The sequence below is a fragment of the Hippopotamus amphibius genome, chromosome 5 (genome assembly GCF_030028045.1).
Source record: "Hippopotamus amphibius kiboko isolate mHipAmp2 chromosome 5, mHipAmp2.hap2, whole genome shotgun sequence".
NCBI lineage: Eukaryota > Metazoa > Chordata > Mammalia > Artiodactyla > Hippopotamidae > Hippopotamus > Hippopotamus amphibius.
This window is the reverse complement of record NC_080190.1, coordinates 12054684-12343041: the sequence shown is the minus strand read 5'-3', so window position 1 is coordinate 12343041 and position 288358 is coordinate 12054684. Positions and strand designations below refer to the sequence as shown.

The 288358-nt window shown below is 43.8% G+C and overlaps 1 protein-coding gene and 1 non-coding gene across 3 annotated transcripts; one reads left to right on the top strand and one right to left on the bottom strand.

Annotated features, from left to right (window-relative positions):
- The first annotated feature begins 62127 nt into the window (after positions 1-62127).
- PLPP4 (phospholipid phosphatase 4) lies at positions 62128-191449 on the top strand. Of its 2 annotated transcripts, XM_057735976.1 has the most exons (7): positions 62128-62280; positions 109599-109707; positions 118685-118775; positions 123409-123472; positions 125708-125832; positions 178782-178952; positions 190906-191449. In XM_057735976.1, the coding sequence occupies exons 1-7, from the start codon at positions 62225-62227 to the stop codon at positions 191103-191105; spliced, it is 816 nt and encodes a 271-aa protein (XP_057591959.1). In that variant the 5' UTR covers positions 62128-62224; the 3' UTR covers positions 191106-191449. The 2 variants fall into 2 exon arrangements, with proteins under 2 accessions (XP_057591959.1, XP_057591960.1); XM_057735977.1 differs by lacking the exons at positions 62128-62280; positions 109599-109707 and having other exon boundaries at positions 118752-118775; positions 125743-125832.
- On the bottom strand, positions 69300-69436 carry LOC130854702 (small nucleolar RNA SNORA2/SNORA34 family). The gene has a single exon (XR_009054141.1). It is a non-coding gene; the product is annotated as a small nucleolar RNA SNORA2/SNORA34 family (small nucleolar RNA).
- Positions 191450-288358: the final 96909 nt, after the last annotated feature.

The window sequence follows — 288358 nt, the reverse complement described above, 5'->3', positions numbered from 1 at the left end:
GGAGCTTCTAGGACACAGTGCAGGGTAGAGGAGGGTGGAGGGTAGAACATGGGGAGTCAGCGGAAACCATCCAGACACGAAGCTGAGGTTCTTCTGCTGGTGTGAGCACGGGGTGAAGAAGGCTTGTCTTGCCAGCATCCTGGGCAGAGGAGGAACAAGCCCAGAGAGTGGGCGGAAATCCATGCCGCTGAAAAAACCCATTGGCAACTAATGAGCTGCAATTCATTGCAGGCAATTTCTGCAGGACAATTTCTAGTTTTCCATCAGCAGAATCAGTTTCTTTCTTTCCATGAAAGAAAAAGCAATCTGACCTTTTTGAATAAAGAGTTAAGAAAACATCACAATCTTATGGCCACAAGTGATTTTGCCAAGAGTTGGAGCATTCCTAGAATGGAGAACAACAAAGACACTCAAAGGACAGCTGGTGTGATTATATGATGTAAGTAATTCAAACCATTCCACCTTAGATTGAGTCTAATAATCTAAATATTTCAAATGGATATTAATTTAATTTAAATTATCTGGACAATTAACTCAAATTTTCTCCTCAAAGCATGGTCTCCTTTTTTTTTGTATAAAATATCTAATTTATGAGGAGTAAAATTAAATCAATAGATTTTTCAGAAATGTGGTACATCTTTTTTTTTTCCTTTTCTTCTTTTGACAAATGAACTCAAAGGTGAAATACATAGATTTTTTCCCCCTGAAGGCATTTAAAACACATTTTTCTTGTGTAAGTCAAATGAAACATTACATATTAATTTGTACAGTGAGATTTATTGAGGTTTCTGGAACTGTTAGGAGTTTTCAAATATGTGCTTAAAAACTTTTGGGTCATTTCTGTGATTTATTGTGAGGTAATACATAAATACACGTTTAGGTGCCCATTAAGAATAGATTTGAGTCCTATAATCTAGAAATTGCTCAGTTCTTCATACTTCATAGCTGGTGGTATAGAACCATTATGATATTAATGTAGGTTTGAGCAGTAATAGAAATATACTTATAGGAAGGTTAAAAGAACAAGATCCACTTCTAATGGCTCTTTGAACCCCTTGGAGCAAGGTAATGCTTGGTTGGCATATTTGTAAAAATTTGAATAATGGGATGGTAAGATTTTAAAAATATTGCTGAGTGCTATTTTAAAATACCATTTTTTTGTAAAATATTTAAAAATGTAGGCGTTCAAAATAGCCAGGTGGGGCTATTTTTTTCTTTTTCCCTTGCGAAGATGACCAGGAGCCTGTGAAATGTATGTGTGAAAGGTGTCCCTAATGGAGCAAGCACGCCAAGGAAGCTCTTTTCTGCCTTCTGGGGATGGATGGATGCTATGAGGAAACTGGCAACTGCATTTATAGAAGCTTGGGAACAATGGCATGGGGTGTAGCATGAAGACTGCTGATGGGTCACTTGCTAGAATCTGAAGAGCAGGGCGCGGAACAGAATTTTGCCCTGAGGGTACGTTAAAGCCCTAATAGTCTGCTGGTTCTTGGTTTAGTTTGGTCTTTATCACGTTGGTTCCGTTAGTGCTGTTCACAGCTGAACTCTGTTGAAATGAGTCTGCTTTTTCAGCTTTTTCACTGTGGTCGAAGCAATGGGTAAAGCAGTGCAGAAGCCAAGGCAAGCACCCTAGGAGAATTACAGATGCTTCACTCTCGGTACCTGGTTCAAAAACATCTGAAGATTGGAGTTATTGGGACCCAAACTCTGCTGGATCTTGAGCTCACATTTAATAGTTTAATGCAATGGCTATTGGGTTTAAAGACAATCCTTGGTATTCATGATCTGTTTTTTCTTTTCCAGAAGGCTTGAGATGATAAAATAGGCTGACTTCCTCCTGGCAGTAGGGAGCACATAAGCAGTGGTTCTTTATGTAGGTGCATAGTCACATCTTTTAAGGACATTTTGATGAATAAGTATCAGTGCTTAACCACCTCCCCAAACCTATCAAATGAGATTCACTCAGGACCAAAGCTTGACTGCCTGAATGGCAAAGGCGAGGTAGGGTGTCAACCACTCCTTTCCCTTGAGTGTAGGGCATGGAGGTGTTTCTCCATAATTCACCTAACAGACTACTCCCAGGAGGCCATGTGCCTGAGTGTGTTTAGTTGAGTGGGGAGGTTTTGTATGGAGAACACAAGATTAGTCTGGGATGAGTCTCTGGTATTGGTGGGACTGATCTGACCCATGGACTGTCTGAGTCACATGGAAAGAAAGGCTATGGGGAAAGAATGAAGTGATGAGACATCATGGCATAGTTTTGGGTGGGAGCCAAGACAACATGTGAGGAGGAGAGGATGCCCCCTCCCCCGCTACCTATGCATGGGGCACTGCCTGGCTTCAGTGCAGGAGAAGCAGCTTGTCCTGGCCTGCGAAATCTGGTGGCTTTGGGAAGATGGAGTGACTGCCCCCTTGACTTCAGAATTAGCATCAGCACTGTGGACACTGGCCTGCAGTGGCAGGACAGGGGAGAGGGCATGGAATATTATGAGTCTATCTGAAGACTCCCTGGTGACTCTTCAAAGTAGAGTTGGAGGACCTCCATTATGCACATGGGGAAAGAGCTAGGGACACCTGGGCTGATGTCCTTCCTGTGACCCTCACTTGTAGCCGTAGGCTGTGAATGTCAGGGTCATATATTGATCTAGTCCTGGTTCCCACATCATCTCGTTGGTGGACATGACCCACAGCAACTAAGGGGAGAAGCAGAGAAACCATCCACATTTGCACCTGTCTTTAGTCTCCAACAAGTCCATGCCCCATGAAGTGCATACAGATCCCAAGGGTCAATGCCACGCTCTGGAAACCATAATCCAAAAAGAAACATGTACCATAATGTTTATTGCAGCATTATTTACAATAGCCAGAACATGGAAGCAACCTAAATGCCCATCAACAAATGAATGGATAAAGAAGATGTGGCATATATATACAATGGAATATTACTCAACTCTAAAAAGGAATGAAATGGAGCTATATGTAATGAGGTGAATAGACCCAGAGTCTGTCATACAGAGTGAAGTAAGCCAGAAAGAGAAAAACAAATATTGTATGTTAACTCATATATATGGAATCTAAAAAAAAAAAAAAAAAATGGTACTGATGAACCCAGTGACAAGACTAAGGATGCAGATGCAGAGAATGGACTGGAGGACACGAGGTTGGGGGGGGCAGGGGGGCGAAGGGGAAGCTGGGACAAAGTGAGAGAGTAGCATAGACATATATATACTACCAACTGTAAAATAGATAGCCAGTGGGAAGTTGCTGTATAACAAAGGGAGATCAACTCGATGATGGGTGATGCCTTAGAGGGCCGGGTCGGGGAGGGTAGGGGGGAGTCGTGGGAGGGAGGGAATATGGGGATATATGTATAAATACAGCTGCTTGACTTTGGTGTACCTCAAAAACTGGTACAAGAGTGTAAAGCAATTATATTCCAATAAAGAGCTTAAAAAAAAAATGCTACGCTCTGCCTAAGCTCCGACTCCCTCCTCCCCCAGCAGCAACATGAAATTATCTTCATTAAAGAACAGATCAGAGGTTGCTTTGTCCAGGCAGTCTTCTTCAATCTCCCACAGCTACAAATCTCTCTCTATCTTCTGGTTTCCTGGGACATAGCATTTGTGCTTCTCTTATTGGGGTTTACCATTTGGGTAACTGTCAGTCCCATACACTTGTGAGGCATATGGTGGGGCTCATGATTTGTATTCTCCCACTTTCCTACCAGGGGGACACCCTTGAAGGCAGAGCCCAGTTGTCTACTCAGTGGCACTTGTACTTTCAATATCTGTGAACTCAGAATGGATATAATGACAAAATGCTAAGGATAACTTGAGGAATACTTTCAAAGTAGGTTTTTAAAAAGGAATTTCTGTTTAGTCTTAACTGTGCCTACAGGCTTATGCAAATCTGGTGTCATTTTATTTTTTATGGGCATTACATAAGGGTAAAAAATGGTGATGTCTGTTGCCACATGTATTCAGGAACTCTTTAAAATTACTCCTTTCCACCCCCTCAGGTCTGTGGCTAAGGATTACCAGTCATTGGGCTAAACAATCCTTTTGATTAAATCACATGGTCGAGATATAGCACTGTTGGGAGTTCCCTAGTGGTTGAGTGGTTAGGATTCTGGGCTTTCACTGCCGTGGCCTGGGTTCAATCCCTGGTCAGGGAACTGAGATGCTGCAGGCTGCACAGCACAGCCAAAAAATAAATAAATAAATAAAAAGAAAAAAGATACGGCAGCACTGTTGAGGATCTGACCAGTGGCAGAATCCACCAACCTCCTGGCTTTCTGCAATTGCTTTGCTTTTCCCCTGTGTGTATTTTACGTTTTATGTGTATGCACAGGTTAATACTGGCCTGTCTACAAAAAGGAAAAGGTGGTGTGACTGTATCTGTTTGAAGATAAATCTCACCAACTGTGTAATGCTGCCTGAGGCCAAACTAGAAACAGTGCCTTGCTCCCACCCCTATTACAACTGGGAGTTTCTTATTTGCTTTGGTCCTCACTGCTTAGCTCTCCCACCTGGCCAACCAACATCGAACTTGTAAGAATAGAAACCTGATATTTATTCCTCAAAATTAGAATGAGGGGGAAAATGTAGATAGTCTTCTGTAACTATAACGTTGGAAAGGAAGCTGCCCAAATCCCATTTGTTTACTAAGTTTGATGGCAGTTGTACGGGTCAACGTTAGATAAACCAGTGCAAAGGCCGAGGAGCTCATGGGCTACCATGTGGGCATTGATCTTTATTCCCAGGTGCACTTGACAAGTTGGAAAAGGGAAAGCGTGTCATAAACATAACAAGATTCTGAGCATCCAAGTGTTTTGTGTCCAGTTGTTTCTAAAAGGGAAATATTGCTTCCTTGCCAACTCACTTTATGGGCTGACCATGCATAGCAGTTTCTGTGGGATAAATGATGAACATGAGTCAGAGCATAAAGAACCTTCTGTCTGCAGTTATTAGCACTATCGTGGGATTTCTCCATTCTTTTTTTTTTAATAAATTTATTTATTTATTTATTTATTTATTTATTGGCTGTGTTGGGTCTTCGTTGCTGCACACGGGCTTTCTCTAGTTGCAGTGAGTGAGGGCTACTCTTCATTGCAGCGCACGGGTTCCTCATTGTGGTGGCTTCTCTCTTGTTGCGGAGCACAGTTCTAGGCACTTGGGCTTCAGTAGCTGAGGCACATGGGCTCAATAGTTGTGGCTCACGGGCTCTAGAGTGCAGGCTCAATAGTTGTGGCACACATGGGCTTAGTTGCTCCGCAGCTTGTGGGATCTTCCTGGACCAGGGATCGAATGCATGTCCCCTGCATTGGCAGGCGGATTCTTTAATCACTGTGCCACCTATGAAGTCCCTCTCCATTCTTGTATGATATTAATTTGCTCCTGTGTGTTCAGGCAGGACCTACCATTTCATAGTTTCAGCTTTCTTTTTTTGTTTTATAAATTCACACAAATTTGTTTCAGTAGTTCAAACATATACAGTCTTTTTCCTTTATCCTCGGCTGTTTTTGAATTTAGAATCTTTGGAGTGATGGGTGTTTCCTTAATATAACTTTTCCTAAATTATTTTATAAAATTGAGGACCAAATACAATTTCTGAACTTCATATAATCAATACATTCTAGCCTTTGCTGTAGCAAGATTGAAGAAGTTTTCAATTACTTGAAGAAAATGTCCTCATTTCAATGAAATACATTGTCTCCTAACAAATTCTAGCCTCTGCAGTCTTCTGTATCACACTTCTGACAGGTTTTATAATGCTTATTTCAACTCTGACAGTGTTCTAAGGATATATTCAATTCTTCATTAATAATATATAAATTACCCTTTTTTCAAGGGAATAACTGGGGCTAGAACCCAGTTTCCAGGCTGCTGGACTATTGCGTTGGTGCTATTAATCAGGATCTAGTAGACACCTGTAAGGAGAGGTGAGGGTGGGGCTGTCCTTTCCTCTTCCTCTCTGAGATCTCCCTTGTAGCAGTTTATCCTAGCAGCTTGGTTTCTGCCCCTGGAGTCTCTGGTTATTAAACTAGGAGTGAATTCTAGACCAAGCTGGCCCAATTAGATTTGTTCTCTTGAGAAAACAAATGCAGAACCAGAAGCCGGGCATGGAGAGATGTTGTGTAAGAGAATTTGGCCTCTGTGCCTGGTTCCTGGGAGGGAGCTTCTAAACTGCTAGAGCATCCTGAGTGGCAGGAATGTCTTTGTTATTCATGGTGGCCAACTGGACCACACCTCAGTTTATGCTAAGATGACTCCAGAACGGGCTGGTCACACCTGACAGCTCAACCATGTAATTAGAGGGTTGGGCATTGGGCCAGGTGATAGTATCCCAGCCTCTGGAGGGGTGGGCTGGAGATCAAGTTCAATCATGTGGTTGATGATTCAACCAATCATGTCTGCCAGATGTAACCCCAACAAAAACTCTGGTCACTCGGGCTTGGGTGAGCTTTCTGGTTGGTGAACACAGATGTGTGGGGAGGATGATGTGCCCTGATCTCATGGGTGAGGACACAAAAGCTCTGCATTTGAGACCCTCCGTGATCTTGCCCTGTATGTCTTCTCATTTGGTTATCCTTTAAAATAAAACTGCAGTCATGAGCATAGTGCTTTCCTGAGTTCTGTGAATTATTCTAGTGAATTATCCAACCTGAAGGGTTCCTGAGAAACTTCTGAATTTGTAGCCAATTGTTCAGAAGTACAGGTGGCCTGGGGACCCCAGAGCTTGTGACTGGTGTCTGAAGTGAGAGCAGTCTTCGTGGGGACTGAGCCCTTGACCTGTGCAGGCTGTGCTAACCACATGGTTAACATCAGAATGGGATGGCAGTACAGCAGGAACCAAGTTGTATGGTAGAAACTGAGAGAAGACCTCAGACTCCTTAGCTACACCACAGCCCATGAGATACTCCAGTATCCTTCCAAGAATTCCCTTTTGTCCTCCCCCCACACTCCCATCTAGCTAGAGTGAGTCTACCGTTTGCAAATCAAAGAAACTTTGGTAGTTCAGGCAGGAGAGGAGGCCATCAGAAGCCTGTGGTCCCCCCTCTCAGCTGGGATCTTGTTAAGACCCACCTGTTCCTGGTTCCCCAGAATCTGGCCAGGTGTAAGACCATGGTCCCTGTGTGACCCCATCCCATCTTGCATCCTCTGCCCCAAGTCTGGTTTCGGGTTGCAGTCTGACTCTGCTTCTCCTCCTTGTACAACCCTGCTGTTAGCCTGTACTGTAGTAATTGCTTGCGGGGAATATGGACAGGAAGGACCATGGGATCCTTCAACTGTGACCTCTAGAGCCTGCCCTGGGCCGCTTTTGTGTTAAGTTCTTCCAGCTGCCATCAATACTGTTTTCTATTTGGCTACCATTTAGCCTGTGTATTCATGTCTTTGGTGTTTTAGTTTTATGTAATGACAGAATAGAATAATTTTACTGTCTCCCCTTTTTCTGTAATTTCTAAATATCAAAGGCTGATTTATAGGTTCCTAAGGGAAACCTGATGATCTATGCACTAATGGACAGTACAATTAATATTTAGAATCTTTTCTAAAACATGTAAACTGAATTTTAGGCATCAAATGGTACATACATTTTTTTTCCCTCTGTGGCTCTTTTCAGATTCCTTATGTTATTATTGGAATGCAGTTAATTGGACTGTCACTACTGTTTTAGCTTTCTTCAGAATTTAGAAAATCTTCCAGTGATTTCACTAATTTAAATTACATGTGAAAAAATTTTAAATGTACATGAAAAATTTTATGTGACCATATATCAGTGTTAAGAGGCTTTAGGGATGGGGACATCTGCAAGCTTCAAGAGCATTTCTGATAAGTACCAATGTTGGAACGACTGCTTAATGGTTTTGTAATTCTTCCAAGTGCATATTTTTATAATGCCCTATCTGTCCTTCATAATTTGCAATAGACTCCTTCCAGTAAGCAAAAAGGGGGCTGTAGCCCCTTTTTAAAAATAGTCAGCAAGTAACCAACTAGTATTTTATACCAGGGCCAATCTTGGAACAGGGAGAAGAACCCAAGAGATTGGTTTGGAGGAGGTCACTGAAGAGGAAAGAGCAGAACAGTGTGAACCTTGGGGGCAGGGGAAGGAAGCCCTTAGGAGGGTTTAGAGGATTTATAACAGAAAAAAGAAGGGAAAGGAGGTGTAGGCTACCCTACAGTCACCTGTTACTGCCCCTCACGCCCTTCATAGCCCTGGCTACAGTTTCCTGCCCAGGGCCTTCCAAGTGAATAAGCATTTGTTATGGGAAACCCCTCCCCGGTGGATAGAACTTGTTCACTATGGAACTGTTGGTTAGGGTCACTCACCCCAGAGCTTCATCTCAAAATTCCAATGACAGGTCACCTACATGATTTTTTCCAGTTACATCAGGTGGATAAATTGATTTCTGATGCTTCATGGAAAGCGATTGACCAGGGCTCAGCTTTGTGTTTAGTAAACCTCCATCCCTGCCCACGTATCACCCTTGTGCTGTGGCCAATAAGCCTGGCTGACGTTCAAACCTGGAATCCCAGGAGCTCCAGAGAGAAAGATCGATGCCAAGAAATGCTGCAGTTTCAGAGAACTGGAAACTTGGATGCTTGTACAGCTGAGATCTCAGTTGATAAGTCAACAGGCAACAGATTTCATTTTTTGTTTTGTTGATATGCTTTTAAATTACAAACTTAATTGATTTCTAAAAATTCACACCCAACAGAAGAGCATAAATAGTGGAAAACTTTCATTCCCTCAACCCTCTTTTCTTTCCAATTCCCTAGGTATAACATTGTTAACAGTTTGATGTGTATTCTTCCAGACCCTTAGCCATGACCATGAACATAGACACAGACACACACAGACACACACACACACACAGACACACACACACACATCCAGGGCTTTTGTTCCTTTCATTTTGGCATGTGTTTTACAGTTGACCTTTGTTCCACGGTCTTGCTCTGCCTTATTGTAGTTCATCATTCCCTATTGGTGGATATTTGGGTTGTTTCCACTTATTTGGTCATTCAGTAAATATTTATTGAGTATTTATTAAATGCTAGCCTCCACTGGAGGCCAAGATTCCTGCCCTCATGGCATTTCCTGCAGTGGACACATGCAGCCCCTTCTTGATCATGCGGCATGTTTTGGGGTACAGTGTGTCAGACCGTATGAGGATTTCATTGAGGGGTCCTGCCCAAATACCACATATCTAACTCTGGATTGTGCCTTTTAAAACTCTGTAAGTTTTATTTCTATGCAGAAAGAGTAGTTTCTTTTCCAGAATCCTGTCTCCTGTGGACCTTTGTGAAAGTGATTCTATTTTAATCAGAAATGCTGAAAGAATCATTGAAATCATAATGGAAGAGATCTTTTGTCAGGGAAACACTGATGGAATTTCTCAATTGTATTTTGGCTACTTCCCTTTCTCAGCAGATGTAAGTCAACCTGTTTAAAGAACCATCATTCTGAGGCTTCCTCAGGCTCTGAGGTGTCTGGGGACAGAGGTCTGCAACGAAACCTGACATCTTTCTAGAACTTCAGGGGGAGGGGTGTTTTAGAAACCTGGAGGTCAGTTTCAGCCTCTCAGCAGTAGTCATGTCAGCTCCCTTTCCCAGGTTGTATTGTGGGATAAGCCTGCTTTGGGAACAGAAAAAGCAGGTTTGTGGGGAAGATCCTGTTAATGTTTCTGATCTCCCTGAATAGACAGATAGATTACACAGCATTAATTTAAATCAGACCTGTGATTTTAATACAATGCATTATTTTGCTGAGTGATCTCTGACTTAATGTTTGAATGTTTTTTGCCCCTTGGAAATAGAGCAGAGTAATTGTTACAATCAATACCTGTCATGAATGCAAAGAAAGTAGGTTGTTTTAAAAAAAACTAGGCGTCAGGTTTTCCATTAACCTGGATCTCAGTTCTCTAATCCCCTTTTCAGAGGTGTTCCTGGGAACCTCGGCTTGGAGCTGAGAGGGATACTGGCTACAGGCAAAAAGGGGGTATATTATACGGGAGAAGGGGTCAAATGAAAAGAAGCCCCAAAGCCAGAGGCTTGGGTTCAACTCCCAGGATGGACACTTACTAATTATGTGACTGTAGGCACATGGTTACCATCCCCATGCCTCTGCTTCTTCATCTGTAAAATTGGACAATAATACTGTACTCCACAGTGCTGTTGTAAGGATTACCCAGATTTCTAGACACACAGTTGCCATTCAGATATGGGTCCTGTTCACTCTTTTCACTGCAGGGAGGACCAACAGAATTACACGGTGGGAAAGCTGGGGCTTTACTCAGGTGATTTACTCAGTTTATAATCCACAGTGATGGCTTCCCTGGTGGCGCAGTGGTTAAGAATCTGCCTGCCAATGCAGGGGACCAGGGTTCGAGCCCTGGTCCGGGAAGATCCCACATGCCAAGGAGCAACTAAGCCTGTGTGCCACAACTACTGAGCTGGCGCACTAGAGCCCATGAGCCACAGCTATTGAGCCCACTTGCCACAACTACTGAAGCCTGTGCGCCCAGAGCCCGTACTCTACAACAATAATGAGAAGCCCGTGCACCACAACAAAGAGTAGCCCTTGCTCTCTGCAACTAGAGAAAGCCCACGCATAGCAATGAAGAACCAACGCAACCAATAAAAAAAAAGAAAGAAAGAAAATCAACAGTGACACGTGCTGCCGAAGTCATACAGTCCCCCGTCTGAGGCTCTGAGCTCCATGCTGGGCCATGATCTCCTCGATGTGGACCTTGGCCAAGTTATTTAACCGCATTGAATCACTCATTCCTCAGTTAATCAAAAGGAGATAATAATGGTACCCACATCTGAAGGGTGTCTGTGAGAACTGAATGAGACTGTACCTGGAGGGTGTTCAGCGCTGAGCCTGACCTGTAACGAGGGCTCAGTAACTGGTACCTTCCAGCCTGAGCATCACTCTTGTCATCACTGCTACCACCCCCTCCTTCTTTTCACTTCTGTCTGAATTACTTGAGTCTCAGTTGAAAGGCTGCATGACCATTTGGCAGAGTGAATGAGGAAAAAAAGAGGTCCTTTTCTATGTTGCGGGCGTCATTTCTCCATCTTCAACCAGGTGCCTGGAGAGGCAGCCAAGCCTATTTGGCAATTTCCTCAAAAGAGACGCTACCTGTGCTGAAATGGAAATCATGGTTCTTGGAAGACATTCCCCCAGTGTTCCAATGAATGAATCAGTGCACATAACCTCACTGAACAGTTTCATCTAAGTTGCTTGGGAAGCATTTTCAACGAGTGCCAACTGGAGGGGGGTGGGGCAGGCCCATGTGGTTTGTCCCCTTACTGTCCCTGTAGCTGCAGTGGTTGCCCTACTGAGATTATTTTATGACAATTTGGATGATCAGTAACACTTTCCTTTACACATTCCCTAAGACAAACGGTCTCCCCTGCTGTTTGTTGCAGGATGACAGAATTTCAATCGATTGGGCACCCGGGCAAGTACGATGGCACGAGTTCAGTCATTCGTTTATAATTAGTCATTCATTCATTCAACAGACATTTACTGTGCCCCTGTTACATGCCAGGCACTGACCTAAGTCATGAGGAAGAAACTCAGTGCCTGCCCCATGGGGCCTGCAGTGTAGTGGGGACCATGCAACGGATAATCAAACAATGAAACACGAAAACAGAAACTGCTTACAGATGTGCTAAAAATAAGAGACATGGTAATGGAGAGGCTATAAAGGGAAATCTGACCTATTCAGGAGGGATAAAGATGTACTGAGAAACTGATCCTTTAATGGAGATCTGCTTAAGATGGGCTTTGAACCTGGTTCAAGGTGAGAGACGAGCGTTCCAGAAAGATGAAGCAGCAAGTACAAAGAGTCTGAGGTATGAGGGAGCATGCGTGTTCCAGGAATTGAGAAAAGGCCAGTGTGGCATTGAATGAGGGGTGAACAAGTCAGGATGGGTCTGAAGAGGAGACGCTTACACGGGCTGTGCAGAGCCTGGTAGGCATTGCTGGGACTTCCTGTGTGTGTGTGTGTGTGTGTGTGTGTGTGTGTTTGATCCTAATACCAATGGGAAACTGTTAAAAGGTTTTAAGAACAAGTGTCTCTGTGTGTGGATGTGTGCTGTATACATGACTTGATTCCCATTTGGAAGGCTCTCTCTCGGCTGCAGTGTGGGAGAGGGCAGGAATGGAAATGGGGGAGCAGTTAAGTAACCAGTGAGAGATGATGGGAAATTGGACTGAGATGGTAGTAGAAATACCGACTTTTGAATGCAGTTCAGGAGATAACCACGACAAGATGTAGTTTTGGATTTAGAAATGGAGGTGATGGAGGGGTTCAGGGTTCAGGGTGACATTTGAGTTCCTGACTTGTATTCCAAGATGGACGGTGCAACCATTCACTGAGATGGAAAACACTGGAACAGAAGCAGGTAGACAAGGGAGAGGGGGTGGAGGGAGAGTGTGCAAAGCCATGAATTCTTCCTTCCGGTGCTGTCTGGGCCTTGCTTGTATGTGCCCTGCAGCTCCTCTCCACATGAGGAAGAAGCGACTCCTGAATTTTGTGCCACTAGCACCTCTGGGAATAAGCCCTCAGATTTCTCTTCAATTAACATCACCCAGTTGCTGTATTTTTCATACTCCTCAGGGAACTCAGTTTAATCTCTGGGACTTGAAGGATAAGAGTTCAGGAGGTAGAGAGGATGAGGGAAGGACATTTTGGGCACAGAAATAAGTCAAAATGCAGGGTGTGTTTGGGGAGGGCAGATGGCGGGGAGGTCCTGGAATGGAGAGAACATGGACAGGGAAGTGGTGAGAGAAGAGGCAGAGATGAGAAAAGACCAGATAGTGGAGGCCCTCTTGTGCTAAGGAGTTTGGATTTGCGCCTGCAGATGGCCGGAGCTGTGACAGATTTCTGAGAAAGGGAGTGGGAGGACCGATTTATAATTTAGAAAAAAAATTGCTAAAGTGACAAAGTGAAGACTGCATTGGAAAGGTGAGATTTTAGAGACAGGTTTCTAGATTTAGGCAGCTGTTATGGGTTGAATCATGTCTCCCCAAAAATATATGTTGAAGCCCTAACCCCCTGTACCTATAAACGTGCTCTTATTTGGAAATAGGGTCTTTGCTGATGTAATCAATTTAAGATGAGGGCATTAGAGAGGATCTTAATCCAATATGATTTGTGTCCTTATAAGAAGAGGGAAATTTGGATGGAGACACACAGGGAGACATACACGGAGACACACATACAGAGACACAGGGAGACACACAGGGAGACACACACAGAGACACACAGGGAGACACACAAGGAGACATACACAGGGAGAAACACATGGAGACACACACAGGGAGACACACATGGGGAGAATGTCATTCACAGGGAGAATGCCATGTGACAGTGATGGAGGTGGAGATTGGAGTGATGCAGCTGCAAGGAACACTGAGGATTGTCAGTGACATGAGAAGCTAAGGGAAAGGCATGGAACAGATTACCCCCTAAAGCAGCAGTCCCCAACCTCTTTGGCACTAGGGACCAGTTTTGTGGAAGACAATTTTTCCAAGGATGGGGGAGGATGGGATGGTTCAGGCAGTAATATGAGCGATGGAGGTGATGGGGAGCAGCAGATGAAGCTTTGCTCGCTCACTCGCCACTCACCTCCTGCTGTGCAGCTCAGTTCCTAACAGTCCACGGACCAGTACCAGCCCGGATGTTGGGGACCCCTGCCCTAAAGTCTTTGAGAGCACCTATTCCTGCCAACACCTTGATTTCAGGCTTCTGATCATCAGAACTTTGAGAGAATACATTTCCATTATTTTAAGCCACCCAGGTTGTGGTAGTTTGTTATAGCAGCGACAAGAAACTAATACAGCAGCCTTCAATATTTCCTGAAAACCAGCTAGCCTGGGACTCACACTTTGAGTCTTTACAAAGATGGATGTCCGACCACAAGGAGAATGCAAAACTCAAACTTTCTTGATCAAAGGAGTCGTGACAACATTCACTAGCACAAGCAGGTCTTCACTGCTAGCAGTGGTGAACCATGATCACCTTCTGCCTCAATGGACTCGATGAAGCTGCTCTCAGTCACATGTGAGACAGCCACGCGCTCCACTGAAACCCCACTCACACCTGGAGTGCTAAGAGCTGTAATGGAAATGCAAAAGTTATGACATACTCCAGATGCTTCTGAAACTTCATAGCCTGAGGGTTGGTCTCTCTCACAACTAAAGTTGAGTCAGATTTGCCATTTGCTTCGCATGGTGAGGTTGTTGGTGGGATGAGTAGGAAGCTTCTCATCCTACCTTCAGGTTTAAGCTGCTGCCTCCTCCTGTCACTGATGGCAGAGACAGGGTAGAAATGAAAGTGAAAACCTCACTCCATAATTAAAGAATGCAAATCGGAGCAACTAAGGGATCCATTGTTCACCCACCGAATTGGGAAACAATGAAAGGAGGTGCTGCTGGGGACAGGGGAGGGAGGCTGTGTGGCAGTCAAGCTCAGGATGTTGGTGGGAGTGGAAATGTTTGCAGCCTCTTAGGAGAAGAATCTGGTAGTCTACCAGAATGTTTAATGCATGTACAGTTTCCTGTGCATTGCAGGTAAGTTCCTACATGACTATGAATTCACCCTGTGGTTTTGCTTGCAAAAGTTTGCTGATTTGTAGATGCAAGGATACTCATTGCAGCGCTGCTTATAATGGACAAAAATAACTAGAAGCAACTTGTGATAGTTAATTTTATGTGTCAACTTGACTAGATGAATGGATGCCCAGATAGCTGGTAAAACATTATTTCCGGGTGTGTCTTTGAGAGTGTTTCTGGAAAATATTAGCATTTGAATTGGTAGACTGAGTAAAGAATATCGCCCTCACCAATGCAGGTGGGTATCATCCATGACTAAAACAACCCAATTCAAACATGGGCCAAGGATTTGAGTAGACATTTCTCCAAAGAAGATACACAAATGTCCAATACACACCTGAGCAGATACTCAGTATCACAATCGTTAGAGAAATGCAGATCAAAACCAGAATGAGATACCACTTCACACCCATGGATATTACCAAGAAAGAAAAAAGGAAAAGGAAAATAACAGTTGTTGGTGAGGGTGTGGAGAAACTGGAACCCTTGTACTTTTCTTTTTTTTTTTTAAATTTATTTTACTGAAGTATAGTTGATTTACAATGTTGGGTTAATTTCTGCTGTACAGCAAAGTGGTTCAGTTATACATATATATATATATTCTTTTTCATTTTCTTTTCCATTAGAATTTATCACAGGGAGATTGAATATAGTTCCCTGTGCTATAGAGTAGGACCTTGTTGTTTATCCATTCTATATATAATAGTTTGCATCTGCTAATCCCAAACTCCCAGTCCATCCCTCTCTCCCTTCCCACCCCCTTGGCAACCACAAGTCTGTTCTCTGTGTCTGTAAGTCTGCTTCTGTTTCATAGGTGGGTTCATTTGCGTCATATTTTAGACTCCACATACAAGTGATATCATATGGTATTTGTCTTTCTGTTTCTGACTTACTTCATTTAGTATGATAATCTCTAGCTCCATCCACGTTGCTGCAAATGGCATTATTTCAACCTTTTTTATGGCTGAGTAGTATTCCATAGTATATATATACAGCATCTTTTTTATCCGTTTATCTGTTGATGGACATTTAGATTGTTTCCATGTCTTGGCTACTGTGAATAGTGCTGCTATGAATACAGGGGTGCATGTATCTTTTTGAATTATAGTTTCCTCCAGATATACGCTCAGGAGTGGGATTGCTGAATTGTGTGGCAACTCTATTTTTAGTTTTTTGAGGAACTTCTGTACTGTTTTCCATAGTGGCTACACACCAATTTACACTCCCACCAACAAAGTAAGAGGGTGGAACCCTTGTACATTTCTGGTGGAAATATAAAATTGTGCAGCTACAGTAGGAAATGGTTTGGTAGTTCCTCAGAAAGCTAGACATAGACTTACCATGTGATCCAGCACTTGCCCTTCTAGCTGTATGCCCTAAAGAATTAAAAGCAGAGATTCAACAATACTTGTAAGTTGCCAAAAGGTGGAAGCAATCCAAGTGTCCATCACAGATGAGTGGATAAACAAGATATTGTCTATCCATACACTGGAATATTATTCAGCCATTAAGATGAATGACATTCTGACACGTGCTGCAACGTGGATGAACCTCGAAAACATTATGCTAAGTGAAATAAGCCAGACACAAGAGGACAAAATTTGTATGATTCCATCTGCATAATGTACTTAAAGTAGACAGATTCATAAAGACAGGGTACCAGGGTCTTAGGGTCAGGAAGAAGGAGACATTATTGTTTATAGGGATGGAGTTTCAGTTTGGGATGATGAAAAGTTTTGGAAATGGATAACGGGATTGGTTGTACATGGTTACACATTCAGTGTCGTGACTGAATTCTGCTCTCTTAAAATGGTAATTTTTATGTTATGCATATTTTACCCCAATAAAAAAGTAAAATAAAACATAAATAAAAAAATAGAGATTATATGATATGAAATGATCTTCAACACATATTAAGAGAAAAGTCAAGAGCGGCATATATATATATTTGTATATATTTTTCTATATAAAATAACCTTAATTGAATATTTTTAAAGTGTATGTAAATATATGCAGTTACGTGCATTAATATTTTACTGGAAGGATGTGCAAGAAATGTTGATGGTGATTGTCTTTGCAGAGGACTGGCAGTAGAGGGGAGAGCGAATGGTCCTTGTTTATTTTAAATCTTTCTCTGTATAGTTTGAGGTCTTCTTTCCCCTTGCTCTTCATGATTGTTTTTATTAAAATAACCATAATGTAAGGTAGGAGCAGGGACGCTGGTGGAAGTTCCCTTGGACCCACTATCTCACATTCACAGGCCAGTCCTCTGCGGAGCAGTCCTGAGCCCCAGGGGTGGGGGTGGGGGGAATGAGCCCAGCAGGGCCACTGGCCTCCCTGGGCCTAGGGTCCATGGTCCTCTCCAGGACCACATGACATAGGGCAGGCTGACAGCTGCAGTTATATCCTGGAATGAGCCAAACCCTTTAGCCTAGGGCTCCGGTTCATGGAAGACCCAGTCCATTTCACTTTATAGGTCAAATTATAGAAGTATTCACCATTGGTGTATATAGTCGTTTCAATAATAGATAAAAGGGCACCATACATTTACTGAGGTACCTTGCTTGAGAGAGTGAGAGAGAGAGAACTAGTTATGTCTTTGAACAATCATCTGTTGTATATTTAATGCCTGCAAATCACTGATGTGAGCAGAGTCAAGTTTCCTGGAAGAACCATCCCAGGCTCCTAGATGTGTTTGGACTTCACAGAGATTCAGTGGAACTGTTTACAGTAGCATCACTGTGAGGAGCAGTCATCGTTCCATCCAACTGCTTTCTTGGGGAAAACAAATTCCTTGGGCCTGAGCTATCTGGTTCAAGGAGTTGTTTGCTAAAGTATATCACAACCTAACAGGAGAGAAATCCCATGCTTTCCTAGAAATTCAAGGAACCTGGTTGTCACTTGTGTAGGACAGTTGTTAGGCTGGCTGTCCCCTGGAGCTTTTTGAGCCTTTCACACTGTCAAATGGCCCCAAGAGACACAAACATCACTCCAAAACCACAAGGATGGGATTTTATTGAAATACATGATTACTAAGAAGTTTCTAATAGATTCAAAAGTTTAATTTCCCTTTGGAGGAGGATTGGTAATTTTAGAAATTAAAGTACTACTGAGGGGGAAAAGAATCAAGATTTTCAACAGTAGATTTCAAAGCTGGAAGAAAAATGTTTGTTGCTTAAACAGAAGCTCTTCATTGTACTCAACCAAAGGTGTTTCAAAGCACACGGTAAATCTCTGGGGTACATGTTGTAGCTTCCCTGAGCAATCTCACCATAAAGTTAGTTCTAGCAAGATCCTCCCAGAGGCTCCAGCCTTAGTTCCATGAGATATTTCGGTTAGGATGATTAATAACAGAGCTGGCATCGCTGAAAATCCATGTTGCAGCTCGTGCTTAGATGCCGGAGCTTTTTCTATTAGAAGGAGGTGCTCATTCATTTCATTGCAGGAGGCATACACTCCTAGTAGTGATCACTTCTCCAGTTCCACTCGACAAGGAGGGGTCTAATCATCACTAAGTCCTTTGGTGTCTGCACTGTGGCACCAGCCGTGTGATGAGCATGGTTGGAATTAATCTGAATGTAATGCGGCATCCTTGTCGTTAGCATTGGTTAATCTCCTCTCTCAAAACTAGAAGCTCCTGGGTACACTTTCTATGCAAATGCCTAAGAGGGAGGGAAAAGACTTGGCATCGGCATTTGGGGGGGGAAACAGGAAGGTGACACAAACCCAGTTTCTGTGATGCTTGGCAACTCGGAGGAAGTCCCCAGTGCAGCCTCGGAATGGCATCATCCCGTCCCTAGGGAAGCAGTCAGCATGAGATGGGATAACTGGAGCCAACAGATGCTCCTGTGAACCAGGCCTCGCTGCTTTCCTGAAGCTGATCTCATCATGATGAGAAGAACACAGTGGGCCTATTAGCAGGTATAAATTAGACCAATGTGGTAATGACTGTCTGCCAGTCCTTTTAGGAGTTATACCAAGACAGACATAGTGTAGCCTTTTTAGGAGAATATTCTGAAGACAAATCATGATTCATTGTCATGTGCAATTTCATCAGCCGTGAGGTTTTTTTCCCTCTTCGTGCATCTGAAAAGTCATAATTTGCATCTTTGCTTGTTTTTATTAGCCTCATTTTATTTTAGTGGTTTTGTTTGCTCACTGACTCAACCCTTTCCTAAAGAAGAACACAGGGAGATCAGGCCCTTCCAAGGTTTGGATTTACAGGTATTGGGGGGGGGTATCCCTCATTCCTCGTCAGGCAGTTTCCTGGGGTCATCCTTCTCGACGTTACCCCCTGTCTTTGCACGTGCTGACGTCCTGAACAGCGCCGTCTTCACCATGCACACCTGGGAACCTGCTCTTCTTTCCGATGTCTCCCCTGCGCAGCCTTCTCTGCCTCTCTCCAGATATCTGTTCATTCAGAAAACGTTTGAAATGATGTAACAGGCACTTGCTGGAGCCCTGGGATAGCACGGTGGATATAGCAGACCCAGAATCTGATAGCAGACCCAAAATCCGCACCCCTAGAACTGAGAAGTTAGTGAGGATGTGAGACAAAAAAAAGTAAGTAAATAAATAATCGTAAATGGTTTAAACACTGGTAGGTTGTATAAAAATAACTGGACGCTAGGATGGAGAATGATAAAGGGACTTATAGGTAAGGAGGTGAGAGGGAGCCTCTTTGAGAAGGTGACTTATAATCTGTCCCTTGGAGGATGGGAAGGAGCTCACTGTCCCTAGGGCAGGGGAAGAGCCTTTAAAAACCTCAGGAAGCAGAAGGAAGGAGCTTGGTGAGTCTGAGGGACTAGAGGAAGCCAGCAGGACTGGGGAGAGCATGGATTAAGGGCTCCCTATCTGGGCCCTGCAAACTTTTTGCGCAGGCTCCCATGCAGGGCGTGTTATAGTTCCCTGGGTTGGGTGTCTGAAAGTCTGTCACCTGTCTGTGTGGTCTAATCATCTGGTGTCATCAGCTCTTCGTCGCCTACTGGGCGCATGGTAGGTACACGGCAGGTTTTTGAATGGAGGAGTCAACTGAATGTGTTGTCGGTGCTGGGGATTTGTCGTGTGCCTCCTTTGAAGCTGTTACTTGTAAAGGCGGGTTTTGCAGATCCTCTGGGCACCAATGGGCTGTTGGGCCACAGTTTCATGTAACATGACTGGGGTCGTCTCCAGTATCCTCACTGGACACAGAACTGCCAGACTGTGTGTCATGGTTGGTGCGTTGATATTTCTACCTGCAGTCCTGGCTCTGGGTAATTCTGGTTGCTTGGATAACTTTGCAGCACCTTTGGCTGAATGCTGTAAATGAATTCCGTAGCCTGCGATGTAGTAATGTAGATACTCCAGGATTTGGGGCTGGAACAGCCACGGGAGATCATCAACTCAGCCTTCTCATTTAATGAAAACCAGAGGGTAAAGTGACTCACCCAAGGTCACACAATGAGGTGTTGGCAAGGAGATTTGTGCCTGGAGCTCTTGACCCCCAGGCTTAGGTATTTCCATTTTATACTTGGTCTCCAATGAAGCCTCAACTCTCCCTGTAGGAGAGTGGGGTGAGAGCATGGGTTCAGGAGTCAGGCTTCCTGGCTGCCTCTGCTTCATTGCCTATTGGCTATGACTTTGAGCAATGCCTCAGTTTCCCTATCTGAAAAATGGGGTAAAGCTAAGTTTGTCGTTTAGCACAGTGATGATTAAATAAAATAATGCATGCAAAGAACCTGGTCCTTAGTAAGAGCTTCATAAATGTCAGCTATTATTATCCTTTCTCCAAACAGTATGCTGGAGTCAGTCAGCACAGGCTCAGCACATATTTTCAACAATCCTTTCCTCTATTTATGCATTTTTTTCTAGCTACTGAACTGGATTTATTTATCCATCTCTCCCTGTCTGTACTGTTGGAAAACTTATAAATCCCAAGCTATTGTTTCCTTATTAAATTTTAGGAAACGACACAATGCTTACAATGTGTTCTTGCCTAATGCTAACGGTGTTGGAAGGAGGCTTATTATGATTAGAGAAGTTAATTAGTCATGCACAGGCAACGCAAAGAGCGTGGAGGAGAAGGAGTCTCTGTGGGGAGAAAAAAATGGCTTGAACTGTGGTCTTGAAAATGAAATTATAAATGAGACAAGGGATTTACAAGCATAAAAGAGAAATGGAGAAAATGCAATTGGAAATGAGAAGGTATGAAAAGGCTTCAGTCGTCTAAATGAAATGCTAAGCCTCATGTCTTATATGTATCAGGTGCTTAATAAGGGTGTAAAGGGATGGGTGGGTGGGTGGGGAGTCGGCAGTTGGGTGGACAGGTGGAAGGGTGGACAGCTGGATGCAGAGGTGGGTGGGTGGATTTGTAGGTAAGTAGATGGATGAGTGGACAGATGGATGGGGGATGGTTGGATGGAGAGATGAGGGGAGGTGGGTTAAAACAGAAGGGTCACCTGATTTTTGACGCTAAGTCACCTGGAACCCCACACCGCTGGCTGTGGCTCTGTCCAACACACATTGTAAATTGCCAGAATGACTGGCAGAGGAGGCTGTGATGAGCACGGGATCCCCACCTGCCCGCAGGAGAGCCTCAGGCCTCTTCATGCCTTCGTGCCTTGTGCTCTGATGTGCCTCAGTCACCACCGGAAGGGTGAGCTTCCCAGGGGAACGTTGCCAATGTGATGCTTCTTCGGGCAAGACTGTCATTTGACCCAGTTCTCCACCTCACCTGCCTCCCCAGCTTTTCTCCTAGACCATTAGGGACACTGAGGTTACCATCAGCAAAATTCTGTACGGCGTCAACCTCTTCTCTGAATGCTTCTTCCACCCTCTTCTTTCAGCAGCAATGAAGCTGTGCCCTGGGTATTAGGCTTCCCCTGCAGCCCTCTTAAGAGTGGGCTGCTGTTTTCATACCATGTTTCTTGGAGCCCAGAGAAGGGTTAGGTGCCTTCCTCGCTCCCATTGCTGGCCCTGCCCTCCTCCCTTCAAAGCCCCAGCTTCTCTCCAGCACCTCAGGCTGTGCCACTGCTGCCCTCATTGCTGCGGTCATTGTCTGATCCTGGTTCCTCCTCCTTTTATGCTTGCTCCTTCAGTGCAGGCTTTAGCACATAATAATCACAGCCAACACTTGAATAGGATTTCCTATGTGCCAGGCACTGTTCTAAGCACTTGCTATAGTAACTTATCTTCACAACAACTCTCTAAGGTAAGTATTATCCTTATCCCCACTTTAAAGATGAGGAAACTGAGGCTCAGACAGGCTAGGGAGTGTATCCAAGGTGATACACTGCTAGTCTTTGATGGAAACAGGATTTGAAATAAGGCAGCCTGGATCATTTTTCTATACCCCAACACTTCAGTCATAATTCTTACCGATTTCAACATCTTCTAGAGTACTGCTATCCAATAGAATGTTCTATCATGGGAATGTTCTATATGTGCACTTTCCAATATAGTAGCCACTTGCCGCATGTGGGTATGGGCCCTTGAAGTGAATTTTTAATTTGATTTTAAATGTGAGTAGCCAGATGTGGCTAGTGGTGGCCATACGGGACAGCGTGGCTCTGGAATCCATGCAATGCCCGGCATGTTAGTTCCTCCACTTTGTGTCCATCAGTTGTTTCTTCCATCCTGTGTAAGCCCCAGGACTCCTGTGGTAGTACTCTAATTCTTGTTTCTGTTGAAATGTCACGAAATCCAAGATCTTGGATTCAGGCATCTCGGCCTGAGAACCTACATCACCTATATTTCCAGTGCATTGACCCCAGTGCCACCCATCTCAGCAATTTTCAGCATAAGCCACACCTTCTAACATTTACCGTGACGTGTTCTTACTGCCAATACCCTTTACGTCCAGACTCCTCATCTAACTTGGAGACAAGATGACCCGTTACTACAATTATGCCTTAAAGAGGTGGTTTGACTGTGTAGCTAGTGACATCTAGGTCCTGGGGTCCCCATTTGCAGGGGATCCTTCCAGAACCCTGGGAGAGACCCTAGAAAGGTTACAAGGTCACGTGCTATTGCAGAATTTGCAAAGTGAGATATTTAAATCACAGTCAGTTAAAAATCACTGTCTCTTTCTATTCAAACTTACCCTTTGTTGCAAATGCCTTTTCATTGGGTAGAGTTGAATTGGCTGGAGGCAGATTTCAGATGTGACTAAGAGGAAGTTGAGTTGGTGATGCATTTATTTTGGGTTAGTGGGATAACATCTGGGTCTAGTTATGATATTATGAGCTGTCCTCATGTTGACCTGGCTTCCAGAATATTCCTGCTGCCTTCTATGCTGGTCCACCTTCATCACGACACAAGAGGCCAGAGCCCGAGGTCATATCGTGATATGAGCATGTCCTCCAGTGCCCAGCACGGGAAGCGCCTGGGTAATGGGGGAGACCCAAGCTTTACAATGTGTGGACCCGGAAGGTAGTCTGTGGAAATTTCTCGTAGATGCTTTGGAAGAAAGAATATCCTCAATGATGTGACATTTACACTTACAAATCCACTATGGGCATAACGCATAAGAGAATCTGTCAGTATTTCTGTACTGGTAGCATAAAACCTGCAGCAGTATTATATACAGTAAGCATGTCTGTGTGAAGTCACATGTTTTATTTCTGCAACTATCATAAGAAAAAAAGCCAGATATCAATCAACCTTGTTAGAAGAAAGACTGAATTATCTTTTTGTTCTCTAAGATTATTGTCACATGAGCAGGCAATAAAGGGCAGGAAAGAAAGTAATACAAAGATGTAATATAAAGTAATACAAATTGTATTAGACAGCTAATAAAAAATTGTTATTTTTCTGGGTTTGTGTGATGTCTGTAGTAGTAAGTATTGAGTTTTGAAATTTATTATTTTCTCATTCTAAAAAAATTCACTTTTGTATTTAATTTCATATTTGTGATCTGGTGAACTTTCTCTTAAAGAGGGCACCCAAAGTATCTACATTTCGGGCCCCCCAAACCTGGATTCCTCCTCATGTCAAAGCCTAACCTTTAACTCTCTGGTTCCCTCTCTGCCCTGCACCTTCCCCCCCGCCCCCCAACCATCACACGCACCGGACAATGTCCCAGCCCTGATTAAACCAGACAACCTGTTTGCTGACACCTGAGTGTAGCTGAAAGAAGACACATAACTGGGATGGTGGTTTCTGATCTCAGAAGGGCGCCCAGCACCATCCGGACCCCTGCTAGTTCCCCATAAATGCACCTCCCCGCTCTATTTGATGACCATTTCACACCTTCGCTTTCCTCCAACCTCCAACACCTTCCCCTGTCCACTTCCTTAGCTGATGACCTCTGTTCTCATGTCACTGAGAAAATAAGTGAGAACCTCCTGTCCTCCCCCATCTGCCAGCCTGCCTCCTCTGTGTCCTCCTTCCCATCAGTCACAACGGAAGAGCGTGTGTGTTACTGTCTAAGAGCAGCCATTCAACCTGGGTGGCAGCCCCGCTCTTCTGGAAAATGCAAGACTTGTGAGAGCATCCAGGAGCTGAGGGTGTCCCGTCCGTTCCCCTCAGCCCACCCTGGACTGGAGGCCATGGGGGACAGTGCTGTAACCCGCCAACAGCCTCCTGATTGTCTGTTCAAGGCTGTTCTTTGGCCATGGGTGTGGGGACCATGTGCAAGGACTGAGCAGCCCTCGGTCAGTAGGGGGCGGGAGCGAGAGGATAAAGGCCCGGCTCCTCGCCCGCTGGGAAGCAGTTCTGATTCGCAGAGTCCCCAGCTGGACTAAGCCCTGTGTCCACAGCGGTCAACACAGCCTCTGTTGACTTCCGTCCCTCCCTGTTTCTCTTTCCCAGGCTCTCCTGGGGCTTCTTAAGATGTACCTCCCGAGTAAACTACTTGCACCTAAATTTTTGCTCAGGGTTTTCTGTCTTTAAACTGTGTCCCAAATCCACTGGGTTCTTACCACCTTTACCGCCACCGCCCCATCTCGAAGCCTAAGCCACCTTCATCCCAGGCCTGTAATACTGTGATGGCCTCTCCTCTCTGCTGCCACTTGTGCCCCATGTGGTCTAGTCTACGCAGAGCAGCCAGGTGATCTTAATCTTGAAAGTGCGTACATCAAATCCTGTGACTTTCCTGCTTAATATCCTTAGATAGTTGCCTGTCAAATCCAAGCATCTCACCGTGATCCCCTCTGCCTCTCTGACCCTGTCACATGCCCTCTCCCTGTCACCCAAGCTCCTGTCACACGTGACTTTGCTCTTGAACATGCCAATCTGCTTCTGCCTCAGACCCTCCGCTTCAAATCCTCCACCTCCGAGGCTTCCTACGGCCCAGTCCTTTGCAAAAATTAAATCTCTGCCTGTTACCTCCTCAGAAAGGTGACCCCTCTATGATAAAAGGAATAATGGTGCCCTAAAGATGGCACGTCCTGATCCCCAAAATCTGTTGATATTTACCTTACATGGCAAAAGAGACTTTTGTTATTCAATTAATGATCTTGACATGGAAATAGTATCCTGAATTGGGTAGCCAATGTAATCACTATTCAGCCCTTTTAAGGAAGGAGGATCAGAGTGAGAAAAGGCAATATAACAAGAGAGAGATAGAGATGATAGAGATAGATAGAGATGGAGAGGGAGAGGGAGGGAAGGCGAGAGAGAGAGGGAGGTACTATGCTGGCTTTGGAGAATGGGGTCAGGAGCCCAGGAGTACAGTCAGCCTGTAGAAGCTGGAACAGTGAAGAAATTGATTCTTCCCTAGAGCCTCTGGAAGAGATACAGCCTTGCCAGCATCTTGATTCTTGATTCATCTACACTCTCAGAAATGTAAGGGAATAAATGTGTGTTCGTTTCAGGCACTACGTGTGTGGCAATCTGTTACAACAGCAATAGGAAAGGAGTATGCCCTCCACGAACCTTTATCCTATGTCATCTTCTCGCCAGCACTGATCGCAATCTGATCAGTAACATTTATGTTTTATTTGTTTGTTTACTTGCTTATTTCCTGTGACATCCTCCCCCCCTAGAACGTAAACTCCCCGAGGGCAGGGACTCTGCACTGTCACTGCTCTGCTCCCAGCAGCACGTGGAGATGGGGTTGTGGCTTTGCATGGTCTGTGTGTCACACATGTGGCCTGGCCAATTCCATGCCTGAGGCTACTTGCTGAACATGTGATGAAGACTGTTCTCCAGGATGACCATTGAAATATGCTCTCCTCTACCTACAGACACAGGCTGCCCTCCCTCTCTTGGCTGCACCTGCATTTGAGTGTTTTTCTCTCTAGTATTGGTTTGCCCTCACCAGCCCTACCTGCCCCCTGGTCTCCTCATGGACCATGACATTGGCTCGGGATCTTTTACTTTCCAGGAACGTCCAGGTTACCCCCAATAATGGAGATGAATATAAACATACTTCCCAATTAGGAAGATAAATCAGTGGTAGAGCTGGGCCTCTTAGAGGGACCGGGAAGCTACTCGGATTCCAATGTCATTCTCAAGGTCACATTGCTAATCCCCACCTCAAGGTACCATTCACGGTTCCCTTTTCTGGAGTTCAACCCTCATGGTAACAATATTTTCTGCCTATTTTTGCTACTGCTGTGAATGTCTGTCTGTCCTATCATTCCACTTCCTCATAGCTTCTGTGCACATGGAATTTCTCCTAACTCATGGTTTCCATCACCTATGACTACTACATTCTGCCTTTCAGACAGGAGTAAATGCTTGATTTACATGCTCCAAGTGGGTTCCTCGTTGTGCCAACAATGAAGGAAATGCAGGTTTTGTAGGTTTGCAGTGTAAACTACTCTTGATCGAATTAACACATAAATTAGCGAGGCTGCGAACTGAACACTGAACAGTTTACATTGGAAGTCAGCAATTTACCAAGTCATCTGTTTCTCTTTTAAAGGAGAAATCACCTTGACTATCCACCACAGCCTTGGTGAAATTAGCATTTTAAAACAATTGAATGCATTCTTTCATCTTTTATGCTGTTATAGACTTTAATGGAGTAAATAGAGAAGGAAGAAAGTTAGTAAAATATGAAAGGGAGAAATTAGGCAGACTGCTAATCCTTTAGCAGAATTAAACACAGATGCCTCAAAGGTATTTCTAGGCTGCTTTACAGAAAATAGCTAAATAATTAATTCGCTTTATGAACCCTCTTGTGGCAGCAAATGCCAAATCTCTATAAAATGTTGTAACATTTGTTTCTTAGTTTCTCTGGAAAGTTACACGAAGAAGGGCTTTTAGGTGGCAATGTTCAGAATCTCTAGAACGTTTTAGCCCTGTTATTTGGAGGAAGTAGAAATTGTCCCAGCAGACGGGGCGGCTATCCCTGGTCCTTGGGGGTGTCCGAGGTGGAGGAGAAGGAAGCAGATCTCCATCACTCTGGTTTTCTGGGAGGAAGGTCTTCTGATGACGGAATGGTAAAGATATGTTGAGTCTGTGAAATTGTAACCTTGGTTCTGGGATTGTGGGTCCTTAGGTAGGCACTGGCAGAATCATCAAAGGCAACCCTGGGGAGTGGGGGGCCAGCTGTTACCCTGAATCATTTCCTTGGGGCAGTGCATTCGTTCATCAACAAATGTTTCTGAGCACCTGCCTGGTGCTGTGCTGGATGTTGGGGTGATTTGGTGGGCAGCGTGCCAGACCTGGTCCCTGCCCTTTGGAGCCTGCATTTTAATAGGACAATCACTGAGCACAAAGACACATCCTGAGACGTACTGAGGAAACAAACTGTGTCGTGATGGTGATCAGCACAGGAGGCTTACTTATTATATTTAAGCTGAAACCTGGAGATGAACTGGGCAGAGATGAGGGGTCATTTCTAGTGGAGGGATGGATTTGTGCAGGAGCTGAGAAGAACTCCATGTGTTCTAGGAACTGGGGAAGGCAGGTGTGGCTGAGTGAGAGCAGGCAACAAGGAAACTGTCAGGGAAGAAAGACTTTCTTCTACCCTCTTAGGTTCAGTGCCTGGGGCCTGTGAATTTAACCGGAAAGACAGATTAACAGGTTAATATTTTACGTGCACAGAAGTGTACAGGAAAAAATGAAACTCAAAAAAGCATCAAGACTCAGGGGCTTATATACCATTTTAACAAAGGAAAGGGTGTTTGCATTTCAAGGGGCGATAAATTGTGAGGAAGTGACTAGGAGATATATGGGAGGAACTAACAGAAGATAAAAGTTATTTTAGTAAGGTGTTTTTATGTAGATTCATCTTAGTGCTGACTCTACATCTCTGGTAATAAAGTATAGGAGAGGAGAGCACCTTTAGAAAAGGAAATTTGTGATTTTTTATGCAGAAGAGGAAGATAAGAGAACTCTTCCTGCCTCTGTTGATTCTCAAATCCTTCAGTTCAAAGTAATCTTTTTGCCTAAGTAGCATATTTTGGCCTGGTATAACCAGATCCCCATCAGGAGGCACAAGTGATGGGGGAGAGGACAGGGGATATATACCTTGGAGGGCTTGCGGGCCATGGTAAGGCTTTTGGATTTTATTCAAGATGTGACAGGAGGTGCCATTGAAGGATTTTAAGCAAGGGAGTGACATAATCTGATTTACATTTTTAAAACTTGCTCTGGTGTCTTTGTGGAGAAGAATCATCTCACTCCACTTCTCTCTACTTGGGAAGTAAGCTCAGACACAGGGTATGGATGCTAGTGTGAAGTCAGCCAGTCAGCAGAGAGCAGTGGGGGTACCTGGGGGGACCGCTGCCCCTGGCTGCTGGAGGCAGAAGATGGGCAGGTTGCCAGCTGCAGTGGCTGCTGCTGAAGCCGAGTCCAGAGGACACTCAGAAGGAGCGAAGAAAAAGTCAGGGGTCACCACGGGGCAGACTCTGCTGTTGTGCTTCAGGTCCCCCGACTAGGAAGAGAGCCATGGTTGGGCAACCTCCATGGGGTCATGGGGAGCACCAGGGGCTCTAGGAGAGGTGAAGGGAAAACCAGCTCCCTCAGTTCTTGACATTGGGAGCCCGGGGAGAAACTCTTGGGGTCAGAATGGTGGAGGACCATAGAACAAGGGCAGATGTAGTCTTTCCTACCTGGTGGGCCAATGCCATGGCCAAACTCACCATTTTTGCCTAATTCCCCTATTCACACCCAAACACACACACTCACCCCCAGTCCTAAGAGTGAAGTGGACATGACTCCTGGGGTAAGGCAGGAGTAGTGTGGAAAGTGGACCCTGACCTAATCATCTCTTTTGGAAGCTGAAGACTCCACTCAGAATCAGAGAATGTACCTGAAGTCTGAGGTCCTCCCCACAGCACTGGGGTTAGTAACCACCTTAGAAAGTGAGCCCAAGGGCAGGACTTAACAAAGGTGTGAAGGAAGAGCAGAGCATTGTCACCTACCACAATTCCCCCTGCCACAGGGGAAGCTCACCTTCCTTCTCTTGCTTCTCAGTAAACCAAAAATAAGGAAAAGACATAATGTTTTCAGTCTTCAAACTGAATCTCTAAGGGGACATTAAGCAGGTCTTGAGAAAGATTCACTTGCACTATGTTGAAATATAAGAGCTTAATCATAATGAGTGAACAACAACAACAAAAAACCCGCATGAAAAATATGTAAAAACACTAGAGGAAAGAGAGAAATGGAGGGAAGGATAAAACATGCAAAAGAAGGAAAAGAAAAAAATGAAAGGTAATTCCAATAAATGCTTTGCTATATAGAGGAACTTAAATTCAATAAAATAAGAGCTTAAAGAAGAGATAAAATATATTAGTAGATATCGGGTTATATATAAGGGAGATCTTGAACTTAAAATAATAATAAACCTGCAGAACAAATGTAAAATAAAGAAGACAAAATAAGAGCTAGAATAAAAAGCTGACATCATAATGAATGCTGAGAATAAAAACAAAGATATTGAAACAGAATGATCCAACTCAGGATAATTGGCATTCTTGACAAAGAATCCAATAAATGGAACAGAAATATTCAGAGATATATTGGGAAAAAACCCATTTTCTTACTAAAATGAAGCCTCTTTTGATCAAAAGGCAGTGTTGATCATTGTGTCTTTTTTATTGCCAAAAATAAAAAAACCCAGAATGATCAACACTAAGACATATCCCAATAAAGATAATAAAATGCAAAAGGGAAGAAAGAGTTCTTCAGGTATCTAAGGGGTAAAGCAGGTCACACTGAGGTGGAGCTTGGGCAGATATAGATAAATGGGGACGATGTGACAAAAGAGCTGGGTGCGCATTGAACTTGTGGTTACATATAAAAAGAACTAAGCTGCATACCATAATTGTAGAGGGCACATGTCATACACCTTTAAAGCATGCTCTATTCTGTGATGCGACAACAGTAAGAATAGCAAAAGAAACAGGTGAAGGAGATTAAGAGGTACAAACTTCCAGTCACAAAATAAATGTCACAGTTATGAACTGTGCAGTGTGGGGGATATAGTGAGTAACTATGTCATGTCTTTGTATGATGACAGGTTGTAACGAGACTTATCCCGGTGATCATTTTGAAGTGTATAGAAAAATAGAATCACTATGTTGTGTAACAAGAACTAACATAGTGTAGGTCAATTACACTTCAAAAACAAACTTAGAAGAAGAGATCAGATTTGTGGTTAGCAGAGGCAGGGCATGGGGGGATGGAGGATTGGATGAAGGCAGTCAAAAGGTACAAATTTCCAGTTATAAGATAAGTAAGTACTTGGGATATAATGCACAATATGACAAATATAAGTAACACTGCTGTATGTTATATATGAAAGTTGTTAAGGTAGTAAATCCTGAGTTCTCATCACAAAGGAAAAAGTTTTTTTTCTCTTTCTTTAATTTTGTATCTATATGAGATGATGGGTGTTTACTAAACTTATTGTGATAATCATTTCATGATGTATGTAAGTCAAATCATGCTGTACACAGACTTCTACAGTATCGTGTGTCAATTATGTCTCAATAAAACTGCAAGAAAAAAACAATAATATTGTAAATGAAAATTAGGGCTGTGTTTGTGTGGAGCGATGAGAGGAAGGATAGATAAATGTTTTTATTCATGGGGAGGATTAAATAGAGGTATCAAATATTGGTAGGTCAACTAACAGAGAGTTTCAAGCTTACGTATAAGTGTATAAATATAACCACTTGAAGAACTAAAAGCAGGTGAGTAAAACTTTAAAAATCTCAGAAGAGAAAGCAAATGCTCTAAACAAGATTGAGAAAAGGTAGCCCATTTAGCAAGAAGAAGCACTGAAAACTTAAAAAAAAGAAGCACACACACAGAAGAAGATGACAGAATGAGGCAAAACAGCACCAGTAACTATAAAAGAGCCAAACTCATTCACTAAAAAAAGAAAACCTCAGCCTCGGGTTTTTAAGAATTCAATCTTTGAATGAAAGACATTTAATATAAGTGAGTCAATAACGTTAAAAGCCAAGGGCTTGGCAAAGACATATCAAGCAACTATTAACAAATGGTACTAATGTCACACAAGGTTGAATTCAAGGCCAAGGATTAAAATAAGTCAAAAGTGTCACTCTAAGGTGATAAAGGACATTATCCACAACAAGTCCATAATGATCATCTCCCTAGAGCTTCAGATTCTATGGTGGGCAGGGTAAGGCTTCCCCCAAAGATGTCCATGTACAATTCCTGGAACCTGTAACTATGTGACCGGGACAAAGGGGACTTTATAGATGTGTTTAAATTAAGGATTTTGAGATGGGAAGGTTATGCTGGATTATCCATGTGGGCCCAGTGTAATCATAAGAGTCCTCATAAGTGAAAGGGGAAGGGAGTAGAGTCAGAGAAAGAGAGATGATGGAAACTGAGGTTGGAATGATGGGATTTCTGTCTCTGAGGATGGAAGAGGGCTAGAAGACAAGGAATATGGGCAGCTTCTGGAAGCAAGGAAGCAGATTCTCCTCTAGAGCCCCCAGAAGAAATGCGGCCCTGCCAACACTTTGGTTTTAGCCCAGTGAGTTTTCAGATCTCCAGAACTGTAAGAGAATACATTTGCATTGTTTAAGCCACTAAATTAGTAAACTAATACATGTACCAAATAACAAGGCACTGGATTATGTAAAGAATAAAGGGCAGGGAATACAGTGATAAGTACACAGAAACATAAACGAGATTTTAACTCACTCACACAAAATTGGGTCAGAAATTGCTAGCTGCTCATCAGAATCTGTGTGCTCTTCTTCCAAGTACAGAACTGGACTACATTTCCCAGATTCCTTTGCAGCTAGATACGGCCATGGGGCTGAATTCTAGCTAATGTGATGTAAAAGATTTCTAGGTCAAGACTTTTAAGAAACTCACTCTGCTCTCTCTTCCCCCAAGGTGATGATGAGGCTTTGGGAGACAGAAGAGTCTCAAGGTGGAAAGAGCTGGGTCTTTGAACCACTGCCTGGAGGAGAACCACCTTATGATCAGCACACTTTATGAGAGTGAGAAATATTCTTCTATTGCATTTGAGTCATTGTATATTTGGGGGTCTTTTAGATACAGTAGTCTTGCTTAAGAATTAGGTGAAATAGTAGAAAATATATTTAAGAATTGAAAAAAATCTAAGAAGTAAAATTAATCAGGTCAATCTAATACACATTGGCATATTAGCTGATGGACACTACCCTTACTACCCTTCTTTTTTTTTTTTTTTTTTTTTAAACTTTTCTGTGCCTGGATGCTTTGCATCTTTTTTTTTTTTTTTTAAGAACTTTTATTGAGATACAGTTAACAGACAATAAACAGCATATATTTAGAGTGTACAATTTGGTATCCCAATCTCCCAATTCATCCCCCCCAACCCTCCCTGCTTTCCCCACTTGGTGTCCATATGTTTGTTCTCTACATCTGTGTCTCTATTTCTGCCTTGCATTTCCTTTTTCATAGTTGTTAGCATTTGCCTTGTGTATTGAGGTGCTCCTATATTGGGTGCATATATATTTATAATTATCTCCTCTTCTTGGATGGATCCCTTGATCTTTATGTAATGTCCTTTCTTGTCTCTTGTAACATTGTCTATTTTAAAGTCTATTTTATCTGATGTGACTATTGCTACTCCAGCTTTCTTTTGATTTTCATTTGCATGGAATATCTTTTTCCATCCCCTCACTTTCTGTCTGTATGTGTCCCTAAGTCTGAAGTGGGTCTCTTGTAGACAGCATATATATGGGTCTTGTTTTGCATCCATTCAGCCAGTCTGTGTCCTTTGGTTGGTGCATTTAGTCCATTTACATTTAAGATAATTATTGATATGTATGTTTCTATTACCATTTTCTTAATTGTTTTGTTTTTGTTTTTATAGGTCCTTTTCTTCTCTTATGTTTCCCGCTTAGAGAAGTTCCTTTAGCATTTGTTGTAGGGCTGGTTTGGTGGTGCTGAATTCTCTTAGCTGTTGTTTGTCTGTAGAGCTTTTGATTTCTCCATCGATTCTGAATGAGATCCTTGCTGGGTAGAGTAGTCTTGATTGTAGGTTCTTCCCTTTCATCACTTTAAATATTATTTTCAAGTTGTCTTTTCATATTTGTAAAAATTGACCATGTAATAATCATGGAGAAAATCTCAATAAATTCTATTAAGTCATAAGTGTAAGACTACATTTTCTAACCACTATGCAGTAAAGCAAAAGTCGCTGATAAAATAAGATTCCACTTTTCCTTCCAACCCCAGAACTTTCACACAAAAAAAGAAGAAAATGTTTCTTAAATTACCCTTTATCTCTCCTTTCTTTACTTTGTCTAATATTTGAAATTTCTTATTTGATTCTTATTTCTTAAGAATTGAGGCAAAACTGTAAGGGCAGAAATTAGGTTAGTGATTTCTAGGTCAAGAGTAGGGAAAGGGGATGACCCACAAAAAGGCAAAAGGGGACTTTTTGGGGTGATGAAAATGTTCAGTATCTCAACTGTGGTCATGGTTACATCATCTTATTCAAACTCACTGAACTATGCCCTCAAAAGGGTAAATTTTGCTGTATGTAAATTATACCTCAATAAACCTGGATTAAAAAAATAAAGTAGAATTAAATTGAGATAATAGAGTAAATTTATGGGCAATAGAGCAGTGAGTTTTTTCTTATACTTTTTTTTGTATCAAAAAACACACTAGTAAATGTAGTTTAGAATGTCTGTTTGAATCCAGTACAGTTGGCCCGCCATATCCGCAAGTTCTGCATCTTCAGATTCAATCAACCATAGATTGAAAATATTTGAAAAAAAAAATTCCAGAAAATTCCAAAAAGCAAAACTTGAATTTGTTGCATGCAGGCAACTATTTACATAGTGTTTACATTGTACTTACAACTATTTACATTGTATCATGTACTATAAGTAATCTAGAGGTGATTCAAAGTATATGGGAGGATGTAGGCTACGTGGGAATACTACACCATTTTATATAAGGAACTTGAGCATCCGTGGATTTTGGTGTCTGCTGGGGGTCAGGGAACCAATCCCCTGCAGATACTGAGGGATGACAGTGCACCGAGTCATCTGGTTTTCAAATCTGGCTGTGATGCATTTGGAATTACCGTGACAAGTTTGTACCGCATCAGTATCCTCTAGCAGGCTGCAATACAAATATCCAGGCTGGAATGCAAAATCCTAACATCAGGGAACATCTGGTTGTTCCCTCACATGAAGAGAGAGACAGATCACCTCTGCATAAACACATTCCAAACCCGAGATTCAGCAGGATGGAGAGAAATCCTTTAGGGCACATCCTGAGACTGGCACCATCGCCAAGCTCAGCATTTACCTCCTTATGACGTGTAAGCCATATCAATATGTGGGAGGCTGGCCCTGAAAATCAGTCATCCTGGTGCTCATTATCTAGAACTTTCGAGAAGTGGACCATTTTATTTTTAGAGAAGAATGTCAACAAGAATTTCAAATACAGTTTTAACCAATATTTAACAAATATGACATCTCCCTCCCCCAACCTATATGACTATAATATGGACTCATTAAAAAGCTGCTAAAACCATAGTGGTTTGAGGGGTCACTACTGAAATGCCAGTTGGCAAGTTCTGATGCAATGGAAATGGCATGAATTGGTTTCTAGTCCCTCTATTGCCTGGGCCCTGCTGCCTCTCCTGTGCCATCTCCTGCCACTGCCACATCAGTCATTGCTAATGTTTGAGCAATGTCAGTCTGTTCATTTCAAACCTCCATGTGCTCACTCATGATTTTCCCTCTGCTTCCTCATCTTTCTCTGCCAAGATACTCTTCCTCACCCATCTGTCTACTCCAGGAAGCCTTCCCAGAATTTTCTGGCTAAGCCAAGGACCCCTAATGTTTGTATTCACAGCTCCTTGTGCATATGGCTATTTTTATCACTCACCAAATAATGTGTGTTCCTGTGTCAGTCTCCTCAACTGGACTAGAGACTCTAAGAAGACAAGGTCTCTGAGAAATAGTCACTACTTTGCCCAAGCACCCCAGTTCACTAAGAAATTATTTTATTAATGCAACTAAAAATTCAACCAACCAAAAATGATTTCACCTCCTGGAATGTTGAGCTAATCTATTTCAGAATCCCAGAAAGAAAATTGAAACCACATGGACAATTCAGCATCACAGCAGAGAAAGGGGACATTCAGTGGAAAGCTTAGTCTTAACCTTATCACCAGGTAATGCTATGAATGTGCCTTTATCTCACCTATAGATGTGCTGAGTTTCTTTTTTCTTCAGCTGTGAGACTAAAGGGCTGAGGAGGACATTTTACCTTACTTCCCGGTGAGGGTACAGAAACCTGTTGACAAGGAAAGTGAAACTACGTTAATCGGTGCTAATCACGGCCAAAGTTGAATGGCGGATACACAGGCAGGCGTCCTGAACCCTGGATGAAGTTCAAATGCCCAGAGAGGAATAAGACAGGGGTCGGAATCCAAGAACCACTGACCCAAGTGAATGAGGAAGCAAATCAAGACAAGCTAGAAACTCTAGGAAGATGGTCCAGATCGAGCTGTGTGGCGGGGGAGGGACCTCTATGGAACCCCCTGGGATGCTTTCAGGGGGGAGTTCTATTTATAGTAATGGCTTTTATCTTTTTATTGCAACATGAAACTTAAGAAAAAAATCACAGCAATATATGCCTACATTTTCATTATAAAAATTCAAACATTTCAGACTCTACTTTTTTAAAGTCAGAATCTTTTTTCTCCTTTTGTTTCCTCCCAGGAAATCACAGATAAGAATTTGCTGAGTGTTCTTTCACACATCCCTACCATTTCAAAACATGCATTTATATCTGTGTGTATGTGTGTGCACACACACATGGCTTCGATTTCTTTTTTAAAAAAAATAAATAGGATCGTTCTGTACATAGTGAGTGTTACTTGACTTTTTACATTGGCACTACGTCTTGTAGATGTTAAAGTGCCACTGCATCTTGACGAAAATCATTTTAAAAATTGTTCCAGAGTATTCCACACAATCTAGTATTTAATCTATTTCCCTATTGATAAGTATTTGTTTTTCATTATTCAATCTTGGGCCATTTCAGTGGCTACTTTCCTTATACATACACCTCTCTACAGATAGGCAAGTACAGTATATTGGTAGAATAGCTAGTTAAAAGTGAAATTGCTGGGTTGAAAAGTAGGTATATTTTCAAGTCTGCAAACTGTTTATAGATAGCATGGATTCTGCAAATTGCCTTCCAAAAAACTTAACCAATTTTTGTTCCTACCTTGATATATGCCCTGACTGTTTCTCCACATCATTATAAAGCGATATTATCCTGAACCTGAGGTCTGACGCTTGTGTTCAGCTGCCTTCTGTTTCCAGTGTCATCAACAGTTTTCCCTGATGAATGACCCTCTTCTCCCACTGCCTCCCATCCACACTCCACACTAAGTGTCACTTCCCTTGGCTGGTCTCCCACGATGTGCTAAACTAGCTTTGATCTCTCTATCGGAAACTCACATCATGGGGTACATTTCTTTGTACTTACGTAGATGTCAAATAATTATTTGTTTAATGTTTGTCTTAGATTCATTCATTCATCCATTCTTATATTTATTCTTTCAAAACACTGGGTGATGGATTCAGTACCTGTCTAGTGTAGGGGTTAGGAGCCCAGCCACTGGACTCAAACTTCCTGGATGTGAAAACCAACCTTGTTTCTTACTAACTGTATGACCAAGGTACCTAGCTTCCCTATGCCTCTATTAGTATCCACTGCATAGGCTTGTCAGGATGATTAATTAGGAGACTGTTTAAAATACTCTAAAGGGTAACTGGCATATAGTGAGTGCTAAATAAATTTTATCTGTTATATCTTATTATATGCCAGGCAATGTGTCAGGTGCTGGGGATCTAGCAGGGAAGAAGACAAAACTGTCAAAAAAAAATAGAATTTCACATTGGTTATAAAGAAAATAAATGCAGTGTTGTGGGGAAGGGAGATTTCTCTTACATAGTGTGATCAGGGGAAGCCTCTCTGGAAAGGCGACCTGTGAACTGAGGCCAGATGGATAGAGGAGACATGAGCTCTACAAAGAGTTGGGGGAAGAACTTTTAGGCAGAGGAAATAGTAAGTGCAAGTGTCCTGGGGCAGGAACATGGTATGTAAGAACAGAGCCCATGTGATGGGAGAAAGGAGAGCAAAGGTGAGAGGTCAGGTCTGGGTCCTGTTCACTATAGGATCCCAGTGCCTACTGTGGGGCATACCACTGTGTAGGTACCCAGCAACTTCACAGAATAAGTGTATTAGTGATAAATGGATTAATGAGTGAAGAAAGGAAAGGATGACAGGAATGGGTTAGAGGCCTTCTTTTGCGTGCAGGTACCATCTGTCCATTTTCATTCACTGCAGACTCTGGAGAGGAAGCAAGTGAGCATGGCCAGTTAGAGAGTGAGAGAGGTGGGTAGGCATTTCAGTCTGGAATGGGACTTGAAGGCCCCTCAGATCACGCATGGCACCTAGGTGTGGTCACCTGCCACGAAACTGATATGCGTCTAGAAGAAGGAATTTTTGTGGATCATGTACACAGAAAAGATGTCAATGGACATTTCATCCAGACAAGCCTGGAAGGGTTTTCACGGGTGCCTCCCATTTCTAATTGTGAGTTTGCTTGAAAACAAACTCAATGAACACTCAGAGTTTGATCCCCAGGCATTTGCTTCCTGTGCTAGGATGGTCTGGGGTTTCCACTCAGTGACTGGTGTCCTGATGCTGTGTCCACTCATGCCCAGACGCGTGCAGCCAAGCGCCCTCAAAGGTACCCCTTCTGCAGTCTGCATGCTGGTCTAACCTTCCGATTGGATGTGACTGCCTAGGGCAGCTGAATAGTAATATTTAACAACCGTGTAAAAGAGAAGTAGGGTCCAAATTAGCAGAAAGACAAGAACCCAAGTCTGGTGAGATGGTATTAAACCAAAACTATTAGCATTCATTTAGCACTGTAGCTTTTCTAAGCTCTTTTTAAGCATATGCTGTCTTATTTATTATCATGACCACCTCTAATGAGAAAAATAGCTTACTAAGTAGACTATGGTCCTAGGCCGAAATCCCAGGCTTTTCCCACTAGTCACTGTTCATGTTCTAATCATAAATTACAGTGCACTGGAAAATCCAAGCTTCAGAGCCACTTTTAACATATCTATATTATACCTCTATCTAGTTATAAAAGAAGTCAATTTTAAATTGTCAATATTAAAAATATTTTTATTTTTATAAATTGAAATAGTATTTTAATTGCCAATATTTTAAAATATTCCTTTCTTTATTCATATATTCAACATATAGTTTTTGAACAAACTGCATGCCAGGGCAAAGGTTTTTGATTTTCACAAATCCTTAACAAGTGGAGTGAAAAACAAAGCAGTGTGCATTGCTTTCCTCTTCATATCTACGAGCCTTCAGAGTCCTTTTATCTTGTGGCTGGCTTTAGGCGAGAAGTCCTCCAAAGAAAGTACACCTGCCCCCCCAGCCCCCCGGGCTGAGTTGGCCTGCTTTTTTTTTTTTTTTAATCTTTAACACTAGGGTGATCTCGTTCATGAAACTTTCTGAATTTAAAAGGCAGGGTTGCCGTGGCAACTAGTGTAAACAGACAACTCCGGTAACTGGAGGAGCAGCTGCCTGGAACATTTCTCCCTCCGGGGGCTGCCTCTGCCTCCCTGCGGTCATTGCTTTATTTGGGCTTTGCAAGAGCTCAGGCTCTGCATTCCAACCCCAATACAGGCCACGTCTGAAGCCCCTGCCGTACTGCAGCCTTGTGACCAACTCTGTGGATGGCTCACATCTTCACCACAGTTTTCATTTGCGTCATCATAGGACTTGCCAATGGGGTGAGAGACTTATGTGATGGTAGAATTCATGTTCTATCTGGAGAGACCAAAAAAATCTTTTCTAGATCAATAGGAGCCTGAAGAACCAGGGAAGAATAGGAGAAAAGCTCATATTTTCTTATGCTTTGCCTTTTACAAAGTGAACTGCTCTAGAAACACTACAAACTACCTTCCCTAAAAGGGGAAAGAGAATGGACAACACTTCTATTAACAAATATTTACTGAGTACCTACTGTGTGCCAGGCACTGTTCTAGATGCTGGAGGTTCAAGGTGTAAGAGTTGGTGGTCTCCAGGTAGCGCCTTGCCAGCCCTGTGTGCACAAGGGTGCTTTGTGACTTGCTCAGTGGACAGAGTGCCCTGGAGTCTATCTTGCATAGTATCCTGAATACAGTAGGTACTTAACAAACACTGTCAGTGACAGTGATGAGGATGGGGAACAGGAAGGTACAATACAATGAACTTCAAACAAAGAGTCCAGGCAAGTCCCTTTGGCCTCTCTGAGCTGCTTCATTTTAAAAGTGGGAAGAGTAATATCTTCCTTGCAGAGGTATTGTGAGAATTTACCAAGATAATGTCCTTGAAAGGTGTAGTGCATGGCAGGCAGTCAGGAGCCTTGGGAGGAATGTCTGTAAGGCCAGCGCGGGGTGTAGGGGAGGAGGGTGGGGAAGAAGCAGGAGCTAGATCAAGCAGGTTGCCAAGGGGGGCATATTGGCCATTTTGGACTTTTTCCTAAAATCCACAGTGAGCCCTGGAGGGTCCTAAGTGATGGAACCAGCTCGGCTCTGCCTTAGGGGAAGCACCTTCTGGCTGTAGCCTGGACAGCAGCCTGGAGCGGGGAAGGACAGCTGGCCGGCTTGTGCCCTGATGTGAATAATTCATGATGATGTCCTGTGCGGGGCAATGTGGCCCAGAACGGAGAGCAGTGGGTACATCCAGGTGGGCGGGTTGGGAGATAGAATTTGCAGGACTTGGTGTTGGTGAGATGCGGGTGGGAGATGAAAGAGCCGTTCAGATGCAGAGGAGGCGCCCTGACATCCTGATGTTTTGCTTGTACAGCTGGGTGGAGCGTGGTGCCGCCATCCTGAGATGTGGAATAAATGAGGAGGAATGAGTTTGCGCGACAAAGGGCAGAGTTTAACTTCACATACAGGTGAGGGGTCTGCAGGCTGACCCCAGCCGGGTGTCCAGGAGCTGGCACCGAACCCACAAGCCCTGAGGGAAGGTGTGCTTCTCCAGTGAGTCTGTAGTCAGCTGGGCTCTGCTTGTCTTTCAGCCACCTGCCTTACTAATCACATCACTTATGGTTCCATAGACACTCCCTGGAGCACGGGACCCACTGGAGTTTCCACTCTAGTGTGAGAGGCATATAGCCAACGTGTGACCAGGATGTGGATGGGACAATTGACCCCCATTTGGAGAAATGGAGGCAGAGAGGTTAGAGTGTTTGATAGTAGTGGGTATGTGTGGTGCTCGGGTGACTTTATACAGGGGGATCAGGGAAGACATTTAAAGTCTCGTGACTATTTAAAATCCGGAGGAGGTGACATTTAAAACGAGGTCGGAAGCATAAAAGACCTCGGACAAGTTACATCGTCTCCTAGAGCCACAGTTTCAGCATCTGCGGGAATGATGATGCTTTCTTTACAGATCAAATGATACTATCAATGCAACTCCAAGTCCCATAAACACAAGGCGCTGCTTCTGGGTTACAGTGGAGGCGTGGGAAGATTTGGGCCTTGTCCTAATATTCTTGATGTTGCCAGAAAGAAGGAAGGGCATTTGCTTTCTGCCCAGCAGTCTCCTTGAGTCAGAGGTCCTGGCCTGGTGAAGAAGTCAGGCCTCAAATTCAGCCCTCTGGCCCCCAACTCCACCTGCTCCTCCAGGACTGAGGGCTGGGGGTGGGGACAGAGGCCTTGGCTGCACTGTGCTTTGTGGCCACAGGAGGGCTCACAGCTCACAAACTTTTCCTCTAATAAATCTTCCTTGTTCACTTTTGACAGTTTCACTGAATGTTTGAAATTGCTATTTGATGACGAACGAGCGTCAGACAATTATCAGCACTTCTATAACAGCTAAACATTAATTTAGTGCCTTAATTTTATAAATGTTTAAATGTGTTGCTCATGCAGAGCTATTCAGATGCAGATGGTTAAATCCAATGATTGCATTTGTTATCTTCTGGAGGTTTTTCCTTTGAAATTAAATGTCCCCGTTAAGAGTTGTCTTTTGCTGTTATCCTCAATTAGCTGTTTGGTTCCATGCGCGGTGGTGATTGTTCTTTCCCCACCATATGCGTGTTTGTGCCTTGATTTCAGTTGCCAGGTCTGTTAGGCATGTGGCGTGTGCGTGAGTCCTGCTTAATGGTTTGCTGTCTGACCCTGCAGTGTCAAGCTGGAAATAAGCAAAGAAAGGACTTTGCAATAACGGGAGTGCTGAGAGCTTGGAAAGCTCATCACTGTGGAATAGAGTTCACGCTGAGATTTTCAGGTCGGCACAAACAGAGGCAGGGGAATTTGGATGCAAGACCAGCCTTCGCACAGATGAAAAAAAAATTCCACGGTCATGGTGACTCCTTCTGTTGATAGGTCAGCAGACAGCCATGAACTTCCCCCTCTAGAGGGCACTTTCCTGCTGCAATTCCTCAGAGCATTGGTCACAGAGAAGAGCAGTGGGCCCAAGGCGGTCATTAGGGGGAGACGTCCAGCCCACTGACTCCAGAAACATTGTCATCATACTTGGCCATTGGAGGCTATCACTTGTGATAAGGACCTTGTCATCTGGAGGGCATTGGGACCTCAAATCTTAAGCCCTCCTGGGTAGAGGAGACCTTTTCACAAGGCTAATCACATTGGCGCTAAGGAAGAAAGCTTCAAGAGCAGTCTTAGTCATTAAAACTGAAACATCTACTCAAAGAGGCATGTTGGCTCACCTCTGTCTTGGACCCCTCGCCAGCTGTTTTTATTCTTTGGCGTCCGGGCCCGCTAGTCTTCAAGATCTCTGTCGACCTGGCACTGGGCATATCTGTTCAAGTTGGCCTCGGCAGCTGTCATGCGTGGCCTGGATTTGGGAGGAAAAGAGAGGGCATCGTGCGTTGTGTGCATCTTAGTGGCAGAGGGGATTCTTCCAGAGATTCTAGAAGCTGAATGAGGATTTCTCCCTGGTCTGGACTCAGCCATTCTGATGCCCCCACCTGAGAGTATGACACACCGATGGAGACACACAGGGAGGTGACTCAGAGCCAATGGTGGCTGAGTTGGGGACAGGGCACAGCTGAGGGTCCAGGGACAGAGTCCTAGCTGACTGTTCTTTGGTGTGGGCCACGTGTATTTCTTGTTGCTTGGATCTCATTTGTTCGTGCTTATTTTTGTCTTTTGAGTCTGGTTCTTTGTCTTTCCTGCCGATGTTATAAAATTCATCCAAAGAATTGCTATTAAGAACTTTGCTTTCCTCTTCTTTACCGAAACCCTTGATTGATGTAGCTACTGAGAGAGCAGCTCATCCTCTTCACTCTCAGTTCTTTTGTTTTCATCTGAGACTGTTTTCTTTTCTCTGCACGTGCTGGGGGCCCAGGTTCCAAATGTTTTTTTCATCTCCTGCAAATCATTTCCTGAAGCTAAAACCACATGGGCCCCCTCGGCTGGTGGCACTTCCCCGGGATGGCCCTGTGGTCCCAGTGTAGTGGGGAAAAGTCAGTCCACAGGTACGTGTGGAGCTGTTGTTGTCGCATCAGACCCCCGTCCTTGGTGAGCACCACTGGTTTTCTGGGGTTCGTATTTTTCTCTGATTCCTTCATGTTTATTTTCCTTCCCGCACTCCTTCTCTCTCCTTTGGATTTAGTACAGTTTTGGTTGGAAAATTCCTGCCTGTGTGGGAGGGTTTGAGGGAAAGGTTTGTGTCCAGGGACAGGAGAGTAGCACATTTTAAAGGCAGGCCGTGGAGGCTGCAGGAGGACAGAGGTGAGGGGCCTCGGGAGGAGCGGGGGAGGGGAAGAGCTGGGCTCTGCCCAGGATGGCCCCATCTTCCTCCTCTTCCCCATCCCTGTCCACCCTGTTCTTCTTGACACCCGTGGCCCTCCCCCACCCGCTGTCTTCAAATACTTCCTTGGTAGGAGAAGAGTCTGGCCAGAAGTGTCTGCTGAAAGGACCATCTTTGCACTCTAGGGATCTTCAAAGACAGGGATGCTGGTGCTCTAGGCTAATAGCAGGCCAGTGGGTAGAAGAGTTCAGCCAGGCAGGCACATATTTTGAACAAGATGAAATCTGTCTACAACCTGTGCCTGGATACTCTCTGAGAATTCTCACCCACAGCACAATCCTTCTCCTTGTAAAATAGTCCTTAATAAATGCTCTTGTACCCATAAAGAGGATAACAGTAATAATACTGATGCAAACATATTTTGAGCATTTATCATAGTCTCTGTGCCGTCAGCACTCTGGATGCATTTTTTTCATTTAATCCAGGTAACACTGTATATATCAAGTTTTATTGTTCCCATTTTGCAGAAAAGGAAACTGAGGTTTACAGACGTTAAATGACTTGCCTAAAACCACATAGGCAATAAAATGTAAAGCCAGTATCTAATCCCAGATAAGCTCTTAGAAACCTAATTCATGGTAAGAAATTGACATAGTTTTTGATTAGATTATATATGAGATTTGGTTACTTTTTTCTAGACTAGTTTTCTCAAATTTTGAGGACTTGTTAAAATGCAGAATATTGGGCTCTATTCCACAGATTTTGATTCAAAATTTGTACTTCTAACAGGTTCTCAGATGATACTGTTCTTGCTGGTCCAGAGACCACATGTTGAGAACCACTGTCCTAGACCAACTGATGGCTGTGCGTTGATTGGAAATATTCAACTATAAAAGCGTTGTTGTCAGGGACTGCAGGGAGGACCAAGAGCTAAGATGTCATTTTGCACAAAAAAGATAAGGTCTTTTCAGTGAATGCACAGCATGCGTAGTTATGAAGAAGAGGCTTAAACTATCAGAAAAGAAACTGCCCTCTGGCATTCACAGGCGGGCTAAGTACAAAGCAATAATTTATCAGCAGGTCGCCTCCCTAAAAGGGGCCGTGAATTGTGCCCTTGGTGACATGACATAGCATTGACCCACAAAATGAGACTGTTACCTGTTTTGCAGTTCTCTTTCCGTTCCAATGATGTCAATGAGAGATCTTCAGTTTTGTGCTTTTTCCTTTAACACCTCTCAAATATGCTCTTTAATTTCCTCCTTCAACAAAGCCTCAGGACAGGAACAGTAACCAGAATTTAATACACTGTGTGTTTTTACTGATGTGCTTTATTTTGCCTTTAACTCATATATACCCTATTTAAACAGCTTGGCACAAACTGTGAAGAGAGACCACCTTGAATCGGTTCTGCCAGATACCAACTGTGGGCAAAGTTCTGAACCTCTCTGTGCTTCCGTTGCCCCAGTTTTAAATGAGGGCGAATAGTCTCTGCTTCAGTGTTTTTATAAGAATTGAATGAGTTAATATTTATAAAGCACTTAGAAAATTGTCTGGAACATAGAAAGTGCTATATAAGTACTTGCAAATAAATACATGAGTAAATAATTCACAGACGTATAAAAAATATTGTCTTCAAGCAGTTAAAGGGCAGAGACGGTGTGCTGCAAACCGGATGCCACGCTGCCCCTCTCAGCCCATGCCAGACGTCGCAAATGCAAGGTCGCCACCAGCAGTAGTTGAGTCTTAGTACATAAGATAGAGATCTACTTGCTCACCCTGGTCCAGCCACTCTGGCAGACCTGGAAGGGGGCTCAGGTGGAATGAGGTGTGGTGTGGCAGCAGCTCCAGTCAGGACAGCGCCCACAGTGGTGAGGCTCGTCAGGGAGGCTGAAGGAGGACAGTTGAGGCTCCTGCCCAGACTGGCCATTACTTTTTTGTCATCATTAACTAAAGGTCCTGAGGGAGCAGTGGTCTGCGGATGGGCACCCGGGTTGAGGAGTGGGCTGTGGAGCCAGACAGGCCCTGGGCCCACGTGTCTGTTCCTCACTAGCCAGCCTTCTGACATGTAGCCCTTCTAACCAAAACCCAACCACATCTTGTCTACCATCTTGCCTCAGTCTCCCTTGGTTACCAGGGACCTTGTTTAGTAAAAAGCAGATCCAGGGTCATCTTTTGCAGAGGTTCTGATTCAGTAGGGCATCTGCATCTTTAATCAGCACATTCGTGATTCTGATACAGACAGTTCACGTTCACGGAACACACTTTCAGAAATCCTGCTTCCATCTCTCTCTCTCTCTTTCTGGCCGCACCCTGTGGGATCTTAGTTCCCCTACCAGGGATGGAACCTGGGCCCTCAGCAGTGAAACCGTGGAATTCCCTTCTGTCTCTTTTTAAAGTTAGATGTTCCTTTGTCTTTATTGTTTTAGAATTTTCCGTGTAATTTTTTTTGCTGGCACCAAGTCCCTTTTGAAAGGAAGAAAGTGAAAAAATGCTGCCAGCTAGATATGAGTGATAGCATTAAAGTGAAGGATGAATTTATGAAGTGCAGAGAGCTTTGAAAACATTGTCACTTTCTCCAGTTGACCTTTTCAATCCTTTGCGTATTATGAAAAATTAGACAAACTGCTGTTAGGTTATTAAGCAGAAAGTTATGTGTGCCTAAAGTCTTTAGCCAAAATAAAATCAGAGCTTTTATTATCCTATATTAAAAAGTTTAACACAGTATGAGTTGCTGTGCCAAAGTTTTGAAATAGGAAGCCTGGAGTGTTAGGATATTACAACCCAGGTTTTTGTTTGTTTGTTTACATCCCATGGAAAAGTGTACTCCATGGTGCTTGCAACTTAGAAAAAGTCAGTTGGCAATAAAAGAACACCTTGTCAGGCACAGAAAAGAGGAAGTGAAAATGCAGATGAGAATGGAAATGAGAGCAAAATGATAAACACTATTAGCTTTGAGAGATGCTGTGAATCATTGCTGTGCATGGTTTTTTGATTGATGGAAAAACACCAGATGGGAAATTCTTCCAGCTGGGGATTTTTCTTTTCTCACTGTGGTGAAATAGATATAACATAAAATTTACCATTTAAACCATTTTTAAGTGTACAGTTTTGTGACATTCAGTGTGTTCTCATTGTTTTATAACCATCACCGCCATCTACCTCCAGGATGTTTTCATCCTCCCAAACCAAAACTCCATACCCATTAAACCCTAACTGCCCATCGTCCTCCCCAACCCTGGACCACGCTACTCTCCTCTCCACCAATTCGACTACTCCAGGCACCTCCTATTACAAGTGGAATCACATGAACTTGTCTTCTTGTGTCGGCTTATTCCACTTAGCATAATGTCCTCAAGGATCACTCATGTTGTAGCAAGTGTCAGCCTTGCCTTCTTTCTTAAGGCTCAGTAATATTCCATTTTATATATAATCACACTTCATTTTTCCATTCATCTGTCTGTGGACACTTGGGTTCTTTCCATCTTTTGGTTATTGTGAGTAATGCTGCTATAAACATTGGTGTACAAGTCCTCCAGCAGGGGATTTTAATAATAAAAAGCAAAGACCCTTTCCCTCTTCCCCCTGCCAAGTCTGGTGTGATGTTCCAGAACTGGCAAGGCTACTGCTGCTTGAGTGACACTCAGCTTGAGATACGCTGAGTGAATGGCTGAAATCCCAGAATCGCTGGCCAATCTCTTCATAATTTCTCCGGAGGCTGAGTTTACTCATGCAGTCCATCAGGTTAGAAGTTCACATTTTCCCCCACACAAATCCTGTAGGCAGAGTTGTTGTTTTTTAATTGAATGAGACCTGAAAAATCCAGCAGATGATTTGAAACCACAGAAAAGAATGATTATGGTGGGATGGAGATGAAAACACTGTCAGCTTCAAGCTTTCGCATTACATGTCGCTCCCTGTCTGTGTGTTGCATTTGCTTTGTTTACAGTGCGTCATTGCAGAGTGGGCTAAACCAGGGCGGAGTGGAAGAGAACTCCTGGCGAGTTTTATCTGATGTCATGTAAGCGGCACGTGCTGCTGCTAATTTATATAAGGTTTATGATGCTGTGGATGTGAGAGTCGCTAGGCAGCATCCCCTGCAACACAGAGGCAGCAACTTGTAGGAACTGCCCCCTCCCAAATGGACGAGGCAGGAACAGTCCGGTGAGAGTGGTAGAATGACACACCTCTATTTCCAAGGCTGTGACTGAAGGGAATGGTCATCAGCCTATTCCCTTTGAAGGTGGTTTTCAAAGTCATAGACCTCTTGGGAGCAGTGGTGGGTGATCAGACCAGAGCACCCGCTTTCAAGGATGCCTCTTCCTTGGTCCTGGCCCCTTCAGGATGCCTCTGCCTCACTCCTCCCTCTACAACTGGCTGGCAGAAGCCCTCCCATGCGGCCCTTGCTGGGAAGTCGGGCTGTTTTGAAATTCAGTTTTTGGAAAGGGCTTTGAAGATAAAAGGAGGTGCCTTCTCCTCATGCTGCTTCCCCCTTAATTTAATCTGGTCTTGCAGCACGTCCCTAAAACCAGCCTTCTGTTCCGTTCCCGCAGTGATGGCGGGAGCTGTCAGCTAAGATGCTGCTGCGCCTGCCCTCGCAGCCCTCCTCCTCCTGGAGTGTGGCCTTGCTAACCCCGCAGAGGCCGCGCAGCCTTCCTCCCAAAGCGATCCCCTTGGCCCTTCAGCCATTTCTCTCCATCTGTTCCAGACTCATCTCACTGACTTAGAGCTTCTGCAGCTGGACTCCCTTCTGCAGCAGGGAGTCCAGCTCTTCCAGGGCACGGATAATCCGGATCATTGAAACAGACTCTTCTGAAGCGCAAACCTGGACATGGCTCGTGATTCTTATTGGAAGTCTTTCAGAAACCACATAGCATCCTTAGTTCCATTGAAAAGAGGAGGTACTGAACATAATTTTAGGCTTTATATGATTATTTGTGTTGAGTGTGGGTCGTTAGGCTGAACAGTCCTACCGCAAAATTGCCTCTGTCATCCCTGAATGCTGACATGCAGCGTCCGTGTGGCTATCTGGCATTTTCTGTTTCTGATCTGCTGTGGGATAGAAACTAGAGTAACCAAATAGTTAACACCATACCCGAGAATGAGTAAGACTGAAATTTGGTGGAGTGATAAAGGGCAAAGATTTTGAAGTCAGATAGCTCCAGGTTCAAGTGCTGAATGTGTAGTTGATTGTATATGGCATCACAGGCTAGTTATTTAATCTCTCCAAGCCTCAGTTTCCTCATCTTTAAAGTGGGCACAGGAATAGTGTCTTTTTCATGGGGTAGGTGAGAGGATCACATGAGGTGTTGTAGGCAAGGTGCTGGGCACTCTGAGCTGTGATTAAAGTCGGTGGAGAGAGGGGGAGTAGAAGATACTGTTCACGCCTCACCCACACCCCTCGGTGTTCACCACTTCTTGTATAGGGGATCCTGGCTTCCAGCTGCAAACACCTGCGGTTTTCTGCTGGGAGTGTTCACTGGTCATTGTCATGTGCTTGGGCAGAGCTCAGAGGAGGCTGGAAGTGCCAAGAAGTACCGCCTCGGCTCCCTAGGACTGACAGTAGTTGGTGGATAAGAACCCTGGCTCCAGGGTGGGGGTGGGGCGACTCTGAGATGCTCTCTGCTCGAGTTCCCCTGTGGAACTGAGTCTCGGTGGCCCACGGTGGTCACCTGCTTGGTAATGACCTTGTGTCAGCTTCCCTCTCTTCCCAGTCTCATTGTCTCATCCTCCTGTAGGGTTCCTAGGGGCAGGGGGTGGGGGTCACTTCCTAAATTAGCTGCAAGCACTCGGACCCTTGTCTCAGGGCCAGCCTCTAGAGGAACCCAGACTAAGCATTGTTATGACTAACAGATGCCGCCCCGTTTCCCTCTCAGCACCCAGTTTCCTTTGATCTGTTGTTTGGTTTGCATGGAAGAGAAAACATCGTTTTCACACAGGTACGCAATTACAAATCGAACAATGAGTTTTTAAGATCTCACTTTGCAATCACAATATATATTCCTCAGTTAAACATCCAGGAGCATGAAAGATGGGTAGAAATTGTTTTCAGAATTGACAAGATCTAATCATTAACAAGACCTAACAAGCCCTTGTTGGAGGGGGCTCATCGAGAGGACGTGACTCTTGTTGACCCACAAACTAGAACCTGGGAGTCAGCGGCTCCTCATCCCCTCCCCGCCCTTCGACTGTGTGTTCTGCCCACCGTTCCCACAGTGGAGCCGTTTTCAAGGACGCATCCCTGAGAGACCATCTGGACAGTATATGTGACTGAACCCAGTCAAGGCCTCTGCATAAACTTTTAAGATTCCAGCAGGCGGGTGGGGCGAAGGACTCATCTTTCTCCACCCAAGACAAGCCTCATAGGTAAGTTCCCTTACTTATTAAACCTGCCACCCACCCATCTGGTGAGGTCTGCCTCTTTCTCCCATCTCTCCTTGCCCTCTGTGCATGGGAGCCAGTTTCAGGTTTCACCCGGGAAGTGCCCCAGATTTTGAACCGCTTTTCATTCTGGAAATCTTAGTCAAGCAAGAAGCAGCAGAACCATTTGAGAAAGGCAGTAGCTGCCCTGTCCCGGCATACAGGATCATCTTGATGGGAGGGCTGTACCATGTGCGTGGCGTGAATGCCCCAGCATTCACCTGTGGTCGCACAGCTGACTGTTTCAAAGTGACAAGAGCACACACTATGCGGGCAGTGGTGTCCTCGTTTGTGCATTTGATGTGAAGAAACATGCAGAGGCTGGACTTTGGGAGATGACCCGCCAGAGTGCAGTGGTGCCTAACGAGTGCCAGCTGCATATGAAGGTCGTACCAACATAGAAATGGAAGGTGGGTTCTTTCCCAAAGTTTGCACAAAAATGAGCTTCTGTGGCTTCCCCAGTTCACGCTCTAGCAATCTTGGATGTATTAAGATTTAGTATGCCACCCAGCTAGGTGTGTGTTCTTTTTTTATTGCAGGTTTTAAGGTGGTTAAGATATATTTAAACTGTTTGACTACAGCCACATGAAGTAGAGCCAGGTTTGAAACCACCATATTGTGGCTCACGGCTTGTAGAAATGCCGGTGACTCCCTCCTTCGATCTGCAGTACCTGCTCCTCCGTTTCCTAAGCACTGGCTGCGTGCCATGCACGGTACTCAGGGCTTACATGCTTCACGTCCTTGGGCACCCCAGGTGCTCTGCAAGGCAGCTATAATTACCATTGCCATTTTATAGAGACCGAAGCACAGAGAGGTTAAGTCATTTGTCCAAGATCACACAGTGAAAGAGGGGCAGAGCTGGGGTTCAAACCCATCTGTCTAACTCCAAAGATTTCATCAAGACCACACCTCTGATGGGCTTAATTGCAAAGCACATGCTGTGCCTTCTTTATTCTACAAGTGTGTTAATTGTTCCTAATGGCATGGACGAGGCTAGGCTGAAAATAAGGGACTGTCTCCCCTTGGAAGAGGGTATCTCTTTGTCTACACAATGTTGGTAGGACTGGGTAAAAATTGGTGAAGAATCATGTACAATTATGTTTTCTATTTTTAAAACAAGCCATTTGATGTGTAGAATATACAGCACCTGTCGCCCGCAGAGATCCAACTTCCCTAAATTTTCATTTATTATCAATAGATCTTTGGAACTGTGTTTGCAATAAAAACAACAGTGTGGTTGTTGCTAGTGCAGGCCCATCCCCTGTGGGGTGTTTCTCTTAGTGACCAGTGGCTGATCCACTCACCTGCTCGTCCCCCTACCCAGGGGCTCCTGCTTTGGAGATGCTCTTAGTGATTACAGGATAGCTGGCTGCCCTGCCTGGTGGGACCACTGAGACTCTGGCCTGTTATTAACCTTCTGCTTCAACTCACCAGGACAAAACCAAAGAAACTCTTCTGGGTGGTTGGCATTGCTGTTTGCTTTCTCTCTGTGTAGATGAAGGATGTTGTTGTTGTCTAGATCTACTGATGATGAACTTGAAAGGGAGGGAGGACTGCTACCTTACTCCTTGGACCAAGGTTGGGAAAAGGGGAGGTAGGGCACCCGTTCTCATTAGCACCCTCGGCGTGGAGAAGGGGAAAACATCTTGTGAATATCACTTATTACTCAAGTGTCAGAACATCTTGTATCCTGGAAAGTTATAAAACAGACCTGTGAATTAAATAAGGAGATGAGCTTCAGGTAAAGTGGGAAGGGGCCAGCTTTGTCCTGGTGATATCACTCTCCTCTCTCTTACTGTCCCCCGATGACAATTCCTGGTCAGGCACGTGGATCACTAGAGGCTAAGGAGAGAGGGAGGGAGTCATTGCGGAATGGAATTGGACTCTACAGCTGATGAACGGACAGAATAGCCACTCTCGACTCTCCTTGCCAGCGTGGGTGCCATGGAATGTGGCCCTTGGTCAGGAGCATTTTGCTTCGTAGGTGTTGATCTTGCTTGCTAATCCTTTGTAGCCCTTGTACCTCTGTGTCCCCCGTGTATCCCTCAATAGTACTTGGCACATGGTAGATATTTGGCAAGCACTCTGAGATTGATATAATAGATTTTAATGATTCAATCAGGTCTTGATGACAGAAAAAATCCTAATCCAACTGTCTTAACCAAAACCAGGAATGCTGTGGCTTAGAGGACTGGGAAGTCCACGTATTAGTAGCTTTAGGCATAACTTCCCCCAGGGCCTCTTGCAATGTCAGTGGGGCCTGATCTCTCTAAATCTTATCCCTTCTCTCCTTCATACGAGCTTAATTCTCAGGATCTTTGTGGCAAAAGGTGCCAGCTCCAGTTCCACCTCCTCCAGGGTCTAAGTTGAAACAAGAAGAAAAGTGCCTTTCTCAGCAGCGGGAGGAGATGCTGCATTGTATCTCATTTTCTAACCGGGTCATGTGTCCATCCCTGACCAGTCCCTGTCGCTGGACGAATGTGTACTCTGATTGGCCAGGCCTGAGTCAAATGCACATCTTTGAGGTCAGGGTGAGGTCAGCTTTATTGGGAGCACAAAATGTGAGGGCGGGGATGGTGAATGTCTTAATCACCTCCTCTTCCCCTCTTTGGTGAGGGAGGGGTTCCTGACCAGGGGTTATAGGGATGGCCAGCATAGGATACAGGACCATGACACTGGACAGATGAGACAGATGGTGATTTATTAGTCACATGCCCTCATAGTCCCAGGAAGGAGGACACTGCATGCCATGCAGGGCCATATGAAGGTTGCACCCAGGAAGAGCATGAACAAGTGGGGTGACCCCCAGTTTCCATGGGAAGATGTGATTGGCCTGTCTGAATAATTTTGCAGGCTGGTAAGGGAACTGAAGCCTGGCACTTGGGATAAGCGGAAACTGTGCCTGGTTCCCGTGTGACAAGGAAGTCATTGGCTTAGGAGGCCTTATCCACAAGAGCAGAGCAGGGAGGGAAATTAGCAATTAGGCCATTTGAGGCCCTCCTGGTTTCACCAGATGTCCAGGCAACACATAATATTAGGTCTTAATTTTAGACTCTTACACCATAGTTATTCAGAGAAGAAAATGAGGGAATCTAAGCAGAAGAAGGACAAATTGATGCTGGGTAGAAAGACGATAGACATCCACTCTCCCTGAGTCAAGAGACTTCCGGAAAGTGGTCATTGGCAGCTGATCATCAAATGCCAGTTCTCTTGGGCTGGTCATCCTTATCCTGATCCAGTCTTGGGAATCTTGCTTCAATGCCTCTAAGGTCTTAATGGAGAAGGTTAGGCAAGAAAGTGTGGATGGCACAGGACAAAACCCTGAGGACAGCTGTCCTGAGAAGGTGGGTCATTCCTTTTGGGAAGAGAGCCTTAGTTATAGAAGTTTTGAAACGTCAGCCTTCAGGCTCACCCTGGGTGGACCCACGGCTCCACCCCAGGCCACCTCGCTCCTCTTTCCTCATGTTCAGGGGCCCTCAACCTATCCAAATATAGGTTGGGTACATCAGATGCCCAGGTGGACCTGACTCTAAGTCTGAGCACGAGAGAAAATCTTTGTTATCCAATTGGAATCGTTAAAAAAGAAGCTGTTTAATGCCCCTGGAGCACAAGGCTGGAGTTGCTGCTCATCAAAGCTTATAGGGGTCATGGGTGGTTTGATCTGAAAATTACTAAAGCAGAGGTTCTTGAATTTTTTTTTCCTGTGAAGCTTTCTGAGAATCAGATAAAAATTATGGGCACTCTTCTCAGAAAAATAAACATATATTCCAAACCTTACAAACAGTATGGGGATTTCATGTTATCCTTAAAATCCCAGTGTTATACATACATCATGATTAGAAAACTGCATCGCTTTGGGAGTCATATTTGGAGAAGCTGGTGAGTAAGAAGTTAGATAATGCAACTTTATTCCCAATTCCATGTCTGCAAAGACTGTACATCTATAGAGCAATAGCTTTTGGAAATCCAGAAGCCTGTGCTATTGGTCACTGGCAGTGCTGTTTGGGGCCACTGTGCCCAGATATGTGTATACCTGTCCATTGCTGCTCTAAACACATTATGCCCTTGCAGTAGATTCTCCTTAATCTCTTTGAGGAAGAACAAAGGGTAGGAAGATTTCTTTAGAAGTTAGGCTCCAAGATGCAGTCTTTAATATGTATATTAACTTGTGAACCTCATCAACGTCACTTGCACTGTGATAGAAAAGATGCGTGTTGTCTGCTTTAAGCTCAAGTGGCAAATGGACTTTCAGACCGACGGAAGTAACACGAACAGGCATAGCTGCTGGAGGTGGCTGTGCCCAGCTCTTTCCTGAAATCCTAGTTTGGGCCAAAGAAGTGATGTGCAAAACAAAACCTTGTGATACCATATTTAGCAGCTTTTCTGAACGCTTGAGTTTCACTCATTTATTTATTTGTATGATAAATATCACTACTTACTGAGTACCTACTCTGTGCCAGGTATTTTTCTAGGGGACATAGCGGTGAACATGGAAAAGATTGTGTCCTTTTGGAGATCACCTTCTAAGTTAGATCTGTGTAGTGGGCGTCTTGTGTGATGGGTATTTGAAATTTGCCTTCTTGTATTCCATTCACCCTTCTTTAGTTATAGTAACTGACTTTAGCTCAAGGCTCTACCCCTTTTCCGCTCTTGTTCCTCTTGGTTGAAGGGATGGGTTTGTGACCCAGAGTTATCCCAATCAGCATAGTCCCCTGCCACCATGAACCCATGATCCAAGCTGGTCTAATCAGAGCAAATCTCAGGACTCTTGCAAGAGCTATTGGAAAACAAACACACACACTCATATTTTTTTTTCTCTGCTGAACTTGAACCTAAGAGGCTGTAAGATGGAGCTGCCCAACAAGGAGAGAATGAATCTGAGTATGAAGACAACAGAGAAGTAATATTGAGTGGTGTGCAAAAGACACTGAGTCTTCATGGAACTGTTTGAAGTCTGGATCAAGCTGTGCCTGAACCCAACATTCCCCTCTGGTCATTGTCCAGGTCAATTTGAGTTGGGTTTTCTATCAATTGCTACTAGAGGAATCATAATTGATTCACCCTGCTGGCCTGGAAGACTTGGTGAAGTAGTTTCAGCTATAGGCACGTTCTGAGTTGTTGGTGTGTTTAAGGTTCTCTGAGGACAGATATGCCAAACTATGGAGCAGGTGAAGGTGGACCTGGTCACCTCTTCCTTCCTATCATCAAACCCTCTGCTCACTCTCCAATATCCCTTCCTAGGCAGCCTTCCTGCCTTTCCCAGGCATTGGTCCTATGTTCTGTTTCTACTCTCCCAGCAGCCCATCAATCCCTACTTGAATAGTGAGGGCCAGTGACCTTGGCACACTGGAAAGGACACAGAGCCTGTTACTGGAAGCCTTGCCCTTTGGTTCTGCTTTGCAACTGACCATCTGGGTGGTCTGGGCGAGTCACCTAACCGTGAGCTTTATCTTCCAAAAAAGAGAGGTGGCGATAATTAGTAATAATAATAATAATAATAATAAAACCTTTTCTTCCACATGATCTTGCGGTGAGGATCACAGGAGGTAATGCATGGGAGTGTGTGTTGTAAACAGCAAATTGACATAAGGAAAAGACGATATCGTTGTTAATAAACAGCCTAAGATATGACTCTGCTTGGGAGAATGTATGCTTTTAAAGGGGATCTTTGAAGAGGAAAGACTTCCTTGCTACACAAATGAAGCTGTAATGGTGAAATAACAGCCTTGTTTTTGAGGGGAAGAGGCCTGGCCTAGCTCAGTTATCCAGTGAAGGCACAGTTGCCTGCCCGGCCCTACAGCTGACTCCATTCCCAGGATAGCAGTCATGACCTGGAGGAATCTTGTTCATAAAGGAGAACGTTTCTCTTTTCCTTGGCGGATATTTTTGCAGCACGCATAAGGCAAGAGGTGGTGTTGAGGAAAAAGTACTAACTGGGCAGCCTGTTTTCCTGACGGGACAAGAATGACGGTGGGGAGCTGTGTGGAGCTACCTTTGCCTTCTTCTGGAGGTAAGAAGGCGACCAGCATGTGAAGCTCCCAAGAGAAAGATTTCTGGATAATGAAGGCTAAAAATTTGAAAACAGAGGAAGAGTTGTCCTGGAAGAATGGGCTGGAGTATTGAGCTCACCAGTCAGATCAGGTCAGGGGCCAAAGAAACAACCTTTACTGTTATCTGAGTGCCTCTTTGCAAGGAGCATTTGAGTAGCTTCCAAATACTCCCTGGAAGAGACCTCTCCATTTGGGTCTCTGAAAGACTAGACTAGCACGGGGGTTTTGCTGAGTGTGTCTGACCCTGTGGCAGTCAGAATACTTGGACGACCTGAGGAGTTGGCATTGTTTGCTTGAGGGACCCCACTGAGAATTTCTTCCACATCCTGTGACCTAATTTTTTCCTTTTGCTCTTCCTCTTAAAAAAAATTAAGATATAACTTACATAATTAAATACATACATTTAAAATATACAGTTGGGTGAATACTGACAAATGTATGTCCCGGGGTAACCAGCATCTCAATTAAATATAGAGTATTTCTAATCCCTCAGGAAGTTACTCTGTGCCACTTTCTCGTCTCCGCCCAAAGATAATCACCATAGCCCAGTTTGCCTGTTCTAGAAGCTCATATAAATAGAATCATATGGTATGCTCTCTTCTACGTCTGGCTTGTTTTCTCAAAATATGCTTTTCAGATTTATTCATGTATTTGTGTGTATCTGTAGCTCATTTTTAAAAATCACTAAGTAGTATTTGGTTGTATGCATACACACCACTTGTCCATTTCCTGTTAATAAACATTTGGGTTGTTTCCAATACTTGGTTATCGTGCATAAAGCTGTAATGAACATTGACACATGCCCCTTGGGTCTGGCTAGAACAGAGCAGGACCCCACAGAGATGGGTGGAGAAATGTAAAGAATCGAGAGACCCATACAAACTGTCAGTTTTTGACAAAGCCATCAAGGCAGTTCAGCCTGAAAAGAGCATTCTTAACAAGCAATGCTGGAGTCACTGAATTTTCTTATGAAAAGAAGAACCCCAGCCCCTACTCTATGCCACATGCAAAAATTAATTTGAGATATAACATAGACCTAAATGTAAAAGCTAATATTATAAAGCTTTTTACAAGAAAACATAGGGGAAAATCTTCACAGATGGGAGCAGGGAAAGATTTCTTAGGAATAACTGTAAAAGAAGAAATTGATAAATTGGACTTCATCAAAATTAAAAATGTGTGCTCTTCGAAAGGCACTGTAAAGAAAATGAAAAATTAAGGCACAGGTAGGAGATATTTGTAATATGTATGTCTAAGAAAGGAGTAGGATTCAGAATATATTAAAAGTTCCTTCAAATCAATAATAAAAACCAAAAATCCAACTTAAAACTAGGCAGCAGATATGCAGAGACACTTCACACACAAAAAAGATGAAAGAATGGCCAAAATGCAAATGAAAAGATGCTTAACATCATTAGCCATCAGGGAAACACAAATCAAAATCACAATCAGATTTCATGCACGATGCAGCCGACTGCCATTAAAAAGCACAGGACTGTGAATGAGGGGTCTTGGATTCTGGTCCTGCTCCTTGTCCTGCCCCGGACTCCCTGGGGGGTCTTGGCAAGGCCCTGGACCACCTACATGCTAAGGAGCAGAACTAGCTGTGCACTAAGGACAAAGCCTTCTTAATTTAATTTTTTTTCCCCTTGTGCTAATATTCCAGGATTCTAATTTGTGGCACAGCATCTACAGCAGTGAGAATCCTATTGGTGGCTCCCGCACAAAGATTTCTTTTTGAACAAAGCAGAGGTAGTGATACTCTGACTTTTCACATGATGAATTTGAAAATAAGAGACAAAATCCTGCTAAAAAAGAAAGTTCCTAACTTAAAGGTTTCTAAGAACTAAAATAACAGTTTCCCCTGAAGACTTCATTAATTCATACGTTTTCTCTTTTGATGGCCACAACTACTCTGAAGATATGAAAGGGTTAAATCACTTTCAGTGTGCTTTATCTCCTTCCAGGAAGTAGGAAAACTACCTTTTATCATATAGAATTTGGCTTAATGCACTTCAGTGTTGGGTCTATATCAGTTCAGTGATATATCCTCAGAGGTCTTATAAATATTACTACCATAAGGTGAAAGAACTGAGAGTGTTTAACTTGGAAAAAAGACCTACTCTCCCCCCCCCTTCCCTCCCTCCCTCCTTTCTCATCTCTATCTCTCTTTCTTTCCAGCTGTGGAACAATTAAAGGGCCTTAACATAGAAGAACAGGCATTAAATATATTCCGTGTGGTCCCCAAAGCACAATTTGGACCCATGGATGTGGGCTACAGACAAGTCTGTTTCTACCCAAACATCAATGACAATAGATCTCTCCAGAAATGGAGTGAGTAGTGAGTGAGTTCCTCATTCCTAGAGGTGTTCAAGCAGAGGGATATTTATTGAGACCTTTGTCGAAGATATTCATGGACCAAGTTGAACTTGATGACCTCTTCTGAAATTCCTCTTCCATCTCTGGTGTTTTAGGTACATCAGCAAGTTCACACCAGGCAACTACAGTGGAAAGCCTGGATGTGTGGGCCTCCACAGGGAAGGATTACCATGGCTACCTGTTTCCAGGACACACTCTTAGAGCAGCCAGGTGGGTATCACTGAGATACAAAGTGTAACTTTGGGAAATGACATTATAAGAAATTGATGCAAATTTGTGTTTTCTGAAAGCAGCTTTGGTGTTCAGAAATAACCTAAAATCTGATTAATATGGGATCATCATATTGGACAATACCATTTGGGGATTTAAAGAAAAAATCCAACAGCAGATGCATGACTATGAAGGGAAGAGGGTGATTTTCTTGGCATGCCCATGAACTCAATATGAAATATGAGAGATTTTCCCCAAGTGGCACTTTGAAAATGTGTGCAGCCACAGCGGTACTGAGGGAAGCGGCACTCATTCGAATGTCTACATTCTGAAGTGATTTTTCAAAGATCACTCTCACACTTTACAGTTACGGTGCTCACTCTATCTCGGTAAGGGATTGGCAGATTTATTTCTTACGATAGAACTTTTCTGAGACTACTAGAACTTCTGACTCATGCTCCCTTCACTAAAGAACTCATCATGTTCCATGCGAGTTTTCTGAAGATGCAGCAGGGGCTGCCAAGCTGGGCACCTGGCTGGATTGCTTTATCTAACCTACTTTACATCACTCCCTTGTCCATTCCTGTATCCGCTGCTGCAGCAACCTGGCACTTTGAAGGGCTCTACTATTTGGCACATATTCACGGCTAGACAGCTGCTGGAGCCGGCCACCTCCACACCCATGGGAGTGGCCTCCCGCTTTGTGGGATTTGGGACACCGAGGATAGCATCTTTAGTCCATTTTATGGGGACTGCCCTTCAAGAGGGACCCGCTTTAAATAATAAATTCTTCTTGGCAGGGGGGCACCAGCCTATGGAATGTCCTAGTCCAGGTTTATGTAATGAACAAGGCTAGAGCTTTCCCTTGACAGCCGACTTTGGTAAACAAGAAAGGGGATTTTGAGGGCAGATGACAGAGTTGCCAAAGGGAGTGGAGAAGGAAGAGACTGGACAGCTGAAGAGGAGCCTCTGGATGACGTCACAGCTTTGTTGAAAGGCAGTTCTGTGAGTCTGCATGACAAAGCAGAGGTGTGGCAGTCTTATCGTGGATAACTCTTCTACAGGCTAAAGATCGAGGGACTGGACTAGAACTCAGAGAAGCATGCTAGTGGCATGGAAGGGGGTCTCCTGGTCCATGTTTGTTTGCTCTGCATCAAACATTTCCCCTCCTCCAAAGCATCAGCTCTGTATTTGTGGGTCCACCTTTTCCCATTCTCAGCTCATGGGCTTTGGATGAAGCTTCCATTCCCAGCTAAGGGATGAAGCATGTCACCCAGGCTTGAGACAACCAATCCATCACAATTCCCAGGCCATAGTTATTGGTTCAGGGCTTGGCAGTGCCAATGACATTCAGTGATGCTTTTGTTGGGACTGCTGGCATCAAGGTAGAGCTCTTTCCCATCATATTTGATCCTGAGAGCATGGAAAGTTGGAGTTATTGCAATCATCTTGTAGCTACCAGGAACCTAAGGCTGATGTGAGTACAGTGCAGACATAGCAGAGAGGTAGAAAGAATCAAGTTCTGATGACATTGCTTGGCTCCTGAATCCAGCTGTGCCTGGAGCCCGATCTTCCCCTGAACTTTTCAATTCTTCTTCTTCTTTTCCTTCTTCTTCTTCTTCTTTTTCAGTGAATTTGGGTTGAGCCATCTGTTCCTTGCCACCACAGAAGTTCTGACTGTATCAGTTCTGTGCAGCTGGCAGGCAGGGGGTGGGAGCAGCAGGAGCAGGACTAAGGCATTGATATGAGTCACAGGACACTGCATTGTTGTAATTCCCTACAAGGAAGAGATTCCAACAGAGCTGCTCTGAAGAGGGTACAGGCTCCATCAAGGGTGAATTTTTTTTATCAGGCAGGATTTCCAATGTGCACAGGATGACCACATAGTGGGGAGAGTGCAGAATCAATTCAAGCATCAAATGGGGGGTTGAACTGGGCAGCTCTTTAGATCTCTGTTTCAGTCACTTCTTAATGATGACAGCAGTAAGGTCACATGCCCTTTCAAACTCTTTCTGTAGACATCTCTAATACAAGCAAGAAGTGATCAAGAAAATGTGGCACAAAGATTCTAATTCTGTGATGCTGATAACAGTCCCTGGTGGGCAGGTACAACACAATTAGGTCTCCACCATGAACTTAACCTTGGTCTGCCCTTCTGCTCTGCCACGAGGTCGATTGGCTCTGCCCTCCAAACTCCTTCTACCTTCTGCCCCCTTCACCTACTTGCGCTCTTGCCCTCACATGGAATTTCCTTTGCCTCTTAAGAACGAACTCTCCTTGACAAGAGTTTGTGCTCTGGCCACCCCAAACCAAAAGAATGACTCCAACCACTGATCTCTGAGTGATTCAGTTTTCTGAAGTGCTCCTTTGGGGCTCATTGGCGCTGCTTTGCAGAGTTTCTTAATGTTTCTTCATGGTTCTTTGTCTGCCTATCTTCTTGAGGGCAGATTTGGGTTATGAATCCTAGCACCTCACACGTGGCTTTGCAGAGGCTCTTGATGCTTATAGGTAAGTGACGTGTTAATATCATGGGCTTTTGTTAGTAATCTGGAATCTGCACCTGGCAGTCTCGGATCTGGGTCATTAGAGGTCACTGGGTTAACTATGGGCTCTCCTACAGCACAAGCCAGTCCAGTTGTGCTCAGGGTTGTTGCAGAGCCAGAGGCACAGAGGAGACAGACCTGCACCTCCTTGCTCCAAGTCCTTCCTGTTCTATCCACACCTGACACCCCACGGGCCTGATTTATATAGTCATTCATTCATTCATTCATTCATCAAATACCTACCAAGCACAGTGTGCTGGGCATCGGGCATCGTGTATACAGTGACAGACTAACGATGCAGTTCCTGCTTCTGGGGCTTCCAGGATGGAGTCCCTTCCACACAAAGCCAGGATTGTTCCTCATCTGTCTGCCTCTCTCTCCTAGACCCTGAGATGTCTTGGTTCAGGAATCCTGGATCTGTCACATGTCCCTTTGGAGGTAGGGTCTCTTTGCCCTTTGCTGATGCCTAAGCCCTCCTCCTAAGGTCTTCTTTCTTCCTACTCTCCCTCCTGTCTGAGGCTGAGCTATGGCTCCTCGTTCCAGGAACCACTTTCTAATCCATTTTCCCAGCTCACAAAATCCAGGAGAGAGCTGGGTTCCCCAGAGACCAACCTAATTGATACGGTTAATATGTTTTGCATCTTGACTGTCCATTTGGTTTAAATTAGTAAAGACTACAAGTTCAAATTCTGAGAAATATACACAATTCTGACAGGTGATGGGAAAGCAAAGCCTAACCCCGCCCCCCCGCTGGACTCTGGCTTGAGGTCCTGTGAGGATCTGGCCTTTGATTCTGAACCCTGAGGATGAGGCTCCTGGTCCTCCCTGCAGCCCCTGCTACCTCAGGTGCTGATGACAATGCTGTGTCAGACCCTGACCAACTGCCACCAGGGTAGGGGCTGTGCCAGTCTCTTTTTTCACATTTCACAGCGCACGCAGTCCAAAGCTGCTGGGGGCTGCGCGGAGGGGTCCCCTGGCCTGGCGCTGGTGGCAAGTTGAGGAGTCAGGCCCCCCTTTGCCTTCAGTCTGTGCCAGGACCCTGGGGTCTGGCTGGCTCTTCCTGAGGGCAAAGCCAAGCCCGCGAATCATCTCGGGGGAGCTTCCTAGAAAAAAAGAAAGAATTCCAGGTTAGGAAGATGTAGGAAGGGCAGAAAACGGATGGGAGGGACCGCTACCCGGCACGAACAGTGGGTACCAGGGCTGTCTGGAGCCCGAGAGAATCCCCAAAGCGCTCTCCTACTACCTGCCCACGTGCGTGCGTGTGCCAGGGAGCCAGAGGCCCCAGAGCGCGAGTCGGAGGCCGAGCGGGGAGCCGCAGGGGGGCCGCAGGCAGAGACCCAGCGAGCGCGCTGCCCGGGCGCCGAGCCCAGGGGCCGCCCACTGGCGGGGGAGCGCGCAGGGGAGGCGGCGGCGGCGGCGGCGGCGGCCGGGTTTCCCCGGGCTTCCCCTCGCCCGGCCGCGAGCGCACCGCGCGGGTCCAGGGCGCGGAGGCGGCGCCCGGCGCGGGGGAGCCGGGAGTCCCCGAGGCGCCCTCCGCTCGGCGCGGGGCGGCGGGGCCGGGCGCGTCGGGAGCGGCCAGCGCGGCGTCCCCGAGCCCCGGAGCCTCCGGCGGGAGGTTTGGGCCGAGCCCTCCCCGCCGCCCGCCCGGCCGCCCCTCCCGGAGCCCGCCTCCCGCCCCCGCCCGCGGCCTGGAGCGCGCCTCCCTCGCCGCCCCGGGTCTGGCGAGCGGGCGCCGGCCGAGCTGCGGGAGCCGCCGAGAGCACCAGCCGCCGCCGCCGCCTTCGCGGGAGCTGCTCCGGCCGCACCATGCGAGAACTGGCCATCGAGATCGGGGTCCGAGCCCTGCTCTTCGGGGTCTTCGTGTAAGTAGTGGCGCGCCGCGGGCGGGGGCTCACGGACTCGGGGACCCACGCACCAAGCGTCTCTGCGCCCCAAGTTTGTTTGTGTCCCGCCGGGGCCTGGATTCCAGGGCCCCTCCCCGCCCTAGGGGTGTGTCCTAGGGGACCGAGCGAGACCCTCCCGGTCCCCTTCCTGGGACTCTGGGCGCGAAGGGACCCGCGCGCGCGAGCCTGAGACCTGCTCGCGTCACCCCCATCGCTCCGGAGAGCGGGTCCGGCCGCCGCTTGGGGCCCCTCGTCTGCGCCTCTCGCGGGCCCCGCACCAAATGCCGGGGGAGTCTGGCTGCTCCCCTGGACGCAGACGCGCACCAGCGTTGGCGTCCTCGGGAAGTTTCTCCTTGTGTGTGATCTGCCGAGCCCGACGTTTGCAGCCTTCGCTCCTGGCCGCCTGCCTCAGTGCCCCCCGCGTGCCCAGGGCCAGGCTTGATCTCCTTCCGCATCCCTGGCTTTGGCGCCGGGGGTCCGGGTGAGCGTTTTCCCTGGAGGCGTTTGCGGTGCTTCGGCTGGAAAACTGTTGCTGCGGAGGCTCGGACGTCGGGGGCCGCAGCCCCGGGGGGTGGGCTTCATACGCCCGGAGCTCCGTGCCGAGTCCTGTCAGCTTAGGGCTGCAGCGAAATGCCCCGGGGGCCCTGAGCGGCGGGTGCTTGGAGACAGTGGTCTTGGAAAGAAGAGGGGGCGCTGGCGCAGGTTCTTTCCGAGATGCCTGAGTCCCAGTGCGCCCCGGGGACCCGCCGCCCACCCACCTCGAGGGCCAGAGCCTCAGAGAGCTGTCGTGTCTCTGCCTTTCAGATGCAAGCCGGGACCCACTTCACAGCCTCCTGTCATCTCGTGTCACCCAGGCACCCGCATCTACACTTGTCCCTCCATTAGGGGGTCACGTTCTCTGTCCTCCTCTGCCCATGGCTGTTTTCAGACACATTTAAAATATTTAAGTTGCATGAACTTTCTGGATTTGCCTTTTTTTTTTTTTTTTAAAGCCCACTGAGCCATTCCAAACAGGAGGCCCCTCTCTGAATTTCTGCCCCAAATCTTTGGTGGCAGGTGGGAGGCTGTGAGATGACTTGTGTTCCACACAGCCCAGGGTATACACGTGCAGAGAAATGCCCTTTCTTGCATGTTTTTCTTTGCGAGGGGCTAAATTCAGCCAGAGTGTTTATTCACAGCACCAGAGAAAGCCGTGAGCGCCCCCAGATGCAGAAAAGCCCCCTCTCCTAGCCTCTGACTAAACACTAGTGTTATTCAGTGGGAAGAAGGAAGGAGAACTTCACGTGGGTCCTGATGCACTTGGGAAAACAGAAAACACTTTTCCCTCCTCTTAGTCTGTTTTTCTACCTTTAGAATATACATTAAAACTAATACTTGCCTTGTGGTCAGATGGGGACGGTTCCCATTTGGCAGGTAGGCTAGGTCCCATTAAATTATTGTGTGATAGAAATGATAAAATACTGTTCAATGCGCAGTAGAATTTACCATTTGTTGGCTGAATGTTTGTGTGAGTAATGCTGAAATAAAGTGAGGCAGGCTTTTCGGCTGCCTGTTTTGATTGTCGCTGGGAATTGTCAGATTATAAAAGGGTCCAATAATGTGTAAATATTTGTATGGTTTTCAGATATCTCTTCAAATAGCCCCCAAACATTTATGAGATGTTTACAAATATATAAGGGATGGTCTGTGCAATGGATTTGGAAATTTGATAATTATCATTTTATGTGCTTCTTGCTTCCTCTAAGGATGGTATGTAAAAACCAGGCAGTTTATATTCTTTTCTCCAAACTTCCCCTTTGTATTAATTACTTAATGGGGAATCTGCTGTCACCCAAAGGGATACTCTTGGGCACTGATGGCATTTTTGGATGATTCCCTGGTTTCGTATCAAATTGGAAATATTAACAGTGTGTCCAACTTGTGGCTCTTTTACCTGCAAAGACCAGCTTTGGTATCTGTGTGAGATTCTCTGGGAATCTTGGATGCTTGGATACTGTTATCATCTGGCAGATAAAGACTTCCGGAAGGACCGGTTTGGAGCACACAGATACAGATGACCCTTTGTTTTCTCAGATAAGCTTCTGGTGAGATGACAGAGGCTGACTTTCAGGGGGAGTTTTTTTCCTTCCTTTTGCCGGCGATGATCTGATGGCAAGCTTCAGTGCCTTGAAACCACCTCTGCTCGTGAAGGTGGTGGTCTCAGTAGCAGGGCTTCACTCCAGTAGGCTTAGAAAGTCCCTCTGGGCAAGCTGAATCCAGTTGCTCTGCTGTGGGGTCCAACTTAGCTGATATTATCCGGTTCTGCTTGGTATAGCTACTTTATTTCTCAAGATAAGAGAATAATCTTTTTGGAGGGAATACCTCCTTTGCAAACTTGTGCCTCTGGGGGAACATCACATGTAGATGCACCTGTCCTCCAATTGGATTTGCTGTGCATGGGAGTAGAATCCCACCACCCAGTGCCCATGTGCTCCCAAAGATTTGAGGTTAGTGCTAATGCAATGCATTTTTGGATCCATAGGTAGTAGGTATATACGCTTTCCCTTGTTCTCTTAAGGAACTGGTTCTCTGCCTGTAGACCAGGTTTTGTGCTGAGGTTTGATGATTCAGGATTCCAAGAGGAGGCTTTCCATTGGACACTCTTCGTAGAGCATCTGAGAAGTGCTCGGTCCTGCCTGAAAAGCTCAAACCACTGAGAAGAAAATTAGTAACAAGTAATGCAAATCAGGGCTGGCGCATAAAGTTTAACCTAACAGAAAACAAATTGGTTTGAGGAATCAATGTTTAGGAAAAATCAAAGCATGATGTGTAGCTTTGAGGAGGAATTTAGTAGTGTGAGGCTTGTGGGCCTAGAGGTCCAGTGCTGGCTTTAGCAGGTGCAGAAACACTCAGGGAACCCCTGCTGGCATCTTGGGTGGCAGCAGGATGGAGGAAGCCCACGAGTGTGCCTTCTCTCTGCTCTGCCCACAGTCCCTAAGGAAGAGCAAAGGAGCCTCTGGGCAGGACCTGGGATCTTCAGTCTCTCCCTCTGTCCCTCCATAGCTCCCTCCTTCTCTCTCTCCCTCCCTGGGGCTCCTGGAGGCTCCCTGTCTGGCCTGTCCCTCTAGGAGCTGGGGGTCTGCTCAGGATGCTAGGCTGCTCAGGGAATGGCGTTTGCCTCACCTCAGATCAACCCAGCGTCCTTCTCTGAGCTCTTCCTATGCAGGAGGCCTGTGCAGGTGCCGGGGATGGTTGGGAAAGGAAGGCCAGGGGGCCTCCACCAGGCTCGCAGCCTGGCAGAGTAAGCACAAATGCACCACTATTTGTCATTCCCACTATCCCACATCTACTCGGGAGGTGCGTAGTTGGCATCTTCTAGATGCCTGCAATTGCAGTAGTTATTTCCTTTCTCTGTCATTAGTAACCTTTAGTTTGTGTGATTCCAAACAGACACAGGGAAACTTGGCGCTTTAGCCGGTTCAGGTGACTGGCTCGAGGACCCTGGCTGTCAGGTGGATTTCTGGACTATTGACAGTAGCTAGGAGATCTTTCTTTATTACCCCTAAGTGTCCAGTTTAAGACTCTAAGTAGGGGATGGCTTTGGTAGCTGGAGCAGAGTGCTCTGTTTTACTTAGAAGGAGGAATTAATTAGTCCCACGAGGAATGACAAGGAGGAGACAGGTGCCAGGGAAGGTTGCTTAGAGCTGACATCTCTCACCAGAGTCTTGAGCAGTGCATGGTACGTGCAGAGCGCCTGGGCCCAAGGACATTCCTGCAGACAAAGTGTCCTGGAGCAGAAGCCTGGAGGCACATTTGGTGTGGGATCAGGTCACCACGTGTGGCCTCAGCACAAAGTGTGGGTTTCCAGGGTGGGGAGGTGGGGGGTGGTAAGAGGGGCAGGAAATGAGCCTGGGACAAGAACGTGGACGGTCTCAGTGACCTGCCAGGAAGCGTGGACGTTCCCTTGGAGGCACTCAGTGGGGAAGTTTGAAACAAAAAGCACCATGATCAGATACAGGCCCAGTGGGGGGTGCGGCAGTTCCCTAGGGCACCTGGGCCCTGATTCCGCCTGTGAGTGACCGTGCACAGCTCTGCCGCCACTGCTGCGCCCCACTGTGCTCTCCAGGAGCCCGAGGTTTATTCCACCGTCTGTGCAGATTACACGTCTGGAGTCTGCATCTCTGTCTTCTTTGCTTTCCCCACTCTCCCACCTGGGCCTTGCGCGGTCGGCGCCTCGGGAGAGCTCACCAGAGGGCACTCGGTTTCCAATGATCGTGTTTGTAGATCTGAGTGTTCTGCATCCGCCCAGAGCAAGGCTTCCTAAAGGGCAGCCTGCTGACCACCTGCACCCGGATTATCTGGGGCCCAGTTCAGACTTAACTGGATCAGCCCATGTTGTGGAGCCTCGGGAATCTGCATTTTCAACAGGTGATCCCTCTGTCCACCACGTTTGGGAACTACTGATGTGCAGTTTACAGTAGCTTGAGACCCTCTCGTGTTTGAGGGTTGCCTCTGGTTCTTTTCTCCTTTCTGGCTTCACGGGAGACTGCCGTTCCCAAACCCCTGCCTTTAGGTGGGGCCACGGGGAACATGGGCAGAGGGACAGGTGTCGCCTCCAGGTTGAGGCAGCATCAGTCCCCTTTAGTGGCCTGTGATTGTCCGTCTCCGTTGATGGTGAGCATGGTGTTGAGATGGCAGAGCTACCAGATGCAGCAGCAGGACAGCCGCTGTTGGACGTGAACTCTGTGGAACAGAGGAAACTTTCTGCATTTGGGGACTGATTAGCTACAGTAGCAAAAGCCTGTTCCATCTAACGAATACACCTGTAATAATTTTGCTTGATGTCTAGAAACAAAGAGTTGTTTGAGGCAAAGTATAAATGTTAGACCATGGGCTTTGAAGCTGGAAGATCTGTGTTTGGATTTTGGCTCTGCGACTAACTAGCAAGTTGCCTAAAATCTCTGAACCTCAGTTTCTTCATGCGGGAAATGGGAATAGTTCCTACTTCATTGGATTTTATTAAATAAGGCTGTCAGTGCCTACAGTGCATATACCAACAATGCGGTGTCTTCTCCCCACTCTTGTGAATTCCTGTTACTTATATGCAGTGTCTAAGAATGGCAGTATAGTGTGATGGTCACAGCCACGGCCTCTGGCATTGGCTTGCCGGGGCTTGAATCCTGTTTTTGCCACTTAGCTGTGTGAGCCTTTTAGCAGAGTATTCATCCCACTTCAGTCCATGTTTCCCCATCTGTTCGACAGGACTGTTGACAGCATCCATGGAGGTAAGGCTTGCGAGTATTAAACGAGAGTGTCAACAAATGGTAATGTGATTATTATTAACCTTTTATTAAGGTGAATTCATACGTACACTAAGGTAACTAATGATACTCATTACAAATAGTTTACTGCAGGATTTCTGTAAAGTAATAAACTCCTTTAAATAGTCAAATGATTCCTTTTAGCGCCCCCGAAGTGAGGTACGTAATTTCCCATGAGTTCATTCAGTGAGCTGTACCCCCATATCGCAGTGTGGGCTGCTGTGTGTCTGATGGAAGGTGTCTCAGCCCTGTAGCGTCTCAAAGGTGACAAATTGCTGACCTTTTACAACAGTGATTCTAGGACATTGAATCAAAAATGTTATCAGCATAACAGCATTCGATAATGTGTAAGGAAAATGCTGTGTTCCCATCATTTACTTCTGAGTCTGTGTTCATCACAGAGTTCTACTAGAAGCCCGGTGCAGACAGTTCTTCCATCAGACACCCCCTCCACCCCCAGGTCGGTGCATGCTGGACCAAGTATGCCCAGTGCTTCTCCCCAGCCCAGGAAGATGTCTGCTTTGTCATCTGATAAATGGAGCATCCTTCTGTTTGAAATATTATTTGCCACTGTAAAATGAGTTGGCTGTACCCAGAATTCTGAGAATTGATGATGTTTTCCCACAGGGAGATAAATGCTTATAATGCCACAAAAGGAGGACATTATTTCATAGCTTTTGGATAAAGTTATCTCAATTAGTTATAAAGATTATGCCTTTGATGACCCACACAAGGCTTGTAAAAGCTCTGTACCTCTATTTTTCTGTGATCGTGTTTTTAAATATGAAAATCATCTCAGCAATATCGCGTCTTTAAAAAATATAATCTTGGTGTTCTGTGGATGAATTAGAAACACTGGTTCACAGTGAGGAAGTGAATTCCTACAGGACTTGGAGATGCCCAGGATGGGTGAGCAGGAAGCCGGGAGGGGCTGGGGTTGTGGAGCCCGGGAACGGCTTCATCACAGTCTTTTAATATGTGGCTGTGAAAAATTGTCCCGCGAGGTGAGGGATGAGTTGTTATTGTGTCTCCACCGAAGACAAAGGAGCAAGAAACAGGGTCAGAAGCTACAGGAGCAGCTAGGTTGATTTTCAGAAAGGGAGCAGTCTGCCAGTGAATGCTAGATATTTCTTTCTCCTTTAGCAGAGGGGTTTTTTTTTAATTGGTAAAATATTTAATAAACAGAATAGGAAAAAAAATGTTTTCCTTTCAAAAGAGCAAGAAAGTCTTCCTTCCCTTCCTATTAAAGAAAATACATTTTACTTTCCAAATATTTGTATATCTTGTCAGGCAAATGCAATCCAGCAAGATTTATGCCTTTTATATAATGAAGATCATCATATTTAAACAGTGCATTTACTATGAAAGTAACGTTCTCAATGTCCATAATATAGATGCACTTTCACAATCCAATATACAGTTCAAAAAATTTTACAGCCCAATAGTAAATATAAGTTTCCTATTTGAATGAAGTCTAACATATACAAGTCAGGGCGCTGACCATACAAAAGGATAATCAAAGAAGGCTCACAGTTCAGAACCATCCTACTGTTTTTGGATCCTCAGCGATTTTTTTTTGTAGTAATTGGGTTTAACAGTACTAAAATTCTAATGAGCAAGTTAAATCAGGGATCTCTAAATTTTGGAATACCAGTATTAATCAAATTAGTATTAGCCCATATTTGTCACCAATGACTGAGATGTTTCTTTCTAATGAATTGACCATTACATTTCCAAAAATCTGAAATGGGCAACAGAGCATAGAAAGAGACTTCTTTAGTCTCCTGCTTGAAACCAACAGCTTCAGCAAACTGCTGGCCTTGATTCAGGGCCAAATAGCAGAGGGTTTTTTAAATGTGTTTTTATTGAAGTATTAGTTTGAACCATATGAAGTTGCTGATATTTGACTGTTTTGACCTACAAAAGTGAGAATTTCATTTTAGTCCAACCTAAAAATAATGTACACCAAGAAAAGTGCAGAATTCATAACTGTACAGCTGCGCAGAATACCCTCCACCCTCCGAGCCCCCTTCTGCCACCCTGAGGTTCTCCATCACGCTAACTTCTAACAGCATTTTTGAGCTCCGTGTAAATGGCATCATACAGGGTGTACTCTTTTCTGTGGCTTTTTTTGGTTTTTGTGCCCGGCTTCCTTTTGAGACTCATCCGTGTTGTGCGTAGTTGTCATTTGTTAATTCTCATTGCCATAGAGCATCTCATTGCATGATGGTCCCTCTTTATGTACTCCTTTTATGGATATCATTTATGGGTATTTGGGTTATTTATTGTTTTGGCTACTAAGCCTAATGCTGCTATTGTTTTTAATGAGAACTTTTGTAATTCCTGTGGGGTATATCCCGAGGAGTGGAAAAGCTAGGTTACTCATCTGAGATTTTTAAAGAGGATTTGGCTTCTTTTTGTCTGTCTCACATTCTGAAAGAGAGCTGCAGTCTGTATGCTGCTTTAATCTCCATTCATTGATCAGTTCTTTTGTGTAAAGCACGTGGTGGCCCTGGTGAATGACATGAGGATGCCTAGAGCTGGGTCCCGACTCTGAGGGAGGGCGGGCAGCGTGGCACCAAAGTCAGATCATGGACTTCGATGTGAAATCCTGACTGCTGGTAATAAAGATGTGCCTCAGCTTCCTCATCTGTAAAGGGGGGACAAGATGCCACTGCCCAGGAGGCTTGAAGAGGAAGATGTACTGTGTGACACATGATAGGTGTTAAAGCCAATCTCCTGTCCTTCCTCCACCTCTCTTCCTTCCATTGGGGTGGTCGAAACACAGGTGTAAAAGATACCTAACGGCACAATCTAATGATAATAATGAGTGCAGCTTTCAGCGCAGAGTTGCACCTGGAACTGGGATTTAGGCAGTTTGGGGAAGGCATCCTGAGGAATTGTCCAAGAAGCCATTGAGAAAAAGAAGTGGCTGATATGTGTATATGTGTAGGTATCCTTTATTTATTTTCTAAAATTTATTTATTTTGGCTGTGTTGGGTCTTTACTGCTGCATGCGGGCTTTCTCTAGTTGTGGTGAGTGGGGGCTGCTCTTTGTTGCGGTGCGCGGGCTCCTCATATGCAGTGGCCTTGCTTATTGTGGAGCACGGGCTCTAGGCCCACGAGCTTCGGTAGCTGCAGCATGCGGGCTCAGTAGTTATGGCGCAAGGGCTTCGTTGCTCTGTGGCATGTGGGATCTTCCTGGACCGGGGATGGAACCCGTGTCCCCTGCATTGGCAGGTGGATTCTTAACCACTGTGCCACCAGGGAAGTCCCGTAGGTATCCTTTAATTGACCTATCTTCGTCTTGGTTAAAAGAAACAAGTTTCAACACTAACAGTGTGCCAGCTCTGTGCTAGGCACTTGTCACACCCTAGATGACTTACTCTTTGCAGCCCCCCACCCCAGGAAGTGATTCTGTTGTCCTAATTTCCAGAGTTTAGAGTTAATGCTCCTCAAATACCAATCAATATGAGAAGAAAAGAGCTCCTCAAAAAAAAAAAAAACGAAAAAACAAAAAACAAAAAGGACAGCAGACAGGAACAGGGAACTAACAAAAATACAAATAACCAACCTTATTTAAATCTTTGATTTCCATACAAGTGCAAGATATGCATCTAAAAACAATAAAATATATGCATATATGTTAGCACAAGCTCTTTATGGGCCGCAGTAATGACTGCAGCCATTAGGTTTGTAGATAATGTAGACAACTATTTGTTAGCTTGGAAGATATCCATAAATTGTTGTTAAGTGAGGAAGAGCAGGTTACATAAGTATGCACAAAGCTACTGTGATGTGGTAATGTAATAAAATCAATTTGCATCTATGTCTGTAAGAGAATAGCTATAAAGATAAACAACAAAATCTTAATGGTGGTTGTTTCAGGCTGATGAGATTATGTAATATTCGCTTTTTTCTTTATACCATTTATTGTGTAATTATTTTACAGTAGACATTTATTACTTTCATACATAATTAGAAAAATTGATTTAGATTTTTCCTGTGATGGGGAAAAAAAGAAGGTAATGAAATATCCTAGATAGGGCACTGGGTGAATCTTTCGTGCTTGCTTTAGAAATATCTGAAGTGGGAATGTGTCAAAAGTTAACCTTTCTATATTTCGTATCAACTAAAATGTTTAAAGGAAAATTATAAAGTAAGAATTAACACGCAGGATGTGCAAGGTGAAACGGATGTGATCAGATAGTGCAGGTGGAACTGTAAATGGACATAACCATTTTGAAGAGCAGCAGTGCAATGCAGACAGACAAAAAATTACTCCTGTCCTTTGACTTAGAGCCCTTAAAAAAGATGTTGAAACACTGATGTAAAAGATGCAAAATCCTCATATATAAAGATGTTCATTGCTATGTTTCATACAAAGCAAATATATTTGTCAAATGAAAATAAAACAGTCAACATTTGAAGAATGTTTTGATAAATTATGGATACAAAGAAATACTATAAAGCTGTTAAAATAACCATTTTGAAAATCAGGGTAAAATTTTATGATGTCACAGTTAAAGAAAGCACTATACAAAATACATCATATTTCTAGACTATTGGAAACATATCTGATTTGGGCAAATATTAGGAAGGATTACACAAAAGTTTCCCCTCACTTGACTATTATTTTAAGATTGTAAAATAGTTTTAAAAATTAAAACAATACGAAAAGTGCACGTTTTCCTGAACTCCTTCACTTATCTCTGCCAATTCCATTCCCTTCACTTTTTAAACTTTTAAACACATATTTCTATAATTAAAAAAAAACTGAGAACACATTTTTTATCTATAGTAATTTTTTCTTTTACTTAATGCATTGAAATCTTGGAGAGATTTTCTGTCTCTATTGATCTACTTGATTCTTTTTGCTGGCTGTGTGGTGTTCCACTGATTAACCTATTCAAGGAATTATAGGGTGTTTTCATCTTTTGTTATGACTAACAACATGGCAATTGTGCATATGTTGTAATGTACCTGTTAAAGTACCGGTGTCATAAACTTGTGCAAATGAAATTTCTGAGTCAAAGGCCACATGTATTTTGGGTTTTGATAGGTACTGCCAAATTGCCACCCAAAGGGTTATACATATTTACATTCTACCAATAGTTCAAAGGTTTCTGTTTTTCGACATTCTTGCCAATGTTGGATATTATTAATGTTTATATTTATACCATGGGAGGGAATGTAACATTTACATCTTTTCACCCATGTATTGGAAATTTGAATTTTTTAAAGTGAAGTATCTGTTATTTCCCTTTATTCATGCTTTTATTGGATCTTAAAATTTATCTTACTGATTTGTATGAGCTTTTTATTCCTTATGGTTGTTGACCTTTTATTTCATAAGTTGCAAATACTTTTCCCACTTCTATGGTTGACTTTGAAGTTTCTTTGCAATTTCACATTTTAATGATGTAGTTAAATCTATCAACCTTTTCCTTTATGGTTTCAGAGTTTCCCTTCTATTTAGAAAGTCCTTTTTCATCTAAAGCAGAAATATTATTCTGTATTGCTTAGTGTTTTATACTTTCATTCTTTAATTTTAATTCTATAGTGTATGAAAATTTTTTTAATTTATGGAGTGAGAGGTAAAGAATTTAACTTTTTTTTTTAACATGTGGTTTGTCAATTATGAATTAGACATTGTTTTCTCAGTGACATCTTTATCACATACAAACGTCCGTGTGTCCATGAATTGCAGGTGAATTCTATTCCGATTATCTGTTTGTCTGGTTGTGCTCAATATAACATTTTATTTATTGTAGTTTTCTAGTTTATTGAGATTTCTGAGGAGAAATGGCCCCTTATCCCTGAGAAGGAACATAGCATGGTGGTTTAAACTTCAGGATCCAGAGCCAGGATGTCTGGGTTCAAAGCCCTAATCTGCTATTTACTAGTTATGTTAAATTGGGCCGGTTACTTTATCTCTCTGTGCTTCAGTTCCCTAGTCTTAAATACGGAGATTCTTAAAAAAAATTAAATATGGGGGTAATTATAGTGCTAAAATAGTGTCACTGAATTAAGATCAGAAGCTATGGTTTGCGTGATTTCTATGTTTTATAATTTGTTATGATTTTCTGTATGGCCACATACATAATCAATTTTTAAATTTACATACAGTGTAAATTTTTGTAAATTTATATAGCTTGAACATAAGAAATAGTTTCTGTTTGGTGGGTACAAACCTCTAAATATACTAGAGCAAGTTAGCTGTGTGCTATTCAAATCCTCATATTTTCACTCTTTTAAATTTGTTCTTTTAAATTTGTTCTTTTAAATTTGTTCTTTTTAATGTGAAGATATGCTCCTCCTGTCAAACTGGCATAATTAAAGTTTTCACGTTTTTTGAGATAACTAATATTTCATTGTATTGCTGCCAACTTATTCTGTTTTCTGTAAGTGGTGCTTCATTTCTGTGTTTTTTTCCCCTTTTGTTTCTTGCTTTAGCTGAACAGCTTAAGTTTTGTTTGCTACCTCCCATTTTTTCCTTTAGTGATTTGGAAGTCAGATTACTATGTCTGCATTTCTAGTTAGTATTCTTAAATTGTCTTTCCTTCTGATAAATTGAACATTTTATTATTATGAAGTTTCTATCTTTGTGTTAATATTCCTTATCTTAAAGTCTACTTTGTCTAATATTAATATATAGTTGCATTATCTTCCTTGAGATTAATGTCTGCACAGAATGTATTTTTCAGTCCTTTTACTTTCAACCTATCTGTATTTTTATGTTTAGTGTATGACTCTTGAAAACAGCTTTTAGTTGTACCTTTTACTTTTATCTAGTCTGCCAGTCTCTGCCATTTAATTGGAGTGGTTAAGCCATTTACAGTTAATGTAGTTGATATGGTTGGGGTTAAGCCTACCACCTGGTTATTTGATTTTTATTTGTTCCATCTGTTCTTGTTCCTCTTTTTCTGTCTTCTTTTAGGCTAATCAAACACTTACTAGTACAGTAAAACCCCTACATACAAATGAGTTCCATTCCAAGGGCATGTTCCTAAGTCCAATTTGTTCTTAAGTCCCAACAAAGTTAGCCCAGGTACCCAACTAACACAATTGGCTATATAGTACTGTACTGTAATAGGTTTATAATACTTTTCACTCAAATAATACATACAAAACAAACAAACACAAAAAATAAAGGAAACATTTTTGATCTTATAGGAGGGTACCTTGAGAAGTACAGTAGTACAGTACAACAGCTGGAATACAGGGGCTGGCACCGAGTGAACAGGCAAGAAGAGTTACTGACTGGAGGAGGGAGGGGACACGGGAGATGGTAGAGCTGAAGGATCATCATCTATAGGAGATCTGCAATTTCACTCATGCCCGGTGTTGATGAAACGCCTGTTCGCATCTTTGAAAGTTCGCAACTTGAAGGTTCATATGTAAGGGACTTACTGTATTCCACTTTATCTCCTTTATTGCATATATGTTGTACATTGTATATATATTGTATATATGTTATACCTCTTTAAAAAGTTTTAGTAGATTCTCTACACATTGCAATATGCATCTTTTTACTTGTCACCATTAAGTCAATATTACACCATTTTACATACAATGTAAAAATCTTTCAAAAGCATTTTTCCTCATGCCTTTGGTACATTGTTATAGATTTCACTTTTATGTATAAGTCCCATAAAACATTTGTCTTTAGCAATCAATGTAAGGTTACAGAAATTAAATTTTCAAAATAGATTTACCCACGTAGCTACCATTTTCAGTACTCTTTATTTCTTCTTTCATATTTGGTTTTCCCTTTAGGATTATATCCCTTCAGTCTGGATAACTTCCTTTAGCTTTTCTTGTAGGGTAGGTTTGTGAGGAATGAAGTCTCTTGACTTTGGTTTTACTGGAGTCATCTTTATTTTGCCTTTTCTTTTGAAAGATGTTTTTGTTCGTTATAAAATTCTAGATTGACAGTTTTCTCTCAGTACTTTAGATATGACTTTGAGTTGTCTTGTAGATCTGATTATTTCTGATGAGAATTTAGCTGTCACTGTTTTTGTCACTTTCCTGAAGGCCGCACATTTTTCCTGTTGGCTGATTTTAAGACTTTCTCTTCATTTCTTGGTTTTCAGCAGTTTGGCTATGATACGTCTAGGTTGGTCTCATTTGTATTTTTCCTGCTTGGTTTCATGGAGATTCTCAGAGCTATGGTTTTATGTCTTTCATCAATTAATTATTCCCGACATTATATTTTCAAATATTTCTTTTGTCCCACTCTCTCTCTCCTCTCCTTCTGGTTCTTCAATTAAACATATATCAGACAGTTTGATATTGTTCCACAGGTCTTGGATACTCTGTTCTATTTTTTTAAAAACTTTTTTCCTTCTTATGACTTAGTTTAAGATAATATCTATTGACTTTTCTTCAAATTCCTAATTCTCTATTCTGCTGTATCTATTTTTTTTCTCATAAGCCCATGCCATGAATGTTTTATTTTGTGTTCTTTTTTTTTCAGTTGCATAATTTCCCTTTGATTCTTTTTTAGAGTTTTAGTTTCTTTATGATGTTTTCCACCTGTTCACCTATTCTTTTCATCTTTCCCTAGAATTAAACATATTTATAGTAGAAAGTACTTTTCTGCTATTTCCAACATTGGGATGAACCATGGTTCTGTTTTTTTTTTTTTTTTTTTCTCTATTGATTATGGGTCACATCTTTCTGTTTCCTTGCTTGTATAGTTATTTTTAATTGTATATTGGACATTGTGAATCATACATTGTGGAGATGCTTGTTATTGTCCTCTAATGAGTGTTGAGTTTTATTCTTGCATGCAGTTAATTTGCCATTGGGTCACCTTAATCCTTGGAACCTTGTTTCTAGGCTGTGTTTGCATAAGTCTGTCTTAGTTTTTCCTTAGATCCTAGGGTGCATCCTTTAGTCCTAGGATGTGTTTCTTACTCCTATGATTTGGCCCTTCTGAGGTTTCAGGAGAAAGTGTATCTTGGGGAAACTTCAGCTCCAGACTGTATCTCCCAGCACTACCTAGCTGCTGAAGTCTCTCCTTCACTCTTTAGACTGTGGCTGTTACTTTACATTAGGGTCCTTGTAGTCTTCTCCTGCACGTTGAAATTTCTGAGTTTGCCAGTGATTTGAAGGAAATTGGTACATGGAATTTTGTGTTCCCCCTCTGTATCTAAACTTCTTAACAGGGATGCATCTCCTTTCTTGTATTATCCATTATTTTCTCCCTATATGCTTAATCTTTTCCATAACTTTTTTCATATTTTGCTTTGCTGATTGGCATCCCTGGAGCTCTTCAGCCTGGCTATGGACTTTATGATTTTCATTCTTTTTAGTGGGGTTTTGAGAGGGAAGAGAGACAAAATGTATGGGTTCAATTAGCTGTCTTGAACTAGATGTCTCTTTAAAAAACATTTTGCAGATTTTTCTTTGATACAATATTCACATTGTTTACATTTAAAATTATATTAAAAATCCATGGATTCTTTCACTCATTAATATTTTTATGGTTTTCTGAGTCATCATGTAAGTGGCCTCTTCTTTGCCTATGTAAAATTCTACCTATTTTCCAAGACCTGGCTCAGAATTTGCTTTTCTGTGATATCTTGTCTAAATATATTAGCTCTGACTTAATGTATATAATACTGATGATAGAGTTACATAGAAGTCCCACATATATCTTTTTTTTCAATGATGGAAATACTTAATTTTCTGGATGTATTGTGTTTTAATTCAGTCTTATGGACCAGTGAAAATATCTTCAGCCATGTAATGCGAACATATTAAATTCGATTTTAAAGATATTACTACCTTATTTATGAAAAACCACAAGAAACAAAAATACGTTGCTTTGATTTTTCTCCTGATGCAAAATTTCCTTTTATTGTTTCCCAAAAGTAGCAAACTGTGGTTGTTTGGCTCCAGGGATGATGAGGAGGATAGTAGTAACTAATATTTATTGAGCACTTACTGTATACCAGGCACTGTGCTAAGGCAATTTACTCTTTAAATCCTCTAACAGTCCTATGAGGTAGGAATTTTATAATTCTTCATATTTTTGGATGAGAAGTCCAAGGCTTAGAGAGGTTAAAGAACTCACCCAGTGTCACGCTGTTAATAAGTGAGATGAAAGTGCTTTCAGTGAAACATTTAAATTGAGTGTTAAATGCGATGGAAAAATTTACATCAGATTTGGGTAGAGAGGGGAAGAGGAGGGACAGGCGGGGAGGCTTTCTGATAATTAAATGACCCTGACAACCTCAGTGAAGTCATGGACATGAAGGGGATTGACGTACGCTGAGCAAATGCAACTCTGACATTTTATCAGAAGGCACCACAGAGTGAATTATATTCTACCCTGTGTCTGACCTGGGAGAGTCTCTAGGCCTTGTGTCATCTGTCTTCCCCTCCTTTTTTTCTTTTTCTTTTTCTTTCTTTTTAAACAGAGGGCCTTAATCAGATCCTGCTTGTTCAGTGGCAGAGGCAAACCTAGACCCTCAGTCTCTTGGCTCTTGGCCCTGGGGCTGCTCAGCACGTGACTTCCTCTGTCCCTGATAAAGCACAGGTCCTGCACATTTGGGCTTGTCTTTTTCCCATCCTGTCGGGACCACTCGAATGCAGCTGTGTTTCTTGACAGCCTCAGGGGGGCAGCTCATTGGGGAGCTGCTTTTTTATAAATCAAAACACACTCTTGCTCAAAAGGAGCAACATCTTTGTCCAGCATCTCCCCACCCCACCCCCACTTCCAGTTATAAGATGAATAAACTCTGGGGATCTAATGTACAGTGTCGTGATTAGAGTTAATGATGCTGTATTATATACTCGAAAGTGGCTCAGAGAGTGGATCGTAAATGTTCTCATCACAAAAAAGGAATGATGATTGTGTGATACGATGGGGGTGTTAATTGGCATTATTGCAGTAAACATTTTGCAATATACGCGTATCAAACCAGCACACTGCCCAGCTTAAACATACACGATGTCAACTATGTCTCGATCAAGCTGGGGAAAAAGAAGTCCTGACAGTTCGCTCCCATGTATTTGTCACGCTTCCATAGGACATGAGAGAGAGGTGTCCCCAGGCTGAGAGAAAGTGAGTTGACCAGCCAGCCATGCCTGAGGATGGAGTCCGCGTCTTGTGGTCAGCCTGACCTGAGGCTTCCCGTGGACTTTGTTCTAAGTGTCAGGACAAGGGATGGAACCTAAGGTTCAGGGGTGGGTGTTTCTGGAGGTATTTTCTCTACAAAGTCCAGCTTTAAAAACTGGGGAGGCAGCCCCTGTCACACTCAGAATACCTGCACCTTGGGCAGAGTATCTGCAGATGGTGACACGTGGCTTTCTTTGGTCCAGTTCCCTTGTCCTGGGAGCAGACGTGGATGACACATAAGGGCGGGGAGCCACTGCTCTCACCGAAGATAGCATTGAAATCCCCTCCATTCCTTCACTCCTGCAGCCTCAGATGTGCATTGACTGTGTCCCATTGTGCCAGGCCCTGGAGCACAGAGAGGAAGAATGCCACATGCCTGCCTCACTAATCCAGGTCACGTCGCCTGTGGACAGCAGGGCCCGTGGATGTTGGGATACAGCCAGGCCAGTCTTTCTGGCCTGGGGACTTGCCAGTGCGAGAGGACTTGCCAGGAGTTCCAGGGGTGCAGTTGAGGTTGAGAGCTTGGGGGCAAGAATGGCAGTGCTTCGAGCGGGGCAACAAAGTAGAGTGGAGGATGTCGGGGAGCAGCTTTGCCTGTGGCCAGCTGTGCCCTTCCCTCGGTAGACCTTGCTGCTGCCTCTCCAGCCCCGGGGCCTGCCCTTGGAACTGCTTTGCTTTCTTTTTTTGAGTGCTTCCCCTGTGCCAGGTGACGTTCTTCCACTTTGTGGGTAATTAGCTTATCTCATCCGTACAACATGATGTGGGCGCTGCTATTTTTTTCACTTTGCAGGCGTTGGGGCCCTGAATACAGGGAGAGGAGTGATCTGTCCGTGGTCTTTTGCTCGTAGGTGGCAGAGGTGGAATTGGCGTCCAGGCCTGCCTGGCTCTGATCTCTCTTTGTTCCCATTGCTCTGTCGCTGCAGTTGGGTGGGGGGTTATCTTTGTCCAGAACCACCCCCATGATGGCCTCCTGTCCACTGTGCCTGGTGTGGGTCTTGGTCACAACAGATGCACCCGAGTCTAGCACTGGGGGTCCCACGATCTGGAACCAGACTGCCTGGCATCCAATGCAGCCTCCATCTTGCTTGGGTTACGTGAAGCTGTCCTTCCTCAGTTTACTAGTCTGCAAAGTGGGGATAGAAACAGTACCTGCCAGAACCTGTCAGGGGATAAATACCAGCAGAGGAGGGCACACACCAACAATGTAAGGCATTATCCTCGTATTCACATGTGCTCGTCTAGAAATGTCCCTTCCCTTCTTCTTCTATTTTAAAAAATTTTTTTTCTTTTTAATTTTTTTAATTTTTAAAAAAATTAAAAAAAGAACTTTATTGGAGTATAATTGCTTTACAGTATTGTGTCAGTTTCTGCTGTACAACAAAGTGAAAGAGCCACATGTATACGTCTATCCCCATAACTCCTCCCTCTTGAGCCTCCCTCCCAACCTCCCTATCCCACCCCTTTAAGTCTTCACAAAGTATCAAGCTGGTCTCCCTGTGCTCTACAGCAGCTTCCCACTAGCCATCTATTTTACATTTGGTAGTGTGTATATGTGGATGCTATTCTCTCACATGTCCCAGCTTCCTCTCCCCCCTGGTGTCCTCAAGTCCGTTTTCTACGTCTGCATCTCTGTTCCTACCCTGCCACTAGGTTCATCAGTACCATCTTTCTAGATTCCGTATATATGTGTTAGCATACGGTATTTGTTTTTCTCTTTCTGGCTTACTTCACTCTGTATGACAGACTCTAGGTCCCCTTCCCTTCTTCTTTGCCCCATCTTCAGAGCAAAATGTCTTTTTCTGTGCCCTTCTCCCAATGGTCCTCTTGTCACCCTGACCTTATCTTGCTTATGAGAGCTGTTGGTTTATAAGAATCATGTCTCGCTTCACTGTTCCTTTCTTGACCAAGTGAAACGTCTCCCTGGATGTCAGCAGGCATTGTTGGAAAACAGTGCCTGCTGTGGAATAGCCAACATAAAAAGCATCAGGAACCCTGGACGAAGCTTGATTAATTATCTGTATACTTTATGCCTAAAGTGTGAATCATGGTTTCCATTTTCTGCTGGAGAATGTGAGCTGCCTGCTTTGAATTAATCCAGGAGAACAGTGTTCTAAAAAATCTCCCTACTGCTGTGTCAGCACTTAGAATTACTGCCTGAGGGTTTTCTTTTTCCTTCTTAGAGAACCTAAAGGTGTGTCAGGTAATATTTGGATTAAATTTAATTGTTTCAAAGTTGAAAAAAAAAGAAGGGAAAACAACTTTGTGAAGATTGTGCTCAGGAAAGAAGTGTTCCCATTGTCAAGTTTTTTTTTGTTCGTTCCTGAGGTGTTTTGAAAATCGCTCTGGGCTTTTCTGCTGGCTGTGCTGGAAATCACAAGTCCTTGCTTTCACTGGAAAATCAGAAAGCGGGGCTCACTCTGGATTGAGCCGGGTTCGATTTCACACTGAATGGAGTCAAGTCCTAAGTACAAATCAATGTCAGATATAAAGAAGTCGAGGCACAACTTCTCCGCGTGGCCTTTGGTTATGAAAGCATTTCCCACTTGACTACAAGCTTCTCAAGAGGAGGACCCTTGACTTTGGTGTTCCCTACTCTCTCTCCCTCCCCTGATGTGTGCGGGGCACACAGTAGATGCTCAGGAAGTGTTAATTGAGTGAATGATGTAACCATGGTGAGGTGACTGCAGGTCACACTTTCACCTGCTGGAGGAGGGAGCTCTTCCAGCTGAGACCTCCCGGGCCTGCGTACAGGAAGACAGAAGTCTTTTGATGCACAGAGAAGTTCAGAGGAAAAGTTGCAGGAGGACGTGGGTTACTAAAGGAAGACAGCTTTTCATCCCCAGGAAGAAACCCAGTGAAGAAAAGCCCAAGGAGCTGAATTAAGATGCCCTGTGGGTTTGCAACTCTGTCAGACCCCTGGCCCGCCCTCATTGGGCTCTGTCACTTAGAGGCTGTGCAGGGTAGGAACAAGCAGAGGCGGCAAAGGTGGCGGTGGGGTAGTGTGGCCATGTGTGCGTTTGGTTAAATGTCCGGACACACACCAGGCTTTGCCAGGTCTCCATCGCCCCCTCCTCCCCTGCCCAGGGCCCACGCCCACAGCTGTCTGCACAGTCTTCTCGTAAGGGGTCTTTAGTGGAGTCCTGCCCATTTCCCCAGGTGCAGACCCCATGCTCAGTTACCTTCCATCTCTTCTTGGGGGTTAGCTGCTTCGTGTGGTTGCATTACCTCCAAGCTGAGGCTTACATCTTCCAGGACCTCAGCTTTTAAACAAGTTATCTTTGCTAGAATTCTTTCTTTTTACTTTAAATAAATGATTTTTTAAAATTATGAAACAAGTACAGGCTCGGCACAGGAAACTTAATAGAGAGAAAAAAATTGAAAGAAAATAGAATTATTTATGATCCTACAACCCGGAGAAAACGAGAGTTAACGTTTTGATTTGTATTCTTTTAGTCTTCTCCTGCTCCCCCACCCTGACTCATTCCAGAATACATAATATTGATACATTTTATGCATGAAAGATCTGCCTCGTCTGAAATAAAATTTTGTAGGCTGCCTTTTTCACTTGGCATCACACCCTCAACATCGTCTTATACCAATAAATATTCTTCCCAACTTGCTTTTTTAAAAGCTGTGAATGGTGGCAGAATATGCTATCCCCAAATATGCCACTTTGGCATAAAGATTATTTCGGGCTGAGGGCAGTTGAGAGGAGGAAGATTCAGGAAAGGCTCCCTCCCCTCCCCCTATTTTCTTAAAAGTAGGGCATTAACTCTCAAGGGTGTCCCTCCTCCACCCTCTACCAGGAAGAACAGAGGTTGGTCACTGGAGATAGCACCGGAGGAATCTACATAACAAACTCTACAACTAGACTTTACCTACCATTAGTTTCCTTCTATATATTGACCTTCCCACAGTTTGCATCCCTTAGAAGCCTAAAACTTCTTTCATGTGTCCTGTCATTTCTTCACAAACTCATGGTTCTTTATTGGGCATGCTATATAAGCTAGAGTTCTAAGCCACTGCTTTGAGTTACTCATTTTCCCCTGGGTATGCCCCATGTATACATGAGGTATACGTGTTAATAAAATTCTGATTCTTTTTCTCTTGTTAACTTTTTGTCTTTTGTTATAGGGGTCCCAGCCAAGAACTCAGAATGGTAGAGGGAAAATTTTTTCCTCCACTGCAGCTGCAACACAGTCCATTAAATTAGGCAAATAATCTAATACAATAAGCAGACTGGAGTTGGACATTAGTGGTCTGTCTCTGGTTTTTAGTTGATGTCCACAACACTGTGTCGAGCATCTTGGCTCATGCCATGCCATGCACATCTCTGATTAGATTCTTAGCCTTAAATCCTGGATGAGGAATTTCTGGGCCAAAGCCTTTTTTCCCTCTAATTTTGTTAGCTTGCCCAACAGAAAGTTTGTACCAATTAACAATGCTCCTTGCAGTGCCTGATCTGCTAGCTCTTCTCACCGTTCCTGCTCAAATGTCTCTGGATGAAGAAACCCTCACTGAACATTCTGTTCAATGGCTCATGCCCCATCCTATCACATTATCATATTACCCTGTTTTATCTATTTTTTAAAAAATTTATTTTTTTATTTATTGGTCACGTTGGGTCTTCGTTGCTGCGCTCGGGCTTCCTCTAGTTGTCGCTAGTGGGGGCTACTCTTCGTTGTGGTGCTTGGGCTTCTCATTGCAGTGGCTTCTCTTGTTGTGGAGCATGGGCTCTAGGCATGCGGGCTTCAGTAGTTGTGGCTCACGGGGTTAGTTGCTTCACGGCATGTGGGATCTTCCCGGACCAGGGCTCAAACCTACATCCCCTGCATTGGCAGGCAGATTCTCAACCACTGCACCACCAGGAAAGTCCCTCCGTTTTATTTTTTAATAGCACTTATTTTAATCTGAAGTGATATTGTCCATTATTTATTAGCATGTCCATTTATTGGCAACTCACTCGGCAGGTTGTAAACTCTGTGAGTGCAGCGACCTTGCCTGCTGTTCAGCAGTGCCTTGCAACCATTCACCCATTTCCACCATGCTTGTGCATCTCGGTGTGAGGGACAAGTTTGCTGAATGAACATATGTTTACCCACAATGTCAATGACACTTGTATTATCACACATTTAAAAAAGTTGTTATCTTTATTCTAAAACAAAGGATGCCAAACATAACCTATTGCTGGTGACCAGTGGCCCTCAGGTGGTCCCAGGATTCCTTCTGATATGCTGAGGTATAAGGCCCCTTTCCCAAGCACTAACTGGGGTTTATAATTATTGTGGTTTGTTTCTTTTGGCTTAATTTTTCCCTCTGTTCTTGAAAGGCTATAGACAGTGTGCATACTTGAAGCAAGTTATGTTTGCACTTCTGATTTGCAGCTACTAATCTGCTAAGGATTTGAAAGGAGAGAGTCACCTTACTTAAACTGTGTATAAAATAAGAGTGAATAGGTTTAGCTTGAAGGTCTGAATTGCTCTGCTGTGTTTAAGTGCTTGAGTATTCTGTGTGCCCAGAGGCTTTTTTGACCATTCTCTGGTTCTTATATAGGGATGGTGTTGATAGTTGAGTTCTAGATGAGCAAGCTATTGCAACTCTTGTTACTGAGTCTATTCCTCCCTTGAGTACAGTGGGAGAATGGCTAATATAGTAGTTAGGTGTTGAACAAGTAGTGTATCCAGAGAATACTGGCAGTGGTTGTGCATCTGGGACATGGCTGGGGGATACTGTCAAGGTCCATGCCTCCGGACTCTGAATCTGGCCTCCTCTGTCCAAGGTTTTTATCAGCAACTGGGATAAAGACATAGAAAGCAGGCTTATCAAATTTGTGAATGACACAAAACCAGGATGGAAGGCTAATACGTAGGATAATAGGATCAAGATTCATAAAAATCTTGGCAGGAATGATGGGTCTGCAACTAACACGGTAAGCCCTAACAGGATTACATGTGAAGTCCTGCATCTCACTTCAGCAGAGCCAGCCACGGCCGTCAGCGATGGGAGGGGCCTGTTTTGAAGGCAGTTCGTGTGCAGAAGACCTCGTAAGACCTGTGGGTTTCCTAGATGCTAATTTAAAAAACTGATTATACCTTACATACTGTTAACAGCAGTAGGATGTCCAGATCTAAGGATGGCAAACTGCCTCATAGCAGTTCCTTCCTGGAGTACTTCTCCCAGCCGTGGAGTACTTCTCCCAGCCGTCCCTCGCCCCACAGCCTCACCCGACTCACACAGTGTTCAGGCCCCAGCTGGGCTCCTACTTCCTCTGAGGACCCTTCCCTGAGTCTGCAAGGTGGAGTGAGTTATGCTTTCCCTGGTACTCAGGCAGCACTTCTTCTTCCCTATTACCATCTCCCCAAAACTTGTGGCCGTCATCTGTCTGGTTATCCATCTTGCTCTTTGGACCCAGGGCTCCTGGAAGGCAGGAACTGTATCTGCCTTGTTGGATGCCCCATCCTGAGCAGTGACACTGTGACCGGCACCCAGCAGATGCCCAGTGGACGCCCCAGTTAGGGGTGTGTCCATTCGTGGAATATGGGTTAGGGTTCTGGACTCCACATGGTTGGATCTTGTACCCCTTTTGCAACCAGGTAGTGACAAGTGTGCAGACCTTGTCCTGTGGGGAACAGACAATGGAATTGTGGATGGTTAGCTAAACCACACTCAGGTGTGGACCACCAAGAAAGGAAGGTGTGGACCATCCCAGGCGTTTCAGGACAGGGCCATTCCAGGCCAGCAGGGAGGAGGGACCCTCGGTTCCTTGACTGGAAGAGTGTGAAAACAGTTGGAGGTGTCCAAGCATGTACGACCACTTGCTTGGTAGGAGCCACTCATTAGCTGTGAATGCTGAATTGGGGAGAAGATTTTTAAATTGGAAGTGGAGGAGCTGAAAGCTAATGATAATAAAAACGGCTACCCCTCCAGGGCCCTCCCCGAGCGTCGGGTGCTTTGCTTAACTGAGTCCTCGTGGCCTCCCTGTGGGGTTTCGTGCTGCTCTATCTCTTCAGGGCAGATGAGACTCCAAGACCTGGTGTCAGGCCACCCGGCTAGTCAGGAGCAGGTAACTACAGCCTGTTTCCGTGCTGAGGGCCTCTGATGCTGGGATTCTACTGCCTGGGGGTTAAGCAGCATCTCCTCCAGGATCTGGTAAGTGTAGGAATTCAGTGCTTGCAGAGTTGTGTCTGCCTCATAGAGTCCCTCCCTGCCTCCTCCATCCGTGTTTTGGGTCAGCAGCTGACCATTCATTCACTGGCTCAGCGTATGACCCACTCTGGTAGGACGTCCCTCTCTCCCACACCGGGACAGCAAGTGGGCGAGTTTGGCTGTGTTGCTAACATGCAGACATGGATCGTCTGTAGGCCTCGAGGAACTGTGGGGTGATGGAAGACCTCACAGAACCCAGAAGCCAGACACCCTGGGTTGGAGTCCCCGCTGCCACTTGCTGGCTGTGGGACCCCGGCCCGATCGCTTAACCTCTCTGAACCTCAGCTGTGAGATGTAGAATTCGTCTCCAGTTCTGTAAAGCACTTGACCCAGGAGGCCCCCTGACAAAAGATGGCTTGTGCTCCCATCTGCTGTCACGTTCTCGGCTGTGTTGCTTGTGGTTGAGGTGGTTAGAAATCTGTTGTCCAGATGAGCTGAATCTGTCCAGGAAAACAAAACTGACTTAGAGTTTCCGCATCGTGTGTGTGTGACGCGTGGCGCATTCCCCGCCTAACAGGTGTCAGGGCAGAGGGGAGGGGGAGGATCAGATTGTCCAGCGCTGCTGGCCTCGTGCTGCCTGGGAGGGTTCCGTATCCAGGCCTTGCTACCCTTCATCACCCTGACTGCCCTTGGCCTTCCCAGTTGTCTGGTGTGTGTGTGTGTGTATCTCCTCAAGGAGTTTTCTCTCTCTCTCTTCTGTAGCCAGAAGTGTGATTACAGACCATTTATTAGAGGAAATACCAGTAAATATGTGACTGTTTTTTTTTCTGAAATTATAGAGAAGGATCATTCATTCCTCAAGAAATTCTTCTGAGCACGTATTAGACGTCAGGCAGAACTCCAGACCCGGCTGATAGAGCAGTGAGCCAAACAGATTCCTTGCCCTCATGCAGCTTATATCCTATCCTGTTGAGAAGGTACCAGACTCATAAGTACATAAGTAAAAATGGGATCTGTTGGAGGGTGATGAAAAGTAGAAAAGATATATGGGTGTGGAGAAGAGAGAGGGCTAACTTGGGAAGGGGTGTTGCTGTGTTATGTAGAAATGTTTGAGAAAATCTGGCAGGTGGATAAGATGTTACTTGAGCAGAAGCTACAGGAAGTGAAGAGTGAGCCATGCAGGTGTCGGGAAGAGCATTCCCAGCAGAGGGAAGAGCATGGACACAATTCCTGATGTCGAGCCTGCTTGGCAAGTTCAAGGAACCTCAGGGAGGCCGGTGAGGTCAGAATGGGGTGAGAGAACAATGAGGACGATGGTAGCACCGATCGCCTGGGCCATGGGTCCAGCTGCCTCTTGCATCTCTGCTAGTCCCCACTGTCCAGAGGCCCTGGTTCTCCCGAGAGGCAGGGAGGGGAGGTGACACACCCAGGATCACAGCTCTGAGTGGAGAGCTGGGATGCTGGCCTAGTTCCACATGGTTCCAAAGTCCTTGCACCTCCTACCGTGCTGGGCTGCTGGTGAGGCCACTCTTCTGCTCTTCAGAGTCGCCCTCCTGGTTTCCTGTGCACCACCCCCTGCCTCCAGCCTGGGGGGATCGAGTCCTGCAGATGTGTCCATGGTGCTGACCAGAAACAGAGCCCCACTCTCTCGTCCTCCCCTTGGGGTGCTCCCTGCCCAGGTTTCAGCCTCGTCCCTGTGGAAGCTTTGCAGGAAGAGTGTTTACCCGGGTCATAATTGGAATAAATTAGAAATTATTGTTTGAGGCTAGGACATGGAGTCAGTACTGGCCTCTGTTAGCAAGGGTGGGTGAGCGTGCCAGGTGACCCTTTCTGGGACCCTGTGGGTGGCTTTGAGAGAGGCGAGCTGGAGTGGTTTGCTCTTATGCAAACAGTGGCTGTGCTCTGGGGATCTCGTGAGGACTGAGTGAGTTAATGCATGCAAAGCACTCAGAACGTGCTGGGTGCCGCGTGAACCCTTGGTCAGTGTCCACTGTGGTCCCCACCACGGACCTGGCACTGCTCTGGGCCCCGAGGTGGAAGGGGAGAGACAGACAAGGGCTGTGCTCTCATGGTGTTTCCAATGTGGCAGGGCTACCGGAAGTAAGTATTTGTGTGGTAATAAGTGCCACACTGGAAATTTAAAGTGTGATGTAATAGTGATTGAGCAGATGCAACTATGTTAACGTTTTGGGGATTTTCTTCTCGCCCCTTTTTTTCTCCTATGTGTGTTTGCATGTCGTATAAATAACAACAGCAATAAAAAATAGAGCACAGGATTCTCCTTTCACCTAACAGTGTATTATCACCACCAATGTGTGGCAGGATAATGTTCCCCTGAGATGTCCACATCCTAATCCCTGGAACCTACGAGTTTGTTACTTTACATGGCAAAGGGAATTGAGGTTACAGATGTAATTAAGGTTGCTAATCAGTCAACCTTGAGATGGGGAATTATCCTGGATGATCTGGCTGGGACCAGTCTAATTCCATGAGTCCTTAAAAGTGGAAAAAGAGGCAGGAGATAGGGGTAGAAATATTTAATGTGGACAGGACTGGACCTACTGTTGCTGGCCTTGAAGATGAAGGGCCCATGAGCCAAGGAAGGCAGGCAGCATCCAGGTGGTGGAAAAGGCAAGGAGGTGAGCTTTCTGGAAAGGAATGCGGCCCCGCTAGCACTTTGATCTTTTCCCAGTGAGATCTGCATCAGACTTTTCACCTCTGAAAAGTGTTTTGCTTAAAACTAATGTTTGTGGCAATAGGAAACTAATACTACAGTTTTATATTGGCAATAGGAAACTAATACTACAGTTTTTTGTTTGTTTGTTTGTTGTTTGTCTTTTGGCTGTGCCATGTAGCTTGCAGGATCTTAGTTCCCCGACTGGGGATCGAACCCGTGCCCCATCCCCTTGCAGTGGAAGCGTAGGGCCCTAACCACTGGACTGCCAGGGAATTCCCTATGGTTGGTTTTCAAGCCTGTGCCTCCCCTGGGACTGTGAGCTCCCAGAGGGCATGGGCTGAGCCTCACTCACTCTGGGTCCCAGCACCTGGCACAGGCTTTGGGCTCAACAAACATTTACTAAGCTCTTTGCATCTGCTCAGGAGCTGCACCTTGGAATTAGGGCTAGAGTGGCCCCTTTGATTCTCTTCCCCAAGCCCAAACTCTAGCTTGATGCTGCCCATGGGGAAAGGCCTCCAAGGCTTCAGGACCGACTGCCAGGCCAGGCCAGTCTCAGCCCATAACAGGTGACACAGGTGGAGAGCACACCGCCTGCTTGCCTAGGTCCCAGCTAACGAGGCCTTCTTCAGAAGGGGAGTCCCCATAAAGTAGAAGGATTCAGGGGCATAACTCAAAACATGCGCATGTTTCTAATGCTGGATACTGTGGATCCCTTGTAATATTTTTTAAAGGCCCGTTATTGATTCATTCAGCAGGGAAATAAATGAGGCAAAGACAAATCAAAGAGAAAATCCAAACAAAAGAGAAAAGAAACGGAAAAGTGCAAGAATGAAGAGATGTGTCCCGTTGACCTTCCGAGCTGCCTCCCACCTGCCTGTCTTTGTAAGGAGGCTCCAGAGCAGGGGCGCCCCACCCTGGATGCCCAGAGAGTGTGATTTAACTGGTCTGCGGCAGTTCAAGGGCAGTGATATTTTTAAGTTCCTGGAGTGAGTGTAATATGCAGTAGGGTTTGAGAACTACTGCCCCAGGGCGTTCTCGCTTTGCTTTGTTCTCCTGTTAAAAGCTCTCCAAACCCTAAAAGTCATTAAATGGTATTTCTTCGAGGCCATTCAAGCATTTTACCAATGGAGAAACCAAGGTCACAAGGCACTTGGTGGCCCAGTTAAGACCAGGGCCTCTGTGGACTTCTCATGCCCTGCATAGATCCAGCTGCTGCTGCCAAAAGCCTCAAATCCGAATGATCCCACTGACTTCCATCAGTGAGTGGCTTTCGTTCAGTTTTTCCAACTATTTTTGCTTCTTTCCAAATGCTCCTTTAAAAGATCTGCTGATGCTTTGATACAAACATGGCCCCTCTGTCTCCACCCTTCCCTTGAGGAGGCAGGACCACTTGGTGAGTGTATGAGCACGGGCTCTGAGATCTGGCTGCACTAATACTGTGTGGCCCCTGAGAGCCTCAGTTTGACCATCTGTAAAATGAGAATAGTACTAGCAATACTCCAGAGAGGCTGTGAGGTTGAAAAGACATATAATGCATTCAAAGTGCCCAGAACACTGTGTGATGTGTGAATGCCAGATATTATAAATAATATTATAATATTATTCTTTTAAATTACTGTTAATATAGGGAAGAGAATGGGAGCTCAAGTGTCAGAGCCAGTAGCAAGTGTTGATGGATATGTCATTTTTCACTGTTGCTTTTTGGCTCGCTTTGGACTGTTCCTGGTGGTGGTCACTCCTTGACTGGACACAGGTGAGTCTTCTCTTGGAGGAATGTAATTGTGAGTTTCCAAGTGAGGGCTCGTTGGGCATTTATCCCAGTTTATCCCTTCTGTCTTGAGGTCAGCTTGCCCAGGGCCATCTCCTGTAGGTGTCCAGGCTCCTTGGACAGAGCTGAGCCCCTCACTCACTCTAGGATTCAGAAGGGACCCGCTGTCTTCTCCTGTGTGTCTTCATTACATAAACATTTTCCATGCAAGTAACTGCAGAATGGGGTAACAAGGAGGATAATAGGGGGAGATAATTGTGGATAAATCAGTTTCATTACACACTTTCCCAAACTTGATTATGCACATTTGCAGGGCTGTGCAAAACCTTGAAAGCCAATTAAGACCTTCCAATAATGACTGCAGATTCTGGGCAAGCGTCTCTCATAAGTCTAGCAGGTTGGCCAACAGGTTGAGAATGGCGAGGATAACTCTTCTGCTTTTGATTTTTTTATATGTATTTCAGAGACAGCCATGGAGTTTTATTGTCATGTTTTTAAACAAAGCAATTATAAGGACAGGTGGGAAGGTACCCACTCTTCTGCTGAGTGGGCATATAGTGATATAGACGCACCTTTGGTGTTTTGCAAGGGGATCATTCTGGTTGGTAATATTGCCAGTTGCCCTGGGTGCTGATCCACTTGAAGACACATGATACCATTTGTAAGATAAAAAGGTAAAGGACTTTGGGAAGTCATTTAGGTGAGAAGCAGTAGTTGATTTATTTAGCAGCATTCCTATTAGCTTTTTTTTTTATCAATATTACTTGACCTTTAAACTCAGGTTGTTTCCTTTTTTCAGCTTTGTTGAGATATAGTTGGCATATAACATTGTATACATTTAAGGTATACAGTGTGTTGATTTGATACATGTATGTATTGTGAAGTGGTTAGCATTAGCTAACACTGGCATCACATCACATAATTAATATTTCTTTTTTGTGGTGAGAACATTTAAGATCTACTCTCTTAGCAAATTTCAAGTGCATAATACAGTATTATTAACTATAATCACTATGCTGTACATTAGATCCCAGAACTTATCCATCTTAATAGTTGGAAATTTGACCAACATCTCCCCATTTCACCCACCTCCCTGGGTCCTGGTAACCACCATTCTAGCCTCTGTTTCTATGTGTTTGGCTTCTTTAGATTCCACATATAAGTGAGATCACACAGCATTTGTCTTTCTCTGTCTGACTTATCTCACTTAATGTCCTCAAGGTCCATCCATGTTATTGCAAGTGGCAGGATGTCCTTCTTTCTCGTGGTTGAATAATATTCCATTGTATATATAGATTACATCTTCTTTATATATTCATTGACTGATAAGGGTTATTTCCATATCTTGGCTTTATAATCCTGCACTAAACATGGGAGTACAGATATCTTTTTGATATCTGTTTTCATTTCCTTTGGATATATACCCAGAGTGAGATTGCAGGTTAACATGGTGGTCCTTTCTAAAAATTTTTTGTGGAACTTCCATACTGTTTGCTTGTTTGCTTATTACTAGCTTTATTTTTTATTTTTTAAAAGTTATTTTGGAGCATAGTTGATTTATAAATGTTGTGTTAGTTTCAGGTGTACAGCAAAGTGAATCATATATATACATATATCTCCTCTTTTTCTTTAGCTTCTTTTCCCATATAGGCCATTACAGAGTATTGAGTAGAGTTCCCTGTGCTATACAGCAGGTCCTTATTAGTTATCTACTTTATATATAATAGTGTGTATATGTCAATCCCAATCTCCCAATTTATCCCTCCTCCCATAAAGCCACAGATGTAGAGGAACTTCCATAACTGTTATCCATAGTAGTTGCACCAATTTATATTCCCACCAACAGCGCCCAGGGATTCCTTTCTGTCCATATCCTTGCCAACACTTATCTCCTGTCTTTTTAAGAAAGTAGTTGTAGCACATGAGGCTGAGTTGCTCCGTAGCATGGGATATCTTCCTGGACAAGGGCTTGACCCCGTGTCTCCTGCATTGGCAGGTGGATTCTTAACCATTGTGCCACCAGGGAAGACCCTCTCCTATCTTTTTGATGACAGCCATTCAATGGCTGTGAGGTGATATTTAACTGTGTTTTTAATTTACATTTCCTAAACTCAGTTTCTTAATAGGCAAAAATTACCTTGTAGGGTGTGGTAACATCTGAATGAAATGATATATGTTAAGTATATAATTCCACAGCTGGAATGTAGCTGTTCCATAATTGTTAAATTCTCCATTGTTTGGGAAGGGAGATGTGCCGCATTTAGGTAGAAAACTCTGAAGTTATCCAGTCCAGTTCCTTAACGAGAAAAATGAGGAAAAGACTTACTTGAGTTGATTTAGCAGCTAAGCCCAAGAGAGGTGTTCTGGCCCCCAGTGTTGGTGGCTACTGCCTGCCTGGGACTTGTTCCCAAAGCCAGAAGGAAACCCATGGCCGTCAGCTCATAAGCAACTAGAGATTCAACCTAGGAGGAGGAGTGAGAACTCAGGGTGGGAGATGTTAATTTGGGAAGACCGAAAGTCAGGTGCAAACCTGGCCATGGGAGCAGAGACGATCCCCACTGCCTGATGGCCTTGGCCTTGTGGGGCCAACATTATTCGTGAAGGGCCGGGAGGAGGGAAAGGAGCTTGGGAAAGAGAATGTGAGCAGGAAGAGGCACAGAGAAGTAAAGTGATTTGGCCAAGGTCAGACCCAAGGAAGTTCTTTCAGAATCTGTGCCTTTCATTTAACCACCTTGCTGTACTGAGGATGAATGGATGAGTAAGTGAGTGAATTTCCTTTTTACCTGTAAAGAAGTAATGACCTTGAAGGGCGAGGGACCTTCCTACAATTGCAGAGTAACCTGGTGGAGTCAGAGCTGGTTAGCTCTTTTGATTCCTAGCCCAGTGTGCTACTAACGGGCACTGGGCTGTGTCTCCGCACCCCCTGGGCCGGTCCTGGGCCCTCCTACTGCCCCCTCCACTGAGCCGAGTTGTTAACTGCAGCCCACCCGTGGCCCCACGCCCTGCTCAGAGCGCTCTTGCTCATGTTTCCAAAAGTGGGGGCAGTGGAAAGAGCCCAGGATTATGGTTAGAAGATCTGCGTTTGGGTTCCAGTTTGGCTGAATGACCTTGGGCAGGTCAGGAAGCCTCTCTGGGTCTTAGTTTCTCTCTCTGGAAAATGGGGATAACAGTGCCTCCTTTTTAGTTGTGAGGTGTGATTGAGAGAAGGTGTAAGATGTGCCTGGCAGGATGCTGGCAGATAGAAAGCGCTGAGAAAGCGATCAGTTGATCCTCCCTCCCTCCTTCCGTTCCCTCTCTCCCCTCTTCTCTTTCTCTCTTCCTCCTTCTGGATGTCTCCGAAGAGGGCATCTCAATTACCGTAGAAATAAGCAGCCATTCAGGCGGTCTGTGACGTAACCAACCCAGTTCTCAGTGGTGCTGCAGGCTTGGGGTGGTTCCATCACTTGGGACCGATGAGGAAGACAGCAAAGTCTGCACATTGACCTTTCAGCCCGGAAGCAGTGGTGATAGTGGTGTTGGAGGGGAACGGTTAAACACACAAGTGCTGTGGATCAATTAGTCCTAACATACCACTCAGCAGACGAACACCTCGAAAAGTCTGATTCCTGAGAAGAGAGAGACTCACTGTCCACAGGGAAGCTGGCTTCATAGAGTGGGTCCAAGAGGTCCTGGGGACTGTCCAGTGTCCCCACTCCCAGGCTGATCAGCAACCAGCTTGATGCAGCCACAAGAAGGGAGCACAGATGCCCCACTGCACAGTCGGGATGGGGGAGTCACAGCACAAATGGGTGGGCAGGACCAGGACAGGACTCTGCGCTGCCCAAAGTAGGGGGCTGCCTCTCCGCTCCTTCCACTCTCTGTTGCCCGGCAGGGATGCGGGCCCAAGGTTGCCAGACTAACGTCTTCAGTGGAAGCTGGAAATTCAGGTTTTGCTGTCAGAGCTCCTGGTTTTTAAATACTGGCCACAAATTACACATTTTTAAAAAACATTCAGTCCAATGGTGACCAGCCACCAGCCTCTGACTTAAGATTCCATGTGGCTCTTTGTTGAAAGAGCTGGATTTATTTGTTTAGTCTTGATTCAACAAATATTTGTTTATTTTTATTGAGGTATAGTTGATTTGTGATACATTAGCTTCAGGTGTACAACAGAGTGATTCAGTATTTTTATAGATTATACTCCACTAAAAGTTATTACAAAATAATGACTCTGTTCCCTGTGCTGTACAGTGTATCCTTGTAGCTTATTTATTTTATACCTAGTAGTTTGTGCCTCTTAATCCCCTACCCCTATCTTGCCCCTCCCTGCTTCCTTCTTCCCATTGGTAACCACTAGTTTGTTCTCTGTATCTGTGAGTCTGTTTCTGTTTTGTTATATACATTCATTTGTTTTATTTTTTAAATTCCACATATAATGATAACATACAGTATTTATCTTTCCCTGTCTGACTTATTTTGCCAAGCATAATACTCTCTAGGTCCATCCACATTGTAGCAAATGGCAGAATTACATTCTTTTTGATGGTCAAATAATATTCCATTGTATGTATGCCACATCTTCTTTATCTATTCATCTGTTGGTGAACACTTAGGTTGCTTCCACATCTTGGTTATTGTAAGTAATGCTGCCATGAACATTGTGGTGCTTGTATCTTTATGAATTAGTGTTTTCATTTTCCCTAGATATATCTCCAGGAGTGAAATTGCTGGGTCATATGGTAGTTCTGCTTTTTTGAGGAAGCTCCATACTGTTTTCTTAGTGGCTGCACCAATTTACAATCCTACCAACAGTGTCCTAGGGCTTCCTTTCCCCCATATTCTTGTCCACATTTGTTATTTGTAGGCTGTTTGGTAGTAGCCATTCTCACAGGTGTGAGGTTATATCTCATGGTGTTTTGATTTGCATTTCTCTGATGATTAGCAGTTTTGAGCATCTTTCCGTGCATCTGTTGGCCATCTTCTGTTGGTACATCTTTTGGGGGGAAATATTCAGGTATTCTGCCCATTTTTTAATTGTTTTTTTTTTTTGATATTGAGTTATGTGAGATATTTCTATATTTTGGATATTAACCCCTTAATGTTCACATTGTTTACAAATATTTTGTCCCATTCAGTAGGTTGTCTTTTTGTTTTGTTGATGGTTTCCTTTGCTCAACAAATATTTATAGAGCACCTACTACATACCAGGTGCTGTTCTAAGCCCTGTGAATACAGCTCTGATTAAATGTAGATAAGAATCCCGGGTGCCTCTTGGAGCTGATGTTCCACTGTGACCCTCACATTCTGCCTCGTGCTGCTGTATCTTTGCAGCTGTGATGAGGACCTGGTTACCTTCATCCCCTTCTTAGGAAGATTTCGAGTGAGCAGCCTCAGCCCAACCATAGAGCCCAGTTATACCAGCAGGCAGCCATGACTTGGTCCTTGACTCAGAAGCTGGCCATTGTTGGGGCTGCAGACGCCAGCATGTTGGTGGCTCCAGTTGTCCAAGGTGAGGCCCATGTCCACAGGCCCATGTCTTAATGTGACTTTGAACTGAGGAGCTCAGGGTTTGCAGGGCAGGTGGCCACGAAAACACTTAGTGATGTTCACTGTCAGCAACAAACTTTGGGGACAAAAATGAGGGTTTATCTGCTTAAAAGCCCTTGACCTGGCCATTCCTCTTCTCAACCCTGACCTGGGTTCTGCCCTCAGCCTCTCACCTGGTCACAGCTGCCCCTAGACCTCGGCCTTTTGATTTGTGGCTGTCCTATCTCACACATCAGCCTCCTCTTGCCTGCCAGCCCCATTGAAGACCATTTTAGGGAACATGGCCTTGTCCCTCCACCTTGGAAAGTAGGTCGTGGAGAGAAGGTCAGGCGCTTAGTTCAGGTCAAGACTTGGTTGATTTCTGCAAAGGACTCGGGTGAGAAAGGCCTGATGCTGCCCTGAGCCGCTGCTCACTGACACCAGGGGAAATCAGATGAGGTTATAAGGGGGGAACATCTCAAAGATACATCACAGTTTCCTGTTTAGGAACAAGTGCTCTCTGGCTGGTGTATTTTAATTAAAATTACAGATCAGAAGCCTCTTCAAATTAAGTTCTGTCTTCTCTGTGTTTTGCGCTGAGTGTTGGGCATTTCTTATGCCCCAGTTCTCTGTTCAGTGGTGTATCCTGGGATCTTGCTGTGACCTGGTCCGGGGATGTGTATGTAGAATGTTTCAGAGTGCTTTAAGCTCTGGCTAAATTCCTAAAGACTCCTGATTAATCCAGGAACGAACAATTCACTGGGCATTGTAGAGCTGAAGGTTAATTGGAGACTGAGGTCTCTTAGCAAAGAAATATACGCTTTTCTTCCTCTTGCATCTTTTACTAGGTTTTTCTTTGCAGTGCCTTTTGTCTGCCTGTGGCTCAGCTATAGCACAGCGGTCTCTGCACCAAACATCATTTTCCATTGGGAAGGGTGTCTGGCCCAGAGAGTATTCAGTCCTGGCGGGCTCTGTGTTGCTGGCCCTGTTGGGAGAGGAGGAGCTTGTGCCGGGGTGCGGGTCTGGGCTCCAAGAAGTCCTGGCAGCCAAGTTTCCCTGGGTCCCAAGCTCAGCGGCCTGGCTCTACCCCTATCACCGGCCACCGCAGGGCTCACTCCCACAGACCCCTCATTACCCTACTTACTTGGCACCTGCTTTCCAAGGCAGCCTCTGAGCCAGGGAGAGGGCTCCTCACTACGGCGGGCTCGGGGGGGGCCCTTTAACCTGAGGGTTTCCAGGTGTGTCCAGGTGTGTGGATTTTTGAAGCCTACTCCATTTCTCTCCTTTCTCCTTTCTGATATTTTTCATTACTCTTCCCATCATCATGCTTTACTGAAATCCATTCAGAGCTAATCATACTTTCCAAGAGTATCAGTTGCTTTGGCTGGTAAGACACAATTTTTTAAGTGTCTTTATAGCCAGTGAGTGAAATCATTAGAAAAAATTAAAAGAGCTTTTTGTTGTGGAATTTTACAACACTGTCCACTAGTTATCAGCACTTTTGCTTTATTTGTTTCTCTCCACTGTCCCTCTCTTTTGGTCTTTTTGTGGAGTATTTTAAAGCAAATTCCAAATATGGCATCATTTCACATCTAAATGCTTCAAGAAGTAACTTTAACCAGTGAGAACTAAAAAGTGAAATAAAATAAGCAGACCCTTCAGTGGCCTGCCCCTCCCAAACCACAATACCGTGTGTAACACCCAATAAAATTAACACTAATTTCTTCGAATTAGGATCCAAATAAGGTCCACACATGGTTACTTGGTGTGTAAGTATTTTAGGAATGACTTTTTTTAATTTGAAATTTTTCAGTGATTGCTGTCAGTGCCAATTGTTGAGTGCTTCTTGTGGGCCTTGATGATGATCCCAAATTCTCACTACCCAGCAGGGTGTTCTGCCCATTTTACAGATGCGGAAGGGATTCAGCAGTTTGCCGCAGGTCATGAAGCCCCCACCGGATCCAATGCGTTAGCTTTTTCAGCTTGAGTTTTATGTAGACCAGGATTTTCTGTTTGAGTGCAGGCAGTTAAAACATTTTTAGTCTTCTGTTGCTTCCTTCCAAAGGGAAGGCACCCTCTGTAGAAATGTTTGGAAATAATTGCTCTAAATGTTTGGACTTCTGGGGTGAGGCATATGGTTTCTGAACACAGTGCTTCTGCAAAATAAGCTTCCATTATGCCCGTGCTCCATCGCAGGCATGTCCAAATGTGTTCTGCTTTTTCTGTGAAGCAGAAGTGGTTTTGAATATGCCACTGTAGTTGGAGATGACTCCTGGGGGAGGTGACAGCTGAGCAGAGAGCAGCCCGGTCTTATGCCGAGTCCATGCCAAGTCCTCACGTGCATTCTTCATCACGGCCCTCCGGGCAGGTGGTGTGGTCATCTCCTTTCCCAGAGGAGGCAACGAGGGCTCAGAGAGGAGATGTCACTTGCCTAAGGTCACAGCTAGTAAGTGGCGAGGGTAGAATGTAGGCTTTCCACTCCACAGCTCTGGATGCTACTGTTGTACTTTCACGGCAACGCTACCTTCTATGCTATTCCCCCCACTCAGGGTCCTGCTCTGGGACCTCACTATGCCAGTGTTTTATCCTGGAATATTTCAAATATACAGAAAAATTGAAAGAGCAAAACAATTCCCCATATACTCCACCTAGACTGAGCAACGTTTTATCCTATTTGCTTTACCTCTGTGTTTATGTTTATATATATACTTTTCTGAACTATTTGAAAGTAAGGTGCTGACGATCATGTCAGCAGCTAAACACCCTAAATGTCTCAGCTGCTTCTCCAAAGATAAAGTATTCTTCTACATGTCTGTGTTGTGGCCCCATTGCTGGAAATTGTAATATTTCCTTACTGTCACCTAACATGCAGCTCACTCTCCAGTTCCAAAATTTCCCAAGTCATCCTCAAAGTTTATTTTTTTCTTCCTTTTCCTATCTTTTCTTTTTTCTTTCTTTCTTTCTTTTTTTTTTTTTTTTGTTTGGCTGCGTTGTGTCTTCATTGCTGTGTTCGGGCTTTCTCTAGTTGCAGTGAGCGGGGGTTACTCTTCGTTGCAGTGTGTGGGCTTCCCATTGCAGTGGCTTCTCTTGTTGCAGAGCACGGGCTCTAGGCTCTCAGGCTTGAGTAGTTGCAGCATGTGAGCTCAGTAGTTGTGGCGCATGGGCTCAGTTGCTCCGCGCCATGTGAGATCTTCCCAGACCAGTGGTTACATTTGGTTGCCTTATCTCTTCATGTTCTTGTAATCTGGAACGTTACAACTTATTTCTGGGATTATCTGTTCCTTTGCCCCTGTATTTCTGACAAGCTGGCAGTTGAGCCCAAAGTCCTGATTAGGTTCAGGGTATACATGTTTGGAAGAATGCTTCATGGGGATGCCGTGTACTCCATGCAGCCTGTGTCAGGGGTCTGCAGGGGTCTGTGGTCCAAGCATTGGTGACCACGGGCAGGGCGTACAAGTTAGTGCCATTTTTCTAAAAGCTGAAGAAGAGTTGGTATGAGCAGAGAATCTTTGAGTTGGTAGCTTTGCTTTGTCCATGCAGCCTGTTCCTGGTCCTCTCTCTTCCTTCCTGGGTGCTGAATAATGGAGGATCTCTCCAGTTTCCACTGTCCCACCACTCACCCCATCCTACCCCATCATATTTAGGAGGATATAGCCGAGGAGTACATGTTTTAATCACCTCCTATTTGCCCCTTTGGCGAGGGAGGGATTCCTGCCCTGGAGTTATAGGCATCCCGACCGTTCATGGACGGATGAGGCTAAAAGCAGTTTATTAGTAACAAGCTCACCACCCACAGCCCAGGGAAGGAGGACGCTGTATGTCACACAGGGCCACACAGGAGCACAGGAAACAACCAGGGGCAATGGGAGACAGGCGTCATAGTATCAAGGGGGCAGGTTGCCTCCCCCCGGTTCCCGCAGGAGGATGTGATTGGCTTGCCAGAATAAGTCCATGGGCTGGCAGGGGACTGAAACCTGTTGCTCGGGGTAAGCAGGTACTGTCCCTGGTCCCCTTGATAAGGAGGGCTGTTTGGCTGAGGGAGCAGAGTGGGAGGCGAACTTGTGGTTAGGGCATGTGAGTTCTTTGTGGTTTCAGATGTCAAGGGAGGACATCACATCAGGTCTTAATTTTCGGCTTTTCGCTGTAATGCAACAACACACCTACAGTATACCCTCTCCATGCAGGCACCCCCCCACCCCCGCCCCAGCCCCCAGCACTTCATCTTAGTCACTCACTTACCAGTCAGCCAGTCAGACTAACCCTCAGAGGTAGGTGCCGTTATCAGCACCACTTCATAGATGAGGAAACTGAGGCCCAGGAGGGGAAGCGCCTTGACCAAGGTCACGCAGCTGAAAGGGGTGATTGGAAAGCTCACCCAGGCTCCCTTTGGAGCTTGTGCCCGTGCAGTTGAAGAGGACGTGAGATCTAGAGTGAGGGGAGGAGGATGTGAATGCGGGCCCTGTCTCGTGTGGGCAGTTACACTTGCTGCCCCAGTCTTTTTATTTATTGTGAGGCTCATTGCAGAGCAGGAGGGACCATCCCAAGGGAGTGGTGGTGACTCTGGAAGCTATTCCTTGTCCAGTCCACGGCTGGTCTCCTGGATGCAGTTCTCCTCCATCCAGGTGAGGGGCAGGTTGGTTTGATTACGTCAGCCGGTGTAGGGTGAGGGTTGGGGAGGAAACTGCTTCTCCGAATGACAGGGAGGAGGGAGGTGGTCGGAGTGTCTTCTTAGGGGTCTTCATTTCTCTTTCCACCTCCTTCCTGGTGTGTTATTCTTTCCTTTTCTCCTTAGAACAAACAGCAAACTGCTCTCTCCAAGAACCTGATCTCAGTTCACACTGCGTGAGAATTGAGATTGACATGTTGCATTTCCCAAGAGTGAGGCTGTATTTCTAATTGTGGAAAATTTTATCTCGTATTAAAGTAATTGCAGATGCCATTACATTGGTGAGAGGTGTGTGTGTGTGTGTGTGCGCGTGCGCGTGTGCATGTTCCTTGAGCTTCTTAGAATTCCAGACTGTGTATCGAGGAGGACATGGAATAGTGGACATTCTATGGCCCATAAAGCTGTGCAGACTTAGGCGAGACACCCTATGTCTTGTAGCCTCAGTGCCCTCATCTCTAAAATGGGAACACTGTAACAGTAATTTCTACCTCATGGGGTTCTTATGAAGATTAAACAAAGTAATGTTGGAAAGCGCTTGGCATAAGATGACTCCAAATGTGATAAGTAGTTATTACTATTGTAATTGTTACTCTTGTCTTTGGGGGTGGCCAAGCCCCCCGACCCAGGGGAAGGCCTGTCTGGTGGTTGGTCGCTGGCTTACTGGCTCACAGAGATCATCTATCAATATGTCCTTTCAATGGCCTGTCCCCAGGACTAATGGAAAATCCCACATCCCTCCTCCCTGCCAGTGGAGCTGCCTGCCTGTTCTGCCGACCATTTGTAAGTGTTTTCCCTCTTGCATGGGAGAGGCCCACTAGAGAGGAAAAGTCGATAGTGCAATTAAGAAACATGCTCTGCTTTTTGCTCTCGCCTGGAAAGCTTTTATCACGTCTTGTTTTTCCCTCGTTTGGATCTCACAAGGTTCCAAAGTGACTTTCTGGGCCATTGTTTGCTCACGGAGTGGCTAAAGGATGTGGTAGTTGTTGATATTCAACTATTCTGTCTGATCTCCTGTCGCCAACATGCAACCTCACTGTCCAGGGTGGGGCAGAAGGGGGAGGGGGAGGCTTCTTAGACCTCATCGTCATGACATCAGCATCATCCTTGTTGACATTTGCAAAACAGCAGCCAATCAGATCAGCTTCGACTGAACCTTTTGGTGCCCCAGGCACTGTGCCAGGTCCTAACATTCATTACTGCAAACAACAGCAGTGTTATTACTGCCCTGGGAGGTATGGCCATCCTGGGAGACAAGGAGGAAGAGCTGACATCTCAGAGAGCCTAAGTGATTTTTTTCAAGTTACACAGCTGGCAAATGCCAAATCAGGGATTTGAACCAAGTTTAACGGTCTGATTAAGTTCGTGTTTCCATATAATCTTGTGTTATTTATGGTTGGGGGAAAGGATGTAGAAATCTGAACCTAGTATGTGGCAGACATGTTAACCTATCTTGAAAAAAGGGTATTATCACAGTACATGAGTTAAAGGTCATTGATAAATCTATGGAATCCTTTAGAAGATGATGGGAAGACCCTGGGGCTTTGAGAACTTGACTTTGAGTCAGAAGAGGCACAGGAGACAGTGGCATCATGGTCCCTTGTTCAGGGACTTGCTGTTTCTGCTACTGATGTCAAGAGTGGCCATTCCTCTGGGTTCCCAGATTTGGGCTGAATCTCTTGCCACATTCAACAAGTGCACAGTAATAGATTCACACCCTGGAACATCCCTAGGGGGCCAGGGTCCTCACATGCAGTCCCAGGTTGGAGACCATCTCATGGGTCTAACTAGTAAGGCCCCCCGAAGTAGAGGGGGTGGCGAGCTTCTGTGTAGTCAGAGTTCTGATACCTGTAACTAAAGGCCTTGACATCTCATTCCCCAATCAGGTGATGCTTAGCATCCCTTGACTATAATCTCCACAGGAGTGGGACCATATGTGTTTTATATACCAGGGTTCAGAGGACAGTACCTGGTACGTCACAAGCACTCAGTAAATGTTTGTTGAATGAATAACAATAGGCAAAGATGGAGGTCCACTTTGTGTCCCCTACTGCACCCCTTCCTGTATAAGCAGACATGTATCCTAGGCTGCCTCAGGGCAGGGTGAGCTATGAGAACAGGACTAGCCACCAGGAGAGAGAGAGAGAGAGAGTGTGTGTGTGTGTGTGTGTGTGTGTGCGCGCGCGAGCATGTGTGATCGTGGTATCTGTCACACTCTAAATGCTACCCTAGCTGGCCCTGGTCTGGGGATCCTCCAGGCGTGAAGTGATGTTTTTATCTGATGCCAGGCTGGGCCTGGAGAGCCCCCAGTGGTGCAGTGCGTGACACTGGAGTTGCATCCAGTCCTCCTGGGTGAGGGTTCAGGGGACCACAGAAGGGCGACAGGCCGTGTGTGTGTGTGATTTGGCGAGGAGTAACTGGCCGCCTACCGGAGAGAAAAAGGAAAACACTAGGATGTTTTTAACTGTGCGCCTTTGGCTTTACTTCTCCTTTAGCTTTCTGCCTGCTTTTTGCTCTGTGTCAAAATCAGATCTCCTTCTGCCTCTTTTCTATTTCAGCTAATTTGGGTGGGTTCTCCCTGTGTCTTTGAACATTGCTTACTTTTGCTTTCCTTCTGCTCACTTAAGTTCTGGCTTGGTGTGTGTGTATATGCATACATGTGTGTCTGTTTGTGTGTGTGAGACATGTTGATAAGAATCTGGTCTAGGGAGGATTGAAGCATCTCAACTATGCGTGAACTACCCACGAATTAAAGAGAGAATTGCTGAGTATCAAGTTAGAAGAACATCTTTGAATTTTCAGTGTGTTTTCCAGATTCTAACTGTATCATCAGAGAATGAAGGAGAAAACAAGTAACACTCTCCCAACTTTGCCCGGGGAGGGGGGGGGATTAAGATAAACTTAGATTAAGATAATTGTCCAATTCAACAGCGAAGAAATTGAAGGAGCATGTCTTCATTCAAAATCCCACAGCAAGTTACCTGACTTTGGACGGTTACCATTTTCATGAAAGAAAATTACCTGTTTCCTTTAGTAGTAACTCCATGCTTTTCCCATCAGCACATGTTGACCTATACAGTTTAGACAATTTCGTTTTAGTTTTGAGTCACAGTTAAGTGCAGTGGTGTTGTTGACAATAGTTAAGATTTAGTGAATGCCTTTGATGGGGGATGAAGTCAGTTGTTTTGAGGCTGGATTGGTCCTGGCTGCTGAATCAGAGTTTATCAGTAACAATGGAGAAAACGATGCTTTCACACCTGTGTGGTCTCAGTAACTAGCATCTTTTCTTTGAAGTGGTTAATAAATGATACTTTACGACCTGTTAGATTTCCTCGCGTCCTTCTCCCATAGAGCTCTTCCTTTCTGTTTACTTTTGGTCATCAAGCCTGATGAAGTCTTAGGAGTCTCCTCTGCTCTTAAGCCTATCAGGAGAGAAAATGGATAACTGGGGCAGTTAGCCACGTAAGTGGAGTACTGATCATCACACCAAAGCTCACTTTCTCCCTAAGTTTTTGCGGTGATGCAGAAATGCCATTCACAGTGAAGACAGTTTTGATTCACAGCCTTCGGTGTAGGAGGAACTCTGTGTCGGTGGATCTGTCAGACCCTTTCTGGGCATTGAGGTGTTTTTCTCTGCGTTGTATTTATTGGAAATAAAAGTAAATGAAGTGGTTTTACACACCTCCCAGTGGTCAAAGAGTTGCTACACTTTCTTCAGCTTTTTCTTGAAAACTCAAGGACGTTGGCCTGGGGTATGCTTATGCTCTCAGGAGTTCCTAAGATCAGGGGGGCTATTTTCTTCTATACCGAATGGCCCCACATTTGCTGTGCTTTTTAGTTGTCATTTTTGTTTTTCATCTTTTTTTCTGCCTTTCCTGTGACACAAGTGGTGCTGGAGAGGATTGTAGGGGCTTTGCAAGGCAAATTTAGATTATCCATGGACGTGACCCATGTGATTCCACAACATGGAGAGGGCACGTGCACCCTGCCTCCTCTCTTTCCATCCTCCTGTCTTGCACAGGAAGGTCTTGTTGACCCTCACAGAGAAGGCAGGCCTCGGCCCAGAGGCAAAAGCATCAAGGTAGAATTTAATAGTATCCTTTTGTTTTCATTGTATTTTTTATGATGTTTACCAGCTGTTTATAGAGGGAATGCTGATTTCATAATTCGGCAGTGACATGGAGTTTATTCCAGAGTAAACTCATTTTAGTTTACAAAATCTGAAGAAAATTCACGGGACAGGTGGTGGTGGATCAGGCAAAACCGGCCAACTTGTTCTTAAATGGCCCAAGTTGGGAAGCACTGGCTTTCCCTGAGAGCTCTGTGTCTCCAACTGTAGCGCTCACACCAATCTTGTTAAAAATGAAGATTCTGAGTCAGTAGATCTGGGCTGGGGCACAAGATTCTGCATTTTTAACAATCTCCCTTCTAGGTGATGCTGATGCCCTGGCCTCTTGCGACTCCGGGTTTGGTCCCCAGGTGAACAGCAGCAGCATCACCGGGAAGCTTGCTGGAGATGCAGCCCTCAGTCCTATCCCTGGACCCGCTGTATCTGCAGTCACAAGACCCCCAAGTGGTTCCCGGGCACATTCACATTTGGGAAGCCCTGATTGTACACACTGCTGGGGGGCAGAGGGGGTGTGGTCCTCAGTGCATAGTGAGCCCTGCTGAGCAGGCAACGCGAGCCCATGTCTGAACTCCTCACATGCAAGCAGGGTTTCGATTTCCTGGTTTCCAAACCATTTTACAAAGAGCTCGTGGAAGGATGTCTGTAGGCTTGGCATGCCCTCTCTTGGGAACACCCCTTCCAGAGCTTTCCATTCCACCACATGTCCACCTCTGCTCCCATTTGCATTTCGAGACCCACGACCTCTGTGTAACTGCCTCACTGTCTGGATTCTCAGAGGCAGATGGTGGCTGGTGCGTGGCTGGAGGAGGGACATCTATCTTTCTTGGTGCTGCTGTACCCAGAGGATATAATTTGCTTGACAGATGTGTTCTGGCTGCAGCCTCTCAGGGTAGGTTGAGGAATCGTGCAAAAGGCTGGGTGCACGAAGCTTTAAAAAACAGCCGTAGTGTCTCCTGGGAGACAGAGGAGGTGAGGAAGGACAGTGCTCAGCGGTGCGCCAGCTCCCTGGCCCTGCAGCCAGCTTTGTGTGGAGGAGATGGGATTCAGGGTTCTGGGGTCTGTGAGAGTCGGGGCTGCAGGACCATTGCAGTGATGACAGCCTGTGGGTGGCAGATTGTATTTGGAAGGTGGGGGCAGCCGTATCTCTCATCTTACCTGCTTTTCTATAATTCGGACTTTGCTACACCCCTGCCAAGAGGTGAAGTCAGTTCCCTTCTCTTGATTCTGGGCTGACTTTATGTAACCCAATGATGCTGCAAGACTTCGGAGGCTGGGTCAGGAAAGCCATTCAGCTTCTGCCCGGTTCTCCTGGGACCCCCATTCTGGATGAAGCCAGCAGCATAAAGAATTCTGACTATGCTGAGACTGCGGTGCTGGGGAAGTATATGAGGTGTTCCAGGCGGCAGCCCCAGCTGAGCTCCTGGCTGACAGCCTGCACCCACGGCGGCCACGCAAGAGGCCATCCCGATGTCCAGCCTGGTCAAGTCTTCAGGTGACGGAGCCCCGGCTAATGTCTAACTGCTGTGACCACATGAGAGATCCTAGCTCTGCCTAGCTGGACCCTTCTCAGTTTCCGGATCCACAAAATCATGAGCAAAACAAAATGATGGGTTTAAGACATTAAATTTTGGGTTGATTTGTTATGTAGTCAGAGTAGCTGGCATATTCTGGGAGTTTTGGTTTCCACAAGTATATTCTCAAAAACAACTTTCAAACAAAATTCTTTGTACTTAGTTGTATTTAAAAAATTTTAAAAACACCCAGTACAGTGAGTAGGTTGTCACAAAATGACCCACCCCCCCCGCAAAAAAAATGCTTGAAAACTGTCTCGTAAAAACTTGCAGGTGGAAGCTAGGGTAAAATGATAAGGGTGATAAAATTCTGGTTTCTGTTCATGCTTTTTTAGGTACTTTATATTCTTTCATTTAATTTTTATTCCCACTCTGTAAGGTGTGCCCATTTTACAGGTGGGATGACTGAGGCTCAGAGCCATTAAGAAACTCACTAAGGCCACACAGTTGGAGCTGGGATTTTTTTTAAGCTCTTTATTGGACTATAATTGCTTTATACTGTTGTGCCAGTTTTTGTGTACAACAAAGTGAATCAGCTGTATTTGTACATATATCCCTGTATCCCCTCCCTCCTGTGACTCCTTCCCACTCTCCCTATCCCACTGCTCTAAGTCATCACGAATCATCCAGTTGATCTCCCTGTGTTATGCAGCAGCTTCCCACTATCTATTTTACATTTGGTAGTGTATATATGTCAATGCTACTCTCTCACTTTGTCCCAGCTTCCCCTTTGCCCCGCCCTGCATATCCTCAAGTCTGTTCTCTACATCTGCATTTTTATTCTTGCCCTGCCACTGGGTTCATCAGTACCATTTTTTTAGATTACATATATGAGTTAGCATACGGTATTTGTTTTTTTCTTTCTGGCTTACTTCACTCCATATGACAGACTCTAGGTCCATCCACCTCACTGCAAATAATTCAGTTTCATTCCTTTTTGTTGCTGAGTAATATTGCATTGTATACATATGCCACACCTTCTTTATCCATTCATCAGTTGATGGGCATTTAGGTTGCTTCCATGTCCTGGCTACTGTAAATAGTGCAGAGCTGGGATTTGAACACAGTTGGGCCTGACTCCAGCTTCTGCCCTGCAGCAGACGCAAGAATTGTTAACATGGAGAGCTAAATCTCTAGGTCTCCTCTCCTTGGGGACAGGGCTTAGGACCCTTAGGGAATCTTCTGGTTCACTGCTGGGCCCTTCAGGGTCACCTGGGGAGTGTTTTAAAATCCACATACCAGGCCCAGTCCGTACCAAGACTGTAGATCTGGGGTAGGGTGTCTCCAACGGTTCTGACCCAACTCCATTGGTCACCTCTGAGTTAGGCCAACCTCCCATGATGCAGGTGAGGACACTGAGGCCCAGGGAGGAGAAGGGACTTGTTCTGAGGCCCAGGGCAGCTTCAGGGCAGAGCTGGGACAGAGAGCAGGTTTCCCAGCGCCCAGACAGCATGCTCCCCTGAGTCTCACTTTGGAGGAGGCTTGGGGGGCCGTTAGCGGAAGTTACCTGGCACATCGATGAAGGGATCTTGCGGCACTTGCAATAAGATCCTGCAGCAGAAATGTTCCGGGCACAGTGCTGAGTGAAACAGTCAGGGGCCGGCACCATTCTTGAGATTACATAAGGATTATATTCTTGAAAGTACAGAGGGATAGAGTTTTGGGACTTAAAACCATTGCGGGGAAAGGAAGGGGAGGAGAGGAAGAGAAAGAGAAAGAGAGAAAGAGGTAGGGATATGTATAGAGAGACACAGTAGACAGGTTGAGTTTTAGGTCTCTTTTAATACATGATAGAATTCAATATGAGGCTGATCAGACTGAGGGTATTTTCTGTGGCAGCTGTTCAAAGTCCTGAACAGACATCAGATTCTGCAGTCACTGAGAGTCCCATCCTGCTGGGCTCTGAGGACACAGCCCTGGAGTGACCTTCAACCTCTACAACTTCCCAGTGTAGCTGGACATACAAACAAATCATGATCACCCCGAGGCCCAAGTCTAGGGTAGAAACCAAGGCTGTGAGACCCCTGATTCTGTCCTGGGGCTGGAATGGCTTTAGGATGACCCACCATCTAGGTATCTCCTAAGACCGAGGCTTTCCCTGGGACGCAGGACTTTCGGTACTGAAACCAGGAGAGTCCTGGGCAAACCCAGACTGTTGGTCACCTGGGTGTGGTTTCCTAGATGAGACGACAGCTGATCTCCAACTCCTCCCCATCCTGAATTCTCCTCCTTCTCATCTTGGTAATGGTACCCCTTTTCTTGGAAGCCCAAGCCCTTGGAATCCCCTTTGACCACCCCCACCTCCCATGTGCACGTTCTTCCATCTTGCCCTGCCCTTTTCTTCACTCTGCAGGCATCTCTTGCTGGGACAGCTGCCATCACCCCCTACCTGTCTCTGCCTTCCCCTCTCTGTTCTGCTCCAATTCCCCACCTTCACCACTATCTTGAATTGGAAATGTTCTTCCACGCTTCTCTCCCGAATTCCTCATTGGTCCCAAAGCCAAATTCCTTATTAGTCTGGCACTCAAGCTCCCAGTCACCTGGCCCCTGTGCTCTCTCTGGCGACATCTCAAGGCATTCGGAACTGAATTCGCCAGGTGGGGGACTGGGCTGGAGAACTGGGAGGTGGCCCGATGGCCGAGAGTTGACAAAGCAAACCTGCAGTCTCTGTCTGTACGTCCCCCTAGGTTTTCTCTTGGTGGTGATTCTTCTCACATGCCTGGGTGTTGTGGGTTCCCAGGATGTGCGAGGGGTCAGGAGGTGATGAGATGAGGAGGTGGATGCTTAGAGCTGTCTGGTTTCTCGGCAGCAGCCCCAGAATGCACTGCACCCCCTTTCACTTCCTTCTTTCCTCTCCTGTGTGCGTCTCTCCTGTTCCAACCTTCTGTCTTCTCTCGAAGCTTCTGTTTCTCACTCTGCCCCCTGATTCTGGTGACGGTGGCGGGACGCCGTCTGGGGTAACATGGGTGGAAGAACACCAGCAGTTCTTTCACTCGTCCTGCCCGCTGCTCCCTCACGTTTGCTCCAGCTCAAGTCCGTTTCGTTCCCAGAGGCTGTGCTGCTGGCCTTGCCTTGCTCCAGTCCGAGCCACCATTCTGGACTTCAACTTCCAGTTCACTTTGGATCCCCAGGTTTCTAGAGTTTTTGTGTGTCAGCCTCACCACCATTCTCTTATGCCCACAGTTGGACCTAGCTTGCAGGTGGCAACAGAAGATTCTGCAGTCTTGGTACTTCCTTCCATCTTTCCCCAGTGGGAACTGGCCAAGAACCATCCGCTGGGCAGCCTGTCCTAACGCTCCCCCCTCCCCCCCTCCCCCGCTCCTCTAGAGGCTGGATCATCTACCTGAGTGCAGACAGGAGCCGCCTTCTCCAGAGCTCAGCCCTCACGCCTCTTTGTTTTGTTTCAGTTTTACAGAGTTTTTGGATCCATTCCAGAGAGTCATCCAGCCGGAAGAGATCTGGCTCTATAAAAACCCTTTGGTGCAGTCAGACAACATACCTACCCGCCTCATGTTTGTAAGTACCGTGATTTCATGGCTGATTTGAACCGTCTCCCAAGTATGTACCAAATGGGTTTTCGTTTCTGCTTTTCCAACCCCTGCTGATGATGGCGTGCAGCCTGAAAAAAAAAGACGCGAGCGGCCCATCAAATTAAAATTCAATTCCAGGTCAGGATGGTCGCTGCTTGGTCACGTGAGAAGCAATTGCTCGACACTTTGGAAAAGAGGGGCCCTGCTTCCCTGAGCTGAACCCAAGTCGTTTCCAAACAGTTAGATTAAAATAAGACTAGAAACTAGTGAACAGAGTTTCCTGCTCCATCTTCTTTTAAAATAGACCTCAAGTTAGCCGCAGTCAGGTAACCACTTTTCTGGGTTTTGCTGGCCAGTGGACCAGTGATGAGACCACTGTGTGTGACTCACCCCTGGATAGCATCTCTGGTCCTGGGATAAATGGGCAAGCACCCAAATAGCTGGTGGATATATTGGGACTATTTTTACCTCTTCACTCTGCCCCGTGTTGATTGCAGCCTTTTACACTTCCCTTGTTGTGTGCCAGGCCCTTGGCTGAGAGCTTGAGAAAGAATTATCTCACGTAGTCCCACCCAGTATCCCAGTGAAGAAGATGATATTATTGCCCGAATTTGCAGGTGCAGACCTGCATCCCAGAGAAATGAGGGAACTTGCCCAAAGCCACACAGCTAGAGAGCGGCAGAGCCAGGATTCACATGCAAGCAGCCAGCTCTGGGGCCCGCTCTCAGCCAGGAGGCTGTCCTGCCGTCAGAAGCTGAGTGTCCACTCCTTGCTGATGCTCGCTGGCTCCTGGAGAATCACCCTCAGGCCTTTCTGTAGCAGAGGAAATATTGAAGCTCCTTCTCGTTACAGAAGAGTAATGTAGCTTTTGGATGGGCAATCTTGTAGCTCGAAGCTTATTCCTATTGACCAGCCGTTGTGTGTCCTGCCTCTGAGAACTTAAGCGACGGTTCCAGAGCTTTTATAGAGCACACAAGGAATATTTTTGCATTTTGAAAGAAATCCCTGTGATTTTGTAGAGGAAATCTTGTTCATCGGTGATGATTGCAAAGATCTTTGTTTCTGTGCAAACATCCCGAAGTGCCCAGAACACTACGTGAGCTTTACAGTATTATTTTAATTGCTTTTTCATCATTGCTTCTCTGCTGGAAAATAAACCGGATTTTTGTAAATATCGTGGAAATTGAAAAATGTAGGGTGCTTGTGAGTAGGGTATTACCTTACACTTGAGAATTAAAATCAGATTTTTTTCCCCATTTCTGCTCTAACTGAAGTTTTCCATAAATCCTAGAAATAAAGTAACTAGTGTGTGTCTAACCAGTTTACTCCATGCTTTTAATAGCTGGAGCTTCTGTTGGTCACTTATTCGCATTTTCACAGACTTTATATTTCGTGTGCTGTAGAACCCAATTTGGAGATGAATGTTCATTTGGGATATTGTGAGAAATTTGTGACTGTGTCCTAGATTTATGAACAATGGATTGTTTTGAAGTCTAGATACAAATGCCACAAATATTCTGGCTGCAGACGCAAAAAGGATGGAGCACATTTGCATGTTGGCAGTGGAGGGAAGGAGGCAGTAAAGGAGTTATTCAGTGCTGTGATTCTCAGAGAATAGAAGGGTATTCAGCCACAAACATTGATTCATACCCTCTAATCTCCTAATGAAATAAGTTCAACCTTTTGTTAATAGCAGTTGATGAATTTCATTCATTTGGTGACAGGATTTAGTGCGATTCCATAATAACACAAGGAAAGCAGTAGATACATTTAGAATACGTGTAACACAAGATGAAAAATGCTTTGTCACCACATAAATTAGATTTGTTCTTCTGGGTTTTATTAAGAGTTTAATACAAGATATCATTTGTCTGCTTTTGATCCTTCCAAACCTTCTGGTGTTTATAGAAGAATTTGTAATAGAACATATTTTCAGTGTTTTTAAAAAATAGCTTGGTTTCCTTAGAAAGCTCAAATTTCATTATTTAACACATAAACACGATCCTGGGGTCTTCTCTACTTTTGGTTGGAATGCTTTAATCTAAAAGCAAACTTGCTAACTTTCTAACCAAAGTGTTTTTTTAAAGGTAGCTGCTATAACCCAGATGTTTCTTTATCTGGGAAATCAGTGTCTCTGAATTTGTGCTTATTTGTGTGTGTGTGTGTATGTGTGTGTGTGTGTGTGTGTGTGTGTGTGTGTGTGTGTGTTTTAAAGGAGCTACTTGGTCAAATGTCACAAAAATAATGTCACAATGTTAGGACATTAAATGAGGAGTAAATGATAATGACATCACCAGGAAGCCCCCGGACAGCATTTTCTCTGTCCTTGGTACCATCAGCTGAGGAGACTCTGTCAACATGAAACTTGGATGTGGTTGGACCTTTTGATTCCAAGGGCTTGTTTCCCTTGATGACTCTGGGCTCCTGTGGACCATAGAGGCAGGCTGAGAACTCTCTTCTCATCCACTGTATCTTGACTTAACATTTCCTGGTTGTTCCCAGCCATCAGCTGCTCCCTTATTCAGAAGAGGTCATGCTTCCTTTCTGAACATGTAGAGTGTATCAGAGCATCTTTGAAAGCGTACTTTTTGGTGTAGGAAGACTCAGTTGGCGTTGGGTGTTGTTTTTTAGTACCCTCTTGTTGTTGTCTGTAGTACTTGTGTCTCTGTGTATTTGGAGAACACGTCCAGGAGCCGGATGTGGGTGAGGAAAGCCATAGGAATTGCAGGTGATGAAAGTCAAATCAGACTTGACCCCTGCAGGCTCCTGGGGGACATGGTACTCTGAAGCAAAGTGGAATCTGGAAAGAGGCAGAGGAGAGGCTCATGTAAACCTTTAGGGAAGTTCATCACCATCACCATCTTCCTCCTCCTCCTCCTCCCCATGGTAGTAACAACAGCCAACATCCCTTGAACACAGGGACTGTGCTTATCACTTTATAAACAGCATCTCAGTGAATTCTCTCAGAATCCTTTGAGGGTGGCACTTTTGTTATCCCATCATTTCAGTGGAGAAAATGAAAGTGTCATGAGATTAAACAACTCATCCAAGGTTTACAACCGTGGGTGGCTGGACCCGGATCTGAATGCTGGTGGTCAGAGCGCAGATGCTCTTGGAGCCACTCAGCTGTGCTGCCTCCTTGGGGGCTCAGGTGAGGTGGACAGGTGGTGAGTGCAGCGTGTCCCACACAGAAGAGCAGATGTAAAGGCACAGATGCAGCAGAGCCAGGGCCGTGTGGGCCCCATGAATAGGGGTTTGCTTGGAGTGCTGCATGGTGAAGGGGGCTGAGGGAGGCAGGGATACAGGGAGATTGTGGACAACTTCAGGTTAGTCAATTATTACTTAATTCAACAGAAAGTTACGAAGCACCTTCCTTGATCCTAGCTTGGCGGTGGGTAGTAGAGGAACAAAGCTGAATAAGATATGGTTTCTAGTCTAATGGGACACAGACATGAACATGAGTCAGATGGTTCAGCATCGCAGGAAGGGACAGGCAAGACTCAGGTAGGGAATTGAAGGAATGGTACATGTTTCCCAATCTCTTTCCTTGGCTTAAAAAAAAAATCTGCCCAAGACCTATCCTTTGCCCCTGTCTCATTTTGCTCCAGGCACGATATGTCCAGAAGATTTACTTCTGTAGAATATTACTGATATTGTGGTGATTTGCTAACAGGGGTTTCTATTCCGGAATAGGAAGCTTCTAAGGAAGATGGAAATAATTTGGGGGGAGGAGGGAAGGAAGAGAGACAAAGCTGGCTTGTGATAATTTAATTTTTAGACACTTCTGAAAAGTCTTCGCCCTCAGCTTTGTGACGGGCTGTAACTGTTTGTTCACAGTAGGGCCTTTCCCAGGTGTCTGCGTGGCCTGAGTTGTTCGAAGCACGGTGAAGCATGCCTTCTGTCAGATGCTGGGAATTAAGGCACTTTGGACCCATTGTTTTGTCTGATGTGGATGGACCCCAGGGACAAGCTCTTTTCTGGCAACATCCTAACATCAGGTGCCCTGGCTTCAGCCCCTTTGGTGGTTAAAAGTTCTTGGCACACAGATGCCCTTCCCTGCAGACACGCTGCTCCATGCTTGGTGGATTTCCAGAAGCATCCTGGCAACACAGTATCACGGCTCAGGGTCACCCACTGTCTGGGTGTAGCAATGACCAGGGATGGATGGCACTTCCTGTATTGGTTTCATTGGTGGATGAACAAGTCGGGGCCCTTGCATCCTGGGACACTGATTCTGTAGGGCACGGGCAAGGCGCCTGGACTAATAGGGCTCTTCCCTGTCCCTGACCTCCCTGCACAGGTGGGCTGGAGCTTAAAACGCTTTATTTGCATGTGTCTGGTCACAGGATCCTGGTGTGGATCATCTGGTCACAGGTTTCCCTGGGAACAGCAATCAGAATTTCCTGGACACTAACTCTATGCTGGGCTTCATGGGTGAGCAGTTGGCAGGGGCTCCAGAGTGTGGATGCCTCAGGCCGCTCCCAGCTTTGTGAATTGGTAAAATCACTTCCCGTCTCAGTGCCTCAGTTTCCTTATCTGTAGAAGAGGAGGTTTAACAACACTTTCCTCCCTCCCCAGGGTGTTGAGAGCTTCACATGGAGATAGACTTACAACACGTCCCTTAGTGTGTGGTCCATAAGAAGCATTCAATGACTCAGTGAATTTAAATCCACGCAAGCATGCTTTACTATGTGTATCACCAAGGTACCCATTTGATAGATGAGGACACTGAGACTCAAAGGTGAATAGGTTGAGTGACATACTTAAGGTCTCAAAGATGATACATTTCAGAGCTGGGGCTTGAACCTGGCTCTCCTTAATCTGAGTCTGTTCCCCATATTTTCCTCCACAGAGCTCTGGCTTCCTCGCCTGTGGAAGAGCATCAGGCAAAACCAGCCACACCCTCAACCCTGCTTAACAGTTTATATATGTTATCATGAAATATGGGTGTTGCAGAGTACTTTTAATAAGCAGTTTATAAAATGTTCTTTGATACAACAATGATCTCAGCCTCAGTTTCCCCATCCGTAAGATGAGGCTATTGGGCTAAGGTGATCACTGTGATTCAGGATTCCAGCCCAGGTAGCGTGGCAGCCCAGGTTGGAGGCGTCCTGGTCCCAGTAGCTGTGTACATTTGCGTGTTCTACTTATCTGCCTGAGTTCCAGTTTTTTCTGTACAAGGAGGATGTTTTCCCCACCAGAGTAGCTAGAGGATTAGACAATGTGAGGAAAGCCCCAACACATAGTAGGTGCTTAATCCATGACAGCTGCCACTAACACTTCCACGACTCACCCATGTTCCTGGAAACAAGACCCTTTCCTTCCTTCTCCAACTCCAGAGTAAAGGCATTTACCATGCTTTATTAATGCTTCTTACTTCTGAGGTGAGAACTGCCACAACACTGGTTAAAAGCACACAGAGCTTGATTTAAACAGACTGAGTGCAAATTCCCACTTTACCATTTATTAGCTGTGTGACTTTTAGCAAGTTGCTTAACCTCTCTGTGCCTTAGTTTTCTATCCATTAAGTAAGGAGCCTACTTCATAGGGTTGCTGTGAGGATTGATTGAGCTAATTTACACAAAGTGCCTGGAACAGACCATGTCATTAGTGAGTTTTCAGAACAGCAGCCCTGTTCTCATAACTAGTGGGGAAAACTCAAGCACAGGGAGGGGTCAGTATGTTTCCTGCATCCTGAGGCAGTGAATGGCTGGAGTTCATTGTCCTGGTCTCTCTCAGGTCCCATTTAATAAGCACAGATGATTCACTGTCTTTCCACTGGGCTATTCCCAGGATTTTCACTTTTTTTTTTAGGCCATGGAAACATTAACCTAAGGGAAGACAATCCCAGGGGAAATTTTGCCTGTCCCTTTCTGTCCTCCATCTCCACACCTGTTTGCAGGTAGAAGTAACCACTCCCACCCATATGTCCCTGAGTCCATCTTCATCTCGTCCACGGGCTTGGGGAGCAGAACAGCACCTTCTAAAGGCCTTTGTCAGAATGTGAAAGGGGTGGGCATCGATTTAACTTCGGTCTGGTTTGCTGAGTGAAAGTGGGGTGCTTCTTTTTTCTTCATTCTTTCACTCTGTTCAGAGGTGATTTTGCCTAGGAGGAAGTTGTTTTCCTAATGTGGTAGTTTCTGGGGCTCATCTCTTAATTCCAACTTTTGGCTGAAAAAATATTTATACAAAAGGGGGCACATGATAAATGTGAATATCCTGTCCTGATTTGAGGACTGTGCTGCCCAAAGATACGGCAGATACGTTTCCAGGAAGAAGGAACGAGACCAGAGGAGAGCATCCGTTAGGATGAGAGGAGCAGAGAAAGATGCCCTGACAGTCACGTGCAGTCATTTCTGTTGCAGCTGCCTGGGTGGGGCCTGTGACTCTTGTCCGATGGCTGCAATTCCTCACCTGCGAAGCTCATGAGATGGGAAGCCCTGGGCCCTCCTGGGCACTTGGCATTGGCCCAGGAAGCAGTTTGTCGTTGGTTCTAGAGTACAGACCAATGTGCATCTACCTAGGAAAGTTCAGTTCAGTCTGGTTGGGTGAGTCTGAGTGGGGATGTAATTAGAAGCAGGAGAGCTGAGGCAGGGAGCAGTGCTGAGAGACCCGCTTGGCCTTGAAGCTGCAAGCTTTGAGCCACCAGGCAGCTCCGATGCCTTCTCCAGCTCCCAATGCTGGGCTTGGGGCCGCGGGTCTCCCACCCAGTGCCCCATCTCCTGTTTGGTCACCACAGTGCTGCCTAGGATCACCTCCTGCAGGCAGCCTCTGGAGCCTTGGAGGGAAAGTCTTCCCAAATCATATTTTCTCTGGGGTTCTATTTCTGTCTAACCTTAGACTATGCCAGCTGCGATTGTCCTATAATATTTTTTTCAGTTCTCTGTTGTTCTCATATTTAAGGTTTGGCTGTCGGTAGAGTCATTGCAAGCGCTGTTCACTGTTCAGTGGGCTGCTTTCTCCTATTTGGGGGCAGTGGCTGGTCTGTGGTGCCCCAAAGTGAACAAAAAGCTCAGGACTTCTTCGACTTTGACCATAACTTCGGACTTACAGGGGCAGGAGCTTCAGCCATCGCTCTCTAAACACTGAATGTGTGGGTCAAAACTGATGCAGTGTTTCTCAGTTACCAGTATCATCTGAGATGCTTGTTACACAATGTAGATTCCCAGACCTGTCCTATAAGAGTGTCTGAGGGATGCAGCATTGTAACAAGCCCAGCAGGTATTTAGGTGTGAGAGCCACCCAGGTACTCGTGGAAACTCACATACGTGCTAGAATTCTTAACTCACAAGTGAGTGTTGCCTTTTTGAGTCGCCCCTGGGGCTATCTTCCGCTTCAGTTCTGAATTTTCTCTTGTACAACTGCCCTCAGACCTGTGCCGTAGTCTTCTGAATACCCTCCATGGCGATAGGACTTACTGATGTGGCGTTTTAATAGCCAAGTCATTCAGGGCCACTGCGGAGAAGGAGGCTTATCAAGGTGGTTACTACCATTTGTGGTCAGAAAGAAACCGGCCAGTAAGGAGAAGGGCTTTCTCATGTCTCATGAACTGTCTCTGAAGACCGCTCCCAAAGAGGAGTCCCCAAGGTGCTTTGTAGCAAGTGTGCAGGACATCTCCAATTATTTTGAAAGACTGTGTGCATTTGGATGAATTCTGTTTTTTAAGAAAGGAAAGTATCTTCTAGCCATGCATGAGTCCTGTTTGAAAGCCACTTTCCAAGAAGTGACATCGATTAGAGCAGGGGTCCCCAGACCCCGGCCCGTGGACTGGTACTGGTCCGCGGCCTGTTGCGAACTGGGCCACACAGCAGGAGGTGAGTGGCAGGCGACTGAGCAAAGCTTCATCTGCTGCTCCCCGACGCTTGCATTACCTCCTGAACCATCTGCCTCCCCTCCCACCCCGGTGGAAAAATTGTCTTCCATGAAATTGATCCCTGGTGCCAGAAAGGCTGGGAACAGCTGGATTAGAGCATGGCTGGAGATTTCCCAAAGTGTGAACACCATTGGTTAATAGTTACCACACCCTACCCTCCCACCACCATCTGTGAGGCCGATTGTAGATTTGAGATATTGAATCCCTTTTGATTGTTATCTTGAGATATTATAATCATAAGGAAGTAACATACATACCTTTTTCTTGATTGTTGGAATGTTGAAAACAACGTAATGATTATAGAATGCTGAGTAAAGACTAGACATGGGAGGCAGAAAACCTGGCCTCCAAAGCCTGGCCTTGCTACTCACCAGCTCTGTGTTCTTGGGAACATATAGTCCTCAAGTTTGGCAAAGATGGTCACAAAGCCAGCGTGAGGATTTAAGAGCCTCCAGTACCTGATGGTACCCAAACATGATCCGTGCCCCATGGAAGGTTCAGTAATGAGTGTCGCTTGCATCTGAATCCCACCAGCTTCATACATTAAGTACTTATTGCATTCCCAGTGCTTTGGTCCAGGGAAGGAAAGGGGATGGAGGAAGGGAAGAGGAGAGACTTCGTGCAAAAGGACTAACCTCTGCTTTGCAGCAGACGTGAATATTCAACAGAAGAACACCAAAGGGGAATCAATCAATTGACTCTAAGCAAGTCCCACGTGTTCCCATGTTGCCAGAAGGCTGGGGATGGGAGGCCAAGGGTTCTTCCACCCCTCTGCAGGGGAGGACAGGAGGAGGGTTACTGGCAAAGATGTCATTATAATTATAGACTATTCTTTTCTGTTTAAAAAGCCACCACTTTAAACGTGGCTCCCAGCAATTACAAATCAATTATAGCCCATAATCAGACCTCCGATTTTTCAAGTCTGCGGAGTCTCTAAGTACAGATATAAATCCTTCTTAGTCTGAGGTCAGGAGTTCAGTAAGATAATTCAACTAGTGAGTCTAAACGAAGCTAACTGAAACTCATTACCAATCAGCCCTCTGATGGCAAACCGCTGTCCTCATAAGGGATTATTTGTTATTTCTTCCAGGCAATTTCTTTCCTCACACCTCTGGCTGTTATTTGTGTGGTGAAAATTATCCGGCGAACAGACAAGACTGAAATTAAGGAAGCCTTCCTAGGTAGAGTATTCACAGTTCCTGCTTTAGGGGATGGGGCTGAACTTGATAATTTAGACCACTAGATTTTGAAAGTCTCAGTTGCACCCAGCTGATTTTTCTCTTGATCAAGTTAAGCTTGCAAACACAGGCTAAACTTCTATCGCTAAGAAGAACCCATGCAGGATGGTAAGTACCTTACCTTCAGGGTCCACCCGTTGCTGCTGTGCCTTGTGCTGAAAGTGACCTGAAACTTTGTCACCACGGACTGTCCAACCCCACATTTGTGGCTCATAGGCCCAGATTAAGGGCAGTTGAAAAATCAACCACAGACTCCTTGACCAACCATCATGGGCTAGAGGCAAAAATGTGCAAAAGCAGATGTGAAATATGATATAAATTGGAAACAAGCTCCATAACTCATCTTCAGTTTGGGGGCATTTTGGCAGTTAGTCAATTGTTATTATGTGAAGAATGCTCCAGTCTTTACCATCGATTATAGCACCATTGTTATAAATTCTCCCCCAGCTGAGCCATATCTGCCTGTGACGTGAGTGTGACACTTTTAGGGTTAAGTCCATTTTTTCTGATCGGCATGTCAATCAAAAGACTGCGCAAATGACAGCATTAAGAGAAAGAAAAACAATTTGGCTTATTTCGCAACCAAAATAAATTACCTGGAAGCCAGGTTTTTAGCCTTGTGGTCGTTAGGAAAACTGAATTAGGTTTATTTTTTGACGTGGCACATTAAAGTTACCCAAACCCTCACACAGGTGGTGTTCTTGGTGTGTTGTATAGGCTCACCATTCAGTTAGCTAGTAAATCCGGAAATACGAGATTCTTCACTAAAGGTTATGTTTGTTACTTACTGGGGTTTGAGGAAATGAAAATGTAGCAAAACATGGTCGTCCCTGTTCTTTGTAAGGGAAGGAGGGTGAGGGTGGGATCTAGGGTATGCAGAGCAGTAAAAGGACAGGGAACATTTCTTATATCACCAGGCTTTGGTTAGGCTCTGTGTAGTTGAAAAGAACAGAATTCTTCTCAAATTAGTTCAAATAAGTTAGGTTTGGTTCCAGGGCTATAACAAGCAATGTCACCGACATCCAAGAGTAGGGGAAAAAAGGACAGAGGCGCCTCGTCGGAACGGAAGAGGGGTCTGGGCCACGAGGGATGGAGGTGCCCCTGTGGCCTCAGGACCCCTCCTCTCTGTGATGTGCCCTCCTTCTCTCGCTCCCTGCCTCAGTCTCCTGTCTGGTTGTCTTGTTTCTGCCACCCACATCTTTGGTCTGCGCGAGGCTGGGGCTTGCAGTGGTGGGTGCCCCTGGTCCACGCCTGCGTGACCGTTCAGCTCCAGGGCCACATCCAAGTTTGACTGCATCTCGTGGTCCAGACTTCCCAGGCAGAGACGCTGGCTTGATCCATTTCTCAAGCCTAGACACAAAGGTCCTGAGTCTCTGGCCAGCCTGTGGGTGCCCTCCCTGAAGTCAGGCGTGTACCCCAGGCTGCTCTTCTGTGGTTTGAGGCTTTGGTCACTACATGGTCTCTGTCTCCTCAGCTGAGGTGGTGGAAAGGTCAGGTTTTCCAGGAAGGGCATAGGTGCCCTCCCATATATGGCTCGAGCAGCTGGGGCAGCATTTGGACAGATATCACTGTGGTCCCCAAATGTCCCATTGGGAGCTCTCTCAGTTGACTGGGAAATCTCTCTGCCTCACTTGTTTTTCTAGTCACTCCCCTGACATGGAGTCCCAAGATGTGTGATTGTGGGTAGGAACTGTCTTTTGTGGTTATGGTTATAATTTACTGCCCGCTTTTGGAGCTGGGCTGTTGTTATGACGGTGAGTAGCTTACAGTTACTTTCTCTAGACCTTTTCATTCTCAGCTAAATCTCCCTTAGGATGACATTTCAAAATTGCACCCCATACCCGGCCTCCTATATGTTAACAGAGAAGGCGGAGATATTGGATGTTCTGTTTGCCTAAATAAATGAGAGCCTGCCTTGTAAAAATGATGAAGAACCTCCCATTGTACACAGTTTGGTTTTTAAATTGCTGCTTTTAGGAAGCCTTGGAAGTAGGGGGTGGAGGGAGTGATCTTTAAAACCCAAGGACAGAAAACTACTGTTCCCCTGTTATCTGGAATTCAGGCCTTTCTCACTGAGGGTGGTTTAGTAGTTTGGAAGGTTTTAGTGCCTTCTTTACCCAGGCATCTTCAGCAGACCCGGACCCCAAAAGCTCCCCTTATCTGCACGCTCGCGAATCTGCTCTTGGAAGAGGGGAATGAGGCTTGCCCCACCCAGCATGGGCTCTAAGGGATTTGGCTGCAGAACAGCCAGATCTGTACAATAGAGAACGCTGTTTTGGAAGGACTGCAGTGCTGAATTCCCAGCAACAGAAGTGACAACAACAGAAGCCCTCTAATCCTCTGGGGTGCTTATAAGCAGCAGTGCCCTGCATGCAGGCCACTTGCAGGCCAACTCTCACGATGCATTGCTTTGAATTTCTTCATCAGACATAGTCTGGCCTGTCTTTCTGATTCTTCTCTCGAGCCCCCAGTGCTGTGGGCTGCTGTAAACACAGCCCTTATGAATCAGACCCCCCGGGGTCTTGTCAATCCACAAGCCACACACCCCACCTCCAATGATTGGGGCCATTCATTTCCTGCTCGGCCAGCCTTTCCTCTGGTATCAGGGAGAGGTCCGCTATCTTGGTCCCCTGCGGGCTGTGCTATTCAGTTGAGTATAATAATCGGTTCATGTTACTTCCGGAAGGCTGCAGTGACTTCCACCCTAAATATCGTTGCTCCAGTTCCGCACTCTTTTCTATCTCCTTCAGGCTTTTGGATCAGAGAGTGAAGCTGCCAGCTGTTGGTGCTTCCATCACATCCACACATTTCCTAGCTCAGCTACTTGAAGCTTTTCAGAGAACTGCTTTGTGCTACAGTAAGCCCAGCTGGTGGAGAGGCTGGGGACGTGTATGGTGTTCTGGATTGATGTGGCGGCCTCTGAAGTTCCCCAGGGGCATTGGGAGATCAGCTAGTGATGCTTGTTCCCGGAGACCTTCTCTGTGCAGAGGCCATGCTAGGACCAGGATGAGAAGCAGTATGGCCCCGCTGAGAAAACGCAGCAGTGAGCCTTCTGGACTAGCCCTAACAAGAAAAGACCCCTGTCATTTCAGGGCAGTCTCACAGCCTGTTAATTGTTGTGGTTCTGGGAGAATATTGCAGCGAAGATAGCCTGGGGAATTTTCCCTCCTGTCTGCAAAGAAGACCTCTCAGCAGTGCTCTGAGCCTGTGAGAGAGAGGGAAGCTAGTGTTTTAGGAAGGGTCTGTGTGCGCAGAATGTAATCAGATGATCTCTCCAAGTCCCCCCACACTTGCTTCCAGTTTATCCACCCCAGTTGCGTGCTCGGTGTCTTAAAGGTGGTGCTGTGCTGCTGACTTGTGCTCTGCTCTTCACCCCGGTGGCCCATCCCTTCTTTGCTGATACGGCAGTGTTGCCCGTCCTGCACTTAGGCAGTTAGTTTCCCTTTGACAAAGGTGTTCATTTGAACTGGTCCCTCCCTTTCTCTCTGCTTCCCATGACTTGTTAAAAGCAGGTGAGTTTTGTCTCCATCTCAGTGGCCTGTGCCCTTGGTGACCGTGTTGACTGTTCACAGCATTTTCCGTTTGCAGAATAACACATTTGTCTCCCTTGATGACCGTGAACTGCACCAGGCAGCTCCTTCCCAAAAATGGCCCTCCACCACTATTTTCTTACATAAATCTCGGCTAGTATTGAACAGTTCATACTTGCCAAAGGGAAATGGTAAGCCATATGCTTTATTATTCAACAAAGCAATGGAACGGGGCATCAATAGGTTTTTATTGCTTATGCAAAGCATTTGACCTTCCATTGCATTGACTTGCCTTTTGTGCAGTCTTGATAAACACAGGAGAGAGGTGCAGGGTCCTTGCAGGGAAAGCTCCATGACTCATTTCATCTGCACCCTTTGGACAACCTATGCTTCAAAGCTGCTTGGAGAAAGTCCCCATGCTGTCTGTTTTTAAAGAATGTAAGCCAGAAGTGCCTATTGTTTTCGGTGGCAGAAAGCATCACCTGGGCAAACTTTTTTAAAAGCCAGTGAGGTGTTGGGACACTTTACCTCCTCAGAAGCTGTGATTTGTTTGATAACAAGTGGACAGCAGTCGGCAGGAGACGGGTCAACAAGGAGGTGATGGCTGAGCGGGCATGTCCTACTTGCAGTAGGATTCCAGCAGCTGCTCTGATAAGAATTATGTCTGAGAAGGTTGCCAGAGGAAATAAAAAAGTTATGTTTCTTGCTACCAGCAAAAGAAATTCTACATTTAATTCTAGTATTAAATCTGTTCTATCAGACCAGAACATGATAGACAGCCTTCTCTGTGATATTGAAAATTTCAGTAAAGGAGGAAAGATAAATTTCATGTCATAGGAGCTTGGAATTTTATGAGTCACTCTCCAAAGTCCTATTCTAATTATATTTTACCCTAGCCATTCAAACTTCCTTCCCTTTTTTAGAGTGTTGGTTCTAATTTCTATGGTCATAAATTAAGCAGAAGTATGATGAAACAGTGATGGTAGGGATGATTTTGATTTGCGAGCCAGCTGGTTATTTTTCTGTCTGTTGGTTTTGTTTTGTAGCCGTGTCCTTGGCTCTTGCTTTGAATGGAGTCTGCACAAACACCATTAAATTAATAGTGGGAAGGTAAGTTCCAAAAAAGAAGCAAATAGTGGCTTAGATTCTCAAGGTCATCTGTTTAGGAGCCTTGGCCACAGGTTACTGGGTGGGGACACATTTGAGCTCTTCTGGTTTTCCCTGAAATTATTGTCCTCTGAGATTTCTGTCCTCAACACAGATCATTCCTCTGCTTTGAATTACAAACTTAGTATTTCAGTAAGGACATCGATAGTAAAGCGGTGTCATCCACTGACTGTGCTTCCGTGTGGACCAAAGCCCACTGCTGGCATTTCCAGTCCATCCACAGGTGTTCCAGAGCCTCACCAGATACCAACTCGCCAGTTTTGGCCCCCCAAAACTACATAATCTTGCTTATTTCTTATCCTCTTTGGAATAAGACATATGGATTGGCATTTGAGCTTTGGCTCGTGGCACATTTCTCTGACCCCCCCGGGAAATGATTTCTCGTCTCCATTTATCTTGCCTTTTCGCCCAACTGCTCTGGAAGTGAGCTAGTCTCTGTAGAGACAAACCATCGAAAGACCCGAATTCAGGATCTGACTTTGACCCTGACTAGGTGTTGGCCTTGGAAAGGTTGGTTCCCCTCTCAGAGCCTCAGTATTAGTGATCATGTAAATACTTGGTGCGCAGTGCTGGCCAGGCACCGAGGGGGCAGAAGATAGGTACAAATCAGGCAGTGCATGACCTGGGTCTTCAGTGTCCTTCCAACTTTCCGTGCTTAGAATTGTGGGGCCCCGATAAAATGCTGATCCCCAGGCCTTGTCTGCTCTGAGATTCTGGGTCAGTAGGTGAATAGCCACACTTGCAGAAACACTAACCACATAGGGGAGAGATAGTACGCCAGCAGTGCTGATAGATTACTAATAACTGATGTTACAGATACTGGTAGATTGCTGTTGGGCCCAGATCCCAGAGCCAGAGAACCAGTGAGTCAGTTTGTGTGAACCCAGAAAAGGGGGACTGGGTTACAGCCTTAGCAAAACCTTGTCCACGGCAGGCATTCGGCAAAGGTTAGCTGCATTGATGTGAGGGGATCCACCGTCGCACGTCTGTGTGAGAATTTGCACTTGAGTGAGGCGGACACCCGTGGGGTGCGGTGTGTAGGTGCAAGAATCCAATTGCTGGGGTTCAGAGCTTGTCTTTGCCACTTACTGGTTGTGTGTGACCTTGGGCAGGAGTGTAATCTTTCTAAGCCTTCATTTTCACACCTGTGAAATGAACGAGGTCCCAGGGCCTGCCCCAGGGTTTTCATAAGAATCGTATGACATATGGAGTCACACATGTAGAGAACAAACTTGTGGTTACCAAGGGGGGCGGGGGGGTGGGACGAATTGGGAGGTTGGGGTTGACATATATACACTCTACTGTATCGCACAGGGAACTCTACTCAATGATCTGTGGTGACCTAAATGGGAAGGAAATCGAAAAAAGAATGGATATATGTATGCGTATAACTGATTCACTTGACTGTACAGCAGAAAATAACACAACATTGTAAAGCAACTATACTCCAATAAAAATTAAAAAAAAAAAAATCGTATGACATGACCATGGGCGGTGCTTAGCGCTGGGTCTGGTATACAGTAAGTACGCAATACATGTTAGCCATGATTGTGGCAGGTGGTTTGGCCTCGGGGCCAGCTTGTCCCTGTGTCCCTGTAGAGTTTCCCCTACAACCTGGACCAGCAGATGACCTGGTGACCATGCGCTCTGCATCTTGGAGCTGAGCTTTCAGGTCTTCTCAGTTAGGTTAAGTGAGACCTGCTGTTTAAGGAAGGGCAGGCAGTTGGCCATCCAGACTCAAGGTGCAGGGCTGTGAGAAGCCTGGAGGCTTGGGTCCAGGCTTCCGTGTAGTGGAGCTGTAGGTGGAGGCAGGACCTGCCCTTTCCTCCACCAGCGCTGTGCTTAGGTGGCTCCTGGAAGGCATCTCGCTTGACCCTCAGGACCTCACCTTTGGGTAGGTATCGATCTCCCTCTTTTACAGATGTGGAAACTGAGGCTGGGGGTGGCTATGTGACCTTCCCAAGGTCATAAAACTAGTAAGTGGCAGAGCGGGAGTTCTAGCCCAGATCTTTCTGACCTGAAGCCTGAGCTTTGCCCAAACCCACAGTGTCTTCCAGGGGGGCTGCAGTGTTCATGGCAGACGAAGGAGCTGGGGCAGCAGGGGACGGCGGGGTCAGCTTGGGGCTTGTTTGTGATGGCAGCGTTTTATATTGAAAATGTCCATGGTGTCTTTTGTAGACCTCGCCCCGATTTCTTTTACCGCTGCTTTCCAGATGGAGTGATGAACTCGGAAATGCACTGCACAGGTGATCCCGATCTGGTGTCCGAGGGCCGCAAAAGCTTCCCCAGCATCCATTCCTCCTGTAAGTTCAGTGGCTGGGACACTAGTTCCCAGGTCATGTCTCCTGATCACTTTCTTTGGGAGTTTAGGGGGAGAGAAAAGTATTGATACTTGAATGTCGAGCATGGTTCACTTTTCTTCACTGATTGGCTTAGAAATGAGATATTCCACAGGAAGAAATAAGCCTGAGGACGAGACTTTGGAGTTTACGAAACATTGTATGTGTTACTTTTGTGAATTCGGCAGTGTGTGACATGTGACTTTTTACCCTTTGGCAGTACCAGTCAGGAATTTGACAGTGCAAGGGAATTAATCATGATCCCTGGGACCTTATGCCTTTCAGCTCAGTGTTCTCTCTAGTTTACTCCTTCAATGAAGGGTGTGTGTGTGTGTGTGTGTAACAACATATAGCATATATATGTATATATATATACATGAACATACCCCCCCCTCCCTGGCCGATGTATACTCTGATTATGGGTATGTGAGCTGAGACCAGCCTTAAAGCAAAGAATGAATAACACGAGTTAGTGGAAAGCACACAGGTCTTTGAAGTGTGACAAATCCTGACTCTGCCAGGTCCTAGCTCTGTGACTTAACCTCTCTGTGCCTCAGTTCCTGCTGTGTGAGATGGGAAAGATATGGCCTCCACTGTTGGTGGGAGTGAGGCTTAAAATCAGTGATGGTGACCACTGACATTTCTGGAGCATCCGCCGGGCCCAAGTGTTGAGATGCGCTCTCTTAATCCATTCGGTATCTGTCAAGGACTTGATATTGTGCTTGAAATGAACGCCAGGTATCCATGCACTGCTTAGTCTCAGGGCTGAGGTTCCCAGGGTGTCCTGGCTCATGTCTTCATTCCTCCCGTCACTGTTAACCGAGTGACTTAGGTGCCAGGCACTGTGATAGGCGTTGGGGACACAAAGATAAATGAGACACAGCTCGTGTCCTGGGGAGTCCACAGGCAGTGGCAGTCTGTATATTTAGGTTGGTGATTCTGGCAGCTTTGCAGAGGAACCAGGCCCACAGGTGACTACGTGGGAGAGGATAGGCTGCTCTCCTGACCCGAAGTCCTTGATTCCCCACAGGTCTGATCGTTGTTTAGCTTTGTTAAGCCTGTTACCTTAATCTTTTCTCTTTTTTCTAAGTATACCTAATACACACCCTGATAGCGGCTAGATCAGGGAATGACTGGACAGCCTTTCCTGCAGGGTGCTTGTTGGGCATTTTGCTCAGAGTTTTGGTGAGTGGGGCCTGTCAACACGATTGGGGTGCCCGGCACTGTAAGTGCATCTCCGTCAACCTGTGCCACAGCCCCGCCAGGTCCAGTTGTCCCCACTTTATGCACAGGGACAGTGAGGCTTAGACAGACTCAGCAGCTTGTTCATGGACCCTTAGCTGACCTTCCTGCCAGCCCCCAACACAATAGTGTCTTAAGCTTTAGGTGATTAAATACAACGAGGTGTTCACAGTCCACGTTCATTTAAATAAATAACTCATTTTCTTCTCTAGTTCACTGGAGACCTTAGTGGATTGAATAATGACCCAAAAAAGATATGTCCAAGTCCTAGCTCACAGAACCTATGAATGTGACCTTATTTGGAAAAAAGTCTGCAGATGTAATTAAGAATCTCAAGATGAGATCATCCTGGCTTTAGGGTCGGCCCTAAGTCCAGTGACAGTTGGCCTTATAAGAGAAAGGCAGAAGAAAATTGAGACTTAGAGATGCAGGGAAGAAGGCCCCGTGAAGATGGAGGCAGCGATTGGAGGGATGCAGCCACAAGCCAAGGATACCTGGAGCTACCAGAAGCTGGAAGAGGCAGGGGAGGAGCCTCCCCTCGAGCCTTCACAGGGACCATGGCCCAGCAACACCTTGATCTTGGACTTCTGCCCTCTAGACTGTGAGGGAATACATTTCTTTCATTTTCAGCCCCCAGGTTTGTGGTAATTTGTCACAGCAGCCCTGGGAAAAGAATAAGGAGACTTAGATTGAACCCCTATTGGTTCATGGAGAAGGTTTGGCTTTAGAGTCGTGGGGGAGATTGAGAGAAGGCACGTTCCTGGGTGTACTTCCTAAAATGCCCTCTGAGGTTAGTGTGGTCTGGGGCACAGCCTGTATGATGGTGTAGGGTTCACGGTGCTTCTAGGCTCCAGGCACTTCTGTTAGTTAAGGTCGAGCATCCATTTGGAATCCCTTCCTGTCTGAGTTTGTTCTTCCTCTCTGAAGTCGTGTTTTAAGTGAGTCTCTGTTTTGGAGGCAGTGTAGTGCCAGCTGGAGGAATGCCTGCTGTATTGATTTCCTGTCTCCTTACCGTCTGGGATTCCTGTGCCAGCACTGTTTAGAGGTACCTGGGGTGGTATTCACCTGGGGCCGGCTTCCATCTACTCTCCATCTGTATCCTTGTGGGGTCGCTCAAGTTCTCTGTTGTTTTAAGACATGTTCTGTCCTCCCAAAGACTTGGTGATGATCTTTAAGGGGCTCTGAAAATTATAAGCAGTTAAGAAGTGGAACCCTATGGGAAAATCTTAATCCTGGCTTTCAGATGGTTAACTGAAGACTGCAGCACAGTTTTATGTCTACTGTTGCATTTGAACTTGGGAAGGAAATAGGTCTCATGAGAATAACTCAAGCTAGAAGGCTGCTGGACCACAAAGTGTAGAGGCCAGGGCCCATGAAAGTGTTTCTCTTAGAGGCACACCCTCCCTGTCAAATGCGTTTCCTGACAGGCCTGCCCACGAGTTGCCTTGTGGCATGCGAGGCTGATGTCCCATCTGTGCGAGGCAAGCTTTTTGACAGAGGCTATTACTATCTTTTGCTTCAGATGTAACTAAAAGGTTACAGATTTTTACTACTTGGCAGACACAGAATCCTCCCCTCCCTCTAGGCTTTGGTGAGTATTTTCATCTGCTCTCTCTCTTTTTTATGACAGGGCAGTGATTGCCTTGCAGGGAGCTGACATATCCACTTAGAAAAAGCTTCAGTGCTGTTTTCTGGATTTCTTATTGTAGCTACTAGGAAGTCTAGTGGTTGGTGTGACTTTTTACTCCTCAGCAGAAGTGGTGGACCTCAGAGGGGATGACCTCAGCGGACTCCCATTTTGATACATACGCCTTCTGCTTTCAATGACATCAATTTTGTGGGTTGCACTTGAGTGAGTGGATACGAGTTCTGGACCAAGGGATCTGCAGAGACGAATTCCCCATTCTAGGTAAACGCGGATTTGCTTCTGTTCTGTTTACAGATAATTGGTGGCTGGAAGGTAGTCGATATCCACATCATCCTGCAGAACAGTTGGTTTTCTTTGAACATAAGCGCAAACATTGATTACTTTTGGAAACAAAAGATCTTGTTCTTAGTTTACCATAAGCAGTCAAACAGCACTGTCCTGAAGGGCTCATGTGACAAACCTTCGGCCAACGACACATCCCTGTGGCAGCCATGCTATGGGACTTGCTGTGTGAGGCAGCCTAAGCCACGCTTGCTGGAAAGCAGAGATCACAGTGTCAAAGAGAATGATTTCCTTCAGAGTTTTGAGAAGCTTGGGATTTAAATTGGAGAAAGGCAGTGTGGCTTGAAAGCAGGGACATCCCGGAAAGGGAATTGTCCTTCATGGTACCATCTCAGCATTTGCTTGGGTGTTGTTTCAATTTCCAGAAAGAGGATAGATTTCAGAGAGAAAATGAGAAAAAAACCAAAAACCAAAACCCAAAAACCTTATTATTGCTAAGTCAAGCTATTAAGAAACTTCTTTTCTATAAAATTGTAGGAATGAAGAATGTGCTACTGTGGTCCAGGAGTTGACAAATGATAGCATGTGGGCTGCCTGTTTTTGTAAATAAAGTTTTATTGGAACACAGAGATGCCCATCATTTACATATTGTCTATGGAGGCTTTCCCTTTATAATGGCAGAATTGAGTAGCTGCAAAAGAGACCTGGCCCACAAAACTGCAAACATGTTGCCCATGCTGCAAACAAATAGTACTAAAAAGCATTACCTGGGCTTCCCTGGTGGCACAGTGGTTAAGAATCCGCCTGCCAATGCAGGGGACACGGGTTCGAGCCCTGCTCCAGGAAGAGCCCACATGCCGTGGAGCAGCTAAGCCCGTGCGCCACAACTATTGAGCCTGCGCTTTAGAGCCCGTGAGTCACAACTATTGAGCCCATTTGCCGCAACTACTGAAGCCCACGCGCCTAGAGCCCGTGCTCCGCAACAAGAGAAGCTGGCAGTGAGGAGCCCGCACACTGCAACCAAAAGTAGCCCCTGCTCACTGCAACTAGAGAAAGCCCGTGTGCAGCAACGAAGACCCAACACAGCCAATAAATAAATAAATAAATAAATTTATTAAAAAAAAAAAAAAAAGTATTATTAAAAAAAATAAGCATTACCACAGGGGTCTTGGTGGGGGAGGGATGGATAGGCAGAGCACAGAGGAGTTTTTGGACGGTGACACTACCCTGTGTGACCCAGTAATGGTGGCTCCCTGTCCTGATACATTTGTTGAAACCCACAGAATGTGCAACACCAAGAGTGAACCCTAATACAGACTGTGGACTTTGGGTGATCATGATGTGTCAGTGTAGGTTCCTCAATTGTAACAACTGTTGGAGGATGTTGATAATGAGGAAGGCTCTGCATATGTGGGGGTTGGGCGTCTATGGGAAGTCTTTACACCTTTTAAAATTTGCTGTGAACCTAACACTGCTCTGATAAACTAAAGCCTAAGAAAAAGGCGTTACTAAAGCAAGACCCATGCACTTGAATTGTGCACATAGACGTTTCATTTGAAAACAACTGCATTACAGTATATAAAGGGGGCATTTATAGGATAATCAGTGCTTGTGGGATGCATTCTTTTTATTAATTTATTATTTTTTTGGGGGTACACCAAGTTCAGTCATCTGTTTTTATATACATATTCCCGTATTCCCTCCCTCCTTCGACTCCCCCCCCCACCCTCCCTCGAGTCCCCCCCACCCTCCCCGTCCCAGTCCTCTAAGGCATCTTCCATCCTTGAGTTGAACTCCCTTTGTTATATAACAACTTCCCACTGGCTATCTATTTTACAGTTGGTAGTATATATATGTCTATGGGATGCATTCTTTAAATGACGGAATTTTAAGGTACATCTGGCCGATGGTGATTTAACAGACTCTTCTTGAGTACTTAGTGTTTTATAGGTACGAGGCTTGCACTTGGGGAGGGTACAGGATGCTCAGAGGTGGCAGCTGCTGTTTGGGGCCAGGGCAAACACCAGGTGCTTTAACACCATGCTCTGGGACTGGGGAGATGGGCATTCCAGTGGGGGGACAGGGAAAGCCTCTGGAGGAAAAGCTCTTTCTCCTGTCATTTCCCAGAAGAGTACCTGTGAGCTAGGTGTTTGGGGTCATTTATGTTTGAAGTGTCTTTATTTGGTTCTCTGGCTGGATGTAGAATTCTAAATTGAAAATCAGTTCTGTGCAGGACTAGTTTACCATGTGCTTCAGAGAGACCCAATGACATTCCTTTCTTTTGTTTTGCTTTTCTCTTTCTCTTTCTGGAACCTGTTAGGAGCCTTTATCTCTGGTCATCTGAAGTTTCACAATGATGTGCCTCCCTGGGATTTTTTTTCCTTGTATTTATTGTTCTGGCCTCTCAGTGGGTCCTTTTATTCTGAAACTTTGTGTACCTCCCTCTGTATTCCCTGTTTCTTTTCTCTGAATCCTGTATTAGGCAGATGTTGAATCTCCTTGGTTGATTTTATCTTTTTTATTTCTTATTGTCTTCCTCTTTGCCTTTTTGTTCATCTCTTTAGGAGAGTTTAAAGATTTTATTTACCAATGCTTCTATTGAATTTTATTATGAATTTTATATTTTTAATTTCCAAGAGCTCTTCCCTGAACTCTGATTTTTAAAAAATAACATCGGGTTCTTTTTTTCATGAGTCTGCTATCTCTTTTCTTTTTGTCTGTAGGTGTCATCTGCTCCTCACCGTCTCTGTATCTGCATGTTTTCTGGTATCTAGCTTTCATTAAATATCTGGCAATCTTCAGCTGGATGTTCTTATTTAAGGTGGGAGCACTGAAGCTAACTGGACGGAGCCCGTTAAGTGGGCTTCACTGAAGTGTGGGTGCAGAATGAGCTGGGGTTTCACTGGTTGACCTGAGTGTTAGCATCTGGCACTTACTTAGAGGCTATTCCATTCCCCGGAGGGGCCCCCGACCCCCACCTCCTGCCCCGTCTCTGGCCAAGTGTACGTAAACCTGGCTTTCTGGAAGCCAAGCCCAGGGACTTGGTTTCTCACTGGTCACCTTGCAAATCTTCTCTCAGTCCCCGTTTTCAGTCTGATTGTTCAGCCCTGTTCTCTACTTGCCTGCTTTTTCCAAGCCCAGAGCCTTGAATGGTTAAATCTTCTACCTCCTTCGAAAGTTGGGGGAGGTGACTGTTTCCTGGTTCGAGGATGGGGTGGGGACCTGGATTGTTTAACTGCTCTCTGGGGACTTGCCACCTACTTTTCTGTCCAGCCCATGTCTCACCCCTACCTCCTGCAGTACCTGTGTCTCCAGTTCCCTGCCTGGTGAATTAGAGCTTCTCAACACTGTCTGCAGGAATGGAGATGTGCCTTTCCTCAGCTCTGTCAGCTGCTTGCCATCCTCATATATTGTGGGGTGCAGCTGAGGTGCTTCTAGTTCCATTTAAGATAGAATTTGTTTCCCTATTTGCATTAGTCAGGGTTCTCCAGAGAAACAGAACCAATAGGGTATATGTGTATATAGAGAGGGAGAGGAATAGTTATTTTAAGGAACTGGCTCACAAGGTTGTGGGGGCTGGCGAGTTTGAAATTTATAAGGCAGGGCAGCCAGTTGGGAACTTGGGCAGGATTTCCATGTTGCAGTCTTGAGACAGAATTTCTCATTTGGGAAACTTTGCTCCAGGCCTTCAACTGATGGGATGAGACTCACCCACATTATGGAGGGTGAACTCCTTTAACTTAAAGTCAACTGGTTCTAAATGCTCATTACATCTGAAAAAATATCTTCAAAGCAACTTCCAGACTGGTGTTTGACCAAACATCTGGGCACTATAACCTAGCCAAGTTGACATGAAATTAGCCGTCACACTGTTGTTTTTTTCCCTTATTACTTTAAAATAAAAAATACCATCATAATGCTCTAGTCCCTTAGTTACAGAGGCACCATATGTTAGAAGATTCTCATGCAACTTCGGTGTTACTTTGATGACGGAGTCCTTGAGAGTGGAGTACATATACCAAAGGGTCTTTGTAGACTGAGTGTCTGGAAGTTTGCTTTTGTGGAACAAATCTAAATGGGTTTTAAGTATGGATTGAGAAATTATCATAAGATATCATCTATGCTAAGCAGCCAGGTTTAACTCCATCAAGCATGAATATTTAATATTATAAACCAGCTGGTTTTTGGAGTGGTTAGGCAGGCTTTTGCATAAAGAAACAGGAAATAGAAGAGCAGAAGACATTGCAAGATTTGTTTGTTTTGCATCATTTGAGGAAATGAAATTGCTATCCAGGGTTTTTGCTGGGAGATGGGATGCTTGAAAAATGCCACCTTCTTCTTCCTTTAAACATGGTATAAAATGGCATGGTCTGCTTGGGTCATTGGTTCAACCAGGACAAATTGGTGATCATTTGTCTGAGGTCCGCTCGATATGTGTGGTTTGTCTTCTAACTGAGAAATGAAAGCTTCCAGATTTACTGTCATGTCAAGGGATGCATCGAACTTGGCAAGAGCCTCTCTTGGCTTTTTTCCTAAGTTTGTGTCATCCTTCATCTCAAACTTGTATGACAATCTCAGAGGTTCTGGGAACCACCCGCACTTATTTTGCAGCTTTTTCATCATTCAAAGGAAGGCTCCCTTGAATGCTGGAAAGACTTGCTTTGGGGATGCCAAATCCCTGGAGTGAATGACTGCTTTAAGAAGAATCAGACCTCTTTGTAGGATGATGTTTCTCAATCTTTTTTTCATGATAATCCTTCTTCATTTGTATAGGCTCCCCTCTCAACTGCTCTTCTCTACCATGAAATATTAATTCCACAGATAGACCATGTATCTGTTTAAGTATTGTGGCACTCTGGAGGACCACAAGCAATTGTAATATCTAAGATTTTCTCATCTTCCCAAGAACCAATTTTTGTCCCCTTGGGGGCAACATTGTCTTGGTTGGGAATGCACGTTCTTGGGCAGTAGTTCTCAGCTGGGCAGCTTTACCCCCTAGGAGACATTAGCAAAGTCCAGAGATGTTTTTGGTTGTCACAAGTGTGTGTATGGAGGGATGTTATTGGCATCTATTGCATAGAGGCCAGGGATGCTATTAAACATCCTGCGTGCACTGGACAGCCCCGGCAACCAAGAAGGATCCAACCCCAAATGTCAGTGTTGTCCAGGCTGAGAAACTCTATTCTAGGATAATTAGGCAAATATATGGGAGAGATTGATCACTCATGTTAAATTCATCCACTCTCCAGGTTCTCGGTCTGAATAAATAGAATATTTTTAGAAATGGTTACCGTTTAATTAATTAAAAATACTCTTTCTCAAAGGCTTGGCTCACTATTTGACTTCCATGAAAAAAAGATCACAGTCAGATTAAAAGTTGTAATTAAAGCCTAATGCCTTTTTTATTTGTCTTTCTTTTAAAATTATTTTATTATAAAAAATTTAGACATATTAAAAAAAACCCCACAAATCTAATGAATCCCCACATGGTCCAGGTACAACAATCTGCCCTTCTTGCTTCTTATTTTTCCCTGCCCATTTCCCACCACCATTGATTGATTAATGCTGATCATTTTTAAAAATTATTTTAGCATTTTAAGATAGCGCGTAAGTCATTGCTGTTTGGTTCCGATAAATGGACGCATTATGTAACCCATATTCCTATCATAATATAAAGTATTTCTGTCACCTTGGAAAGTTCTTTATGTTCATTTCCAGCCAGTCTTCATGCCCATGAGATAACCACTGTGCTGTTTTTTTAACCTTTGGATTAGTTTTGCCTACTTTAGAACTTCATATGAACGGAATCATGCAGTGTGTTCTTTTTAAGTCTGGCAACCTTTGCTCAGTGTAATATCTTGAAGTTCACCCATGTTGTTGCAAGTATCAGTCATTTGTTCCGAAATGTATTTGCATTTTGCATTTTGTATTTCCACAAATTGTTTGTTTGTCTTTCTGGTCTTTTCACTTGTGAATAAAGCTGCTGTGAACATCTGTGTGCAATTCGTTTAGTGGACGTGTTGCCATTTATCTTGGCTAAATATCTGTGGGTGACTTTACTAGGTAAAATGTTAGGTACTGTAGATGTTTAACATTAGAAGAAACTGCCAAATATTTGTACAAAATGCTTATGCTACATTTCCACTGGCGATGTGTGAAAATTCCAGGTATTCTATATCTTCACCAATGTTTGGTGTTACTGGTCTTTCTTAAGTTTGTCTAGTCATTTTGGTGGGTGTGTAGTAGTGTCTCATTGTAGTTCCCTGATGCTAACAATGTCATGTACATTTTCATTTGTGTATTGGCTGTTCACATGTCTTCCTTGGTGCAGTGTCTGTTCAAATCCTTTGCCCATTAATTTTTTTGTCTATTTGTGATTAATTGATGGAGTTTCCTCACATTCTGTTTACAAGCTTCTTGTCAAATAAATGTTTTGTGAATATTTTCTCCCATCAGTGCCAATTCATTTTCTTAATGGTGTCTTTCGGTGAGCAGTAGCTTTAAATTTTGATTAAATCTCATTTATCACTTTTTCCTTTTATGGTTATTGCTTCCTGTGATCTATTTAAGAAATCTTTCCCACCCTCCAATTGTAAACCTATCTTCTTAAATTTTCTGCGAAAGCTTTATGGTTTTGGTTTTATATTTAGGCTTTCCTCAAATTAATTTTTGTTCTTCGTGTGAGATAGGGTTTGAAGTTCATACTTTTTGCATTGATATCCATTTTATCAGCACCATTTATTGAAAAGACTTTCACCATCAAATAGCTTTAGTGCCTTTGCAAAAATTAATAGACTGTACAAGTGTGGGTCTATTTCTGCACTCTCTATAACAGTCATTAATCTCTCTGCCTATCTTTGTTCTAGAACTGCACTGTATTGATTACTGTAGCTTTATGGTAGGTCTTGAAGTCAGTTTGAGCCTTTCATCTTTGTTCTTTTTTTTCTTCTCAAGATTGTTTTGGCAATTATAGGTTCTTTATTTTTCCATATAGATTGTGGAATCAGTTTATGAATTTCTGTAAGAAAGCCTTCTGGTAATATGATTGGGATTACACTGAGTAAACAGGATTTGGGGGAGACATGATATCCTAACAATATTGCATGTTCTGATCCATGAACACAGTATATTACTCCATTTACTTAGGTCTTCTTTAATTTTTCTCAGCAAAGTTTTTGTAATTTTCAGTGTAGAGATCTTGCACTTTTTTTTAAATTGGTATAAAGTTGTATCCTCTTATTTTTTTTTTCCTTTCAATCTTTATTGGAGTATAATAGCTTTACACTTTTGTGCCAGTTTCTGCTGTACAACAAAGTGAATCAGCTGTATTTATACACATGTCCCCATATTCCCTCCCTCTTGAGCCTCCCTCCCACCCTCCCTATCCCATCCCTCTAGGTCATCACCCATCATTGAGTTGATCTCCCTGTGTTAGGCAGTTGCTTCCCACAAGCTATCTATTTTACATTTGGTGGTGTATAAATGTCAGCACTACTCTTTCACTTTGTCCCGCCTTCTCCTTACCCCCTCCGCATGTCCTCAAGTCTGTTCTCTACATCTGCATCTTTATTCTTCCTCTGCCACTGAGTTCATCAATACTGATTTTTTAGATCTTGCATTTTTGAAAAAACAAATTCTTTGGCCATGTGGCGCGGCTTGCAGTATCTTAGTTCCCCGACTAGGGATTGAACCCAGGCTCTCGGCAGTGAAGGCACAGAGGCCTAACCACTGGACCACCAGGGAATTTCCAAAAGGCAAATTCTTTTAACAGCTTTATTGAAATAAAACCCATTTCAAGGATTTTATGGTGTGTGTTTATAGTATACGTTTTATAATCTCTTCACAGGGTTTACAGCTATGACGATAATCTAATTGTAGGGCATTTTGGCCTCCATGAAAGAAGACCTGAATTCATTAGCTGTCGCTCTCCACCCCTCCCTCTCCTTCCCCACAAGACCTAAGCAACCGCCAATCAACTTTCTGTCTCTATAGATTTGCCTACTTTGGACATTTCACATAAATGTCATCACATAATGTGCAGTCCTTTGTGACTGGCTTATTTCACTTAGCACGGTGTTTCCGAGGTCTACCCATGTTATATCATGTATCAGTACTTCACTGATTTTTGTTGCAGTAATATTCTGTTGTATGGATCTATACCACATTTTATTTCTCCATTATCAATTGATAGCCTTTTGGCTTGTTTCCACTTTTTGACTATTATGAAGAATGCTACTCTGAACATTTGTGTACAAGTATTGGTGTGGATGTATGTTTTTGTTTCTCTTGTGTATATACCTAGGAATGGAATTGCTGGATCACATGGGTAATCTGTGCTTAAATTTGAAGAACTGCCAAACTGCTTTCCGTAGAAACAGCAGCATTTCAAATTCCTCCTAGCAATGTATGAGGAGGGCTCCAATGTCTCCACATCCTTACCACCACTTGTTCTATTCTGTCTTTTTGATTGTAGCCATTATAGAGTGTATGAAGTAGTATTTTATTATGGTTTTGATTTGCTTTTCCCTAATGACTAATGATGGTGAACATTTTTTCATGTGCTTATTGATCACTCGTATATCTTCCTAGGAGAATTTTCTTTGCCCATTTTAAAAATGGGTCGTTTGTCTTTTTTTTATTATTGAGTTTAAAGAGTTCCTTATATATTCTAAATACAAGTCTCTTACTGAATACGTGACTTACAGATATCTTCTCCCATTCATTGGGTTGTATTTTCACGTTATTACTGGCATTGTTTTTAACAAAAAAACGTTAAATTTTGATGTACTCAAATTTATGAATTTTTTCCCTGTCACTTGTGCTTTTGATGTCGTATCTAAGAAACAATTGCCTAACTCAATGCCATATTATCCTCATGTAGCTCTCTTTCCTCTTGCCTCTATTTATGCTATTATTATAAACATATATTACATATTTGTATATTACAAACTGAATGATATATTGTTGAAATTATCATTTATATAATTTTATGTCTTTTAAAGAAGCTGAGAGAAAAAAGCGATCAAGTATATATTCATAGAGTTTGTTATATTTACCTTCCTTACCATACCTGGTTCTCTTCATTTGTTCCTGTGGATTCAAGTCACCATGTGCTGTCATTTCCTTAGTCCAGTACAGCTTTGCTCCCACCTACCTCCTTTGTGCTGTTAGTGGCACAATAATACATTATTGGCACAGTGTATTATTATACATTGTATAATTCATTGTGCTTTAACCTATCTATATGTTAAAAGCTCAGCAATGCGATTACGTACATAATGTTTTTTTACCAATTGTTTTCTAAATTGGTAAAAAACATTTTACCATTAATGTTTTTTATCCATTGTTTTCTAAATCAGTTAAGAAAATAAAGGAGAAAAGTATGCATTTATATTGTTATAATTACATGATTAACTTTATTGCTACTCTTTGTGTGTGTGTGTGTGTGTGTGTGTGTGTATTCAAATTACTGTCTGGGATCACTTGTTTTCAGCCTGAAGACTTCCTTTAGTACTTTTTGTAAGGTGGGTCAGCCAGCAATGCATTTTCTCAATTTTTGTTTTCAAAAAACATCTTTATTTTGCTTTCATTTTGAAAAATGGTTTTGCCAAGATGAGTGACTTTTTTTTTAATGCACTTTGAATACCTTATCCTGTTCCCTTCTGGCATTGTTTCTGGTGAGAAGTCAGCTGTTAATCTTACTGGAGTTTCCTTTTAAATGACAAGTCATTTTTCTCTTCCTGCTTTTAATGTTTTCTCCGTGTCTTTGGCTCTTAGCACTTTTTACTGTGATTTGGCTTTCTTTGTGTTTAACCACTTGAAGTTCATTGAGCTTCTTGGATATGCTCATTAATGTTTTTCATCAAATTTGGGACATTTTCAGCCACGACTTCTTTGAATATTTTTTCTGCTCCTCTCTCTCACCTCTTCTTCTGCTACTCCCATTACATATATATTGATGTGTTTAAAGATATCCCATATTTCTCAGACTGTTCACTTTTCTTCATTCATTTTCTCTAGTCTTTGGATTGCATAATATCTTTCAGACTATCTTCAAATTTTCTGATTCATTCTTCTGCCGGTTTGATCTGCTGTTGAGCCCATCTAGTGAATTTTTCGTTTCCCTTTTTGTACTTTTCAACTCTAGAATTTCCATTTGGTTCTCTTATAATTTCTCTTTCTTTATTGATGTTATCTCTTTGATGAAACTGTCCTCATATCTTTCTTTCATTCTTTAGGCATGATTTCCTTTAGTTACTCTAAACAGATTTATAATGGCTACTTTGAAGTTTTTATCTATTAAATTTGACATATGGTTTCTTTTACAAGCAATAAGCTTTCTCCACCTGTGTACAGGTAAGACTTCCTTGTTTCTTTGCATGTCTCATAATTTTATTGTTGTTGTTTTCAGAAATTGGGTGACTTGGGTAATATATTGAAGCAGTTGTAGGTACTGATCATTCCTCATTCTGGGGCTTGTTTTTACTGTTTGCTTGTTTATTTGTTTAGTGACTGGTTGGATTATTTTAGTGAAGTCTAATTTACCCCCCAGTGTGAAACCTCAGTGTGATGTGGCTCCTTAGGGGGTACAGCCTTGGGCATATGCAGACTCACCTGGGATGACAGTGGTTTTAGTTAGGTTGTCTTTTACTGTCTTTTCCCCTGACCACACCTCAGTGTTAGGTTCCACTAATTGGTGGCTGATTGCTCTATAGTTTTCAACAACATTCTGGGATGTAAATTGCTCCACGGATTCATCCAATTAAATTCAAGCTCCTTTTCAGGGATAGCTTTTGAGATTTGTCCGTCCCCCAAGATGAACATCCTCCTCTTCTTTCCCTGGTCCTTGCTGGTAAACTAGCTGGCCTGCCGTTTAGTTTATATCTCCAGTGAAGCTACTATTCTCCTCTTAATTGCTTTTCATCACAACCTCCAACGTTTGTGAGAGTACCCTTAGGCTTGAATTTTACCAAGTTCAAATAAAGTCAGTTCCTTTGAGAAGAGCTCCAGAGCTCTCAATTTTAAGGTCTGCCTCTCCCCGAACCTTGTCTCTGGGGCTGAAGATAGGGACAGTGGCAGATTCTTTCTAAGTGATGCTCATGTCTAGGACTTGAGCACTGGATGGAGGGGAGCACAGCAGCTTCTGGTCTTCTCGGGGCGGGGGGTGGTGATAACAGCCTGTCTCTCCCAGCAAGATAACATTGACCTTGGCTAGGAGCTGGGGGAAGAGGGAGAGGGAGCCCTGTGTTCTGGGCTGCACCCATCTGGAATGGACTTTCCATCACACTAGGCTGGGAGGGAAGGAGGAAGAATGGATCAGGGTTCAAATGTGATAGATTCTGAGTTTTAGTATATCTTCTTAAATGAATGGTTCTTCATTTGCTGTATGCTTTCAGGATCATTTCCTGAGACTTAATTATATTTTTAATAACTTTCTCCAGTTAACTTGGGAGTGGGGGCCACAGAGCTTCTCATGTGCCATAACTCCCTTATGTCAGTTTTGATAAATTGTGTTTTTAAGGTAATTTGTACATTCATCTAGATTGTTGAATTTGTTAGTATATAAGTGTTCATAATATTCCCTTATTGACTTTTTGATGTCTGTTAAGATCAGTAGTGATAGGCCCTCTTCCATTTCTGATGTAGTAATTTGTATTCTCTCTTCTTTTTATATTGATGAACTTTACTTGCAGTTTATCAATTTGATTAAACTTTTTGAGAAACCAATTTTTGCCTTTATTTGCTCTATTTTTGTGCCTTTTCTGCTTTGTTGATTTTGGATCTAATCTTCATTGTTTCCTTGTTTTTAATTTGTGTTTAATTTGCTCATAGTTTTCTAGCTTCTTAGGTTGGAAATTTAAAGAACAGTTTTTTGAAGTCTTTTTTTCCTTTCTAATGCAAGCATTGAAAGCTGTAAGTGTCCGTTGTCTTGTTTTAGCTGTATCCCCTCAGAATTTGTTATATGTATTTTCATTATGTTTAAAATATTGTCTAACATCCCTTGTGGTTTCTTCTTTGATCTATGGGTTATTTAGAAGTGATTTTTTTTAAGTTTACTTTCCAAATATCGAAGGCTATCTTAATATGAATTTTTAATTTAGTTTTATTGTGACTAGAAAACATACTATACAAAATTTCAGTCTTTTGAAATTTATGGAGATTTGTTTTATTGCCTAGTATACACTTTATCTTGGTGGATGTTTCATTCGCACCCGAAAACATACTCTGAATTTGTTGGGTGTGGCGTTGCACATGTGTCAACTAAGTCAAGATGGTGTCATTCAGAGATTTTTGATTCTTTCTTTTTTCTTTTTGTCTCATTGTTCTATCAGTTGAGAATAGAGTTTGATAATTTGTTCAACTATGATTATAGATTTTGTCTGTTTCTCCTTTTAGTTTTGCTGGTTTTGCTTCATATGTTTTGGAGCTCTTTTTATAGGCACTTACACACTTATGATTGTTATATATTCTTGTTATCTTGACTCTTTTATCATTATGAGATGTTCTATGCTTCATCCTCTCTCCCCCTATTTCATATAATAATTTCTTGTGGATGTGAGGCCCCCAGGCCCAGTGGAGATCTTGTTCTTGGCCCATGGTGATAGAATGGACTTGAACTGTGAAGGAATTGTTGGATAGGCAGCTATTTTGTGTGGGTTCCTTTTATCACTGTTTCAAACCATTGGCCTTTAACTCAGTCTTTGAAATTTAGACATAGAGATCGTTCAGGATGTTGAACGTGTTCTAAAAATAGAAATTCAAATGACCACATGTCTTATGTAAAGGACATCTTTTGGGATATAGATAGAGGGAAGGAGGGGAGGGAAAAAGGGAAGGAGGGAGAGAGGGAGGGAGGGAGGGAGGAAGGAAGGAAGGAAGGAAGGAAGGAAGGAAGGAAGGAAGGAAGGAAGGGAGGAAGGAAGGGGGGAAATATGTAGATAGATATCATGAGACAATTCTGTTCCACAGTCCCCTTCTCTGGAAATTGTCCCAGTCCTGAGGTGGGTGCCAAGCCTCTGCTGGGGCACATGCCGTAGAAATCTTATCTTTCGGGTTCAGAACCACCCCAAGTCCTTTCTTTGTGTTTTCTCAGATTCATATCTAGTGTGCATTTCCTTAGAACCAGTGTGTTTTCTTTTCCCTTTTGGATAGAACTCGTAAATGTACATAAGTCATTCCCATGAGGGTCTCCACAAGCACGTATTTCATTCCAGAGTCGCTTACCTCTGCCTCCCACTGGGTCTGGGGGCCGTCTCTCTTGCCTCTGTTGGCATCTACTTGGAAAGTGCAAAGTCATTTGAATGTTAACTGGAGCCAACTTAATTAGGAAGTTAAGTCTGCTGGAGGAAAATGAAACAGATCATTCTGCAGCCAAGTGTGTGCAGTTGTTAGATGATTCAAGCCAATGCTTCTCTCTGCCCCTCAGCCTCTGGAGTCTGCTAATTGGTGCTAAATAGCACCTTCCTTCTATGCCAGCAGTGGCACTAGCACTGGGGATACAGAAGTAGAAAAAGCATTTGAAGAGTAGGACATTCTAGAATGATGATGTCAGGTCACTCCACAGCTTCAAACTCTTCAGTGGCTTCCAGTGCCTTCATTGGATAATCCAGTCTCTAACATAGTCTTCAGACCTTTCATGATCTGGCCCCTGCAGCCTCTTCAACCTCATGTCCTTCTCCCCTCCCCCCCAGCCCCCACTTCCTACCTTTCAGCAACCCTGTCCTTTTCATGATAACACGAAAGGATGTCATTTATTGACCATGTAAGGTGTATCAGGGACTGTGTTAATGGCTTTAAGGGACTTTTTCCATTTAATCCTCACAACATACCTGTGAGGTCAAAACTATTATTAGTCCCCTTACCCAGATGAGGAAACTGAGGCTTAGAGAGGATAATAATTTGCCCTAATGTCACACAGCCAGCATGTCACAAAACTGGCATTTATACCTAGAACATCTGACTTTAGAACCCAAACTCTTGATTTCAGAGCCCAACTCTTGACAGCTCTCTCAACATGAGACATTCTTATTCATTTCTTCCTTGGCCTTTGAACTTGCCCTTCTCCCATACGTCTCAAATTCTGTCAGAACCCACCCACATTCCTTTAGCACTTACTAAGTCATGCACACCAGTTTCCAACTACCAGCACCTGCTTCTCTCTTGGAGGGCTTCTTCTGGCTGCCAGAAGCTTCTCTGTCTGTGCTCACCACAGCCTGGACCTGTAGGGAATGAGCGCTTACCCGGTCCCCTAGAGAAGCCCTCATCTGATAATTACTGGGGGATGGTATATAAATACCCCAGCTCCCTTGCCCCTTAGGTGGGACAAGTCTGAGGTGTGTATTTTCCACTGTCTCCCAGAGTTCCCCAGTGGGATGGAGCTCTTGGGTCCACAGTGGTACCTTGCTGGCTGTCACATGCTTTGCTAGCTTCCTTCCCATCCCTTTCACCTCCCCACTGATGCTTCCTGGGATCACCTTCCTATTAAACTGCTTGCACTTGAATCCATCTCAGGGTCTCATCCTGAGGGAACTCAAACTAAGACATTACCATGGCTAGCTCCTGCTTATTCTTGAATTTCAGCCTAAAGGTGGCTTTGTTTAAGAAAACCACCCTGAATACCCCAATACTCCTCTCAGCATTCACATAGTTGAGTCCGTCATCAGCTGGGTTGTTTCCTGGGATTTGTCTGCCTCTGCTCCGTGAGAGCAGGGACCTTGACTGTCCCCAGCACTGATATGTTCCCGGGGCCGAGCAGAGCGAATGGCTCCTTACAGGGGCCCAAGATATTCATTGAAACAATTGATTTCCTAGCTTAATTGTAAAAAGACTCAACTGAAACTATGTATATGCTATAAAACATGTGTTCAGGACCCCACATTCATCTTGGATGCTGAGTTCTCAGAACACCTATGCCTTCCTTTGTCTAGAGTAAGAAAGAGACCTGAGCTGTCAGGGTAATGTGGTCAGCTCTCCTGCTCATCGGCAGTGTCACCTCATGGCAAACCCTTGACCACTCAGTCTTCTCTTTGACTCTTAGAAAATGAAAGGATACAGTTGGAATAGGGTTTCATAACTCATTTTGAGTGATGGAATTCTGGCTCTTTTTCAGCCTCTCTGTCATCAAGAGTTCTTTTTTTAATAGTAACTATTTATTTATTTATTTATTTATTGTTTTTGACTGCATTGGGTCTTAGTTGTGGCACGTGGGATCTTCCATCGAGGTGTGCAGGTTCATTGTTGCGGCGCGCAGGTTTCTCTCTAGTTGTGGCGTGCGGGTTTTCTCTTCTCTAGTTGCAGCATACAGGCTTCAGGGCGCGTGGGCTCTGTAGTTTGTAGCACGTGGGCTTAGTTGCCCTGTGGCATGTGGGATCTTAGTTCCCCGACCAGGGATCAAACCCGTGTCCCCTGCATTGGAAGACAGATTCTTTACCACTGGACCACCAGGGAAGTCCCTCTCTGTCATTAGATTTATAAGAGGGTTTAAAAATACCTCCAAAGATGTTGTTGTGGGGATTGAAAGGGATAAAGGCTGTGAAGCCCCTCGTACTGTGCCGGCCACGCAGTACTGGATCCCCTGCTGCCTCCTCCAGCAGAGCTGGGGAATCCTGCTAACACCTGCAAAGACCAGATGACGCGGTGGGATAGGGTCCTTCCTGCCTGGAAGCCTGGGGCGGGACCCGGGGACTGGGGACTCCTGGGAGGAGAGACCAACGAGCTTCTTTACTGCAGAGCTCTGATATTCCTGAGTCTTTCTTCTTTTGTCAGCAGACATTTTCAGAAGTTACAACTTCTTTGGGCGCCTCTTTGTGCTTATTTCCACCCATAAATGGATTCCATTTCAGTTGATTGTCTCTCATAGGATTTTCCTCCCTCGGTTTTCCGGGCCATAAAGATCTCTACAATTTTTCATCAAAAAGAAAGGAAGGAAGGTGGGAAGGAAGGAAGGAAGTGGAGGAAGGGAGGAAAAAGCCTTTGCTTTCTTTACGGTTCATTTACTACCTAGATGCGAGGAAAAACTTGAGAGCCTGCAGAGCCCACGGGGATTAGTAATTTTGTAAAAAAAAATATGGCTCATATTTTTGCCCTTTCAGTCAAATGTTCAAGGTTTTTGGCCTGGGAATTACTTACCAAACCTTACAAATACGACAAGATTCCATTTATTTTCTTTCAAAATTATTCCCTTCTGGAAAAGCCTGGCCATTGCTGACTGGCTCAAGCCAGGGAGCCCAGTGAAGACCTGCCCATGTCTCCCCACTTCTTGGTCATATGGTCGGAGGGTTTGTCTCCTCCTGTTATTAGGCTTTAGCTGTAAAAACAAGTTAGATGCTGCCGTGTGTTTCACGATCTGGCCTTTGTCACGAGTAGGTAAAACTCCCAATGCTCTGTAAGTGCTTCCGAAAGCTGTCACTCACACATTTCTTTAGCGATTCAGTTACTTTTCAACACTGGTTTAGTGGACCTACTATGTGCCAGGTCTGCTTGTGGTGGGAGAGGAGGCAGGCGCCATCCCTGTCGGAGCAGCGTTTACAGGGCATGGCCACCACAAGCCATATGGTGCCTTATGCCAATCAGGAAAAGGTGTCTCTTGCCCCCAGCAGAGGTGGTCCCAGGTACAGGGCATCGTGAGAGAAAGCAGGCGTCCCTTATCAGCTGGGCGCCCTTGGGCAGTGAGTATTCTCAACAGCCGTTCCTGATGGACAGCAGTGGACATTAAATGATTACTCAAATAGCCATTTAATTACAAGCCTGACATATACAAGTAGGAAAAGTACATAATACATAATAATTAAGTAGTGCCTCTTACGTAATCGGAGGCATCTGGGACAATTAATTCTGAAGGAAGGGTGGAGCAAGACCAGGGAAGAGGGGCTGAGAGCATTCTCACCAGAAGAACCCCAGGCACCCCTGCCTGGTGCCTGTGGAGAAGAGAAGCAGGGCACATATATAATTTTAAGACTTGGATTTCTAGCCATATCACTACGAGTGTCCATTTAGTTTTTCTTTATGTTCAAAACTACATATTGCTGAATGTCAAAAGAATGCTATTTTAAGACCTATCCTAGGGCAAAAAATGATACATTTGTTTTTATAATCATTAGCTTTCTCTACATAAATAATTTCATATTTAAGAACATTTCTACACTGGTTATGATAGAGAATAATTATTTTCAGATTCAGGCAGACCTGAGTTTGGCCTGGCTCCAGTACTTAGTAATGATGTGATCTTGGGCAAGTTGCTTCATGACTTTCTGCCTCGATTTACTCATCTGTAAAATGGGAGTTCTAATCCCTACCGTTCAAGGTGTGGGAGAAATTAAATGCAATGATTTGGTGCCCATCCCCCCCTGAATTCTGACTCTGGGAAAGATCGAAAGAAGCTGGTCATGTTCCCTTTGGCGGAGATGGGAGAGCAAGAGTGAAGCAAAATCCGCCCCATGCGTATCTATTCCAGTGTGTTTCTAACACAGTAGGACAGCAGGCTACAGGTGCATCCAGTTGAGTTCCCTACTGAAAGGTGTGGGTTTGACTCTTAGATCCTTAATAACGTCCTTCATGGTATATGTTTTGCTGTGAGAGTCGTGTAATATAGTCAGTCAACATATTCCTTTTGTGGTGGTTCTCATGTCTACACCTATGGTATTAATCTGACTCTATGTATAGGTCTATATGCTTCAGAAACTCAGTCTTAAAAATTTTCAAAACAAAAGTAATAAGTTGAAAAAATATTTCTCCACCCATGCCCTATTGTGTATTTAAGAATTATGGCATGCCACTTAGCCCATTCTTGAAAACTGGTGTGCGTTTCAAAGAACCTCCCTTGAGCTAGGCTGATAGACAAGGCCAAATCAATGACCATAGCATGGCGCCCCTGCCTGCCAGCTGCAGGCTTAGAAGTGGAAGGCCTGCTAGAGATTCATTTCCAAGAAGGTTGGTTAACAGCTGCATCCACACCTAGAAAGGTCACAGAGGTGGGGATACCCAGAGTGAGCTCAGCCAGAGTGTCGGCCAGCGTGGGGCCAGGTACAAACTGCCAGAGACCTAGACTGACCTTAGACCATGGGATTGGAAGTCATCACCTGCTACTTCATCCATTGTTTTCCTTGTTGGGTGGTGGCTAAAGCTGAAGAACAGGGCCTCCTAGGTGGTGCAGTGGTTAAGAATCCACCTGCCAATGCAGGAGACATGGGTTCGAGCCCAGCTCCAGGAAGATCCCACATGCTGTGGAGCAACTAAGCCCATGCACCACAACTGCTGAGCCTGCACTCTAGAGCCCACGAGGCACAGCTACTGAGCTCACGTGCCACAACGACTGAAACCTGCCGTGTCTAGAGCCCATGCTCCACAACGAGAGAAGCCACCTCAATGAGGATCCCACGTACCACAATAAAGAGTAGCCCCTGCTCGCCACAACTAAAGAAAGCCCGTGTGCAGCAACAAAGACCCAATGCAGCCAATAAATAAATAAATAAATAAATAAATTTGTTTAAAAAAAATAAAAAATAAAACTGAGGAACAAAAGTACCAGTCAGTTCTCTAAGCAAATAACAGAATTTATGGAGGCAATTGCTAGAGAGGCAGAGGAGGGCTTTGGGTACAGCTGGGATGATTGTTCTAAAAAGTTGGAGGCAACCTGGGAACCACTGGTTACGGGGCCTCCTTCAGTCTGTTCACGAGAGATGGGATTTGGAATAGCACAGGCATGGCAGTGCAAGGTCATTGCAGAGGAGCTGGCCACCTCTTCCAGGAAAGAAGAGATGGTTACGGAGGCCTTTGGCCCAACATAGGAACTGTGTAAGCCTCGTGACTTTGTAAAAGTATATTCAGTTCCTCTCATGCATCCAGCCCATCTGTGCTCTCATTCTTCAATTGCTGCTGAGGAATTAACTGGTAAAAGCTTTTCGTGTGGTAACAGCAACCACAAAACCCACTGCAGAGTGGCTGCCCATGATGCTTTGTTCTCATCCCCAACCTTTGGAACAGTTAGACCCCTGATTGTTGGTCAGTGATGTCTTCATTTCCCAAAGTCTTCGAAAATTCTTCCACGCATCCGCAGCACTCACTTGAATGGAGTTTTTCTTCTCCCAGAGGCAGGCTGTGTGTCCTTCCTGAGCAAGCAGCACTGCCCTTGCCTGTAGATGTCTGAGGCAGAGGAGGAGTGGAGCCCACATGACCCTGGCACCCTCATAGCTGCCTGTCACGGAGTGCCTTGCCTTTGTGGTTAGCCGCTGGCCTCCTGCCAGTTCTAGTGCTGGAAAGGGCTGGAGCCTGTGAGGCCCAGGAGACCCAGAGGAGGGTCCCTGCGATGCTGTCTCTTTCCCTCACTCTGCCCTGGAAGTGGTAGTGCAGCTTAATGGTGGGTGGGATGAAGGCTTGGCTCTCCTCCAGTGCTTGTTTGTTTATATTATCAGAAAGCCCGATTCCAATTTTATTATTTTTTAAAAAAATTTTATTAGGGTGTAGTTGATTTACAATGTTGTGTTAGTTTCAGGTGTACAGCAAAATGAATCTGTTATACATATATCCAGTGTTTTTTAGATTCTTTTCCCATATAGGCCATGAGAGAGTGTTGAGTACAGTTCCCTGTGCTATACAGTAAGTCCTTATTAGTCATCTATTTTATATATAGTAGTGTGTATGTGTCAATCCCAATCTTCCAATTTATCCTTCCCTCACTTACAGCTCCCCCCACCCCGCCGTAACCATAAGTTTATTTTCTACATCTGTAACTCTGTTTCTGTTTTATAGATAAGTTCATTTGTAGCCTTTTTTTTAGATTCCACATATAAGCGGTATCATATGACATTTGTCTTTCTGTGTCTGGCTTACTTCACTCAGATGACAATCTCTAAGTCCATGCATGTGGCTGCAAATGGCATTATTTCATCCTTTTTATGGATGAGTAATATCCCATTGTATATATGTACCACATGTTCTTTATCCATTCCTCTGTTGATGGGCATTTAGGTTGCTTCCATGTCCTGGCTATTGTAAATAGTGATGCTATGAACATAGGGGTGCGTGTATCTTTTCAAATTATGTTTCTCTCTGGATATATGCCCAGGAGTGGGATTGCTGGCTTTGATTTAGATCTGTCCTGAGGATATCTGAACTCTGTACCACCTCAGTCCCCAAACCCACTATACAATCTTCTTCAGTTCTCTCTCCGCGATGGCAGCAGCAGCCCTAAATGTTCCTCTGTGACATCAGCCTTGAGAATGTAGGGATCTGTGTCACTCACAGTCACTCACCAGTTTCATTAACAATTCATTGGAGAATTCTAATCTGGATATTTTCCCAAACCATGCTTGAACCAGTGTGAGTTTGCTCTCTGTATGAGTCAGGGTTCTTCAGAGAAACAGAACCAGTAGTGTGTATATAATGAGATGTATTACAAGGCATTAGCTCACAGAAGTGTAGTGGCAGAGTAGTCCTCCAGTCTGCCATCTGCAAGCTGGACCCAGGAAAGCTGGTGGTGGAAATTCCAGTCCAAGTCCAAAGGGCTGAGAACCGGGAGTGATGATGGGAGGCCCATTCCAAAGGCAAAAGACCGATTGATGTCTCAGCTCAAGCAGAGAGAGAGGGCAAATTCTCCCTTCCTCCATCTTTCTGTTCTGTTCAGGCCCTCAGTAGAGTGGAGGATACTGGGGAGAGGCATCTGCTTTACTCAGTCTACAATTCAAGTGCTAATCCAGACACCCCCTTGCAAACACACCCAGAAACAATGTTTAGCAGAATATCTGGGCACCTGTGATCCAGTCAGGTTGACACATAAAATTAACCATCACACTCTCCTACCGTCTTTGGGGAGAGCATGTTCCTATCCTGTCCAGCACATACCCTTCAAACCAAGCAGCCTCAAGACCCCACAGGCACTGCCGTAGCCAATGGCTCATTTTCTTTCCCTCCAGGAAATGCGCCCTTGGCCCTTCTCTGACAGTCCCCCCTGTCTGGCACAGAATGGTGTTGAAGGAAGTGAAGGTACATCCTACCTACTAATCTTTCAAGGTTGACCTCATTTTCCCAGCTCTTCCTGGTAGCGATCTCTGCTTATCAAGATCCACTCACTTCTCTGTATCGTCTACCTCGTTTCTCTTGCAAAGTGATTGTGTGGATGATGCTGACAATACACGAAAACACTGTTGCCCTTTGAAAATTCAAATGTGAAGAAGGGTAAGGACAGTTCTGACATTGTTTTTAGCATTAAATAATTCATTATGTGCATTGAGTAACAGGTGACATGACTAACAGAAATTCACAAGGAATAAAGAGGTCTAACATGCATGTCCAGTGTTTAATTGGAGCTCAGGGAGACTGGATAGCATGTTCTTCTTCCTCTAATGGATGTCCCTGAAATTGTTTCCTTTTTTTAATCTTTCAAAGTTATGAGTAAAGATAATGCATAAAGGAAAATTATTGTCCTCCATTTCCTAAAATAAGACACTAAACAAGGATAAGTACTGAAATTAGTGTTTAAACGATACTGTTTCTTTTCTTTGTTGTTTTAGGTCTCACTTAAAAAAAACTTATTGACATATAATTGATTTACATCCTTGTGTTTAATTTCTGCTATACAACAAAGTGACTCAGTTACACATATATATATTTTCATATTCTTTTACATTATGGTTTATTACAGGATGTTGTATATAGTTCCCTGTGCTTTGCAGTTGTTTATCCATCCTATATGTAATAGTTTGCATCTACTAATCCCAGACTCCCAATCCTTCCCTCCCCCACCCCCCTCTCCCCTTGGCAATGACAAGTCTGGTCTCTATATCTGTATAAATGCTAGTATTTCTTGACTAAGAGGAAATAAATGCCTTTCAAAGAAATATCTAGAAATTAGACGAGAAGGCATAACTCTGTGAGGACTTATTATTAGATAAACAGAAATGGCATGATTTTGATCAAATATAGTATAACATAAGCTTGCAAGAGACATTTCCCATCCTCATCAATCATAATTTTTGAAGTGAAGGTTAAAAATTGTATTAAAAAAAAAAGTGGCAATTTGGAGAAGAAACCCAGTCAGAGAATGACTGATCATCAATAAGTTAAAAAAAAAAAAGCTAGATTCATTTAGATTTGGCCAAAATGTTGCTATCTGTAATTTCCATGAACAACAGCATTTTATTCAGTACAGTGTGACCCTTCTTGGCCATGTGCAAAAACTGAGGGACCTTTTTTTCTTGTTATGTTCCTTTTTCCAGCTGCGTTTAGCCCTGTTTCATGAGGTATGATGCCTTTCCAAAGGCAGGCTGCTCAAGTGCTGATACTATGACCCTGAATCGCTTGCTCATGGAAACCTCATGGTTTTTTGGAAAGTTCATGGTTGTTAGAATCAAAGGACATGACTGTGTGACGGAGAAAGACAAATATATGATATCACTTATATGTGTAATCTTAAAAAAGGGTATAAATGAACTTAAATACAAAACAGAAATAGAGTTACAGATGTAGAAAACAAGCTTATGATTACCAGGGTATAAAGGGGGGAAGGACAAATTGGGAGATTGGGATGGACATATACACACTACTATATATATAATAGATAACTAATAAGGACCTACTGTATAGCACAGGGAACTCTACTCAGTACTCTGTAATGGCCTTTATGAGAAAAGAATCTAAAAAAGCGTGGATATATGTATATGTATAACTGATTCACTTTGCTGTACACCTAAAACTAACACAACATTGTAAATCAACTATACTCCAATAAAAATTTAAAAATAAAGTTTTTTTCTAAAAAAAGTCATGACTGTGAATCCAAAATAGCTTTTGTGACTTTGGTAATTGCTTAATTTCTTTAAGCTTTGGTTTTCTCATCTTTGAAATGGATACGTTAAAATTTCATAACATTATTGTGAGGATTGTATCATTGAACTTTCAAAATATGCTAATTTTTAAATTTGCTTCAGTAACATTCTATTAAATTTAAGAATAATGAGTACATATGGCCCAAGATGATCAGTGTTAGATTTGGGGGATTGATGTAGATGTCAACAGTTGTTTGGAATGCCAAAACTTTTAGGTAAAGGATTTCCAGTTCTAGCCACGGAGGAGAAACTGGTATTGGACTTACCCTTATTGCTATTTTTAAGGTTAATAAAATTGATAACCTCCTAGCAAGACTGATCAAGGGAAAAATAGAACACATGAATCACCAATATGAGAAAAGAAAGGTAAGCTACTCCTGTAGATTCTAAATACATTGAAAGGACAATAAGGGGATATTGTGAATAGTTTTTTGCCAATAAATTCAGCAGTGTATTTATGCAGAATGGTCAGATTCCTTTGCATCACCAGAACTGATATAAAGATGAAATAGGAATTGAATTTGTAATTAAATATCTTTGTAGAAAGAAATCTCCAGGCTCAGATGGTTTCACTGGTATCTTTCATCAGACATTTAAGGAAGAAGTAATATCAATCTTACACAAAACTTTAAAAAAAAAAAATAGAAGAGAAGGGAACACTTCCCAACTGGTTTTGTAAGACTGTATAGATAAGGTTATAGAATAATTCTGATAACAACATCTGACAAAGACATTGCAGAGAAGAAGAATTGCAGGCTGATATCTCTCATGAACATGGAAACAAAATTCTTTAATAAATTATCAACTTAAGTGCAGTAATGTATAAAAAGGAATTGGATGTTATCCTAGGAATACAAAGTTGATTTACAGATGGAAAATTAATCGTTGCAATTGACCAAATTAACAAAATATAGGAAAAAATGGTATTATCAATATGCATAGAAAAAGCAACACCCATTTATGATAAAATCTTTCATTAAACTAGGAATAAAATGGAACTTCTTCAGTTTGATAAAAGGATGAGAGGCATCTGTGAAAAACCTACTGCTAACTTCATACTTAATGGTCAAAAGCTTTTCACTTTTGATTGGGAACATCATAAAGGGATGGCCATCTGCTATAATTTTTCATTTAATTATTTTATCTATATAAAAATATAAAACCCCATCTATTAAAAGTTGTGATGGTAGTCCTGGTCAGTACAATTAGGCAAAAAAAAAGAAAAAAGAAGTAAAAGGCAAGTAAGAAGCAAAGTTATTTTTATTTGCAGATTACACGATTATTTATTTAGAAAATCCTAAGAAATCTACAAAATATATTCGAATCAATAATTGAATTTGAAAGATCATAGGATACAGGGTTAATATAAAAATCAATTTTATTTCTATATAACAGGAAAAAATTAGAAAAAAATGTTTTAAAAGTACCATTTATAGTAGCATCAACTTATGAATATATAGGAATAAACTTTTTGACAAAGGTGCCAAGGCAATTCAGTGGCAAAAGGAAAGATTAAAATCAATGGGCCAGAACACCTGAATATAAGTGTGAAAAAAATTAACTCTGACCCCTACCTCACACTATATGTAAAAATTAATTCAAAATGAATTATATACAAAAGTTAAATCTATAAATCATCTAGAAGTTGATATAGAAGAATGTCTTTGGTACTTTGAGATAGAGACTTAGAAGGAACACAAAAGTACCAACGAAAAAATGATAAATTGAACTTCACCAAAATTTAAAAGTTTTGCTCTTTAAAAGATATTATTATGAAAGTAAAAAGGCAAGTCACAGACTGAAAGAAAATATTTGCAACTCATATATCTCACAAAGGACTTGTGTTCTCATATCCAGAATACATAAAAAGCCCCTCCAGGTAAGCAATAAAAAGACAGCCCAGTGAAAATGTAGGCAAAAAACCTGAACAGAGACTGCATAAAGGAAGATATATGAGTGGCTGGTAAGCACATGAAGAGGTGCTTGATGATTTTTCATTAGGGAAATACAAATTAAAGCTATAAGATACCACTTCACAGCCATTAACTAATGGCTAAATTGAAAAAGATTGACAACATCAGATGTTCTTGGATTCAAGTAGATTCAAGTGCTGCTGATGGAAGTAGAAAATGGTAAACACTTCATAAATTGGTAGTCAGTTGCTTATAGAAATCAACCATATACTTACCCTGTGACTCAGCAGGTCCATTCCTAGGTATTTACCCAAGAGGAAAATACATGTTCATAAAAGGTCTTGTACAAGATATTAATAGTAGTTTTGTTACTAAGAGGCCCAAACTAGAATTAATTCAAAAGTATCTATAGGAGAATAGATTACAATAAAACAAAACAGCTACTAATATATATAGCAATGTAAATGAATCTCAAAAACAAGTTGAGAAGAGAAAGCCAGACACCAAAGAATATATACTGTAGCATTCTGTTTGTATGAAATTCAAGAACAGGCAAAACTAGTCCATGAAGTAGAAATCAGAGTGGTTGTTCTGAGTAGGGGGAGAGGTTGTAGGCTGGAGGAGGACTGAGTGGGAAAGGCTATAACATTATCTCTCGGGGGATTTTGCTTACACAAATGTGTTTTTTAGGACTTAAGAGCTATGCGTTTCACTGTGTATAAATTTAGTCTCATTTTTAAAAAAATAGACCAAAAGGAAAAATTTTCAGACACTCTTAACATACTGTCTACATTTGATTTGTGAATCTCAGGGATATTTAAGAACAGCTTGGTAATCGATGAAGGTTTTCACATAGCATTTATTTCAACTTGAAAAATAAACAGGTTGTAAACCGTGATTATGTTTAAGTGCTATTTGAAAGGACACAGTGAGATAGCAGGGTGACCTGAGGTCAGTTGCTGTCCACTGATATGGTTGTCCAGACCAACGGGCTCTAATTCTGTCTTCCTTCTTGCATTTCACTTCCCAGTCATTCATACAGCAGCCAATTGATTTTCTGCTACCCTTCTCTTTAAGTCTTCAAGACTAGGCAAAAGTCTTAGCATAAAAATCCAACTCTTGGAATAAAATTGAGGTGACTTTTCATGTTCCACAAAGCCCTGTAAAAATCCAGCCCCTGCCTAATCCTGTAGCTTCATCTCGGCTGTGCTTTACTCCAGCCTACTGCTTTGACAGTTCCTTGACTGTATTGAGCTCTCCCTTTTCAAGGCCACTGTTGCTGTCTCCTACCTTGGACACTCTCTGATGCTCTCTGCCTAGCACCTTCTCATCTTTCAGATTTACATAAAGTGGTGCCCCTCTCCCTGGCCTTATCAGCCATTCTCTCTTCCAAAAGCCTGTTTGTTCCTTTCCTAACACTTTTCATAGCTTGTCATTATTTCTATTTCTAGATTCCATGTGGCCAAGAACCAAATTTGTCTCATTATCCCCCAGACCTGACCATAATAGTTGGCCAGACACATAGAAGGAACTGAATAAATATTTGTTGACATAATGGCTTCTTTATAAAACTCTCAACCTTATCACCCCAGGTGGTGTTGTTTTGAGTACACGTGTGTGTATGTGTGTATTTCTCATGAAGTCCACACATTTTTTTAAAAATCCTGGCAGGCCAGCTTCTTATTCATTGACAAAAACTTGCATTATCATAGGGAATGAAGTCACTTTTCTCTAAACTCGGATATTTGGCTGCCTACAGTTAGGTGACCTTCCAGCTTCTTTATCTAATGGATGAAATACTGAAGCCAAAATCAGGGCAGTACATCAGCAGTCCTCATCTGAGTAGAACGTTGGAATCTGGTTTGATTGTAGGTTTTTGACATTTTCTGTCTTCATTCTGTCACCATTGGCCATCAAAGAGTATCTTGGGAAGTCTCAGGAAATTTATCATTCCTGCATTCCAGATGCACACACTTTGGCGCTCATTCCCAGCAGAGCAGTCTGGCTGGTGGACCGGATGGACCATTTTGAATGAATTGACAAGTGACTGCTGCAACATCTTCTTCTTCTTCTTCTCCCCCTCCCCCCCTCCTCCCCTTCCTCCTTCCCCCTTCTCCCCCTCTTCTTCTTTTGTTTAACTCAACTGACTGAATCCATGACCTACTTCAGCAGTGCAGAACACCAACCAGCTTTTACCTCTGAGCCTCATTTCCCCAAAGCTGTAGCCTTGCATCAGTTATTGGAAAGGCATATCACCTATGTTGATTTCCAGAGCTCTTCAAGGAGCTGAGTGACAAAGGCTGGAGCTGATGGAATCGACACAGGAAAAAGACTGAATGCTGAGTGAAGGCAGCTGGGACGCCCATCTCTAAAATTCTCTTCTTCTGATGATTGATACAGTGTAGACAGAGCTGCACCACATTTGAGAAGGGTGCCAACATCGGGGTTCTCAAAAATCAGATTATTATCTGATTCTTTGCAGTTGCAAGGGGAAGGTAAAGTCAGCATGCCATGAAGAGAAATACATGGTAATGAACTGACCGTCTCTCAAATTAACCTGCTCTCAAACATCTATTCCTCCTCCTTCCTCCTGCTTGCTCAGTTTTCACTGATTATTGGGTGTTTTAATATGACAGTACAATGCAAACACGTTGCAAGTTGATGATAAAGTAAAACTGCACATCTTGAGAAAGATGCAGACTTTTATGAAGTCAGTGAAACTGATGTTGCGGAACACCTGGGTCAGGCAGACCAGTAAACAATTGGAAGTGGGCAAATCCAGTAGTATGACGCTAGTAAAGTTGCTACAGAAGAGACTGATTTGAGTGTCAAGGATTACGAGGTGTAATTGAGAAAAAATAATGAATACCACTAATATTTTTGTTAAAAAAACAAGATCTTCGTGGTGATTTTGAGGGAAAATTGTATTTTGTGGCTGCACCCTTTTATTTTTTAAATTATGTCAACCCCCCCAAACTCGATTTATTCTGTTCTAAAAATTAGCTTAGTTGCAACTATAACCCACATATCATTAAATATAAGATAAAATTTTTTATAAGCTTTGGTTTAATTTTTTTGAGTTGAATCTCAATAAAAGCTTTTTTTGCACTATTTCATACGAAAGGTTGCTCTTGGTTTTGAATGAACTCACATTAGGTAACTTTTTGCTGTCAAGGAGATTGCCTGTCCCTGACAACAACCTGGATTCCGTGTACCTGGGGCCTCCTGATGCCTGTGGGTGTCTGAGACTCCTGGAGAATCACAGAGGTGGAGAAAGAGGTCCGAGAGGACCAGTGCAGTGGCCTGAGCTGCAACCTAGTCTTGGCCGTTCCCCTCAGTGTCCCCAGCACCTACCCACCCCTAGATCCGTAGCGGACAGCTCTGCCTGCCCACTCTGGGCAGCATGTGACTGCCTTGCCTGGCCCCAAACCTACCTTCTGGAGGTTCTGGGAATGCTGATAACCTGCCAGAGGCTGGTAGTTAAACCAAGTGCCAAATTTGAGGGGTGGGGGTGGAAGGGAATGGAGAATAGTTCTAGGAAGGCAGAAACAAGCCCAAGACACCAAAACCAAGCAGAACCCAAATACCGAAACACTTATTTTTGCCTCTAGAGAAGAAAAGGGAGAACCCACTCCATGGAAGAACTTTTATTCCCATAGTTAGATTGATAAAAATGGACTTTGTACTGTGGTTGACCTGAATAATGTAGAAGCTTGCAAATGGTGAGCTGGCCCCAGCTGCCTTTTTCTCTTAGTGTTTGAATCAGATTTTATAGTGTCCTTACATTGTACGCGGGGCTTGTGAAACTGCTTAGGTAAAAAGAATTTTGACTTCTCGTCAGCATCACAAGGACTTTATTTGGCACCTCCCTTTTCAGTCTCTTTTATCCAGATCATCCAGGAAGACTTTGGACAGAAATAAGACCAAGGGCTCCTGGTCGGGTTGGCATCAGTACATTTTTAGTTTAGTTTTTTTAGTCAGTTACCAAGACTCCAAAACAGCCCTCTGTTGCTCAGCCTAGTACAGTTCTGAGGCTTTGGCAAATGCCTTACTAAAACTAAGACCCACCAAGTATCATCGTGCAGGGCAGAAAGATCATGGGACTTGGGAGGTCTGACTAGCTTAGTACCTGTTTGCCTGAATGAATGAATGGATGGATGGGTGGGTGGATGGATGGATGGATGGATGGATGTAATTTTGAATCTTACATCTGTCACTTCCAGCGGTGACCTTGAGCAGGTTATTGACTTCTCATTTATTCATGCAACAGACACTTATTGATTGCCTCCTGGGTTCCAGGCACTAAATTAAATGTTGAGGCTACAAAGGTGAATAAGACAGCATCTGTCCTCAAGGTCTCGTAAGGTGGTAAAGACAATAATGGAGGGATTCTTCCAGGGGAGTAACTGGCTCTGTGTCCCGGGAGACCAAGTTATAGATGTAGCTATCCCCGATCTGTTGTTTCTGCACCAAACAAGGCTAGTGGCTTGCATGACTAATGCCCTCGCCCATCTTTGCCTTAGGAAAGTGGTGAGCAGTGTTAGGAAGTAACACTCCCTTCTATGAATATTTCCAGAGACTGCCATCAGATATTTCAGTCTTTAACCTCCAGAATCTAATTTCTTCTTTAAGCCTTGTTTTTTTAAAGACAGATCAGGGTATTTCCCTGTCATCAGGCTTCTGGCACCTCTCCTGTTATCCATGCTTTTGCAGAGATTCCTAGAAATAATTTTTGATCACATGGGGAAGGACTCTTTTGTCCTGGGGAGAAGTCGTTCTCTTTCTCATGTTGGAAGTCACAGTGGGAGGGGGAAGTGTTAAACTATTTCTGGTCCAAGCATCTGTGGATGTAGAGTGTGTTCACATTTCATGGGCAGAATATCAAATGGTGTGGACATGAGGATGAAATTTAAGCTTGCCATTTGCAATCCTGGGGACACAGAAAATTCAGTCTCCTGTAGAGCATATTAAACTAAGCACAGAGTCTTTCTACTGACTTCATACAGCTGTTTATTGAGCTTTTGCTATACTCTGGGCATACACCAAATATTCTACCTGCATTATCTTATTTAATTCTCAGGGAAAACCCATGAGGTAGATATTCTTATTAATCCCATTTTGCAGGTGAGACCCAGAGGGTTAAGTGTCTTGCCCAGGTCACAGCTAGTAGGTAGTGAAGCTAGGTTTCAAACCCAGGCACTTAGGTGCTACTTTGCCTAACTATCTACCTGTCTTATTTTTAATTCAAGACATTAGTGAAGAAATCTCTAATTGATGATTCATGCAGGAGGGAGCTGTTTCCTTCCTCGAAAACTTTGTAACAAAGGTATTTTATGTTCATGTTTGTGGGGCATGCTTCCTTGATAATAATTCTCAAAGAAAATATTAAATAATCCAAGTTCTGGCTTAGCATATTTCAGAGCCCATGCAAATCATGCAAAACATCAAAAGAAACGGTGCAAAGTCACAGGCCTGTGTTGCAATGAACAGGAGTAAAAGGGATGAGGTCTGTCTTTTCACCTTTAAGGAATAGCTACATTAGAAAAATAAAATATCAGCAAAGTTTGAAATACGTCCTAGTGTAAGATCTGTAACAAGCAGCCTGGCCAGTTTCATTTATTCTGTATTTATTCCCATTACAAGCCTTGAGCGCTCCCTGGGCTCACTCTTGCTAAATCAATGTTTTCAGAATTCTCAGTGGCTTGAATTTTGTAATCTGAGAAATCAGTCAAGTGCCTCGGGAGAGTGCCATGTCTCATTCTGCTCAGAACCTCCACATGCCTCTTGTAATTAAGTATTAGTTGGAGTTCATTGCACTTGAATAATGAGGTGGTGTTTGCTTCCTTTGTTGTTTTTTCTTGAGGAGCATTGCTTCTGTTTTCTGGTTAAACAATCACTGTCATCATAAAAATGCAATCGAAAGCCTGCATGAGATGACACTTAGCATCTCCTAAAACCAGATCCAGGGCTTCATGTTCACTCGTGAGTGGCTTGAGCCAGCGCGTGTAACCTTGGCACGCAGAGCACCTGCCCGAGATCACGGAGCTTTGATGATGAAGTTTTACTATGAAAGGAGACCAGGGTTGGGGGACTTGAACTGGTTCCTTTTTTGATGGCCTAACTTGCTTGATGACCAAATGAATGGCTGAATAGTCTCAGTACAGGGCAAACAATTTGGGGACTGGTTCTAACTCTGCATTTGCTCCTGGACCATATAAATTTCTTGGTATCCTGCTGTTGTTTTACAGGGATAATTAGTTAACAGTGAAAGATATGTACAAAATCACACATAAAACATAATCTCTAATAATTAATATTCATAATAATATTACATAATAGTATTATTACTGTTACATAGTATTCATAGATGCTAAATAATAATAGAAAGCAGACCCTTATTAGAATATAGAATTTAACTACACCTTTAGAGATCCTGTCTAACCACGCCCCCTGCCCCCACCCCATGGCTTATTGTTCTTACTCCCATTATAGCCATTGTCTTGAAATTCTGAAAATAATTTATTTGCTTTTCTAGATAGTTTTACACACACACACACACACACACACACACACACACACACACATTCCCAAGTAATACATTGCTTAGTTTTGCCTGGTTTTGAACTTCAATGGAGTCATACGGAATATATTTTTGTGATCTGCTGCCTTTGCTCACTGTTGTTTTTGAGGTTCTTCTATTTATTGATGTGTGTAACAGGAGTTTATTCACGTCCATTGCTGCATGGTATTCTAAGCCATGACTATAGCACAGTTTTTTTTCAAAAAGTTATTCCATGTTCATGAAAATTTGGGTCATCTCCAGGTTGGACCAGGGATAAACAGTGTTGCTATGAACCCCTTTTTGCAAAACTAATCCTCAGATGTGTTCCTGGCAATGAGATTTCTGGGGCATTTGCTCATCTTCAGCTTTAAGAAACCATGCCAAACTTTTTTATATCGTCACCCATCCCCACAGCCTTGCCAGCACTTGGCATCATCAGAATTTAGTTTCTGCCCATCTGGAGGGTGTGATAGTAGCTCCCTGCGGTCGTGAGATGCATTTTCCTGATGGCTAATGAGCTGCACCATCTTCTCATAAGTTTAATGAAATTTAGATTTCCTTTTTATGTGACATTACTCTTCATGACTTTTGCTGATTTTTCAATTAGGTTGTCTGCCTTTATATCACTGACTTACAGGTTTAAAAAAAATTCTGGATATTAGTTATTTGTTGGTTATGTGAGCGGCAAACATCTTCTCCCTCTCTGTGCTTGTCCTTTTGATTATCTTTGTTGGCTTTTGCCTCCCACAGTTTGTATATTCATTCTTTCTTTTGTTTATTCATTCATTTATTTTAACAATTGTTCATTATTAGAGAAGCAGTGCATGCATACTGTAGAAAGTTAGGATATACAGAGAAGCAAACTTTTTTTTAAAAAAAAGAAATTTATATTCCTACTGCCCAGAGGTCACCAGCCTTAACATTGTAGTTGTGTGTGTGTGTGTGTGTGTGTGTGTGTGTGTATGTGAATGTGAGAGAGAGAGAGAGAGATCAAAATGAAAGTGCAGTCAACAGTTTCCATCTTTGCATTTGAGTAAATTTTCATCTCATGGTATATGCAAACCATCAGATTTCCCCCATTGACCACCAATATTGACAGCTGTGGTCAAACCAATATCTAATCCAGGATTTATTGTGTGTTTGGAAGAAACGCGTTTTCAGTATTAAGTGTAGTCAGTTTCATCAGTTCTTTCTTTTATGGTTAGGACTTTTTGTGGCTTTTTAGACATGTTTCCCAATCCTAAGACTGTGTTATTTTCTAATTGCTCTTCAGTTTTGTTATCTCTTTTAGGTCTGTAATCCATCTGGAATTGTTGATGGTGAATAGTGCCCAGTACTGGTCTAATTTTATTTTCCCTTTGGATATCCATCTTTCCCAGCACTATTTATTGATCTATAACACGACCACAGCCATATCTTGTGTCCACACCAGGATGGGTCTTTTACTTGGCTCTCTCTATTTTGATCCATGGGTCAGTTTGCTTATTTCTGTACCAATGCTGCAGGGTTTTTATCGTTATAGCTTTATAAGGACTTGAAATTTAGCAGGGCAGATCTCCCTGTTAGGATAGGTGGGCTGTCTTTAAAATATAAATATCAGTGTCTTAAAACCAAAAAGGGTTGTTTCATGCTTATCTTACATGTATGACTGTAGTCACTCGGGGCCCAGACAGACAGAAGCTCTGTTGCCATCTCAACTTGTGCTTCCAGAGGGGAGAAGAGAGTGTGAAGTGTCAGCTGTTAATGCTTCCTCCCAGAAGTGACACATGCCAGTTCTACTCATGTTTCATTGGCAGAACCAGTCACATGACCACACCTAATTTCAAGGGTGTAAGGGAATATAGTTCTTCTGTAACTGGAACTAGAGGATTGTCTGCCCTTTCCGACTTTGTTCTTTGGTAGTTTCTTGACTGTTCTCAGCCCTTTGCTCTTCCATAGATATTTTAGAATCAGCTGATCAAGTTCCATGAAAATCCTTATTGAGATTTTGATTGCTGTTTTATTGAGTCTACAGTTTAATTTAGGGAGAAATGATATCTTCCTAAGTGCATGGTATATTTGTCTATTTATGTCATAATATCTTTTAGTCATTTTATACTTCTCCCTTTAAAGAACTTGCCCATTATTTTATTACATTAATTCTTAGGTACTTTATATTCTTATTGCTGTTGTAAATTTTATTTTTTAAATTACTTTTTCTATCCGATTTTTTCTTAGTGTCCAGAAATACAGTTGACTTTGGTCTACTGACTTTTTAGTGCAGAAATTTTGCTAAACTCTCCTAGTAATTCTCATTACTTATTCATAGATGATTTGGGGTTTTCTACAAAGAAAATCATTACCTACAAATGACAGTTTTATTTTTTCCTTTCCAATTCTTAAGCTTTTTATTTAGTTTTCTTATCACTTCACTAGCTAGGACCTCCCCGTAAAAGATTCTGGAAGTGGGGATAGAAAGCATCTGTGTCTTATTACTGATACATTTCACCATTAAGCGTGACTTTTTTGGTAGACGTTCTTTATCAAGGTCCTTTTATTTCTAGTTTGCTAAGAATGATTTTTTTGAGTTTTGTGTATCTGACAAGTTGATATTTTGCCCTTAATGTGTTAATGTGGTGACTAACTTTAAAGATAAATTTCTGTAATTAACTTGCTTTAATGAAGATGTAGTCCCTTTTTTACTTCGTGCTAGATTTGGTTGATAATATTCCGTTGATGACATTAGAGTGATATTGGGGATATTGGTCGATAATTCGCACTTCTTGTGCCACATTTGTCTGGTTTGTAATTACTGTTATTAAACCAGACAGAAATACAGTGAAGAAATACAAGACTTACAAAATTCCCCAAAATGGTTGGAAATTTTAAATATTCATTTCAGTGACCAACAAACCAAACATAAATGGGAAGATATGTAAGATTTGAACAGCACAGTTAACAAGCTTCATTAAAATGAGCATTCCCTCATTTTTAATTCTCTGTAAAGAGCCTGTATAAGAGGACTTATTTCCTGTTGGGATGTCTGGCAGATATGCCCATAAAGTATTTGGTCCTAGAATTTAAAATACTGAATCAATTTACTTCAGGTTATAAAACTCTTGTGTTTTAAAATTTTTTTTCTTGAGAAATTTTTGGTTATTTCTATTTATTTTTAGAACTTAGTTTTCACAAAAACTTTCAAATGTATTGACAAAATATTTCATGATATCATTTGTTTTCAATTTATATCTGGATTATTCATCTCTGTGTTGCTTATATGTACCTTCTCTCTCTCTCTCCTAAATTTTTTTGTCTTCTTTTTTTAATTGAGGTATAGTTGTTTTACATTGTTGTGTTAGTTTCTACTGTGCAGTGAAGTGGAGATCCCTGGGCTACATAGCAGGTGCTTATTAGTTATCTATTTCTCCTAAATCTTTTTCTTGCTAATCTCGCCAGAGGTTAATCTGTTAGACTTTTCAATGAGCCAACTTTTGCTATGAGCCTCTTTACTGTGTGTTTGTTTTATTTTTCATTATTTATGCTATTATCTTTATTATTGCTCTCTATCAACTTTAAATGTATTCTGTTCTTTTTCGAACTTAAGTTAACTTAAATGCATTGCTTAATAATGCTAGCCTTTCTTCTTTTTCTGACTTAAGCAATTTGGGCTATAAATTTTCCTATAAATGTTTCTTTAGCTACATTCTGTAAGTTTTCATGCATATTATTTTAGTTAAATTTACTTTTGAAAATTTTCTAGTTTTGATTTTTGTTCTATGACTCCTAAGTTGTTTAGAAGAGCTTTTTTAAAAAAAAATCCTAAACGTGATTTTTTTCTCATATTTTTTAAATGATTTATAATTTAATTGTGGTCAGGTAAGATGATCAGCAAAAATGATCAATCTTTTGATTTTGAGGCTAGTTTTGTGGCTTAGCATATGGTCAGTTTTCATAAATGTTCCATATGGTAAAAAAGAATGTAAATTTTTAAACTGCTGGAAATAAAGTTGTGTATATGTTCATTTGACTAACCTTGTTAATTGTGCTGTTCAAATCTTACATGTACTTTCTAAAATTTCTGTTTATGATTGATTAATTAATGCTTAATTATATAATTAATTAAAGTATTAATATTAATTTATTCTTAATTTAATGTACAGTAAAATTTTCCACTCTTATAGTAGATGTTGTAGTTCTGTGGTCTTTGGAATTTTGTCCATTTTTTATTCCTAAATTTTGAAGTGATATGTAAACATAGTTTAGAATTGTCGTACTTCCTATTATACCTTCTACTACCTTTATAATTAAGTCCATGACCATCTTTATTTCTAGTGCTTTTATTTTTAAAGTAAAGAACATCAGACTTTAGTACGAGACCAACTTTCTATTGGTTAAAATTTGCTTCTTCTATCTTTTTCTGTCCTCTGACTGTGCTCTTTTATCTATGTATTTTTTTTAACTTTTACCTGGGGGGCTAATTTCAATTATAGTTGCTGTTATTACTCATATGTTAGGATTTATTTATGTCATTCATTATGTACTGTTTTCTCCTTCCTTCTTGTACCATTTTCATCTTCTGATTCCATTATTTTACTCTTTTTGTTTGGAAGTTCTACCAGGCCTCTTGGTTATTAACACATGTAGTTAACAAAGTCTCAAATTAATTAATACTTTTGTTTTTCATCTGAGCAACATAAAGCTCAGCTCTGATAAATGCTTTAGCTCTGATAAATACATTCTAACATATGTGGTAGTTTTCTTTGGTGTTTTAATTCTAACCTGATTCTTCCTCTCTCTCCCCCAACAACACAACCAACCTGTGCATAGTTTAACCATATACACACCATTCTCTTTTCCATCTCAGCCTTTCCATTTTCTGCCAAAAATACATCCTTTAAATTTCCTTCTTTTAATATATCTTTTGTGGTAAATGCTTTGTTTTTGATTTTTCTAAATTTTCTTTGACCTCATTCTTGAAAGATAGCTTTACTAAACATGGGGTTCTAATTTGACAGTTACTGTCTCTCTGAACTTTGAAGACATTATTTTGCTGTTTTCTAGCTTCGATTTTTTGGCACGTTTGAAGTCAGTTGTCTTACTGCTGCTCCTTTGTTGATATTCTATTCTTCCTTTCTGGATGCTTTTAGCATCTTGCTTTTTTGTGTGTGTCATAAAGTTTTATTGCTGGGTGTCTTGGTGTGGGTTTCCTTTTATGTATCTTGTATAAGATTTACTGGGCTTTCTAAATCTCAGATTTGTGTCTTTCTACATGCTGAGAGATCCTCAGCCATTATCTGTTTGCCTGTTGCTTCCTCCCTCTTCTCTCAATTATCTTTTCCTCTAATTTGGCATTCCAATTAGATATTTGTTAGAATTTTTCACCGTAGTATCCTTGTCACTTAACTTCTTTTCGTATTTTTCACCTTTCTCTCATTCCTCTTCCCCCACCCCCCTTCTTCTCCCGCTCCTTCCTTTTTTCTTCCTTTTCCTCTTCAACTGTATTCTGGAAAAATTTGAATCTATCTTCCAACTTACTAATTCTCTATTCAACTTTGTCTCACCTGCTATTTGATCTATTTAATCTACTTATTATTTAATCCTATTTTAAGTTCGATACTCATTTATTTTTAGAAATTCTATTTGGTCTTTTCTGCTCCATAGTTTTTTATAATGCTTCTTCTTTGTCCTTATTTTCACGCTTCCCTATAATTTGCTTAAACATTGCAAGTAATTATTTTATATACTGTGCCTTATAATATCTAAAGTTGTTGTGAATCTGTTTTTCCTACATATGCCCTGAAATCTTTTGTGTTTTTTCTTATGCTGGGCTCTTCATTTTTCCTAGAACTTTACTTTGGGGAGTATTTTTATGTCTGGGTTGAAGGTGAATTTCTCTAGAAAGCGCTACCTACTCCAGGGCCATCCAAAATTAATTCTCCACTTAAGATTTGGGGGGGGGGGACCATATTAGAAGCATGAACTGGACAGCAGAAACCTACAAGAGTCGTATTTATGAAATCGTTCCACACAGCAGAAAAATGGAGACAGTCAAGTTTCCCTGCTGTTCCTTCTGAAAATCAGGCTTCCTTTCTTACTTAATCTAAAGCCTTTAGGATCTAAGCTTTTAGGATCTAAGGTTTATTCAGTATTCTCCACCTTGGATAGGTCTGAGACTTTGTCTCTTCACTCCTGTGCCCTAGGGAGACATAAAAGTGAAGCTCAAGGTCTGCAGGTTTCTACTGATACACTCAGGGCACAGTCTGGGTTTGCTGTTTCCTTTTGTCTAAGACCCTTGCTTTCCTTTCATTTTGGGAAACTTGCTTTCAGTAATTCTTCTCTTATCACTGAGTGTCAACTCAGTGATAGGTTTAAAAGCTTGTTTGTTTGTTTTGTATTTTACCCAACATTTAATTATTTTCATTAGGGTATATAGTCTGCCACATCTCTGGAAATAAAGTCTTGGGTTTGGAAAATACTAGATACTTCTGTATGGGAAAAGAGGGTTAAACTTGGGCTTAGAAACAGTCAGACCTAGACTCGAGACCAGCTTCAATATTTCTAGTTACCTGTTTCCTCAGCTTTACTGACATTTGTATGTTGAATTTCTGTTTACAAATACTGTCACCAATCCCATGTCTTTTGAGAGTTGGGTGATGCTATTGTCCCCATTTGGTGAACAGATGAGACCATTGAGGGGGACAGTTAGAAGAACTGGGTTCCACTCTCACCTGGAACCCAGTTCTTCTAACACCTAGAAGAGTTCTCTTTTTGTTCTATTTTGTGCTGTCCTGGATGAAATGAAATAAAAGAAGCCAAGGTGGATTTCACCTTATTATGTGGGCCAAATCGCTGCTTGTACACTACCTTGAGGAAGTTTCTGAGTCCAAAGCTGACTCTGGATAAAGAGTCCCTTGCTGCCAAGATCACAGGAGATGAAATGCCACATATTTGCTTTCCGAAATTTAAATGGCCTTCCTAACTTAAAAAAAAAAAGTCCACAATTCTCATATGAACATAAAACAAATCTTTTTTGAAGTAACAGGGGAGACAGCCTTTCCTGTACATTAAATAAACAAAGCTCTTGTATTTGTGATCAGTTTCCTTAGGGGTGTAAGTGAGAGATGAGCCTGGCTGGTCTTTGGTGATGGGAGTTTGGTGTCAGAGAAATAAAGATGTGGGGGAAGGTTGGGAAGCTGCCTCATGGGCTCCCGCGTCACCTGGGGCTTCAGTCCTGAGTCTGGTGGGGGCTGCGGTTTACTTCAGTAACCAAAACACTGGCCTAGCCTGGCTCAGGGCAGAAATGTGAAGTCTGTTTTCCTTCCCCTTTTCCATTCACACAGTATCGGGAAGGTTTGACTGGGCCGTGTGGTCGGCACCCAGCACGGGCTGCCCCTGTGCTCAGCATTTAAGCCAGATACCTCGGGGGAGGTGGGTCTTCTTAATGCCCAGTCCATTTACAGTGTGTGTTGAAAGCCCAGTCTTCCTCCGGTGTTTCTCCTGTCCTCTCACGCTACCTTCACACTCACAACGCTTCTGACACCAGATGTGCAGGGGTTTCCCCACCAAGCCGTTCTCGGCTGGGTGTCCTGCTACTTAACTTATTTCCAACACTCTCTACCTGGAGAGAACCTCAGATCCCACAGGTAAAGGGCTCAGTCCCACCAGACTGCCCCCATTTCAGATGCCAATCACGAGTCCACATCATCATTTGTGCTTCTGATTAGTCAGCTACAAATCTGAGGTTCCCATGACCCCCTCTTCCAGTTTGCTTAATTTGCTAGAGCAGCTCACAGAACTCCACTTACTGACATTTACCAGTTGATTAAGGGCTGTGAAAAAGGATGCAGGTGAACAGCCTGATAAAAAGATATATAGAGGGAGGTCTGGGAGGATCGCAAGCTCAGGAAATTCTGTCTCCATGGAGTTGGGGTCACCCTTCCTGGTATATGGATGTGTTCACCAACCTGAAAGCTCTCTGAATCCCGTACTTTTGGGATTTTTGTGGAGGCTTCATCACATAGGTCTGATCAATCATGTTTCCAGTCCCTCTGTTTCCAGTCCCTCTCCCCTCTCTGGAGACATGAGGGATGAAAATTCCCAGCTTCTGATCGTAGCTGGTCTTTCTGGTGACCAGCCCCACTCCAGGAGCCCACCGAGTCACCTCAATAGAACAAAAGATGCTCCTTCTGCTCTTATCACTTAGGAATTTACAAGGATTTTAGGAGCTCTGTGCCAGGAACCAGGGGCAGAGAGCAATACACACACACACACACACACACACACACACATATGTATTTTTCCTATTGTTTCACACATTCCTTTCCTCTTCTGGCTGAGACCCGCAGTCAAGGCTGCGAGGGGTGAGTTAGAAGGGTCGTTTTCCCTGACAAATTATACTGCAGGTAATATAACATTTCACACAAGGTAGATGCCATTGAGGCCACTTCCTTAGAAGACAGTCGGGCAGTAGCAGTGGTTGACTTCCAGGGTTTCTCCTGGAGAGTGTACACCCCCGTGGAGAGGCTCATCAGAGGAGCACACCGGGCCAGTTAATGGCTACTGCCTTTTTCGTTGTTTCTCAAATGTGTACATTACTATTCAAATCTCGCCATCAAATTTATGTTCTGCTAAGGCTATCCATTGGAGGTAAAATAAAATTCTTTTCCATTAAAATGTTATCTTTATCTGAATCCTACCCATGCTTTTATCAGCTGCCCTGACAGTGTTACGGGAAAAGGTAATTTCTCCCTTTTGAGGGCTTATTCTTACATTTATGTTTCAGGTCATTGTAGCGTGTAGTCAAGGCTGAAAAAAAGCAGAAGTTGTGCTGGGGATTTAGACCCACGGTAGGTTAGGATGGTGTGATATGCAAAACCACTTTCCATCTTGGTGACTGTTCTTAGCTCTCTCTAGGGCGAGGAGTAACACTTATGATTCCTAATAAGAATTTTTCATCCAGCAGCGTGGGGTGGATGGGGGGAGACACAGTGGCTTCTGTCGTTTAAAAATCCTTAATCCTCCTCTGCTGATGCTTCACTCCTTCCCAGGATTGGTGCCTCCCTGGCTTGATGAAAGGAGCGCCACCTTCTTCTCCAGAAGTCAGTGTCTTCCCCTACAACTAGTGCTTCCTCTGCACTTTTTGTGCATTATGCCTGAATTGGTTCCTTTTTTTTTTTTTTCTTTTTTTTTTTCAGAACCAAATCCTCTTTGGAGATGCAAACTGGGGTCGTGCAAGGAGGTTACAGTCTGCTCTTCTCTGTTTGCGTTTCCGCCTCCGACATTTGCTTTCAGACTAATTATGAGCTTTTTGGTTCCTTCTCCTTTTCCCCGTTGCTTGTTCTCAAACAAGGCTGCACAGTCCTTTCCGTCATGAAATGGAAATCTCGTCTGGCTCAGGTAGCTGAAGAATCGCTAGAAACGGGATGGAGGACATGACCTTTCATGACCATATGTGTCTTCCTGTCCCCAGGGGCCTTGGCCTGTTGCCAGAGTACTTAATCAAGTGAAATTACGTTTGTGAAAGGAATAAATAGTCTCTACCATTTATATATTCATTCAGTCACCTTTGCTGACTTCTCCTCCCAGGCAGTGTGCTGGGTGCTCGGGCTTCAGCAGTGACCCTCAGAGTCCACGCCTACAGGGGCTATAAAACAAATAGGCAGTTAGCATTGCTATAACTACAACTATGCTAAGAAAACCTATGATTTTTTGCTCTATTTAGAAATAACTCACAATTTCTCAAGGACTGCTTTAACCTTTGGCAGATAATTTAACCTGAGCCTCCATTTCTTATCCATATAACGGGCCCAATAGCTGTGTCACTGTGTTTTTCTGGGGATACAGTGAAGCCAGGTAATGAAAGCTTCTAGTGCAGAGTCTGGCAGATGGAGGCTCTCAGCGTCTGTTGGTCTTGTTGTCCTTCTGACAGAACACTCCTGGTACCTGCTTGAGGAGACAGTTTCTGCTTTCCTTCTTTTCTCACTCATTGAAACACTACTCCACCTGCCCGTCCTTCACACCCTTGGAATCTCGTGTTGCTTCCCTTTCTATAGCTTCTTACATTGGTCCCCGGCATCTAGCCCAGATGTCTGGCAGGCGGGTGTCAGTCTCTGGAGAACAGAGGGAATCCTGCTCTGAAGGGTCCAGGAGGATTCTAGGGTCATTTTAGTAGGAATAACCCAGGGAAATGTATGTGTGTGTGTGTGTGTGTGTCACACACACGCGCGCGCACACACACACACACACACACACTGTGTACATCTTAAGGGTGGGCTGTGATAAGAAAGAACTCAATGAAGGCCCAGCTCACCTTCCTCCCACAGGTTATCTTGAGTCAGTGCAGTTCCAAGCCTGACTCTAACCCTTCTCCTCCATTGGGTGCATCCCTGCCTTCTTCTTTTGTGAAACCTTCCCTGATTATCAGGTCTTCAGCCATTCACTCAGTATGCATGCTTATTGAGCACCTAGTGAGTTCAGGCACAAAGGCCACAGCCTCTGCCCTCTTAGAGCTGAGACTCTAGTGGAAGGGAGATAGTTGCTAGACAGGACAAATGAAAAGAGTGGTGTTATGTGTTATGAAGGACAGGGGCAGGGTGAAACCAGAGCCTGTTACACCTGCTGCTGGGGCCAGGGAAGACCTCTGAGGAAGTGACATTTAAACCGAGACTTGCAGGGCGAGTAGGAGTTTGTTAGGCAGAAAAGGGATTCTCATCGCTGTGTTTCCTCGGAGCCCCCAAGAGTACACACCGTCTGGTCCAGTTTGCATATTAGCCTTCATGTCATTGATTTGTTCGTTCACTTGTCTTTATTGCGCACCAGTGATGGGCCTGGCACTGTTCTTGATGTGAGGCATACAGTAGCAGCAGACACAGACACCATCTTGGTGTCTTGGTCGTGGAGCCATCCTGGTCCATGGAGCTCACATCCTTGTTATTTTTGTATGTGCATTTGCTTTGTTTCCTCTTCCACGTTCTCGGATTCACTGTGGGGAGGCAGCATGGTTTTGAGAAAGAGCATAAGTAGAAAAAAACAGATGGAAGGGAAAAGAGATCAGATTTTAACTTAGGGTCTAAGGCGCGCCAGGCGCTTTGTCCAGGGGACACTGTCATTGGTTCTCTCAGTTGCTCTGTGGACAGCTGTTGGCTTATCCATTTTACAGATGGCAAGCCTGAGCTTCAGAAGTTAAGCGCTTTGCCCTAGGTCACACGGGTAGGAGGTGGTGGGGCCAGGACGCCTACCTGGGTCCACCTGGCTGTGCTGCAAGAGAACTTCTCACCTGTGCTCAGTCCCCACTCCGCCTCTGCCTCTCTGTAGGTTCTCAATTCATTTTGTCTCTGGGGTTGTATCCACCTGGTCTGCTTGACTGCTGGCCCTCTTCAGTGGGCCAGGGTGGTTCTCTCCATCCCTCTGGATCGGGCGGCCAAGCGGTGTTGGCTTCAACAGCCTCCGCTGGCCTTCCCCAGGGTGCTCAAGACCCACCCAGTCTCCTTTGTCCCAGCTTCTCACCAGCTGAAAGATTTAACTCTGGTTACATCTTAAGGCTGATGGTACTAGAGTAGGTCATTCTACCTGAGGCCGTTGGCCACTCCAACCCTGTCCAGCATCATAGGCAACTCCGCTGCGGGGCTGAGTAAATTTAACCCCCTCATCTTCGGATTATACCAATTGCAATGAACTCTTGTATTTCAAAGAAATGTTAGAGGAATCATTGGCGTGAGATTCAGAAGATTTCTGGGATTTTGAGAATTCTCTTCATTCCAGCAAAGGTAGACTTTTTGTCTCCTACATCATCGCAAAACAATCTCATGACTGCAGGATTCAAGAGAAGGAGAGATTTTTTAAAGAAGAATCACTGTGGGTACTGAGTCTGTTTTGTAATTTTATCAACATGTCCCCTTGAAATTATAACTCTGGTTCGGTAGCTCCATCAGATGCTAATGATCTCCTGTCAGTCATCTCACGAGGAGTAAATAACTGGCTTTTCTGTTGGGTTGAATGGCTTAGACTGTAGATGCACTGTGGACCCACATTCTAAGATCTGTAGCAATCTTCTTTTATCCTTTTTTGAAAGTGAAATGTCTTAATAACTTAGAAAGTTAGTGAATATAGCTTGTCATAGAAAAGAAGGCAGAATGGGCATCTTAGCTAGAATGAACTATGAATTGAGAAACTATGAAACTGAAACTTTGAATGAGAAACTAGTCCTCTTGAGAGATTTGGGGCCACAGGGACATAAAAATAGGTTTCAACACAGTGAAACTCGTTTCTGAGGAATCGTAGGAGACAAGCTATGTGTGGGTCACATAGTGTAAGAATGGCCCCCTGACCCTCTCATCTGAGAGCTTCGGGTGTCTGCAGAATGGGGTGGGGACAGTATCTCTGCTGACTCCTCTTACTGGGTCTTTAGGTTTGTTCATTTGACCAGCTAAGATCATTTTACATCTGCTGAGAGCCTCAGGGGCTGCAGAATTGAGAGGCTAAGAACCCAGCTCCAGAATTCTCTATAAGCAAGTGTGCAGTTATGTAACTGAAGAGCTGCGGATTACAAGAGTGGAGCTTGCGAAGGCTTTTCTTTGAGAATGGAACTTTACAGAACTGGGCCGGGCTCAGGAGCTGAGTCCACATGTGCTTGCTTTGCCCCCAAAGCCCGCTTTCTTCAACTGCACACAATACTCCCTCCTCTTGAATGGATTATTCCATCCCCAAAACTCTTGTGTAACTTAATTTCTTGTTGCTATTGGTTTAAACAAAGCCAAACTGATGGAGTATTTCTTTGCTGTGGTGTGGAGAGAAGGGATGAATTCACGTGTGTCATGTCATGTACAGTGCAGGCTTACGGGGTTATTTAAAGAGTGGACAGGAAGGCAGGACTTAAGTGAGCTCTCAAATTGGACAGCCCAGAGACCCAGCCCTGTTGGCCCACGGATGAGTTTCATTTGGTCTGTACTGTATTCATTTTTGATGAGTTGTTAATATTTTAAAATGGAGACATTTCCCATAAATATCGGGGTTTCCCCTCTTCTGTCAGAATATCAAAACTTCTGGGAAGCCAGTTTGCAAGGCAGAAATAGAGACACAGATGTAGAGAACAGACATACGGACACCAAGTGGGGAAAGTGGGCGAGGTTAGGGTGGGATGAATTGGGAGATTGGGATTGCCATATATGCATTACTAATAAGAAACAAAAATATCAAATTGTACACTTTAAATACATGCAGTTTATTGTATGTCAATTATATCTCAATAAACGTTCTTAAAGGCAAAAAAAAAAAAAAAACCAAACAAACAAAAAAACCTTTCAGGAACGCTGAGCCCATGTGGCAGACACCAGCTTGAGCAGCAGTGGGGCTGCACCTTTAAACAGGGGATGTTCCCCAGTTTGCCCCAGTCCTCACTACTCCCAGATGTCTCCCAACAGCGAGGCCAGGTATTAGTTGCCATTTATCATCACAAATGAACCGTTGACTTTTTGTCTGGAAGTGAAGTCTTTCTTGGATCCGAGTGTCTAGCGATAGAGGAGTAAGAGAAGACAAACCACAAGGGTTTTCTGTTGCAAGAACGTTGACTCAACATCCGACTGCTTTACTGCTGCTCCCTATCTGCCTGGCTCCCCCGCTTGATGTGGTGGCCCCCTTATGGTCCAGCCTCTTATTTTACAGAGCAAACTGAGGCCCAGAGAGGGGAAGTGACTTGCCCAAGACCATGCATTCAGTTAATGGCAGAGCCAGGATGGGAACCCGGCTCCCTAACTCCCAGCAGCCCTCTCCTGCTTGTCAGAGGTCTGCCGGTACTGACCAGGCCTGCTGGTTCCACATCCTTGGTTTTGGGTGGTCTTGTGGAGATGCACTGGCGAACTTCTGAAAACACCCATCAACGTGAAGACTTATTCAGCCACCCAGTATTGCCCTTCTTCCTCTTGGAAGAGAACATACTAACTCTCTGAGCATCATATAATGAAAAATTTGTACAAATTGCCTCATTAGAATACAGTTCCATTTGTGTTCCCAGGAATAATCAGGTTGTCTGGGGAAATTCATTGTAATTAGCAAGAGTGAAGAATACAACACAAAAAGCTGGGTGTGTCCCCCTGATTCTTATCGCATTTGTTTTTGAAGTTTTTTTCTTTGGTGCCAGTTTTCCTACTTCTTGACGTAGTTGGGGCCCAAACCACTTCTACTCGGTTTAAAAGTCAGCTGGGAAGGAAAAAGCAAAACCACATTCTTTTCACCTAAGCTGACTCAGTAAATAGACGTTTCTTTGCAAAGGGAATGTTGTAAACCTGTGACTCTTCATCTACGTAGCTGGAGAGAGGAATCAGTGAGTCCCTTTCAGAATCATTGGGCAGGCAGAGAGCCCTGTTCATGTGACATGCCCGGCATCACTACCTGGACCAGCAGCTTGTATTGTGATGCTTTGCATATCGACTCTCACTGATGCCATCCAAGTGAGCACTGAAAGTGCCAGAAACAGGGTGGGGAAGCCACCCCCTTTCATCTGCTTCGTAGTTTAGAGGCTCCAAGAGCATCCTTACTTTTCACAGCCAGATCAGCATGGAAATATTACAATCAGCTGCTTCCAGCCAAGAAAACCTGCTACAAGCTCTGAAAGCAAGGGGCATATGCTCTGTCCATGATCACTGTGAGTGAGTGCATGCGTGTGTGTGTGCGCGCGCGCGTGCGTGCGTGCGCTAAACTCTGGAGAGCAAATAAACACAATCTGAGCCCCCTGGAGAGGTAGACTCTCAGCTTTCTCTCACACCACTGTCTTGGCACAGTTTTAATCATATTTCTGTTGTTAATGTTAGAAAAATATGAATTAATTTATCCTGTGTTATAATCCACATCTCCAAAAGGCCCAGTGCTCTGCTTGCATCTTTGAATGCTCAGTTCTCAGTTTTTTTTCCTAATCATGCTGGAAGCAGGGACCGTGTTTCAGGGGGAAGATGATCACTTGGTAGGAATGTCGTCTCACCTGCCCCTCACTAGCGTAAAAGCTTCTACAGCCCCTCAGGGTCTCAAATGCACGTTTCATTGAAAAGAGAAGAGGGTGTCATTTGTCTAGAAATCATTTCTTTAAAAACCTTTCTGCTTTCTTTTTCTCCCAGTTGAACTTGAATCTGAGCCTTGTCAAGTCCCAGGATCTCAGAGCTGAAAGGCTCACCGGAGATTTCATCCTGGTCCCAAACCCCCAGCCTCACAGGAAGAGGGGCAGAAAAACTGTGGGATCTTGTGAATTCAGGACAGTTTGGTAGAGCCTAATTCTTATTCAGTTAGTATTTTGGAAAGCAGAAATTTTGGCAAAGCACCTGAGCTGCCCACAGCTGGGCCGGTGCCTCCTGGGCCAGAAGGAAGTGCCTCTGAAACCCTTTACGGAAGGACATCATGCTGGTTCACTAACTGTAGGAATATCAGTGAGCAAGTGACAAGCGTAAAGTTTAGCATGGAATCGGAGCCTGTCATGTCAGCTAGACAAGTCAGGGTGCACAGTGCTGCTTTAAACGTCCTGCTCAAAGGCCCAATAGGATGTGTCAGAGACCGGCTGCTGCTGGATGCCCACAGGATCTAGGCCATTGAACTCAGCCTTTAAAATGCCTTTGACTCCCTCCTCCTTTTCCAAGACGCAGATGCTTCTCCATTTTGGAGGACTTGCAGCGTGGGTTCCACTGTGCAGGAGAGAAAATGCTTTACCTACTCTCCAAAGAAGGAGCCACATTGCACTGTCAAAACTGGCCAAATATGCATTCCTGGGTGCAAGGAGCTGACCGGGTGGGGGCCAAGGGTCTGGCCTTGAACCACTTGCCCCAGGACTTGACCTTGGAGGGTTTCCAGCAACCCCTTCCCTTGTCTGTCTCGTGAGTGTGCCTGGAGGCTCAGGGCTGTTGGCTGTTGAGCTGGGACTCATCTGTCTTAAAGTCTCCAAACCATTTTTTTTATGGGGACGCATGCAAACTCCTGCTCAGCATCTACCCTAAGCTCATAGACCTTCTTGTTAATGCTTTCCCAAGAGAAGACAACTTGGCAATGCGCAGAGCTGCCTCTCCTCTGATTCAGATTTTGGAAACTTTCATCCATAACCCTATAAAGCCTCGGGGCAGACCTTTTATGCTTGCCACATTCAATGTACAGTCATCCCTCAGTATCCTTCGGGGAATGGTACTAGGTCCCCAAATCCGTGGATGCTCAAGACCCTTATACAAATGGAGTAGCAGTAATTAGGTGGGTAGACTGCTAAGCTGTCAGATTTGAATGAAATCTATTACTCCTCTCGAAGGAGCTCAGAATGAGGGCAATACCCACCAGAGCCAGTGTCCAGCCACCCCCTCCCACTCTGATCTCTCAGGACAGAGTGTGAATGAAGAGAAGAAACAGAGCCAAGTGGGTGAGGATGGGGAATTAAGCACCCGTCGCGCTTGCTAGAATGGTGGCCAAAGGGGGCCGCTTTGGAACGCCATGTAAATCATTTAATACCCTTCATCATAGCAGACAATTTAGAGCAGGCCTGGGCAATGCAGTTTTGCATAGTTTTACTTTAAACAGAATATTCAATATATGTTGGCACTGCTTTGCAATTTGAGTACAATCATTATTAGGAAATTTTTAAGTGCTTCATTTTTATTCCTGAAATAAACCTGGCTTAATATTCTGTTTAAAAAAAAAAGAACAAAAAATATTCCGTTACCTTGTTTAATTGGATTTATGAAAAAATGCTGCTTTGGTTTAAGCTTGTGTTCATGCTTGGGGAACCCCGTTTAAGAAGACATATTATTATCAGAGATAATTTGTTAACCTTGCAGGCTTTTCATTTTTATGTACTATAACCATGGTTATCTTGAACCTACAGTTTAGGGTCCTGGTTTTTTCACTTAACATTGTGTCCTAAGTATCGTCTGTGCTGCTACATAATCACAGTAATTTCCATGGTTGCATCATAATCCCAGCTCTTTACCCCAGGTTTTTATCTTCACATTTTCCCATAATTGTAAGTGACTTTGAGCAGACTATCCTCTAGATTTCCCCATGCTTTTATATTGTTTGCTGAAGATGGACTCTCAGAGCTGTCATATAAAGAGGATGCATGTGTTGTAGGCCAGGCCTTCTCAGACTTTGGGGCGCACACAGCTCACTTGTGGGTCTCGTGAAATGTGGATTCTAACTCAGTAGATCTGGGGCGGGTGTGAGGTTCTGTGTTTGTGACAAACTCACTGATTCCAGGGCTGCAGCTCAGGCTTCGGAAAGTCTTAAAGTCCTCAATGTCCTGGCATTAGACCCATTCTACCAAATCTACCAAATCACTGTGCGGGCTGGTTACCTAGGACCTCTGCCCCTCAGGCCTCAGAAGTATTTTCTCATCAAGAGGAAAGTTTTGAATGGGCTGGTGTCCAGAAGAGGTGGGAGCTGTAGCCCCTGCCTTCAACAAAAGCATCTAAGCTCAATCCTGGCTGCCATTAGAATCACCTGGGGAGTCCACACACACACACACACACACACACACACACACACACACACACACACAGACACACACACACTCACACACACAGACACACACACACAGACAGACACACACACACACACACACACACACACACACACACACACACACCCGCTAGGGTTCACTCCAGACTAGTGCAAATAAAATGTTTGACAGTGAAGCCTGACTACCAATATTTTTGAAAACTTCCCGGGTTTTAAAGGTGACTCTGTGTGTAGCCAGTGTTGAGGACCATTGTTCTAAGCCCACAGAAGACCCGCCTTAAATCTCACTGACTTCGACTGTGTTTTAAGCCTGACCGGATGGAAAGCTTGGGGCTTACCTGCTGCACCCAACTCCACACTTTTGACAATGGATTCAGCACAGCTATGAGTTGTCTTTGCAATTCTAAAAATTAATAATCATAATTTGTAAGAGAAAATAAGGAATTTGTCATCACTGGCTTCTCCATCAAACTCACCCTCCACAGCACTTGCTGGTGCTGCTTTACTGAGGGCACCAAGCCCCAAATCCCTTACTTTCCCTCACCCTTGAGAGCTAAGCTGTCATCACAGTCATTTGTTCTGTATGCACTTTTTTTTAAAGAACTCAACACATTGTTTTAAAACTCTCTGTTAGCATGGCCATGACCTTCAACTAGACCGTGAGCCCCCTGAGACCAGATACAGACTCTGACACATCTTTTTATTTCCCCCACTTGGAACACAGTAGATACCCATGAAGTCATTGTTTAATGAATGAATGAATGAGTGAAACAGAATAGACTTTGAACAGATGCAAGCCTGGAAGGTCCTTCTCATTGTCGAAAGATTCATACCAGCATCGTTCTAGCAAGAGCGCAGACTGCCTAGATGGTGCCTGGTGCCAACATGGCCTTAGCCCTGGGGGTGTGCAAGATGGCAGCCAGGATGCTCAGAGTGCCCTGTGTCCCTGCTGCTTCCCACCTGCTAGAGTAACACCTGCTGTTTCTCTTCGGCAGTCGCCTTCTCAGGCCTTGGCTTCACGACGTTCTACTTGGCTGGCAAGCTGCACTGCTTCACTGAGAGTGGGCGGGGGAAGAGCTGGCGGCTCTGTGCTGCCATCCTGCCCCTGTACTGCGCCATGATGATCGCCCTGTCCCGCATGTGCGACTACAAGCATCACTGGCAAGGTGAGTTCCCGCCCGGGGCCCACCCGGTCTTCACGCCGTCTGCCGCTTTCCTGCAGGGAGGCGGGGAGACGTGCACCTATTGGGGGAAGGAAGTGCCCACTGAGAGACCAGAGTAGGCTGCAATGACAGAGCAGACAGTATTAAGGAAAATGCACCTGTTCAGGTGAGCTTTGGCCTTCACACTCATGTCCTTCATACTCACACTTCAAGCTCACGTCCTTGCTGGGGTCAGAATCGGAGCTCCTCCCCCTTTTTCTCTTCGTGCTCAAGTAGACCCCTCGAGTTCTGCCAGATGGCAGGCCCTCAGTCGCAGGCTCAGATGTCACTTCCCTGCTGGATCCCTTGCCTCCATCACAGACTTGGTGCCAAGTGGTTGTTGGCTCCTTTCGCATCTCACATCCATCCCACAAGGATGTATTTCTCACCATGGATGCTCTTCCAAAGACGTCCAGCCCAGGGATGGATGCCAGCAGCCGCCACAAGGTCAGGTGAGGCCCGCTTGTATGTATCAGTCCTGAGGTGTCTGTGCAAACTCAAAATAACACAGAGCAAGTGAGGGGCTTGTTCCTGGAATAAAACTAAACCGTGCCACACCCCTCTGCAGATCAGCTGCAGCTCTCAGCTTGCCCGAACTGCAGCAGCGTCTGCCACAGCAAGAGAGGGAGCAGAGACAGAGGCGATATCCACAGCACATGTGGCCTCCAGGGATCCAGGGTCTAGGGCTGCGTTTCCCAAAGGCCAGTCTGCAGATCACCTTCATCAGGCCACTCTGAGATAGGAGTTGGACTCTTGGGGGTGGGTCTGGAGTGGCAGCCAAGAGTCTGCAGAGTTCACAAGCCAGTGTGTTAATTCTGATGAAGCCTGAGAAGCACCACGGAGAGCTCCACTGTGCCAGCTTTCAGCAGACACACTGCATTACATGTGCCTCATCCAGCTTCCCTGGGTGAAGGCCTTCCATGGTTGGTCTGTGGCCTGCCTCTCCTCTTCCTTTCCTGTCTTCCTACTGTCGGCAGGTAGGGTTCCCCTCCTCCCCCTTTTCTGACCACCCTCTTCTCACCTCTTCCCAGGTGTTTGTTCCAGTGGTAGTGAGGCAGCAGTTGAGGCCAGAGGTGAGCGGAACTCCTAGTTGGAGATGCCTTCTCCCCACCTTCTGCTTCTTCTCTGGCCTCATCTCCACTCTCCACCTTCCTGGAACTCACACTGTGGGTGTCATGAGCCTCCAGGCTGAAGCTTGGGGGGGGGTGGGAGCAGTGAAGGGTGCAGGGGAACAGAGGCTGATGCATGGTCTGGACAGGTGGGGGCATCAAGCACTGATGGGGTCTTGAGGCCATGCTGATGGGGGCAGTCAGTAGAGGCCCATCAGGCTGGACCCTGAGCCCTCCCTTGTTCTCTGCTTTTATCGATGACTTGGATGAGGTTCTGGATACTATGAGACCACATAAAGAGAGGCAGGCAGGGAGAGAATCGCTGAGCCAGCAGCACAAGGGCAGACCCATTGCACCCTTGGAACTAGGAATATTTTCCAACAGAATTAATGTGGCCCATATGATTAGGGCATTTCCCCATGAGGACTGTTAGGAGCTGGCTGGCATTTCATGGACTGCTTCTCATTTATCCCTTGTAAACTGTAGTTTCTCCTTCTGAACATGGGAACACTAATCCCACAATATTTCCCAGAGCCGTTTCATAGACTGAATGAAGTAATGGATCTGAGTGTACTATGTAAATGAAAATATGTTGCAGTGTACTATGTAAATGAAAATATGTTGCACAAATGCAAATTGGGATTGGCGTTGCTTAGTGCATCATTTGTAAAGAAGGATGTGTGTGTTTCCCAAACCACTGATTTCGAGGTGGACGTGCTTTTGGAACACGGTCTGTTTGTAAGTTCTGAATCCCTGGTTTCTGCGTTTATTCAGCCACTTTGGATCTGAGAAACGATTAAAGATTTTAGAGTCGAAGAGATTTTGGCTTCATCTTGGGAGGTAGTAAGAGCCTTTGTGTAGTGATCTTATCCTGAAAACCTAAGACGTGAGGTTGGCCTCTCTTACATGCTCTTTTGTTACTCATTACTGAGCTGTGGCTGGTGCATCACAGCTCTTGGCTTTAGGGAAATGCTGGGCTCTTGATACAGCTGGTGCACTCGAGGCCTGCTGGCAATGGGACCTCACATCCATCTATCCAGCTGGCACAGAAAGGAACTTGGAGCAGAAGAGGGAGAATATTAATGCTCTGTGGGCTGATGGGAAAGCACAGCAAGAGAATTTATGATCAGTGATGTTTAGGACCCTACTTGGGGGGCAAACCAAAATTGCATCGTGGTGGACTCAGGCAGCCAAAACTAAATGTGCCTCAGTTGGTACAGGCCATGGATGTGGCCCAGCTACCCGTTCAGCTGTGCTGTCATCTGTTCAATCTGTTCCCTGGGGTCAGCCAGGAGCGGAGTGTGCCTTTCCTTGGCTCCTTTAATGGGCGCTGAGTCAGGCTCATTTAACCTGAATTTCCCTTTATGAGGCCATCTGTCACTGTCTATATCAGTGGTCTCAGTGGGGGCAACTGGACCTCCCAAAGACATTTAGCAATGTCTGGAGACATCTTCACAAGTAGGGGATGGGTGGTGGTAGTGGTGGTTGCTACTGGCATCTCGTGGGTTGAGGCCAGGGATGCTGGTAAACATCCTACAGTGTACAAGGTAACACCTCCCCCGCAGCCCCAAATGTCTGCTGCTAAGGTTGAGAAAGCCTGACCTACACCACCCCTCGGCTGCATCTTTCTTTCCTTTATTACGTGTTGAAAAGCAACAGTGTTCAATGAGTGGGAAAATGTATTCATTCAATTCTCACTTATTAAGGGAGTAATCAAAGAGGCCGCCAAGGTTTCCAGCTTGGAGGAGGGATGGATGTGAGGCCTTCGACTTCTGTGTAGGTGGGTGTTGGAGGCAGGATGCCTGACCAAGATTGATAAGCTGTTGTTCTTTGGTGGACCGAGCTGCCCGGTGACCGTGGGCGGGGGTCACCCGTCCTGATGAGAATTCACGGGGAGACCCGTCGGCAGCAGCACAAACTGAGAACCTCTCATTATGGACTTTAGTTAACAACATTAATATTATGAGATTTTTATGACTCCATTTCAAGTTTGATTTAAGCAACTGTGCCTAATGTGGAACTATACCCACTTACTCGATTACATAGTCATATCCAGTAAATAGCCCGTAATCTCAAATGCTTTGCTCTGTCCATTATTGTGGAGGTTTTCTGTTATCGACGCCCTTCTGGTCTTTTCTGTCCTCCTAGCCCCGCTCCAAACACACAAGTCTGTTGTTTTATTAAGCGAGGAAAATGTTGTAAGTGAGGCCGTGGTCTGGAGGGGCAGTGAAACACTTAGCAGGACTTCTTTAGAAGTAAAACCACTGGATGGATAATACCTTTACGTGGTTGAGGTTCTCTGTGTCTTTGTGACATGCTGGCTTTCGGGTCAGCCAGTAGCTGGAGAGTCCATGGGCGATGCCAGCGCTTCACCAAGAAGCTAACCGTTGTAACTGCGTGTTTTCAGCGTTAAAACTTATGGGATTCCCATGCTGGGGAGAACGTCTGTAGGGAAAATGCACAGAAAGGACAGAGCATCGCATTGAACCCTCTTCTGCTTCGACTCATAGGCTTATGTGTCTCCGGTGTCCGGTCAGCGAGCAGTTGTAGCTGGAAGTGGCAGGAGTGTGCTGTGTTTTCATTAGCAGATGAAATAACGAGCTCCCTCTGCCCTCAGATTCCTGCATCTGGATCCCGGCTTTCTTTATGTGACTCCAGCTTTCGAGTAACCTTCTCGCCAACACTGATTCTCTAGTCATAGGTCATTTTAAGCAGCCCTGGGTGCCTTATGGAGGGTTTCATCTTAAGAAAGAGCACCTCCCTCTGAATATAGTCCAGAAAGCCACGCCTCAAGGGAGGAAACAGTCATTTGTCCCTACCCAGCCCGAGGCTGGAGCCCGTCCACCTCAGTCACAGGTGCCATGTTTGACTGGGGGGAGACTTCAAGATGGCGCCCCTGCCTTTGCCAGTCTTCCCTGCCTGGGCTGTGAGGGGGCTGTGATGTGAAAGGAACATGTGTGTAGCTTCCAGCCTCTGCAGGTGGGGTGTTTGGGGACGGGGACACTACACCCGACTGTACCCGAGCCACACTGAAAAGCCAGGCAGAGGTCGTCCCCTCCTCTCCTCCTTCATTCACCCCCACCCTCTTCACACACACACATACACACACACACACAGACACTGCTCACCAGGCCTGCCTTGGGCTGTCAGAAGCAAGCTCTAGCTTTTCTAAATGAAGTGACTTGAAAAGGCGACTTTGGAACGATATCATTGTTCTCACCAAGACGCACCAGCCTGACGTAGAACAAGAGCACCGAGATCCTCCCTCTGAGATCCTGCATCCCGAGTGAGCTGACCTCACCTCATCTTCCCTCTGCATGCGGCTGTCCTGGGTGGTGGGGTCTGCATTCACATTTGTTTTCAGCTGCCAGATGCTGCTCGGGGTCTGGGCATCTCTGAGCCTTGACTGCCCATGAGCCCACCCATCTCTGCCTTCATCCCCAGGGCATCCCCAAGGGAGGGCTCTAGCAGTCTGCAGCCCCAGGTCACCCCTCCCTCTGATCAGAACCCACTGGACAGGGAGCTTTGGGCCTCGAGAGAGGCTTTCTTAGCCAGGCCCTCTGCCCTCTGCCCTCTGCCCTCTGCCCTAGTGTCCCTCATTGCTTAGTTCCCAGGCAAGATAGGCGTTGGCTGCTCCCAGGTCTCGCTGACAACCTGGCTTCATTTTGCTCCAGGGAATCCTCCCCTCTGCTTTCTGTGATTTTCCCTGGTTTCTCCTGTTGGCTCTATATTCAAAATAGTTCCCGAATCCACGTCCTCTTCTCACTGGAGTCCGCTGTCACATGTTGCCTGGATTATTCCTGAAGCCTTGCTACCAGTCTCCCTGCTTCCTCCTTTGCCCCTCACACCGCAGCCAGAACAAGCCTTTAAAGCCCTGTCACATGTGGTGCCTCTTCTCTGCACCTGGTGACTCCCCAGGTCCTGCAGTGGCTACAAGATCTGATCTCTCAGTTCCTGCCTCTCCACAATGCCCCTCCTTGTTCATGCTGATGCTTTCCCACCTCAGGACCTTTGCACTGGTCCTCTCCTGTGCCTGGAATGCTCTTCTCTCAGACATGTGTGTGGCTCTTTCCCTTCCCCCCTGCTAATCTTGGCTCAATTGAGGCTGTCTTGTGGTGACCAGTCTGTTGAAATTGCAGCCCATCCCCCACACTCCCCATGGCTCTCACCTTGCTCATTTACCACCATCTGACAAACGAAGTCATTTCTTATGTATTGATTATTGTTTGTTCTTATCTACTTAAGATTCTGCAAACTTTTTCTGTAAAGGGTCAGATACTAAATATCTTAGGCCTTATGTGGGCCATACAGTCTCTGTTGTAACTATTCCAGTTGGTGGTGGTGGCATGAAAGCAGCTATAGACAACACGTAAATGAATGGTGTGCATAGTTTGCTGAGCTCTGTGCTAGAATATACTCTCCCTGTGTGCAGGGATTTGTGTCTCTTTGGCTGGTGTGGCACATAGTAGGTACTTGTGTTAGTTTCCTAGGGCTGCGGTAACAAAGTTCCACAAAATGAGTGGCTTGGAAAAATAGAAATCATCTCACGGTCCTGGAGGCTGGAAGCCCGAAATCAAGGTGTTGGCTGGCCACATTCCCTCTGACACCTGTACGGGAAAGCGCCTTCCTTGCTTTTTCCAGCTTATTAGCCCCAGATATTTCTTGGTTTACGGAAGCATAATTCCAATCTCTGCCTCCATCTTCACATGGTATGTTCCATGGTGTTTCTTCACATCACCTTCCCTGTGTGTGTGTCTGTCTCTGTGTCCAAATTTCCCCTTTTTATAAGGACACCAGTCATATTAGATTAGAGCCCATTCTACTGATCTGATTTTAACTTGATTATCTTTGTACGAACTCTTATCCAAACAAGGCAACATTCTGAGGTCCTGGGGGTTAGGACTTCAGCATATCTTTTGGAGGAACAATTCTTCATGCATAACAATGCTTAGTAAATGTGTGGAATACATGAATGAATGATTTTGACTAAATCATATTCCTTTCTTACTAGGATTATTTTTTCTATACACTGGCTTTACTAAAATTATCCTTATTCTTTGCAAGTTCTTTCTCTTCAAAAAGGAATAAAAGAAGTGAACTTTAAAGTCCATCCTTTCACTCATCCATGATGTCTCTTGTGCCTGTGTGTCAGGCATATTCTGTGATGGAAGCACACTATTGCTGTAGACAGACTTGGTGCTGCCCTGCCAGCCTATAGTGTACCAGATGGATCGTGCATTCTCCGCGCTGTGTAAGTTCTTTTATAGAAACTCAAAATCACAAAAACAGGATGCTTCATTAGTAGTAGAGTAAAAAGGATGGAAACAATCATGTGGGGTTGTTAGTTTTCCTGAGCTGGTATTTACCCTAGGGTCTTGGGTCATAGAGCCCAAAGCATACAAGGTCCCAAGTCAAACCAGCTGAGTGATGTTGGATGTTGCCATGGCAACAGGGAGAGATGTGTTCCTCCCAAGGACTTGACAGCACATCTTCAGAAGCCTTTCTGCTTGTTTGTGCCAGAGCAGGAGAGTGAGACTGGCACCTCAATAGGCCAGACTCCATGAGATCCTTTCCTGACCTTTGACCTCATGAGAAGGGGTTGGGGTCATGCCCATTTTACAGGTAAGAGTTCAAATCCAGGTTGCTTGATTCAAAGTCTAGTCCTCTTTCTACTCCCATTGGAGCCCACTAAGTGTTGATTCTAACCCCCTCCCTTTTAAATAGCTGTGTTGAGGTATAATTCATAACTCATAATTCTTAAATTCTCCCTTTTAAAGTGTACAATTCAGTGGTTTTAGTCCGCTCAGAGTTGTGCAACCATCACCATCATCTAATTCCAGAAAATTTTCATATGTGCCATCCATCCCAGCCCCTGGAAACCACACATCTACCTTCTTTCTCTGTTGGTTTGCCTCTTCTGGACATTGCGTAAACGTGGCATCACACAATAAAATAAAAAAAAAACAGCCCTTTGTGGCTGGTGGTGTCTGTTCTTTAGTGCCTCTTTTGAATGTTGTTCCGTGCATCTCAGTTCACCAAACATTTACTGAATAACAACTGCTGGGCTCTGGGGAAACGGAGGTGAGGCAGCCAAGGGGAGTCAACACCAAGAGGTAGATGTGAGAAGTGCACAGACAGGAGCCCAGAGAGCCAGTGGGGCCCCTGGTCTCTAGGCTGAGCGCCCAACAGAGTCCTGAGGGGACGTGGAACACCCTTCTTCTCCAGCCCACACCAGAAGCCTGGTCAACTTACATCTTATAGAACAATAAAGACACCATCCCTCTGGGAGAAGATGGACCTTCCTTCGGTTTCTCAAACTTGACATGCCCTTTCCTTCCTCTGCCTGGAAGACTGCTCTGCCCTCCCTGCTCCCACTTCCCACTCCCCCTGGTTCACATCTGCTCATCCTGCAAGGCTGGCCAATGGGTCTCGTCCTCCGTGAAACCCCCCTGGTCCAGACAAGCCAGGCCACTCGGCTGGCTGATTTCACAGACCACCTTCTCCTTCATTGTGTGTCTCACAGCTGCAGGTCACTGATAAGACTGTCACTTCCCAGTGTCCATCTTGCCCCGTAGGACTGGGAACACATCTGTTTTGTTCAGCCTGTGTCCTAGGACCGGGTGTCACGCCTGACACCTGATTCCTGTGCAATATGTGTGATGGATGAATGCCAGCAGTGCTGAGTGAGGAGACCGCAGTGTGTGTGCTCCAGGGACGTGGAGATCCACGTATCCCCCCTTTGAACCCCCTCCCTGCCCCATGCTACCATATTTGGGGTGAAGCCAATCCCAAGTAGTTTTTCCCCTAATAAAAGCCCGCATGTCCCCTGCCTGCTTTTCTGACAACACACGCTCTGCAGGATGCAAATGTGATTTCATCAAGTGGCACTGGATGACATTCTCTCTCATAAAGTAAGTCATTTTGTAAATCTTGTTCACCACCTTTGGGATAAACAAAGCCCCGAGTGACTTTGCTGAGAAGGCGCCTTCGCTAGACCTTTCGTTGCCCTGGTTACTTCTGATAACTGTGGTGGCACCTGTGATACCACTTTTTACTCATTCCGTTAGAGGGGAAGACAGCCCTGACAGCAATCTCCATCCTCTGGCCTGCTGCCTTATCAGTTAGCCTGGGGAACATATACTCGGAATGATTTGATGTCTTTTGGTCAGTGATGCATCTAATAAAATACCTTGTCACAGAAAATAAAGTCAAGTGGCATTATTTGTAGGTTTTGCTGTGTGGTGTGTTCAATAGTTAGTGGCTCAAATGCAGATGTCCTGGGTCATTTCAGATGCTGATAAAAATAACACCCCGAGGGGCTGTTCTCTGGGGTTATTGGAAAAACAAAACAATAGTGTGACTCTAAGACCTTGAACTGGAAAAAGACCGGGCATGTTTCACAGGCTGCTAGCCACAGACTGAGTGAAGAGCTTCTCAATTTAAGGAATTTGATTGAATCTCATTCATTATACCTCGTGACCCCACTCAAGCATTCATAGTACATATTACTTTCCAATTTCTTGGGTGAGAAATGTTTTTTAAGTTCATGTGATTGTTTAAAATGCTATGAAAATTTGGCCGTGCTAAGGAGATGACAACTGTAGACCGATGAGTGGCTAAGTGAGGATAAGGATAGGGAGGGATTAGAAAGCCCCCACTAGTGCTGGGGACAAACAGAATAACAGAGGTGGACACTATTCTTTTAGATGCTGTATTGTAAGGTCTTATTTTGTGGTGCTCTCTGGGATGCACTGCTCGGAAGAAGGGCTCATTAAATCATTGTCAGGACTCAGTGACGTGGATATTGAGATTTCTGTTTGAGAGCTAGGGAGACAGAAGCTCAGAGGTGTAGTGACTTGCCCTCTTTGTCGAGGATTTCTTAGCCAGGAGGATTCTCAGGTTGGGAGTGAGAGAAGATGCTGGACACCTTACCGTGGCCCCAGGTGCCTGTTCTGGGAGCAAGGATGGGCCCCTGGGTTTCACTGCTGTCTCTCAGATGGTCCTCCCCCCACCCTCCTCCCTTGGTGACTACTTACCAGGGCTGAGTGACCACTGATCTGTTTTCCAAGCTTTTCCACCAAGTGACAGCCACAGTTGCACTGTGTTTGCGCTCCTATAGAGAGGAGGTAGCCTCAATTATTCAGTCTCTCTCTGACCTGTTAGAAGGACTTTTGTAAGTGATGTTTTATCCCAATCAAGGATTTGACCTACTTTCTGAATATGCCTTGGCAGTTTGCTAGTGATCCGAAGGCTGGTCTCCGTAGGCTGACCCTGGGGACCAAATTCCTGGGACACTCACATGAGAAGGCCTCTCAGCTGCCACGTGCTTGTTCCTGATGAGGGATCTGAGGCCCAGAGAGGGGAATGGGGCCACACAGGACACCACAGGACAGCAACCAGAATCTAGCCCCCAGTTACCGTGCACATATTCGTTCATCCACTTCCCTACGCCAACTTAATTCTGTATGAGGTGAGCAAAGCGCTGTTTCAGATGCTGGGGAGTCAACAGCCAGCGAGCCAGACAGAGCCCCTGCCCTGGTAGAGTGTAGATTCCAGTGTTACGCCTTACGTCATTGCACAGCTTGGTACTACTTGCCATTCTCACCCCCTGGGGGCTAATGAAAATATACCCCTGGGAGACGGGGTCTAGTCTGGAGGTCGGGTGAGGCATCCTTGCACAAGGATGTTGAGCTCGAAAGGATGAGTAGATACTGAATAGGTGAGATGAAAGGATTCCCAGGATGGGAGCAGCATTTGTAGGAAGGGGAGAAGGGGGAGGACGCAGACGTATTGGAGAAATGGAAGGAAGATGGTAGCTGCAGTAGAGTGAAAAGATGGGGATGGCTGGGAGGTGGGCAGGACCAGATGTGTGGCTTTGAAGGCCATAGAGACTTAATCAAGTCCCTAAGAGCAGTGGGAAGGCATTTAATCAGGAGGATAACCTCATCTATTGTTATGGAAGAAGATGTTACAGAAAAACCAGAACGAACTTTTTGGCCAACCCAATATTTGCACTTGGGAAACCAACACCAGCAGCTGTGTCCACCCTCCAGCTGCCAGAGCAGTGCTGGGCACCTGTTCTGCAACACTGGATCTTCATTCTGCCATCACAGAAATGCCTGTGTTCCTTACCTGTTTCGATGCTGTTTATAAAGAAAATTACATGCACACAAATTACTATATTTATTTAAAAGAGCTTAAACCAATGTATTGTAGAGCTTTTAAGCGTTTTATTCTTAGTCTAGTAAAAATGCGACGATAGAAGCATTTCTTCGAAAGATAATAAAATACCAATATATTGTGTTTTTCCTCAAAAATGATCCCAGTTATCCTAGATGGAGCCATAATACCTATCACAAAAGGGCTGATAAATAGGGTGCAGATATCTAAGCGTTGAACAGTGTGTTTTCTTGGAAGATATATTTCCTTGACAGCCACCCCAGGTTCCCCTGCAGGAGACAGAGGAGACTCAGCTTGTGACTCAAACTGAGGTCACTACACAGTGTGTTGCTTACCGGGAACGGTCTGGAAACTTACCATCCCTAGCACCGGTTCAGGAAAGCTGTTGCCCCTCACCTGGACCCAGGTGCCCTGCCCTTCAGTCATGGCCTGCTGTGTTCTGAAAGCTGGGACATCAGAAAGCCTGGGATGAACCTGCCAGGGTCCAAGCACAGCCTGGAGGAGCAGTGCAGGTCAGAGTTGGGACACCAGAGTTCAAGGCCAGTTCCATCATCAGCAAGGAGTGGGTCTGTGGAAAGCTCTGTTGGCCCCTCTGAGCCTGAATTTCTTCTGTAAAATGGGGCTGATACTCCCTGCCCGTAGCAGGTGTGGGCGACTCAACAAGATAATGAAGGTGAACGTGGAAACCCCCACATAGAGCATGACAGTCCCACCTGGCAGCAACCTTCACGAGAGTTCAAAGTTTCTCTTGTCAGGGAGGTTCCCCATTATGTTAGGATCTTTGGGGCAAGAATAACCCATAGACAGTTTAAAGGGCATGCATGCACACGTGCACAGGCATACACACACACACACACACACACACACAGTGAGGGTTGTTGGCATGGGCTGCTTTCATGACGTCTCCACTGGGAACCAGCTGAATGCTGTCTTTAGCAAGGGGCTGCCAAACAGGTGGTGGAGGGGCCTGTTTCGCCTGCAGGTACCCTCTCCTGCCTTGTCTGCCTGCCCCCCACGCCCTCCGGCTTGATAAAATCTGAAGCTTTTTGGAGGAATTGGGCCCCTCCCACCAGGACTGTTGACAGTTTGCCAATCCTGGTGGATCATAAAATGTTTTATTCACTTTGTGACTCAGAATTTTCATTTCATCCCTGAGAAATCACTTACTGTGAGGCAGAGGCCAGCGTGCCTGCTAGGTTTCTGTGGTGCACCAGCAACACTGCAGGAGTCCAGCGCGAACTTGCCAAAGGAAAAGAAATGACAGCCCCTGAGGGTAGTCAGATCCCATGGAGGTGGCTAGAATTCTTCTAGAATTTAGAATTGATTTTCAGAATCAAGAATGCGAATCTGAGTTCGCACCAAGCTTAGCTGTGTATTACGTAAATAAAGAAGAATCAAGTACACACTTAAAAGAACTTAAATATTTAAGTTCTAGAAATGGTGGGAGTTTGCGGAGGCCATGAAGATTTATACCTCCAGTGTGGTTTCTCTTCCCTTGAGTCTTTCAGAGGGTCCAATCAACAAACCAGTCGTTGGAGCCGGTAGGAAAAGTGCTTTCTGGCAAACATAACTGGCCACATTTGAATGAATCATAATGCATTTCTCCCGGTTTTGCTCTTTCATCCTAGATTCTTTTGTTGGCGGAGTCATTGGCCTTATTTTTGCCTACATTTGCTACAGACAGCACTACCCCCCTCTGGCCAACACAGCTTGTCACAAACCCTACGTCAGTCTCCGAGTCCCACCGTCGCTGAAGAAAGATGAGAGGCCCACGGCCGACAGCGCGCCCAGCCTGCCCCTGGAGGGGATCACCGAGGGCCCCGTATGACCCAGACCTCGGAGGATGGACGCTGAGCCCAGGCCACGCTCTTCCACCTGTCGTAACACAATCGAAGAGGTTTTCTGTAGTGTGTTTCTCATCAGTTGTTTCTCCAAGTTATCCTTCTGCTTCCATTTTGCCGATGGTGTTCCTGCTACTTTAAATGCCTACTTTCAGTTCTCCTGAATGTGCAAAGGAAGGACCCAGGAACATTCTCTGAGAGACGTGTGGAAGGAGGCTGCAAGGGTGGGTGGGCACAGCTTGGTCGATTCCTGTCTCTGAAATGTTTGCTGTCACAGCCACTGTCCTATGTTTTCATGGTTGTAAAACGTAATAAAACGTCCCACCTGGAAGACATGGTGTTGGCCGTTCAGTGCACAAGTCATTCGGGGCTGCAGTGAGTTTCACATCCACCGCGAGGGTGGGGAGCCGGCCCAAGGCCAGCTTTGGCTGTAGTCATTCTAGGTGCTGAGCTGGGGGCCAACGCTGAGAACCTTTCAGAACGATCAGCTTATCACAGCTTATGTCTCTGAAATGGAGTTGTGACTTGGACCTACAACCTTAGTATCTTCAGGGCTTTTTGAATTACTGAACCTAGAAGGAAATTAGATGAATAAGCTCACGCATAGGCTTCCACCAAATACGATGAAAATAAAAATTGCAAGTATGGGGGGGGGGGGTCACTGCAGTTTTCTGAGGGCCGTGCGTACTGTATCCTTTCAAGGGAACGGCTGCGTGATGCTGGAGTAAGAAGTAGACTCCGGGTAGGAGTTTTTTCCCTTTAGTCCCAGTGCTTGAAGGGTTCTTCAAGCCGTGGCAGCATGTCCCCATTCCTATGTGGCAGGTGGCGTTTCAGCGTGCTAGGGTGTGGGTAGTAGGTGTTAGAGCAGAATCAGGAACGTGCTGTCTCTTGCTCAGCTCTTCACTGTTTAAAGGTGGCCAGTCAAGAACCGTTTTTAGTCTGAGTACAGAGCCTGTGGCTCCTCGGCCAACTTGTTCTTTTCAAAGCAGCAAGCATCCCTCAGTTCTGATCAGACACACCAAGTGGTTCTCCAGATTCCTAGGCCTGCTGCGATGGAATGCATTTCCGATCTCACTTTCTAGCAGTCTATGTAACAGACTGCATTTGGAAAGACTCATGTGTCTGTAGAAGTGGTCGCCTGCATAGCTCTGTCCTGGGGGTGCCAGTTAGAACCGTCAGAATGTCTTTGATCAGCTACCTTTGCTGCAGGCTCAGCCTGGGAGTGTGTGTAAAGGTCTTTCAAATGAGCCTCAGTGCAGCCCTCTCCAGCTGTGGTCCTTCCAAAGCTGTATCCTCACCAAGCCAGGGAGCGAGGACCATCCTGTTGTGGGGTAGGGGGAGGGGAAGTCTAGAATCAACATCCTTCCAAAAGTCAGATATTTTTAAATTGCAGCAGTTACACTCACAAGCAACTGTGAAAACACATGTGAAATACTTTAAAAGATAAATCATAACAATTCATGACATAATTTTAAATCCAGAGCCAAAATTCATATAACATTTAAAAATTTAAACAATATTCTGATGTAACTAAAAATTCCATAATTTTTAAAATAAAGTAAAAAATAAGAATGCAGGAAAAGGATCCTTTGCTACCTATTATTAAAAAAAATAACACCCAACATAGCACATATACTTCTCTGATTCTAGTTTTCCTCACATCCACATAGCAAGTAGGACAAAAGTGAGAGAGTTACGCTTCAGTTAATGATGCCTTAAAATTCTGGACCATGAAATGTAAATTTAATATAAATACTTACATTTAAAGAGAAATGGAAGGACTCTGAAAAGTAACAAAGAACAGAGCATTGTTATTGCTGATGATTATGAAATGGAAAGTCGGAAGACAGGCCATGTAAAAGCTTTCATTAAATTGTAATTAAAATCACAAAGGACGTAATAACAGGAAACGTGTGGCAGGATCCTTAGGAGTCGTAATTAACATTTGAGCCAGTTCACAAAAGACAGGTGTTTTTGTGAACCCATATACTTTAATTTCATGCTCTGTTAAGGCGAAGGAAATGTAACATCACAAAGCATTCATAAAACAGCAGAATGAAGGCATTTGTTCCCAGCCCCTGGTCTGGTTTGGATGTGAGGGTTACTAATTCAGTCTCTGCAAAGCAAGTTGCAGACGGTACAAACGGAGCCCAGCTTGGAAGCTGTGGTCTGCGAGACTCTTCTTCCCTCCTGGAGCAAAGATGCTCAGAGTCCACCCGCAGTGGCTAGAGCTCTGTCCCCTGTGCTGTGGCCAGCCCAGAAGTCAGGGGGCTTGGAAGTGAGAGTTCCTATCACTTCCCCCTGCTCCCTTTCTACAGGTCCTCAGGTCACCTGCATGCGGGGGGCGGGGTGGTTTCCTTGTTCATCTGATTACTGATTCCCAGGTGCCACCCCGGAGCTTCTGAATTAGACTCTGGGGAGAGAGGGCCACGAATCCACAGTGAAGACTCACAGCAATTCTCAAGCGCTCTGCCTGGAGCCCTGCTCCTGCCTTCCTTTCTCCCTGAGGGACAGGATGGAGGGCAAGAGGACTATTCCATGGGGCTGTTCTCAGGGTGTCCTCTACTCCGGGAGGGAAGGGTCTCAGACATGTTCGTGTTGTTTTATTTTTGATTGATATTTCAGTCAGTGCTGTGTACATGTCCTCTGCTGAAGCCCATATCCCAAGAGTCTCCCTTGATGGTGTCTTTTCCCTGATTCCCTTTCTCTGATCCATCAGCAGCTCATCTTGGTTTTACCTTCAAGATACACCTCACGCCTGCCCCTCCTCACCTGCCCACTCCTCCCCACCTTTGCTGTTGCCCCCCTCGTCCAAGGGATTTCCCTCTCTCACCTGAACTGCTGTGATGCCTCCTACCTGCATCACAACGTCACCTCTGGCCCCTAATCCATGATCTATTCAGGAGCCAAAGTATCTGTGTGTTCACATGCGTGTCTGTGTGTGTGTGCGTGCGCGCACTGCAGGGCGTAGCACTGAGGCCGGGTAGGAATCATGGGACTGGAGATGTACGAAACATAGTCAGTATTTAATTCATAACTCACACGGCTTATTGCACCCAGTTAGCACACAACACAGGTTAGACAGAGTAGCGAAAATAGAATATTGGGGGTGATGAGCCCTGCCAGGAGAAGCCCAGCACAAGCGAAGGTCCCGGGTCAGGCACAGGTCACAGGGCCTCGGGCAGCTCTGTCTGAAGCAGCTCCCAGCAGTCTGGGGTCGGGTCATCCAGCAGAAGAGCCTTCCAGCTGCTCGGCTCGAGAGTCTCTTTTTAAGGAGCAACAAGGGAGGGGTCTTGGCTCTCACAGCTGTTCCTTCTGTTCCATTGATGTATGTGGTGCATCAAACATCTTATCTCAGGTACCACTCTTAGGTTATCCCTCTAAGACACTCTCCATCTTACGGCAGATGTTTCAAAAAACCACATGGATGTTTACATTGGCCTCTGTGACTCCGTTTTGAGCTACTTAACGTGTCTTAACGTGGCTTAACTCCTGTAAGTTTCACACAGAAGAAGTCATCATAACTGTGTGTTCTTTTCTTGTTTGGGTATTATTTACATAGAACAAACCTCACCCATTTCGAACATCCAGCTTTTTGAACTTTGCACTGTACACAGCTGTGTAACCACCACCACAAGATACAGAACTGCTCCCTCTTCCTGGAAGTTTTGTTTTCTCCTCTGCTCTCCATGCCCTTCTCCGTCTCCAGCCCCAGGTGACTGTGGATCTGCTTTCTGTTGTTAAGATTGTACCTTTTCTAGAATGTCATATAACTACAGTCACACAGTGTGAGGGCTTTTGTTTCTGACTCCTGTCTGTTTTTGAGATCCATCCACCTTGTTGCGTGTCTCCTCCAGGCTGCCTCGTATCTATTCATCAACCAGCTGAGCTGTTACTCCCTCTGCATCCCTGTGCCCTCTGTACCCACTAGCTCTGCCTGGGCTCCTCCTTGCCTGGCTCTTGCTCTTTCTTCTGGTCTCAGCTCTGATGCCTCCTCCTCAGAGTATCCCTCCCCACGCCAGTCCTCTACTCCACACACACACACACACACACACACACACACACACACACACACACACACACACAAACCCCTCTCTCATATTCTCCCATTAAGTTTCTTCATGTCACAATTATATTATTCATATAGTCTTACAGGTTAAATTGCATCCCTCAAAATTCATCTATTGAAGTCTTAACCCCCTTACCTTACGATGTGACCTTATAAAGAGAGAGGGTCTTTACAGAGGTAATCAAGTTAAAATGAGGTCATTAGGTACTAATCCAACATGACCTGCGTCCTTAAAAAAAGGAGAAGTTTGGGGATAGACCTACACAGAGGGAAGACCGTGTGAAGACAGCCATTGGCAAGCCAGGGAGAGAAGCCTAGAACAGACCCTTCCCTCGCAGCCCTCCGAGGAGCCCACCCTGCTGACACCTTGATCTTGGACTTCTAGCTCCAGAACTGTGAGACTATTCGGTTCTGTTGTTTAAGGCGCACCATTTGCGCTACTTTGTTACTGCAGCCCTAGCAAGCAAATACACTTTTTTTTCCTTTCTGCCCTCACTAGGGTGTAGGTCTGGTAGGAGCAAGGACCTCTCTGTCTCATGCACGTTCTGTCCCCAGGGCCCCGCACAGAGGAGGCCCTTGGTATGCTGCTCAGTTAAAGAATGGGCACATCCTCTTATTTCTTCTCACTATTATCCCTCTAAGGTTGGCTCATCAAATTTAGGTTACCTACTCAAAGTCACACAGCTAAAAGTGAGAGAATTCTTGATTCCTGGTCCCGTGTCATTCCTATTACTCCAGAGTTCCCTGAAGGCCAGCTTGAATAAAAGAAAATTTACCAGCCTTCCCTTCTGATAGAATATGAATGCTTGTTCTCCTGAAAGTGTTTCAGAAGGTTCAAAGCTATCACATTTGAGCTGTGACGAGAGAAGTAAAAATAACAACAAAACAATGCATCAGCCAGACCCAGATACCTGGAAGGGGGTTATTTACATTAAACAAAATAAACTAACCAACTTAACAGAAGCCTTCTTTTCTTAACCTAAGTATTGACCGTCACAGTAATACCCCAACCCATCCTCATATAATTATTAAAATCTGATTTTTAAAAATTTTTATTGAAATTAGTTGATTTACAGTGTTGTGTTAGTTTCAGGTGTACAGTAAAGTGATTCAGTTATACATATATACAAATATATATTCTTTTTTTATATTCTCTTCCATTATAGGTTATTACAAGATGTTGATTATAGTTCCATGTGCTATACAGTAGGACCTTGTGGTTGTCTATTTTATGCTTAGTAGTATGTATATTTTAATCCCAAACTCCTAATTTATCCCTCTTCTCTGCCCTCTTTGGTAACCATAAGTTTGTTTTCTATGTCTATGAGTCTACTTCTGCTTTGTAAATAAGTTCATTTGGATCCTTTTTTAAGATTCCACATACAAGTGATATCATATGATATTTGTCTTTCTGTGTCTGGCTTACTTCACTTAGTATGATAACCTCTAGGTCTATCTATGTTGCTCCAAATGGAATTATTTCATTCTTTTTTATGGCTGAGTAATATTCCACTGTACCTATGTACCACATCTTCTTTATCCATTCATCTGTTGATGGACACTTAGGTTGCTTCTGTAAACTGTTGATCTGAAACAGATAGACTGCCAGGTATTTCTGCAGCAAAGATGGGTTTATTTGGGATCAGCAGAGAACTGCAATTCAGGATCTACAACCACGGCAAGCCAGGCGCAAGTGCACACATGGCAAGGGAAGGAGAATGCTTTTATAGAGGAGAAAGGAAGTTGGGAGGGCTACAGTAAACAGAGTCATGGCTTTCCACTGGCTGAGTCTGCGAGGAAAGAAGGGGAATCTTTCTTCTTCCTATTGGGCTCTGCTGAGGGGTGTGAGAGCTCCCCCTTCTGGTCTCCCAACTCTGTGTAATTGAGGCTTCTGTTTATTAATTTTTTACAAAACCAAGAGGCATTTGCCAGAAAGACCAGAAAAGGAGAAGCCAGGATAGCTTTTAATTCGATACCTGAAGAGCTATGAGAGAGCAAATTCAAGTACACCAAGTACAAGGCATACCTTGTTTTGTTGAGCTTGCTTTATTGTACTTTGCAAATATTGCATTTTTTACGAATTGAAGGTTTGTGGCAACCCTGCATCAAGCAAGTATATCAGCACCATTTTTCTTTTCTTTCTTTCTTTCTTTTTTTTTCCTTTGTTGGAGTATGAGAGGTTTACACTGTTGTGCCAGTTTCTGCTGTACAACAAAGCAAATCAGCTGTATTTATACATATATCTCCATATCCCCTCCTTCTTGAGCCTCCCTCCCGAGCATCCCTTCCACCCTCCCTATCCCATCCCTCTAGGTCATTAGCAATCATCGAGTTGATCTCCCTGTATTAGGCAGTTGCTTTCCACTAGCCATCTATTTTACATTTGGTAGTGTATAAATGTCAATACTACTCTTTCACTTTGTTCCAGCTTCTCTTTCCCCACCTCCCTATGTCCTCAAGTCTGTTCTCTACATCTGCATCTTTATTCTTCCTCTGCCACTGAGTTCATCAATACCATTTTTTTAGATTCCATATATATGACTTAGCATATGGTATTTGTTTTTCTCTTTCTGGCTTACTTCACTCTGTATGACAGACTTTAGGCCCATCCACCTCACTTTTACAAATGACCCAATTTCATTCCTTTTTATGGCTGAGTAATATTCCATTGTATATATGTGCCACATCTTCTTTATCCATTCATCTGTCGATGGACATTTAGGTTGCTTCCTTGTCCTGGCTATTGTAAATAGTGCTGCAATGAACATTATGGTACATGTAGCTTTTTGAATTATGGTTTTCTCCGGGTATATGCCAGGAGCGGGATGGCTGGGTCATATGGTAGTTCTATTTTTAGTTTTTTAAGGAACCTCCATACTGTTTTCCATAGTGGCTGTACCAGTTTACATTCCCACCAACAGTACAGGAGGGTTCCCTTTTCTCCACACCCTCTCCAGCATTTATTATTCCTAGATTTTTTGATGATGGCCAATCTGACAGCACCATTTCTCCAACAGCATTTGCTCATTTTGTGTCTGTGCCACATTTTGGTAGTGATCAGTGATCTTTGATGTTAGTACTGTGACTCACTGGAGGCTCAGATGAAGGTTAGCATTTTTTAGCAATAAAGCATTTGAAATTAAGATACGTACATTTGTCTAGACATAATGCTATTGCACACTTAGACTATAAGATAGTGTAAACATAACTTTTATATGCACCGGGCAACCGAAAAGTTTGAGTGACATGCTGTATTTCAATATTTGCTTTATTGCGGTGATCTGGAACCAAACTCACAATATCTCTGAAGTCTGTCCACATGGAGAAGTGTCTGAGAAATAAGAGCAGGCAGAGGGTAGCAAATATATTATTCCTTTAAGTGGCTGAACCTTGAAGCAGGTTTGCAATGAGACAGCCCATGAAATGAAATCATTTTTTCCCAAGGTGCTAAGTGGTATAACTACTGTTTTAATGGGAAATTCATTAAGTTTGGGGAATGATAGAGCATTGCATTTGAAATCAGCACTGGTGTGTTCTTACTCTTGTTGTTTTCTTTTTAGTGATTCTTTCTCTGTCTGTGTCCTTCAGAGTGTCTTTTCTGGGTTTCTGAACATTGATGTTTGTCGTGACTCCTACACTTATCTTTCCTTCTGCCAGTGTATCTCTGCCCTCTCTCTCTCTCTCTCTGGCCACCTGCACTGATGGTGCCGAGGTTGGCAGTCTGTGTAGAACTTCATCAGCCTTCCCCACACCGCAAGCCAAGCTCTTTTGTTCCATCAAAGAGAGAGAGAAATCCCTTTAAGTGTGCAAATGCTATCTCATTATCCCGGGGCTGGAGAGAGGAACTTCTCATACGTTGTCATTTCGATAAGAACGACCTTTGAAATCTTTATAATTATCCTCACACTCCTGTCTTCTTTTTCCCAACAGCTAAAATGTGGATAAACAGTGCTGAATGCTCATTGGCTGGTCCATGGAGGGTAGGGCGATTTATTGAGATATTAGTTTGGGTTCTGTCTTTGCTGCAGGGGAAATCAAAAAGAATAAAAGCCTTCTTGTCCTGTTCTCTGGGTTTCTCCCTGCCCCCTCCCCATCCCCAAAACCTGCTTCTCTTGATGGCCTGGGGGAACTGCAGGGACGGTGCTGGTTATTCCAGGAGGGCAAGGAGGCACGAAGGGCTTTCTGGGGGTGGGAGGGGCAGAAGCAGCACAAGTCTGCATGTCTAGCTCTGACTTAGGCATTGAGGAGACATCGGTACACAAAACAGACAAACGTTCCTGCACGTGTGGAGCTCACAATGGGTAGAGACCAGGAATGATGGTCCCGATGAGGGGAAGAGGGGCTCCTGGGTAACATGGGAGAGAAACACAGGCTTGGCTGTGTGATCTGCCTGGAGAGGGGGGACCCCACATCTTGGAGCCCTTGTCAACCTCAACCAAGATTGACAGATACCAGGGCTTCAAGAAGGCAGCAGAATCTCTGCATCTGAGGAACCACATGGGTTTGCGCAGTGAGTGGCTTGGAGAGGACTGGAAACCACGCCCCCCCCAAAATGTTCTCCTCTATGTAAGACCCCCAGAACCCTACCCAGAGCTGGGTGGGGACAGCCCCCAATTCCCTGAGCCTGGACTCCTTGCGAGGCCAGAAGGATTGGGTTGGGGACTCAGAATCAACATTAATTTGATTTATAGAAAATAAAGTAACTTGGCATGTGTTGTCCTCTTAAGTTCATAATTTCCAAGTCTTACCCAGACTCTAATGGAAGGTGTGTGCTCAGCAGCGTTGTGCAGGCACGTGACTTTTCTGCCTTTCGGAATATTGTCCATTATTCTCTATATATTTGTTAACTCAGTCCTACGTTTTGGTTGAAAAAGTATAGCTGAGTGGGTAAGAGTGACAGCTCTAGAATTATTCAGATCTTAGCTCAAATGCAGATTCACACCCATAGATTTATATCTCACCTGCACCAAGTGGCCTTCGGCAAGTTACCTACGTTCTCTTACCTTCAGTTTCTTCATCTGTAAAATGGTGATGGCGGTAATCCTCTGAGAGATTACATGAGAGTTAAGCAAATCAATACATGTAAAGCATGCAGGTAAAAGTGCTTGACACCTGACAAGTACCAGGGTATGGAAGTTAAAATGACATCCTGCCAGCCAGAGCTATGCCCAGTAGTCAAGCCTGGTCTCTTCTACTTGACACTGATCTGCTGTCTGGGAGTCACAAGACCTCTTTGCTTTGTAAACATGATTTTGAGTTCTTCCATTGATAGGAACAGCCCTATGGCGGGGACTTGCCTCAAGGAAACTTCTCTCAGAGAGGGAACTCCTCTGAGCCACTAGGCATGACTAACAGAGGTTCTGCAGGAAAGACATTGACCCGTCATGGCCTCGTGATGAATCCACCACTCAGAAGGCTCTTACCTGCTCTCTGTGACCCTCAGAACAATCTCTTCAGTTGTTTAACACTAAGAGTAATAAAACGCTTGGGAGAGACGTCAGCATAATTAACAAACTTAGAAATGATGATCCCTGCACTTCTAATAAAACAGAAAATAACAGAGAAATGGTAAAAAGGAATAACAAGCCAAAAATGGTGTCATTTGTCCCCATGACAGGAAACTGAGACTTAATTGTAGTTTCAATCCCTCCCAGAAACGACCTCTAAAATAGTCAATCTGACATTTCCTGATCAAGGAGCAACACCAGTGAGGAAACTGCACAGGAAAGACCCCTGTTGTTCCTTCCCCTCCAAAAAAAAGGGGACCTGGCCTGAAACAATCCTTTCTTTTCCTTTGCTAAATAGCTTCTTGCCCCACCCTCCTCCTCCCTATAAAAATCTTCCATTTTGTACAACATCTAGTAAATAGAAAGGAACTCTTTCTATTTACTAGATGGGTTGCTGTCCGACTCAAGAATCCTTGAATACAGCCAATTGGAACTTCAAATTTACTCGGCTGAATTTGTTTTTTAATGGAAACGTCTATAACTTTTTAAGTTCACATTGGAAACATGTCTCATAAACAGTGAGTCATAACAGTGGTTTCGCTGTTGAGTCAGTAAAGGAAACATGGGAACTTACAAGCTGTCAAGAATAATTAAAAGCGATCACTACATACTTCAAACATTATCCGTCCTCAAAATGTCTGACTGGTTGTTGATGAGAGCAAATTCATTTCTAACTGTGCTGGATAATCTCATGCTTTCATCCTCAGACGAGACCAAGATGGGAGCCAGAGTTCTTCAGCAATGGCCATGGTCAGAATGGTGGCTGGAGAGAGCAGACCCCTAATCTGTTACAAAATCCCCAGAAGCTGTGGGCTCATTTGGGATGATGGCAAATGAAGTCACCATTTAGTCTTTTTTTAAAATTAATTAATTAATTAATTAATTTATTTATTGGCTGGGTTGGGTCTACGTTGCTGCACGTGGGCTTTCTCTAGTTGTGGCAAGCGGGGTGTGCAGGCTTCTCATTGTGGTGACTTCTCTTATTGCAGAGCATGGGCTCTAGGTGCCTCGGCTTCAGTAGTTGTGGCACACAGGTTCAACAGTTGTGGCTCATGGGCTCTAGAGTGCAGGCTCAGTAGTTGTGGCGCATGGGCTTAGTTGCTCTGCGGCATGTGGAATCTTCCCGGCCCAGGGATTGAACCCGTGTCCCCTGCATTGGCAGGTGGATTCTTAACCACTGTGCCACCAGGGCAGTCCACCATTTAGTCTTGTATTTATCAGTACCTTGTAATCCATAAACTCTGCCCCAGTGCCTTCAGTCACTTTTGTTACCTTGAGGTGGTTACCTACTTTTGTATTCTGTCCTGCAGCCTTTCTCCTTGATAGCATTCAACTTTGGGGGGAAACTACTCATTCTTCCCTCTGTCCAAGTGAGGGGCTGGCCCCACCTTAGCATCAGAGGTGAAGCATTTGACCGAGCCTGGCCAATCAGAATATTACATCCCTCTGACCTTGGTGATTGGTTAAGGGATGGACATGTGGCCCAAAGCAGACCCATCAGAGCTGTTGAGACTCAATTTCAGGATTTCTGTGGGAACCACTGAAAAAGAGAAGCTCTCTTTTGCTTGAGATTGCTGTGAGGGTGAAATGGGGGCCTCAAACAGCTGCAGCCATGTTACCAGCACAAGACTGCATCTGCTTGTAGGTGGAGCCCACACGGAGGAAATCAGAGCCAAAAGATAAAGTGAAACGGATGACTTCCGTTTGTCTTGGCCTCTCAACCCAGCTGTTCCAGAAACCAGCCCTGCCCCGTCTTTTTAGTTACTTGAACCAGTGAATTCCCTTTTCCTCTTTAGCCAGGTTTAGTTTCATTCCCAGGTGACCAAACAGAATGGACACTGCTTTCAGCAAGGGCCAGTAACCATGAATCCAAGCCCTGAGACACAAGCAGTGCCCACTTCCTCCCTGCCCACTGGTCTCCTTTCTTTTCAGTGGGAGTCTGTCTGAGCCTTGTATTTCTTTCACGAGTTTCTAGTCCTGTCTCCAGCTCACCTTCAGCCCTCTAGCCAGCCATGGCACTCGTTCTCCCGGCTGATGCCTGGAACCTGTCCAGTGGAACTTTGCGTTATTCAACTTTCTCCCTGATCAACACTCTGTTTTCTGTCTGGGGTGATTCAGGCTGAATGCAGAGCACCTCAGTGTGCTGGTTAGAATTCCACGGCCTTCCTTCATCAGCTTGAGTGTGTACACGCAGCTGGGCTGCAACTTCCATTTCTGTCTGACGGCTCAGAGCCACAATTTTACCCTGTTATTGATACCCGCTATGTCATTTTAGAAAATGTAGGGATATGGCTGTCCAATTTCTCCAAATATGTGTGTATAAATCAATAACTACACATTTAAATCCACCCTTACTTTGATGTAATATGAAGAGAAAAGGCAGTCCTCGTGGTTTGTTTCCCAAAGAGATAAGAAGAAAGTAGGTTAATACACCATCAGTATCACAAGTGATAATGAAACACATTAAAGACTATTTGAGAATCATTTTTACAAGTACGATGCTAGTTTTGCAAGAAGAGTTGTGACAGTTGCCTTGACTCGTGAATGACATATCCCCCTGCAGGCAGGTGGGGAGTATCTAGGGTCTCAGTTTATTCCTGTGAAAAGAGAAGCACCATGTTTAGTGGGTGAAGGAGTCACTGAGCTTGGTGTGCACTCAGAGGCCGTGTCTTCACGTTGTGTGATGGTGTGCAGGCTTGGGACACTCATCAGACAGCCTCATGTTTATAAAATTCTTTTTCTTCTATCAGCTGCTACATGGGACCAAAAATTTGTCATCCGGATTGAACCAAGTGATTTCTTGACTCTCAGTTTCTGTTTTGTGCTCAGGAAATGGGTAGTGAAATGAAAAGTGGGGGCCTGAAGCTGACATTCTGGAAAAAAATAAGATCCCAAAGCAAACTTTTCACCATGATTTTTTGAGTAAATAGGATCCAAGATTCTATTTTTACGGAGCAAGAGAGCTACCGTATTAGGAGCAGGTTTGAGTCTAGTGCTTCCAAAGAGACTTGGGGAATACTGGAGGCAAGTGATTGGTGTTTCTGAACAGGGTTTCAAATTTATATATACATATGTATTTTTAAGTATAGTTGATGTACAATATTACAGAAGTTACAGGTGTACAATGTAGTGATCCATAATTTTTAAATGTTATACTCTGCTTGTAGTTATTATAAAATATCGGCTATATTCCCTGTGTTGTACATCTCCTTGTAGCTTATTTTATACCTAATTGTTTGTGCCTCTTAATCTCCTAGCCCTATCTTGCCCCTCCCCCTGCCCCTCTCCTCACTTATAACCACTAGTTTGTTCTCTGTATCTGTGAGTCTGCTCCTTTTTTTGTTATATTCACTAGTTTGTCTTTTTTTTTTTTAGATTTCACATATAAGTGATATCATATAGTATTTGTCTTTCTCTGGTGTTTTTTAATAAGGAAGGAAGGGAGGAAAGAAGGAAGCAAGTAGGGAGGGAGGGAAGGAAGGAAAGGAAAAGGAGAGGAAGGAAGGAACAACAGAGGAAAAACAAAAAAAGGCAGAAAAAGAAGGGGAAAAGAAAAAGAAGCCGAAAGGGTCAGAATTCTATCACAGTGTCACTGTCTCAAGGGGCAGACACTTGGGATGTGACTGGGTTTGGGGAGTAGTTGAAGGAGTTGGAGCAGAACATGACATGAGAGCCATCATTTGGAAACCTGAGCAGACTGTTTCTTGCATGACAGAAGGGAGGTAGAACCAATAAGTAGGAGAGAGATTTCAGTTCAATTTTAAGCACATTCTTAGCAGAGAAATGGGCTTCCAAGTAAGGTAATGAGTTCCCTATCTGCAGATGTGCAAGCAGAGACCAGACACATATAGGGTGTGTCAATGAGGGAGTTCATTCACTGGGGAAAAGTAAGACTAGCTTACTGCTTAGAGCCTATGTCTCATGTTCAGCTCTTGGAAATTGAGGGGATCTTAATGGGATACCTAAGAGAAGCTCAAGCCTCTTGGGCACAAATACAGGCAGACCTCAGAGATGCTGCGGGTTCGGTTCCAGACCACTGCAATAGAGTGAATATTGAAATCCACAAATTTTTTGGTTTCCCAGTACATGTAAATATTATGTTTACACTATACTGTAGTCTATTAAGTGAGCATTATGTCTTAAAAAATATACATACCTTAATTTAAAAATACTTTAATGCTAAAAGCTGCTAACCGTCATCTGAGCCTTCAGTGAGTTGTAATCTTTTGCAGTAACATCAAAGATCACAGATCAAAGATCACCATGGCAAAAATAATAATGAAAAAGTTTGAAATATTGTGAGAATTACTAACATGTGACACAGAGACATGAAGTGAGCAAATGCTGTTGGAAAAATGGTGCTGACAGACTGCCTTGATGCGGGGTTGCCACAAACCCTCAGTCTGTGGAAAATGCAGTATCTGTGAGGTGCAATGAAATGAGATATGCCTGTAAGTCAAGCGCCTGGAGAGTTCAGAGGAAGAAACAAATATGGCAGCAACAACAAAACACACACCAAGTAACACTTTGCAATAATGAGGAGGTGATTACTTCCTTTCAAAAACCCCACAGGGAACAATAGTAGGTAAAAGTTAAATCACAGGCATTTCTCCTCATTATCTAGTCAATTACTTGAGTTGCCTTTCTAATTATCCCTGTGCTGGCAGCTCTGGAGAGCTCTCAGGGCCCAGTGAGATGGTTGTAAAAGTCATTCAGTCCCAAATTGCGCATGGTCATTGCTGGCCAGAACCCTGCCACCCACACAATGACATGACTAAGAGGCACAGCAGAAGCCACTTCAACTCCAGGACATAGAGTATAAGAACATTTGGAACTACTGAATGGCACTGCAATTCAGTGAGCCCAGAGTACTCAAAGAGCGGACAAACATCCTTCTTATGGTTAGAGATTTGCTTTCACACTCAAATCTACGCACCAAGAGCCTTGTGTGTGTGGTGGTGGTGGTGGTAGTGGTTGGGGATGGGTGACATTTAAAGTAAATGCTTAAATCTGAATCGCTCGCTTGTTTAAATGAAGCTAAGCAAAAGCTAAGTTCCTAAACTACCATATAGAAGCTGAGATGGAAAAAATGTCCCTCTCCCACCTGTTCTTGGCACTCTGTATTTGATGTACCTGGTGACTGCCACTTTCTGCAGTCGTGCTAGGTAGCTATTTGTAAAATCATAGTGATTGAATGTTGAGTTGCTTTTTAAGGTGCTTGTTAAAGAAAAGAAACAATTTGGCATAATTCCCTAAGAATAATAGAGAAAACCAAGGTACCATCCAAACAGAGTCTCGTTTTGCATTTCCCTACTTTCATCTTTTGGGATCTTGCCAATATTTGCTTCGTGTGCTCCCACTCATTGGCTTTGAAATCGCTGTAGGCGTGGAGACGGGGAAGTAGGAATGGGAGGCAATTTTGCAAAGCCCAGAGAAGCTGAAAAGGAAGTTGGCGCATCACCTCCCTGGAAAGAATTTATCTAGTATTTATTATTCTCATGTGCTGGGGGTGAGCAACTTTTCTTTATCTCACCCACGCAAGCCCGGCCTTTGTTTCTGCCAAGGCAGATGCTATCAGCTGGCCTCTGAGGACTTGTTGTAAATTTTTAGCTAATTAGATGTCAAGCACATGAGATGGTAGGCAAACAGGAGTAGCTTTGTATTCAGAGAGTCTGACAGTAAAATAAGTTGCTAATTATGAAAAGAAGAATTTGAGTAAGAGACACAAATACATCTAAAGGATTTAGGCTCTTACTCTCTATTTCTACGAACTAATTTTTTTCTCCTGGTTATAGGCCACCATTCTTGCATGGCATGTTTAGTAATTTTTAATTGTATGCTGGACACTGTAAATTTTACATTGTTGAACATATGGATTTTGTCCCCTTCCTTTAAAGAGAGTTGGACTTTGCTCTGGCAGGCAGTCCATTTATTTGAAGAGCAAGCTGTTCCTTTGGAAGATCCTTTGTGTTTAAGTTTTATTAGCGCAATTGTAAAGTAGCCTTTATTCAGGGCTAGTTAGACCTAATAAATGGTGTGGCCCTTGTGAAATCTCTGTTAAATACCCTGGGTATTCATTGTGGTCTTTTCACTCTGGCTGGTGGAACTAAAGTGTCTCCCAGCCCTGTGTAAGCTCTGGGAATTGTTCATCTCACAGTTCACAGGTTGCGATTCCTTGCCCAGTCCCATGGAGTTCCACTCTAAAAATGCACAGCCTAGTTTCCAGTCAGAGATTCAAAGGGATACCTGTGCAGACTCCTGAAGCTCTTGCTTTGCATAGCTCCTTCCTCTCTGGTACTCTACCCTGAAAAGCTACCTCAGTCTCTCCGAACTATGATCTCTGTCTCTTCAGTTTAGCAAGACTGCTGTGTTCTGCTTGGGATCTGTCTCCCTGCACTGAGATCTGGAAAGTGCCTCCAGGCAGAAAACCAAGGTGATTGTAGAACTTACCTTGTCACTTTGTCTGTCTCCCTTCTCTAGAGATCACATTCTTATGCTGCTTGTTATCCAATGTCTGAAAACAGTTGTTTCACATATTCTATTTGGTTTCCTAGAAATTAATGGTGGGAAGATAAGTCTGCTACCAGTTACTTTGTCAGGACCAGAAATAGAAGTTCTTAGTTTCTGAGTCTCTGGGTGCATTTTTGCACTGTTTCTGCCCCAACAGTTCGTAAGAAAATAAGCAGTTGAATGGAAAATAGAACCCTGTAGTGAGAGAAGATTATAATTCAATGGGAAGACAATCATATAACTCGCTCTACTGTGAGGGAGACAGTAGAGACGCACAAGCTGGCCACGCCCTGATCCTCTCTATCCAGGACCCCCATGCTGATACCCATCTAAGCCTGGCTTAAAAAATTCTTCCCCTTTCGGAGTTGAGGGAGGGAGGGAATACGGAGATATGTGTATAAAAACAGATGATTGAACTTGGTGTACCCCCCAAAAAATAATAAATAAATAAATAAAATTAAAAAAAAAAATTCTTCCCCTTTCCCATTGTCCATATTGACCCAGCCTTGACCCAGTCATTCTTTTCTGAGGAGTGACAACAGGTGCTGATTTGGACCATGTATTGTCTTTGTCCTGGGCGCTTAGCCTAGACATGATGCACATGAAAGATGATGCTTTCATGTAGCAGGGAAGGTCAGTGGGAGAGGTTGTCATTAGAGGTGACTTTTCTAAGGCTATACACCTTCTCCAACCCCGAATCAGGAAGACCTTATCTGTCCTCTCTGCCTACCTATATTCTAGCCTTCAAGCTCAGCTCCAGCCCATCCCCTCTGTAATCTCGTTATATCATATATTCCAGGATCCTTGCTGGGATATAGTGTTTGCTCCTGGAACTGATTCCTAGTCATGATTCCTAGTCAAGTCAGAGAATGGACCACTGGAGTGTCACTGTTTGACTTGCATAAGTTGGAACAGGAACTTGAAAACTGTTTGGTGGAGAATAAAGAGAAGTTAGCTCAAAGGATGAAAACAAGTCTGAGGAAATTCCACAGAGCAGTAAAAATAATAGTTATTAATTACCATCAAATGGAATTACACAATGACTATTAGTTCTTTGCAGTTTCAGCTACAAGTGCTAGGATTCCATCTTTTTAAAGAAGGTAAATACCAGTGCCATCTCAGGGCTGCATTTGTAATCGCCAAGGCTGGCAAAGAGTATTGTAGCATCGTCACATTAAGAAAGCTTTACAAAGCGTTTCCCTGGGAAAAATCACCCTGGGGGTGGTGCCTGTACTGACACAAAGTTTGGGTACCCAGTTAATGTGGTCTATACATACGTCTGCCCTGAGTTTGAAACCATGGAAAAAACAGAAAAGATCCATATTTTTTCTTTATATCCTGTATTCCACTCAGAAGAAAAGAAGCCTTACTAAGACAGAATTTGTAGCAGTTTAACCTGGTTTAAGCAAGTCTGATTTTAAGAATCTTGAGTTAATAAGCCTAATAGGGTCCACCACATGCTATATCTACATAATTGGTTTTTTGCCAAAGACATCATGGAGGTACCGGGAGAATATATGAACCTGCACTCTGGAAGGAGAACGAGATGCAGGTCAATAGGCTACTTATGTGCCAGGTTCGGTGTGCGAGCTCTAATTTCTGACTGCAGTTTTTCCTTCCTAAGAAGTTGGTTAAAACACACACACACACAGACACACAGACACGACCACCACCACCACCAAAAATTAGTCTGGATCTCCTGCACTCTTCTTTCCCCCAGAAGTGAAACCTCTTATATGCCCCAGACCATCACGACTCATCCACACTCCCCCTGTAGAAATATCCAGTTCCTTCCTTAGGGCTACAGGATGTTGTCCGTGCAGTTGCTCTGTTGCTAGAAGCACATCCTCTAAATGACAATATGCCTTTATCGTGTCATGGCTTTGGAAGATGTTGTGTGTTGTAACATGCCCTGCAGGATGCTAGTGTCTTGCTGGAAGGGGATGGATAAGTCCCTTTCCTGTTGTCTGCTGTTTGAACATGACACATTTGCATCTGTCTTTCCTTTGGCAACTGTACTTTTGCTATAGGCTCTTCTGATGGGAGGGGCATTTGTTAAATCAACTTTTCTTAGGTATAATATACACATAAAATAACAGTTTTTAAATATGTATTTTGAGAAGCTTAGACAAATACATATGTCTAACTGCTCCAATAAAGATATAGAACATTTTCATCATTCAGAAAGTCATTGTGCCTCTTCAGAATCAATCCCTATCCTGCAGGCAACCACTGATCCAATTTCTATCACCATAGTTACATGTTGCCAGTTTTAGAATTTCATATGCACGGAATCATGTAACATGCATTCTTTGATGAGGGCCATCTATGTTGTTGTGACTGTCATCAGTTCTTTTATGTATTGCTGCTGCTTGTTATGGTTGACTGTATTCCATTGTAGGACTACACCACAGTGTATTTATCCATTCATCTGTTTGCTGACATTTGGGTTGTTTGCAGTTTGGGGCTACTGTAAGTAAAGCTGCTCTGAACATTTGTGTTTAAGGCTTTTGTTGACATACATTTTTATTTCTCTTGAGCAAATTGAGTAGAATTGTTGCATCATAGGATATTTATATGCTTGACTTTATTAAAAAAAATCCTTAGAATTGGTTTCTAAATTGTGCTATTTTGCATTCCTACTGCTGATGTATGAGAATTCCAGTTGCTTTGAATTCTTAGCAACACTTGGTATTACCAGTCTTTAAAATTTTAGCCATTCTAGTGGGCATATTTTTATATCTTTGGGCTAATTTGTTCTCCAGTATGATAACTGATACCGAGCATTTTCCTGCTTAGTTATTGGCTATTCTTGTATGTTTGTGTGTGTGCAGGTGTGTGTATTTGTATGTGTGAAATGTGTTTGTGTTCTCAGTATTTTGCTGATTTTTCATTTCATTTGTCGGCTTGAGTTGTTGAAGTTCCTTATATATTTTGGTCATGTGTCCTTGTTTATATACACATACTGCAAATAATCTCTTCCAGTCTGCAGCTTGCCTTTTTATTTTCTTAACAGTGTCTATAAAGAATAAATGTTTTTAATTTAATAAAGTGAATTTATCAATTTTTGTCCTTTATGGTAGGTGCTCTACCATACTTTTGTATTCTAAGAAAGCTTTACCTTCTCCATAGTAACAAAAATTTTCTCTCATGTTTTCTCCTAGAAGTTTTGGGTTTAGTTTTGACATTGCAATTTGTGACCCATTTTGAGTTACATTTTGTTTAAAGCAAACTATTATATATTGTGAGTTTTATAACATATGTAGGAGAAACATGTAACACAGTAGCACAAACAACAAATGGGGGTTAGAGGGATAGAAGTACTAGTTCTTTTTTTTTTAATTTTTTTTTTATTTTTTGGGGGGTACACCAGGTTCAATCATCTGTTTTTATACACATATCCCTGTATTCCCTCCCTTCCTTGACTCCCCCCCCCTCGAGTCCCCCCCACCCTCCCCGCCCCAGTCCTCTAAAGCATCTTCCATCCTCGAGTTGGACTCCCTTTGTTATACAACAACTTCCCACTGACTATTTTACAGTTGGTAGTATATATATGTCTGTGCTACTCTCTCGCTTCTTCTCAGTTTCCCCTTCACCCCCTGCCCCCTCCCATACCTCGAGTTCTCCAGTCCATTCTCTGTATCTGCGTCCTTGTTCTTGTCACTGAGTTCATCAGTACCATTTTTAGATTCCATATATGTGAGTTAGCATACAATATTTGTCCTTCTCTTTCTGACTTACTTCACTATGTATGACAGACTGTAGTTCTATCCACCTCATTACATATAGCTCCATCTCATCCCTTTTTAGAGCTGAGTAATATTCCATTGTATATATATGCCACATCTTCTGTATCCATTCATTTGTTGATGGGCATTTAGGTTGCTTCCATGTCCTGGCTATTGTAAATAGTGCTGCAATAAACATGATGGTACAAGTTTCTTTTGGGATTATGGTTTTCTTTGGGTATATGCCCAGGAGTAGGATTACTGGATCATATGGTAGTTCTATTTGTAGTTTTTGAAGGAACCTCCAAATTGTTTTCCATAGTGGCTCTACCAACTTACATTCCCACCAACAGTGCAGGAGAGTTCCCTTTTCTCCACACCCTCTCCAACATTTGTTGTTTCCAGACTTTGTGATGATGGCCATTCTGATCAGTGTGAGGTGATACCTCATTGTGGCTTTGACTTGCATTTCTCTGATGATTAGTGATGTTGAGCATCTTTTCATGTGTGTGTTGGCCATCTGTATGTCTTCTTTGGAGAAATGTCTATTTAGGTCTTCTGCGCATTTGTGGATTGGGTTATTTGCTTTTTTGGTATTAAGCTTCATGAGCTGCTTGTATATTTTGGAGGTTAATCCTTTGTCCGTTGTTTCATAGGCAATTATTTTTTCCCATTCTGAGGGTTGCCTTTTAGTCTTGTTTATGGTTTCTTTTGCTGTGCAAAAGCTTTTAAGTTTCATGAGGTCCCATTTGTTTCTTCTTGATTTTATTTCCATGATTCTAGGAGGTGGGTCAAAAAGGATGTTGCTTTGATGTATGTCATAGAGTGTTCTGCCTATGTTTTCCTCTAGGAGTTTTATAGTGTCTGGCCTTACATGTAGGTCTTTAATCCATTTGGAGTTTATTTTTGTGTATGATGTTAGGAAGTGTTCTAATTTCATTCTTTTACATGTTGCTGTCCAATTTTCCCAGCACCACTTATTGAAGAGGCTGTCTTTTTTCCATTGTATACTCGTGCCTCCTTTGTCAAAGATAAGGTGCCCATATGTGTTTGGGCTTACTTCTGAGTTCTCTATTCTATTCCATTGATCTTCCTTTCTGTTTTTGTGCCAGTACCATACTGTCTTGATCACTATGGCCTTGTAGTATAGTTTGAAGTCAGGAAGCCTGATTCCACCAACTCCATTTTTCCTTCTCAAGATTGCTTTGGCTATTCGGGGTCTTTTGCGTTTCCATACAAATCGTAAGATTTCTTGCTCTAGTTCTGTGAAAAATGCCATTGGTAATTTGATCGGGATTGCATTGAATCAGTAAATTGCTTTGGGTAGTACAGTCGTTTTCACGATGTTGATTCTTCCAATCCAGGAACATGGTATGTCCCTCCATCTGTTTGTGTCGTCTTTGATTTCTTTCATCAATGTCTTAAAGTTTTCTGCATACAGATCTTTTGCCTCCTTAGGCAGGTTTCTTCCTAGGTATTTTATTCTTTTTGTTGCAATGGTGAATGGGAGAGTTTCCTTAATTTCTCTTTCTGCTCTTCCGTTGTTCGTGTATAGGAATGTAAGAGATTTCTGTGCATTAATTTTGTATCCTGCTACTTTACTAAACTCATCAATTAGTGCCAGCAGTTTTCTGGTAGAGTCTTTAGGGTTTTCTATTTATAATATCATGTCATCTGCAAAGAGTGACAATTTTACTTCTTCTTTTCCAATTTGGATTCCTTTAATTTCTTTTTCTTCTCTGATTGCTGTGGCTAACACTTCCAAAACTATGTTGAATAATAGTGGTGAGAGTGGACACCCTTGTCTTGTTCCTGTTCTTAGAGGGAATTCTTCCAGTTTTTCCCCATTGAGAATGATGTTGGCTTTTGGTTTTTCATATATGGCTTTTATTATGTTGAGGTAATTTCCTTCTATGCCCATTTTCTGGAGAGCTTTTATCATAAATGGATGTTGAACTTTGTCAAAAGCTTTTTCTGCATCTATTGAAATGATCATATGGTTTTTATCCTTCAAGTTGTTGATATGATGTATCACGTTGATTGATTTGCGTATATTGAAGAATCCTTGCATCCCAGGGATAAACCCCACTTGATCATGATGTATGATTTTTTTAATGTGCTGTTGCAGTCTGTTAGCTAGTATTTTGTTGAGGATTTTTGCATCTCTATTCATCAGTGATATTGGTCTGTAGTTTTCTTTTTTTGTGACATCTTTGCCTGGTTTTGGTATCAGGGTGATGGTAGCCTCGTAGAATGAGTTTGGGAGTGCTCCGCCTTCTGCAATATTTTGGAAGAGTTTGAGAAGGATAGGTATTAGCTCTTCTCTAAATGTTTGATAGAATTCGCCCATGAACCCATCTGGTCCTGGGCTTCTGTGTGTTGGGAGATTTTTAATCACTGCCTCAATTTCTGTACTTGTGATTGGTCTGTTCATGGTTTCTATTTCTTCCTGGTTCAGTCTTGGAAGATTGTATTTGTCTAAGAATGTATCCATTTCTTCCAGGTTATCCAATTGATTGGCATATAGTTGCTTGTAGTAGTCTCTCATGATGTTTTGTATTTCTGAGGTGTCCGTTGTGACTTCTCCTTTTTCATTTCTAATTCTGTTGATTTGCATCTTCTCCCTTTTTTTCTTGATGAGTCTGGCTAATGGTTTATCAATTTTGTTAATCTTCTCAAAGAACCAGCTTTTAGTTTTATTTATTTTTGCTATGGTTTCTTTCCTTTCTTTTTCATTTATTTCTGCTCTGATCTTTATGATTTCTTTCCTTCTGCTCACTTTGGGGTTTCTTTGTTCTTCTTTCTCTAGTTGTTTGAGGTGTAAGGTTAGGTTGTTTATTCGATCATTTTCTTGTTTCTTAAGGTAGGACTGTATTGCTTTAAACTTCCCTCTTAGAACTGCTTTTGCTGCATCCCATAGGTTTTGGGTTGTTGTGTTTTCGTTGTCATTTGTTTCTAGATATTTTTTGATTTCCTCTTTGATTTCTTTAGTGATTCCTTGGTTGTTTAAGAGTGAATTGTTTAGCCTCCGTGTGTTTGTATTTTTTGCAGTTTTTTTCCTGTAATTGATATCTAGTCTCATGGCGTTGTGGTGTGAGAAGATGCTTGATATGATTTCAATTTTCTTGAATTTGCTGAGGTTTGATTTGTGACCCAAGATGTGATCTATCCTGGAAAATGTTCCGTGTGCACTTGAGAAGAAAGTGTAGTCTGTCGTTTTTGGATGGAATGTCCTATAAATATCAATGAAGTCGAGATGGTCTAATGTGTCATTTAAAGCTTGTGTGTCTTATTTATTTTCTGTTTGGATGATCTGTCCATTGATGTAAGTGGGGTGTTCAAGTCTCCCACTATTATTGTGTTACTGTCGATGTCCCCTTTTATAGCTGTTAGCATTTGCCTTATGTACTGAGGTACTCCTATATTGGGGACATAGATATTTACCATTGTGATATGTTCTTCTTGGATGGATCCCTTGATCATTATGTAGTGTCCTTCCTTGTCTCTTTTAATAGTCTTTACTTTCAAGTCTAATTTGTCTGATATGGGTATTGCTACTCCAGCTTTCTTTTGACTTCCATTTGCATGGAATATCTTTTTCCATCCCTTTACTTTCAGTCTATATGTATCCCTTGGTCTGAAGTGGGTTTCTTGTAGGCAGCATATAGAAGGGTCTTGTTTTTGTATCCATTCAGCCAGTCTGTGTCTTTTGGTTGGAGCATTTAATCCATTTACATTTAAAGTGATTATTGACATGTGTGTTCCAATTACCATTTTCTGAATTGTTTTGGGTTTGTATTTGTAGGTGTTTTCCTTTTCTTGTGTTTCCTACTTAGAGAAGTTCCTTTAGCACTTGTTGTAAGGCTGGTTTGGTGGTGCTGAATTCTCTTAACTTTTGCTTGTCTGGAAAGCTTTTGATTTCTCCCTCAAATCTGAATGAGATTCTTGCTGGGTAGAGGATTCTTGGCTGTAGGTTTCTCTCTTTCAGGACTTTCAGGATATCCTGCCATTCCCTTCTGGCCTGCAGAGTTTCTGTAGAAAGGTCAGCTGTTATCCTGATGGGTTTTCCCTTATATGTTGTTTGTTGCTTTTCTCTTGCTGCTTTTAATATTTTTTCTTTGTGTTTAATTGTCGTTAGCTTGATTAATGTGTGCCTTGGTGTATTTCTCCTTGGGTTTATTCTGTATGGGACTCTCTGTGCTTCTTGGACTTGGTTAATTATTTCCTTTCCCATGTTGGGGAAGTTTTCCACTATAACCTCTTCAAATATTTTCTCAGACCCTTTCTTGTTTTCTTCTTCTTCTGGGATGCCTATAATTCGAATGTTGGTACGCTTAATGTTATCAGTGAGGTCTCTGAGACTGTCTTCTATTCTTTTTATTCTTTTTTCTTTTTCCTGCTCTGTGGCGTTTATTTCCCCCATTCTATCTTCCAACTCACTTATTCGTTCTTCTGCCTCAGTCATTCTGCTGGTTAGAGCATCTAGAGTATTTTTAATTTCAGTTATTTTGTTATCCATTGCTGTTTGTTTTTCTGAGTTCTTATGAACTGTTTCTTGTACTTTCTCTATTTTGTTATCGAGATTTTGTATCATTTTTACTATCATTACTCTGAATTCTTTTTCAGGCATTTTTCCTATTTCCTCCTCATTTATTTGGTCTTGTGGGTTTTTTTCCTGTTCCTTTGCCTGCATGGTGTTTCTTTGTTTCCTCATGGTTGTCCAAACTTTTGGGGTTGCTTGTCCTGGCGATAGAGGTGTTTATAGAAGACTGTCCAAGCCTCAGACTAATGTCCAAGTATTGGATTAAACGAATATTAAGTCTAGGAAACACATACATGTATAAAACACACAATTACTGAATCCATTAGGACATAAGGCTCTAGAAAGACCTGACAGAACCCCAGTGTGCTATCAGATATTCAAAGAGAAACCCAACAGAAATTGACAACTGAAACAGAACAAATCAGAGACAAAAGCAAAAGCAAACAAACAAACAAATAACACCTTACACATACAAACATCAATCCAGGGAGATTTTGTAAGCTAGGATCAAATATAGAAAGGAGCTAGAGTACCACCAGAGAGAATGGAGATTCTCAGAATGTAATTAGACAACTGTACTAAGAACTAAGATAAAGACAAAAGCCTAATATTAAATACCACGGCAGTGCGTCATCTGGAGAATAGAGCAAGGAGTCTGAGCAGACCGATAGTGTTGCTTATAAGTATGTTAAGATAAAATAAACTTAAAAAGGCTGGAAGAAAGGGGAACAGAAGAGCGTAATGTGGTTGGAAATATGCAAATAAAAAGAAAGGAATAGAAATGTATAAAAGATAGGGATGAAAGGAAAGTATGAGAGATATATTGTCCGTACTACCAAAAACTTAGCTAGATATAGAAGTATATAAAAAGGCAAAAAAAAAAATAAAAAATAAAAAAAAAGAATAAAAAATATCATTAAAAAATTATGTTATAAAACTTGTAGATCCCTTAGGGCTAAGATCGTATTTAATAAAGGAAAAAAAAAAAGAGAGAAAAAGAAAAAAAAAAAATCCAGAACTGATCCCAGAATGGACCAGTTCAATAGGTATTGATACTACTATTTCTGTTTCCTTAGCGTCTCAGCTGTAAGTGTCCTTCTCCTTGCCTTGGGTTTTTTTGCGTTATTCTGTGACCAGCAGAGGTTCCTTTATTGTTCGTCTGTAAGCGTCGGTATGTGGGGAGGGAGAGGGTACAATAGTGGCTCCTTCTCCTGGGAGTGAGTGAGCAGTGGCGCACTGTTGTTTCAGTCAGGCTTGGAGGTGCCTGTTGCAGAGGGCGCTGGTGGCTCAGGCGTAAACAGAAAGTCTTAGAGTTGGGCCTCTCTCGGGGTTTTTTTCTTATTGATGCTGTTTTTTTTTTTTTTTTTCTCTCGGCAGCCTCCCTGCTGCTGGCGTTGCAAGGGGTTTTAATCTAGCCTCGCCCGAGTGCCTGAGGGTGCTTGTTATCCCTGAGCGCCTTAGGTGGCCCGCAGGGCGTCTCTCCACTGCCTGTTGCAGAGGCGCCGAAAGAGAGGGAGAGGCTATGCGTGCGGCTCCTCCCCCCCCGCCCGGGAGCCTGCAGCCTCCAGCCGCCATCATGGCCGGGCAGCTCTCAGGGACGGGCACTCCTCTCCGCGGACCTCCTCCCTCCTGTCCTCTCAGTCCGTCACCCTACCGGCAACAATGTTTCTCCCCCTGAACCAGCTCTCCGGTTCCCACGCTCCCGCTCCTGGACCCTCCGTTCAGCCGCGGATCGATGTCTGGGTCCGGGAACGCTGAGCTGCGCTGCGGACCCTCCGTATGTTTCTCACTCCCTCCCGTCTGCCACAGCTCCGCCGCTTCACCCTCTTTGAGCCCTCGTAGATGCCTCCCTACCGGCTATGTCGGTCTCCCCGCAGTCCTTTCTGGTGTCCGAGGCTGTCTGCTGGTGTTCATCTGGTTCTCTGTGGTAATTACTGCGTCCTTCCGTGCATTCCCAATGCATCTGGGGAGAGGGATGCACTCCACGTCTCTCTACTTCGCCGCCATCTTTTCTCTCCAGAAGTACTAGTTCTTAGGTGATACCTGAGGTGGTGCAATGCTATTTGGGTAGCCTGTGGTGAGTTAAAGATACATATTTTAAATCCTAAAGCAACCACTTAAAAAAGAGATATAGAGGCTTCCCTGGTGGCACAGTGGTTAAGAATCTGCCTGCCAATGCAGGCGACACAGGTTCAAGCCTTGGTCTGGGAAGATCCCACATGCCCCAGAGCAACTAAGCCCATGCGCCACAACTACTGAGCCTGTGTGCTGCAACTACTGAAGCCCACGTGCCTAGAGCCTGTGCTTCACAACAAGAGACACCACCTCAACAAGAAGCCCATGCACCACAATGAAGAGTAGCCCCCGCTCTCCACAACTAGAGAAAGTCCATGTGCAGCATTGAAGACCCAATGCAGCCAATAAATAAAAAATAATAAATAAATAAATTTATTAAAAAAGAAAAATAGACATACCTAGTTAACCAATAGAGGAGATAAACGTGAATGCTAAAAATACTCAATTAATAGAAAAGTAGGCAGGAAAACTAGAAACAAGGAAGAAAGACCATATTGGGCAAGTAGAAAACAGAAGGAACATTTAAACCCAACCTTATCTATACTTACATTAAATGTAGATGTTTTGAACATTCCAACTAAATACACAGCAGAGATTGTCAGAGTTGATTTAAAAAGTAAGACTCAGATGCTATCTACAAGAAATTCTTGTTAAAATAGAGGCAGATAGGCTAAAAAAAAGTAAAGGATAAAAGATTACATATATATGTATATATATTTAATGCAAATAATAGTTATAAAAAGCTAGAATGTCTATATTAAACAGACTAATGATGAAAGCGTTGATTTGTCAGGAAGGCATATCAGTCTTAACAGTAACAAAATTTCCAAAAACTCCACTAAGCAAAAACTCACAGAACTGAATAGAGAAATAGGTCCATAACTATAGCTGGAGATTTTAGCACTCCTTTCTCAAAAATTCATAGTACCAGTGGACAAACCCAAAAATCATTAGGGATAAAGACAGTTTGAATAACACTGTCGCTCAACTGCTACAATCTGAGATGCGTTTCAGCGCTAGTACTTGCAGGGAGAGAGGATGAGAACATCTTACTTTGCCCCTTAGTGCCATCTACATTCCTACATCTGGCCAGTGGGGCCCAGGCAGGTCACGTAATTGAGTGAAGTAGTGGCTATGTTGCAGCCATGGCAAAGAGAGCATGGGCCGTCCAAAGCATCAGCAGCCCCTTGCCTCAAACTCCCTTAGACCACCCATCAGTATGGACCCAGAACTGCCAGACCTTCTGATTTCTCTTGATGCCAGTAATCTGGCTTTTTAAGCAACACCTCTTGATTCTTAGATATTGACACTAATTTAAACTTTTAAATAAAACACTATGAGGGCTCCTTCCCCTCCCATTCTTTCTACACAGAGCTGCCTAGTTGACCTTCCTGAGCACTATTCTTGGCACCCCCCCGCTCAGAAGTGTTGGGTGCCCCGGTCTCTCTTCTCGTTCTCTCCTACTACTCCCCTGTACACACCCTGCATGCCTGCACCCTCCTCCTGTACCCCCTTCATTTTTTATGCACTCACTATATTTGCTCAACCTGTTCTTTCCTCCCAGAACACACTCCACCCTCTCTACTCTCAAAAATACACCTCTAGGACTACCTCAGTCTTGATGAGACCTGATGAATGCATTCTGTATCCATTTGGTGGTGGTGGTGGTGGAGAGTCTAAATTTCTGCCCAATACAAATTCCCAGGCAGTGCTCTTTCCCTCATGCTGGGCAGTTGCCCGGAAATCTTTCTGTGGCCTGTCATCACCCCCAGCCGAGGAGATGGGCAGGTACCCATTCTGTCACCTGGTGGCATCCTGATTAGGATGTGCATCCTTCCTTGGGCTTCTCCTACTCATTTCCTCCATAAAATATGTTTATTTAATCACCCAGCATGTGGGATATGTATACCCCCTTCATAATTATAGCCTCTCTCCTTCTGTCATCTAAAACAATACTTTCTCCATTTTCATCCTCCTCCTAAACATAGAGCAACACCCTCCATTCATCTTCCAAAATAGCAATAGTTGTTTTATTTTAAAACTAGTCTTCCCCCCATGTCTTTCCCAGCTACTCCTCTGCCTTCTCTTTTCTCTCCTCTTTTCAGATACAGCCAATGGACTCTCTTCTTTAGTTTCTCTCCCAAATGTCCTCTCTCCTTACTTCTTCCCAGAAGAGGAGCCATCATCTCTTTCTGGAATGCCTACTTTGAAAGTAAGTTGTATCCCCAGCTCGCCACAGCTAGAGAAAAGCCCGTGCACAGCAATGAAGACCCCAAACAGACCAAAAAAAAAAAAAAAAGCTGTTAAGCAAGGAGTGAGTGTATTAAAGATGTTTACACACAATGATGTGCAAGGTTTTCTAAGATTGGTGAGTGAAAAAAAGCAAGGTGCTGAATATTTTATGTTAGGACCTCCTTTTGGCAAAAATGATTGGGAATGGCACTATGAATAGGGATTATGTCTGGGCTGATACAGCACACTAGTTACTAGTGTTAAGATCCTGAGGCACGATGCAAAAGATCACATCCCAGCTCCACAACTTACTGTAAAACTTTGGGTAACACAATCTCCTCCTCTTTAGTCTTACTTTTTTTTTTCAGATAAACTACACATTGCAGCTATTATATATGTATATAGATATAGATATATCTGTATTGTTCAAACTTATTTAAAAATGAACATATACTAACTTTGTAAAAAATTAAATCTATAAGGTGTGCTGAACTTTTGGAATAGGCTTTCCAATACCACACCTGACTGCTCTTTCCTGAATAATTTGAATGAATGTATAAATCTGAAAAAAAAAAAAAAAAGTAACTTGTATCTTTTCCTGTCTTCCCCTTAACTAGTCATTAACTTGGGTGTCCAACCTACTTCTAATAATAAGGTCTTGACAATAACCTGACATTTCTCCAGTACTTACTATGTGCCAGGTGCTATGTGGCTACATCTCATTTCATTTTTACAACCTTGTAAAATAAATACTACTTACTATCCTATTGCGCAGAAGGGAACATGGAGAAATTATCTGTCTAAAACCATGTAAGTAGAAAATGGCAGAGACAGAAACAAAAATCCAAATTCCAGTAATTGTGAATCCAGAGCTAGCATTAGATGCCACTGCCATGTCACCATGTCACTCGCTGCCATGTATATTAGCTTCCTGTGGTTGCCATAACAAATTTCCATAAACTGGGTGGCTTAAAACAACACATTTATTCTCTCACAGTCTGCAAGCCAGATGCCTGAAATCAAGGTATTGGCAGGGTTAGTTCCGAGTGAGAACCTGTCCCATGCTTCTCCTCTAGCTTCTGGTGGCCGCTGGCAGTTGCTGGAGTTCTTGGCCTGTAGACTTGTAGCTTCTCCCTTTCTTATCTCCTCTAAAGATACTTATTGGGTTTAGCATCCATCCTAATCCGGGATGACCTCATCTTGAGATCCTTAATTACTTCTGAAAGACTCTTTTCCCAAATAAGGACCCACCATAGGTTCCGGATGGACATATCCTGGGGGGCTTGGGGGATGGGGCACCATTCAACCACGTAAAAGAAAAAGTGGACATGAGGCAAGTGGGCACCAGCTCTTTCCAGTCTAGGCTGCCAAGCACGCGTGCCAAATGCAGTTTATTATTTCACCTTCATCATATCCGAGGAGATTCCTTTTAATTCTAGAATTTTATAAAGATAACACATGGAGTCCTTCAAAATAAAATTTACATTGTAGAATAATCCACACACACACAACTTAAGCAGATACGGGGCAAATTTTAAATGCCAAGCAGATTTAATTAATTAGTCTGGTTGGCAATCTCTACCAATGACAACCCCGGTCCAAAGTGCTGGGAGTTCTGCCCCTACTTTGGCCTGAATCACTTTCTTCTTTCATTCTCCGGGTTCTGGGTCTCCCACCCTCTCTGCCCGGTCACATACCCACCCTGGCTGGTCCCTTCCTGGCTCCAGATCTTACACCCTCACTGCCTGCCAAGTTCTCCGAGGTCCAGCCTTAGCGTCTCTCATCTTGACAACACTTACCTTATGGACTATTTTTCCATGTCATTGTCGCTGCAGCTCCGATGACTGATTCCCAAACCCCTGCGATGGAAATAACAGCCAGAGGTGCCCTCTGGGCTTCCGTGCTGCTGACATAGTGCCCTCTGCCACCTGCCATGGCAGCCAGAGGAGGGTTATGGCCCACTGGGGACGCCACAGGAGATGAACCCCTCCCCAGCTGCGTGCTGTGGCTGGATTGATTTTTACAATTTAATTATAGCTGTAGTTAGTGCCTTATGGATTGTTACAGAGTCAGATCCGGCAGAAATGTCTCTAAAGTTTGGCAGAACAGAGGGGTTAGCACCCTGGGCTGTATTATAAGGCTCTTCCTGAAAAAGTGCCATAGCAGGTGCTCCGTGGAAAGGAAACCGGCAAGGAGAAATTGTGGTGGGGTTATCTCTACATGCCATCACCTCCGAAGGCGTGTGGATCTCTAGAGCCTGAAGTGCCCTTAAGGGACCTGTTGAAAGCTACAGATGCCTCTGTGAGTGTGCAAGAGCCCAGCAGAGTCAAACTGCAAGAAAGAGGGAGAGATCTGGGACTGATAGCCGGGGTCAGACCCTACCAGGGGTAAAACCCTGTAATACTCCTGTGCTAAAGGGGATGGTCCCCAGCACCCAATACCAGTGGGCTCAGAGGCCCAGAGCCCTGCTTGTCCTGGGGAGGGCAGGTTCCAGCTGGTGAGTCCACAGGCAGGTGGGCGTAGCCGGGCTCGCCAGGGCAAAGGTGGCAGAAAAACAGCTTGTAGTGTCACCTTCCGTGGGTGGATCGTCAGGAGGAGGGAGGGTGTCATGTTTAGCTGCTTTCTTATAGAGAGAGGAGGACTCATTGAGGCTCAGGGAGACTGAGGCAGTGGCTTCTTGGAACTCTCTCTCCTGCCCTTTTCCCCAGGTGGGCTTCCTGTTTCTGCCTTAGTGGTCTCCAGAGTCAACAGTTTTTTACCCAGGGTTGTGCTTTGCTGTGCGTCTGCTCTGTGCCAGTTTGGGCCAGGAACAAACCCAAAGGCCACAAAGATGAATCAGACCCAGGCCTTGGTTTTGTACTGATCCCAGGGCAGCAGTGGCCATCAGCACATTCTTCTCCAGGGACATTTTCTGTGTGGTCCAGCACATCCCATTCCTCCTGCCTACACCGTCTTTCATACAAAGGGTTAGCTCTTTCTCTTGTGCCTGCCTGGACACTGGATTGGATTGTGCTTCCTGCCTAACCTGTGCAAGGGCCCTTCTCCAAAATGTGCATTAGATTTTTCCCTGTTTGGTGGTCAAACTCCGTAAGTATAATTAGCTTCTCCCTTCTCTTCCCAAGTTTTCTGTCTAAATTAGAGGTTGAATACTTTCCTCAAAGTTATCCTTCCAGAATTCCCTGGGCCTCAGTTTTCCAATCTGTAAGACTGAAGGAGTTGGGCTAGATGAGTTTAACATCTGACATTCTAGTCTTCCTATTACTTTTTAATTTTGCTAATAAAAGATAGTCCACAGAGCACGTATATGTGAGTTCTAAAGAGGTCTCTTCCTCCAGGGCAGAGACCCATTTCAGGGCTCATGACTTGGTAAGCAGAGCAAGGGCTGGATTTTGGCTTTTCCTTACATCTTTGGCCAGTTGCCCTTACTCAGTGAGTAACCTGTCTAACCATACATGACAGTCTTATTTTCTAACTACCAGCAGGACATGTAATTGCAAAGAACAAGCAGATGGTAGCCAAAGTCTTCGTTTAGAACAATGTTTCTCACCCGTCTTTGTCCTCCTCCCCCAGAGGACATTTGGCTATATCTGGAGACATTTTTGGTTGTCACAGTGGAAGGATGGGGTGAGAGAGCGGTAGGGGTGCTTCTGGCATCTAGTCGGTAGAGGCAGGGCTTCTAAACATCCTGAAATGCACAGGGCAGCCCCACAACAAAGAATTATCCAGCACCAAATGTCAATAGAGCTGACGTTGATAAACCCTGGTTCAGAATATTAGCCACAATAATAATTAGGCATTGCATAAACAAAAATAAGTATTTGTTCAGAAAATGGTAGCAAAAGTTTAACTCAGGAGGAAATTTAGCAGATACCTTTGAACAGTGTGTTTGAACCCCTGTTTCTCTCTGTGCCTCTTTGAACTGTATGTCTGCTACTGCAGGACTTTCACGTTTGGCAAGAAGACGACATTTTCATTTGGGAAACCAAAGAAAAGCCTGTAACTTGTGACCTCTAAGGATCCTCCTTCGGTTCTTTCTTTCTTATATCTTTCCAAACTTATAGTAACCCCTTGCTAAATTGCAGGTTAAAATTACGAAGAAAATTTTAAAATTGATGCTTAGATTTTATGCTGTGAACTTAACTATAACCTCCAATTTGAGTCTACAATTTGAATATTCACTCTACACAAAAGCACTAGGTAAAATGTCTTAAATCTTTAAGTCTTTAGCTTTAACGTAATTGAAAGGTTGTTGACTTTCAAAAGATACTGAAGAATGGCAGTATTTGGTATTTTATTATTGAAATTACGTGTTTACATAAATGGAAATGTGGCTTAAGTAGAATTTTCAATTGGAAGATGGAAATCAGGTTGATTCTTTTTTTTTTCCCAGTTGGCCTTGATTGAAAAAGATTCAAGAATCCGATTCCATTTAGGTTATAGAAAGAAACACCTAACAGTGAGAAAACGGCAGATAGTGTAAGCTACCTGCTGATAGGAACTTCTGTTTTGTTCAATATTACATCTTTCGCAGTGAGAACCTGGCCTGACGTATGGTAGATACTCAATAAGCGTTAGCTGGGGAAATGACTTAATGGATCAGTTAATGAATCTTATTATTTTTTAACAGTTGGCTGTTAAAAGGACATTTGGGTTATCCCAAGATTTTGCGATTATCACTCTGCCATGAATTACTTCCTATACACATTGTCCCAAGAACTGGAACATTTAGGTTGTGAAAGATGGTGTGAGTGGAGCCATTTTAAGTAGAGCTGGAGACCCAATGGCTAAGCACTCAACCAAGTGTCATGTTAGAAGGAAGACTTTTTCAGACATGCAAAGCCACAAAAAATTTACCTTCCAGGCACCCTTTTTAGGAAGATACCGGAGAATCTGCTCTTCCAAAACAGGGCCATAAATCAAAGAAGAGGAAGACATGGGATACAGCAAGCAGTATGGTTACTGCACTGGTATGCAGGACAGAGGGGAAAGGAGTCCTGAGGAAGCTGCTACAAGGAGATCCAGGACCACAGTTGGGTGCTGGGCACACAGGGCCACCAGGCCAGCCTGAAGGCCCTGGGAGAGAGCTTCCTTAGGAAGATGGACTTGAAAAAGTATTGGATGCATCTGGACTTCTTGGGAGGATATTTAAACAATTGTTTATGAGTTTGATCTTAAATGAGTGATGATAACATAGCGTTATGCAATTTTTTAAAAAAATATAAAGGATAATATCAACTCGGGGGGAGAAAAAGGCCATGACTTAGCTATGCAGTAAAATCATAATATTGTAAACCATGGGTATTGATCAAATCAAAACCACAATAAAACTCTACCAAGGTGAGGATGGAAGCTGGAAGGGGCACACACGGGCAGTAGGACCAAAGTCTTATCTTCTCAGTGTGAAGTCAATAAAAAATGCCGAAAGCTGAAAAATCAAAAGATAGCGATTCAGGTATGTTATCTACAGACACGGAGGTTAAAAATGAAAATACTCAACTAGGGGGAGTGGATGTGGCTGCTTCAGATGAACAAGAAATGGTGAGGGGAGAGGGGTCCAAAGCTTTCCGTAACACAGCTTGAAAACAACATGACTCTTTACACTATGTGTTTCCCTTGACGAAAACAAAAAAATACAATACAATGCAATACAATACAATAAAGAACCTCAGCTGAAGAGCCAGCTTTTCGAAAAGGAAAGTCTGACCCCCAAATCTGACCAAATGCTGCTCTCTCCTGTTCTCCCTGGGTGAGGGAATTAAAGCTTGCAAATCTCATTCCTGGGTTTTCTGGTTAATCTCCCCTGTTAGACTCTGACCTCCTTGATCCCAGAGGTGGCATCCTATTGAGCTTCATATTCCCAGCCCCATACAGGGCCTGGTACAGGACTGGAGCTCCACTGATGCTGTTTGAACATATCCATGAATGAAGGATGTCCACTCAGAGAGCTGCAAAAGGGCAGGGGCGGCACAGAGGAGCAAGGGCTCTGAGCCGCTAAAAGGCGTTCCACAAGACTTTACAGAGGAAGTGGTGTTTCCTCCGGAGGGACTGGGTGGACGCGCAAAGTGGGCAGGGGTAACCCAGACAGGTGGAGAGCTGAGCAGAGGCTCCGGGGTGTGAGCAGACAGGTAGGGGTGTGTGTGTGAATGCACATTCTTAGAGTGGCGTGGTTCCAGTGAGGCTGTCCTGGTGGCCAGAGGTCAGCAGAGCCTCGTAGGCCACTTCATAGCTTATAGAGACCACTTAGATTTTCCATGCCTGAAGATCAGGGATTCCCAAAGTTGATTTCTCATCAGAATCACCAGCGGAGCATTTTGACATACATATTCCTGAGCCCCGCCTGAGAGATTATTAGCCATAGCTCTGGGATCAGAGCCAAGAAACTGTATTTGTCAGAAGATGCCCAGATAGCAGAAGCTGGGGACAGGGGGATTGTCTTCGTTCAGGCTGCTAGAACAAATATACCACAGACTGGGTGATTGATGCAAAAACCATTTATTTCTCACTGTTTTGGAGACTGGGAAGTCTAAGATGAAGGTAGCAAGGTGCTGGCAGATCCTGTGTCTGGTAAAGACCTGCTTCCTGGTTTGCAGACAGCTGTCTTCTTGAATCTACACATGGTGGAGAGCAGAGAGGGGGTGAGTTCTCTCCTGTCTCTTCTTATAAGGGCATAATCCCATTTACAGAAGTTCCACCCTCATGATCTACTCACCACCCAAATGCCCCACGTCCTAATTCCATCACTTTGAGGATTTGGCTTCAACATAGGAATTTGTGGGAGGGACACACACCTTCATCCCAGAGGAGGGAGGAAGATGGGCAGAGCCAAATCTGGGCGTTAGAGTCAAGAACCACATTGGAGACTTTTCCTGAAATCCAAAGTTGATGTAGTTTAACAGATTTGAATCAGAACAAGGTGAGTAACACTTTTGTGTTGATTTACAACATAAACACTACAAAAGAGTTACTTTGTGAGCCCTTCATCATTAGTAAATCTACCGTTTTATTGCTGAAACAAGGTGGTTTAAATACGGAAAATTAAGATCGATTTCCAGATGACCTACCTTTGTTACTGGAATTTAAAACATTCTCTAATTTTCTTTCTTCTGTAAATTAGTCACAGTGAAATAAGTTCTAAGGTAAGCTAGTGTATTTCACATCTGATATGTGATGCTGATACTGTTTAAACTACCCAATTTTATTGGGGGAAAATGCTTTAAAATACCCTCAGGAAAGCCATTTCCTAAATATGCATAGTTTGATTCCTATCCTGCTGTTCATTTATTTCAGTCTTATCTCACTTTAAAATCAGCCAATATCCACTGAGTTCCTACTCTGTGCAAGGTCCTGATTTGAGAAACAAGGAGATTAACTGCTATAGGGAATATCAGAGAACATGAGCTGTGAGCCCTGCTCAAAAGCAGTTTACAAGCTGGCTGGGGAGATAAGACCAAAACACATGACAAAATTACTAATGATTCAGTATATCCACATAGCTCTGTATGCTAAGATCAAGTGAGGGTACAGAGGGCACAAGCTATAGGAATTCAGATGAAGGGGAAACAGCAATGGGTCCAACTGGTTAGGAAAGGCTTCCTGGAGGAGGTGTGATCTGAGCTGTCCTTGAAGGCTGGCTGAGCTTTCACTGGACAGAGTTGAGAGAGACTTCTGGGGGAGGAATAGGAGAAGACATGAGTCCAGATGGGGGGAGATGTAAAACATGTCTAGGAAATAATGCTCTATTGAAGGGAAGTCCTAATTTGGGAATCACTGGAGGTGTGACTGGACAAAATATTTAAAGGGGTGACCATGGAGAACTCTGAATGCCAAGCTTCAAAACAGTAGGCAGTAGGGAGTGGCTGATGACTTTTGATTAGGTTAAAGAAGTGGAAGATAAACAAAGGACTTGGGGACACTGATCTGGAGAAAAATTGTCCAATGGATGAGGAAAGCAATGAGACCAGTTAGGAAGCTGTTATAAGAGGGTAGATCTAAGGGGATGAGATTCTGAGTTATACCATGGGACAGGAATTGATAAGAAAGGGAAGGCAGATGGAAACCTTGCAGTGAACAAGTAAGCAGGCTTTAGGACAAGCTGTGGTCCACAGAAGGAGGAGGGGAGGCAACCCCACACTGAAGTTTAGTACAGGAGTTGTTGCGTGAATGATGGTGTTGCTGGCAGAAAGAGGAAGGCCAGATGGGGATGCTGGTTTGGAGACAAAGGAAAAGATTTCTGTTACAAGCATGTTGCATGTGAGCAGGCAGCAGAAAGAAATGCAGACAAACAGCTGGAGATGTGGGAGTTTGTTCAGGACAAAGTTGGAGGCTGGAGTCATCCCCACAGAGGTGAGAGCTGAAGCTGAAAAGTGAAGAAGAGTCATTTATTCATTCAACAACTATTTGGTCAGTGTCTATTAGATGCCAGGCATGTCCAGACGTGCCAGGGATACAGCAGAGGGCAAAGGAGACACTTACCTTTTGGAACTTGTATTTTATTGTAAGAAGTTGAGCTTAAACCAAAGATCTAGAGGAAGGAAGCTGAGAGAGAGAGCAAACAGAGAGCATTCCATTTTCAGGAGGTGGGAAAAGAAAGCAGGAATATTGTGGAAACCAGGATTTTTCTGAACTTTCACACAGAGAAGAGGAGTCAGAGAAAGTCAAAACTCACTGTCCTCTGCCCAGGGCCACTCTGGGGTCCTGCCTGGTTGTCCTACACGCATGTGTTTTCAGGCTGAGTCCCCGCAGTCACAGAAGCAACTCCAACCGTAGACTGTGATTTAAGTGAGGAAGCTGTGAAACCGAGGTCTGCACGTGGGCTGCCTGAAAGGAGCCAGGAGAAAAATCACCGAATAGCAAGCACTCCTTATTAGCCTCATGCATTTAAAAGGAACCGATGGAGCAGCTGGAAAATGAATCAATTAATGGTGCTCCCCACATCAACTCCTCACGAGGTCCAGTGATTCCTTCAGAGCAGCCGGGGATGCTTCCTGATGAGAGCTGGGCTCATGTTCCCATCAGCTAAATGAGGCCTCGCATCCCATGGTTCCTCTCAGAGGGAGAGCAAGTGATGTGGATGTGACTGGTATCATACATATGTATCCACTGATTAATCAGAATGGCAGAGAGCTGAGATCCTCGTCTGGATTTTGCATGAACCAGACAGGGATGGAAATCAGTGATGGATGGCAGCTCTCCCCTTAGCAGAGCTGGCCCTGAGCTGGTGCATGGGGTGCACCGTACAGCAGGAGAGGGAGATTTCTCCCGCATTCCAGAGTCCCCTCTGTCTGTCTGCAGCCTGTGTGTCAGAATCCCTGAACACCTCTCTCACATGACACGTGGCCCACAGTCATGCAGTGAATCCTTACTTGCCTCTCTTGCCTCCTGGTCTTGGAGTTCTTGAGGTGAGGGACTGTGTTTCATCAATCCCGGCATCCTCAGTACTTAGTTCAGTACCCGGTACGCAGGACGAGTGCTCATGTTATGTTTGGAACACCTGGGAGCCCTGCTGGATGCCTCTCCTGGTGGAGGGGAGGGGTGTGGAGCAGCTACAGGTACTGTTGAGTAGTCAAACCCACAAAAGGAATCTCGGCGCCTAAGGAACTGGTCCATCTTTCGAGATTCAAGAGTTACCTTCCAGCCCCCTTGGAGGAGTAGGTGAGGGAGAGTGTGCACACAGGCAGGAAAATCTCAAACGCCGTGCAGCCCTGGGATAACTCAGCTTCTGAAGTCCTGCTGGGGAGAGGGTATGAAGTCTGGGAAGTGAGTGGGCTCAGCCGTGCCCGGAGGCCGCTGAGTAAATCTGGACCACACATCACACACAGGCCCGTGATACCAGTGGTGGTGCGGGAGACTCCAGGACCCTCTACAGCTTTCCTCTTGTTACTCCAGCTTTCTACTGCCTTCCAGAGCACTAAAATAGCCTTGTGTAAGCTGTGTGCTTCACCCCCACCCCAGGCCAGCTCCTGAGTTGCAGGAGATCCGTAAGGCTGAAGACTCTGGGGAGAAGCAATAGCTACAGAGGCCGCATGAATGGAAGGAAGAGGTCATTCTTGGCAGTAGCTGGAGAAAACGAAGGGGACCCTAGGGGACAGGGCTGCAGGCTAGACGAAGGTCTGCTCAGGGCTTCATAGCAGGGGCTTCAGGGCTACCCAGGAGACCCAGGGTGCTGAGGCAAAGCACAAAGTTTCATGTTAGGGATTTAATAGAAAAGAAAAATAGACGCAAATGCCTCCTCCGCAAGAGTATCTTCCGATCAGCAAAGAATCAGCCCAACTTACCGTGCCTTTTACGTTCATTTTTAGGCAACCCAAATTTTTTCATTAAATAATATACTGTGTTGACATGGTCACTATTGTACGTAATAAGGCAGAAATGTGGGTGCTATAGATTTTAGAAGGTTATTACAAAGGCTGATATTTTGAAGCAAAACAAAGGACTCCTGTGTCATAGTGATAGATAGTTTGGATTCTTTGCCTATAAGTAAAAGAAACCAATTTAAAGAATTTACGACAAACGCAAGGATGGTGTAGGAGTTCATACCACTGAAGGACAGTGGGACAAACAGTCTGGAGAAGAACAAAGCCCACGGCCCAGCCCCAGGGGTCTAGAGGTAGGAACTCAGGACTGTTTTTGAGGGTGCAGCTCTGAGAATGGTATACCCCAGCTGGCTTCCTGCTTGTATAATTTTGCCCCAGAGTTGGGACACAGAGCTAGTGCTTTAGCTCAGACTGGATGGCCCTCCCTCGGTCACTGACACCGTCCAGGGAAGAGGCCACTGTGGTTGGCAGAGCCCCAGCCCATGTCAGGGGCTCTCCTCCCAGTGGAGAGCTGGGCGGGAGAGTGTCAGGGAGAAGGCTCCTATCTTAGAGGCCCGGGTACAAAACCCAGATCTGCATCGACTCTTGGGATGAACAGCCCTGTACGATGGGAGTGCTCACCATCAGAGGGTTCCTGTGAAGACTATGTGAAGACAGTGCTTGTGAAATATTTATGACCGCTCCTGGCATGAAAGAGGTACTCCAAAATGGTAGCTGTAAATCATAAAATAAAAACCGCCATAAACGTCAATTAGACTAAACTCCCCATTTCGTAGGACTTCCGGCAAATCAGGGCATTACTTTTCTAAGTTGTTTTAATTCCTAGAGTTTAATTGCACGTCCCCAAAACACACACACAGGGTCACATAGAAAGTATTTAAGATTCTTTGAAGCCAAAATGTTTAAGCTGATGAAAAGATAAATTGTCCCTCAATATCGTTATGTGGTTTCCACGGAGAAAGACCTTGGGCTGGGGGTCTGGCCTCTCCCTGGGGCCCCAGCTTCCAGGCGTGGCACTGCCTTCTTCCTGCTGGTGACTTCAGGCTGACAGTCCCCTCTCTGGGCTTCATTTTCGTCATCTGTAAGAAGGGGTCTGAACTGAATGGCCCCAAATAATGACTAACATCTCAGTGCCACTTTTCAGGATGAAAATTTCTTTGACATCTATCAGGACATTTGATTCTTCAAATATGACAGTCACAGCATAAACCTCATTTTAACCTCTACAACTCATCACTTATCAGTGAGAAGAGCCAGAGTGTTGCTGTTCGGATGGTCTGTGAGCACGTGGGTTCCTGCCATCCTTCTCCACAAACCTGCAGACACGACAGCCTCATCTCAATCTCATAGAAAAGTAACCAAGGCAGGAAGAAGCCGAGCATGACACAGTCCTGGGGAAATCCGTCTGAACTAATTAGCTTTCCACGCACACCCTCATCAGGAAACGAGGCACTCTTTTAATATCTCAGGAGCAAAACTCTTCACCTGGCCTCTTATAGAAAGTAATAAGAGGCTCATTTACAACAAGATCTGTTTCTTTTTTCCGGGGGGAGGGGGGAGGCACGGGAGCGGGGAGGGCAAGTAGCATGAACTTCCTGTTCTCTATCAAAATTAAATTTACCTTTGGACCTTTGCACATTCCTAATTTGAGTTCATTATACCGGTGGTGAATGGTAGTGTGAATTTGCCCTTGGAGACGATCAGACTATAATTCACACAACGCATGGAATGCCTCGGCGGGCAAATACTTCCTCCTGAGGGATCCTGGGTACCCAAATCCTTCATTTAATTCTTCCACCATAATGGATTTGCAGTTTTTCTTACCATTACTCTCTGCGAACAGTTCCTGTTCCCCTCCATAGGGTTATCGATTTGAGGGCTACAGGGGATCTTAGAGATAATCTACACCTTTAGTAACATTACCGGAATCCCCAAGAGGTTAAGTGAATTGCTGAAGGTCACAGGGCCCAGAGTTCAGGTTTCCTGACACCCACCCAGAGCCCCTTGCACTTCACCGGTCTGCCCGGGGAAACTGCAGGAATGCTCTTTTATTATCTCAGGTGTCATTTCATGAACAAAGAGTGACCAAGAGCCAGAGACAAGAAAGAGTGGAACAGTGGAGGGAAGGCATGGGATGGAGGACAGTGTTATAAAATCAGACACGGGTTATAAATTACAACAGGGCAGCTGACACCCCTGTATTATGGTCTCGCATCGTAATGCCCTCCCCCGGGGCTTTACAACAGCAGGGTGGGGTAAAGATGATTTCAGCGTTCTTACCTTTCCACAATGCGTTTTCTACCTGCTTCTGAATCCCAGCAAGATGTTTTTTAGGCACCTGTGTTTAAAACTACCTAGCAAGGCGCTGGGCTGAGAGTTCCTCCGTGTATGCTGGTTTCCTGGCCATCCTAGCAGAGATGTGCTCTTTCTCTCCTGGGCTGGTATGTGGGTTCACCAGGCAGCATGGAAGGATGACTCCAGCCAATCTCTGTTCTGATCCTTTGAGGAAGGGGCAAAGAGGAGATTGGGCTGGCCCGTCTCCACCCAGCCCTGCTTGAGGGTCCCAGCTTGTGGCAAGTCCTTTTGGGAGGGAGAGAAGAGGAAGAAAAAAGCCAAGTCCTCCTTTCTGTGCTTGAGAACTGTGGACCTTTGCACTCTGCAAGGGTCCTGGTGGGGCTCAGTACTTTCACTACAGGAGGAATTTACCACCCACGCGAAGTTTCATTCCCATCCTTTCCCTATTGGCCAAACTCCCTGGGGATAATTTAGGGAGCCTGGGCACCTGAAATCAAACTTTGACCCCTGGTTACTGTGCATTTTTTTACAGGGACTACCTCTGTTTTACTCTCTACCTCTGCTTTGTTACACAGCATAGAAACTCCAAAGGTTTTGAGTCTGCAAAGAACACACCACTGACCACCAGATCAGCTGGGTTCATTTTCAGCACAGGGATATTATCTGTCTGGAGCCCACCCCCAGATGGTGACCCAATCATCCTCCCTCAACTCAAAACTGTGAAGCCTCCCCTACCATACCCCAGAGAAGTCCCCTCTGGGCTGCTGTCTTCAAGCCCCTGAGACAGGGAGAGGGTTTGGGGTGGGCTCCAAGACCATTCTGTAGCAAGAGGATTTGGAATCTGTCCACCTGCCCTCAGCCAATGGTTTACCTTTCCCTGAGGACTCCCCATAAAAATAGATGTGATTACAGCAAAGGAATGCCTGGTAACGGGGGTGCTGCATGGCCCCACAGTATACTTCGGGCATCCTGGGTCACTAAACTAGCCACGGAAGGTCGGAGGCAGGGGGAGAAAGGGAAACAACGGCCCTCCGTGGGTGGTGGGGTTCCTTAGATGGTGAAGGTGTCAGAGACATGAGAAACTCTGATTGTTCTCTGCTGGTTGGGGGCAGCAGAGCCTTGCTCTCTGGAGACAGGCACTGGAAGTCATCCTTCAAGAGATGCTTATGGTGACTGGCCATCTGGTCACTGCAATGTGGCTCCTTTGTAAAGGGAGCTTTTTATTTCTTGGGGTGGGGGGGGGTCGCAGAGGAGCCCAGGCTTATAGAAGAAGCCAGTTACTTTTCCTTTTTACAAAAATATAAATTTTTACAACCAATACAAATGCTTAAATACTTAAATCATTTAAGAAGCACTTGTAATCAAACCCTCTATACTTGAATATGCAATTCCTACCAGGGGCACAGTTTGAAACCTCACTTTAAATAAATTGTTTACAGCAATCAAGCCTGCTAATAGGCTTTTTGCTCAGTTGCTGAGCTCCTACTGTGGGCCAGCCCCCCACCCCCACCCCAGCCCCAGGCTAAGCAGCTAAGCACTGTGGCCGTGACAACTAGCTGTCCATTAAAAAAGCAACCCTCAGACTTCCTGGGTGGCGCAGTGGGTAAGAATCCGCCTGCCAACACAAGGGACACCGGTTCGAGCCCTGCCCCAGGAAGATACCACATGCCGTGGAGCCACTAAGCCCGTGAGCCACAACTATTGAGCCCATGTGCCGCAACTACTGAAGCCCAAGTGCCTAGAGCCCGTGCCCTGCAACAAGAGAGGCCACTGCAATGAAAAGCCTGTGCACCACAAGGAAGAGTAGCCCCTACTCGCCGCAACTAGAGAAAGCCCGTGTGCAGCAACGAAGACCCAACACAGCCAATAAAATAAATAAATAAATAAATTTATAAAAAAAAAAAAATCACCCCTCCCCATAAACATACACCCAGGATGAAGTTACCCTGGGGAGGCAAATGCCCAGCTCTGGACTGGTTTGGCCAGCCTCTTTGCTGTGCAGCTGTGGTCATGAGACTATTCTCACCCACACAATGAGTTTGTGTAACATGCCAATTTCAGAACAAGGTTTTAAGTGGGTGTCCCTTTTCCACTATTTTTTTCTCCTTGTGTAGTTTCAGCAGGAAGAAAAAAAAGAAAGAAAAATGTGGTTTTAACCATCAACCATTGAATCGAAAAGTTGCCTGCAGCTCAGAGGGTAAAGGAAGCCCACCTCTGTCCTAATGAGCTTGGAGTCCTCTCCTTGCAGATGTAGGTCACACAGCTTTGGCTGAAAAGCTCCAATTTAGGCTTTTGAACCCTAACTTGTTTCTGTGGAAGTTTTCTGGAATGTGACTCACATAGAAGGAAGTCAAATTTTAAAATGCAGAAGAAAAATAAATTGAGGGTAGAGATGTGTGCATGTGAGTGTGTGTCCCTCCTCTTTCCTTATGGCCCAGCTCTGTTTGAGTCCAGTATCCAATTATTTGTAACTAATTAATTAGTTTTCTAAAAATAAATCAATTTATTTAAACTAAAAAATCAAAACTAAAACCAATTCATCCATTTCTCCCACCCTGCAACCTCCATCTCTGAGCAACCACCAATCTGTTCTCTGTACCTATGAGTTCGGTTTGTTTGTTTATTTTAGATTCCGCATTTTTATTTTTTAATAGGTAAAGCTAAACCACTTACAATGACTTAATTTCTGTATGTTTGGTCTTAATTATTTCCTCTTTTTCTCTATTCTTTGGGGGATGTTTTTGGATGGGGAGAGGTTCTGTCTGGTACCCTTGCTATTTCCTCGGTCCTGTCCTTGTGTCATATTCATTGTGGTTTGTTTGACTTTATTTTCTAGTATGAATGAAAGTCCTACATCCTGTTTTTAAGTCTTTTAAGGAATAAACTATAATTTCTGATTATCAAAGTCAAGAGTAAAGCCATGCCTTCTGACTTGATCTGGTATAAAAAGGACAATTAGCTATGTTTTACTCACTCCACTCAGGATTTTTTTTTTGTTTTAAAGATTTATTTTATTACTTATTTATTTTATTTTTGGCTGTGCTGGGTCTTCGTTGCTGCACATGGGCTTCCTCTAGTTGTGGTGAGAGAGGGCTAATCTTCATTGTGGTGCGCGGGTTTCTCATTGTGGTGGCTTCTCTTGTTGTGGAGCACGGGCTCTAGGCGTGCAGGTGTTCAGTAGTTGTGGCACTCAGGCTCAATAGTTGTGGCTTGAGGGTTCTAGAGCACAGGCTCAGTTGTTGGGGCCACACAGGCTTAGTTGCTCCGCAGCATGTGGGATCTTCCTGGACCAGGGCTCAAACCTGTGTCCCCTGCATTGGCAGGCGGACTCTTAACCACTGCACCACCAGGGAAGCCCTCCATTCAGGTTTTGGTAGTGTAACTTAGAGATGAGAACCATTGTTCTTTTTAAAATTGTATTCAAATTCTTCATATCCGTTCTTTGAAAAAGGTGGTCTTCATAATTAGTGGAGCCGCTTGTCAGAGTTTTCCTGAGTTCACCATCTTTGCGTTTCTTTAAATCCCTTGATATAAAGCACTTTTTGAACCTGAACACCCTGCTCGTCCTAGAAATCTATTCCTTAGCCCCAAGAACTCAGTGGTGTAATATAATACTAGGAGGGCTGTTTTCTACTTTCATGTCATAGTTCTATGTTTGTGATCTCCCCAAGGGAGGCATGTAACTGTCGCGCTTTTTAAAGGAATCTTTAAAAACCATAGTTACAGCAAATGTGGCAAAATTACGAGATCCAATTTATATGATGGCATGGACTGAATGTTGGTGTCTGCCCAAATTCATATTTTGAAATCCTAATCCCAATGCAACAGTATTTGGAGGTGGGGACTTTGGATCAATGCCCTTATAAGACGAGGCCAGATTGCTAGCTAGCCCTCTTTCTACCATGTGAGGATACAGTAAGTCAGACATTTGTAATCTGGAAGAGGGTCCTCCCCAGACCCCGACTATACTGGCACCATGATTTCAGACTTCCAGCCTCCAGAACTTAGAGAAATAAATTTCTGTTTTTGATAAGCCACCCACTCTATGGTATTTTGTTATAATAGCTCGAACGGGTCAAGACGTATGAGGAACCTAGGAGAGTCAAATTCATAAAGACTGAAAATCGAATGGTGGTGGCCAGGGACTAGGGGGATGGAGGGGCAGGGAGTTATTGTTAAATGGGTATGAAGTTTTGCAAGATCAGAGAATTCTGTGGATGGGTGGTGGTGATGGTTGCACAACAATGGGAAAGAACTTCATGCCACAAATTATACACTTAAAGTGGTTAAGATGATACATTTTATGTTAAGTTGTTTATCTCAATTTAAAAAATATGAGGTCAGATGTCCAGTAATGATACTTATGAAATTTGTGTTGGATTTATTTACCTTGAATTTTTTCACTGATCTAGACTGGAGTCAGGGCATCTGTGTATTTTTAAAGATTTGGGTGATTCTGAAACTCCCTAGTTGAGAATCTCTACTCTATTATCTGCCAGCAAATAGTGTCTCTTACTTATTTTCTGTGTCTTCCTCAATGGTGAACTCTTTGAGAGCAGATAAATACTCTGCTCACCTTGTGTGTTCCCTACAGCATCTAGCAAAGTTCTTGAAAATGAGTGTTTGATAAATAGCTGTTGAATTCAGAAAAAAATAGAGTTGTATAAATATTCTGTGTGTGGTGGCATTGGTTTAGCAAAGGCTATCACCCTCTATACTCTAGGAAGGGTTACCTACTTTTGATTCTTAATAAGATATTAGTCAGTGTATTCAGTGGCCAGATATTCCTGGCTTCTCAGGATGAACTATGTCTTTGGGGTGATAAGGACTTACAAGTTCTTATCAACACAATCATCAGATACTCTTCCTAAGTGTGCAACCTCACATAAGGGAATAGTTTTGTTCTACAAAAGTTGAGAAGCTGTAAGACAAGGACAAAACAGTTTTTCCTCCTCTTATCAGATTCTTCGATACCTTGGCTCTTTCTAGTCAGAGTAAAGATAGAGTAAATGTCCCATAGGATGAGAGTATCAGATAAGTACCCTCGGATAACTCCCACTAGGAGGATATGCATGTTATGTGAGTGAGAAGTTTAAGGGCCCTGGGTACCTGAGGGTGATGATGAAACCAGCAAATAAATATGTAAACAAATAGAGTGTTTGCATGGTTTTCCATGTTAGTTATAAAGAAGACATTTTTAGCAAAAGAAACAAGGACACATCGGTTAAAAATATTTCTCTGTTATTCTATACTCCCAAATTTTCTATGATAGACATGTTATAATCAGAAACAGAAACAAAAATTATTTTAAAATCAGGATGCCTGATTTCAAACATATATTTGTTATGAGCTGTAAGGTTGCCCATCTTTCAGTGCTCAACTGAGGATAACCAATTGGGTTCTTTAAAAATCATGAGGACAATTAACTTCAACTTGACAATAGAAGACATAGTAATATCAAATCCTTGCCTAACTAGGGATTAGTTCATCCGTAAATTCATGTAACAGATAATTATTGTATGCCTACTGTGAGCCAGGCACTATACTAGTTGCTGCAGATATAGCAGTGAATAATATCACCCCAGACCTGACCCACAGAGAGCTAGGAGAGACAGATGTTGAACATACTCACATGATTTTTTAGTGGAAAAAAATTGAATAATTGAGATATAATTGACATATAATAAATTACACACATTTAAAGTGTTCAATTTGATAAAAATTTTACACATGTATATAGTTGTGATACCATCACTGCAATCAGGGTGACAAACATATCTATCACCTCCAAAGGCCTCTCCTTGCCCCACTGTAATCCCTCCTGCCTGCCCCTCTTCTCCTCCACATCCCTAAGCAACCACTGATCCTCTTTTTGTCACTATAGATTAGTTTGCATTTTCTAATCAGGTGGTATGTACACTATTTTGTCTGGCTTCCTTCACTCAGGATAATTATTTTGAGCTTCCTCAACAATTCTTTCCTTTTTATTGATGATGTCCATTGCATGGACAAACTAAAATTTTTTTATTCTTTCACCTTTGACAGGTATTTGGATTGTTTCCAGTTTTTGGCTGTTCCAATTAAAGCTGCTGTGAACTTTCATGCACAAACCTTTGTAGAGAGATATGCTTTCATTTCTCTTAGGTAAATACATAGAAGTAGAATGGCTGAATCACATGGCAAGTGTATGGTTAATTTTAAGAAATTCTCTGTTTTTCAAAGTGGTTGTATTCTTTTTACACTCCCACCAGGAGTATATGAGAGTTCCAGTTCCTCCACAGTCTTGTCAACACTTGGTATGGTCAGTTTTAAAACATTTAGCCATTCTAATTGATGTGTCACAGTTTCTCATTGTGGACACAATCATTATTTAATTGAGGGGAAAACTGCAGGTGTCTTGAGGTTGTGTAAGTGGGAACACACCTTAGCTATTTGAGTGCTCTTGCTGTGCAATACTGATTACCAAACAATTCCCAAAGCCCCACGTATCTTTTCAGTAGATGTAGTGTTTGCACGAATTTGGCAGTCAGGAATAATTTGATGTTTGGCTACTCTCAGTCTCTTTTATACAGCCTAGTGATCTCCATTTGGGTATGAATAAGCCTGAATATTTCTCTGAACTGGGCCATTTCCAGCTCACTGAGTTTATGGATATTTAGTAAATAACTAAGCTTTCCTGTCCTCATTCCTGCCCCTCATATTCTACTTCTGTCAAACTTTCCCAAGGAAGGGATACTCAGAGCTTTTTTCTTAAACTAGCACAAGGACCAGGGCAAAATCTTGACCTGGTGTCATAATGTTTATAACGTAACAAGATCACTGGCCCAAAACAATAGCCAAAGGCGAGCAACGACTGTAAAATGTGAGTCATAACTCAGCAAAAGGAAAGAAAGGAAACAGAGATGGCTTGCCCTGCCAGGTGCCTTCAGGCTGTGCTGCTGCATTGCAAAGTGATTCTGCTCCTCCATGGTAAAGGAACTCGCCTGCTTCGTAAGAGGGAGCAGGATGCAGTGGGTTGGTTCTGTGTCTGAGAGAGGAGGAGCCAGATTGCTTAGCATCAGGGGTCTTCTCTGGCTCCTGACATGAGTTTCCTATAGCTGCCTAAGAAGAAGAAAGGGAAAATATAAAAGGCAATAAAGAAGCCTGGCCTTTCAATGGTATCTACAGTTTTCATTTAATCTCTACATTTTATTATTCCTCAGTCAAAGTGAAAATTCCATTTCTCATTTCTTCAAGTGTTAAAAATATTTCCCTACTGTGGCCAATGGAGGTTTTAAGAAAAGAGAACCAAGAATAAAAATAAGCAAATCTCCTTTGGGGATTATTACAGGAAGAGTGGAAGACATTGAGTGTCCTCAAGAGCCATTCCCAGCTACTCATCGCAATAAGTAAAGGGCCTCAGCACCAAGGAAACTAGAACACTTCTCTGTAAAGCTTCCGTTTCTTACCTCTTCTTTGTACCAGTCAGTTTAGCTCTTGCCAACACATCAGTTTGTGCCTTCATTGCTCTTCCCAGCCAGACTCTCTTACCTCTTGTACCTGCAGAATGCCGATGACAGCACTGAGTTTATTGGCTTCCTAAGTTTAGAACTCCTCATCCCTGATCTAATGTTGCAACCTCTTTCTCATTCCTAAGACTATTCTACTACAAGTATATATTTTTAAAGTTATAAATCTAAGTTAATTTTATTTGGAAAGTGCTGCTGATGAGTTTTGCACAATGGCTTGAGATAACATGGCATCCAGGCACAAGGCAAGTTTCTCCTGGAAAGAGTATCAGGTTGGCCCAGTCTGTGCTTGGCTGGGTCCATCACTGGTCTCAATGTGCCAGGGAGGAGCAGGGAGATGTGGCATGAAGATGACCACCTTTGGACTTCCCTGGTGGCACAGTGGTTAAGAATCCACCTGCCAATGCAGGGGACACAGGTTCAATCCTTAGTCCGGGAAGATCACACGTGCCACGGAGCAACTAAACCCATGTGCCACAACTACTGAGCCTATGCTCTAAAGCCCGAGAGCCACAACTATTGAGCCCATGTTCTGCAACTATTGAAGTCCATGCGCCTAGAGCCCATGCTCCGCAACAAGGGAAGCCACCATAACGAGAAGCCCATGCACCACAACGAAAAGTAGCCCCCGCTCGCCGCAACGAGAGAAAGCCCGCAAGCAGCAACGAAGACCCAAAGGAGCCAATACATGCATATATACATACATACATAAATTTATTTTAAAAAAATGACCACCTTTGTGTGTCCTCAAAGAAAGGGAAGGAAAAATAGTGGACACCCCAAACATGTCTGCTTCACGTAGGCAACGTCAAATGGACCCCAGATTCTTAGGAAGCTAAGGAGACAAGCTCTCCACTAACTCTCTTGTTCTTATCTGAAAATCAGCTTTGTTATACATAAGACAACTTATTTTCCTAATTTCTTTCTCCATTCTTCAATTGCAATGTTTTACGGGTTTGGGGTGATCTCTAGTTTCCAAATAAGACTAGCTCACCTACCAAGTTGCACCCAGTGCTAGCCTAGGATGGCAACTTGTGCCATTGGCATTATCCTGGTTGTCCGAGATGTTTGCTGAGTGATGTGTAAAAATTATATCAAATAGGCCAGTGCTCAGCATCTATGAGCATCATCTCTTTTAATACTCACACACACTAAGAGATAGATATCATTATCCCAAAATGATGAATGAGGTTATGTTTTTTGCCCAGGATCACACAACTGGTAGAACAAAAATTCTACTCCGATTCATCTAGGTCTAAAGCGCAAGCTTTGAAGCACCATGCTGTGGCACCTCTCATAGTTTCCTGATGATTCCTCTGTGTATCTGTTGAATCCTAATAAGCCAACTGTCTTCCTCTGTCTGGCTGTGACAGTCATTTGCAAATTTATCACATGTGGCTTTAACTGACTTCTCTTGCTTCTCTGCTGAAGATGGTCCCTGGACCATCATTCTGCTTCTAGAAAGATTTTGTAAATCAGGTGATAGTCCTTTCCAAGGTTCCAAGGAAACAGAAATGAAAGAACATACCAGAAACTGCTCTCCAACACCATGACGATAATCTGTGGCAGGAAATGTGGATTTTAAGTGGATCCCATTGCAAGCAATTCTCTGGTGCAGCCAACTCAGAAAATTAGATTATATTGTCCTCCTTAGGCTGTGATCTTTTAAAAAAAAATCAAATGCCAGAGATTCCTTTTTTGTCTTGATTTCTGTTGTAAATGGCTTTATATGATAATTTGCCATCATCTTTATTAATATAACTTTAAAAGTTTTAGTGTCACTTTGGGGACACAGCTTGTATTTGACATAGTACTGCTTGCTCCCTTTCTCCAAAGACAGTCTGCAGTTTTTCGGAAGTGCTCACAGATCTCTCTTGATTTTATATCACGAGGAATATTCATGAGTAAGCTATCAATATCCAAACAGGCTACATTAAATTTTGCTCCTGGGGAAAAGCCGTGCAAGGTTCAAACAGGCAATTAAGATTTTGTCTGCTCTTAAAAAGGACGATGTTTACTTCCCCCCTGCAAAAAAGACTCCAGATGGAAATCGAGATTTACAAAAGCTGAAACTGCTCTCTGATTTGTTTCTTCGGGGCTGAAGTTTAGCACTCGTAAAACTCTTAAAATGTTCAGAAGATGCTTGTTCAGATCCCTCAAAGATTTATGATGCTACTAACTACTGTCTGCCTTCTTCCCCCCAAAGCTGAGATAAGTAAGTGAATATTTTCTCTGCTGAAGCATTTAAAACGTGTAATTGCTTTCACACCAGGCATTTTTATGAAATCAAATAATAAACCGGGTCTTAAATTCTGTTTCCCTCAAATTTCATGAGCTTAAAAGAATTTCTATTGAGAATTTTCTTTCTCTTTTTCTCTTTCTTTTCTCTTTCTTTCGTTCTTTCTTTCTTTCTTTCTTTCTTTCTTTCTTTCTTTCTTTCTCTTTCTTTCTTTCTTTCTTTCTTCTTTCTTTCTTTCTTCTTTCTTCTTTCTTTCTTTCTCTCTCTCTCTCTTTCTTTCAGCTGCGTTGGATCTTCATTGCTGCGTTGGATCTTCATTGCTGCGTGAGGACTTTCTCTAGTTGCGGAGAGCGGGAGCTACTCTTCCTTGAGATGTGTGTGCTTCTCATTGCAGTGGCTTCTCTTGTTGCGAAGCACAGGCTCTAGGCGTGTGGGCTTCAGTAGTTGTAGCATGCGGACTTAGTAGTTGTGGCTCGCAGGCTCTAGAGTGCAGGCTCAGTATTTGTGGTACATGGGCTTAGTTGCTCCATGGCATGTGGCATCTTCCCAGACCAGGGCTCAAACCCATGTCCCATACATTGGCAGGCGGATTCTTAACCACTGCACCACTGGGGAAGTCCTGAGAATTTTATTTCTTATGTCACAGCTTTAATAACTCTGTTAAAGCTCTTACTTCTTCCCCCCATCGTACCCAGCTGTGTATATTTTGGTGTGGAATATAATTTTCTCTGGCCACAGCTAAAAGAAAGCTTCTTAAAATGTTTCATTTCTTCTAAAATGTGTTTCTACAAGTTTCTCCTGGAAAAAATAATGGGCATGTATTGACTAATTCAGGTTTGTCCCCATCTACTGTACGAGTGTGGGGTGTGTGGGGGATACCTTATCACTTAATGTTTTTTAAATATTGTCCATGAGTTTTTGGTTTAGTGTCTATTTTCTTTTATGTATTTTTTGGTAGATTCAATGACTATCCCACCATATAGTTGTCATCCTATAGTGTAACCATCTTCCTAATCATATTTTAAAATATTTTCCAAGGGAGGGATAGATTGTAGAATTCACACCACCATGTTGAATTTTCTTGAGTGCAACAGCAGAGGAAAGAAAAGTATTCCTATATTCTAAGAAGTTCTGTCTAAGAGAACTTTCTCTGGTGATGGAAGGAAGTGAAAGGAGGCAGTGGGGCACCTGAAGGTTTTGAACAAGGAGAACCCCAAGGACCCGGCAGGTATTCACTGGAAAATGAAATTCTGTCAATTTGTGAACAGTGGATAAAACTGTTAGTGAGTAAATGCAGGAGTTCCTTGGCAAGTTCTGAAAGGAGATGAGGCAATTTGAATGAACTTGAAATTGATTTATCAGAACTCCTTTCCAGGACAGAAACTCACATGGAAGAGAAACATCTGGGAGTGGAATCAAAATTGAGCAGAATATGGACAATAGAGAAAAAGGAAAAAGAAAGTCCAGATAGAAGTAGAAGAGGGGAAAACACCAAGAAAATTCAGAAAGTCAGCCATCAGATTTTTGCACACTTCTAAAAAACAAACAAACAACAACAACAACAAAAAACAAGAAGCGGGAACTGAGAAATGAGAAAAGCTGTTCTGAACCTTGACTCCTACTACAGGTTCAGGAGAAAATAAATTCATATAAAAATGACCAACAGGTACAATTCAAGGTCAAGTCCATTCAGAGTTAATAGAAGAAAAACTGGGAGCAAGGAGCAGAATAATATCCTTAAAGACCACGAACGCACGCCAAAAATTCGAGCCCAGAAAACTGTAACCCATTTTTCAAAATGAGCAAAATAACATTTGGAAAATGATACTTGACATGAAATAACAATATACATTAAAATTGGAAAACCTCAAAAGGAAACACCAAACTTATGAAAGATTTAGGAATAAAATAAATATGAAGGGTGCAATGTATTATCAACATGCAAGAACTCAGTGAATATTGTTTACATGCTCCTTCCTGAAAAATATACCATAGAATGAGCTTCAGATCATCAAAGGAACTAGAGAGACATTTGCATAAAGCCTGGCAGTGAGCACTGAGTGTACAGTTATTTGTAGAATGAGTACTAAATGAGGGTTAAAAAGGAGAGAGTATTTACAGGTATATATCTGCTGTGACAATGTAGATGTAGTACAACTATTTTAGAAAGGGAGGGAGTGAGAAGAGCATATCTAAGAAATTCCTTACTTATTTTTCATAATCATATTGGTAGTTGTAGTATTGGTATTGGTATCTGAAGTTGGTGGGTGTATATTGTGAAGTGAAGCCAAAAAACAATCGTGTTTCTGAGGATTTCATCAGGATTCATAGGGTGGAACAAAGAAGATATAGATCTAAGGTGTAAAAGGACACTATAATTCTTCATTTAAATTAGACATATCTGGGGGCTTCCTAGGTGGCGCAGTGGTTGAGAATCCGCCTGCCAATGCAGGGGACATGGGTTCGATCCCTGCTCCAGGAGGATCCCACATGCCATGGAGCAGCTAAGCCTGTGAGCCGCAACTGTTGAGCCGCAACTGTGAGCCACAATTATTGAGCCCATGTGCCGCAACTACTGAAGCCCACGCACCTAGAGCCCGTGCTCCGCAACAAGAGAAGCCGGCAATGAGGAGCCTGCGTACCACAACGAAGAGTAGCACTCACTGCAACTAAAGAAAGCCCGTGTGCAGCAACAAAGACCCAACACAGCCAATAAATAAATAAATAAATAAATTTAAAAATAATAATAAATAAGTTAGACATGTCTGTATCATCTCATGAAGTATTTTATCTTTTAAATACATACACCTAAACAGGATCATAGGAATAGATATATATTTTATGTATACATTTTATGTATATATTGTGTATATATTTTACTTATATAATATATATAATTTATTATAGATAATATAATTTATCTATAATAAGAGATCTATATATATATTTAAGCTCTTTCTACTTAAAGCCTAGAACCAATGACCTACCCACAAGTGGTCTTAAGATTTCATTTCCTATTAAAAGAAATCTTGACTGTTCCCAAGTCTGGGCAGAAAAAAAGGTCAATAAGCCTGGAATATATTGTCACGCCAGATGGCAAGAAAGTTATCAAAGGCCACGAAGATCATGTCAAAAGGATTCGTCGGCCAGCCTGAACAGGCTCCCAACTGACGTGTACGGCACAATTTTTACTCCGATAAGGATAACAATTACAATGAATTAAGACCCATCAATAATGTTTTAGGTCCATGTGTTGATAATAATAGGTTTAACAAAAACTGGCTAACTTCATGGGCTTCCATTATCTTAAAAACTGGGAATAAAGGGAAAGAAGGTTGCATTTATTCTTCTTTTCCTGTATGAACTGTCCTACAGGGTAACCAAATAGTTGACGAGGGAAAACACCTCTGTTGTAAAAGCATTCCAATTAAAAACAGAAAGTAAAAAATGGAATTAGAATACCACCGTTTTGAAATCCCCAGAGAATGAACAGACCTCGGCATTATGGATTAATAACAGCTAACATCACAAAAAGAGAGACGCTAGACATGGCCTCCTAAGGAAAGAACACAGCATGCCTGTAGTCTTGCCAATGTGATCAAACTGGAGTCCATTCAATCCTTTGGATCCCGCTGTAGTTTTCAAGAAACATATAGGAAAGAGGGACATACTAACTGAGAGATAAGTACACAACCAACAAAATCCAGACTATTGGAAATCACATGGTCTGGGTTTTTCAACACATAAATGTAAGGAAAAGAAGAGATGGAGGTAATTCTGAAGATTAGAAGAGATTTAAAGGCTGTATCAAATGATGTTTAAAATGGCAAGATGAATACATAATTATGAAAAAAAAAAAACCAAAGAAACCAAAGAAGTAATTACTATAAAAGGCAGGATGGAGGAGGCTGTGACTGGGAAGGGGTCAGCTCTGGATGGCTGCCCAAGTTCAATTTCTTGACCTGTCTGGTGATTACCAGGATACTCACCATTTAATAATCCACTGAGTTACACATTTTTTTGTGTGCTTCTGTGTGTTTATTTTTTAAAGGTGATGCTCGCATCTATTTCAGCGAGGCCAGTTTAGGTACTGTGTCAGTACAGGTGACTCTGCCTCCTTTAGCCCCCAATTAAATCAGACACGGGGGGGAGGAGCTCAGGGTTGCCAGGTCTCAAAGATTGCCCAGGGGATTCTAATGCCCAGTCAGGGTTGAGCGGTACCAGACACACCGTGGTGGTTCCCCAAGCATTGGACCAGCAGCTTCAGGATCACCTGGGAAGACTGCAAGAAACACATTGTCCTCACCTGAAAACTTAGTAGAAATGCCCATTCTCAGGCGTTACTTTACCCATGAAATGAGAAATGGTGGTGGGCATAACAATATTGTTTTAACAAGTCTTGCTGGTGGTTCTGAGACAAGCTCTAGTTTGAAAACCATTGGGCTATTCCAATCAGAGCTTCCTCTGACTTGTCAAAGACCCACACCTATGCCGGGATGAAAAGGCCAAAAGCAAAGTGCTCAGAGTGGCCATGATGTTGGAATAAATTCATCCGTGCAGAGAAGCCCTCTGGCCTGCCTTCCCAGGACAACAAATACTAGCGGGAATGCAAATGCGTGTTTGGGCTATTTTTCAAATTACGGCAATTCGGTAGGTCCTCTCTGCCCTGATAATGTGATATATGGAGAGGATGATTATTGCTTTAGAGCAGGCATATGTTCAACTCTAAGCTGGTTCCATTACTGAACCTAAATAAATCTTAATGGTAACGTTGCTGAAATCTCTATGCAGATTTAACATGCAGAAATTATCCTTTTAGAACACTAAACAAGGACAACAACAAACCGTGAATCTGTGCTCTTTTGAGTTCTTAGGACACGGCCACCTCTGAGCCCATGAGGTGGTAGGTGCAGCGGAAGCTTAGGCCCTACAGGCTCAGGTCTTAGCCAAGAAAGCCATTTCTTACTTACTTGTAAATGCTGCAACAGGTTTTACACAATCTTCATCTGAGCAGTGTGTAAATGAAAAAGTCTGAAAATTGCTGGTTTTCTCTCAAAGTACCTTTTAGAAGACCTGGCTTTGAAATGGGGCAGCTTCATTCCATTTGATTATTTGCAAAGGGAGATTTTTTAAAAGATCTGACGTCAGGGAAACCATGTAACTTCTCCCCCTAGGCTTGCCTCGGCTCTCTGAGGTGATTCGCTAGTGAGGGGTGGATGTGCTCTGTGGACACGCCCTAGGAAGGCACAGGCTTTGTGCTATGGCTCCAGGATGGGGAGACATTTGCGTTGATCTTCCAGAATCCGGAACTTACTCCGCTGAGCCACAGCTCCCCAACTGCAAGCCAAGCCTGAGCCCGAGCAAACCTGTGCTGCCCAGCTCCTATGCTCTGGTTGGTGCCAGTGACTTCTTTGTAGCACCTACATATCCTGGGATGCCCCTCCCAGAAAGGATTGTAAAAGAAATCAGGGAGAAAAATGACTTTCTCCAGAACCATCTGCACCACTGTTTTCTGATTCCTGAGATCAGGGGTAATAATTATATCAACACACATTTATCAAGAGCGTAGAGTGTAAGCTTGCACAGGGGTCTATGGATACCAAGGTGGACAGAGATGACCCCTGGTCTCAGGGATCTTGCAATCCAGTGAGAAGACAGTCACTGAAACAGGAACAGCACAGTATAATCATTGCTCAGTGGTGGCATGTACCTTAGTTCAGAAAGAATGTAGGAGAAAGGTCCCTCCTGGGGGTAGGGGTGGATCCAGGGAGGTTTCACAAAGAAACCCGACTTTGAGCTGAGTGTGAAGAATGAGGGATGTGTGGGTGGGGATCAGAAAGTAGTGGGAGGGTGCTTGGAAGAAGGCTCAGTGCTGGCCAAGGTTTGGAGGTGTGGAGCAGCACCTAAGCCCTGGGTTCAACATATTCACATGTAATCTACAAGGTGAAGAGCAGCAAAGACCTGGGATGGAAAGGTTCCATAGCTGAGTCAGATGTAAGTTTCAGATGATAATAGTTATTCTCTGCATTCTTGTTGCTGTCTAAGCTACACCTATCATGTGCTAAGCACTGTCCTCAGTAATTCAGTTAAATAAATGATGCAATGAAATGAATATTCATTTCCTTCTTCTACATTTGAGGAAATAAACTCAGAGAAGGCAAACAGCTGGCCTATCACCACTAAGCTACTAATGCCCAGGTAGGTCTGACTCCAAAGGCTAAACGCTTTGTAGTAAACCCTTTGGGAGTTTGAAGTACACTCTGTATCCGCAGGTTCCGCATCCACAGATTCAACCTACCATGGATCTAAAATACTGGTGGGAAAATTTCCAGAAAGTTCCAAAAAGTGAAATTTGAATTTGCCTCACACCAGCAGGTATTTACATAGCATTTACACGTATTAGGTATTATAAGTAAACTAGAGATGACTTAATGTATACAGGTGGGTATGCATAGGTTATATGAAAATACTATGCCACTTAGTGCAAGGGACTTGAGCATCTGAGGAGTTTGGTATTGGCGGGTGTCCTGGGACCAATCCCCCACGAAGACTGAAGGATGACTGTATACGGGGCGTTGAGACTTGAGAGCTGAGGGAATTGCCACATGAGTTAGAACTAAACACGTATAAGTGTAAAATTCTTCAGTATAAATTATGTCAGGTTAAACTGTGCAGAAATTACCTAATAGAATTCATTCATCCATTCACCTAATCTACCTTATGCCAGGCACTGCACAAGGTGCTGGAGACTCAGGGTAAACAAAACATGCATTGCTGCTCCCACCCTACCTGGGAGCTTGTATTTTAACATGAGATTCAATCACTGATCAAATACTTACACACACAAGGTATTTATATTAATAACCATGACTTGTTCTCCGAGGTCAAGTCTTTCTGAGCTTTGAAGCCATGTAACAGGTGGGGAGGAGGGTAGTCCAGTCTAGAGTGGGAGGACGTGGAAAGACCTCCCTAAAATCAGCTCTGAAGAGTGGGCAGTAGCTGAACGGCCTGGCCAAGTGGTGAGGAAGTATGAGCTCCACAGATAGAACTTCGTGTACCAGTGTCCTGTGATGGGAGGGGTGATGGTAACTGAGAAACAGCAAGAAAGCTAGTACAGCTGGAAAGCCAGTGGAGAGAGATGGGGGGAGTGGGATGGGAGCGGAAGCTGGAAGGCAGATGGGGGCTGTTCCATGAGGGTCTTGTAACCATGTAAGGATCTGGGCGTCTGGATTAAAAAACATTGGGTCTCAACTTTGGTGCACATTGTTGTCACCTGGCAAGTTTTAAAATGCTGAGTCCAGGACCCTGCTTCCAGAGCTTCTGATTTTAATTGGTCTAGGCTACTGCCTGGAAATCAGAAGTTTTAAAGGCGGTCATGTGATTCTAATGTGAAGATCATCTTGTGAACCACTGGATTAAAATGTTGTAAGTGCGTGTAACCATCTGATTTCCCTTCTGAAAAATCAGTCTGGCTGTCGTGTAGCGGATGGATGGGCAGGGCAGGGCAGATGAGGAGGCGACCCCAGTGAGGAGGCCAGAGCAGCATCCTTGGAAGCTGTTTAACCGGGTTCTTTGAGGCCATTTCTTTGTCTATCATGGCAGCTAGCAATTTGTCTGTGATTGTTAGAAACGTGGGAGGCGTACTTGTCCTTCTGTCTTTCTTTTTTTTCTCCTTTTTTAAAAGAAATGTTGGGGCTTCCCTGGTGGCACAGTGGTTAAGAATCCACCTGCCAATGAAGGGGACATGGGTTCGATCCCTGGTCCAGGAAGTCTTCCCACATGCAGCGGAGCAGCTAAGCCCGTGCACCACAACTACTGAAGCCCGAGAGCCTAGAGCCCCTGCTTCTCAATAAGAGAAGCCACCGCAATAAGAAGCCCTTGCACTGCAATGAATAGTAGCCCCCGCTCTCTGCAACTACAGAAAGCCTGCGCATGGCAAAGAAGACCCAATGCAGCCAATAAATTTTTTTTTAAAAATTGTTTTTAAAAAAGAAATAGTAAGTCCAATCTGTCTCCTTAAAACTTTAAAAAAAAAAAAAGTCTAATTTCTGATTCTTGGGACAAGACAGAACAAACCTTCCTCTTCCAAGGGGCAGCTTTGTCAATAATGGAAGATGATTATGATGACCTAAAGCCACCTCTTTTTACACTAGATGCTTGAACTTAGAAACTGTTTCTCATACCATGGGTTCTAGATCCCTCCACTGAGTATGTTCTCATGTGTCACTAGCATGTCCTCCTACAATTTGCTACTTTTTTGTTTCATAATTGTTTCTTTCTCTATTTTATTTTAATAAACCATTTCCGTGGCTAAGGGAAAATGCTGAGAAGAATTATCATGCCAAGAACAAAGCCTTGATTTAAAAAAATTACCCATTTGTTTTCTATAACAAATGATATTTAAATGATATATGTAAAAAGGCACTTAAAATATGCTCTTGGCCTTGGAAAGAGTTGAAGTCAGCATTTGAATTTCTGACTTTTATATTTGTCCTGCGTGCTTAATTAATATAATTCCTTTTCAGCAAGAAAGTGGAAGCTGCAAGGAATTTTCCCCTTTTTCTCAAAAATTAAAGTTTTTTAATTGGAGAATTTGAGAGTACCAAAACAATCTTTCTTTCTTCTGCCTCTCTTTTTAAGTGTGGAAAAGTAATATTAGTCACTATCACTACTGTTTATTGAGTGGTTAGTGTAGCTGGCATTGAGCTCCTGAGTTTCCATGTGTTAGTCATTTCATTAAACCTCTATCAAAACTCAAGAGAGAGGCATGATTGTTATCTCCATTCCAAAGATGAAGAAGGAGGAGTGGAGGGTTTGCCCGAGATCACACCCATCACTAGCATCCCGACGCCTGTCTCTCCAGCACAGCCCAGCACCCCTTTCTTATCCTCCAGGTGTCTTTGATTCCCACCTTCAAAAGCAAGGTTATACCTTGGCTAAAGAACAAGGGCCAGCTTGGGTCCATATTCCTTCTGGGAACTTTCCCAGGTGACCCAGCGTGCATGGCCACACTCTTTTCTAACTGTCCTCACACCTGTCTGTACCTGGGGAGACCATTATGAAGGAGCCTACGATGCCCATCATTCTGCACTGAGTTATTATTTAACTCCTTATTTCTGTGTGGCTTTTCTCCCTCCACCTGGACTGTAAGTTTCTCAGGGAAGGACTGTGTCTTATGAGTCTTTGTTTTCCCCCGGTGCCAAGCACATATCTCTATGAGACAATCCATGTGACTTGAATAAATTGAAGAAGTGAATGAATGAAGAACCATCAGTTCTTCTGGAAAACATAATACGTATGCTTTGGGAACATCCCCTGAGAGGCTAACTGTGTGGGCACAGGAGTTACACACTTTGGGGCTCGAATTTCAGCTCTGCCATGTGCCAGTGCTGTGCCCTGGGCAACATCAGTCAGCTCATCTGTAAAACATGGATAATAATATAATACCCTGCTCAGAGGATTGTTGTATTAAATGAAATAATGTATGCAAATCCTTTAACCTAATTCCTGGCCTGCAGTCACATTCGTACACATAGTAGCTATTATCGTCGTACCAAGTGACTCGGTCATGCTTTGCCGTTTCTCAAGAGTGTTTCTGGACGTCATCTCATGCAATCGTTGACCGATGTTGACTGAACACTGGGAAGTACAGTCACCAAGCACGGTGCTGGGTGCACAGCACTGAACACACAAGCATGGTCCCTGGCCCCCTAGGGCCTTCCCCACCCAAAGGGTGAGCTCTATGGGACAGCTAGAGTTGTCCCCATTCTGCTGATGAGAACAGAAGGACTGAGGGACACCACTGAGGCTGGCCATTTGGTGACCCAATGTTCCAGCTGTGGTCTGTTGCTGCCCCCTGAGATGTTCTCACCATGGTAGCCGGGGGGCTATGAAAGCATTATTCCATGGGTTGTGCTGTTTCCAAACCAGGGAAGTGGTGTTCGTTTTAAGTACAGTCCTGTGCGTGGATGCTAACGTAGCTGTAGCCATTAGCTTTGATCTGTTTGATGCTAAATAAGCCTGAGCAAACATGACACAGAATAAAATTGAGTCCTGTTTGATTCCTCACTGTGTTTACCATTAATGAGTAACCGTGAATACTAACTCAGAAGAACCGCAGATGTATTATCTGTATGTCCCTTTGTGGAACCACCTCCACTTGAGGACTCTTAGCTTGTGAATTGGTCACAGGAGATGGATAAGGAGGGGACCTGCCCCTATTCTATGACAGCTTGACTCCCACCTTCTTCTACTCAGGTCCCTAGTTTTCAGGACAAAAGCCTGCTCCCCTGTTACCTTCTCAGACTCTGCTGTCCCCACTCCTCCCTCTCCATCCTGATCTTTCCTCCCCCTGCCTCAGCCTGGCCTGGTCTTTGAGGAAGAGACACTGGCTCTACAAGTTGGCACTGCACCTCTTTGTCTCATACTTATTTTAATTTTATTTATCTTTTAAACAGCTTTACTGAGTTATAATCGATATATGACAAACTGCACGTATTTAATGTATACAATTTGATGCGCTTGGATGTATACATACACTCATGAAACCATCACCACAATTAAAGTAATAGGTACATCCATCACCTCCAAAAGTTTCCTTGTGTCCCTTTGGTTTTTTGTTTGTTTGTTTGTTTGTAGTAAGAACACAATATGAGATCTATCCTCTTAACAACCTTTTAAGTGCACAATGTAGGTTTGTTGACCATCAGCACACAATGTTGTGTGCAGGTCTCTAGAACGAATTCATCTTGCATAACTGCAGCTTTGTACCAATTGACAGTAACTCCCCACTTCATCTTCTCCCAGCCCCTGGGAACCACCATTCTGTTCTTTGCTTCTGTGAGCTTGACAATTGTAGATTCCACATATAAGAGAGCTGATGCAGGGTTTTTTTCCTTTCTGTATCTGGCTTATTCCACTTAGCATGATGTCCTCCAGATTCATCCATGTTGTCACAAATAACGAGATTTCTTTCTTTATTGAGGCTGAATAATATTCCATTGTATGTACATATCACACATTCTTTATCCATTCATTTGTCGATGGACATTGGATTATTTTCCTGTCTTATTAAGAGGCCCCATTGAGGCTTTGCCCCTCTTCACTATGGCCGGAGGTAAGGAAAAATGGCCCTTGTGGTCCAGGGAGGTAAGAGAGATGGGGAAAACACAAAGAAATGGAAATTTATACAGTGAGTTATAACTCTGCCCCACTAGCCACCATCATAATGCTACTTCCCAGGGATTACTACTTTAACATTTTGATACATTTCCTTCCAGTATTACATAGTATATATTTTCTATACTTGGGGATTACTCTTCATATATAACTAAAAATCATTACACTTATTGCTGGAAGTTAGAAAGACAGAATATCAACGTTTGGTAAAGATGCAGGAACTTGGCAACACAGCCTTTGGCTTAATACAAACACATTGGAAAACAATTTGGAAATCACGAGTAAAGTTGAATTTACACACTCTTTACGATAACCCTGATGTCCCTAAAAAAGAGGTTAAGTATAAGAATGTTTTTTAGATAACTGCTCAACAAATTTAGTGAGCAGCTACTACGTTCTAGGCATTAGATACATGGCAATGTATAAAAACAGAAAAAGCCTTGTACTTACAAGGCCATGCAGGCAGGTAGAGAAAAGACAAATGAACCAAAAATATATGTGATGGGAGGTGCCAATAAGTGACATTTAAAAATAATGCCAAGTAAGAGGATTGGGGAAAGATGACTATTTTATCTAGTCAGAAGAGGCCTCACTGAGAAGATGACAAGTTGACATTTAAGCAGAGACTCAAAGAAAGTGAGAGATTCAATCATATGGGTACCTGGGGGAAAGGTTTTCCTGTCAGAGAGACCAGCCCCAGCCCCATCCATTTTCTTACTGTAGCCTGAATGGTCTTCCTAATGTGCAAACCTCCTCATGTTTCTACTTTTTTGCATCTTTGTATCTTTGATTATGTGGCATTTAGGAATAAGAGGGGTCCCAGACGGCTCTTGTGTTCCAAATGCAGGTGATTAAAAGAGTGGTGATCATGGTCAATGGGAAGTGGAGTCCAGGATTGGAATGGGGAGTGGAGCTGGTTTGGAGGAGAAATGGCAAGGTTCACATTATACCATGCATTGAGTCTGGTGATGTCAGATGATCTGGGCTGTGTAACCAGGCCTGCCAGTCTCCCAGACAAGGTAGACAAGAGCTGGATAATAGGTGGGAGAAAGAATAGAACAATCAAAGTAATACTTGAAAAAGAGTTGCAGAATCTGATACTTCAGCTATCAACTTGCTTCCCCTTTCTAGGTGTTTTCTCATCTATACAATTCCTGGGTTGTATCAGATGGACCCTAATGATCACTTCAGGGGTAGAATTATACATTACATGGGATTGCGTGCCTGGCCGGCTATTGTCAGTGATGCTTGGGATGGTACTTGGGGAGCAGGCGATGTGTTGCTCAGAGAGGTGGATTTAACAGTGACCAACTGTGAGCTCAAACCCACTTGTGATGGAACCATGGACAGCTCCCTCTCCTGGCTTTGCTCCTAGGCAGAACACCATAGTGCTCTAGAGGTGGGGTGTTCATGGGTGTTTTACACACACACACACACACACACACACACACACGAGTCTCTGTTCAAACGTTCAAATAAGTTTAATAAACACTACACTAAATAAAGTTAGAAGACTTATTTGTAACTATTTTAGCCTTTAATATGCTCGCTGTCTCTCTAGGATGTTAATGTGTTAGATATAGTTCCTTAAGAAAGAAAGGAAGGAAGTTGTAATCAGGCAAATCTCAGCATGCAGAATGGGGGACAGGGCCGCTGACTTCCTGCAGGCTTGTTGAAAGCCCTCGATGACCCCCTTCAGTGAGATGGCTCTTGGTGGGGCCATTGAGGTTGAAGATCAGTGGGGAAAGCCACTCTTGTCTTCTGGACCCAAGTGACTCTCAAAGGCTAAAGGATGCTTATGTGGATTCAGCATGCCCATCTGCCCCCTGCATCCTCAAAAGAGATCCGGACATGTAAATTCTTCAGCTTCCAAATGCATCTGGCTCCCATGAGTTAAACGTTATTAACCACTTAGGTGAATTCACCTCTGAGCGCACATGTTCCTCACTCCCAACCTGCCTCCTCTGCTCATTTCTTATTCTATGGGCACTTATACTTTTGCAGCATAAAATAATGAGCACCCTGAGGACTTTTAGCTGTAAAAGCTGGGATCGATTCGGAAGGTTTGTCACCAGACAGCAAAATTCCTGAGTGGTGTGGTTGCTGTCCACGTCCATTCAGCCAGAGGCACGCTTGGGGAGTGGCCTTTTCTGCCTTTAGCACAGGGGGTAGATGGGGGCTGGTACCTACTTGCAGTTTGATTGCTGACTGTGTCCCTGGTTCCTGATTATTTCTGGCATGGGATGAATGCCATTAGTCTGAAACAAACTTCCTCTCTGAGAGCTATTTGTTAACTCCAATCAGCGAGCACTGGCCAAGCACTTGGTGAAGTGGATCCCTGCTATTCTGTCTCTCTCATCCCTTCCCTTTGTGAACCTGTCCCTCTCTCACCTTATGAATGCCAAAACCTACTTATCACAATTCCCATAGGACTCTGAGAGGGGAGAAAGCCCTCGGATAAAAGATTTTCTGAAGCTGGGAGAGCAAATAGCAATTACAGAGAGGGACCTGCAGCTGTGACATCCTGGGTGGGACACGCAGGGTGGGTGAAGGCCTGAGGGGGAAATCATCTGCGTGCCCTGAAGTGGTGTCTGAAGTCTCCATCTCAAACAGAGGGCTTATACCAGGCATGGAGCCACGAGGTCGCTATGGTCTCTGGGGGATGACTGTGTCTGATTCTTCTCCGTGTCCCCTGGCATGACCACTTAATAGGAGGCCAACAAATATTAAAAGCATCAATACATAAACAAACAATTAACAACTGCCACTCCTCACACATTGTACGCCAGGCTCAAAGCTTAAACACGTCATCACCTTGATTCCCATATTAACCCCAGGCAGTATGTATTGGAATCATCTTCTCTGTTATACAGGTGAGGAAACAGGGGATAAGAGAGCTGAAGTCACCTGCTGGGGCACAACAGCTACAGTTGGCAGAACCAGAGTGGGGCCCAGGTCCCCGGGTACAAAGCCAGCGCACTTGACCACAGGCTGTGGAGAGAGCAGGTAGGGAGGAAATGCCGTAAGGTTGGGTGGGAAGGGGAAGTCTCTTCTTTAAGTCACGTTAGAGGACACCCCTGGGAACTCAATGGACAGGAGGAGAGTTCCCATTATCAGGCACATGCTGGCATTCTCATCCTCAGCCTGCCTATGGAACTTGTCTCCTCATCCTAGCACTTTTGTGCCTGGGTGTCCAGAGCATGGTCTACGCCTTTCCCCATCTTAAGCCAGGGCAGACAACCACATGGTATTTTGTGCTTGGGCACATGGCTCTTTGGAACACTGAGAGGCAGTGTGGTGTCAGGTACTCCCTGGTTTTATCGCAGGAGGCAGTGTGTCTCCTAGAGTTCAGGGCAAGTTCTTTCCAGTAGGGAAGCTATCAATAACGCCTATCTGAAATACTGATGACTGTTTTTGTTCAACTTTGATGTAGTATATTTTAAAGTCAATATTTTCAGCAGTGAATACCAAACAAAAGTTAGCCAAACTGAGATTTCTACCTACAGGCTTAATACCTGTCAGCTGGCAACCATCTCTTGAATTATAAGAACAAAAATTCAGCAATTCACTTTTTCTCAACCAAAAATACAGTAACGGCAGTAAAATAATGACAATTTTCATTTTCACTGAGTTCATATGAGGGCATTCAAACTTTGCCAAAAGCGTTTTCTTTGTCTGTGGGTCTTACCTGCCTTTGACAAATATCCCCCCCACACCAAATTTTTTTCAGTTGTTATTTTCATTAAAACTTTTGGTTTAACTTTAGTTTTATTTTATTTTCATTAAATAGTTTTAAATAAAAATAGTTTTATTTTAGTTTCATTAAAGCTTTCATTTAGTTCATTAGAATATTTAGTTAAAAAACTCCCCCCAGTGGGAGAAAAAAATTCATATGATAATTAAAGCTCCAAAAATGTAATAATGAAATGATAACCTGGAGCTGTCCTCGTACAGGTAAGTCTAAAATATAATGTGGATTTTTCTCCTCTTGGCAGAGTTGGCAGCAGGATACCAATGTGAAGTATTGAATTTTTCTGTTTGCATCACCTCTGTGAGTAAAGGCTCTCTGGTCTGTTCTGGGCAGCAGCTTCCTATTTTAGAGGGATGGAGGGAAAGTGATTCTGATACAAATATATATCTGCATTTTAATTTCAGAGCTAGCATATTTGATAAAAATGTATCTCTGCATTGTAATTTCAGAGCTAGCATCCTATCCTGTCCCTACTTTGAAATGTATTTGGCTCAAGAAGATGCCACCAGAATGAGTTACATTAGTTTATCTTTCTGGAATGAAGGTGTTTCTAACCGAGCAATTATATGTTTACCTAGACTAAACATTCACCTCATCTCCTTCCGGAGCCTCTTCCATTTTGCTTGCAAAATGGAAAATACGAAATTGGTTATCTCAGTTCTGAGAACAGAGGATGTGTTTAAATTACATAAAAGATCCTTCAGGCCAAGCCATCTAGAATGATGACTACAAAAGTAGAGCCGCCAGAAGGAGGAGTTAGCATCGGATCATTTGCTATCTCAGGGTGGATTTTACTCTATTTCCTCTTTCTATTATAACCTTTCTCATGAAAATGAGTCTACTGAATCTTAATGTTCAATCTATCCTCATTCTGATTGTGTGACTTTCTCACGACAAAAAAAAAAAATTAACAAATGGAAAATGGGAGTCAAGTATATACTCTTGTTTTTTATCATTATAGGAACTGAAAAGAGTTTGGGGTGATTCCTTTTTAAAAATCTTTTAAATTATACCCAGAAACACGAATAGGGCAAGACAAAATTGGTTTGAGGGACAGTATATAATCTCCATTTCATAGTTATCATGCACTTGTAAATTGTTTCATAATACTAGCAAAATTAGGTTTCACCACTTGAACTGAGGAAAGCGGTGGTAGTCAATATTCTCTGGCTCTTATAAGTTGGGATGGAAATAAAGTACAATTTGACATTTTGCAATTACTGCTTAAAGATATTGAGTACAAATTTAACATCAGCTATCTTCATCAGGTGATGACATATCAAATAGTTAAGCCTACAGTGCATTTAGATAAAATGACATTCAGGAATTTTATTTTTCTCACTAATGTGTTTACAGTACTATTTCCTCAATTACCCATGTTAGGCAGTACTAACTGGCTTTTTACTGTAGTCATTGACTATTAGCTCTTACCATCACTAGCAATTCACCACCTTCAGTTGTCCCAGTAGAGTTGTATCCAAATTCCTGGTAAATATCATATATTTAAAATGCTTTTACTGTGATCATCTACATTTCTTACTACTGCACCGAGTAATTACACGATGACTGTTTTCTCTCTTACACAGAGTTCTGTCTTCCTTGGAGTTGATAATTTGCATACTTTTCTATTATTCTATTGCCAATTTCCTCCTAAACTCACCTAAGGGTTTGTCATATTTTAAAAAAAGTACCCATACACACTGGATAATTGTCTTAGTCAGTTTGAGCTGCTACAACAAAGTACAAGAGACTGGTGGCTTATAAACAACAGAAATTTATTTCTCACAGTTCTGGAGGGTGGAAGTCTGAGACCCGTGCCAGGATGATCCAGTTCTGGTGAGGGTCCTCTTTCAAGTTACAGGCTGTCGACTTCTCATGGTGTCCTCACATGGCAGAAAGGGTGAAAAAGCTCCTCTAAGGTCCCTTTCATGAGGGCGCTCATCCCATTCATGAGGGCTCCATCCTCATGACCCAAACACCTCCCAAAGGCCCCCCACCTCCTAATGCCATCAGATTGGAGACTAGGATTTCAACATAAGAAATTTGGGGGAGGGGACACAAACAGTCAGTCCTAACAAAAATCTTGTTGGGGACCTTCTTCCCACAACCCTCTATCTTCTTGTCCCAATGTCCATGGATTGTTCTCTAGGACTACGTCCAGCACAGTAAGTCCGCTGTATATGAATGAGTTCCATTTTGAGTGCGTTCACAAGTCCAATTTGTTCGTAAGTCCAACAAAGTTAGCCTAGGTACCCAACTAACACAATAGGCAGCTGCATAGTACTGACTGTAATACATTTATAATACATTTCACACAAATCATACATAAAAAACAAACACAAAAAAATAAAGAAAACATGTTTAACCTTACAGTACAGTGCTTTGAAAAGCACAGTAGTACAGTATTACAGCTGGCATACAGGGGCTGGCATTGAGTGAACAGGCGAGAAGAGTTACTGGCTGGAGGAGGGAGGGGTGATGGGAGATGGTACAGCTGAAGGATCGTCAGCAGTAGGAGATGGAGGGCAAGCTGATATGTCACTCATGCACGTTCGGGTCTTTGCAAGTTCACAACCTAAAGGTTCATGTGTAGGGGACTTACTGTAGTTTGTAGACGGTCCCTGAACTTCTGGATTGGAATTTCTGCTTCCAATGTCTTCTTTGTTTGTTTGCTCTCTCATTTTGTGAAAGCATAGTCTCAGGTAGCTTTCGAAAGAAATGTGCATTTTAGGTAAATCGTTGAGTCCTTACATATCAAAAAAAGTCACACTCAACAAACCTTTGCAGTCAGGTGACCCAAATTCAGTTCTGGGAAATTTTCTTGTGTTATTTCCTTAATAATTTCTTCCTGTCTGTTTTCTGTGACCTCACACTTTAGAACTCCTATTGCTTGGACCTTCAGAGACATAGTCTCTCATTGCATTTCCCCTCTCTTCTGTTATTCATATTTTGGTTTTATTTTCCTAGGTGACTTCTGGGTTATTCTTTAAAACTATCTTCAAACCTTCTCAGATTTTTTAAAAATTTAGGTTAATGTATTTGTATTTTTAAGAGTTTTATCTTATTTTCTATTTGTTATTTTCTAAAAGCGTTTTCTGTTTTATGGGTAGAATAGCTTCTTCATCTCCCTGAGGACAAGAAAGTAATAACTGTATTAAAAAAAGAAACTTTTCTAAATCAACTATACTTCAATTAACAACAACAACAAAAAACACTTTTGTTTCTGCTGCATCTCTGTTTCCTTCCACCTTTATTTTTCTCAGATTTTTTTTCATCTTTCATTTTCCTCACATTGCTATTTTCCCACCTTTTCTTAAGGGATACGCTCTGAAACACTCACTTGGATCTCTTTTTGCCTTAGACTGGGGGCAAAGGGCTGATTAACTGGTAGGTTCCAATGTGGATGATCAGTCCGCTCTCCCTGGGGGAACTCAGAATGTTGGTATGTTAAAGTGTTTTCTCTGGGACCAGCAAATATTTTGTTACATGAATATGCGCGTCTCCAGGTTAGGCAAGTGTGTATCTTGCTTTAGGGTACCGGGAGCAGAATTTGGGAGGCGGGGTGGGAATTCCATCGTTCAGGATGCAACTTACTCCATCCTATTTTCATTCCTATGCCTCTTGCCTTCCCGCCTGATGTCCCTGAGCTTGTAGGTTTCTGGATCCATTTCTCCAAATACTAGGCAGTCTGTTTTCTACAGAAGGCAGACAGGTGGAGCTAGTTTGTGGCTGTGTGTGATGACAGAGAGGAGTTTGTGGTGGTAGGTGGGGGGACAACTACACCGTGCAAAGACGACCAACCACCCTCCTTTGGGTCCACATTCCCCCTCTGCTTCCCACAGTCTGTGGTGCCAAGCTTGAGCTTCTCGAGGTTCTCTAGGATGACTCTCTGATCACGAGCATCCTCCCCTCTCTGTACACCTTCCCTGAAACACACACACACAGGTGGTAACTTCCTGCCCTCTGCTGGCTTCCAAAACACACTGACATCTTTCAACAGCTATTTTCTCCTTCCCAATCTCTCAGAACTTGTGGGTTAATACCTGCCATTTTAATGAGTTTACTGGGATTTAGTGAGAGCGGATAAACATGGAAAGTTTATGTATCATGTTAAAAAAAGAAAAAAGTCCCTTTAGTTTTCTAAATCAAATTAACACTGACTCTAAGGTATCCAAGGCAGTGAGATATGTGATCTCAGTTTCTGTTAAGATCATTCCCTTCCCCAGGGCTTAACAGGGTCTCGAGGACTTAGTTGGCACCTGGAAAATAGAAGACAGACTATAGATTTCTGTCCTTTGTGGTCACCACCAGGATTTGCTTCTTTCACAGCAACATCACAATGTGCAATTGCTTTATTTACTTTTTTATTATGACAGCTTTCACTTTTCACTGTTTTCCTCACTAAACTGAATGTTCCAAGAGGTCAGGGATGATGTTTGCCTTGTTTACTGTTTTCTTCTCAGCTCCTCACACTATGCCTGTCACATACATGAAATCAATATCTATTTGTTCAATGCATGAATAAACAAACAAATATTTTTAAACAAGACTTCCAGGTGATTCTGATACAATTCATCCACTGACTATACTTTGATAAATGCTACAGTGTATCTGCTTTGCCTCTTTTTGAAATCAGTAGTCCTTAATTAAATTCAGTTTGAGTCCATTCAATTCAACCCACATGAGAGCAGCATTACAGGGCATGGGCTACAACCCCGTTGACCTCCTAAGAAGAAGGGTCTTGGCCCTGCCCAATAGACTCACCCATGCAGCAGTCAGTGCACAAACACAAACATTCCAACCCTGATGCACCAGCAAAACAGGTGTGCAATGGGTGTGAATATTTGTGATTTCTGGCCTCTTGGCGTCATCATCCTTCCTAATGGTGCCATGGATTTATTTTGGAGGAGGGAGGCTTTCCCCTTCGCACTCATGTAGACCTACTTTGTTGGGCCCATCAAGTGCTGTCTGTCTAAACCAGGAGCAGCCTCTTCATCTACACGTGCCCCTTGGACTCCTTTCCCAGCCTCCACATCTTGAGCTAAGTGATGCCAGGACAGGCAGAGCCAGACAAGTGATGGTCTAGGACTTCTTCTGGGCTTAAGACCCAAGACCCTCCGCCTGCCATCTTGTCACTGTGGCTTCTCCTGAGTCTAGGCTCTGGTTCCTGTAATCCTGCCTTCTCTTTCTCTCTGGCAGGGACATCTGGCTAGGTTCTCAGTATCCTTCTGCTTAAGGAACAGCTGATTTGATTGGGTGTGACAGTATATGCTCCAAAAAGTGACATTTCCCCACTTCCCTTGCCACGTGCCACAGTTCTAACCAATGAGATGTGAGTAGAAGTTGTAGGTAGATTTTTTACTAAAGTTTGTTGAAAGAAGGGGCCTTCCTCTCTTGAGTATTCATATCTCTGCCTCATTAAGGAAAGACCCCAGGTGAGGACAGATGCCATTCCTCCCCTTAGCCCTGGCCCCGGGGGCATGCCCATCACGAGGAAATGGGCAGAGGCAACAATGGTAACTTATGCAAAAGATGATCTGATTCACCACATCACAAAGAGTTTCATTTTACCCCAGATATTACTCACTTGGTTTCTTTGAATATTACGTCTCCCTAACTCAGTTACATTTAATATAACATTTCAGAGGTTTTTTATTTCAGTGCCACATAGTGGTTCAAGTCCTGAGCTCTGGACACAGGCAGAGATGGGCTTGAACCCTAGATCTGTTATTTTCTTCAAGCAAATAATACAGCCATACTGAGATTCAGGCTTCTCAGTGGGAAAATGCTATTACAAAAATGCCATTACTTCATAGGCTCATAATGAGGCTGAAATGAGATAATACTCCTGAAACGCCTGGCTTATAGAAACGGGAAAGAATATTAGCTATCATTTTAATGTCAGCTGTCAGTATTACTGATCACAAAATGCAAACTACACATTGACTCAGCCCAATGCATGCACTGAGAGATTCGCATCTAATCTGCACCAATAAGGGCAGAATTAATGGTGATTTTCCAGCTTCTATATGCATTTTTGGAATCATACTTGGGAAATAAAAACATTGCATCACTCTTGCTTTCACACCTTATAATTCGACTATCCCTAAGCTATTGTAATCACGTTTGTCACCAGAACTCCTAATTAATATTTCTATAGTTCCTTGAAGAGGTAGGTTTATTTTTATTTTTTTACGTTGGAACACATAAAATGCACCAATTTTAAGTATTCAGTTCAATGAGCTTTGACAATCATATAAATCTGTGTAACCCCCATCCAAAACAAGAGGAGAGGTAGGTTTTTATTCTGTTTTGACTTTTAAATTTTATTTTGCCCTTATTAAGAACATAATGATATTTTTAATAAGTGACAGATATTAGAAAGTGACCCAAGTAGCCAGCAGCCACCCAGGTAAGAAAGACTTAAGGGTGCCTCTGAAAAATGGGTTCCTTGATCCCATTTTCTTCCTTTCTTCCCAGCATCTCGCTGCTCAGACCTCCCCTGAGCTTGCAACTTCAACCTTTCTCTCTGCCTGTGTTGCTTCCTGGCAGCCTAGGAACACACAACTCTCTTGTTCCAAATAAATCCTCTCTTGAAACGCGTCTGTTACAATTAGCGCCCAATCTCCCTCTCAAATTCCCCAAAGAGAAGCCTTTGTTTCTTCAGCCTCCACTGTAGACGGACTGCTACCCCCAGGAGATTGTCTTTCAATAAAATATGGCTCTTGTAACCCTCCCACCCCCACCAGGGCAGGGCGTGTCCCTGACTGAGATTTCTGCACACCCACTGCTAGGGATCAGCCCAAGTGCAAGTACACGGGGTGGACAGGGAAAAGACCAAGGGTACTGGGGATCGTATGTTTTCTCATCACTGGTCTAAATAGCTTGAAATGTGAGAAAATGCCACTGGGCCGGGCCTTTTTTTCTTGTTGGCTTTTTGTTGTTGTGGTTGTTGTTGTTTTGTTTTTGCTCCTTCAACTCCACCAGCATGATGTAGTGGGAGTCCCTCTCAGTAACATAGCAGCTGCTATAGGATGCTTCTACCACCAGGGAACTGCCAGGGCCTTAGCTGACCCAGGTGCCACCATCAGAGTCATTCTGCAGCCTGTGTGGCAGCCCGTGGTCATCCCAAGCTACCAGTGCAGGAGTCGCTGTTTCCTGGCTGAGGTTTAGGGGAACTGGAAGAAGGACCTGTGGTTAATTGTGAGGGAGAACTCAGATCTGGGCTTTGCCTGGACCGGCCTGATTCGGCAGTCATTCAGGCAGCCTCTCCCCTCCATTTCTCTTTGCAGAGCACATGTCCTGCTCCTGGGGGCTGGCATGGTCACTGCGTGGTCAGCTGGAGCAAGGACGAGGCCATGGCTGCCTTGCTCAGGGCACAGACCAACCTCACTGTGGCTCCCTGGTGCAGAAAATTCCCACTTTCTGTATATACAGGCTGGATACAAATAGGAAATGCTAAGAGTAAACACATAAAATTAGACCGAAAAATTAGAAAGAAAAAAAATAAGTGAAATTTTATAAAGAAATTAATTAGATAAAAGTTTAGAATAGGGAGATCAAATGGTGGGGAAATTAGAAACACTCGGTGCTGAGCACTACGGAATGGGTAGGTTAAGTACGTAGAATGAGCCTGACTCTACTTTCAAAGCCCAGCTCTACGAGAATTCTTGTTTCTTTTCTTGACTCGAACTCAACCTAAATTTTGGATTCAAGTTCCTCAGTTGTTTGAAGGCGCCACGCACTCCGCCTCCTGGTCATGATGGAGCGCTGTATGGTCTTCAGTGCCACGGCTGGGGAGGTCACAGGAGGGTGGCAGCTGTAGTTACAATCATCTTTTCGCAGCAGTGACCACTGGGCATCCTCTACCCTGAACACAGTTCCCCTCAGGTGAGGGGCTCCTGACTGACCCTGGTCCACTCTGAGATGAGGTCTCTTTGCTGATGCTGGGAGCCTGTCTCCAGATCCTGTCTTTCTGGACACATCATCAAATCATTTCCTCTCAGCTCCCGCCACTCCCTCGGGCTCTGCTCTTACACAGCCTAGAGGCCTTTTACTATCCACCCCTTCCTCTCTCCATTGTTCTCTCCCTGACTCTCTTTTCACCTGACGTGTCCCTCTGACTCACCTCACTTAGCACCTTCAGTGGGTTCAGACTTTCAGAAACAAATACCAGGGCAGGAGAGGTTTGAAGGCACCTTCTTTCTCTCTGGCTGTAGACTCTTACTGGGATGAGGAAACAGAGAGCGTAGGGGTGGGTGGGACCAGGGTAGGGAGGAAAGGAAGGCGAAATATAGGGAGGAGAAACAGAGATTAATCTCTCAAAGTATCATCCAGCTTTGTACATTGTGTTAAAGTTAATGACACGGGGAGATACTCATGATTTATAAACTGTGAAGAGCAAGGTTAAATGAGCATGTATCCTATGAGATCATTGCTGAAATACATAAACATATGCATATAGAGAAAAGACAGGATATAAACATAATGTTCATATCAAATATAAATATATATAAATATAGAGAGAAAAGACAGAAATGAAATCCATCTGTGTTTTCTATAGGGAGCAGCATAGCAGATGCTTCTTCCCTTTTGACTTTTATATATTTTTGTAAACTTTTCCATGGTGAGCTTCCTTTAGTTGTAAGATAAAACAGAACAAATGAGACCAGATAAACATATACATTAGAGAAGAAGAGAAGATAGCCTTATGATACCTGCTCTTTTTTCTGTGCTCCTCACTCATCTTTTTAGGAGAGGATTTGGGAGGCTGGGCTAATGTCCTGCAGGGTAACTGCTTCTGGTGGATTAATGTCCTGTGCTCTGGGGACCCTGCATTTCTGCTAGTGAAGAAAAGGACCCGCTGAGTCTCTGGCAGCCACATCAGACCTGTCTGATCCCTCGGGTCTAGCATGCTGTTCTGTAGTTTAGGAAGAATTCATGCCCCACCCGGCACTCTGCAGGCTGGGTGGGGTGGGGGTGGGAAGCGGGCTGTGCTCCCCCAGTGGTGAGACTCACGCCACATCCGCTACTGAATCAGTGTAAAAAGACACACGTGGCAGCCAGTATTTGGCTCCAAGGGTGTTTAGTATCTGCCTGTGGGCACCCTTTACTTTTAGGGCAGTGGGGTTGCTTGGGACTTAGAGCAGGAAGCCTGCTGTATAGCTGCTCCTGGCTTCACCTGGTGACCTCAGAAAGCCATACAGTGAGGCACCAGCTCCTATCCAGTGAAAATCCTCTTTCAGCTAAAAACTAAGTGGCCTCCAAAAGACAGTCACGGAAATAACGAGCAAATCGCTCTTACGCTGCCCCTTGGAGCAGAAGCCGCTAATGGGTGTAATCCATCCACCTTCCAGACTCCTTAGCCATCTGCATCTCCTCCTCAGAGAAGCAGAGCCACTCGATTCCCCTCTCTGGATGTCTGTTCATTTACCCTCAGCTCCTTCAAACCCAGCTCCCCAGATTACATTTCAAATGATGGAGTGCTCCAGGATGCTCTCTGCAAACCAAACCAGGCTTTGTAAATGTGAGCGATGACTGTGGTTGGCGTCCATAGCTCCGAGGGCACGTTCCCAAGTTGTAAGATTCTCTGTGTTTCAGGCGGACTTTGGACTCCTCCACTGCAGCCGGGCTTCTGGCTGCAGGCAGCATGATTAATGGAAAACTCTGATGAGAAGTAATTTCTTTCGGAAGCACCAGGACCCCTCTTCCCTCCAGCTTAGAGTAAAATGCAAAGAAAGCAGTAGCTCACTTACTGTTTTTGTTTTTTTTGGTTTTTTTGCAGTTTGGCATTTTTGTGAGCTCTCAAAATTGATTTCCTTTCACCTTAAACACTATTGCCTCCCTAACAGTCAATTTCAAGTAGATATCTGTCTGTTCATCGTGTGATATGATTATCCACTGCATATCAGCAATGGCTTGGAGCCTGGGGGTCATCAAAGCTTTAAGACCATCTGGAGGAACTTCCTGGATTGTTGGTTATGCCAAGTCTCCTTGAAACCACTTGGTTGAAAATTCGATAAAGGAAATGAAAATTAACCCCATGTTAGCACAGCTGGTTTCAGGGAATTCAGTTTGTTGAAAAGAAAGAAGTTGGTTCATGACTGATTCCTCAGTCATCCAAGGAATTTAAGAATTATTTCCGGAATGTCTAAGGCTGAGAGTTTTTGCAGATTCTGAAAGCAGGTTCGACATAACATAAAAACAGTTATATTGTAAAATCCGCTTTACATACCACTCAGAGTTCGCTCGAGATGATCATGGTGTCCGTAGTTCCATCATATGATTGGGATGTGTCTTTCTGTCCTACTAGTTGTTGACAGGACCCTCTGGGGCAGCTAGAATCTCTGGGAATAAATTGAGGGTGGACAGACTGCTTTATCATTGCAGCCTGACTGCCTATGGCTATAGGTATAGAATCTAGTGCCCACAGTGTCAAGAAGATGGACCCCATCATGGGCAAATTTGTATCAGATTCCAAGTTCTCACATCCTTCACATAACCTACCAGAACGGGTTTAGCATCTACTCTTGAGTGTCCTTGTATCTGTACCAACCAGTCCAATTTGATCCTCCAATTTCCAAATTATAGGTGCTCAGCCTATGCCCACCAAGATTACCTGGCCAATTAAAATAGTTTTTTTCCAAGCATAGCTTTGAGTCCATTAGAGCCCCGTTACGATTCTGCTTGTGACCTCAACCAACTCATAGTACAGATCAAGCCATTTCCCCCAAAGGTGCACCTCCTACAATCAGAGGGAAATTGATGACACACAGCTGTCTGGGAAGCTGTCACCTCACCAATGCTCTAGGCTGCAGGTAGCACATGGGCCCACTAGGCCAAAGATAAGGCCATTTCCGAATACAGATGGTTGTGATAAACATCCCTTCCTGGGTGAGAAGTGTCAAATCAAGCCCATCACTTAGTCTGGTTAAGGGATTAGAAAGCAGTGGGGAAGAGAACACATTAAAATACCCCTGGACATCAGTGAGGAGCTTGTAAGGTCAAGAAGCCTAGGAATATAATAAGAGAGTGCTGGAAATGACGGGCTGCTGGGACACTTGCTGTTTTGTAGTCTGGTTATCAAGAAGCCTTAAGGATGCAAAATGCTTACCAAGCAACGTCTGGAATTGCAAAAACCACTTCCTGCTCATACTCTGCTAAGAGGATTTTTTCCACCAACAAAAGGTAATTAAATTATTTTTTCCACCTGGGGTAGGGAAAGGAGAGAGAGTGAGAAACAGTCAGGATCTAACCTTATAGAGTTTGCAAATATTTCATGAAGTTGTTTCTATTTTGCATAGTTTATGAGTAAAGAAAACATGTATCTGCCCTTAATTTTTCTAGCAAGGGAATGAATCCAGTGGGGAAGTTTTGTGTGTTTGTTTTTTTTTGTTTTGGTTTGGTTTTTTTTGGTCGCACCCAGAGACTTGCAGGATCTTAATTCCCCAACCAGGGATCGAACCTTGCTACCTGCACTGGAAGTGCAGTGTTCCAACCACTGGACCGCCAGGGAATTCCCAGAAGTTTTTAAAACTGGCTGAATTCAATTTCCAGAGGATGGTTTCAAAGCAAAGCAGTGTAATCGGCACCATCATCACCATCGTCATCTCAATTTTCCCTTTAGTACCGCGAAAATCCATGCCAATATGAGCTGATACATGAGAAAGGCTGTACTAAACTCTAAAATGCCATTTACATGCAAAAGCTTATTGTTATACCACAGAGTCAGGCCGTTTCCTCAACATGCTTCTGTGCATGCTAAGACACTAACAAAAGAGGGCTTCCCTGGTGGTGCAATGGTTAAGAATCCACCTGCCAACACAGGGGACACGGGTTCGAGCCCTGGTCCGGGAGGATCCCACATGTCTCGGAGCAACAAAGCCCGTGCGCCACAACTACTGAACCTGTGCTCTAGGGCCCACGAGCCACAACTATTGAGCCCACGTGCCACAACTACTGAAGCCTGCATGCCTAGAGCCCATGCTCTGCAGCAAGAGAAGCCTCCACAATGAGCAGCCCATGCACTGCAACGAAGAGTAGCCCCTGCTCTCCGCAACTACAGAAAGCCCGTGTGCAACAAGGAAGACCCAGTGCAGTCAATAAATAAGTAAGTAAATAAATTTATTTAAAAAAAAAGAAGAAACTAACAAAAGGTTTTTTCTTTGTTTGTTTTCAAGAAAATACACTGACATTTCCACACAGCGAGCTGACATGTGAGTGTGAGTTTCCTGAACACAGAGCCTTATTCTTCTGACGCGACTCTGGTGGTTGGTTCCCAGTCCTGTCCACACAGGTAGGAAATCACAGAGCACTGTCTTCTGTACTTGGGTTTAATGAGCAGCTGCCACGTTCCACTCAAGCAGCAGTTTTCAACCAGGAGCACATTTCCCCCCGGGGATGGATGGCAATGTGTGGAGACCTTTTTGGTGGGTGGGTGCTCCTGGCCTCTAGTGTGTAGGGACCATGGATGTAGCTAAACATCCTACGATGCACAGGACAGCTCCACGCAACAAAGAATGATTCATTCAACAGGCCAGCTGTGCTGAGGGGGAAAATTCCGGCCTGAAGACACGAAGCTTTCTTCCCAGATAGTCCCTGGCGTCGCAAGAAGCAGAGCAGGGCAGAATTAAGCCTCCCTTGAGAGCAGCCGGCTTGCTGCTCTGGGACAGAGTCAAGAGCAAAGAACTGTGCTGTGGGAAAACAACCACGAAGGTTGATAAGAGCCGTGAGCTGACTAGTGTGACAAGCCAGCCGGCAGGGAATGAGAGACACAGAGATTGCTTAAGAGAGATGCCAGCTTGGAGGATGGAATCTGAACAAGAGGCTTGCTGTGGGCGAGAAGGCAGCCCACCCTCTGTTGCAGAAGAGACAGGATTCCCTGGCCTGGGGGCATAATCGTTAGCACGTGGCACGAAAAGGAAGGTGGTGAGAGGTCAAAAATCTGAAATGGGCGCAGAGAGTGTTCCCTTTTAGAGAGAATTTGCTGAATTAGCGGAAAGGAGAAAAGACAAAGAGGAATGGTGACCAACAGCTTGGCAAAAGTTGCATTTGGGGGCTGAAAACTTACCTCCCAGGAGAAGCTACAAAGTTCCTCTCGTGGGAGAAGCTGTAGACGTGGAGTAGCTGTAGACACTTCTCAGAGGCTGTGGAACTTCAGCTGAATTCTGGAATAAAAATCGTCCCTAGGGACTTCCCTGGTGGTGCAGTGATTGAGAATCGACCTGCCAGTGCAAGGGACACGGGTTCAATCCTTCATCCAGGAAGATCCCATGTGCCAGAGAGCAACTAAGCCCATGCACCACAACTACTGAGCCTACGCTCTAGAGCCCACGAGCCACAACTACTGAGCCCACGCGGTGCAGCTACTGAAGCCCATGTGCCTAGAGCCAGTGCTCCGCAACAAGAAAAGCTACTGCAATGAGAATCCTGTGCACTGCAACGAAGAGTAGCCCCCGCTCGCTACAACTAGAGAAAGCCTGTGCACAGCAATGAAGACCCAACGCAGCCAAGAAAAAAATCATCCCTAGCAGGGAGGACACTGAATGCACTTTCCCATCACTGATCTGCTGAATAGTCTGTTGATCTTTTGAGCCCCAATATCCTCCTTTATCAAGCGGGATTGTGGGACTAATCTGATTCAGAAAACTTGTTCTGAGCCTCAACCGTAAGCAAGGGGATTGTGAAGGATACGGAACCAAGCAGGACCCTGTCCCTGCACTAAGGGGCTCAAGTCGACATGATCTGGAAGGTTCCAGCTCTTGAAAGTCCTCGGAGAAGTAAAACTTTTTATAATTCCATGGTAGAAACACTCTAGGCAACTTAGCATTCATGAGGTCATATTTTTATCCTTAGGAAATTGGAAATCTGGGACTTGGGTGAAAGAAATGGCATCCAAGCCCAACAGTAGCAGAGAGTGAAATGACAAATGTCCACCAGCAGAAAGCAAAGAACAGGCTGATCTCGTTGCATCAGTGATGTGCACGGGCTCTGCAGACCGGTCCTGTTGCCAGCAGCTCAGACATTCAAGGCCCTGGGCCCCAGGAGCCTATCCGTGGAATGTTCCCATAAGTTACCATAAGGTCTGTGCAATTACTGCATGGGATCATGTGGCGGGTCCACAGCTGCACTCACCTGTCAAGGTGAAAGGACTTACTCTTATAACTTAGACTTGAGCCTTTGAGTTGTAAAGCCCATGTACTCTTCCAACTCCACTCAAGCCAATAAAAAGGAAAGTGGCCATCTAGTATCAGAGAACAAGGAACAAGGCTGGGAGTTCCTATTTCTGTTAAAGTGAAAGTGAATCCAGGAGACCATGGTCAATCCCCTTTATAGGCCTCCTAACACACATGGTAAAACTGATGAGTTTTCGTTGCTAATGAGAGACAAATTGAAGCAGTAAATTGTGACCGTTGTATAGTTTTTCAGTAAGTGCCATCAGGCCCTGTGCCCACCTTTCTCTGAAGTATAAATTTCTCACTAGTGCACCAAATGGATCACATGATGCTCGCAAAGTTCCTACGAGAAATCTTTGCAAAGCTGTGCCAGCTGTTTGCCAGGAAAAATGGAGCAGGACCTGCCCTTTATCTGTCTCAGGTGATTTAATGGAGTTGTCGTTTGTGTCATGCTGTCCAGTAGCACCCTCACCCTCGGTCCATCCCCTAAAAAAATAAAAAAGTGAGTGAATCCAGTTCTGCTGGGACATGTGAAAATATTTACCTCACTATCAGAGGGCTGAAATCTGTGCAGGTCTCTCTAGAAATTGGATTGGATTGTTGTATTAAGAAGAAATGAGCAGCAGAATAAGCTTTTGCTAGTTCTCCAGGTCTCCTGGGGTCATGGAATTTCCTTCTTTTTGCTTATTTCGAGAGAAAATAAGTAAGTTCAACCCAGAGTGTTGCAGAAAACCGATCCCACAAGAGACCAAGCACCACACTCAGAGGGTTGGAGGTTTATTGAGCCGGTGGACCCAGACAAGCTAACGCTCCAAAATTCTGGGGCCCCGTTTCAGGGGAATATTCTCCTTTCACAGGTTAAGGCATATAGCTATAATTGGCACAGACTGATTGGTTGGTTTAAACAAGGCTTTAGTTGAGTTTGGCACAAAATGATTGGTTACATAATTACTATAGATTAGGGCAGTTACAGAGCACAGGATTTTCTATGGGTTACACACAAGGTGGGGGCAGGGGAGTTCCAAACAGAAACTTGCAGGAGCAGGAGCAGGACATTCCATACTTATCAGAACATCTTAAGGTTACAGTAGATAACTAGGTCATCTTGTTCTTATCGCGGCACAGCAAGCAGTCTTTACAGAAACAGAGCTAGCATAAAGTTATAAACTTCAAATTTTCCCCCATCAAGAGGAAGAAGTTGGACCCAACTGTGTCATGTCTGATACAGTAAAAGTTGAGCTGTAAATTTTGATATATCGTTGTGTGACTCTTCTCCCAACTGAAGTAACGCTAGATGATTTTAAGGATCATTTAAGACTCTAACATTTTGTGGTTTTTGAAAGCCTGATAATTAATGTGATGCTTACAGTGGAGCTTAATAAAAGTAAATACTTACAAAAATTCCACCTGCAGATAAATTATATACATATTAAAACAAGTACTGAGATGGGAGATGTAAACCCAACCATATCAATAATTACGTTAAATGCAAATGGACTAAACACTCCAGTTAAAAAACATAGATTGTCAAATGGATTAAAAAATAAAAGACTTGGTTGTATGCTGTTAACAATAAACACATTTCAACTACTATTAAAAAGCTGGGAAAGTGTATTACGCGAACACTAAACCTAAGAAATCTGGTGTGGTTATGTTAATATCAGATTAAGCAGACTTTCAGAAAAAGAGTATCAGCAAATATAAAGAGGGACAATTCTTGTTGATAAGAGGATCCGTTCATCAGGATCAGAATACGGAACTTCTCAGTGAAGCAAGAGGCCTGAGTGTGAACTCTTCAATAAACTCCAAAGCGAAAAGCATTACAGGATACCAGGATAAATCCATACTCAATTGCTTAATCTTAAAAGTGAATTTGTGCTGTCTGAAATTCTTATATGGCCAGACAAAATATTGTCTTGGTAACAAGAAAATATCTCCCAACGAAAGAATATAAATGAGTTAAAAACTGCTCTTTGCTCTTTCTACTCTGAATTTGACTCATATGGCAGAGAAATGAAGAATTAAAATGAATGGACTGTTGTTCATCTCAGAAGGAAAACTTTGGAATTACTGTGTGTGTGTGTGTGTGTGTTAGAAGCAGAAGTACCAGAGAGAAAGAATTCCCTCTGCTTGACTCAAACAGGGAAAGTGAGGACTTCCCTGGTGGTCCAGGGTTAAGACTCTGTGTGTCCACTGCAGGGGGCACAGTTTCCATTCTTGGTCTGGGAAGTTCTGCATGCTGCACGGTGCAGCCAAAAAGAAAAAAGCAAATGGGAGGTGAATGGAAGGTGAGAATAGGGAATTGCCTCAAGCCCAATGTTTTCCAGCCTCATTGACAAGACTAGCTGGATAAACACTTTAATCCACAAGGGAAATGAATAAAGTTCTGTAAAGCAACAACAACTCAGAATAGGAAACATAGAAAGGATGCAGGCTGGGGCCGATTCTAACAGACCCACACAGAAATGAGGGAAAACGAGAGCTCAGTGACAGGGAACACAGAAGCAGAAGGGAGAGATGTAACCCAAGCTAAGGACAAAGAGGAGAGACAAAGTGAAAGTGTCAGAAAATGGAAGAGGCTCTAAGAGAGAAAAGGCTGGTGGTCAAGTTGGGTGGGGGAGTATGTGTTCGCAGTGAGACTATAGACCATACTTACAGGAGACCCCGAAGCTCACACCCGCTCAGAATTGATGAAGAGAGTAAGGGACTGATGTGGCCCCTTGGAAAGAAAACCCAGACTGAGGCACACAACGAAACTCCACATTTCAATGGGTGTGTTGGTTTCCTGTGGCTGCTGTCACAAAAGACCACAAACAGCGAGGCTTACAACAGAGCTTTATTCTCTCTGTTCTAGCAGTGAGAAGTCCCAAATCAAGGTGTCGGTACAGTTGCTTCCCTCCAGAAGCAGAATCCGTTGCACGGCTGTCTCCTAACTTTCGATGGCTGTCAGCAACGCTTGGCTTTCCTTGGCTTGCAGACACATCACTCCAATCTCCACCTTCCTTTTCCCATGACCTTCTCCTCTGTAACTCTGTATCTCAAACCCCCCTTTCTTTTCTCTTATAAAGTCACCAGCCACTGGATTTAGGGGCCACCCTAAATCTAGGGTTAGCTCATCTCAAGATCCTTAACAACATCCTCAAATACCCTTCTTCCAAATAAGGTCACATTGTGAGGTTCCAGATGGACATGAATTTGGAAGGGACAATTCACTGTACCAGGTGACTCCTTGGCAGAAGGAAGTGATCCAAGTTACCTCACACTCTAGACCAGCATCTCTCAAATTTTAATGTGCCTATAATCATCTGGGGATGTTGTTAGCCTGCTGATTCTGATCCAGTAGGTCTGGGGTGTAGAATCTGCACTTCTACAAGGTCCCAAGCGATGCTGCTGCTGGTCTGGACCACACTGAAGAGCAAAGCTTTATGTCTGTTTGGAAATGTATGCAGTTAGTTGGCCATGCTTCACCTAAATCCCCAAAAAAGCGGGTATAACCATGAATCATTTGGAAAAAATAAGCTGGCACTTTTTTTTCAGTGGAGAGTAAGAAAATCAACGGAAATCTGGGTGTGGGACAAACTGTTTTCCCAGAGTGCGAAACAGCAAGTTGGGGGAAAACAGTGTGATGTGTATCGTATCCTTTTATCTTTATTAAAATTGTGAGACCAGCACAGTGTATCACGATCGTGAGGCTTTTATGGGAATCTTGAATGCACAGCGCTTTGAGTCCAGGTTTTGCTTGGGGAAGGACAAATGTCCATGAGGCAGAAGGCTCTGAGGATCTGCAGAAACTGGGACAAGGGAGGTGTTAGGGCTCCCATGAGTTGTGAAATCGAGGGTTTAAACCAAGTAAATAAAGTATCTGAGAGGTAGGGAGGCACCAGCTGACACCTGGGTAAGGATTACTAGGTCCCACAGAATTGGTCTTCAGTGGGACAAGATTTAGGAAACACTGCCTCTAACCTTGTCATAGTAGAGAGTCTTTCTATCCACAGGTCAGAAAAATAGATTTCAAAATAGTCAACTGAGAAAAATGGTGGCTTGGGTCTCAAAATTTTGAAGTCAATATCTTGTCTCAGTTACCAGGAGGGATATTGAAGTCTCCTGACCCACTTTTAGACTTGGTTTAATAAGAGGAATCTTGCAAAATAAATTCCTCTTCTTAAAGGACTTTTCACAGAAAGGGCTGGCTGTGGGATGGAGAAATGAGAGTTAGTGATTAGAAATGGTACCAGTGAATGCCCCATTTTGCTCTGACAACACTGACTTTACTGGCACCCTGTTAGCCCAGGAAACAGAAATGGTTAAGAAATCCCTCACTCCTTTGTGTTCCAGAACTGGCTTCCTGCCAGGAACCTTCCCTCCCTGTAGGGCTTAGATAACACTCACAGATGCCCCCCTTGATTTACCTAGAAGAAGACTAGACGGAGACCCTCCAAATTTCCATTCTTTGCTTCATAATTGTTAAATAAACTATCTGTTATCAATCTGAACAACATGCTTATTAACCAAACTCTGGTTAAGATTCCCTTGGTGCCCCAAACCCCTGAATCTGGTCATCCTGAGCCCGCACACAATCCCTCTTTAATGGCCCGTCCTGAGGAATAGGCTGACCTCGGGGTGAAATATCCTCTGATCTACTGACCAAACACACCACCTCCACTTATCCCACTGCCCCGCACCTGGTTCTTTCTAGACTTGCTTATTCCTCCCCATAACAGGAAAGTCCTCTACAGGATGATCTTTGAGATGCTTGTAGTTCTGGTCAGAAGTCCCCTATTGCAATAGTTTCCTTTTTCCTACAGCACTAGCCCCCTTCTCTTTGCCATAGCCTTTGGAACACGTTCTTTCCTTACCTAAGTTTGAGTTTGTCTTTTGTCTGACAGCAAGAGAAATAAAGAGAATTTGTGCCCACGTCATCGTTTGCCTGTGGCTTGAGTTAGTTAAGTCAGCACAATCTCTCTCCGCTGGGTTCCTGACATGGTCCTTTGCTCCCGCTCCATCAGCCTTCTTAGGGTAGTGTTGGAATTGTCAAGAGAGCATCAAGCTGGAAGACAGGACCCCAGTCTCTTTTCCCACATCCACCAATTACAACAGGAACCGTGTGGCTGTGGGGCAGACCTGTGGTTTCCTGGACCTCAGAGAAATAATACCTTGAAGGAAATCTTGAGCCTTTTATTTCAGGTCTCACTGCTGCAACTTGGTGATTGATTAGATTTTTCAACCACTGACCTGTTGAATTCTAATAGCGTTTTTGATCTTTCACCTAGGCTCATATCAATAAACTCTGCTGCTCTTTAACAATTCGGTGAGGGCATGTGTGTGTGAGTGTGTGCGTGTGTGTATGTGTGTGTGTGAGTGTGTGCACGCGTGTATGTGTGTGCGTGTGAGTGTATGTGATGTTCTTAGGAGGCTGAGACTCTTCATGATGTTCTGGACAGGGCACTAGATTTTCTTCCTCCCTGTCAACAGCTTCAGCAAAATTGCTTTGCTTTCCTCTGTCACCCCTCCTTGTGGTGGTGAGTGGTGTTTGCTGGTGTGGGTGTAGAAGTGCACACCACGGATGTGGATCTGTAGTGCACTTGGCTATGGTTTTCCTAGTGCGGAGAGAGAAACCCTCTGTTTGATGTCAAAGACACTTCTGCTTTTCTTACTTAGGTCTCAGCAATGTTTACTGAGCATTTACACGTATTTCAGTAAAATGTCAGGGGAAAAGCCCCTGAGATAAAATGACCATACCAACTAGTTTTTTAAATGTAGGTATTCAAATTTTATTTATTTGTTTACCAAAGGAAACTTATGTCAAACAAAATCATATTTTGAGACGCATCTGAATCACAGAACGGAAGAAGAGGGAGCTTCTTTGTAGGGACAAGGTTACAGGGGGCTGGACATCTACCCTGGTTTTCCCTCTGGCACCCTCTGTGGCACTCGAGGTGACATCAGAGTGTGAATATCCCTGATCTAGCCAGTTTCTCATTTCATTGACAGGGAAGCTGAGGCTCAGACAAAGTGTCTTTATCCATGACCATGCAGCTGGTTAGGACAGAGCTGGGGTTCTTGACCTTAGGTCTTCCTCACTAGGGTCCCCGCCCCTCTCCAGGCAGCCACCACCCTTGCTCAGCTCACCTCTTCACGTGGTCCCAGGCCTCTCTGGAAAGCTTCTGTATGCTCTGGGTGCACCTTCCTTGTGTGGTCCCCTGACCCCACTGACTTTTAGGCTGGATTATTCTAGAAGAAAGAGAGGAACGGGAGAAGATCAATCATTGTTTAAAGGTATTGAAAGCACTAAATTTTAGCTATCTGTGGCTCTCAAACATTTTGAAAATGCAACTTAGAGAAATATGAGAGTGATGTTTGCTATTTGCTGACTGACAAAACACATTATTTTAGGATCAGACGGCAATCCATTTTAAAATTGGATTTTTGTTTTGAAGAAAATAAATCCCATTTCAGAATTATCAGGATCTCTCTGAAAAAAATATCAGAGCAGAGATATGTAAGCATTTGAATAAAAATTTAAGCTCCAAATTACATCATTAGTAACATAGCCCTGCAGGCGACCGTTACTTGGTGGCAAGACATACATCACTGCCAGGAGATTATGAAGTGAAGAAGAGGCAAACATTTTGCAGCCTGGTGGATTAAAGAAATCTATCAGGCTGATTTAGTGTTGTTCCCCGGAGAGACCTGAAGCCATAAATATTTAAACTTACTGTATTTGACTTGAATGTGCCAGTTTTGTAAGATGGTCACACACAAGATCCACTTCTTCTGCTTCCAAAACCCAAAGATGCAGAAGCAGGACTATTTGCCAGAGTCTCCATGAGCTCCCTGCCATCCCCCACTTCCTCTGCAGGTAGGTTGGGACCACGTGACTAGGTTGGGTCCTAAGAGGGAATAGCAGGTGTCACTTCCAATCTGAGACATTGAACAGGAAGGATGTCTCTTCTACACGGAGGTAGAAGCATCAGTAGATGAAGACCACAGAGGTAAAGTGCCATTTTCATTACATCATATCAAGGGTACAAACTATCAACATGACTTATCACCTTGATGTTGACCTTGATCGCCTGGCTGAGGAAAAGTTTATTCGGTTCCTCCGTTAAGTTACTATTTTCCCACCTTTTCACACTCTGTGCTTTGGAAAGAAGAAATAAATTCTCTCCCTTTTGTTTATTTAGTCGATTATTTACTTCTATCAACATGGACTTGTGGATATTTGTTTAATACTTTGGGCTATAATCTAATACTACTTTATTTTGTTTCTCAAATTGTTCTAGCTCTGGCCGTGAGAGCTCTTTCAGAGGTACCTGTTGCCCTTTTGACATACCCCATCATTGTGGGTTTGTTGGATTTTTTTAAGCTCTTCCTTACATTTTGGCATTACGAAGTGTTCTAGGTGCATCTTATATATTCACTCCTCAGGTCTAGAATCAGCATTTCTCAAAGGACCCCTGGTTCCTTTCACTGGAGAATGGTATAAAAAAACAAGACCTGGTTGTTACACCTGCTTGTTGCATTTGGGTTCCATTGCTTTTAGGCTCTTTCAGCTCATGGAGCAAGGAAATATAAGTGTATATGTAAACCCATGTATAAACATATCTATAAAACCCTTTAGATATTATACTTCCTTAATTTTAATTTTTTGATTTTTAAAAATTACTTATTGAGATGGATATTTATATAATTTCTCAATTTTCAAAATTTCTGTTTTTTTAATAATATCTGTTTTAAACAAACAAACAAACAAACAACAAAATAATATCTGTTTTTAGGACTATGAACTTCCCTCAGCATGGCATTAGCTGTATCCTACAAATTTTACATGCATTTTTAATTATGATGCAATTCAAAATATTTTAACTTGTATCGGGATTTCTTCTTAGCCCATGGGTTATTTAGAACTCTATTTTAAAATTTTTCAGCACGCAGAGTTTATAGTTATCTATTTTATAATTGATTTATACTCTTATAGCTTAATTGTATTATGATCAGAGAACATAGTCAACTATTATAACTATTTGAAATTGGTAGGTCCTTGCTTATGGTACAGCTTATTTCATTTTAATAAATTTATTTATTTATTTATTTATTTATTTATTTATTTATTTATTGGCTGCATTGGGTCTTTGTTACTGCACACAGGCTTTCTCTAGTTGTGGAGAGCAGGGGCTACTCTTCATTGAGGTGCGCGGGCTCCTCATTGTAGTGGCTTCTCTTGCTGTAGCACATGGGCTCTAGGCGTGTGGGCTTCAGTAGTTGTGGCACATGGGCTCAATAGTTGTGGCTCACGTGCTCTAGTGCATAGGCTCAGTAGTTGTGGCGCACGGGCTTAGTTGCTCCAAGGCATGTGGGATCTTCCCGGACTGGGAATCAAACCTGTATTCCCTGCACTGGCAGGCGGATTCTTAACTACTGCACCACCAGGAAAGTCCCAGCTTATTTTTTATTCTAATTTTTAGTATTATTTTGTGTGTACTTGAAAAGAATAAGTATTCTGCAGTTCTTCCATGCAGTGTCATATATATATACCTTAATCCTGGTTTCTAATGATGTTATTGAATTCTTTTCTGAATTTTGGTTTGCTTGTTCTGTTGGCCTCCAAGAGAATTATATTCAACTCTCCCCTGGGATTGTGGATTTGTCTTTTGCTCTGTGGACTGTCAAGTTTTGCTTTATAGTTTATGAATCTATCCTATTGTGTACATGCAAATTATGAATAGTTATATCTTCCCAATGACTTGAAACAGAATATTATGAAATGTCTCCCTTTATCATCTGTGAAGCATTTTGCCTTAAAGTACGGTTTATCTGATATGAACACAGCTTTCTTTTTATAGCATATAAAATAGTGTAAAAAGAGAATGGTATATCTTTTGCTTTCATCCTTTTTGTAAACTGTTTTATGTGTGTCACTCATCATTGGGCTTTTCTTCTTTTTCATCTGAAAATCCTTTTCTTTTAATCATGTTATTTAGTCCACTTAAGTTTAATGTACTTGCTAATATATTTGTGTTTAAATCTACCATCTTATTTGGTGCTATTTGTGCCAGTTGTTCTATGTTCTCTTTTCTCTCCTTTCTTAACTTCTTTTTGATTGATTGAGAATTTTTTATGGTTCCATATTCCCCCTTTTCAGCTTACAAATTATATATTTTAAGTAATTTTTAGTGAATACCTTAGAGCAGCAACCTACAAACCACAGCCCATCACTTGCTTTTGTACAGCCTGTGAGAAGGATACTATCTCATGACATGAAATTTATTGAAATTAAAATTTCAATATTTATAAAGTTTTATTGGAACACAGTGACACTCACTCATTTACTGGAAGCAGAAGTTCTGTCCTCTTTGATTTCTGAATATGAGATATTGTATGAGCAGTCAGGTATTGTATGACCGGTCAGAATGGCCATCATCAAAACATCCAGAGACAATAAATGTTGGAGAGGGTGTGGAAAAAAGGGAACTCTCATGCACTGTTGGTGGGATTGTAAGCTGGTACAGCCACTATGGAAAACAGTTTGGAGGTTCCTTAAAAAACTAAAAATAGAACTACCATATGACCCAGTAATCCCACTACTGGGCATATACCCAGAGAACACCGTAATCCAAAAAGAAACAAGTAGCATAATGTTCATTGCAGCACTATTTACAATAGTCACGACATGGAAACAACCTAGATGCCCATCAACAGATGAATGGATAAAGAAGATGTGGCACATATATACAATGCAATATTACTCAGCCATAAAAAGGAATGAAATTGAACTATATGTCATGAGGTGGATGGACCTAGAGTCTGTCATACAGAGTGAAGTAAGCTAGAAAGAAAAAAAACAAATACTGTATGCTAACACATATATATGGAATCTGAAGAAATGGTACTGATGAAACCAGTGACAGGCAAGAGTGGAGATACAGAAGTAGAGAATGGACTTGAGGACATGGGGCTGGGGTGAGGGGCAAAGGGGAAGTTGGGACGAGGTGAGAGAGTAGCATAGACATATTTACACTACCAGTTATAAAATAGATAGCTAGTGGGAAGTTGCTGTATAACAAAAGAAGATCAACTTCATGGGAGATGCCTTGGAGGGCCAGGATGGGGAGGGTGGGGGGGAGTCATGGGAGGGAGGGGATATGGGGATATGTGTGTAGATGCAGCTGATTCACTTTGGTGTACCTCAGAGACGGGTACAAGAGTGTAAAGCAAATATATTCCAAGAGTTTAAAAAAAATCCCCTATTTTATTTCTTTCAAGATTTAAATAAGTTAAATTGGAAAGAATCCAAAGATTTCAAAGGAAGTACTTATACTTTTGTTATCTTTTGCAACCATCTTCATCTGTATGAACCGAGGATTTTTCAGAACTGTAAAAAAAAAAGTAGAGGAAATAATTGGATGATGAGTCTGATAGGAGTGCACAGATCCTAATTTATGAGTCTTCTTATTTTCATTGGCCACCTTTCTACTAAACAATGTTATGTTTAAACACATGAAATATTGATAATATATACCAATGAGACTCCACTTTTGTTTTTGAGTGAGATTAATTTTGAAAATGGGATCTCTGTGCTCAGAAGTTTGAAAACCAATAAATGAATCTAACCAACTAACTTGAGCTCAAGAAAAAAAATGATTTTGGTTCTATGTGTTAGCACATGACATAACCCACGAGCGTGGTATTGGGAGCCTTCCTGGACCTTATTCCAAAGTAGAGATGGATGAGAATGTCAAGATAATTCTTCAAGTTATCTTGAAGAATATAATTTGGGGTAGATTCAGCAATCCTTAGAGCACAGGTTTCCAACTGGTAACTTGTGGACCAGATGTATTTTGCCTTAACATTGCATTTTTAAGTCTTCTATATTGGTTGCCAGCATTTTTAAATTGGGAGATTTTATATAGAACAAAATTCATATTTCCGACTTCTTGTAGAAAATTGGAAGAAGTGCACCGGCATTTCTCACATGACAATATTGGAGTGGAGCTTAGTAGACATCACCTGTATTAGTTTCTTGGGGTGACCATAACAAAGTTCCAAACTGGGTGGCTTAAACAACAGAAATTTACTATTGCAGTTCTGGAGGCTGGAAGTCTCAGATAGGGACATTGGGAAGGTTGGTTCTTTCTGCTGGCTGTAAGAAAGAATCTGTTTTATGTCTTTCTCCTAACTTCCGGTGGTTTTCTGGAAACCTTTGGCATTCCTTGGCTTGTAGATCCATTGCTCTGATCTCTGCTTGTATGTTCATGTAGTGTTCTCCCTGTGTCTGCGTTCAAATTTCCACTTTTTATAAGGAACCAGTCATATTGAACTAGGAGCCCACCCGACCCCAGTATGGCCTCATCTAAACTAAGTACATCTGCAACAACCCTATTTCCAAATAAGATCACATTCTCTGGCACTTGGGGTTGGGACTTCAACACAGGAATTTCGGGGTACACAATTCAATCCATACACCCCCTTTAGAGGGACATGCATTCTTCTGTTCCCCAAAATTGTCATATGATCAATTTCTGTCGCCCCTGGGCCCATTAAGGCATTTACGTTTGTGAAACTTGTTCTAAATCCCATAGGTTTAAGAAGCTGTACACCTAACAGGTAGACTTCAATCTTAAGGGATCATAAGATCCTGAAACATCAGAGCTGGAAGAATCTGAGAGTAACTGTTGTCACTACTTACCATTTTGCAGAGGGGCCAATAGGCTGTCCCATTCCAAGATGCTTTCCCCAATGGTCCCCCAAATTCTTACTAGTTCTCCAAGATCTTTAAAAAATTCCATTGCGGTGAATTTATTTGAGGGGGGAGACAAGCCTTTGGACAAGGCTTTTCTTGCAGTTCCGTTACACAGGAAGTAAATCCCTTTCCTCTAAACTTTTCCCAGGAACTGGCACTATGGGATTTGGTTCCTCCTGCAGGGTCTAAGTAGTACTTTTTGTTTGTTTGTTTATTAAAGGATCGCAATGGATTTATTCCTCAGAAAGTAAAAAGGCTCTCCAAGTAAACAGGGCCACTGTGTACAAATTAGAGTCAGGAAAGGATGCTTCTCAGTGGTTCAGCAGTTTCACAGACCGCTTAACATACAGCCTGGGTAAACAAGAGCCCCCATCTACAAAGGGTTTTTCTAAATTTATAGCTTCTAAACAGCCATGAATTTTGCTACCAGATGGGTCATGAGAGGCAGGCTGATAAATCTTTCATCTGCAATGCATCATGTTGGCCCATATGCATGTTTATTTTCATTTCGGCCAAGGTACAGCTGATCCCCCCTCAAAAACCACCCTGGTGCATGAGGAGGAATCACTTATATCCAGTGCCCACCTGCTCTTCATAAATTCTGACTCCTTGCCTTTTCAAAGGAGAATCCAAGGAGATCCTGTGTCTGCATATCATCACATATGACATGTTGTTATAAAAGTTGATGCATAATAACAACTTAACCTTTAAGCAGTCAGTAATTTGCATCAAAATCAGTCAACAGTGATCAGGCCTTCATCAAAAGCCATTACGAAACGAATGTTTAAAGTTTTCCTTTTTATTCCACAGCTACAATGGGATTGAATCGTTTTTCATTGCTCTCTCATAATAGCCTAAATCAGCTCCCCCCTCCCCGATATTCGCTGCCAATTTAGATCTGTTACACAGTAAATACTAAACCACACAGTTTTCTGCTCAACATATTGTCCCTGAATATAATTTGCATGATGTAACTTGAATGTAATTTCAAGTACATGGTCCAATCAATAAAACAAGAAGTAGATGATACCTACGTAAAGGACAGCAAGATTCCCACAATCATCAATGTACTGCTCCCTCTAGGTGTTCTGACATTTCATATAGGTGATTCCTTTTTTTATGAAGAGTGAATGAAAGATGTCTTGCAATTCAAACAGTATTTTATCATTTTCCAAGAGTTTCCATGATCTCTATTTCATGTTTTTTAAAAGAAATAGTAACTCTAAGATGATTTCTGTTTTCTGAGAGAGACTGAGGCTCAAGGAAGCCAATGACACATCCAAGGGACACAAGCTATAAGTGTGGAGCTGGGCCCCCCAAGTACAATATTCTTTCTTCTATACCATGTTGTTTCTGCAAACATTGTGCTTGAGTATTTCTTTGCCCGTTAGTTTTAATAAGGCCCACTCTAGAGTACTCTAAACACACTGGCATGCACTGTTGTTTGCAGTCACTGTGCTAAGATTTCAGAGCAACTGGTTTTGCGCTGGGATTTATTTTGTGGTAACTCTGCCCCATGTGGACAGATGCTCGGGGTATTATCTCCAAGTGTCACTGGCACTATAGACTTGTGTGCTCTGTCCGTGGTCAAGGTGAGAGGCAGGTTTGGTGTTGAATCCAAAGGGAGAAAGAAGCTGCCCTTTCTTTGTCAGTAACTCAGAACACATCCAAGTTGTCCGGCTCCTTTCTCTACCTTTCCTTTTTATAGCTTCTTCAAAAGGATAAATTAAATTCCTACAAGAACATCTTTAAATAAACTATACTTGTGTTGGCTTTCTTGCATTTGCATAGAAATTAAAGGAAGACAGTATTTTTGTTACAAAAATAACTTCTTAATAACAGCTTGATATGAACTAATTGCTTGCATGGCTTTGCAGCGGTGGCAGGAATTATCACATTGTGCCCTTAAGCTTCAGGTTTGGGCGTACTTGGATGAGGGCTCAGCTTCCACGAGAGGCCCCTAAATTTTCATCTTTCCAGATAAATGAACTCTAAGCCCCCTTCGTAATAAATATGAAAATGGTACAGCACCTCCCCTAATACATTGGTAAGATTTGCCTAAGCGCTTACCACGCAATAGGACAGAAACTCTGAATCTAAACTATGTGAGCTTTAATCCTTCCTCCTCCACAGACGTGATATGTAACTGATGTTAATCTTATCATGGCTCAGTTTCTACATCTGTAAAATGGGAACAATAGTAGCACCTATTTTACTTTTGGTTGTTTTGAAGGTGAAGTGAGCTATGACCTGTCAAGAGCTGACACAGTGAGGGTACACAGTCAGAATGAAACAATTGGCAGCTATTGCTGTGACTGTAGTGATGATGGGGTGACCCTGAACCCTCTAACCACCTGAGAGTTAGGTAATACATTTACCATGAGTTTACTCTTTTATCCCAACTTCAGGAATGTGAGGGACAACAGCTGTTTTATGATTCATTTCCAGAAAATGGAGTAAAGTTTGCTGACCCGACCAAAGGCTCGGGCCAAAAAGTAACAGAACAAAGGGAGGCTCGGTAACAGTCACTTCGTCTTGGAGGAGGTCTAAACCCTCCAATCAAATAGCAACAAAGAACTTATTTTAACCTCATTGGTAGGCGATGTTTGGGAAAGCGTGTGAACCCTGTAGTACTCAGCCAATGAGGAACCAGGGGAGGGATTTGCGAACTAAGGGATAAAATGCTTGCCGTGGCCATCCCGGGGGTGTGCCTGTCCAGCAGACACCTGCTCTTGCAAGACCGATGTTAAAGTCTCACTTTGCTGTACTCTGGGCTTCCATGTCCTTTCTTTGGTAATCGGACAAATGGGCTTATTTCTCACAAGGAAGCTGAAAGCTTAGACGAAATTTTGATGACTTGTTCAAGGTCTAGTAAATGGCTAAGCCAGGAGGAGAACTGATTTATTTGCCTGAAGTGGTCACACGAACTGATCAAATCAGCCAACCCACTGGCCAAAGTAGGCACATAGCCAGTAGTTGATGACCTGAAGTGGGGGGTGGTCAATGAGTTCGGTGATGTCACAGGCCAGATGTGGATTTGGAATCAGAAGATCTTGTCTCGACGCCACCTTATCACTAACCCGAGTCTGTTAACCTCTGAGACTCAGTTCCTTCATCTGTAAAATGACCCCTGAACTAACCCATTCAATAGAGTTGTTGTGAGATGGAAAAAAAATAATACATTTGAGAGCATTTTGTAATTTAAAATGTCAGGTAAAGTATTGTGTATTAATTTTTGAGATCTTAGAGAGTGATCTTAACTTTTTCTGTTAGTTGTTGATTAAACTGACCAAATCACCTGATTGTTTCTTGTCACATAGATGGAATCTGATAGTTTCTCTAACCTATAAGCACAGATCAGCTGTGAAAGATTGGAAAATGTCACAACTCACAAAAATGGGGACTCGGATCCTCTCCCCCTGAAAATGTACAGTTTATTTTTTTACCTATTACTCGACTAATTCATCCATTTGCTTCTTGCACTTCCTTCTATGTACCAGGCGCTATGCTGGTAACAGGATGAATAATGCACAACCCTTGCCCTCAGGAGGTTAACCCACCTCACAAACAATCATAACCCACTGCATTGAGTGTAATAGTAGATAACTGAACTGTGCTCAGGTAACATTTATCTGCGAAAGGAATTCACAGAAGACTTCCTGGAAGTGACCCCTAAGCTGAGTCTTAGAGAAAACCAAATACTAATTTTAGCTAATAGCTTATAGTAACAGCGAAATGCTATTCATAGTCTTATCCTATAATACCATGGGTAAGCTTTGTGACCCTCCAGGGGCAGATGGCAAAACTTTGCTGATGGACTGACCTCACTGTGAACTCCAGCCCTGCGATGGCTGAAGACAATGGATGGCCTGGCTGAGAATGTCTTTCAATAATCTGTTGACCTCATGGGGCTTCTCTGTTGCCAGTGTCTTAGGGCAGATGTTTGCAGACCTGGCTTATTTAATGTGTGAAGTTTCTGCCGTAGGCCATGTCTGCCTTAAAGAGTGAATGGGGCAACTCTCTCTCCTCAAGTGACCATAAAGAAGCACTCACATTTATGTAGTGTGGCTCCGTGCTGAGACTAAGAGTGAATTCAGATGACATTCTTGCAGGCACTATAACAGAATGAAGGAAATAAGATACAATCAGACCAGATTCATAGAAGTGAGTCAAATATGTGTCTCCACCTACAAAGAAATAGTTTCATTATCACTTTAAAAGATTTTTGGCTTGGAACACCATAGGCGTATTTTTCCATAAACGCCCCTTAACAGGCAGTGAAAACAGCTGTGCTTGCCCCAGCATGACAGTTTATTGACTTCCCTAAAGACAAAGGCTTTTGGTCTTAGAATGGAGGGAGGGGAAGATCAGCATCAGAGAAGAGACCTGAGGAATGTCAAGGTCACACCCATCTACTCCATGTCTGGGTCACGCAGAGCCTTTACTGGTTCCAATTTTTTTGCTTAGAACTGGTTAGAAAATTGGCCGAACTTTGGGCATCAGCATGCTGAGAGCTAAAAAATGTATCTCCCAGGACCAAAGGAAATGGTGGGAGTGATGGATGGAGTAGGGGGGCTACTGCTGGCTCAGATCTTAATGTTGGTCTTATGGATCCTTGATACCTGACTGTATGTCTGAATTTATATCCTGAGTAAGTATTCCCATGATTGATGTTTACATTGTAGTGAGCGGCATGTGACAAGTTCTGTAATCACTATAAAGAAAATGTAGACAATACATGCTTTGAGTTAAGGGCTTGCTCTGATGTTTGCCTTGTAAATTTAGATGCGCCATCTAGTGGATTGAGGAGAGATTTTCCAATTATCAAAGTGGTCCTAGGTACTGGGATTATCATCTAGGGCTATCCTAAAATCATTTAGGACTCCAGAGAATCAATTCACCATTTCAAGTGGTGTGTGTTTAAAGTTGTTTTGAAATCCACCGAACCGTGTGAAGCTTGTTGCCTCCTCATCCCCTTCTGGAAATCAGTTTAGTCCTAACAGTCACTCCCCATCTGCTGAAGCCAATTTAAACTGGGCCTCAAGGGAGGAATTAGAATTTACCAAATAGAGAACAGAGGAGAACAAGGCAAAGGGATAAGTAGGCAAGGGCCAGAGAGTGTGCAGGAGCCCATTGCACCCAGGACACGGTGTGCTCCCCGGGGGCTGCAGAGGGAAGTTCAAGGTCGGCACCACGGCCAGGTTGTGAAAGGCATTGCTGTCACTGCTAACTTGAGGTTTGGCATCCAGGAGCCATTGGGGTGTAAGCAGTGAAGTGGTGGGACCAGAGCTGAGAAAGATAACTTGGTGTCGTGCAAGGAGAGGCCAGGGAGAACTCCCGCGTGCCGCGTGAGACGGTGGTCCAGCTTAGAATGGAT

What these genes read in the sequence shown, in the direction of transcription:
- PLPP4 (XM_057735976.1), top strand. Translation starts at nt 62,225, where the DNA reads ATGCGAGAACTGGCCATCGAGATCGGGGTCCGAGCCCTGCTCTTCGGG. An exon ending in ATTAAATTAATAGTGGGAAG is followed by an intron (nt 123,473 to 125,707) that starts GTAAGTTCCAAA and finishes TGTCTTTTGTAG; the next exon opens with ACCTCGCCCCGATTTCTTTT. An exon ending in CTACAAGCATCACTGGCAAG is followed by an intron (nt 178,953 to 190,905) that starts GTGAGTTCCCGC and finishes CTTTCATCCTAG; the next exon opens with ATTCTTTTGTTGGCGGAGTC.